This window comes from Eublepharis macularius, chromosome 12 (genome assembly GCF_028583425.1).
Source record: "Eublepharis macularius isolate TG4126 chromosome 12, MPM_Emac_v1.0, whole genome shotgun sequence".
Taxonomy (NCBI): domain Eukaryota; kingdom Metazoa; phylum Chordata; class Lepidosauria; order Squamata; family Eublepharidae; genus Eublepharis; species Eublepharis macularius.
Window position 1 is genome coordinate 47,227,414 of NC_072801.1, and position 269,079 is coordinate 47,496,492.

The 269,079-nt window shown below is 45.6% G+C and overlaps 11 protein-coding genes and 1 non-coding gene across 24 annotated transcripts; 5 read left to right on the forward strand and 7 right to left on the reverse strand.

Annotated features, from left to right (window-relative positions):
- Window positions 1-2,221: 2,221 nt before the first annotated feature.
- On the forward strand, window positions 2,222-15,808 carry LOC129340077 (paired box protein Pax-6-like). Its single transcript, XM_054994643.1, has 7 exons — window positions 2,222-2,336; window positions 9,403-9,561; window positions 13,106-13,188; window positions 13,298-13,448; window positions 13,937-14,061; window positions 14,184-14,322; window positions 15,723-15,808. The coding sequence occupies exons 1-7, from the start codon at window positions 2,222-2,224 to the stop codon at window positions 15,806-15,808; spliced, it is 858 nt and encodes a 285-aa protein (XP_054850618.1).
- A 38,028-nt stretch (window positions 15,809-53,836) lies between these two features.
- Window positions 53,837-57,773, forward strand: LOC129340329 (pro-adrenomedullin-like). The gene is made up of 4 exons (XM_054995053.1): window positions 53,837-53,906; window positions 54,642-54,731; window positions 54,916-55,074; window positions 56,878-57,773. The coding sequence occupies exons 2-4, from the start codon at window positions 54,646-54,648 to the stop codon at window positions 57,092-57,094; spliced, it is 462 nt and encodes a 153-aa protein (XP_054851028.1). The 5' UTR covers window positions 53,837-53,906; window positions 54,642-54,645; the 3' UTR covers window positions 57,095-57,773.
- An 8,640-nt stretch (window positions 57,774-66,413) lies between these two features.
- Window positions 66,414-104,757, forward strand: CPT1C (carnitine palmitoyltransferase 1C). 8 transcript variants are annotated; one of them, XM_054994965.1, is made up of 19 exons: window positions 66,414-66,490; window positions 80,957-81,121; window positions 82,998-83,137; window positions 83,999-84,170; window positions 86,536-86,637; window positions 89,044-89,181; window positions 89,285-89,362; window positions 89,457-89,564; window positions 90,149-90,236; window positions 92,771-92,966; window positions 94,786-94,974; window positions 95,731-95,836; window positions 96,412-96,528; window positions 96,687-96,851; window positions 97,475-97,609; window positions 98,286-98,438; window positions 102,231-102,344; window positions 102,867-102,959; window positions 103,859-104,757. In XM_054994965.1, exons 2-19 carry the CDS (start codon window positions 80,981-80,983, stop codon window positions 103,955-103,957), a joined length of 2,334 nt encoding a protein of 777 aa, XP_054850940.1. In that variant the 5' UTR covers window positions 66,414-66,490; window positions 80,957-80,980; the 3' UTR covers window positions 103,958-104,757. The 8 variants fall into 8 exon arrangements, with proteins under 8 accessions (XP_054850940.1, XP_054850939.1, XP_054850938.1 ...); XM_054994964.1 differs by having other exon boundaries at window positions 66,466-66,534; XM_054994963.1 differs by having other exon boundaries at window positions 66,486-66,594.
- A 1,058-nt stretch (window positions 104,758-105,815) lies between these two features.
- Window positions 105,816-135,517, reverse strand: TSKS (testis specific serine kinase substrate). Its single transcript, XM_054993711.1, is given in 13 exon segments — window positions 105,816-105,929; window positions 105,932-106,020; window positions 109,571-109,695; window positions 111,687-111,822; window positions 113,447-113,598; window positions 116,213-116,296; window positions 119,339-119,422; window positions 124,281-124,364; window positions 126,765-126,863; window positions 128,858-129,092; window positions 134,320-134,345; window positions 134,800-134,914; window positions 135,420-135,517. Coding segments are annotated over 13 exon segments (1,404 nt in total). The 3' UTR covers window positions 105,816-105,852.
- TRNAT-GGU (transfer RNA threonine (anticodon GGU)) lies at window positions 122,467-122,538 on the reverse strand. Its single transcript has one exon. It is a non-coding gene; the product is annotated as a tRNA-Thr (tRNA).
- On the forward strand, window positions 135,428-165,467 carry AP2A1 (adaptor related protein complex 2 subunit alpha 1). 2 transcript variants are annotated; one of them, XM_054992619.1, is made up of 23 exons: window positions 135,428-135,582; window positions 142,032-142,100; window positions 144,162-144,304; window positions 144,601-144,794; window positions 144,906-145,035; window positions 145,766-145,867; window positions 146,850-146,958; window positions 148,127-148,277; window positions 148,545-148,713; window positions 149,602-149,739; window positions 150,896-151,078; window positions 151,514-151,611; window positions 152,517-152,748; window positions 154,045-154,209; window positions 155,685-155,845; window positions 157,476-157,547; window positions 157,933-158,015; window positions 159,349-159,437; window positions 159,544-159,668; window positions 159,853-159,969; window positions 160,786-160,855; window positions 163,644-163,778; window positions 164,235-165,467. In XM_054992619.1, exons 1-23 carry the CDS (start codon window positions 135,516-135,518, stop codon window positions 164,310-164,312), a joined length of 2,880 nt encoding a protein of 959 aa, XP_054848594.1. In that variant the 5' UTR covers window positions 135,428-135,515; the 3' UTR covers window positions 164,313-165,467. The 2 variants fall into 2 exon arrangements, with proteins under 2 accessions (XP_054848594.1, XP_054848595.1); XM_054992620.1 differs by lacking the exon at window positions 157,476-157,547.
- A 1,997-nt stretch (window positions 165,468-167,464) lies between these two features.
- FUZ (fuzzy planar cell polarity protein) lies at window positions 167,465-175,015 on the reverse strand. Its single transcript, XM_054992621.1, has 11 exons — window positions 174,810-175,015; window positions 173,985-174,106; window positions 173,107-173,191; window positions 172,189-172,257; window positions 171,464-171,568; window positions 170,386-170,583; window positions 170,000-170,095; window positions 169,146-169,252; window positions 168,939-169,009; window positions 168,637-168,738; window positions 167,465-168,277 (listed from the first exon to the last, which is right to left on the reverse strand). Exons 1-11 carry the CDS (start codon window positions 174,909-174,911, stop codon window positions 168,072-168,074), a joined length of 1,263 nt encoding a protein of 420 aa, XP_054848596.1. The 5' UTR covers window positions 174,912-175,015; the 3' UTR covers window positions 167,465-168,071.
- A 159-nt stretch (window positions 175,016-175,174) lies between these two features.
- Window positions 175,175-194,765, forward strand: MED25 (mediator complex subunit 25). Of its 5 annotated transcripts, none has more exons than XM_054994821.1 (20): window positions 175,175-175,253; window positions 176,283-176,448; window positions 178,405-178,450; window positions 180,619-180,743; window positions 182,152-182,250; window positions 184,316-184,436; window positions 184,561-184,714; window positions 186,158-186,288; window positions 186,378-186,471; window positions 186,665-186,861; window positions 186,987-187,109; window positions 187,205-187,290; window positions 188,275-188,332; window positions 189,162-189,269; window positions 189,653-189,823; window positions 191,037-191,138; window positions 191,300-191,374; window positions 192,184-192,357; window positions 194,125-194,332; window positions 194,511-194,765. In XM_054994821.1, the coding sequence occupies exons 2-20, from the start codon at window positions 176,312-176,314 to the stop codon at window positions 194,618-194,620; spliced, it is 2,319 nt and encodes a 772-aa protein (XP_054850796.1). In that variant the 5' UTR covers window positions 175,175-175,253; window positions 176,283-176,311; the 3' UTR covers window positions 194,621-194,765. The 5 variants fall into 5 exon arrangements, with proteins under 5 accessions (XP_054850796.1, XP_054850795.1, XP_054850794.1 ...); XM_054994820.1 differs by having other exon boundaries at window positions 175,193-175,253; window positions 175,803-176,448; XM_054994819.1 differs by having other exon boundaries at window positions 175,195-175,905.
- A 1,574-nt stretch (window positions 194,766-196,339) lies between these two features.
- On the reverse strand, window positions 196,340-200,064 carry LOC129338245 (lutropin subunit beta-like). The gene is made up of 3 exons (XM_054992312.1): window positions 199,841-200,064; window positions 197,188-197,370; window positions 196,340-196,580 (listed from the first exon to the last, which is right to left on the reverse strand). The coding sequence occupies exons 1-3, from the start codon at window positions 199,853-199,855 to the stop codon at window positions 196,350-196,352; spliced, it is 429 nt and encodes a 142-aa protein (XP_054848287.1). The 5' UTR covers window positions 199,856-200,064; the 3' UTR covers window positions 196,340-196,349.
- A 67-nt stretch (window positions 200,065-200,131) lies between these two features.
- Window positions 200,132-207,111, reverse strand: LOC129339109 (uncharacterized). Its single transcript, XM_054993712.1, has 5 exons — window positions 206,962-207,111; window positions 206,512-206,700; window positions 205,050-205,211; window positions 203,422-203,549; window positions 200,132-202,838 (listed from the first exon to the last, which is right to left on the reverse strand). The coding sequence occupies exons 1-5, from the start codon at window positions 207,109-207,111 to the stop codon at window positions 202,478-202,480; spliced, it is 990 nt and encodes a 329-aa protein (XP_054849687.1). The 3' UTR covers window positions 200,132-202,477.
- Window positions 207,112-211,941: 4,830 nt separating this feature from the next.
- LOC129339110 (brain-derived neurotrophic factor-like) lies at window positions 211,942-215,164 on the reverse strand. Its single transcript, XM_054993713.1, has 2 exons — window positions 215,156-215,164; window positions 211,942-212,484 (listed from the first exon to the last, which is right to left on the reverse strand). The coding sequence occupies exons 1-2, from the start codon at window positions 215,162-215,164 to the stop codon at window positions 211,942-211,944; spliced, it is 552 nt and encodes a 183-aa protein (XP_054849688.1).
- Window positions 215,165-219,917: 4,753 nt separating this feature from the next.
- On the reverse strand, window positions 219,918-220,532 carry LOC129340309 (brain-derived neurotrophic factor-like). Its single transcript, XM_054995028.1, has one exon. It carries the CDS (start codon window positions 220,530-220,532, stop codon window positions 219,918-219,920), a length of 615 nt encoding a protein of 204 aa, XP_054851003.1.
- Window positions 220,533-269,079: the final 48,547 nt, after the last annotated feature.

The window sequence follows — 269,079 nt, forward strand, 5'->3', positions numbered from 1 at the left end:
ACTTACATTTTCACATACAAAGCCCTTCATGGCTTTGGTCCCTCATATCTATGGGGCCACCTCTGTCCCTATGCTCCACCATGGCAGCTTTGGCCATCTGAACCTTCTGCAGGTATCACCCTGCAAATGGGCAAAATCAACAGCTACCCACACATGGGCATTCTCTGTAGTGGCCCCCACCTTGTGGAATGGCTTGCCTGAAGAGGCCAGGAAAGCTCTCACTCTCCTTGCTTTCTGCAAACTGCAAAACCAAATCATTCGGGAGGGCTTTCTTAAATAGGTAACAGGGCGCTATGCTGTAAGGAAATGGTTAAAAAATGTGTTGGTATAGGAATAGGGTCTGTAGAATATACTACTGTGTACCGTCTGTTGCTGAAAGTATACTCCTACTTGATAGTTCCCATTTGACAGCCAGTTTGGTGTAGTGGTTAAGAGCGCAGGACTGTAATCCGGAGAACTGGTTTTGATTCCTCACTCCTCCACTTGGAGCCAGCTGGGTGACCTTGGGTCAGTCACAGCTTCTAGCTCTCTCAGCCCCACCCACCTCACAGGGTGTTTTGTTGTGGGGATAATAATGACATACTTTGTAAACCGCCCTGAGTGGGTGTTAAGTCATCCTGAAGGTCGGTATATAAATTGAATGTTATTATTATTATTATGTTATTATTGTTTAATATGTCATATCAGTCTGTTTGTGTGACAGCATTGTTTTTTTTTAAGTACCGAACTGGATTTCTGCTTGCTTTGTATTGTTTTCAGCTCAGTATCAGATTTCTGCTTGTTCTGAAATTCCTGCTATCCTTACCTTATGGTATTTTTATTGATTTATTCTTTGAAATCTTCCTTGATTCTCATTGAGAAAAGCAGACTATAAATAATGCAAATTAGAAAAATAAAATAAATTGTCCTCCACAGAGGAAAGACGTGGGCCCAACGTGATTTGCTAACTGTTCAGTAAGGAAAGGATAAAAACTAAGGAACGTGGTGTACCATTTGTCATGTTAAATTTAGAATTTTGGAGAACAAAACCAAAGTCCAATGGCACCTTAAAGACTCACAACATTTATTCCAACATGAGCTTTTGTGAGATGTGAAAGAAGAAAATAGTTTTGTAGATTTTAATACGAAAAAGCACAGAATAAGGGGAGAGAAAGAGAAGACTCCGTAACAGAGGAAGGATTGGTGTGAATCCTGTCGTAAATCTTTCAGGTGTGATTCCCTGAATAAGGCGACTGGAAAGGATTTGGTTGTTACTTATTACGGATGGTGAGAAAGAGGTCCGAAGTTCCAGCCTCTCATGGGGTGCAAATAAACAAGATTTGGGTTCAAATTCTCATTCCACTTTAAGCTCACAGGGTGACCATGGGCTAGTCTTTCTCTCAGCTTCATCTACCTCACAGGGCAAATACTGTATGCTGCCCTTAGTTGCTCAGAGGAAGGGTGGGATAAAATTCACCAGACAGATAGATAAAGGAGGCACTTTTTCTTTATAGTGAGCTCAGCTGGATTTGAATCTGGTACTGTTCTGTTTAAGTCTCCCTTCATGGGTGAAGTGTTCTTTTCCAGCTCTGGTTCCTTGTCTGTAAAAGAGGCACAATGGAGACTATGGCTGCAATCCTAATGCAATGAAACTATGTGGGATTTACTTCCAAGTAAACCTGTGCAGGAATGGGCTCTATGAGTCACAAGACTAATGCAAACATTGAGGGAAACTTCTAAAAAGAGTTCTAAAACTCTTTTATCTGTTAATCAATTAACTAATTGTATTTTGGTCATTGTAACCTGCTTTCCTCGCCAATAGGGACCCAAAGCATCTTGCAGCATGATTGTCCCCACTTCCTTTTTATTCTCACAACAACCTTGTGAGGTAGGTTAGGCTGAGAGACACCTAGTCACCTAGAGAGCTTCCATGGCAGACTGGAGATTTGAACCTGGGTCTCCCAGATCCTAGTCAGACATTCTAACCGCTATACCCCATTGATAATATACGCAGCTGATCACAGGGGTGGGGGCTGTGCTTTTAACATTCTACTTCAGAGCTGTACACACCCTTTAGCTATATCCAGCTTCTCTTGATTGATCATTTCTCTCTTTGCCATGTTTTTCAGGTTCATCTGGGGCAGAGCTTGTGCCCTGCAGCTCATTGTCCTTTGGGTAGGAATCATCCACCCATCAGCCCCTCTTCCCTTCTCCTTACCCCTCTGGTCTTCAGCTCCATTCCATGGGGGTGAATGGCATGTATGAGAAGAGCAGAATGCTGAACATCCAGAATAGCGCATGGGGCAGTCGCCAGGAGTGGTACCAAGACAGCTTGGTGACAGGGCCACCCAACCCAGGTATGAAATGTAGACACAAACACACTGTCTCCCACAGACACGTACAGTCGTACAAATCTTCATGGAACTCAGAATGTGAGGCAGGCCTTCTTAGGGTCTAGCTACATGTTGTGTGAAAAATAAACATAAAAGAGCTCTGAGAATAAAAGTGGGCTTGGGAGGGGGGAATCTAAGGCACAAAAGCCACAGTATGTGCATGTGCATTTAACCCTTTCCCTGATTGCTGTTCTTCTAATTATTCACATTGCCTCTTCCCCCACTGGCTTTCCCCCTTATTGGGCTGCAAACACTCTGATTAGGGTTCTGTTATCCCTTTTAATGTGTCGCTAGCCCTTTACAGAGATCCAAAAAGTAGTCAAATGATGTGTGGGTTCCTTCATGCTGCTCTCCATTGCATGCCTCGACTGGGCTGAGGTGGTCCATCCACTCTGTCATAGCCTCCTATTTGGGGTTGCCTCCCCCAGGTTTTGACTCCCCCCACACTCCGAAACTCTGGATTTCCCAAAGGTTCCAGCTTATAGGAAGGCCCATTTTAACTTACAGAAACTGGTCAATTTTGCTGGTTCAGTTCCCATACTGCAGCGTTTTTTTCATGATCAGCTGTACCCAATTTGCAGGCATGAGCAGTCACTTTGGCTACTATGCAGTTTTTCCACAGCTTTCCTGGAAGCACTTATACCCTGACTTTTATTTAAAATCCCTTTTCCAATCTACTGTTTCCCCGTGCACACTCTTTATCCTGTCTTTTAGCGTTCCATGCTCTTCTGCCCCCCTCCCTCCTTCTGCCAGCCCACTTTATTACGATTGGCCACTGTTGTCTATCCAGCCACTCCTTCCCTCTCCTTTCCATTCCTCCCTGCTCCCCTCTTTCCTCTCTATTTTCCTTTCCACTTGTTTAAAAAAAAATAAGCCAGCAGGGAATTGATGCACTGATGGGTTGAGAAGGAGAAAACCAGGAAACAGATTGATCCAGGATTCCAGAGCTGCATCATTCATTGCATGTGCAAAAAAAAGGGGAAGGGAAGGGCTGGCACTGTGACGTTAATGATGATGGCATCGGTAACGAAAGTGCCAGCACTCATCAGTCCCAACACTTTTTGTCACGGTGCAGACTAAAAGAATAGCATAACACTGACGAAACATGAGAGGGGCAAAAGGTCCCAGACAAGCCAATTCCATGCCTTTCGGCTTGACTTCTGGGATAGTGAGGAGTTATGTCCCTGGTGCAGAAGGGGCTATAATATCTTTATTCATAAGCTTTGGCTTTCCCTAAGTGCCTAGAGGAGAATCACTTTTACCTAACTTCCTTGGAGTCTGAAGATGAGGGGTCAGCTTTCTTCTTCAGGAGGCCACACTTGCTGCTTGTGGAGTTCAGGGAGCTCCACAAAATCCTTGTTTATAAGACAAACTTATGTGTGGGATGAGGCAGTAAAATGGGATATTCCTATGTTCCTAGGCCCAACCCATAATGTGGCACATTCACACACAGGAGCTATTACATGTATGCCCAATAATCTACCCTCCTTCCATTTGTGTTTTGTTTTCACAGGGATAGTAAGTTAATTGATCATGCAGCATTTGGAGCAGCACTTACACATAACATCTAATGTGTAGAGGAGAGCCTGGATCATGTGCCCCACTTCACACAGGCTTGGATCCACCAGATCTTTTCTACAGACTCTTTCCACAAACTGTTCACCTCCCACTGCCATTGCAGCTCCAAATTCTCCCCAGAATGCAAGGTGGCATTTGGGGCTGCAGCAGGATGTAGGTTTGCCAACTCTGGGAAATTCCTGGAGATTTGGGGGATGGAGCTTGAGGATGGCAGGGTTTGAGAAGGGGAGGTTCCTCAGCTGGTAGGGTTGGCAGCCTCCAGGTGGGGGCTGGAGCTCTCCCAGAATCACAACTTTATTTATTTATTTAACTCCATTTTATACTGCTTCTTTTCAGTTAAGATCTTGAAGCAGTTCACAACAATTACAATGGTTAAAAAATACAAAAATATATTCAATAAGATCAAAATATAGCAGTCTAATACAATAATTAAAAACCACTATAGTCCCAACCCCGCCAGAGATCAGTTCCCCTGGAAACAATGGCTGCTTTATGGCATTATATCCTACTGAGGTCCCTCCCCTCTGCAAACCCCACCCTCTCCAGGCTCCACTCCCAAATCTTCAGGTATTTCCCAAGCATGAGTTGGTAACTCTATCAGTGGGGTATAATGTGATACAGTCCAGCCCCCAAAGCAGTAATTTCCCCCAAGGGAAGTGATCTCTGTAGTTGAAAGATCAGTTTTATCCAGGGTTTTTTTTCTGGGAAAAGAGGTGGCGGAACTCTCAAGAGGGAAATGAGGAAGAAACACATGGGATTCTTTGAAATAATATTGTTTTCAAGCACTATTGTCGAGTATTTTCAAGAGGTGCTGGAACTCCTTTCCACCACATTCCCCCTGAAAAAAAGCCCTGGTTTTATCTCTGGGAGATCTCCAGGCCCCACTTGGAGGTTGGCAAGCCTAGGGAAGGTGTGAAAGTCATGCTCCATGGATGAATACCCTTCCATTTGCAGAAATGCTCCGGCAGATCAAAGCCACTTCCCCCCATGGCACGTTTGACATGTGAACAAATGCATTTTTCAGATGGGAGCAGAACTAGACACAACCTCTATACATCGGTTTGGGGAGCCCCATGGCATACAAGAGACAGGAGGATCCAGCTTCGGAGTGCTACCACCTAGAGATCTTCCACCATCGCCCCAGCATTCAATTTTACACCATGAACAATGGAAGGAAATTTCTTTTAGCAAGCCAGAAAAAAATAGCCCCCTAATTTACAACGTGATCTTTATATGACCTTAGCTCAGTTGTAGAGCAATGCATTTGACTGTGTGCAGAACGTCCAACATTCATGCCCTTGCATCTCCGTTGGGGGGCTGGGTTAGGAAGGACCTCCTACTTAGACCCAACAGAACTATAGCCAGTCACAGCAGGGGTTAAATGGCTCAAAAGGTTTGACTCAGCATAAGGCGGCTTCGTATATTCATATGATTATTGCCTATGTACAGTCTCTCAGTTAATATTAAAAAGCAAACAAGACTATTGAGCTTGTATATATGTGTGGCTACAACATCACAGATGCTTCCTCCTCTATGGGGTGGGGGGGTGGGGGGAGGCAGCTATGATGTGTAGCCCTAGGGTTGCCAACCTCTAGGTGGAGGCTGAAGATCTTCCAGAATTACAACTGATCTCCAGGCCACAGCGATCAGTTCCCCTGGAGAAAATGGCAACTTTGGAGGGTACAGCCTATGGCATGATACCCTGGTGAGGCCCTTCCACTCCCCAAACCCCCACCTTCTGCAGGCTCCACCCCCCCAATCTCCAGAAATTTCCCAACTTGGAGTTGGTGACCCTACATGGCCCTTTGGTGTCCTTCTAGGACTGAATCTGTTTTTTAAAAAATGCTTTCAGCTAACTAATACTTTTAAAAGGATGATAATAGGATTTAATATATTTTAAGCACATTTAATGGCAGCCTTCAAATTATTACTCGATAAATGGTAGTTCATTGAATTCAATAAGGAAAAAAAGTGGGGTAGTTATCCCGTAGGTAGATCTTATTTTTTCATGGGATAGACAAATATTCCCATCCTGCGACTGTATGGGAACGAGGATAGGTAGATGTCATTATTCCTACCCACTCACATGCTGTTTGCTGCTGTTGCTATGGCAAGGTCACGTTTTCATGCTAGTCAGTGGAATATATTTCGCTGTGTTAAGCTGCAAATGATAAATAAATAAACTGTAATAGTGCTGGTGCCATAACATCTAGCCTGTTGCCCTTACTAAGCCTCCCAGAAAAGAGGCCACTTTCTGGCTTTTTGTCTGTTATTTTGAAAACATGTCCAATTATTTCAAACAGCTGAATAATTTAAAAACTATAATATTATTTTAACAGTAAAAATGCATAACATTTGAGAATCCATTTTGTGTTCCCACCCAAATAGGTTTGTGTCCTTGTTGACTGATCTGGTTCTGCTACAGACCAGACCTCCATTCCTCTGCTGGGATTCTGGGTTCTGATGTTGGGCATTCATCCAGGAAGCTGGGCCTGGCTGGTGCGGCAACCCAGGAATCATGCTTGCTGTTTCTCTATTTCTCTCTCTATCTGCGCTGTTTTTAGATACTGTGCAGGGCCTCCCCTCCCCACACTTCCCTTCTCTTTTCTCATCAACTTCTTCCCCACCCCATTTCCCCTCTGGGCTTATGCAAGTGTGTTTCCTCCCTCTGCATTCTGCAAAGATCTCTCAGCAAAACAGAGCTGATGGGGATGTGGGGAGAGAGAGAGCAGGGCTGGGGGTTGGGCAAGCAAGCTGGCTTTTGTAGGGGGGAACGTGACAACACTACTGTCTGGGCTGAGGCCAAGCAGAGACACTCTTCACCAAGGGGGCCTTTTGGATCTCATTGCTTCAGGGGCTGCAAAGGATTTGGGGAGGTGGGGGGAGGGAGCTGGCAGTGTCGCCTCGCATTAGGGCACTGCAGCTGACGCCGTGGCTTTGCGTCGCCTGCGGAGAGATCCGAGTGCCTGGCTTTGTAGAAGCAAAGAAAGGTCACTGTTCAGACCACAGCTCCCCTGGGATAAAAGGTTAAACCCTCTTGGGCTCCCCAAATCCCCTGTTATCACCCACTTCGTTGCTCTCCTACAAAATCCTAGTCCCTAGTCCTAAGGTAGCCAGCATTCCTCCTTCAGTTTTGTGCCAACCACTCGGATTCCCTCCCATCTCAGAAAACCTCTACTAACACTTGAAGAACTCCCAGAGATTTCAGATGTCTTTTCGGACTCTTAAGACTAATCAGCTCAACATCACCCTCATTCAGAGAACCCAGGTGTCCTGGCTCCCAGTTTGTGTTCTGTCCCTGTTTCTTGACCCGCATAGGCCTCAGTATCATGGCAGGCCCTCCTGTGCCCCACCAACTGCGTCAGGCAGCAAGAGTCTAAACATTGGGTGTGCAGTGATGGATTAACAATTTTTTAACACTTTCTAATTAATCATTCATTAACTCTTTATATAAACTATTAATAAATGGCTGTCACTGTGAACAAACTCCATACAATCAGCCAGGAGGAAGAGAAGGCCTGAGAGAATTGGAGGGGGTGGTGTGGAAAAGGAGTATCTGTGGTCTGTGAGGAATGGGCTGAGGGCAGAACTACACATGATGCTGGAGCTCCGTTACTGGGATGCCAGATGTGTAATTTGATCCTAGAATGCAGTTGGGGAGCCCTTCCTCTGAATCTTATTGGGGGAGAGGGGGGGGGGACAGGTCCCAGACAGCAGGTCTAGGGTCAGTAGTATAAATTTGGGGTCAGCAGCGTAAGCAGAGCTTTAAGGATTTGCCACCAGCTCATACTTCCATACCCACCAAAAGTTTCCCTTTACTGCTTTTGTAATTTTGCATTAAATTCTGTGTTTGGAATGAGAGATGCAGATTGGATTTGTGACTGAAGTTTCGAGTCCAGTAGCAGACATCTGACAAAGGGAGTTTTTACTTTTGAAAGCTTAGACCCTGGAAATCTTGTAGGTTGTTAAGGTGCTGTTGGACTCAAATCTTGCTTTTCTGCTGCAGACCAACTTGGCCACTCACCTGAAACTTTTTGAAGTTTAATTTCTGTCTCTTTATTTTCAACCTACTGTTGCTAGCCATTTATTTATTTACTTACTTCATTTATACCCTACCTTTCTCCCCAAAGTGGACCTAAGGTCGCTTACATTGTTATTTTTTCCTCCATTTTATCCTCACAACTTGTGAGATAGGTTAAGCTGAGTGTGTGTGACTGGCCCAAGGTCACCCAGTGAGCTTTCGTGGCAGAGTAGGGATTAGAACCTGGTTCTCCCAGCTACTAGTCCAACCCTCTGACCGCTAAGCTACACATCCAGAGGATGTGATGCATCTGACAAAGAGAACTGTGGTTCCCGAAAGCTTCTGCTACAGTTAAGTTGGTTATTTATTTATTTCAAATTTCTATTCCACCCTCCCCACGAGCGGGCTCAGGGCAGATAACATATTAAAATACAATAAAAAATTCATCTACATTAAAACAGCAGTGTATTAATACACATTTAAAACAGGATGGTGGACAGCCTTAAAGGGTTAGTCTTAAAGATGCTACTGGACTCTTTACTATTAAGCTACACAGGCTCTCTTTTAGGTGAAGAGGAACAAACATGTGGGTATTCCATGTTGCTCCTCCCACCAATGCCCTGTCGGGCAGGCTTGCAGTCACCTGTCCCTCCCCTGGGGGCAAGGCAAGCAGCCTTCTCCTGGCTAATGAGCAGAGAGGGCAGTTGTTTGAGTTTCAAAATCACTGGCTTTCTACTTTTAGGAATAGGAGGAGCCACCACCTAATGGTTAACGAAATCCATATATTAATGAAATTTAGGTGAGGTAGACATGGAGAAATGTGTGGGATAGACAGGACAAAGCAAGGGGAGACGGATGGAAGGGAATCTGGAAAAGGCTGAGAATGAGGTATTCAGCAGGGAAGGATTCAGTGGCCATTGACTGGAGAGTTCCTGTGGTCCAAGCACTGGAACATTGCCTGTGGTCTCGGGGAGCTGGATTCATGTCTGTATTCACTGTTGCTTAATCTCAGTTTCCACATTTCTAAAATGGACACAGTGGCCAGTGTCTGAGGAGTGTTATGGGGAGAGTAAGGTAGTCACTGCAAATATCTGGCACACTGAAAATCATGCAGAATGTATAAACATAATTGTATCTTTGTCCCACCTAGCTCAGTATTGTTTACTGGGGCTGGCAGCAGTCAGAGAAAGGTCAGATGTTTCTTGACAGCCCGGGAATTGAATCTAGGATTTCCATCTATGTTTTGCTGCTGAGCTACAACCATGCCCCTGAGGCCTGATATGCCCAGTGAGGGAATCAAACCTGTAACCTTGGAATTATTAGCTCTGATTAATGGAACTAGCAGGTCAAACAGGATGGAAAATAGATGATGACAAAGGTTGCAGAGGGTTCTTCTTTGTATCACATCCTTGTTTCCCATCCCAACCCCAGACAGCTGCCAGCAACTGGACAGTGGGCTGGACCCTGAGCACCCGCAAGGTGCAAGCAGCCAAGACCTAGATGAGTCCCAAATCCGGTTGCAACTGAAGCGCAAATTGCAAAGGAACCGGACATCTTTTACCCAGGAGCAGATAGAAGCACTGGAGAAAGGTGAGAAAAGGATGAAGGCATCAATGGTGACATGGTGGGATGCTGGGATGGGGTTGTCAGCAGGGTTGATTTTCCTCTGTCAAGTATGGAAGGAAACTAGGAAGACTCAGTATAAAAAATGAGTGTCAGTGTTCTCATAGTTATGCACAGTATGTTAGTTTGTGCGCGTGCATTAATATGCTGTTGGGATGAGTTGAAGCATGTGGTGCATTAACACAGATACATGCTACACCAACGAAAAAGGAGAGCCGAGGTGGCTAGTGCCCCTTTCTGTTGTACCATCTCAGCATGCCGGCATGTGCTGCTTGCTTTGTGGTTACACAGCTAATCCAGCACTTCCGCAGCCTTGGAGCTCAAGCCTGCTTGCCTTCATCCTGAGTGGCTTTCCCATGAGACACTGCAAAGCTTCTGAGGCTGGCTGGCAGACAATTATGTTCCATTCCCCTGGACACTCAGTCATGCATGTGTGCAAATGTGAATTAGAGAGGAGGCCAAGAAAGGGGTTGGATTTGTTGGTATGTTTGTATGCTGCTGATATAAAACTTCATGACTGGTTCCAAGCCCTCTCAGAGGTCTAGAGAGGCCCCCAAAATCTGAGCCCCCTTTTGAGCTTGTGGCCCTCCTGCCCGGCCTAAGATCCACTTTCTGTGTATGGTCTCACAGACTTGGTTTACATAAGCAACAGAAAGTAGGGTTGCCAGCCATAGATAGCAACCCACCATGAGAATTCAGGGGGTGGGGACAGGTGTGCCGACATCACAATGTCACTTTGGGCAAAAAAGGAAGTGATGGCATGACATTAGGGGGAGAGGTGATACAATAGTATTCGCCCCCAACTCTATTCTTAAATTACAGCGTTTGGGGTGAGTTCTAGAGAGTCATCTCAACATCATGACATTGCTTCCGTTTTTTTTTTGCAGGAAGTGACATAATGTGCGAGTACAACTTTACTGTGACTCCCATTTGTCCCTACCACCAGCCTTTGGAAACACTGGTGGAAAATGGGGACCTGGCCCCTGTAGCAGAAAGAGATGTTGTAATCCTGAGATGGTAGAGTGGACTGTACCTCGTGAGGCTGCAGGGATGCCACTTTTGAATTTTTCCTCATATGCTAAAAAAATCTTACCCACAATTTAAAAATTAGCACATCAGATCAACAAGTTGTAGTCCAGCCACCTTTCTTGAGTGAGAATTTAAGTCTGAAGTGGTACAGTCCCTTCTGCCTTCTTGGAACATTACTGCCTATCTCCCCTCACTCTATAAAATGCAGCTATCTCCAAATGTGATTCCCCCTACCCCCTTGTAGAATTCATACATTGACTCCTGTGGTCTGTTCTCCTCCTGTTACACACACTGCCTTGTTATCTCGTACCATCTATAGAAGCAGATGAAACTTCAACCTGTTTTTTAAAAAAGGTGGGGCAAAGATTTCCACTCTTTGATGCAATCTTAAGGATGCAGATTTCCTGTCCAACAGAAATTGCATCTAAGAGCAAATGTCCCCAGGTGCCCCCTTTGGAAAGATGGCAAGTGGATGGTGGGAGAAGCGACATTTGCAGGAATTCTCCTTTTGATGTAGCTTTTCTGGGACAGTCATTATATTCAGTAGGAGGAACAGAGATATTCTGAGTAATAAAAGACATGGGCCATTTCCAGATGGCTTACCTGAAGCCGCTCCATGTCGCAATGTTGTGGATCGTGTCGGGAAAAATGCGAAATATCGCGTTTTCTCACGTGAGTTTTGCATGACGTCGCGCAAAACTCGCGCAAGAAAACGCGGTATTTCGCATTTTCCCCAGCACGATCCACAACATTGCGGCATGGAGCGGCTTCAGGTAAGCCATCTAGAAACAGCCATGGTGATGGATCCAGCAGCAGCTTTTTCACTCAGTTTTGCCCGATTCCCTTCGATACTGAAGCTCCCATCCCACATGGATTTTGCCCTAGCAAATCCCTAGCATAGCTTTTTGGGGTGTGTATGTGATCAAAGGGGACCGCCCCATTCTCCCTTTTCACCAGAAGAAAAGCTGGTTGGATTCAACCCATCTTTGCATTACACCTTCCTTTCCCTCTGTTGGACATTAATGCAGCACGGGCAGTGCGTCCTCTGGATTCTTCACTGTCTTTCACTGGACTTGGAGAGCCAGTAAGATGGATTTCCTTACTCTGAGAGCCAAGCTACAAGTGACAAATTACACTTGCCTGGCAAGTGAACAGACTCACGTGTATTCCTCCCTGTTCACTTGCCATTCACTTGCGCTCCACTTGATCAAGTGGAGAGCAAGTGAATGGCAAGTGAACAGGAAGGAATACACGTGAGTCTGTTCACTTGCCAGGGAAGTGTAATTCGTCACTTGTAGCTTGGCTCTGAGTATCTTCTTTTATTAGGATGGTACTGAGAGAGTTTAGCTAATGCTTAGGTCTAATTTCTTTTTAAAAGAAACAGAAATTGGTTCCTTTTACAAAGGAAAATCTCTTCGTACATATTTGGAGGCACTCTATGGACAATGCTTGATCATCCTACGCCAGCACGACCTACAGAAAAGAGTGACTTCCATCATTCCCTGATAATTCCAACGGGGTAACCAGGGCCGATTCCAGACGGCCCTCCCCATCGCGAAACGTTGCGTGTCGTCGCGCAGAAAACGCGAGTTTCGCGTGTTTTCTGCGCGACGACGCGCGGCGTTTCGCGATGGGGAGGGCCGTCTGGAATCTGCCCAGTTTAGCCTGTTAGCTGGCAAAAGGTGTGTATGGCCATCTAGTGGATTTTAACAGCATTGCAGCTTTGACGCATTCCCCCCCCCCCTATAACTATGCTTTTTGCACAAGCACAACTCTGCCAAATTTCAGCCCCATTTTCTGTCAGAGGCATGGCACCTATAGTGTTCAGTAAAGAGTTGTATTGTTTCCATATGACATGTATCCTGCAAGCCAGGTGGAAAAAGTTAGAGTATCTGAACAAATTTGTTAGATACACCTAGGGGAGAGGGTAAAATCAGTGATAAAGAACACAAGGCCTGCAAGTTCTGTAGAATCCCAAACATCAGCATAAGGTTTACTTTATTTATTTAGTTTACTTCATGTATATCCTGCATTTCTCCCCAATGGGGACCCAAAGCAGATTGTATTGTTCTCCTCTCCTCCACTTAACCTCAAAACAACCCTGTGAGGTAGGTTAGGCTGAATGAGTATGACTGGCCACAGATCATCCAACGAGCTTCCATGGCTGAGCGGGGGTTTAAACCTGGGTCGCTCTGTTCCTAGTCCGATATTCTAACCACTACACCATACTGGCTCTCCAAGTCCAGTGAAAGGCAGTGAAGAATCCAGGGGACGCACATTTTGTTATATTCTTGTTGGCGTTATATGGAACATGAGGATTAATAAAAGCGATACAGGAAATACAGCACCCCAAAGATAGCTGCTGGGTTGTCTCCAGGTATTTGTCAGGTTGTGGGAGACTGAAATGGATGCCTTTCAGGCAAAGGATATGAACAGGGGGGGATTTGTTTCCTGATCTTCTCCCACCTCAAATGTTTTACAGAGTTTGAACGCACTCATTACCCCGATGTCTTTGCCCGTGAACGTCTGGCAGCAAAAATCGATCTCCCTGAGGCCCGAATCCAGGTAATGGAAGGAGGACTGCATGATTGGGGTAGGGGCAGAGGGAATTTGTAAAACTTCTCTTTCCTCCTTCTCTCCCTCGGCAATTGGTTTCTTTCCATTTTTCCTCCAGGTCTGGTTCTCCAACCGCCGTGCCAAGTGGCGTCGGGAGGAGAAACTGCGGAACCAGAGGCGCCAAGCAGGGGGCAGTGGGGGGCACCTGACCATAAACAGCAGTTTTGGCACTGGGGGCAGCAATGTCTACCAGTCCCTCCCTCAGCCTACTGGATCAGGTAGGGCCCATGGACGTAGCTCAGTCAGTTCCCATCGACCACCCCATATCTATTTCAAAGGTTATATTCAGCAGGGCATTGTATCCAGTGCTGGAATAAGACATTCTGGGACCCTAAACTATGTTAAGTTCAAGAAGTCGCATAGCACTATACAAAAAATGGTAATGTAGTCACTTTTCTGTATTTAGAGACCCCTCATGATTTGAGACCATGGCCGTTTCCACACTACTCACTTTCATCCGGAACGCTGCGGAACGTCGCAAAAAACCCACGGAAGATAGCGTTTTCTCGCGCAAGTTTTGCGCGGTCGCAATGTTCCACAGCGTTCTGGATGAAGGTGAGCAGTGTGGAAAGGGCCCCTGTGTTGTAGCTTACTTAGCTTGTTCTGACTGTATTCCCCAGAAGGGTCCTCGCCTGTTGGGAGATCAGCAGCTTTTCTCCCTCTCCCTGGGACCTCAGCAGGTTTCTACCCTATGCCCCATGTCCCTTCTCTTCATTCTTTCCAGGCACTATGTTGAGCCGTACAGAAAGTGCTCTCACCAACAACTATGGTGCACTTCCTCCCTTACCTACCTTCTCCATGGCCAACAGCCTCCCTATTCAGGTGAGTTCTAAAAGGATGAGCAAAGGTTAAAACAGGCTTGGGGGGGGGGGAGGACTGCTGTTCTGCTTTTGTTAACCTCCCTGTCCTTTCTGTGTCACATTTCATTCTGCCCTCAACAGCAGGCAGTGCCCCCTGTGGCTAGCCAGACCTCGTCTTATTCCTGCATGCTGCCTGGAAGTTCGTCGGTGCGAAGCTATGATTCTTACACGCCTTCCCAGATCCCCTCTCATAACCTGGGATCCAACAACGGGGCCTCGACCGGTAATGAAAGAGTGGAGGCTACTATAAAATGGGAAGTGGCTCGAATGGGGGTGAGGGGGTGAGCTGTGAGCACCAACTGGGATGGGCAGCTTGGGACGGGAAGAATCCTACTCCTGTGAAGTGGAGAAAAGCTAGAATAGGCTCTTTGCTTTGGGAAAGAGGTATTTTGGGGGGAAAGGAAGTGGGCACCAGGAAAAACAGCACGGGCACCATGGCTCCCATGGATACCACGCTGAGGAGCTCTGCCATAGAATCCGTCCTCTAAAGCAGCCGTATCTCCAGGGAAATTGATCTCTGTAGTCTGGAAATCAGTTTTAATTCTGGGAGAACTCCAAGCCACATCTTGAGACTGGTAACTAGTATCTCTACTGTGGAAGTCTAGGAACACAGAGGGAGCCCAAAGTCTAGGAACACAGAGGGTGTGTGTGCGTGTGTGTGTGTGAGTGAGTGAGTGAGAAAAAGAACGTTCTCTTCAGCAATAAATTGCCCAGACTAAGAACATTCAGTGAGTCAGTAAGTCTTTATGTCCTTCATTGGCACTTGACTGGCCCTCCACCAAGCCAAAAGGATTATGGGTTCTAATAGAACGGCTTGTAATTCCTTCCTCCAGCCTGTAGGCTTGGCAGTGCAGGAGCCAGTGCTAGATTCGAAGCACCTGGAACCCCTCCAATGCTTGACAGGGCTTTTAGGAATAATGGTATAATTCACAATATTTTCAAGGTCTTGAGAACCGCCATGGGGCCTTGCACCCACCACAGCCTCTGCTCTGCTACCAGTTCCATTGTTGGTTCGCCTTGACAGCATTCAGGATATTTTTGTTGGGGCGAACTTAGAGCAGCGCTGACGTGCAAAGAACCTTGAAATTTATTGGTAACACCCTCCTCTCTTGACACAAACACCACTTCTGGAACTGGCTTAAATTATTTAAACTATATTGAACAGATTTTACTGCTCTTGTCTTGCTTTTTTATAATATAGATTTGCTACCTTTAGAAGCCTGTGTTCTGTTTTTTGTTATTTTTATGGGCCCAGAGTCTGATTTGAAGGCTTATGGTCTAGCATCTTTACCTAAGCTAAGTAGGTCTAGATCTAGGGTTGCCAACTCCAGGCTGGGAAATTCCTGGAGATTTGGGGGAGGGCTGAAGAGGGCAGAGGGAACTAAGGCAGGATATAGGGTTGGATCCAACCAGCTTTTCCACTCAATCTCACCCAGTTTGTCTCAATATGCCAGCCCTGTGCCCCTGTCCCACATGGTTTTTGTCCATGCAGGCTTCATGACCACCCAGTGGTTTTGGATGGTCAAAGAGGACCCCTCTCTCAATTTTTCACCAACAAAAAACCATAATGCACAATAACATATCACTTTGGGATTCCTGACATCTCCGTTTCTCTCTTTCTAGGGTTAATCTCTCCAGGGGTGTCAGTTCCTGTACAAGTCCCAGGTGGGGACCCCGATCTTTCCCAGTATTGGCCAAGGCTGCAGTGAAGGACAACATGAAGGCAGAAAGCGGAAGGCAGAAGGAAAGCAGGAAAGGGAGTGAAGAAGGAGCTTTTTCTCCACAGGGGAAAAATTACAATGGTCATAATATCTGGGGATAGGGTACAGTAGAGGGAATAGCCTTCCTCAGCTTCATGTAACTATGTTAAAGCAGCCACATCATTGTGGGGGCCGAGCCTCCCTCTTCCTTCAATGTGCGTGCTCAAGCGCCATGGGGGGATGGGGGAAAGTTCCTCGCTTGTTTATCCCTTTCCCATTTCCCATCCTGTCCTATGACTTTCTTCTTCCCTTCCTTGCCAACCTTTCCTTTCCTATCCTTTAAAGAAGGCGGCAAGGACTGGAAAAAGCTGCCACATATGATGGGAAGAGAAAGAAAGCCAACTTCTTTAGGGAGCTAGCACAAAGGAATTGTGGGAGGACAAAAAAAAAGAAGAACATCTCCCCTCCCTTGGGGAACTAAATACAAATGACAATGGGAGCTTAAAACAACAACAAAAATGGAAAGCTGAAAGCTAGCCTAAAGCACATATTGGGAAGGAAAAAACCCAGCAAATACATTAGAATTCTTTGGAAAGGTTGTCAGAAAGAGGGGGGAGGGGAATATCAGCAAAAGATTCTGTGAACGAACCTGACGCACTAGTCCCCTTTCATGCAGTAGGAAAGGTGTAAGAAAAAAGATATCACCATGGCCCCTGGTGCAAAGGATTGTGGGAAGAAAGCACTAACCTTTCCCATCTTTCACCCTTCTAGAGCATCATGGGATAGATAGTGTTTGAACATGGCTTCTTGTGCCCACCTGCAGTTTGGGGAGGGTGCTAGTGTCACTTCCTGGGTATGTGATGTTTGGTGGGAGTTCTCCCTGCAAGTTTGCCCTTTAACCAATCCACCTTGGCCACTCTCACTCACTTTAACCCACCTCTTTACTTCCCTGCATGAAATTCACTTAGCTGGGCTTCACTTGGATCCCAGAGGGCTAGTGACCTCTGATCTACACAATGGCCCCTCAGCACACGCACACATGCGTGTGTACACACACACACACCACTTGTTGTTTCAAACTGTGTTTTCATGTGTGTTAATAAAGGACCTGTGTAAATAATAAGAGTACCTCTTCATCTTGAGTGTGTTATGCAAGTAGAACATAAAAAGAGCCCTGCTGAATTAGACCAGTCATCCATCTAGTCCAACATCCTGCTTGTCACAGTAGTCAACTGGCTGTCCTGAGGGCTAAGAAACAGGGCATAAAGGTTAAGGTCTACCCCTGAAATTGCCTCCTAGCACTGGTATTCAGAGGTTTACTGCCTGACTATGGTGATTTTCTTTAGTTACCATGGCTAGATGCCATTTATAAGCCTGATCTCTATGAATCTGTCTAACCTCCTTTGAAAACTATCTATGCTTATGGCCATCACTACATCCACTAGTATTGATTTCTACAATTTAATTGTTAAGTAAAGAATCATTCCTTCAGTCCCTCCTGAATCTACTGACCATCAACCAATTAAGCACTCTCAGGGCCAGTTCATACATGACACAGTCCATGTGGTGGACAACAGATATTGGCCATTTCCACACACGTTGAATAATGCACTTTCAATGCACTTTTGCAATCCTTTTGAAGTGGATTTTTTGTTCCACACATGGAAAATCAGTTTCAAATGTTCACTAAAGAGTATTGAAAGTGGATTATCCAATGTGTGTGGAAGCAGCCATTGTCTAGGAGTTCCATGCTGAGAACTAAATTCCCAGGCATTCATGGGCCCAAACCAGATTGGGAACATGGCACATAAGAAGAGGGGCTTAAGCTATGCCATTTTCCCTATCTGAAATTGCCCTGTGGAACCACTATTTGCTTTGCTGTGGAGCCTTTAGTACATGTGGCCAACAATGAGAGCCCAGGAGGAAAGGGACAGCAAGCAGTTTCAAAGTACAGGTTGAAGGAAGTAGTAGAAATGGTGGTTGTTGGGTGGGGTGGAGAAAGAGAAGACTGTTGAGGAGGGGAAAACCCCACAGAAGAAAAGCACTTAAGATACAAGGATCTTCCCCAAAGTATGGGTATGGGGACTGATCCCGCCCCAAATGTAACCTACATCTTAGGAACAGCACATCACCTTTATGTACATCATAAAACACACAAAAGAGAAATCTGGATTAGCAGCCTTTAGATGTCCTGGAAAACCTTTACAAAACGAAGGACGTATCCAAGCTTCTGAAATGGCGTACAGTGCGAGTATACCTAAAGAGTATTGGTCTATCAAGGTCAGTATCATCTACAGTGGCTCTTCAGAGTCTTATATGGATGTCTTCCCCATCACCTACTTCCTGAACCTTTTAACTGGAGATGCTGATGACTGAACCTGGGACCTTCTGCATGCAAAGGAAATACTCTACCCCTTGACTGTGGCTGGTAAAGGTTACACCTTTGTGTTGAACGAACTTTACTGCTCTGTTAGTTGTTTGTCATTTTACAGATCTTTCGGTCCCCCCCACCCATGCCTTGTTGTACGTCAACACATTTATATATGTTATACTTTGCTTAGTGAGTCCCCAACCCCCATTTTGTGGGTTTTTTCCTTATGCGCATGAGAAGGAAAAACAGCAGAGCCTGTGGTTTAGGGTGTTGAGCGGCAAAGAGGGCTGTGTGGTTCTTGGCTATGTATGTCCTGTGCTGTGCTGCTGGTAGAATCTACCCTAAATAAATTAGATTAAAAAAGAGGGAGTGGGGACTGAAATTAGGAAAATAGTCTTTGTTTAGATCCTGGATTCAGAATCTGGACATTCTTGGGGACATGCATCATAAAATACCCCAAATCTTTGTATCTGAATTTCTGCTTGTTTTCAAATTTCCGCAACCCATACTTTATTGTACTGTTTATTGAACGTCCCCGCTGTTTTACTGCATTGACTTGCACTGGGTAATCTGTCTTGAGTCTCAGTGAGAAAAGCGGATTATAAATAACTTAAATAATAAATAATAAATAATTGGCCCCTTAAAGACTAACAAAATTTATTCCAGTATACTTTTTAGATGAAACTGAACTTCTGTTTTATTCTGCAGCTATGGGTTAAACTGGCTACCCATTTTATAAATAAAGCAGGAGCTACTGCAGTGTCTTTCTTAGGTTTAAGAGCTGGATCAGAGTTCCTTCTTTCCCTCATTCCCCCTTGACAATTTTCCCTATTAAAATGTGCAATATGATTTCCATAGCATCTGAAGAAGTGTGCTCTGACTCATGAAAGTTCATGCTGGAATAAATGTTATTTTTTAAGGGGTCACTGGACTTCTGTTTTACTGAAAGCGGCATCCATCTCAATTTTCCTGCATGAAGTGCAAAATGATTGGATGAGAAATCCATGCCTTCCACAAGCAGCAGGTTAAAAGTAGGCAAAAGGAAGTACTTCACACTCTGTATAATGACTGTATATAGAAGCTGCTAGCTTAAACAGGTTTAAAAGTGGATTAGTGAGATTTATGGAGGTTTGGCCCATCAACGGCTGTCAGCTGAGATGGTGAAATGTAACATCCATCTTGAAGGCAGTGTGCCTTTACTATTGCCGGGGCGGGGGGGGGGTGGACCACAGGGGGCAGCTCCGGCCTCTGTGCCTTGTATCATCGTCTTCTGGAGGCACCTTGTTGGCCACTGTAGGAAACTGGTTGGTGGATATGATGAAACATTGATCTTATCCATTACTGACGCAGGGCTGGGCTGGGCTTTTAATTCCATAGCTATCAAGTCTTCAGAGCTTCCCTTCCGGCTAACAGGATGGCAAGATGGCGTGTGGGTCAGGTCACATACCTCCCCTCCCCCCAATTTAAAATATCCCACAGAGAGGGCAGAAACTGCTTATTTGTATGCACCTCACACATCACAGGGGAAAGAATTTTTATCATGATGAAAGAAGGAAATCCGGATAAGATGGCGGGGGTGGGGAGGATACAATAAGATGATGAAGTGTTGATCTCCCCCTTTAATCCTTCATTGGTTTGGTTTGGAAGGTTATCATTTGCTACGTCCTTAACAGTCCCACAGCAGGCAGAAATCCAACAAGCAAAGCTGTTGCACCTACTGCACCTCCATTTTGAAGGAAAAGCTGCAGCGGTTAAATTTCTATCTGACTCAAGCTTGTTCAAGGCACATGAGCTGTGCTAAAAAAAAGGTACTATTCTAAAATTAATAGGAACTAGAATTGCCAGGGAGAGGGAGAGTATTCTTCCAAAATTTTAAGCCTTTAATCCAAGTGCAAAGTCCTTTCCCGTCCCCCTCGGTAACAAAACTGTTGAACAATTTTCTGCCAAAGGTAATTTGTATATGTTTTCTAAAGCTTTCTTCTCTTGGTTGGATCTATTCTTGGTTCCTGTTTATTCACAACCCCCACTCCCAATAACAAGTTGTGAGAACCACAAAACACCACACCCTCCTGAGATTGGAGCACCTGCATGAAGGAAGCGGTTGGAGGCAGTTGGCCAAGGGTGTGGGACCACTTTTTAATGTGTGTTTTGAGTGCCAAGATTGGCAGCGGGGGGAATAAATTAATATCAACTCTCAAAGAGTATCAACTTCATTCAGAGCAAAGAATTGTAGGAGAAAGCTGCCATCTCTTGTAGGAACTGATTTTAAGGAATAAAAATTTTCATTACCTGAGAGCTGGTGCAGTGATTGTGGGGGGAAACCTGCCATCCTTTTAAGGAACTGATTTCAAAGAATACAAACCTGAGAGCTGGTATGGTGACTTCTGCAGAAAATGTTCTTTAAGAGCTGATAATTGTTTTAAAGGATTATAGGAAGAATGTATGCCAGCCTCCCTGGGAATGGAAGCAAAGGACTGTGGGAGAATGTGTGCCAACCCTCTGGGGACCTACTGCAAAGCATCATTTTTAGAGGACACCTGATCTGCTCTCCCACAATCTGCAGCCAGGAATGTTTCCCATGTCATAATTATCCATCCCGTCTGTGCCCACATGCCATGTCTCTGACAGAAATGACGGGAAAGGAGCCCTGTAACTCAGCTTGCACAATCCCATTACTCATTCTCAGGGGCCTTCATAGAAAAAGAGCTGGAGGAACTCATTAGCATAACTCATTAGCATAACTCATTAGCATATGCCACGCCTCTTGCCATCATTGTAAGTGTGTCATTGGTATAACTGATTTGCATATGCCACACACCCTGACATAACCTATTCTGGCTGTTTTGGACCCAATCCTGGCCATTCAGGGCTGAAATTGGGCCCAAAATGGCAAAAAGGGGCTGAAAATGGCTGAAAAGGGGCACAAAATGGTCAGGATTGGCCCGCTGCTGAGTGGGAGAGTGATCCACCACCTGTCAGAGGCCTGATCCAGGCCGTTTTGGCCCCAATCCAGGTCAAAATGGGCCCCAAATGGCCAAGAGTCAAATGGGCGGGGCCACCTGACATGTGACCTCTTTGGGGAACTGCCGGAACTACGTTCCTGTGCATTCCCCCTCGAAATGAGCCCTGTTCATTCTCATTCCATGAAGGAATTGAATATAGGCCCTCTATATGCAACTAGTTACACCTCCTTCTTGCCCAGGTGTGTGCCACATACATGGATGTGTAGCTTTCTTGGTCACCATTTAACAAGAGTATAACATTGTGAAGACTTGCATTTGGAAACTGGCCATTGCAAGCACTTAGATTGGGAGGGAGTTCTATGAATGTTCCTTCTCATGGCACCCTGTGACAATGCCATTTTTAATTTTGGCAGGGAGATGTGAACAAAGCTTTTCACAAAATCATCTTAACATCCAAATTTAATGTCTGTTAAGACTTTTAAGCCTTAAAAAATTGAAAGGAAAAAAATACCTTAGGTACACTTGCAAAATGCAGCACTCCAGCACATGAAATTCTGTCATCTGCAGTGGGATTTGGACCTGAAATGAGTGGAATTCTGAAAAGAAAAAGATGACAATACTGCCTATTAGGAACTTGAGCAGAGCCAATAAATATTCCTTTCTGCTATTGGTTGGGCTCTACATTATAGCTAAACTATTGTACAGTCAGTAGTATTGGACAGCCTGAGGGTGTAAAAACAAGGCCAAGAGAAGGAGTTATTGGGTTATATCAAGCTAGGCATATGTGCTGAACAGCTGCACAACAAACCACTTTGTTCAACACCTGCAGGACAGGTTCTGTCTCCTAAAACTATTGGCAGGTGGGGCCACTGGTGTGGGAGAAGTTAATAGTTATGGCTTATGCCCATAATCACTTCCCAAACCTGCATAGCCACCATTAGCCGCAAGGACAGCCCAACACATTTTCTCTTACTGCGTGTGGTCAAGTACCACTTCATTTTCAATCCCTACCCCCCGAGCTGGCTAGCACACCAACATCTTCAAGCTTGGATGTTGTGTTTGACACTCAAGCCAGAAAAGTTGTCTATCCCCAGGGTCAAATGTTCATTAAACCTGCAGGCTCCCAGTTAAAGTCAATAGCCCAGTACTTTTAATTTTGGGATTACATTTTGACTGTCCAAATTTACAATCTTGGGAGAAAAAGGATCTGAAGCAGATCATTTCAAAACACTGACTGTTTGAAAATGTTTTGCCGATCCTGAGGAAATGGCTCCCACCCTCCTTTTAAAAGGGCATTGGCAGACATACCAGTTAGAACATTCACCTCCTTGCCTAAAACTCAGCGGTTTCCAACAGAATTGCTTCACACATTCAGCCACCACGTGTCAAGCATACAGCAACCAAGTGAGGCACATAGATGTGTGAATTGTGCCATACCAAGATATAGTCATAATCACTCTATTAATGTTTTCTAGGAATTACATGGTCACAGCTGCTGTAAAGCATGTTACCATGCTGTATCTATCTACAACCCAGTTCACAGTCACATTTCCACGACATGACTGAGAAGGGGCTGGAGCTGTTTGTGGGTGATGGAAAAATATATTTGCTTTATTTTTTACATGTATCCCCCTTATCTCCCTGTGGGGGCTCAAAGTGGCTTATCACACTGTTTTCTCTTCCTCCTCTCTATTCTCCCAATAGCAACCCTGTGAGGTAGTTTAGGCTGAGAGAATATGATGCACCCAAGGTCACCTGACAGGCTTCCAAAGCAAAGTGGGGATCTGAAACTGGTTGGCCTTGGTCCTGTTTTGATGCCGTAACTATGTCACGCTGGCTCTCTGACTGACTGTGTAAGCCCTAAACCCTTTTGGGTCAGAAGCAAAGAGGTTAAAGTGCCTCCCCCCCCCAATATTGTCCCTTGGAAGAAAAATGGGAACATAATAGCATTGTTAATTCTGGATTGGAAAATTCCTGGAGATTTGGGGATGGAGTCTGAGGAGAAGAGGGGAGGGAGCTCAGCAGGGTATAAAGCCATAGGATGTAACCTCTAAAACAGCCATTTTCTTCAGAGAATTGACCTCTGTAGTTTGGAGATCAGTTGTAATTACAGGACATCTCCAGGCCACATCTGGAGGTTGGAAACCTTAGTACATAATAACCAGATGTGCACAGACATAGGCCCCTAAAGGCACATTTATAGCTGAAACCAACCAGGGCTCTTTTAAAATGTATGCTGGCATTAAAAAAATCAATAAATACAACTTTCTTTTTGCTTGTGACTTGCACTATATGTGCATCCCCATTAGCACACTCAAATTCCAATTTGCAATGTGTATTTATTTACACGTGCACAAATTTAATTTATTATTATTATTATATTTATATTCCGCCCTCCCCGCTTTCGCAGGCTCAGGGCAGATAACAAAATACAAATATCACATAACATTAAAAGCACTATGTCCTATCATATATGATGTCATCTATTTACATATAAATATAAACTAACAGTTTAGAAATTAAATTAGCTTGTACAACAGCTGCAATATTAAAAACACTTTACTAAGAAGAGCACTGCCAAATAAAATGGTGTTTACTTCTGAGTAGACCCACATTGGGCAGATCCCACAATCTGACTGAATTAAGCACCATTTATTGGTTTCTTTTTTCTGGGAGGAAGGCATAGGTGGCCATCCAGAGTTTGGAGGAGCAGGCTCACTCCCATTAGAAATCTCTAGCGGTTTTGAAAGCTAGGACTCCTGGGTTCTCTATACCTCTGTTCCTCCAGCAATGTGCACTGTTGTCCAGGACTCCTGGGTTCCCTGTACCTCTATTCCCCCAGCAATGAACACTGTTGTCCATTGCTTGCCCTGCCCTGCCCTGCCCTTGACTTGCCTCCCAGGACCCCCCCAACCTCCCCCCAGCTGCTGTTTCCTGTTTACAAGCCGGAGCGGGAGCTTTCATCAGTGGGTTCTGAGCTCACTTCCCCCCCAACAGGAAGCCTTGCAGAACTCGAAGCTTCCCGCCACACCCCATCGGCTGGGGTGGGGTAGAGGGCAGAGAAGCCCGGGCGGACTTTAAAGGGCTGAGCGTGGGGACGCTCGGTGTTACGCGGGGTGAAGTGCTGCAAAAGGCAGGAGCCAGCAAGGGTAAGATTAGGGGCGGGAGGGATGGAGAATGAGGGGAAAGGAATCTTGCAGCGTCCTCCTACTTGCAGGGGGCGTCCTTGGTGTTGGGGATCTCTGCTGGAATCTACTGGATCCCGGTGCTTGGTCGCGGAATCTGCGATCATTCGGTAGCTTTGCACTAAGAGCCTGCTTCTTTTCTTCAGTAACCCCTGAAAAGCCCCAAGATCTTGCTTCTCCCAAGTTTGCTGGAATCCGCCCCATTCTATAAATCCTGTTTCTCTTCCTATAAAACCTGCTCCTATGCTAGAGAATGCAGGAGTCTCCCCTTTTCAGGCTGGGCCCAGCTCCCAGTTTCCCACCAGAGCAGTAAATTTATTTATTTATTCACATTTCTATTCCGCCCTCCCCGCAAGTAGGGCGATCCCTTAGAGGCAAGCACCCAGGTGCCCAGAGAATGGACGTTCCTGCTTTTGCTTTTTGTTCAAGGATAGGTGTTAGACTCCCAGGGGTTTATCTCTCCTGCAGAGTTACTGCGACGAACTGCAGGCAAGGTTGCCACCCCTTTTTCTAGCTTTGCTCTTTTGCTTTTGAACAGAAGCCTGCGGCCCCAATTTTTAGTACAGTAGCTAATGTCTCTTTCATTGCTTCTGTCCAGAATTTAGTAGCTTCTGTCTGTTAAGAACAGTGGAGCAGGGTCTCCCTGCCCACCCCACCCCACCCCACAGTTGTCCATTTCTGCACCCGCCCCTGTTGCTTTCACAGAGACAGCACTGATCACCTGTTAATATTCAATGCCATGCCAGACAATGCTTCATCTGCTGGCTTCTGCTTATTGAACTTTGGTTGAACAGGGAGTGTTTCTATTATTATTATTATTATTATTATTATTATTATTATTATTATTATTATTATTATTATTATTATTATTATTTCTTCCCTTGGCCAGTTGGTAGCCCAAGAGTTGATCCTAGTTACAGGTTCCCAAGCTTCCATTTATGTGAAGATGTTTCTGTCATTCATTGAAATGTGGAAAGGGTTTCAAGATGTAACCCTTTAGAGCCATGGTCCCTATTTCTACTAGCCAACTGTATATTATTTCCCTGGTAGAACTCTGTTCCCCTTCTTGTATCCCATATACTTTAGCATAATGCATTTTCCTGCTACATTAAAAAAAGGATTGCACGAAGCAAAGAGATCGTTTAACACCCAACTCCCCTGATATAGAAATTCCAAGATCAGTTTCTCTGTAAGGAGACAGTGTTGAAAGTTTGTAGTGTTTTTGCAGTATAATGGTAGAGAAGGTGGGAAGCAAGCAGGAGGTCCTGCAGCAGTGGCGGCAGCGGCGGCAGTGGCAACACCCCTGCAGGAATCCACTAAAGATGTCTTTTGACATATAACAGCAGCATCTTCAACTTTTTCTGCTGTGATGTAACTAAGTAAAATATAAAGCTTGTAAATGAGACTCTCTCAAAGCATAGTATAAGTACAATTTACAGTTAAAGTCAATATGTATACACTGCATCCTTCTTTATTGTAGGAAGAAAAGCTAATCAAATAACAGATAAAGAGAAATGAGAATACGATAAGCAGGAGTATAATGGGTGGATGGACCATTAATAGCAGTCAACTATAAACTTCCTTTTCCAGAAATCTGTAGGGAGTTTTTAGTTCTTTGTGAACTCTATCAGTGGTACTATCTCTTTATTTGGCAATTTTGTGACCTGAAATACTTGATCCAATCTTTAATAGTTTCTGGCCTGCTCCAGTTGTTTGCAATAGAATGAAGAAGACTTAATACACAATCATAAAAACCCTGAAACATTTTAAGTATAATACGTCATTTGTTATTCTTGTATGATCCCGCTCTCCAAAATTATTCTTTGGAAATTCCCACCATATGTGTAAAACATTGTTTTTCCAGATGGCTGATCTCCTGCTTTTGTGATGGATGGTGTTGCAAATCCTATACAACTTATTTAGAATCTAATACACGTCGCACTGGATCTTGTTGTCATTTTGATTCCTGTTAATTTGATTTGTTTTTACGGCTGTTAAAATTTAGTTCAATCTGAATTTTTAACTGATAAACCAACCATTATCTCTTGACCTCTTCTATAGCTGCTTCCCACATCAGTTACAATGGCAAAGTATCATTAGTTTCCAGTAATCATTTTGAGCTTAAAGTGATCTTGTTCACCTCCTAAAATACTTCTTTCAGTCCCTGCCACATAGGTAGGTATGTTGTAAAGCTCATTCCAGTCTTTATACTGTGCTTTTCTCTCCACTGGGGATTGAATATATCTTACAGCATCTTTCTCCCTCCATTTTATCCCTTGCAACAACTCTGTGAGGTAGGTTAGGCTGAGAGACAGCAAGTGCTGCAAGATCACCCAGTGAGCTTCCATGGCAGAGTGGGGATTTGATCCTAGATCTCCCAGATCTTTGTCTTGTACAGGAGAATTTGGGTCCATTGGAATCTTAGAGACCCACAAGATTTTCAGAGAATAAGCTTTGGAGAGTCAAAGTTCCCTTTTTCAGATTTTCACTCCTGAAGAAGTATTTGAAGAAGGAAACTTTGACTCTTGAAAGCGAATACGCTGAAAACCATGTTGGTCTCTAAGGTGCCCCTGGACTGACATCCTGCTATTCTGCTGTAGACTAACACGGCTTCCTGCTTGAAACAGATCCTTGACTGAGACTTTAACCACTATACCATACTGGCTTCTGTAATGAGTTTTTAAATAAAAGGTTAATATGATGGACTAGAACTGATCATTTGTAAAAAAAAAAACCTTCTTCCTCACCTTCAAATAACAGGGTATGCAGGATAAGTTATCTCTTTGCTTGGCACGGTAGAATGACATGATCAGTCTATTATTGGAACATTGCTTTGTGTGCTGTGGATAATCTCTGACATGTCCCACCTCATCCTTTCTTTTCCTTCTTTTTAAATTTTGGCCTTTCAGTGCTGTGTGCTCTCCCATGTCAATGCATTTGCACATTTACCCCCCCCCCCCCCATTTTCTTTTTTTCTTTTTTACAAGCAGGAACAGTCATTCCCGGCAACTAACCACACCCATCCACCCATTACACTGAGATGGGAATCTTTCTGGAGGTACTGTAATGGGGCTGTAATGGCAAGAACAAAATGTGGGTTGTGTTCTCCTTACCCTCTCTAACCAGCGCAGAAGTAACTGCTCTTGAGTGGGTGGAGACTGGGAAACCAAAATAGCCAAGGTGCCAGCCAAGCTGAATGGTCCCTGCAGCGTTAGAAGCCAGCTGTGCAGAAGCCACTCAGCTTAGGACTGATCAGTGATGCTAGCAGTGAGTATTGGCTCGCCCAGTGCCTCCTCCCGCGAACTGGCACCAGTCTTGCAGGAGACAGTTGGTCAGCTGGCACCAACTTATCGTTGCCACGGAGGCATCTGAATCAAGTGGTCTGGCAAGTGCGGGCAGACTTTCCAAGCCTTGGCTCTGCTTGCTCTTGGCTACCAGTGGTCCTTTGGCACAATGGCCTACTAGGACATTTCCCTGATGGTTAAATGGTCAATCCGCCCCTGCTGTCAAGTGGGTTGCAAAATAGACTAAGTATTCTCTTGGTGGAGGATTATATCTAAGCAAGCCATTCATGATACGGCAACACCATTTTCATCTCTAGTGTCCAGAGTGGTCCAGTAAAGACTACTTTTGCCTTTACTTTGCCATGCTCTTGTATATAAGTTATCTTGGTCTATCCACCTATTTACCACTTTTGTATCCTGCCTGTCTACTCTGAAGGGGAGCTGGTGGCTTGCAACCAAAGGATAATTGCAATAACATCTTAACTGCAACAAATAATATATTAAAACACAAATGCAAATAAATCTGTTAAGAGAATTTATTTATCCATCATAAGCAGGAAGAAAACAAGAGGGTGGCATTAATCACAGAAGAATGAAAATAGCCGAATGCCAGTGGTGCAAATGAAGAAGTGTATTTATTATCCAAATAAAAATTTCCTACACATTTTGTTACAAAGCTTCGTCAGAGGAATCTGTAAGTCTTTCTTTTTTCTTGCAGCAAAAATGCCCTAGGGAATTTTTACTTGAATAATAAATACTCTTCTTCATTTGCACCGTTGACTTTTGCCTATTTTCATTCTTCTGTATCCTTCATGGGAAGAGGGAAGGCGGCACGGCATAGCTTGATCTCATCAGATCTTGGAAGCTAAGTAGGGTCAGTACTTGGATGGTTAACCACCAAAGAAGACTCTGCAGAGGAGGGCAATGGCAAACCACCTCTGCTTCTCACTTGCCTTGAAAGCCCCTTGCTGGGGTTGCGATAAGTCAGTTGTGGCTCAACAGCACATATGCACGCATGGATCCATCCTGCTATGTCCCTTCATTCCATCCTTTCTAGTCCTTCCCTGCCCTCCTCTCTCCCCCCGCCCCTGCCCCATGTCACACATGCATTGCATCTCTTAATATAAGTTGTAGTACCTTGCCATCTGGTAATCTGTTGGTTTCTCTGGGACTACCTGTGAACCAGAGACCACTTCATGTGTTAATGATTTTTGTGCTTTGTTACAAGCCCAAATTTTGGGCCTTTTTGTATCCATATGATACCAGGGCAAAGTAGATTCCTGACACAGGATAAATGAGTGGTTAAGGAACTGGTTCCTTGTGACAGGGAGCATGTAATAGTTCTGAGGGGGTAGGGGTGGGTAGGATGTCATTTGTTTATATAAATACCCCTCTTTTATTACGCTATGAATCTTAAAGAGGCTTACATAAAGTTCCTGTGAGTCTTCCCTTCCAAGTACTGACCAGACCCAGAGCTGCTTGCCTTCAGCTAAGAGGCTGGATCTTATGAACCTTCTAGTCAAACCCTGGGACCCATCTTGCCTCCTGTTGTGCAATCTGTATTTGAAGAACACATACATCTTGTTTCTCTCTTGTGTGCGTCTAAAAATAAGCTGTGGGGAGCCGCAAAACATTGAAGAAGAGCAGCACTGTGCATTCTGTCTTCCCTATCAGAAGGCTGTATGATACCAGCTGCCTCGAGAGAGAGAGAGAAGGGCTAGAGTGGGTGGCAGGTGAAGTTTCCAACCCCTCCCCGCCTTGACTAGGACTGACCTTGACCACACACACGAAGCTGCCTTCATAAGCTATTGGTATTTCAAGGTCAGTGTTGTCTACTCAGACTGGCAAGAGCTCTCCAGGGTCTCAGGTAGAGATCTTTGCATCAATTACTACATTTAGGGCCGTCTTCAGCAGAGTTGCACCCTTCCAAGCCTATGGACTTGGAAGAGTGTAACTCTGCTTAGGATGGCGATGTTAATCCTTTAAACTGGAGGTGGCAGGGATTGAACTTAGGTTCTTTTGCATGATCAGCAGATGCTTTACCATTGAGATATGACCCTACCTTCTTCTCCCTTCTCCTTCTTCCTACATCTAAAAAAAATACCTGACCTGCATCTATGCATTTTTTAAAGATCAGCCTAAGCCTGACACCTGAGGCAGAAAATCCAGAGAGTGCTGCCCTCTCCCACTACAGTAAAGTCTCAACATTTGCCACTTGAGCCTTCTTAAATCTGCCTTATAGCAGCTCCAGTCATGGTTAGGCTTGCTCTTGAAAGTTTCGGTCTTTCCTTGTTTTCACACTTGCTTTCTCATTTCTAGAATCTGTTTGTACTTCTTTTATTGCGAGTCCTTTTTGTGTCTAAAAACCTGTCTCTGTCCATCCCGAGTTCTCAGAATAAAAATCTTTCCCGTCAGCAATGATCCAGTGCAGAGAATCACAACCCGACAAATGGCTGCCTTTAGCCTGCATCCAGTTCTTAACGTTGTTCTCCTAAGTACAGTTACATCTGTCAAAATCAGTGGGCTTAGAAAGGTATAACTCCTCTGAGGATGACACAGTTGGTCAACCTGGACTATGCTGCTGAATTCACAGGTTTAGCGGAAAACTCTTGCCATTAATACTTGACATTAATATTTGCGCACACAAAGCGTTTTCACCCTCAAAGCTGGCGTAGCAAAAAAGCTGAGCTGAGAAGTCCCCATTACAAACCTCACCTTAGCCACAAGCAAACTAGAGGGCCTTAAGTAAGCCTTTGCATCTCTCTCAGATGTTATTTGTGAATATGTGTTGATGTGAGCTAGAAAGCAGAGCGATTTAAAAAAAAAGCATCCTGAGTATAGATTCTAGCCAATGTAGGTTTTACATTTGCAAGACAAATGTGGTAGATGGCAAGAATTGATTTAAATGTGAAACTGCCGGCAGGCAGAACATTCTGAAATGATTTCTTGACCCTGAGAGGTGTTGCCTCCTTGATACGGCTGACTTGCTGGGCATGATTTAATTAAAGTCTGTCCTGCGTCAGGGCAGGATGGTAGATTAAAAGGTAACCTGTGTGGAAATAATAATCAATGTTCTAATCTTATGAGGTAAGTGTAATGACTGTGCTATATTTCTTGTACAAATGTGAATGTTTGGTAAAAATACATGGTAGAACGGTAGGGTATTATCCTCTGCTGTTGTGTTCAGAGTTGAATTTCTTGGACCTTAGCATGATTGTTACAGGAAATTCTGCTGGTTTCAGGAAGAGGCCTTTGTAGGATCCTGAATTTCCTGAGTTGGATTGAAAGATGGCATAGAAATGTTTTAAATAGTTTTTTCCCCAAAAGGATGTTTGAGTTTTAGTGTCCTGATCCTAATAGAACTTGGCACACTCTGGTACTGGTGGAATCCATTTTCTCAGTCAGAAGAGACCAATGTTTTTCTCGGTATGGCTGAGTCCTATACCCCTGAACCATCCCTGTGACTTAGGGCCATTCCTCTCTCAATCTAACCTATCTCATAGGGTTGTTGTGAGGACCACACGAAGGGTGGGTGGAGAACTATGTATGCTGCCCTGAATTTCTTGGAAGAAGGGTGGATTAAAAAGTACAGACAGAAACGAAAAGGAAGGTTTTAATTCTAAAGTGGATTCTGTACCATCCCCTTACAGTATCACAAGCTATCTAAAAATAATGGCTGGGACAGGGAAAGATGATTTCAAGATAGGAGGCTGCAGACAGACCTACTCTGAGAGTGCCTGAGGAGATTAATGGGAGAAGCTGCCAAATTATGGGGAGAAACAATATCTCCTTGGGAGCTCATAAAAAGAACTATGGGAGAAAAAGTTCCATTCTGTTTGTCAGATGCTGGAGCAAAGCTTGATGAAAAAAGAATTATTAGTTAATGGGGAGCAGCAATTTCCCTCAGTTTATGATTTCATGTTGACCTGAGAGGCTGGAAGATTTTAGAAGGGATCTGTAGATTGTTTCCTTTGAGAGAGAGTACTGGAGACTTAAAAGGGTGCCTTTGTAATATTTATTGATGTACACACATAAAGGCTGAACAGGTAATAAGCAAGTTAGCAGTGTTTACACTACAGGAATACCTAGGGTGCCTCAAGATAAAAGAGTTGCCTTCTTCTGTGTCAAATTCAAATCATGCAACCTGTCCTTATCTTGTAACAAAGTGAGGCTTTAGGTATCTTCCACAGTGGGTATAAATTAAAATATTAGCACAATGGATCACTGGTGACTCTCTTATAGGTGTTATTCATAAGGTTTCTGGTGGCTTTTTAAACTATTGGTTTGATGTTTCAAAGTTTCTGTGATTGATTTGGTGTTTAACTTGCCATCACCTTGGTCCCAAGCACCTGGTAGAAAAGTGGGCTGATAAATGTGTTAAATAAAATCCCGGAAGCACCTGGTGCTTAATCAAGTGTCAGTTTATACAAAAATCTCAGAGAGAGAGAGGTGCCCATTTTGCATAACGGAAGAGTAGGTCTATAGCCATATCACTGCAGACTCAAGGTTTCCCTGCTACATAGGCACATACAACTTTGATATACTTATGAGGCTTGAAGTTGTGTGAGTTGTTTTGTGGATCTCACAGCAAAAACAATTTCTTAACTGAAGACTTCCCAAATAATTCTCCCTCTTGATACTTGGCTCACTAACCCTGAAAATACATGAAATAACAAACCATGGCCCTTGAGAGAAAACACAACAAATTCAAAAGCAGTAGCCATGTGATACTTTCTGTTAGGACCAACTAAAATTTCATGAAGTAATTAGCAGGTTTTCAGTTTCCTCAGAATTGTTTAAGGCAGGGTGTTAAAATACACACACGAACATACATTGGGCAGAGGAGCGATGTTATTGGAATATTTTAGTATCTACCTGAAGAAGAATTTAGAGGAATTAAAAGCTTGATGATGTTTTATTTGATCCCATACAAGGTCTGTATTGTATAGTGGTTAGAGTCACTGACTAGGATCTGGAAAACTTGGATTCGGATCTTCACATGGCCACAAATTTTGCTGGGTGACCCTGGGCCAGTCACTCCCTCTCAGGTCAACCTACCTACTTCACAGAGTGGTTATGAGGCTAAAAAGCGATAACCACATGTGCTGTCCTGAGCTATCTGAAGGAAGATTGGGATAAAAATTTACTAGATAGATGGATTATGCTACAGTTCCTTTTGGATCCTCATTTTCTGTAATGGACCAGTATATTTTTTCTCCCAGTTATCCTATTTACTCTGCTTTATATGTTGCTTTACGCCAAAGTAATCAGCATGTTCAATCTCAAAATAATAGGAATGCTAACATCCGTAAAATCATATTTGAAGAAGCAATTATATTCATAGGAAAGAACAATCCACCATCAAAGCTGCAGGACCCTGGGCATTGTAAGCAAGAAGAGCACATCAAACACTCAAAAAAACCAAAGTGTTTAAATGTTGTCTCTTAAAACAAAGCAAGCCAAGTAGAAATTGTAAATGGAATTTCAGTTTCTATTCATTGCAAGAGCTCTATTGTTAGTGAAGCCCTGAGGTTCCTTTGTGGTATGACCACACTAGATCTGCAGCCAAGTTCACAGTTCTTTAAACTTCCTTAGACTTCGCTGTTTCTGTTTAGAACTGTGCCGTGGAGAGCACTTGCGCTCATTTTTTGAATGTGCAAACATTGTGGCTGTGAGATTTGGTACCACTCACAGGTGTATCAGGTGTGGCATCTAACCACTAACTGAGATGAAGTCCAGGTTCCTGAAACACAAGTTTGGTTGTGCAGTTGTTCTACTGAATTGGTTAAATGGCAAATCTGTCTTGCTGTTAAAAAACATTGTCAAGCCTAGATCTTCTGTCTACTCCTAATTTTCTGTTTTCATGTGACTTCTACAGGCACAAGGAAGGACATCTCTTCCCACCTACTGAGTCAGATTTGAGCATACACTCCTCTCCTGCTGTCTCCCAACTCACTCCTCCTCTCCTGCTCTCTCTCCCAACCCTTGTACCAGTGCTAATTGGACCTCACTGGTACAGAGGATGGAGGGTAGAGTGGTGCAGAGACAAGACTGCCTCCTTCCCCTCATCTCAGATGACATCTAAACTAGGAAGCAAATCCATCTGCAGCTACCTTCTTCCTTCAACCAGTATTGAAAACCAACTACATGTTTCTGCTTGGTGGTGACTGGTAGACTGGGCTGCTTCCCCAAGCTTGGTTCTTCCTCATTCACTTGAGGAATACCCTCTGTTCCTGCCTTCATACTCCTTTCAGAAGTACCCCTTCATACTCCTTTCAGATTGTATCTGTGAGCAGAACGGAATGTCTAAGGCTGAATCCACACACTCGCAGAGCGTCCCGGCGTTGCGCTAAACGTTCGCTAAACACCCAAAAGGGTAGCGTCTTTCTAGCGCGATTCCGAAATCGCACTAGAAAGATGCCAAACTTCCGGGTGTTTATCGAACATTTAGCGCAACGCCGGGATGCTCTGCAGGCGTGTGGATTCAGCCCAGGTTTGACCCAATGAAATTAGTAGAATTCTACTTGTTGGAAGTACAGAGAAATGCCTAGTTTGGGGTGCAGAGATGTGGGTCGTGCTTAGGAGGACCAGCGTGGCTAGAACAGACTGACCCTCTCATTTAGTGAGAAAGTTCCTGTTGGGCCCTTGACCTGGAAGGCCTCTGGCAGCCAGGAACAAGGAACATTGGGCCATATTTCCTTCTCAGGCCGCTGTCTTGCCCTGGGACTATTGTGTACAACAGATACCTGAAGTGACAGCATAGGAAAATGAATTTGGAAGTGCTTCTAATGTTCTAGCTCTGCACAGGTGAGAAGAGTTCCCTCTCTTATTTAGGTGTTAGAAGATATAGAGAATCTGCATTTTATTGTACCTGGTCACTCTAGATCTAGTACATTTGCCCTGAATGTATGTGGGTGTGCAGACTCTGAATAATTCACATTGCAATTATAGGCTGATATAAACAGATCTTAGGGCAGAGTGCCACATATTCCATGGCTAAGCCTTGATGAATCTTGGCTAAATTAAGCTCTGTTTTCATCTGAAAAACGGAGCTTGCTTTTTCATGGCTTGGCTATTTCAGTCCATTGTTATCTACTGCCACCCAGGGGCCTCTTCTGTGAACTGTATCAGAATAATTTCAGAATTGGAAATTCCAGATGGGTAGCTGTGTTAGTCTGTAGCAGCAGAACCAAATGAGTCTGGTAGCACCAGAAAAATTACATAGTTTTTTCTAGCATAAGCTACAATGGATGGGGGGATGCTATAAAAAGCCCAGTCCGAAGAGTTTGCTGATAGTGGGTGCAAGGCCTTCTAACTGTTGTTTGATTGTCAGGTATTTAAAGGATGAAATGAGGTAAGTGGATACAACAAGAAGTTACAGAGGTATAGCTGAAGTGTTTCACATCTGTTGGAGGTAGGATATGCAAGATATTAGCACTTGTACTGAGGCCTTTTTTGCACAGTCAGTTTTTGCCACTTTTTGTCCCCACACATCTTTGGGTTTTCTTCCAGATTCCTGACACTTAACTCCCCCTTCAAATTTCAATGTGGCATTTCAAGGGTTCTCTTCTGATTTTTCTTTTTTTATATATAATAAATGTATTTAATAAATGTATTAGTTATTAAATAATAAATTTATTTAATACATTTATTTCTGTTTCTTCTGAATTTTCTGCCTGCACAGGAAAAGCATAAGCAGAAAATTCGGAAGAGAACCCTTGAAACACCACATTGAAATCTGAAGGGGCAGTTAAGCATCCAGAATTCACAAAAGAAACTCCGAAGAGGTTTGAGGCCAAAAGCAGCAAAAATCACCCTTGCAAAAAAGGCCCGAATTAGGAATCCCAGGCCCTTATTCCCTGGGGGTAACAATGTCTTTTTAATTTGGCAATTTCCCATTGGATTTTCCCTTTGAAGTTTATCAGTTTGTGGACAGTAACTGCCCAGGTTTCTGTTCTTGTAGTAATTGTTTGGGCTGTGTTTCATCTCTGTGTTGTAGTTTTTCTTTGTTCACACAATTTTCTTCTTTCCATAGCAGGGAATTTTTTAATTTATTTACATTGTTTATCATCTCATTGAGACTTGTTGGACATCGATGTTATCGTTGTACATCAATATTATCAATGGCTGGGATATCAATAAACTTGACATTAAATACACTGGGCATAGAATGTATACATGGGAATGGCTTAAACATATTCATGGACGATTACATTTTATGTACTAGCTAATACTTTCTTTCTAAGAGAACCGTGCTGGCTGATACCCCAGTTCCAGTTAGCTCTGCTGTTCCTGCTCCCTCTCTTCCCTTAAGCTCTTGGAATGACAGACAAGGACCTGGAAGATCCAGGTTCAAATTCTCACTTTGCTATAGAAGCTTGCAGGGTGGCGTTGGGCTGGTCACACTCAGCCTCACAGACCTGTGATGATAAAACAGTAGAGGAGAATGATGTGAACTGCTTTGGAGAGAAAAATGGTGTACAAATAAACAAATAAATGAATTCATCCACACATGAACCTCAAAAGTGCCTTCCTTATGTCAAGAGCTACAGAAAGAGAACCTGTGCTAAATATAGTTGGGCACCTCCCTCCCCAAACTTTGTAACAGAAAACATAGCATTATTATGCACATAGAGTATCAGAATAATAAATTTATTACATTGTATTTATGATAAATGTATCAATAATTCTTAATGCTGATACACTAGATAGGAAATAGGTTTTTAACACTGTAAAGCACTGCCCTGAAGGCTGGGGAGGGGCTGTGACTTGGCAGCAGATCGGCTGCTTGGCATGCAGCAGGTCCTGGGTTCAATCCGTGGCATCTCCTATTAAAAGGACCAGGCAGCAGCTGGTGTGAAAGACTGAGACGCTGAAGAACTGCTGCCCGTCTGAGTACAGCACAGGCCTTTATAAAGCAACTTCATGTATTCATGTCAAAGGTCAAGACCAGCCTTCTTCATCCAATAACCTTGTGGGCTTATTAAGAGTTGCCAGCTCCAGCATAGGGAATTCTTGGAGATTTGGGGGTGGAATCTGAGGTGGGCAGAGTTTAGGGAAGGGAGAGGCTTCAGCGGGGTATAATACTCTAGACTACACCCTCCAAATTCACTGTTTTCTCCAGGGGGGACTGACCTTTGTGGCCCAGAGGTTTCAGAGAACTTCAGTTACCACCTGGAGGTTGGCAACCATAAGGCAAATATGTTGGCCTGAGTCTTGTGAGGCACCAGGACAGTTTGTTTCCTTTGGCCTCCCTCTCTGTACTTTCTTTGTCTTTGAAGGCACAAAAGAATCCCCCAGCTCCCCAACTGGACTGGCTCCCCAACTACCCAACTGGACTGGCTTACTACTGTTCCTATCTGTTGAAACCACAATATCCAATTATAGTAAACCAAAGAGTAAATTAGGAATCTTGAAGGTACTGGTTATTTACACCCACTCTTCTAAATAATTGTGCATGTTCAGTCTCTGAGACCTTCAGTTTGTAAGGTCTAAGGTAGGGCATATGTTTTATTTTCATCTACGTACACAGTCTGTTACCAGTGTTATTTGTTGCATCCTAATGGCCATCCGTTGCTTTCAGAGTCTGCTTTAGTCTGGAAAGCAGCATAAAAATGATGAAAGGGTATCACACTCTGGCTCTCCTGAGACACACTAAATCAGGCTTAACAGTGCTGGAAAAGGATGAGATCATTCATCAGAGAACTACGTCCAGAAGTGAAATAGCAACGAACAGTGCTAAAAGACTCGAATCTGAGAGGGGCTCTCTAGTCTCCACTTACTGCACAAACTAATAAAAATCTTCAGAATGGCCACTGGAGGGCAGCAGTTTCTACAAAAAGTAATCGCTTTCAATGATCCTGTTTTTCCCTGTAACCCACTTCATTCTCTTTAGCATCTGATTCCCTGTCTAGCTCTTGCCTATGAAGGTTCATACCACAGTTTGGTTTGGTTCACACATGCAAGCAAATTAGCGTCAAAATAGGCTGTACCACTTGGCGGGGTGTGTGTGTCCTAGTTTTGAATTAATAAAGCAAGTAGAAGAATATTGAGCAGGGAGAAAGTTTGTTGCTGCTCTTTTTGCTTGCTGTGCTGGTTTTCTCCTTGCAAGAAATTTTTTATCAGAGGTGCATCCCAAAATGTGACCCTCCTCCTCCTTGCAGTCTGAAGTGATGCACTCCATTCAGCTGCCTTCAGAAGCCCAACCTTAACGACTGATAAAATTTACTCTGCTGTAAGCTTCTGTGAGTCAGTGATCCCTTCCTCAGGTGCCCTGAGGCATTCATCTGTTCAGCACGAATATTTATACTCCAAACTGCTGGCAAGGTGGGAACTATGAAGAAAAGGGTTTAAAACAATAGCCATTCAAAGAGTAATCGCTACACTCAAGAGTGGGTTAGGAAGGATGATCCTCTACTACTGATTATAGATAGTCTGTAGCAGCAAAATAAGCATTTTGCCTAACATGGCTGCTCATCTGAAATTATAATTCTCTGCATGCGTGAAAGCGGGCCTTAGTCTTTAAAAATGTTGTTCAGATTAGTGTGAAGGTCAGATTTATGTGCCATTTGAAATGAGGTAGCATGATGTGTAGTTTGACAAGTGTGATTTTTTTGCCCCAACTAGAGTTGCTAGCCTCCAGGTGGGTCCAGTTCTAGAATTATGACTGACTACAGACTACAGAGATTAGTTCCCCTGAAGGAAATGGGAGCTTCAGAAGGCATGCTCTGTGGCATCACATCCTTGCTGAACTCCCTCCTCTTCCCAAATTCTGCCCTCCCCAGGTTCCAGAAATCTCCCAACTCAGGTTGGCAGCCCTAACCCCAACCACCTGACTGACAGGCCAATTACTGTGAAAGCAGTAACTCTGGGCGAGGTTTGCGGTAATCAGGGGTGTTGGGTGTGTGAGGACACTAATCTTTCTTAACTATTTTGGATAGAATGAATTTGTTCAATAAAGAGGCTTGAAACTATATAGAAGTAAACCATATAGCATTTGCTAAATTAATACAGTTGTAATGTTTCAGTAACAAGGTAGATGTTATCAACCAACCTTTTGATTCCTGAGGTGAATATTTGGTCTTTCCTCAGCGCTAGGAATCTCACATACACACTTTTAATGTTGTCCTAATATAGGGGTGACTATAGAATAATTAATTTTGAGGGCATAGTGGAATGACAAAAGTTATTAATTGGGGGGGGTGTTCTTTTGCACTGGTGGGAGGTAGTGTTGTCAACTCCGCTTTGGGAAATTCCTGCAGATTTGAAAGTGGTGCCTGAGGAAGTTGGAGTTTGGGAAGGGGAGGGAGCTCTGTGGGGATGGGATGCCACAGTCTACCCTCCAAAGCGGCCATTTCCAGATGAACTGATGTTTATAGGTGTGGAAGTCAGTCACAATTCTAGGGAAACTCCAGGCCACATCCTGAGGTTGGTAACCCTCATGGTAGGGGGGCAATATGGCCTCAGCCCTTCTGTCTGGAAAATCATGAATAGTGACCCTCCTAGCTAGCTTCACTGGCTTCTAGAACAGCATTTGAGGGAGGGTGGGTTTTAAACATTTAAAACTATCTGCAGTCTTTAAAAATGTTTTATTCAAACCTGGACATTAATCCATCAAGATTGTTTGAAAATTTCATGAAGCAATTATACTTTTCTGTAGAAGAGATGATGGCGAATATTTAGGGAGGGGAACCCCTATATCCCTCACCACTGTCTCAATTTATCCCTGTCCTAATATCTAGTTGTACATTGTGGCCACTTTCTACCTAGCAGGCCAATTCATACATTACAAAATGTATGTGTCCCTTATTGTGGATTTTCAAAAGCAGAATTCTGGGAATTACTTGATAGGAACTTAATTCCCAGGCAGGTGATGTGGGCCCAATTCAAATGAGGGCTGCAGTGCATGGGAGTCTGGGGAAGGACCTGACACCCCTCCCCTGTGCACCATTTTTCTGACTGGAAACAGCCCTAAGGAGCCACATTTTTCCTTACTGGGAAAACCTGCATGTATTGTGCCTGTGTGTTTTTTTCTTATGGGGCAAACAGTGGCTCTTCAAGGCCATTTCAGATTGGGAAAATAATGCAGGGGAAGGCTTATGCCTTTTCTCCCTGCATGCTGCACTCCTGATTTGAACCTGGGAATTAAGTTCTAAGTGAAGAACTTAGACTGGCCATATGGCAGTCATGACATGAGGACTTTGTAACAGGTGAATTGGCCCTACATTGGCAATATGTGTATAGGATATATATGGTTCTGTTCAGAATCTGAGTTAAAGAGTTGAGCTGGGAGCTCGGGATGGAGCCTGGCAGGGTAGGAGGTGGGGCCAAGTAAGACAGTTTGCTATCTAGTAGTGCCCTGCAGAGCCAGAAGGTTGCACCTAGTGAGTCAGGGCGCACAGCTGGACATGGCACAGCAAGTCAGGGTGGATGAGGAAGTGGAGTTGCATTCTGAGAGAGAGGTGATTTGTTTGCATTAACATAAGGGGAAATAGCATGCTGCACACAATGAGATTTTACTTTCTTTTGCTTGGAGACTTTTGAGAAGTTAAGCCTCTGAGAAGTGCAATCCTTAGCAAATTTCCATCTTTGTAAATCCACTGATATCAGTGAACTTAAAAGGGTGTAACTTCTGCTTAGCATTGCACTGTTAGATCTTTACATTTCAGGTGAAAACCTGAGAAGAGGCATCTCTAAATTGGGGCAGGTTAAGACATGCAGAGGTTTTAAACTATGTCAAATTTACGAGTTGCATAAAATGGTAATTTGATAATTTTAGTTTTTATAAATTGTATTTAGAGGAACCTCATAATTGGAGGCTTCAAACAATAGTTTATTTAGCTTGTGCATAAACCCAACTGTGTACCTAAGTATCTTGTTTGGGCTTCAACTACAGCAGAAGTTTCTGAGTTTATTTATTATCTTGTTAAAATGAGAAGCTTGGCTTCCACAGGAACTAATAATATCCTGTCCCTCTCCCTCTAAAAGGAAGGAACAACCTGGACATTTCTGAGGAAGTCTGGATAGTGCTACTGAAGTATTTTATGGATTAATGCTATCTACAGTTTTAGCCTACCTTCTCTGGCACCCTTTGTCTTTCCCCTCATTATATCTCCCTTCCCTGTCCTTTATTTTTTTTCTATTTCCCCCTCTTTGTTTCTTTGGTTTTATATCCATTTGATAGCTACTTGAGCACTCATCAGATGATTAAATCTATTGCAAAAAGATCAAATATCCCTTGAGGAAATTTATGTTGTATTTCAATTGGTTTTGCATGTATGCCAAAGGCACAAATCCTTTCATTAGGGAAAAAGAGGGACATGGGGACCCAAACATATGATAACATTGCTTTAATTAGAATTTATTATAAATTAATCATAATAAATTCTGTTATTTTTTTAAAAAAACCAGTGCATTTTTAATGTATCCAAAGACAGGACTTTGGTCCCTGACCAATCTCTTTCATCCCTACCTGAAATGATCAGAACACAAACAGTGTAGGGATCAGTGGAGGTGCTTTGAGAAAATGGTGAATTGGGGATGAATTTGTTCAGGAAACACTTCAATATTTTAGCAAGGTTGAAATTGCCGGTGAGATGAGGGGAAGGTGTGTTTGAAGATATTTTCTAATGCCATGAGGAATGAGGATTTAGTAGTGGGAGGAGACACAAGGCATTTATTTAAAGATCACTTCCTTACCACCTTTCTGGGAATCGAGAACATTTGCTTCTGAGTTCATTTCTGTTCTGAAGGGGCTTTCCAAGTCAAGCAAACATGAGGACAGCGATTGGTGAGGAAGGATATGGGATGTCCTTCCTTTCCCATCAAAAATAGTCAAGTAGCAATAAAGTTCTGCTTATTTCCCAGTATGACAGTATTATGCCACCATTAAGGCTAGACTTTCCCTTGGTTCCAAGGACTTTAACCATGGAAGCTACATTCCTAAATGCACATACTATAATCAAGCACAGCCCATAGAAATCACTAGGAGAGTGGGATAAAGATATTTCAGACTGGAAGTTGCTACATCACAAGTCTCCCTCATATAGCCTCTGTATTTCAGATATTACTGGAGGAGCATCAGATGCAACAACACCATTTAAGTAATCTAACAACCAGCCCAAAGCAAGGTGGTTGGGGTAGGATTTTTCTCTGGAAACTCACAAAGTATATTTTTCTCCAGAACTCCGTAATTCCTGATTCAAGTGCCTTTAACCTCAACAACTGCTCCACCTGTTTTACCACACAGGAATCTTGCACGCTCACACAACACAGACATACACAGCAGCTTACAACATCTTCCCTCTTCTGTTTTATCCTCATAACAACGGTACATTGGTAAGGCAGTGAGAGAGTGTGACTGGCTGAAATTCAACCTTCCATGGCACAGCAGGGATTCAAACTAGTGTCTCTGCTAATTCGACGCTCTAACCGCCATACCACACTCGATCTCTGTGGTCTCTAAACAAAGAGATTCCATTTTAGCTAACTATAACAAATAGATCATATAACAAAGTGCAAAGCAGTTTTTGGCACTCAATCTAACAAAATCAGCTTCTTAAATCACCCCCTCCCACACACACAATTATGGCTATTAAATGCAATCGGTGTAATCTCTGGACGCATTTTAACCAACCACTTCGGCCTTTATGGTAAACATTCAAAATACCAAAAGTTCAACTCTTCACAGTACTCAGAGTGTCTTGACATTGTTTTTATATTAAGACTTCCTTCAGAAGGAAAATACTTCCTCATCTCAGAGTGACCAGAATGGAGTGTTTTTGCCATACATACATGTCTGTGAGCATCCTGTGACTCAAAAGATTTTGGGTTTTACACCAAGAATAAATATTTATCCACTGATGTCTGATGTTGTGCTTTGTTTCCTCATTGTTCTGGGAAGTGCCACGGGAACGTGCAGTCATACAGAATACGAAAAGGATGCAGGAAGCATGCCTGGGAGCAAAGCACTAAGGGCTGATGTTGTGCTTAAAGTGAGCAGGAATTCCTTGGTTTGAATATCACTTCTGCCATGAATTCACCAGGGGGCCTTAGGCAACCCCCTCCCCTCCTCACTTACACACATAGAGCTTCAGCATCTTACATGCAATATGAGGTTATAATAGGAATGCCAACTCTCGCTTGGTAAATTCCTGGATATTTGGGGTGGTGTCTAGGGAGGTGAAATTTGGGGAGGGGAGGAAGCTCAGCTGTAATGCCATAGAGGCCACCCTCCTGACCTGCTATTTTCTCCAGGAGAACTGACCTCTGGAGATCAGTTGTGATTCCAGGAGAACTCTAGGCTCCACCTGTAGGCTGGCAATCCTATAATAATAATGACCTATCTTACAGGATTACTGTAAGGTTGACAAGTATGTGTGTGAAGCACTCAAAACTACTATAGAACTCTTAAGTATTGTTAAAGATAGTACTCTGATAGAGACCAGTGGTGAGCACGAAGAAGAGTCCATCTGGATCAGACACCTGTTTCACCAAGTATCTAGTCCAACATTCTGCTTCACATGGTGACCAGCCAGTTGTCCTAGAGGGCCAACAAACAAGGCATAGATACAGTTTTCTCCTGTTGTTGTTTCCTAGCACTAGACCTGTCCTGTCTCTCAATATAGAAGTTCAACATGGCTAGTAGCCATTGATGGACTATTCTTCTATGACGCACCCCAACCTCTTTCCCTTCTTTTCTCCCCACAATGGAGATGCACTGCCTTTTCTTCTTCTTTGAACTCACACTATCATCTAAATTAAACAGCAGCGAACCCTTAAAGACTTGATTTAATGTTTTCCAGCATAAGCTTTTGTGACTCAGAGTTCACGTCACCAGATGTATCAGCCTTGAAAATCCTTTTCTGAGAAAGTGGCACAGGATTACAGGGAGGTAACAGAGAGTCTGGGGCAAAACACAGTCTTGAGTTCCTTTTTCTGCACTTCTTCAAGTGCTGTCAATAGATAATATTTAAGCACATGGAATGGTGAAATAACAGTATGGTTTGGTATATAGTATTAAATTATGATTAATTCATTAATAATCATGGGATTATGATTATTATAGGAAAATTTTATTTTTATTCATTTATTTTAAAATTTTATTTACATTATTTTAGTGAGGCCAGTGTAAAACAAGAAATGCAGCTTTGATGATAAAACTATTGATTGTATGCAAAAATGTGTAAAAAAATTTTATACTTTCCCAGCAAAATATCAAAATTATTCCTCTAACAATCCGGTATAGTTCTACCTCAAGCCAAATTCTGGTTGATCTTGGGGTAAAAAAATCTCCAACAAAGACAGATTTTTTATGGTGACAGGTATCATTGTATTCCACAATACTAAAACATACAGAACTTGAAAGTGCACTTTGACACGAGGCAGACTGTTTCTTTTATGTAGATTCACCCCTCCCCCTTTGTATATTGAATAAATCACTCCAATAGTGTTCCTTTACAAAGCTATAATTTTTTTTAAGTTAGATGAGCAAAAACTATAGTTGAGAACTAAAGCATTATACACCTAACATAAATTTTCATGAATTTTAAAGGGAAACGTTTAAAAACATCTAAATTTAATAATTTGTAATATTTTTAATCTTTTAATATTTTAAATTTAATATTTTAAATTTCTCTCTCTGTAGTGAAGTAAACATTCTCCAGGTTCAGGAAGAGTCTTCCAATTGTCATGAAGGGCTATATCTCCAGAGCACTTAAAATGGCTCCCTTGATCTGAGTTTTTTAAATGAAATTGTGAGGTTATTTTTTTACTACAATACATTAAATGGCTTTGGGGTAGAAAAACTACTTCACATGGCAATGCAGAGTAGCTGCCAGGGCCTGTAGCTTCTGGTGGGGCTCACTGCTGACTGTCTGCTCATGCTTCTCTGATACCTGCACACACACCCTTCCACTGCTTGCTTGTGAGTGCTTTGTTACCTCGGCTGCTGGCTTCATATACTGCCTAGCACTGCTGGAGAGCAGTACGTGGGTGGTGCACAAAGCATCGGCATTCCTGGTGGCAGTGGCACTCCTGGCTGCATTTGTCACACAGCACCAGCAGGGAAAGGGTGTGCCGACAGTGTGGGCAGCTGTGACTACAAGTGGTGAGAGGGCAAAGGAAGGATGCACAGGCAGGTGGGGGCATGTGGGTAAATGGGCAAGAGGGGGAGCCTAGTAGTGGGCAGTCTCTGTCCAAGGCCCCCCAACACCTGAAACCCGCTCTGAGTGGAGGTTTGGACACTGATGCACACCGGTCACCCAGCAAAATATTCCCCAAGGCTGGTCCTACTAGAGTCTCCCACTCCTGGTTTCTCACATGCACTTTTTCTCCAGTGTACCCTCTTTCTGACCTGTTGAAGTTATTTTCCTTTCTTCACATTTGTAGTTTGTTTTAGATGGTTTTTACTTTTGTTCTATATTTTCTGGAGCAATTTCTCTCTTTGGAGACCTGACATGGAATAGAAAGATTCACTGCTGTAGGAGTACCTCTTATGCACCACTGATACTATCCTTGTACATTTGCTAAAGGTTAATGTAAAGGTAGTCCCCTGTGCAAGCACGGAGTTATTACTGACCCATGGGGGGGATGTTACATCATGACATGTTCTTGGCAGACTTTTTGTTACAGGGTGATTTGCCATTGCCTTCCCCAGTCATCTTCTACACTTTACCCCAGGGAAACTGCGTACTCATTTTACTGACCTCAGAAGGATGGAAGGTTGAGTCAACCTTGAGCCAGCTACCTGAACCTGGCTTCTGCCGGGATCATACTCAGGTCATGAGCAGAGCTTGGGCTGCAGTACTGCAGCTTACCACTCTGCACCATGACAAAGGAAATATTACAATGACCCCATACATCTCTAGAACTTTCTAATATCAAAGGAAACTGAACATGGGTACTACTGCCCCTGAATCTTTGCATAGCTTGGGGAAGAGAGAAGCATGCAATAGTTTCCTCCTTCATCTTGGACAATATGGTCAGAGAGAGATGTGAAATGATGTTGCTACTGGAGAAGGTAGCGGATGCTAGCTTTTAGGGCCAATTCACACATTACAATATCTTCATGTTTCATATGTGTCATGTCTCTTTGATTAGATGGGAGTTGGGTGTTCAAGAATTCCCAGGTACTTGGGAGCCTATTTGGACTGAGACAGTGAGGAATGGGGACAGGGAGCTTAAGCCTCCCGCCCCACCAATTTCTTGATTTGCAATGGTCCCTGGAAACAGCTCTTTGCCCAGCTGGGGGGAAATGTACATGTTCTGGTGGACTACATGTAAGGCAAATAATGGCTCCAGGTCAGTGTGTTCCAGGTCTGGAAAATGGCACTGGGAGGAGCGGTGTTAAACCCGCTGTCCCCACCTACCATAGTCCTGATGTGAATCTGGTTCATGTATGCCAAGTTGTAAGTGCAAAATTCCCAGAACTTAACTGTCAATAGGACACATGGGAGACATAAGGAGTTTGTAATATGTGAGTCGGCCTTTTACAGTGACAAAACTGGTGTCCCATCTGTCTGGTGTTCCATCTGCATGGTGTGTGCAACTGCATGATGGCTAGGATTGCCCTTCAGTTTATCTACCACTTCCATACTTTTGACATTTATCTACTATTCTGCCGAAACTCTAGGATTGCTGACTCTCCCCGATAAAAAGGCAAAACTAGCACATTTGTTTTGGGTTAAGAACACACACTTTGAAGGGGCCAATGTCTAGTTCTGAGACTGATGCCATTGGGTTTTTTAAAAAATCATGAAGTCAGGGAAGACTGATTTTTGTGTTTTTAAATTATTGTCCATTCTAAAAGCTGAGAACTGAAACAAACTGAACTAAACTGAAAACAGGTAACAAATTTATCAAACCCCCACGACGTCTCTTTTCCCCAACCCCACAAATCCACACATTCATGGCTGGAATACCATAGGAGAAATCCCCCTCCCCAGTTACGAGAATCTGCCCTGAATACAATTGGCCCTCCCTTGACGTGTTCTTTTAGCTTCCTCATCCGTTTCCGCTCCTTTGTCCATCCAAACATGCATTTTTAAAGTTCAAGGAACACTCAGAATCAACACAAATATAGACAAGGTCCCGAGCTCTGGAAATAGCCACCACAATGCTATTGCTGGCAAAATACGCAGGTGGTTTCTAAATGGAGGATGCAGAGAGGGAACCGCAGCTTCCTTTCTGGAGGCTGTAGTGCAACGTGTCACTGTAGCACGTGAGCAGGGCCTGGAATGATAGTGTACATGGAAATAGATGCAGAGGAGTTAGCCATGTTAGTCTGTAGTAGCAAAATCAAAAAGAGTCCAGTAGCACCTTTAAGACTAACCAACTTTATTGTAGCATAAGCTTTCGAGAACCACAGTTCTCTTCGTCAGATGCATGGAGGGCAAGAAGAAACTGGTCAGATATATAGGTGGAGAGGGGAGGGAGGAGTAGATGCAAACAGTGGCTTCTGATCAGAAGCCACTGTTTGCATCTACTCCTCCCTCCCCTCTCCACCTATATATCTGACCAGTTTCTTCTTGCCCTCCATGCATCTGTACATGGAAAGGCAGCCTCTGAAGTAAAAGCTATAGCCAGGTGTGTGCCTCTGAACCCATGTTGCACCCCCTAGTCCTCCCAGCCCTGACCAGCCTCCGCCAGTACACTGCCCCTTTCATTTCGGACCAAATATTTACTTTTTCTCTAGTTTACTTTTCTGTGATTCTGAATTTTGAGGGGTGCCATCTAGGTAATGCTAAGGCTGCCCTTTTGCAGTTTCACAAATCCAGACAACTAAATTGGCAAACAGTTGGTCAGTTACACAAATCAAGTATAGGAATTGGTATAACAACAACATTCGATTTATATACCGCCCTTCAGGACAACTTAATGTGCACTCAAAGCGGTTAACAAAGTATGCCATTATTATCCCCACAACAAACACCCTGTGAGGTGGGTGGGGCTGAGAGAGCTCCAGAGAGCTGTGACTAGCCCAAGGTCACCCAGCTGGCTTTAAGTGGAGGAGTGGGGAATCAAACCCAGCTCTCCAAATTAGAGTCCCGCACTCTTAACCGCTACACCAAACTGGCTCTGTAGAAGTTTGTTTTATGTCTGCTCTTGGCAAGAATGACCAAATGCTGGGAAGGAATGACAGAAAAGTTTTCTTATAGCCAGAAACGTGGTCTCTCTCATCTATTTTGCTTGCTTTTCTTCTCAGAGGATCAAAGTAGATGTTACCCAGGAGATTGATGATTTATAGGATCTTCTACCATTTTTTAAAAGGCAAAAAGCAGTAGTGTTGCATGGAGGGGGAGATTTCAATCAGAATGGCAGTTCTAGAGCACAGGATTTAATCATCCCTCCCCATTTAATTTTCTCAGTCTTCCTCTACCATGAAGCTCTTATTTTCCCGATGGAGGGAAAAAATACTGATACTGTTACGTAGTCTGGTATAAAGCAAATACCAGTTTCAAGCTCAGATTTGCACTGGCACAAGGGGAAGGGTTAAATGCCCCCTCTACCAGTATCACAGGCCGAATCATACTGAGAACCCAATTTCTGCTTTTAGCTTTGTAAAACAAAAATAATGGCAAATCCTAATTGTGGATTTCTCCTAGGTCACATCTAGTTTGGCCTGAGTACAACTGGTTCATGTGCTTTACCTTTACTGCTTCTATCATTCCAGAAAGGCATGCTTCTGTAGCTGTTCTTCAATTCATGCGAAAGCAGAATGTTCCAAATAAGACAGGGAGCTCCTAGTTTGTCTTCCAAGTCTTGAACCCCATTGCATTCTACTAGGGCAAGGTGGCCTCTTCCCCACAATGTGTTTCCTGTGGGTTTACTGTCTTATTCATGATGAATTTTGAAGTTTCGTTTTCATTCTTGACCCTATTGCCAATTTAGGGTTTCCTGGTCAGGGAAGATTCAGCCAAACATGACTAAACTGAATATATGTATGAGGCATGAGGGTTGTCATGACTTCTGGTAATGGCACTATTTGTAAACACTCAGGACTATTGGTCCTACTCCAGCTGTTCAGAAATTATCGCTTCCCAATAATCCATCTCCCTCTAGCCATTTAGCCTTCATTTCCGGTATTTCTACCCCTTGACTTTTCTTGCTTGAAATGAAGAAATACTCCACTGGCCCTATCTGAAGGCCCTTCTTAAGCCTTTCCCATTACCGACCTCCCCCTGTTTGGTCTTTCACCCCCACCAATGCCGAAGACCAGCTGTTTCCTTCTCAACACCCTCTTTAAGCCCCACATTGTCACTGCTGCATAAACGTCATATTTTTTCCGGCTCCTTCCAGCTGCTGAAGAGAATCATAAACAGCCAAGGACAGGACAAAAAACAAGCTCCCCTAGTCTCCCCTTCCCTTCCATGGAGAAGAAATTAATGGGTCATTTCATCCCATGAAAGGAGCCTAGAGAGATCTAATTCTTCACCTCTGAAACTACCAGGGTTCTTTCAGGGCCATTCCACACATTACATGACATCAAGCCCAAGTTTGCCACAAACAGTTCGCATGACAGGAAACTGCAGTCATTCTTGCCTCATTGATGACAGTAATTGTAGGTCTTTCATCTCCAGATCTCCAGTCTCATTCACCTGTTATATTGTGCAGTAAAGGAAAACTTAGATGTATGCCTAAAAAATGCCCTGACATGGATAGCCCAGGTGATCCTGATCTTATCAAATCTCAGAAGCTAAGCAGGGTTGGCCCTGGATAGTAATTGGATGGGAAACCTCCAATGAAGACCCAGGTTGCAGAAGCAGGCAATGGCAAACCACGTCAGTTAGTCTCTTGCCTTGAAAACTCCACCAAGGGTTGCCATAAGTCAGCTATGACTTGAGGGCACTCTCCACCATCACCACACCTAAAAAATAGTAATGTGTGAAGGAGAGTTTGGGCAGAAGACAAGTGGAGCTGCCCAAGCTTCTGACTGTGCAATCCTATGCAGAGTTACTCCAGTGAAATGGGTACTCTAGTGGATTTCCCCAGGGATTACAATGGGTTTAAACTGAAGTAACTCTGATAAGATTGCACTGTGATTCACTGCAGGAGACCCATTTATTCCAAGGGCAGGGCTGTTGCTCTGCTTTGCATACAGAAGGTTCCAAGTTCACACCTTGGCACTACCAGTTAAAAGGGCCCACCCTTTTAACTGGTAGTGCCTGGGTTTGAACTTGGATGTGAAATACCCCTACCTGAGATCCTGGGGAGCATCTGCCAGTCTGAGTAGACACTACTGACCTTAATAGGCCAATGGTCTGATTCGGCATCAGACAGTTTCATGCATTCAGTACTCTGGCTAAGCTTTCTGTGGTCTTTTCTTGGAAAAGGATCTAATGCACAAGAGAGTAGGGAGGTCACATTTAATAGTCAGCTTGGCTGTCGAGTGGGGTTTCTGTGAATTAATCTACCTAACGTCGTCCCGTAATCATGATCAGTCCTCACCAAAGCTCAGGACCTATTCTCGATGCTGGAGAAAGGGCCTAGAATGGTCCCAAAGGATGGTTAGGAACTGGATGATTAGCAACCTGGCCGAAGCCAGTGGGAAACCTCAAGGGAACCCTATAAATGCTGCCTTAATTTCCACGATGGAAGAAAGGTGGGATATAAATGTCATAAATAAATCTATGTAGTAATTAGAGTTTTGTTTTTTGTTTTTAAAAAGAGATGTCTGGGTGTGTGCAGAGTGCATTTCCCTTCCCTATTGAGTAACCCATCCCTAAATACCTGAGGTTAGTACACATCCAAGTGTAGCTTCCAGATATTCTTGCAGTCTTCCCACTCCGCTTTTTAAAAAATGGTAACTGAAATTGAAGGTGGCTGTAAATGAACTTTTGAAGAGCTTTTAGTAATAGACTGAGACCTGTGATCGTCATCTTGTCCAGTTTGACCCTTAGTGTCTCCTTACATGCTTCCCACATCCTGATTAACTTTATCCCATTTCCCTGATTCTCACTCTTCCCACCCCCACCCCATTACTATAGCCCTGCTCCCTCCTGTTACTCCCAGCTGTGAGTCTTGTGTTTTCAGGCACATCCCTTGCCAAATCTCCCACCAACTAAAGAAGTGAGTCAGCCCTTGAAACGTGAGCAGCTGGCCAACAAGGCCGCATCTTTAGCACGTCCCCACAACTAAGAATAAGCCAGACTGGAAGGGGGGAGGGGAGGGTGTACCTACATATCCTGGCTTTCAAATTATATTTGGTTTCTTCCAGAAGAACCTCAGCAGTCTGATCTAAAAAGGCTTCATCCTGGCTACGCTTTAAAAACGTTGGTGGGGGTAGCGGGTATGCCTGGGGCCACTGCTGTGTGAGGTGAGAAGTTGCAGAGGAATCTGGCGACTGTGTTCTATACACTGTCTGAAGGGATACAATCCATTCTAGCTACTCAAGAGTTACCATCTACACATTATAGAGTACTTGTGTATATGAGGACTTTATATTACATATGCGATGGGCATTTTGTACCTCCAGACAGAAACACAATGGCTCTTCTTTGTTTGTGACCACTGCACACAAGGACAGTAGCCTCCTCCCTTGCTGTTTTCAAGTCACCACACTGTCCCACGGAACCACTATTTGTCCCATTGTGAAACTTACCTATAGTAAGTAACATGACTTTTACAATGGAGCCAATAGTGGCTCCATGGGGTGGTTTGAGAATGTGAAAACAATGGGGAGGGGCCCCGTACAACCTCAATAACCTGCCATCTTATTCCTACCTCATTCTGCTGCATGTGTGAACTAGGCCTGAGAAGGCCCGAAGCCCATCCCCCACTGTCCGTTGCTGTAAGTGCAGTGGCTGAAGGTAGAAGTAACACATTCTCTTTTCCTTGTCAAAGAACCCTTAATTGGCACAATAGCATTAGATCCAAGAAAGACGCATGTATGTGCACATGCACACACATTCATTCAGTGTTCTGTCTCACTCAACTATTGCATGGTGCTTGTTGAGAGACCATGGCTCAATAGCAGAGCAGAAGGTCCCAAGTTCCTTCCCCGGCATCTCCAATTAAAAGGATCGAGTAATAGGTGACATGGAAGAACTCTTCCCAAGACCCCAGAGAACTGCTGTCAGTCTGAGTGAACCATACTCACCATTATAGATAAACTGTCTCATAAGGTAGCTCTGTAGATTGAAATGCTACCACATGTGTACATTACTGTGCATACCTCACATGGATAACCTTAATTCTCATAAATACATATACCACAATTCTCATATGTCTAGAAACTGCATTGGAGAAAGGGCTGATGAGAAGTAATGCCACCTGTTTTACCAAACAGCCCTCATGTTCTGGTTTCATTTCTTCTTGGCCTCAGCGCCAATCAAAGGGGCATCGGTTTACAAAAATAAATATTGGAGCAAGAAGCTACACGCATGAATCCAGAAGTGTGTGCAAGGGTCTGCATATGCTCAAAGAGCTGTAGACCCACTGTCCTTTGCGACATTATAAGGGGTTCTGGGTAGGTTCCACATGGGGATTTTACTCAGTGTAGGCAGCAAGATGGCCCTCTTGTTTACAGTTTCTTTGACAAACCTACCCTGACTAACCATAAACAAATATGCAGTGCAGGTTGGGGTCATAGCTAGGAATACCCACTTTTGCAGTAGATTCTGCCAATGTGATGCATAGAGCATTTGATCATGGATTGTTCGAATAAAGTTCTTGCTCAGCCATGATGTTCTCAAGGCAATCTGAGGCCTGTGAGTATTGTTCAGTCTACCCTACCTCTTAAGGTTATTGTGAAGTTCAAATGGATTACTGTCTCACATACCTTCCTTCCCCCTATGGAAGACTATGGAGTGCCAGTCTATTTTTAAAAACAAGATGAGGGCCTGTGAGGAATTACTGAAGGAGGGAGCAGTTTGGAAGTCCCCACAAATTCCCACCTCAAGGATTCTCTGAACTCCCCACTCCTTTCCTTTAACTGCCTCAACTTTCTGGAACATTTTCAGCCTGCATCAGGCTGAGTTTTTTTTAAAAAAAGAGGTGTTTATTTTTCTTTTGGTTTATTTACAACCCGCCCCCCCCCACTATCTCCAGACTGATTTTGCTGTTTTCATTATCATGTAACTGGGGCCAGCCAGTGTTAGATTTAGCAGAAGGCTTGGGGCTTACAAAGAATTGCAGGAAGGGAGAACAATTTGGAAATCCCATCCATCAAAATCCCCGCACATCTTATGGGCTGATTTCTCCTTCCTGCTTTTTCCCCTTTCACTGTCACTCAAAATTTCAACTTGTATTTATGTCAGTTTCTATTGAAAGCAATGGGTGAGAGTCTACTAAGGGGAGCCAATCTCTGCTCTGTCCTCCCATCTTACTAGCTGTGTTTAAGGCTCTGCCCTCTCCAGTCCAGTTCCAATACCAGTAGCAAACTGAGCTGAAAGAAAAACTTTAAAGCAGTGGGGTGGAGTTGCCAGTAAAGATAGGATGTAGCTTCTCTTGTGTTTTGTTTTTTTTGCACAGAGGGGATTCCCTGCACCCACTTTATATTAGAATAAATAGACATAAATCACACACCTGCATCTAGTTTGGCCCTCAGACACCACAGCAAGTAGAACTATGTGGATCTGGGTGGATTTGGGGGTGGAATTCATCACTTTTTGCCTGATCAGCAGCAGAGCCCAGAGTAAAAGCTGTCTATCCACCTACAATTTTCCAGAAAACACTACAAACATCCCAGCCTCATCTTTGTTTTTCTTGCAATGTGCATGTAAACAAATAGATTTAAAAAAATAAAGAAAAAGTGACCATTTCCACTTCTGAATAACTCATAATTCTAGCTGCATTTTGGGAAATCTTTGGAACAGGATTTTTGTGCATCTGTGGAGAAGGAGAGATTGGAGAGAATAAGCTTGTATGTCAAAGTGGGCGAGAAGTCAGAATTAAGGACGGCCGGGTTTTGTGTTTGTGTGCACGTGTGTATTGGAGTTCCATGAGAGGCAGGTGCACATAACAGAGATGGGGGGCGGGGGTGGGGGAGACCCAAGTGGTGTCAGACCGGATGCCTGGGATCATTATGAGTCAGCATGATCTCGAGTGCATGGCAGAAAACATGCAAGGCAGCTGGGGGTGGGGTGGGGAAAAGACACAGGCATTGCTTATTCTACTGAACAAGGAGGAAAGACCCCCCCCCATCCTGTCTGGTTGTGAAGGCTTCCTTCTATAGCTCCGCCTCCAGATTAGAGAGATATAAACCACACTTCAGAGCCTGGCTTGACACAGAGACTCGGCTACTGCTGGACAGAGACATTTACTGAAGAGAACTGAATTTGAACTGAACCTCTGGGGGAATATCAGGTGGGTCCATCTCTCCAGGATTCCTGGGTTTTCTGGGAAATACAGAAGGTGATATTGACTTCTTGGTGGGCTGATGGGCTTTCTCTCAAAGGCTTTTGAGTATCACTCAGGTTTTCTAGGCTAAAAACCGCGATTACCTGACTTAAGTCCTTGGATGAAGTAATTATAAATATATATCAATAACTATGGCAAGAGAGAAGGGATAAACACATACACATGAAACTGGCTTATAGTAATTTAGATTTTTGATCCATTAAGGCCAGTCTTGTCCACTCTGACTGGAAGCAGGTTGCTGGGCTCTCCCACAAAACTCTTTCTCATCACCTACTACACAATTGTTTTTTTTTTAAGGAGAGTGGTCAAGGATTGAACTCAGGGCTTTTTGCATGTAAAGCAGACACTCTACCAATGAGCCATGAAATACAATAAGCACATAGTCTAGATTTGGTCATCAAATGCCCACTACTGAATGAGAGGCAAAGGTTCAAGCTTCCTAAATGCTATGTGGCACAGAGGCTGCTAGGCTTTTATTAATCTATTAGAGATACCACCACACCAACTCTTTCAAAGCCTTCTTATGCCCTGAAGTGTTGTGTTTATTAAGCAATGAGAAGGAAAGGCAATCTGCCCATGTTCAGAGACAGTCTTTATCATTCAGATGCTCTGTGAGCCTTGATATCGAAAGCTGTAATGCAATCAATCTCAGATTAATCTGTACCTCTTCTTCTCCCTCAGGATCATGGATTCCAGAAGTGTCCTTATGTTGCTCTGTTTGCTGACAACATCCTCATGTCAGCCTTGGAGGGCATGGTGGATGCCAGACAGGTAAGAGTAGTGGGCAGAAGGAGATTCGGGAGGAGATATGATAAAGGAGGAGGAGGAGGAGGAGGAGGAGAGAAAGGGATCAAAAGGAAAAAGGAAAGTGAGAGATTCTTCCCCAATTCCCTAATTATATGGCTTTCTCACAGTTCTAACTGAGGCTCCCCCTTCCCTGCTTCCTCTTTTCCAGGAGGCAGCCTCCTCCTGTTGTCTCCTTGGAACACCTCCAAAAGATCCATGGAGGAGAAGATGTCAGAGCGCCTCAGAAGCCTGGATTGGAGGCAGGGGAAAGACCCCCTTGGTGGGCATCATCAGAGGGAGCAAGGAACCAGCTCAGCCTGTTTAGGAGGTAAGTGGCATTGTGAGGTGGTACGTGCGAGAGAGTGGGTATGTGATAAATGGGTGTCTTTCTCTCAGAGAAGTCCAACAGTGCTAAAGACCAAACAAGACAAGATCCATAATCAGACTAAGCTGGGAGACAAACAGCTGTGGGAAGGAGAGGATGTAGTTTAGAGCTGGAGTGGGGTGATTTGCTCCTGCATGGTTTTCCAGGCTGGAAATCTGTATCTCCCTGCTGTTTTAAGCTGGGGTGGCAGAGGGGACAGGCACAATATGTATCTGTCTTTTCCACCTGCCACTGCTTAAAGCAGCTAGGGGACCTTTACGTTTGGGTTAGTGGCAAGGGGTGGTAAAAATAACCTCTGCTTCCTCAGCATTGTGGCACTGATCCATATTCACTATGAGTTAAGTTACTTGTCTGGGGATCTGCTTAGCTATACCCAGCATCACTGTGTAGTCTGGCCCTTTCAATCATTAGACCTCACTCCTCTTCCAGAGAACATTTCCTACCTTTTCTTTAATCTGCTAGATTCTCTACAGCTCTAGAAACATTCTAGTTTGGGAGAACTTCTCAGGGAATCCAGGAGTGCAGACTAATTCCTAATTTCGTGGCTTTATGCCCATAAGATTTCTGTGGCACAGATCTAGGATATAAAATGGATTGAAGTCAAGATTTTGCTTGATTGATACTTCTTAAAACCATTTTTGGAATGTAAATCTCCCTTTACTTTAGAGCAAAATGGTGAGAAATACCGGACTAGCCAGTTGGATATTAAAGTCACACAACACTTACTTATGCCCCCCCCAATTATAAATACTTCCAGATCCTAAGACTCAGTATGACTTTAGGCAGATGGTGAGAGGGAGGGCAGAAAGAGATGAGTCAGTGCATGGCTTTTGTGACCTTTTTTATGTGCCCAGGGTAATGCCAATCACCACTTTGGGGACAGGAAGGAATTTTCCTCCAGGTCCGATTCCCTGGAGGCTTTTTGCCTTCTTCTGGGCATTGAGCAGGGGTCACTGGGGGAGATGGGGAGACTAGATGACCCTTGGTGTCTGTTCCAGCTCTATGATTCCTGCCATTCTTACCCACAGGCTGTTGTGCTTTTAATCACTCCCTGACAGGGAGAAAGTTTGCTGGCAAAAGTTTTTCTGGGATGAAGTGATTTGTTAGGAGTCTTCCTAACAAAATTGTTAGTGAACTCTTCTTAAGTTATCTACCCTCTGCCTTTGGCCTTTGGCCGGACTTAAATGGTAAATGAAACAATCTTTGGGTTAGATCCTACCAGCTTTTCCACGGGTGCAGGAGGGAGAAGGGGCCCCTTTTGACCCAACCAAAAAAGGTAATGCTGGAGTTTCTGAGACCCGTGTGGACAACGAGGCTTCAATGAGCAGTGGAAATGGATGAGCTCATTCTTTCTCCCTTCTGTGTCAGCCGAAAAGCTGGTCGGATCCAAGCCTATTATTTGTTTATGGCTGATGTCCTTGTTTAAACTGTAGTCCTATGAGCAAGTGCAATTGAATGCATCTTGGTAATAGTAGTTACTATCTATTCCACCTCCCTGGATTTGAATAATGGCAGCAGCCCTAAGTTTAGGGGATGATCAAAAAATCAGTTAGGTTCCCGATGTTCTTGTTTATTTAAAGTCACCCCAGAACTAAACCTGTTGAGTCATGCAGACTCACCTGTTATCTAAACATTAAGACTGTTACTCCATTTTCTCTCAAATTCATCTCTGAGAATATTTCTCAGACAACCCCCCCCCCCCCCGCAAGACTCCAGAGTTTCTCAAAGTCTGTTTCCCCCCCACAGCTCTGTACCTGGACACCGTTTTCCCCGTCATCTACTGGCTTCACCTCCTGTGCGTGGATGCCACCTTGGTACTTGCCAGATCCAGAACCTTGCCAATCTGCTCTATCGTTACGGGGGCAACAACCAGAAAGATGAATCCAGCAAGAACAACAAGGGCGCTACTGGTCCCATGGGCTACGGCCGCAGGAAACGTCGGGCAGTCAGCGTGCCCACTTAAGAGCCCCTGTGCAGATGAAGGAAATACTGGCATTAACAAAACTGGGTCCCCAGCATCCGCAAGGGCCTGCAGAACTGGTTGGATGGCCAACAGCATTTGGCGGTTCTGCTCCAAATAGCAATGGGCATCTACAGAAGCTTTCTTGGCAAAGTGGGAAGCTGGGAGCTTGACCTGAGAGTGGGGGTGGCTCCAATTTGGGCCACTGATGTTCACCCCAAACTCCAAAAGCAAGCAGACTCCAGAGTGCATGCCTGGTAGGAATCATCCTTGGCTCTGCACTGCTCCTGTGCACCTTCCCATCTGTTCCTGTGCAATGGAGTTGTGTTTGTTGTGGTCAAGCCTGTCCTCCACTGGGGCAGTGGTCAAGACATAACAATCGAGAAAGAGAGGAAGAGAGAAGGTGGCAGAATTCCTGGAAAAGACAGTGGAACATCTCAGCATTGTGGACAACTCCTCTACAAAATGGAAGTTGATATTACCCACTAAAGACATTGTAGGCAGAGTGGATGAGTGGAGGGGCAGAAACAAGAGAGCCTAAAGCCATTCTCTGACTGTGGGGCTGTTTACTTCATTTGTGCACATGGATTTGTTTGAGAGATAATTGTTAGTAAAGAGATCTGCAATCTTTAATGGTGTATGTGTGTTGCTCTCTCATGAGTGTGTCTGTTCTTTGTGCAAGAGAAGGGAACGGATTGTTTCTCTTCCCTGCTCCTACCCATTTTATTTCAAAACAACACCTTCCCCAGGCAATCTAGATTTCTTGATGCCAGCCCTGCCTCGTGTCTAAACAGGCGCCAGTGTGGCATAGTTGCTCTCATGGTGAATGTGGAGCTAAAGGGTATGTGTAAATAGTAGGCTTTTAGGTAAAATTGTGCCACTTTTTTGATTGAGCATGTTGCTGCAACTGGAAGAGATTCTTTCTCAAGTCTTGGGTGTTTCAAACAAACTCAGAATGGAAATCTAGAACAGGAGCCATATAGTCTACTTCAGCCAAACAACGAAGAGTCTTGTGACATCTGAAAGACTAACACCTTTATTGTGGTATCAGAATTCACAAGTCTACTTTGTCAGAAACATGAGGGTTATATGCAGTTGGCAGAGATATGTATACACAAAACGACAAACATCAGAAGAGCAGGGAGAGGATAGGAAGTTATTATGAACAGAGAGGCCCAAAGTTTGTTACATTGCAGAGAGTTGATGAAGAAAATATGATCCGGTAAAAAATATAAATGATACAGAGTAGGTGTGGACCATTTCTACCTGTTGATGAAATAGCAAAGTGGGATGAATCTGAATAGTGTACCTAAACCTGCCCTGCATTGTTTGTTTCCAGCAACATATGTTAATAAAGCTTGCCTTTAGAAACTGGGCCTTGTGGCCTTCCATCATAATAGTTTCCCCCTCCCATCTTCTGTTTTTTGTAGCTCTGCTTATCAATCTGTCTGCTAATATACATCTGATGAAGTGGGCTCTGGCTCATGAAAACACCACAATAAATTTGCTAGCCAGGAGACTGTATTATTTTGACAAAATGGAATGAAATCTTGCACATCTGAGCTTAGCTGTTTGATACTTTAATTGTCTAAATGATATTTATACAGAATACACAGATAAGGCTCAACAAACATAACTTACCTAGATTGGTCTAATAACCAGGAGCACATGATTACAGTTGCCAACTGGCCTGGAGAAAAAGGTCCTGTCTCTTTAATAGAGACTTTGCGGGATGTTCCTTATTAGGTGATGTTATTTACCTGCATGCCATTAAAAGCTTCAACTGCCCATTTGTACACATTAAGAACATCGTGACGACTGTTTAGTAGAGATTAAAGGGACAGAATATTTTTCTCCAGGCAACCGTATGCATCATGTGTGTGTCACTTTGTTGATCAGCACAGTTCCCTCCAAGCAGCCTGAGCTTCTGTATTTTCACACTCATCACAATAACACCAGTCCCCCACCACCAGCAAGCACCACTAGGAGTGGGCAGTGGGAGGAGACGGGTCATTGCAAAGCTTGGCAGGAACTCCAGATGTTATCAGCTTTCACCTACTACTTTTTAAACATTTCATTACTGTAAACAGGACACTGGGCAGTGTGTGGGCAGAAAATGCAAGCCTTACACTGACTCCCATGTTGTAAGTATTAGACTGGGAAAAGGAATGAAAAAGGAAAGGAAATCGGTTGAATGGACACTTTCAATGCTAAAATCCCAAATATGGGAAAAGGGGAGAAAGAGGATAATGGAATTCTTCATGGCTTATCGTTAGTATTAGAGAGCTGTGGGAGGCTGCAAACCATCCAGGGCAGTCTCCTGCCTCGTGGCAGGGTATTATATTCCCAAATCAGCCACCCTCTTAAGGAATTTTGCAAAAACAGAAAGAGGTTGAAGGAAGTTCAAGCAAATCCAGAAACAAAAGCCACTTAATACCTTTTATTAGGACCAATCAAAAAGTCACAAAACAGTGTGTGAAGTTTCAGCTTCTCCAAAGCTCTTCATCCGACTGGATGATAAAAGCAAAATAAAAAAGTGAGGGGGGGGGGAAACATTTGTCAGTCCATGGTCCTTGCCTTCATCTCACAGGATGGCTGTAGGATGCTTAGCTGACTTCAATGGGCACAGGTTGTGGCTAGCTGGTATTGTGTCCCTGGAATGTTGTAGCTAGCTGGCTTTAGACTGCGCCCCTGGAATGCTGGCAAGAAGAAACAAGGATAGAATCTGCAACTTCTCTGGCCATTTCCCCCACTGCTTTCCCTCCTGTAATATTCAGCTAATTAATCTATGCATGAAATAAGTCATTGATGTCAGACATACTGCAGGTAGCAGTGTTGTTCCAAAGCAACTCCCCCCCCCCCGCCTGCCCCAAATGTAATGCCTTTAATTGGGATCTGCTACAATAACACAATACGTTCTTTACCTACTCCACCATCTATTGTATATCAACTGCAATGGAATTTATTTCTCAGTAAGCCTGCAAAGTGCTGCCACATGGACACCAACCTTCCTGTCATTTAAGCCCATTGCTCCATGTCCTGTCCTCGGCAGAGACAGTGAACCATTGCTCCTTCTTTGCTTTCCAACCCAGTAAACCGATGGGTGAGATCCAACCAACTTTTCTGCTAGTAAAAGAGGAGGGGGTCCCCTGAGACCACCCAGAAAGACTCTACTGAGGATCATGGGACCTGCATGGATGGAAGCCATGTGGCAGCACGAGGAATTCTGGGCAAGGCTGAGCAAAACAGCGGGCTGGATCCCACCCATTGCCCCCTTTTCTTTCCAATACACTTTGAAATTATTGGAAATAATCAACATACCCCAAAACGTGTAGTCCAAGCAGCCATTGCCTTCAACTTCCATAGTCTACTCTCCAAGTGTGATAGGGAGAAGCAATCTACAATTTGGGGAGGGGAAGCATGACTGTAGGGAAACCTGAGGACTGTATCCCTTGTGAAATCTAGTGGTCATCTCACAAGGGAAGGCACAAGGATTTTAACCAGCTGGGGTCATCTGCCCACGCCCTGGTCAGTGCATTTCCTGGCATAGCCTTTCTCCAATCTCACTCCTACCTAGGCAAGCCAATACATTATTTGACTAAAATTCAGGGATTAGAATGAGTCAGAGAAGACTAGGATGTCACATCCTAGTAAAATGATGCAACAAGTTAGAGCACTACACCTGTAAACCTGGATTCCTGGGAGGATGAATGTGGTCTAATAAACCAGGAGGTTGAAGAATTATGGCTAGTAGGGACAGCTTCTTAGGGTAATGACTAAAGATAAGTGTAATGCGGAGCCTCATGCCAGAACTCCTGGATTCGTAGTTTAGGTGGCTAGCTGTGTTGATTTGAGCCCAGTGGGACCAAGAAAATTGTTCAGGGTATAAGCTTTTGATACACAGCCCTCCCTGATATCTGAAGACGGGAGCTCTGACTACTGAAGGCTCATACTATGAACATCTGGTTAGTCTCTAAGGTACCATTGGACTCAAATCCTGGATTCTTAGGGAGTGAAATCCAGAGCACCAGAATACACCCCAAATTTATGCAGGTTACTCATATATGTATATAATCCCATTAAATGGATTATGTCTCTCTGGGAACCAAGATCAAGATAATCCAAACTATGGTATTCCCCATTACTATTTATGGATGTGAAAGTTGGACAGTGAAGAAAGATGACAGGAAGAACATTGATTAATTTGAAATGTGATGCTGGAGGAGAGTTTTGTAGATACCATGGATGGCCAAAAAAACAAATAAGTGAGGACTAGATCAAATCAAGCCTGAATTCTCTCTAGAAGCTAAACTGAAAAAACTAAGGCTATTGAATTTTGGTCACATCATGGGAAGAGAAGATTATCAGGAAAAGTCAATAATGCTAGGAAAAGTGGAAGGCAGTAGAAAAAGAGGAAGACCTGATGGCTTGACTCAATAAAAGAAGCCATGTCCTCCAGTTTGCAGGATCTGAGCAAGATTGTTAATGATAGGATGTTTTGGAGGTCTTTCATTCAGAGGCAATTTGACAATATATAACAGATACAAATGCATTATATTCACAATGTATAGGACTTCCAGAGGGAAAGAGGCATAGTATAGCCTGATCTTGTGAGATCAGGGTCAGAATGTGGATGGGTGACCACTAAGGAAGACTATAGAGGAAGGCACTGGCAAGCCGCCTCTGCTTCTTACTTGACTTGAAAGCTCCTTGCTGGGGTCACCGTAAGTTGATTGCACCTTGACACATAGGATTTCCAGAGACATAGATGTATGATTCTATTGCTGAACAAACGCAACCTGGGCTTTTAAAAATATTGAACTAGGTAGTGGTGTGTGATTGTAAATCATACACATTGCTCCTGCAGCTCTTACACACTTGCGCATTTTCCTTGTGCGCGTGTGTGCATATTTGTGTATATCTGCTTTGTTGCTTACAGGTACATTCTTTGATGTTTAAAGTGCCATTCTAAGTAGAGTCCATTGATGTAGATGAATTAAAAGGGCCTGGCTGTTTAGGTGGCACTGTGAATTTTTGAACTGCACAAATGTTCTTTTGGATCTGTAGAGTTTCCCCCAAACATTTTGTGTCTAATTGAACACATGGATGGATGGACTGATAGACAGACAGATAATCTGCCATAATAAATGTGTTAGACCTTTAAAGGTGCTACATGCATTTTAAAAAATATATAATGTTGCCTTCAAAATTCAGCAGTGAAACTTTGGACTGCCAATCAGCACTTTGCAGGTTTAAATCCCACTACTGCCCTGAGATCAGTAGGTGGCTTTGGGTAAGCCACTCCTCTCAGCCCCAGCTCCCCTGCTGTATTGTGGGGATGATAATAATACTGTTCTCTGCTCTTAGTGGAGCACTAATTTGTCTAGAAAAGTGGTATATAAGCACAGTTGTACTATTACTATCTATTGCCCAGTTTTTTGGGGGGGGGGGCGCAAATAGTTTTTGACTTGCTTTTCCTTTAATCCCAACAAACTCTTGATCTAAGTCAACGGGGCTGTGTGTGTCTTCCAGATCAGAAAGTGGGACTTTCTCATAGCCTTGATGTCCCCTTGCGCACCTGTTTTTGGAAATCTGCCACTAATTGCACCTCGGCCTGGAGAAGGGAGGGAGGGAGTCCGGCACGGTGGGGGGTGTCTCTGGCTTCCTAGGCGATGGCGCCTACCGAACTAGATGAAAGGGAGCTGGAAGTTTGAGCGCCTAGCCGGTGGGGAGGCCGGGCCAGGGTTCGGGGGCGCATTTCCAGGCGCTCCGGAAGCTGCGACCATCAGCAGCGGTAAGGAAGCATAAAGCGGCGCGGGGGCTTTTGGGAAAATCATTGTAGGATCTGAGCCGGCATGGCCGTCTGGAGGATGCGAGATGCTCGAGGCCAGCGAGCCGGAGGGAAGGAGAGGAAAGAAAGAGAGCCTGATCACTAGGGGGTAGAGGAGCAGCTGGTCCAGCACAGCGAGCCAGGCAAGGGCGAGGGGAACCAGGAGGAAAGAAAACCGAGGGAAGGAAGATGGAGAAGAGGAGGAGGAGGACCAAAAGGGAGGAAGGGTGCTACTGACTCCCCCCCCCCCAACCTCAAAAGGCGGGCTGGCAGTGAGGGAGGGGTTGGGGAGATTGGGGGGAGCGCTCAGCCCGAGCAAGGGGTCAGGATGCTCTTGACTGGGGGATGCCCCTAAAGCAGCTACAAGGTGAGTACTTCTTTGCATGAAGAAGGGAGCCAGGGCGTCTGGCTATCTGGGTGGGCCTAGAACAGATTGGTACCACTTGGAACCCGGGGCTGGTGTGGGCCCTAGTGGGTTAGAATGAGCTGGAGGGTACCACAGAAAAAGGGAGGTGGCTGAAATCAGGGCTGGCGGGGTGGGGGGCTGTAGGGGAAGTGAATTACTGGTTGGGGGAATACATGTCCAGCTGAGGCAGGAAAGGATTTCCTCTGCCCAAGACCCTGGAGAGCTCCTTCCTGTTGGAAAAGATGTCTCTCACTTTTCTATTCCTTCCTTCCTCAAAGTACCTCAGGGCATACACGGTTCTCCCTTCCCCCATTTTCTCCTCACAACAACCCTGTGAGATAGGTTAGACTGAGAATGGACTGTACAAATCTTGCACTGTGTAATCCACCTTGAGTCTCAGTGAGAAAGGCAGACTATAAATGACATCAATAAAAATAATCATAATAAAATAAAATTATCCAGTGAGCTTCCATAACAGTGTGAAGTTTTGAACCCAGTTTCTGTTCTATTTACACTAACCACATGAGTGAAAAATGTTTGGAGTCCATGGATTAGTAGCGATGGGTGCCAGGAATTTTGGGTCTTAAGGAGGGAAACGCCCTGTCCTGGATGGCCCGGGCTTGCTTGTTCTTGTCACAACTCAGAAACTAAGTAGGATAGCCCTGGTTAGTACTTGGATAGGAAACCACCAAGGAAGTCCAAGGTTGTTACACAGAGACAGGCAATGGCGAGCCACTGAATGACTTGAAAAACTCTTGCTGTGGTTGCCATAAGCTGGCTACAACTTGACAGCACCTTCCACCAAAGAGGGGAACAGCATTTAGAAGGAGCAGAAGGGTCCTGGTGTGACTAGGATGGGTATGACTCTATCTATCTGACTTTTTTTTTTTGAGGGAGAGTATATATTTTATTTTCCCAGAGCTGACTGCCTGACACCCCTCAAGAGCATTCCCAATGAACCTCATCCTTGCTTTGCTTGTGGAACAGGTAAGGCAGGGCTGGAGAATCCTGTTTGGGTGGGTGGGGGCAGCTGTTTGGGAGGGGGAAGAGGAATTGATTTCTGTACAGCTTGCTTACCACTGGTCCTTAAGGGCACCACTGCACTAGATACTATTTATAAACTGATCTCTAGTGCTTCTGCTGAGGCAGGAGTGATCAATGCTTCACAGACATGAGGGAGATTTATTTAGGGATGGAATTGGGAGACTGGGTGGACAAGTGGCTTTGTTCAGCAGACATTGGTTTTCTGAGGTATTCCTTTTTTGTTTGTCTTAACACTATAATGATTACAATGTGGTAGGTGAATCTGTGCTATGGCTTGGATATCTTTCTCTTTTGGCTCTTAACTTTGGAAAACCACACCTCTTTACTGTACTATATGTTTGAGTTACAGGAATACATCCCATTGGAGACTGTGTGGTATAGTTACAGTGTTGGACTAGGATCTGGGAGACCCAAGTTCAAATCCCCAATCTGCCATGGAAGCTTGCTTGGCCAGTCACACACTCTCAGCCTGACATACCTCACAGGGTTGTTATGAGGATACAATGAAGGAATGATATAAGCTGCTTTGGGTCTCCTTTGAGGGAGAAAATCGGCATATAAATGAAGTAAAAAAACATTTCTGCATTTAAAAAAATCAGGCTTGAAGAAGTCCAAAAAAATTGCAAGTCCATTCGTCCATACATCCATAGGGTACAATGCAATCTTAAGAATTATTGTATAGACTTGAATAGGATTCTGAATAGCCCTATTTAAATTGCTCTGTTTGTCATTTTTGTCATAATGATAGCCTTAAAGGACAGGGCTCTGTTCTAATGTACACATGTTTCCTTGTGTGGTTGTTTAGAGGCAATTTAACAATCACATATGGCAACTCTCTTAACCTTTAAAAATAAGAAGTACCAAGTGGAGGGAAAGCTCATTTAATCCTTTCACAGAGAACTATTTTTTTAAAAAATTAAGCTATTTTTTTAAAATCTCCTTCCTTAGACTGCTAGGGACAACAAAGGGAGAACTATTTGATTTATTTACTTGCATTTATACTCCATCTTTACTCCTCCAACAGGGACTTAAAGCAGCTTACATCTGTCTCCTCTCTTCCCTTTTATCCTCACAACAACTCTGTGAGGTAGGTTAGGTTGAATGTACATAAGACTGGCTAAAGGTCACCCAGCAAACTTCCATGGTAGAGTGGGGATTCAAACTTGGGTCTCCCAGATCCTAGTCTGACACTATAACCATTATACCACACTGGTTCATTAAAAAAAAATCTCAAAACTATTACAGACATCTGCCATGCAGCATCAGCTTTAGTCTTTACTTGTTTCAGACAAGTGGATATATATAAGTCTGTATCAAACAAGAAAGTTATCCACAACTCGGTAGTGTGAGAGCTTAACCGAATGTGACATTTCTTTATTGCTGCAACAAAGAACTTTTGAAATATCAATTTCAAAATGTTCATTTCCTGATATCTCAGGGCCTTTTCACATCTGGCTGACATACATGTGTACATTTTTGTTGCTTCCCATCTTCTTCCTAGAATCAGCATTTCAAAGTCTAAGTGGTAAATATTTGCTCACAGAGTCTTAGGTAAGACAGATGAACTTGTACCTTGCAAACAGGTACTGCTGGCACTTTTGCAAGTTCAGAACAGGCCAGCAATGTACAGCAGGCAGTGTTTTTAACAGGCTAAGCAGTGGTGTTGGGTGTTATAATGAATAGGTGTAGAATGTGTGGTGGTTAATTCTGAGCATGGATCTGGAGGCAGTGAGTATTCCAGACTGGTTATTCAGCATTAAAAACAAACAAACAATTAAAAGCAAACAAACAAAGGGTTGTAGCTGGATGATCTCAGTTCTAGGATAAAGCAGGCATGACTTTAAGATGGTGGGGAGGATGCTGGACTCCTTTCTGTCACTGTATACTAAACTGGGCAAAGCTCCTGCCTGCTGCACATCTGTCCTACCCGCTCTGGAGTTTCCTCCCACCCTCTTCCTTATCCTCCTTTCATGGGCAGGGTGTGTGTTGAGTGGGTATTTTACCAGCCACAGCCTCAGCCCTACAAGTAGAAACAAGTTCAACTTGTTTTGAGATGAGAAGGTATTTGAGGAAGAGGAGTTCTGAGAAGACAGTCCCTAGTGGAGGCTGCAGGGAGCAGGTGAGGCTTCCCTTGATGTAGAGGAAATCCAAACCCTTGCCCAGGTGGGTACAGGAGTGGAGCTGAAGGAGATCCTGAGGGGTGCCCAGGAGCTGATGATTGTGGTGAGGGTTGTATTCAGTGGGATCTTAGGGGTATCCTGACAATTTTTGCCAGAAGGAATTAAGAAGGATGTAAGGACCAGATAGAGTAAGGCTGCAATTCAAGATTTTGGGATCTGTAGAAGAGGTGTGAGTGGGAGTCTGTTCAGTAGCTTGGATGGGGAAGTGACTATGAGCCAAGATTTTGGAGTAATTTCTACAAAAAAGCAGTCTGTGGGTGGGATTAAGGACTCCTGTGTTTTGGGTTTAGCTGAGAGGGTGGGTTAGAGGAGATTTAACTTTCTGCCTAGACTTTTGGATTCTCTTGCAGGGGAACAGACAATCACAAGGGGCTGGTTTCCAGGATTTCTGGGTCCCACAGTTCAGAACCTTTGGGCACAGCCCATCTCTTCCCTTGTTTCCTCCTCTGATTTTGTAATTTTTTTCTTGGAAAATGCTTGTGTCTCTTCATTAGTTTGCTTCATGTTCCTGACTAAGAAAATGGGATTCATGAGTGAGAGGTGGACAGGAAGGTATCTCAAGGGAAGAAATCTCCATGATTTCAAAATTTAATTAATGGGGAGGTTTTTCAGTCTGTTGACTTTGGAGCTTTCTCCACATAGATGCTTTCTCAGTGACAATCTTAAAATGCTTTAGATACCAAGTACAAACATCCTCCCTCCCCTCAAGCTTTTGGTTAATTCCCCTTCTAGGATCTATTATGTTAAGGTTTTTTTTCTTGCTGTCATTTTCATTGTTATTTCTCTGCTTTTACTGCTTTTGGCTTTTGTGAAGTAACTGCTTTTTTTTGTTAAGTTATTTAAAATTGGAAACCTGGAGACTAACTGAAGAAAATACATTTTATAAGCATTTAAAATAAGTAAGTGAGGGTGGGCTGGCCTACTAGGGGAGGGAGAGAGCATCAACATGGGAGTCTTTTGCTCACATCTCAGTGACTTGTTAATATTAAGCATCACTCCTTTTCAAGAGAATTCGGTTTCTAGTCCTTTTCTTCATCCATGGCTGACCCCCTCCCTCTCTATAGACAGAGGAGAGACAGAAAGGACATAGCATGTTGACGGTCTAGGGATCTTGGTGCTGGTGAGAGGATCACTCCTCCTGGAACCAAAATAAAATCTTGTTCCTTTTCCTGATCACCAAGCACTCTTGAAAGACGCTGGCTTCCTCATTCTCAAGTGAGCAAGTGAGAGAATTACACCTGGGCTTTTTCTTTCCTTGAATGAAATGCTGAACATAAGTTACTGAGAAAGTTTCTGGCTGTTGTGGCTACACAAAAAATGTGAGGAAAAATGTTAACTCAAGTTGGACTGAAAGCAAAGACAGAGTTTCTGGTGACCGAGGAGCTGTAGCTTAGTTACCCCACTGCTGTCTGTAGCCCTTTTCTTCCTTTAGTGATCCTGTCCAGGCACAAAATATTCTTCAATTTTTCAGGGATTGGGCATAGGACAGGCCAATTTCATTGAAACAAACAAAGGAGAGCAGTATTTGGGGGACTGCAGATTTGCAGACTTTATTCTGAGCATTGAATCTGGGCTGTTTGGTGCCGGATGCAATATTTAAACTGATAGTTGTTCCCTGCTTGCATCACTCTTTTTAGGACTGCAATTGTGCAGCAAGTTACAGGTTTTGCAGGCTTTGTGGCAAGAATCGTAAGATTCAGTGGACTAGAAGATGAGATTGGGGGGAATCTGGTGCTCCAGGGTTCTTGGGGTTCTTGGAAAGGAAAGTGGAAGTCTGGTTGGTTAAAGAGATCAGGAACTAGAAGATTGGAACCCAATGAGTTTGGGTTCATTTGGTAGGGGAAATGCCACTTTTGTGACTTGAGGTGCTGTAAGCCAGTCTTTTCTGAGCTCTCTGTGTACTGAGCTTTCCAAACCTTCTGTCTGGGTTACTCCTCGGCTTGCAAGCTTTCTCTCTTCTACCAGTGGAAGGTCTGGAGGCGGGAGAACAAGAGCTTGTGAAATCTAGCTACAGTAGCTTGACATTTCACCTATATACCTATGTTCCTCCCTTCCCTAATGATTATGGAAGGCCTGGGGGTGTCAGCAAAGACAGGATGTGTTATTCTCCTCAGTGCTTCTGGGATATGACAGCTTCCTATTATGTTTCATGTCACACGAGACTTTTGTAGAGTCTTCACCAGAGAAAGGCCATCAGTGGAGGGCTACTAGATATTCTCCAGAGCATGGTCCTGGGACCAGAATATTCTGATACCTTCATAAACTGGGCTGTGTGATAAACTTGATGTGCTTCTAACAAGTTCCCCTCAGGGGCTGTGTTCTAATAAGCTAACCACTACACCCTGGCAAATTCTACCCTCCTGGCACAACCCAGATCTAACCCAAACATCATTTGAAAGCAAATCACATGACTTTCCTAACTGCATTGGCCCAAGGTGATCTGGGTACCTAAGGTTCTCTCTGCATGACTCTGAGCTCCCTTCCCTGAAGTGGGCCCATATCTTTCTCCTTTGGGCAAGCAGCAAAATGTATTTGTTTGGCATTACATGATGGTATGGGGCTATTATGATTTTCCCAGGTTGGGTCCCATACCAAACCTGGTGGTCTGGGCTCTTTATCTGCCATTAGGAATGAGATTGACACCGGCACCTTCTGAGATTCCCCTCCTGGGGCATCTCTGTTCTAGTTCTGCCTTCTTCTATGGCATCTTGAACTCAGAGGAAAATTCTGCAACTCAAGGAAAAATTGTGCAATGAAAACATAAAATCTATATGAAGGGAGTAGCTCAGGTGAAGCCCTACCTGTCAGCCCCTGCCCCGGTCACTTAGGAAATCAGCCCCTGGTGTCTGGGTGGATCAGCACTAGCTGTCTATGGACAGCATTCCTTGTAAAAGATTCAGTTGTCTGCTGAAAGGCCAAACTCCAATGTCGCCAGCAGCTCTGTGGACAGATCACACACTTTTTAAAGCAGGTGTCTTATGGAATGGGTATTTTAAAATTTTTTCCCTCTTCTGCCAGTCTCAGTCAGTTCCCTGGAACTATCTGCCCATCAGGGGTAGGGGACAGCTCTAATACTATCCCATTTAGATAGTCCAAAGGGCCTAGAAAATTAAGGGGGTAAGGAAGGATGTATTTGGTTTAGAGGGATTTTGCTTGAAATCATAACAATGTGCCTTACATAGTTTTATGTCATTATTTATTTGTATAAGTAAACACCATAGTTCAGCCTATCTGTTAACAAGCAATTATCCCTGCTTCTAATGCCTTTCAAAAAATCCTGGTATCTGGTCTCTTTAAAGTATATGGGAATTAATTACCTGAATAACCTGCCATATGCCTTTGACTATTGTTGCCTTAAGGAATAACCTACTGGAAGCTTTTAGAACAGATCCAACTTCTATATCTCATGGAGGAGAGGTCCATCAAGGGCTACTAGCCATGGTGACTAAAGGGAACATTAATATCCAGAGACAGTAAATCTATGAAGGCCACTGCTGGGAGGCAACATGGGGGAAGGGCCGTGGCCTCTGTGCCCCATTTGTTGCCCTCCAGAGCAATTGGTTAGTCACTGCATGAAATAGGATGCAGGGGTAGATGTTATGTTCTGTTGCTTTGTTATGTTCTGTTGCTTCGTTATGTTCTGTTGCTTCGTTATGTTCTGTTGCTTTGTTATTATCTGAGTGCACATTCTCCATTCTTCTAAGGTAGCAGCAGCTCTACTATGGAATTTGAATTAGAACAACAGGGGATCATATGGAGTGAAATAAAGACTAGAGAAGTGGTCTGGAGAAGAAAAGAACTGGGCTGTCCCTTTCAGGGTTAGAGAAGGAAGAACTTGCACCAGAGACTTTAAGAAACCTTGCTCAATTTCCTTTGGCTTTTGATCGTTTTATAATTATTTTAAGTGAGGAATAGACATGTGCCATTAAAAAATCATCACTGCTGTAGAATTTAGGACATCAAACTCCCGCCTTGATTTCAGATTCAGTGGGCTACTGCCCACATAAAGATCTCCTTGCAGGATGAAACATGTATGCCATGTGCTAAACTGGCACATGACTTAATATTGTGTGCCTTGGCTTACGTACTATCCTATATATTAATATCAGAGGGAAAAAATGGATTTTTGCACATAAAAGTATATTTGATTTCCTTCAATGAAACAAACCCTTTATAGGAAAACACCATGTGTGAAAGGGCCTACAGTTTCATCCGTACAGACAGCATGCTAACAGACCTGATTTCATAAATGCAAGAGTTTACTGAATGTTCAGAATTTTTGCAGACTTTTTAAGGATTTTGTGGACATGCATTGGATTTGTGGACATGCTAAGGATTACATGACATGCATTGGTCTTGAGAAGTTCTTACATAAATAGCTTACCTGAATCAGAGTTTTGGTTACTCATAATCTGCAAGGAGGGAAATCCCAGTTGGAGTAGCAAGATTGATATTGGAAGGAATCCTGTCTCTGAGCCAATATGGTGATTTGTGTCTCTAAACCCTGCAGCGATAACTCCCATCCCTCCCCCATTTAAGGTGGGTTGCTATGTTGGTCTGCAGTAGAAGAGCAAGATTTGAGTCCAGTAGCACCTTAAAGATCAACAAGATTTTTAGGATATAAGCTTTTGATAGTCAAGCTCCCTTCATCAGATACAAGTTCACAAGAGAGCTTGACTCTTGAAAGTCTGTAAATCTTGTTGGTCTTTAAGGAGCTACTGGACTTGAGTCTTCCCCCCCCCCCCTACATTATGCTTCCTGGCCAGCTAGCTGATCATAATGCTTTCCAAAAGAACTCTCAGAGTGTTGGAGAGGTGACTTGTTTATTTAGGTATTTATACTTTGTTTTTCTCCCCAACAGGATCCCAAAGTGACTTACGACATTGTTTTTCCCTCCCCTATTTTATCCTCACAATCCTACAAGGTAGGTTAGGATGAGAGAGCATGACTGGTCCAAGGTCATCCAGCGAGCTTCCATGGCATAGCGGGGATTTGAACCTGTCAAAAATCTAAAACAGAATCTCCTTCTGCCCTTGTCAGTGGATAAGAGTTAATCCAGGTCATAAGAAGGTCTTGCCAAAGTTATGAACAATATAAATCCTGAAGGCATTTTCTGTGGAGGGGACCAAGTGAGCAGCCATCCCAAGCAACAGGTATGCGGATCTCTCTCGTACCCTTATGCTTCATTCCCCTCCCAGAAAGCCCAGGAGTTCTGGCTTACAGTTTTCATTCACCTTAACCCCATAGTCATGCAGCTAATCTTAACTATTTTTAAATCTTCCGGTGGTGCAGTCTGAGCCCAAGGCAACAATATTTGCTTATGTCAGAGGAAAAAAACCATGAGTTTCTTCCTTTATATTCAAGCCCAGCTGCATCCGGTCCTTGGCAGGCAGAGCACGGCAGATGTTAACCAATTACCATCCCTCTTTTACGCTCTTGTAGTTTTTACAGCCCATGTTGAGATGCATCTGCTTCTGAGGTGGAGAGCATCAAAGCATACAAGAATGAGGACTAAGAAAGGATTGTGGTTAATTCTTTGCATAGCACTCGCTGCTCCTTACAATAACCCTATAAAGCAGATTCTTATTTATTTCTGCTTTTTACATTGATCTGCTTTTCTCCTTCACGGCAACCCAATGCAGTTTATTACATCGTTCTCCCTTCATTCACCCTATCCTCACAATAACAAACCTGTGGAGTAGGTTGGACTGAGAGTGTGGGACTGACCCTAGGTTACCCGATGAACTTTGTGGTAGTGCAAGGATTTGAACCCGGTTGTGCCAGGTCCTCGTTTACAATTATGATCACTGAAGATAGTTACGTGGGTAGCCATGTTGGTTTGCAGTAGAACAGCAAGATTTGAGTCCAGTGGCACCTTAGAAACCAATGAGCTTTTCAGAGTGTAAGCTTTTGAGAGTCAGAGCTTTCTTCTTCAGACCGATGTTTTCTTCTTCAGGTATCTAAAGAAGCTCTGGCTCTCGAAAGTTTACCCTCTGAAAATCTTGTTGGTCTCTAGGGTGCCACTGGACTCAGTCCTACTATAACCACTGTGACACACCGGCTCTCTTACTGTTCTTACTATTTCCATTTACAGATAGGGGCGGGGAGAGGCTGAAAGACAACAAACTTCCCTGGAAGTGAACAGAGATTTGAGGTCAAGTTTTCTAAAACTGGTGTCTGGTAAGCTATCTGCTCTACCAGGACAGACCCCCACCCCCAGGGCTTGCTTCTCTAGGGCTGTGGTTTTCAATTCATGTATCAAGACATTCAAGTGGATGGTGAGTGCAGCTACTGTAGCTGTTCAGAGAGAGCTGCAACCGAGATGCGGGGGGTGGGGGGGGGAGAAGACCTGATCCTGACTGTAGTTCGTATTTTATAAGATCTACCAATCTAATAGCATATTAGAAAGTTTAACTTTAAATAATTGTAGTATGAAGGGAATGCAATGCTTGTAGATGTAGTGTGTGTTTTTATATGTTGTTTCTTCCCTTTCCCCCGGTTCCCCTTTTCCCTTTTTTGTAGTGTTAGTAATTAAAAATAAAAAAATATAAAAAAAAGACATTCAAGTGGATTGCAGAGTATCATTTGCTGGGTCATGATCCCCTACGGAGTCACCATTTTTTTTGCTGTTTTTTTAGAAGGATCTGCTGCTAGTGTGCATACATAGAGCTAAAGTGCCCTACAGGAGGAGCAGTCAAACAGCAAGAAGTGATGCAGCCATGAAAAGGATTTTTCCATATTACTGCCCTTGTTCCTCTTTAGAGTACACCTCTGTTGCTTGGCTTGTGTTTTGTCCTTGACTCTTTTGATTTGCTGCCCATGGTCCTAGCCTTGACCCCACTGAGGTCATAGTTCTGGCGCCTCCTTTTCCTGTCACATGACTCTCACAACAATGATGCTGTGTGACATGTCATATGCTCCAATGGGTCCGATGCAGGACCCCAGGTCTGGAAAGGTAACTGTTCTAAGGGGGTATAGACATGTACCTGGAAGATACCCCATCCATTCCTCTCCCTTCACCAATTCCAAAAGGAAGGGGAAAGAGACCATAGTTCTTGCTTGCTACAATGTCTTCTTGGGCTTCATTCTACAGGCAGGAAATCCTGTTTGTCTTTGGGGGTCGGTGTCAGGATTTTCACACCCAAAACCAGATCCTGGCTGAGGAACAGTGGCTTTACAAGCCCTGCCTTTGTTAGAACATGAAACTCTAATTACTGAGGCAAGCATCTGTGAACTTGTTGATTAGGCACCTGGATGTGTGAGAATAACAACAAGGTTGCGTCAGACCTGGAAGGATCCAGGTCAGAGGGCATCAACTTTTACCCAGTTGGGATCTGGCCAGGACACATTTCACACCCTGTCTTGTAGGGGAATATACATTTTATCTCATGAAAACTTGGTCATTTGGCCTACCCTCATGTCTTGCTGGATTTAGAGGTCACTTTGTGCCTTGCAGCGGCTATGTGGTAGCAAGACCCTCCTGTGACTTCTTCAGGGTCTACAGCATTCGCTACTGGGGATTTCCCTTCTAAAGGTAGCACACCACCACTCAGCTTAAGTAGACCACCAGACAGATGTAAGGTTTTTGGCACAAGCGGGGATTTCCAGGGGGAACATGCCAGAACACAGTTCCGGCAGTTCCCCCAACAGTCAGGTGGCCCCACCCACCTGACTTTTGGACATTTTGGGTTGTTTAGGCCGTGATTGGAGCCAAAACAGCCCATATTGGGGCCAAAACAACCAGGATCAGGTTGGTGTCGTGTTGGGGAACCCTCCCCTGCCTGGCACCGACACAATCCCAGCCATTTCGGCCAGGATCGGGTTGGTGCCAGGCAGGGTAGTGTTTAGGGTTGCCAGCTCCAAGTTGGGAAATTCCTGGAGATCTGGGGGGTGAAACCTGGAGAAACCTGGAGAAAGTGTGGTTTGGAGAGGGAAAGGAACTTGGCGTGGTATAATTCCATACAGCCTACCCCCAAAAGTAGCCATTTTCTCCAGGTGAACTGATCTCTGTGGCCTGGAGACCAGTTGTAATTCTGGGAGCTCTCCAGCCACTACTTGGAGGCTGACAACCCTAGTAGCATTCCCTTACCTGGCACCAACCTGATTCAGGCCGTTTCGGCCCCGATCTGGGCCCAAAAGGGCCCAAAAGGGCAGCTTTCGGCCATTTTGGGACATTTTCTGCCTGGATATGGGCTGAAACGGCCAGGATCAGGTCAGTGCCTCCCCTGCCTGGCACTGACCTGGTCTGGGCTGTTTTGGCCCTGATCCTGGCCCAAACAGGCCTCAAATGGCCATTTGGGGCCCGTTTTGGCCAGGTCAGGGCCAAATCCACCAGGATTGGGTCAATGGCTGGTAGGGAACCCCTCCCCTGCCTGGCACCAACCTGATCTGGGCCATTTGGGGCCTGATCCAGGCCAAAACATGCCCAAAATGGCTATTTTGAGCCCTTTTGGTCCTGTTTCGGCCTGTATTGGGGCCAAAACGGCTCTGATCGGGCCACTGTCAGGTGAGGGAACACTCCTGCATCTGGCAGCAGCTGAATGCTGGCTATTTCTGCCCAGTCAAGGGGCGTGGCATATGCTACTGATTTATGCTAATGAGTTCCTGCAGCACTTTTTCTATGGAATGACCCCTGGGCACAAGTATGTGCTACTGTGGGAAGAATTCCCTTGAAATGTTTTTACAAAAGCAAAGTCAAGAGGAGAACCAGACCCAGAGTCCCCCAACAGAATTTACTCCAAGCAGGGAGGTCAGGCCAACCTCTTACCCATCCCAAAGTGTTTGGCTAAAAGGAAAAAACAACCCTTTGCTTCCTGACGCAGTGGCAATTTCAGCGGGTTAAAACTGGCCCTCTTTCATGCATGGACATGCATATCATGACCATTAATGCAGACAGCAGGGAGAACAGGACATGCTTCCCTTAGGTTCCTCAAGGAGGGAGATTCTGTGGTTGCTGTGCCAAGACAATTAAAGTGGGCTTCTGAGCTGGTTGGCTACTTCATATTGCACCCAGTGGCTGCTAGGAAGATTGAGCTGGTATTGGACTCAGTGAGGCTTTTGGTCCTTGGGGTGTTCACCATCCACACCAAGGCCCATTTCTTAGGGATGGCCCAAGATTTCATGGCTGCCATGATAGCCCTGGGGCTGTCCTGCAATATCACGGTCCCTATGAAGTCAGCCTGTCATACCATCTGGCTTTGCTTGGAGTTAAATGGTTTAGTGGGGAACATTTCTGTGACCACTCTTCATTTACCATGGACTAATCATGGCTTGGTGAGGTTTAGACTGATGCTATTTTGTCATCTTGACTAGGAATGGTGAGTCTGTTAAAATGCTCTGGCCCCGTAGGCTATTGGATGCAGATGGATTCTTGATATCCTTTGGAGCAGTTTCCTACTACATGAGTTGATGCTCATGTAAAGGCCTTGGCCAATCAGAAATGAGTAGTTAACGTGGTTGCTTCTATGCATCATCTTCAGAACCATGGAGCTCATTTAGCTTCATGGAAGAAGAAGGCAAATCCAGAATGTTCACTCATGCAGAGACGCAATCTGCATCCTCCTCAGAGACTCGGCTGTCCTTCTGTGCTTCTGCATTGGAATTGGTTCCTTGATTCATTGAGCCAGTCAAACATGAGGCAGCAAAGCCAATTAGCCTGTTATTTAGATGGAAGGTTGGACTTTTTGATTTGGAACTCTGGATTTGAATCCCCCTTTCAGCCATTGGTGACTGTGAGCCAATTATACTGTTGTTCAGTTGCCCCACCTTACAAAGTTGTTATGAGTATCAGTTGAGGTGTGATTAGCCATGTACACCACCCTGAACTCCTTGAGAGAAAGGCAAGATAAATAAGATACCAGAACAGTGAATCATATGTGTGTATGCCAAACTTATGTGCTTTCAATTAATAAATTGGCTTGCTGTACACTGTCAAGACACCTGGAGTAGAGGAATAAGCCACACAAAGTACTTCTAGCACTTTAAAAAAATCCCATATATCCCAACCGATATTGTCTTTCAAAGAAGCTTATGAAATACAAAACATCTTATATAATAACAACATAAACCACCCTATCTAATAGCAAAGTGGCTGGCCTTTGTGTGGATGATGAAAGCAGCAAAACCAATCCAATCACAGAAAAGAGTTCCCAACTAATCATACAACTCCCCAAGTATGCAGAAAGGCATGACTTTGAAAATTAGCCAAAAAGTGGGTGGGGGGGGAAGAGATATGGTCCCAAACTTGTGTTGGATCAGAATGTTCTCTTATTCTTCTACTTTAAACAGAATTCCAGTGGCACTTTAAAGACTAGCACATTTATTTCAGCATAAGCTTTCATGAGTCAGAGAGCTCACTTCCTCAGATGCATTGATCTTTCGCAGAGGATTCATGAGTCTAATGAAATGAGCTCTGACATATGAAAGTTTCAGGATGGAATAAATTTGTCAGTCTTCAAGGTGCCACTGGACTCCTTTGCTGCAACAGTCTAACACAGTTACCCCTCTGGAAGTCTCTCGTTTGCATGCTTTTTGTCTAATGACCCATTTGATTGTTCAAGGCCATCCAGTCAATTTCATGGGTGAGTGGAGATTTGAACCTGGTGTCTCCTGGATCTTAACTCTTTAACCATTACATCACACTGACTGCCTTACAGATTTTTTGAGTCAATGACTAAATAGAGTTCTTTGAGAGGGTTTAAAATGGCAAGAAGAACTAGGACTGAAGGCTTCTGACTTTTCCTAATTGGTGGTTGGTCATCACAGGTAACTGACATGCTTTCTTTCCCAGCACATCAATTGCTTCAGTTGTGTGGGAGGCCTTCCAGACGTGTTCTCTTCTTTATTGGAATCTGGTGCGAAGCATTGCAATCTAGTTTGGGGGTCCCCTTAGCAACTCCATGCAAAGAACTATCAGAATCTTGGGATTCCTTGTGATAATTCTCTGCAGGTGGAGAGCCACGTAGCATAGAATGCTGGGAAGTAGTCGGGAGGAAGATCTGCGAACAGGGAGAAGACAGAAAGTAGTCGGGGAGGAAGATCTGCGAACAGGGAGAGGACTGAATCATGCCTCTTACCAGCTTTTAATTCAGTGTTCTCCAGTTGGCTTCCATATGTGGAGGAGGAAGCGGCCTGAATCACATACCCGGATGTTCCCCAGAGACAGCTTGAGCACCAGTTCCATCACCCTTTCCTATTCCATAGATATTATGACTATGGAATCTTTACTGCAACCTTTTTCAATCCTCTTCACCCACACCTAATATTGTGACCTCACACTGGCATTAGCAATGAAGTCAGCACAGTCTTAGGGGGAGGTGCAGGTTTGCTTAGAGCTGGGGAAGTGAGCCCAGGAACAGCATCTGCAAGATCTCAAGGATTTGAAGTATTCCAGAGGATGGTAAAGATAGCCCAGCAGATTTTGGGAAGCAGTATCCTTGTTTTTTTCATAAGGAATGAGAGAGTCCAGTGGGAGGAAGCTGTGGCTGGAAACAGAGATTTCTGAGTTCTTGGTAAGAGATGGAATCTGAGTTAGTACCAGGAGAGAGAATTCCTGGGACTATAGGTGTGGGGTGACTCAAAGCTGCTCAAGGTATTCATACCTTCCACTTTTTTTGTGGTGGTGGGGAGATCTTCTGCTCTCTCTTCAAATCCCCTTAATTGCATAGCAACAATCTTCTGTTACCATAGCAGCCAAACTTGCAGTTTTGCCTTGGTCGCATGCTGGAGGTGTGTGGCAAATTTTGTGCAGAAAACCAATATCTCTCATTTGTATCCTTTGCAAAAACCAAAGGGGGATACCAGATGTTTTTGAGCCCCTTGCCTGTGCTATAGTTATATCTTTCCCCGATGCTAAGATGCAGCTAACTCTGGGCTGGATTAACCATCAGTTTTTATTATTTCACACGTTTATGGCTTCGTATCAGAAATTTTGCATCTCTTGAAAGGAAGGTATGAACACTGGCCATGAGAATCCTTTTCTAAATGTGTGTCATTCATTGAGTGCCAGCCCACCTTCTGTCCAGTCTGCATGCCCCATACTTTGTATTGATTGTGGAGTCCTTTTTGCTTCTCTGGAATTCCTTTTTCAGTTTGCCATTTCAAAAAAAAAATTATTTATTTAATTATTATTATTTCATGATCCTCAGTGGACATGGTATTTTACAGAATTTCATAAGCACAAGCTTGAAAGTTCCCTGCTCCAAGACGTTTACAATCTTAAGTCTACAAGTGGGGTGGGGGAAAACAACAGTAGGAAAGTCAAGAGAGCTTTCCTCAAGTTGAAGAAGCATGTTCCACTAGGAAGGTTCTGGAAGTGGAATGGATCCGTAGGATCAAACCCTAAGGAGTTTATGCTGTAAAGAAGGGGGATGGGAAGCCAGTGAAGGGAATTGAGGAAGATGTCACATGATCTGAGGAAAGAACCCAGGGAATGCTTTTGGCAGAGGAGGGTTTGGGTTTTTCTTGGGGAAGGGGGTGTAAAGGAGTAAGAGGACTGAGGTGCCAAACTGTGAATTCACCCACTTAAGCCAGCTCCATCATGATTGGTCTGAATTACCTTATTGTGGCTTCATTGGCAATAACAAACAGCCATTGCAGTTCAGTGGACATCTATTGAATGGTTTAAGGTGTTTCTTTCCCCAAAATCTTAGAATTTCTTAGCTTAAGTGCAGGAATGAATCTGATACACTGTGGTTGACATCTGGGACAAGGAACATATAAGAGAATTGTAAAAGTATTATCTATAAATGATTTCCTGCTTTCTTTTCCTCTTGGCCAGAGTTATCTGCAGCAGCAAAGCTTTGGCTTATGTAGAATGTCTCAGTAGATTTTAGGGACAGCCACAATGCCAGTCTCTATACTATTTACCTTCTCCTTGTTGCTGCCTTACATGGTTATTTTTTTCTCTCTCTTCACCAAATGCCCAGTGCTAGTTTATATAGCTAGTTAATGTAATGCTTGCCCATATTGTGTATATGGTTTTCTCACTATTGTCCTGTTGAGCATCTGGTGCTATGAGGAAACTCTTGTGTGAGGGAACAATTCTGTGGTATCCAATGCTAGGCATCTGGTGTAATTTTGTGAACACATGAAGCTGTTTTATACTGAGTCAAAAGTCTATCAAGGTCAGTATTGTCTACTCAGCCTGGCAATGGTTCTCCACAGTCTCAGGTGGAGGTGTGAACAGAAATTTACCCCACCCCCCATTATTTGGAGATCGTATACTTGGTGACAGCCTTAGTGCCCTTGGAGATGGCGTGTTTGGCCAGCTCCCTGGGGAGCTGTGTAATCCGTTTTGGGTCTCACTGAGAAAGGTGGACTATAAATAAATGACAATAATCAATAAAATAATAACAATCCTCTACTACTAGAACTTTTCAACTGGAGATGCCAGGGATTGAACCTGACACCTTTTGCATGCAAAGCCAATGATTTGCCACTGAGCTACAGCCTCCCCATCTTTGAGCTTCTAAAGCTGTGACTGTTTTTAGTGATAAAAACAATAATGTGTTTGGGGGCACCTTGAAGACCTTCAGATGTAGTGGTTAACTCAGTATTAACTTGGTGCTGACCTATTATAACATCATGCATAAGCTACTGTTTAGTCCTGGTTCTCTCTCTGTGTCAGAGCAACAGCACTCAGATCAGACTTAACTTCTGTTTTTACAGTCGATGCTGGGTCCCACAGAAGTTGGTAGTTAAGGCTATTTTTTTGTTATGTTGTTTTCATTGCCCTTTATTCTGTTTCTAGTAGATCATCTGCTTCAATGTTTAATAAAATTAGGTGAGAGAGATAATAGCCTTGGAAATGAAATGTTAGCACACCCTGTTCTCTTTACAGTAGCTTATATGTACATAATTGGGGAACATATTACAGGTCTGTCCAGTGTACTTCTTTGCCCAGAAAAAGCAGGTTGCAAGGTGTCTGTCTCATCATTATTGGGAAAATCAACTGAAAATAGCTTATTTGAAGATTCCCACCCTAAGCTAGCTTTGTACAGCAAAAGACATGTGGAGAAGTGTTCACATACAGCTGGGGAATTTCATGCCCCTAGAACCTTGCCAGAGCTCAAAACTGAATATTCTTTGGACCCATTGTAAGCCAAAAATTGGAGGATTACAAAAACAGCTGCTATAATTGTTTAATTAAGAACACGTATATCTTGCAGTTGAGAGTGTAAATTAATGAGAGATTCTTTAGCAGGTGAGAAGAGGGTGTTGTATATTTAGAGTTTTGGTCCATGAATTAAGGACTGAAGCACAAGGGCTAGCTTTTTCAATCTTTCAAATGCCCCTGATGCCCCCCACACCTTTGCTAGCTCATTAGCTCCTATTCTACTCCCACAGAGTTTTTGTAGGGGCATTCAGTCTGGGCTTATGTGTCACTTCTCTGTGTCTTCCCTTAGCCAACAAGCTAGAACACTCCCAAGATGGCAGAGGCTCACCAGGCTGTGGCATTCCAGTTCACTGTCTCTCCAGAGGGCATTGACCTTCAACTGAGCCATGAAGCCCTCAAGCAGGTCTACCTGTCAGGCCTGCGGTCATGGAAGAAGAAACTCAACAAATTACGGGTAAGACAGGGGTAGTTGGGGGATCTCAGTTTAACCTTAAGACTCCAAGTTTGTTTTCACGCAGAAGTATTCCTCTGTGTTCCCCACCACAAACTGCAGGGGTTCTTTTGGGGGCTTCCACATGAAATTGTTCTCTGGTTGTTCCCCTTCTGGTTTTTACCCTAGTTACCTAAACCTGTTTTGATACAATCTTTCCTAAGGAGGTTTAGGGAGCATGTTTGCAGGAAAGTGTGATATCCAAAATCCAATTTTAAAAATTGGTAGAAATGGGGAAAATGGTGAGCCTGGGTGGGAAAGAACCAGGAATCGCCCTGTGCAGAATCTATATTGTCTCTATAAACACCTTTATGTTTGCAAACAGGGAATCGCCCCCCCCCCCCACCATGTAAAAATAACCCAAGTCTACCATTTTGGACCTGTATGAAGAAATAACTTGTAATCTTGGGGAACCTTATAGGCTGAAGAAGAGTTAGTCTGGAGTCTTGAGAATAAGGAATGCTGGGCTCTGAGAAGAAGTCTAGTAAAATGAGGGATTGGAAGATGGGTTGCCAAGGCTCTTGATGAGAGGAACAGTTTTGGCCAAGCCAGAGCAGGCTGTTCTGGGACCAAGACTCTGTGACATATTACTACTAGGCCTCTTGGATGTCAATCAAGGGTTAACTAGAGAATGAAGCTTGTTTACAGGCATAAAGAGGAATACATAGAGTTTTTGTTGTCATTGTTCAGCAGTAAAGTTCAATAACTGCTGGAACCTGGTTGTTTATTCAGTAACCCAAGAAATTACAAGGTAGCTCTAGGAAAGCCACTCTCTCCATACTGTCCTCTTCCCTATTTGATGAAGAGAGCTTTGACTCTCGAAAGCTTATATCCAGAAAATCTTGTTGGTCTTTAAGGTGCTATTGGATTCAAATCTTGCAATGGAGTACTGGTGGTAATAATACCGATCTAATGAACAGGGTTTCTGTGAAGATAACATGTGAGAAAATCTTTGGTAGCTTAATAGCTAGGAGCTACAAATCAGGTCCCTGGTTTCAATCTTGCTTATGCCATGAACTCATTAGCTAACCTTAGGCAACCTTCTCTGTCACAGCCCCCCCCCCCATCTGTAATGATAATGATACAGACTTGCCTCACAGGGTTCTTATATCAAGATCTGAAGTGCAATAGGCTTGCTATGTATTATTTATTATTTGGGGCATCAAAAGCTGCTATGTAAAAACAATCTTCGTCAGAACCACAGATTAAAACCCTCCTCCCATGCAACACAATGAAGGAGAAAGGGGTGAGGAACCACACTGTTTACTACCACCACCTTCCTGCAGGAGGTGGATGTGTTATGGAATTTTGTTTGTTTGTTTATATCCCACCTTTCTCCTTAACGGGGACTCAAAGTAGCGCACATAGTTGTCTTCTCCTCCATTTTATCTTCATAACAATCCTGTGAGGTAGGTTAGGCTGAGAGGGTATGATGGCCCAAAGTCACCCAGGAGGTTTTCATAGGAGAGTGGGGATTTGAACCTGGGTCATCCTCGTCCAACACTCGAATCTCTGCACCACATAAACAATTTTACATGACCCTGAATATACCTTGGCTGAGATCCAACCAATTTTTCTGCTGTGGAGAAATTAAGGAATGGTCTCCTTTTGAACACCTAAAATAGCTCTGCTGGGGATTAGGGGTGCCAGCATGGACAAAAGCCATAATTGAGTGAAAAAGCTGACAGGATCCCATACATCATTAGACATGGAGATGTAGCTGGGTGGAGGTTTGGCATGTTGCAGAAAGACCAGGGCCCAGCTATGCCATGAAATGTTGTAACCTCCTGTTAATTTCTCCACCCCTCATATCTCTCTTTTTGTGACCTTTTCCCTACAGAACAGTTTTGTGACAGGGGTATACCCTGCCAGCCCTTCTAGTTGGCTGTTTATGGTTACTGCCATCCTGGTGACACAGTACTCTCGTCTTGATCCCTCCATGGGCATGATTGGAAAAATCAAGGAACACCTGCCAGTGAGGTATGGATGCTGGGAGGGTTATGTTATGGTGACCAACCATCATAAGCAACAGAGGACTGCTAATTAACCTGTGTACTTCATAGCAAGAGGATACTATTTGTTTAATTGGCTTTAGAAAAAGATTAAGAGAAAAATCACAGAAGATGCATCTTATTGATGTCCATCAGGCTCAATAGCCATAATGGAACTTCCATTTTCAGGGATAGTTCATCTGATTCCCAAACAGGGGTCATTTCGAGGGGGAACGCACAGGAATGCAGTTCTGGCAGTTCTCGAAAAGAGGTCACATGTCAGGTGGCCCCGCCCACCTGACTCTCGGCCATTTTGGGCCCATTTCAGCCTGGATTGGGGCTGAAACGGCCCAGATCGTGCCTCTGATGGGTGGTGGATCACTCTCCCACTCAGCAGCGGCCCGATCCTGACCATTTTGGGCCCAATTTCAGCCCTGAATGGCCAGGATTGGGTCCAAAACAGCCAGGATAGGTGACGTCAGGGGGTGTGGCATATGCAAATCAGTTACGCTAATGACATACTTCCGACGATCGCAAGGGGCATGGCATATGCTAATGAGTTATGCTAATGAGTTCCTCCAGCTCTTTTTCTATGAAATTATCCCTGTTCTCAAATACTAATCTTTATCCACATTACTCTCCTTCTGAGTTTCCCAGGGTAAGAAAGTGCTGGAGTAGATGGTTTGAAATAGCAAGACTGTAGTAGGGATGAGTGTTTTTGTGCATTCTAGAGCAGAGGGACAGAAATCCAGAACTGAGGTTTACGCTGTTGCAAGGTGTTACAAGGTGTAAAGAGGTTAAGTCTTTAAGGTCTTTTAAAAAAATCTTCCTATTTCTCCTTTCACCCCAGTGACTACCTGTCAGATCAGAGCCAGAATGTCCTCAGTGCCTTGGCCTTTTCCACGGGGCTGTGGCTGGCCCTCATCCTGACCATGCGTAGCATTCTCAAGCTGCTCCTCTGCTACCATGGCTGGATGTATGAAGAGCATGGCAAGATGTCCAACACCACTAAGATCTGGCTGGTACGTATTGCAAGACAGGCGTGGCTTCCTGTCTCTTCAGGGAGGGGATGCGGATGAGGAGCAGAGCCTCTTCCTGGCACACAGAAGGTCTCAGGTTCAGCCCCCAGCATCTCCCGTTAAAAGGCTCAGGCTGTAGGTGATGGGAAAGACCTCAGCCTGAGACCCTGGAGAACCGCTGCCAGTCTGAGTAGACAATCCTGACTTAGATGGACCAAAGGTCTGATTCATATAGGGCAGCTTCATGGGAAGAAGTGAATGAATGGAGTATGAATCAGATATCAGCAGTTGGGCTCTCTGAGTTGCTGTGGGTTAAAAACACACACACACATGGCTTGAATCATAGCTTAAGGATCTAGATGGCGCAAGAGGAACATGAAAAGTTGTAAAGCCATAGATGATGGCTATGCTCAAGTGGCTGACTGGTTATTCTGGAATAAATCAGCCTGGAATATTCTTTACAATGGAGGTTGTAACATAATGGTTAAGTGGTTGGGTTGTGAATCAGCACTCTGCTGGCTCAAATCCTACTCCTGCCATGAGCTCAGCAAGTAGCCTTGGGTAAGCCACTCCTCTTAGCCTCAGCTCCCCAGCTGTATTGTGAGGATAATAATAACACTGATTTTGTTCACTGCTCTAAGTGGGCCACTAAACACTCTAGAAGAGTGGTATATAAGGACAGTTGTTATTATTATTATATCCACATTTGGATGCAGGGTGGAGGGAATATGCTGCACTATAACTTTATGATAGTACAAAAGAGATACTAGATCTGAATAGGGATGGCAGAAGAGCCCTGTGGTGATGGACAGTGGAAAGTGTCATAGGAATGAGACTGGATGGTAATTCGTCATCTTCATGGGGCTGTGATGAAGGTATATGATAAAGAAATAGCATGGGGCTGCTTGCAGAACAAATGCATTATTTCAAGGTGTCCTTATTTGATTGAACACTCAGTCTTGAATAATAACAACAAGCAGCTGAAATCACAGTAGCCGGATGTGGGGTGAGCATCCTGAATGGTATTCAGCCTGTGTTCTCAAAAGTTGCTTGAACCAAGCCAGCAGGACTAGCTGCTGCTCTCCAAATCTCACCTTTGAGGCCACTGGATTTGGATCCACAGCACCCCCAGTGGTAGGGAAGAGTCACTGCTGGGCAGGGGATGCTAGCCATATTACCAGACTGTTCCTGTGCCTATGAAGGAATCGGGTCATACTCATAAATCTATCGACAAGCAGCAAGAGGCAGCAAAGGCCTGTGGCAGCTGCTACATTGGGAATGGACCACCAGGGTGCCAGGGTGCCAACAGGCCAGAAAGGCAAAATACTTTTTTTAAAAAATCTTATTTATTCATTATTTATTGTTTCACTAATGATTGTAATAACTCGGAACAGTTCAGTTGAGATTGGAGAGCCCCCCTTCCCAATGTTACTCAAAGTCATCCAAATTCAGTCAGGAGGACAATGAAGCGGGACTGTGGGAGACATGGTTGCCATGGAGAGGGGAATCTAGGGAGGGGTTTCACCCAGAATCTATGGTGTCACCATAGAGTTTGCCATCTGGAGCTGCCATTTTCTCCAGGGGAACTGTCCTCTGTAGTCTGGAGACCAGTTGTAATTCCAGGAGAGCTCCAGGCCCCACCTGGAGGCTGGCAACCATAGTGGGTGTTTACCAAGCCTTTGTCCCTGCCTTTGACCCTTTCCTGTTCCTTTCCCCCTACTCTGTATGGAGAAGTAAGTATTTGGTGGAATAGCCTCACCCTGAATGTGAAGGCTCTCAACCAAGTGCTGCCACAGGCTGGGCCCTGCTTCTTACTAAAGTTGTGGCTTCCAAAGTTGGCAACCCTATCAAGGGCTAACCTTGTACTGTGGATGTTATGCTATCACAATGGGGGCAAAGGTAGGGGAGGTAAGTAGAACAAATTGCACAGGGAAGAGAGATGTATGCAGAGGAACAAGGCCGGATGGGATGCTTTGAAGAAGCTCCCTGTGGATAGAGAAATACTGTGTCAGTAGAGGGTTACTTCTCACTGAAATGGCAGATTTACAGCTAAGTGGTACTGCTTTAGACACTAGGTGTGGTCTCACAGGGTGGAAACCCCCTCACAGACACACACATAAATGTTCTTGTAGTTAGAAAATGTAGCGTGTCCAGGGAAAAGACTGGACTAGAACCCTTCCCTGACTTCTGTAGGCAAGGAATTTGTGAGAGGTGGGATATGGAGGAGCATTCAGTCCAAACCCTAGATTTATCAGCTAAGAGAGAGGTGGGGGAGGGCAGAGCTAACAACAATCTAAGCAGGAGAATGGAAGGGAGAACAGAACTTTGTTCCAACTGAACATCCACATATGGTTTTCTCTCAACACAGGCTCTGGTGAAAATTTTTGCAGGTCGGAAGCCCATGCTGTATAGCTATCAAGCCTCTCTGCCTCGTTTGCCTGTCCCAGCTATCAAGGACACTATGCGACGGGTGAGTCTGCTTGTGTTCTGCACCCTGCATATATTACATATATTATATTGCATATTACATATAATATATTGCATATATTATATGTCCTGAATACATAAGGAAAGAAAAGGGAAGGTGGTTGTAACAGTTTAGAAAAAGCAAAAATGTATGTTTTATCTCTTATTTTTCCATTCCAATGTAGAACAAAAATTGTTCTACATCCTTCCCTCTTTGAAGTGGCCATCGGGGGATTAATAACATGGATTGCCCTTTTTGGATTTTAGTATTTCAGATTGAGGTGAGATTCATGTCTGAATGCTTTTCTAACCCTCCCCTGCAAGTATACCCTTCACATAGAAAACTAGCATGCCAAACTAAAACTCTGTGCCTGAGATGCTAGATTTCTATGTGTGGGAAGGCTTTCCCCCTCTTATACAAAGGTAGCATTCAGATATATGATCACTCACCTGCAGGGCCGGCGTGCCCATTGAGGCAGGTCCGGCCCCTGCCTCGAGCACTGAGGCACCGAAAGGGGCGCTGGAGGGGGTGGCAGGGGCAGGGGTGGGGGCAGTGGCGCGTGCCATGGAGCTGGTGGTGGCAGCACTGGTGGCTGAGCAGGAGGGATGGGAAGCTGCTCATGCACTGCCCCGGCCGCCTGCCTTGCCTGGCCCACAGCTGCTGCAGTCTACCAGCCCTCCCGTCCCGCGCTGCTGCTGCCGCCGCCAACACACACCCCCAGCCGGGCGCAGCAGCCGCAGGCCAGGCACGGCAGGCGTCTGCGGTGACGTGCGGAACAATGGAGCCGGAGGACTGGGAGGATGTACATGCACCTTCCTAGCCACCTGCTGCGCCTGACTGGGAGCGCAGGCAGCCTCTGCGCGCCGTCCCAGCCGCACCAATGGGGCTGGCTTGCTGCGTGATGACATCACACACAGTGATGTCATCATGCAGTCCGGGGCGCGCGTGCGCACACTCTGTGTGCACATATAGGGGCAGCAACAGACCTGGCGCTGCCCCCAGCCTTGGGCGCCAGAAACCCTGGCGCTGCCCCTGCTCATCTGCAGACTCAAGTTTTATAGTCCAGGAGGGAATGTGCCACAAGCTATTTTATTATATTTGAATTGGCTTTTGGCTTATCTCAGCAACCACAGCTTGTGAGACTCTTTGGTTCCAAAACAGAGACATTCATCCAGGTCAAGTTTACTATTCCCCAAAACTGCCACCTGAGATTTAAAACTCCAACCATAACAAATTTCTAGGGACCCATAGCAGCACCTGCTCTCAACCCAGAACTTGAGTTAGAATTCCACTCCTGTTTAGATGTGATAATGCACAACAGTTCCTCCGTTTTTTTTCAAACATCTGTTCCTTAAGAGGAACCAAGGCTTTCCTTACCTGGCTTCTTGTTGCCTTGAGAGCTACTATAGCGTCCTTCGATGCATCTGACGAAGAGAACTGTGATTCTCGAAAGCTTATGCTACAGTAAAGTTGGTTAGTCTTAAAGGTGCTACTGGACTCTTTTCGATTATAGCGTCCTGGTCTCTGCCACAAACTGCTCAGGACTGGCTTTGGGCCAGTCACATATTCTCATTCTAATCTACCTCACAGGGTTCTGAGGAAAAAAGAGGAGGGGGGAAATGGTGTAGGATAAAAGAAGGGTAGGATAAAAATGTGATCATCCTAAATGATATGATTTCTACCTCTCTGGGTCAAGGTTGGTACATTCTGAGTATCAAATACCCTATTGTAATTTCTATTTCCTTCCTCCAAACTTTTGCATACCCACAATGCCCCTCTCCTCCCCTTAAAGTTGAGCTGAGACGCTGAAAAGTTCCAGGAACAAGCCAGGCCAAGTGGCCCCATATTGGTCTGGCAGCCTTTGCTTCACTAGAAGCCAGTCCATGGTGACAATGATAGACACTGGTTCCCACATTGTCTCCTCTGGTTGGGTCTAAAGGTGACCACTAGGGCTTGTCTAGACTTGCTATTCACAGCCTTTCAGGGCAGGTTCTAAGGTTGCCAAGCTCCAAGTGGGGCCTAGAGATCTCCCAGAATCATAACCAATATCCAGATGCCATACATCAGTTTCCCTGAAGAAAATGGCTGTTTAGGATAGTGAACTCTATGGCATGATATGTTACTGAGGTTCCTCCACTCCCTAACCCTCTAAATCCTCAAGCTCTAACTCCAAAATCTCCAGGAATATCCCAGCCTGGAGCTGGCAACCCTAAGGGAACCCAAAGGGAACTTTCATGTAGGATAAAAAGTCAGTCTGTTCTGCCTCCTCTTCTATAGGACCTCCTTGACCAAACTAGTTTTTACAGAGGAAATGTGCAAGAAAAGAGTTGTTGGTGGACAATGATTTGAAGCAAAGTAATGGTTCTTTGCTGCCAGGTTTTTTGATCTTATATCTCTATTCACCTCCAGTACCTTGAGTCCATACGACCTCTTATGACAGATGTTGAATTCCAGCGTATGACCCAACTTGCCCGCGACTTTGAACGGACCCTGGGACCTCGCTTGCAGTGGTACCTCAAGCTTAAGTCTTGGTGGGCATCCAACTATGTGAGTGGTCCCCAAAAGGGAAGAGGGTGCTCCTTTGACTATGGAAGGCTACATACATCATGTGACTGTGTGTGCATATTTTAATTCTTTTTGATCTCCCCAGGTGAGTGATTGGTGGGAAGAGTATGTGTATCTCCGTTCACGGGGCCCCCTAATGGTAAATAGCAACTATTATGCAATGGTGAGTTTCAGATTTTGTGTGTGTGTCGGGTGCGGGGGGGGGGGATACTTCTCTTCAGGCTTCTTTGACCCCTTTCTGTGCACCCATTTTATAGGATTTCCTATATGTAACCCCAACCCCTGTCCAGGCTGCTCGTGCTGGAAACCTTGTCCATGCTATGTTGTTGTACCGGCGGAAGCTCACCAGAGAAGAGATCAAGCCTGTAAGTGAACAAAATCCTGGGTACTGTGGTGAGATGGAGGGTGGAGCAGCTGGGAGATGAAACCTTCTCCCTGAATGGCAAGGTGGGGATCAGGCAGGGATGGAATTCAGGAAAGGCTCGACTTACCTATTATCATCTTGGGTCGCAACTCCCAGAGGGCTCCTTACTAAAGTTCTGGGTACAGCCACATTCATGCATGAACCTAAACTGCCATCACAATATTTTACTAAGCTTTTACAAAGGGAGTGCAGTAAACAACTTTGCCCTGCTTGCTTTGTTCAGGAACTGAACCGCAAGTCATTGTCTGTGCTCTCAAAGAGGCACACATCAAGGATGCCATGGTAGTTGTTTTCAGAAGTTCCTTTTCTAGAAAGTATGCCTTGTTTCAAATGGGGGTGGGGGAGGTGGATGGGCTTAAAGTTTTCAGAATTTTCTTTCTCTTGTTCCTTACTTATGAAACAAACACCTCTCTCTGTGGACTGAAAATGTTCCTTAACTGTGCCAGGTTTTTATAGATTTTTAAATTTTCCCTGTTTTTGATATTTTTTTCTCCCAATCGGGGTTCCCCTCCCCTCCCAAACCAGAACATGATCCCTTCTTCCTGCATCCCACTATGTGCAGCTCAGTGGGAACGTCTCTTCAACACCACCCGGTTACCTGGAGTGGGGCTGGGTAAGTGACTCAGGGGGCACTGTAAAACAAAGCCCCACCTGACCCCTGGCCAGGGGCTTTTTGCAGGGTGACTCTGCTTTACGGTATCGCTTGATGGGCTTTCTGATCTCATTCCAAATCCTGAGATCTCAGGATTTTACTCTTCGGACCCCACTGTTCTAGTGAAGGGTTGATTTTTCTACAAATCTTTCACTGCCTGTGGCCTCTCTGGATTTCTTGCGCTCCCTGCTGTCTGTTACGGGGACACACATGTGCAGACTTCAGACTGTAGTCTTGGATTTTGCACTTTTCAGTTTTGCCCTGCACACTTTAGGTTGACCTTGCCATCTTTCTGGGAGAAGGGATCTGGCTGCTTGTATTCAAGGTTCTTGATGTTGTTGGGACCTGAGAGTATTTTTTTTCCGGAATGCATAACATCTTGACTGCTTCTTCTCTCTCCATTTCTCTTTCCCCTCCTCTGCCTCTGCTTCTCCCAGATGATGATCCAGGGCACCGTGCCCATGTGCTCAGCTCAATATGAACGCATGTTTAATACAACCCGTATCGTGGGCATGGAGGGAGGTATGATGCTCCAGCTCCCCTTGCTCCCCTCTCCCTGATATCAACATCCTTAAAGTACTTACTGGGGAGGGCTTAAAACACACTCCCTTCTCTGTTATATCCTTCCCTTTGTTGTTTTGGGGAGACAGAGGCAGAATGTGTGGCCATTGAGGGAGGAGGGGGTTAGGGTTGCTTTATAAGTAAGGATCCCCCACTCCCACCCCCCACCCCCACCCCCACCTCCGCTTACCTGGCTGGCGGTGTGGGTGGGTGGGGGAGAATGCACTTCACAGGATAAGCTCCTGGGTGGCGCAGTGAGCTCCCACACTCCGTAGTGACCTGATTCGGCTCCCACACTCTGCAGTGGCCCGATTCGGCCCCCTTGCGAGAGGAACACCGAACGAAGGTGCCAGGCTTCCAACCTCCCTCCCCCCCCCCCGGGGGGTTTGAGGGACCTGGCAACCCTATTTATAAGTGAGGCTTGGCAGAGAGTGGGGGCTCCTGAAAGTATGCAGAATGAGTTTCCAGCAAGGGCATCAGTGCAAGAATGACAATGCTTTAAATCTATTCACTGTATGAGGCTCAAGTTGGTTCAAGAAGGTCCCTGCCAAAGAAGATGTTCTTGTGAGTGAGCTAGGCCAAAGCCTGATGCCCCAGTCCTCAAAATGACCAGTCCCAATCCTCTTTAGGGACAAGCAGGCACCAGAGGAAACATCATGGCTCCATAATTGCAATTCTGACTTGAGAGATGCAAATGATCTGCCTCGGAGTTTTTTATACCCAAGCTCAAATTTGGACCCGGCAGTACTTTTGTGGGGGAATGTCTCAAGGTGATGCAGAGACATGTTTTTGGGTAGTCCAAAGGTTCTTTCAGAATGCTCCCATGTCCTCACTGAGTTTTTCTGTACCTTTAACACACAAAACACATGGGGCTGCCTTATACTGAGTCAGACCGTTGATCCATCAAAGTCAGTATTGTCTACTGTGCAAGGGAACAGTTCTCCAGGGTCTCAGATGGGTATCTTTCACATCACCTGCTACTTGATCACTTCAACTGGATATGCAAGGGATTGAACCTGGCTGGGACCTTCTGCATCTAAAGCTCATGCTCTACCACTGGGCCACAGCCTCTCCCTTAAACCGCAGAGGCAACTAGAATAGGCAAATAGGAACCATAACACCTACTTCAGCCTTCTCTTTGTTCTGTGGGACATCCCCATTATTAGAGCTCTGCTTGTTGGCTTAGAAAAGCCCCACTTGGATCCCCGATGAAACAGGATAGCAATAGCTAGACCCTTAATATCAGGAAGTGCTATTTCTGCTAATATAAAGCCAACAATGGCTTGAATGTTAGGTTTGGGTACAAAGATACAGGAGAATGAGCTGATACAATGGACTGCACCACTTCAGACTGCAGGTGGAGGATCATGAGTTGAAATGCTCCTCCATGTTAAAGAATTCCCAGCACGGCAAGGACAGGGAATAAAACCATCCTCCCTGCTGTGCTATTAGGGTTGCAAACTTCTAGGTGGTATCTGGAGTTCTAGAATTACAACTTAGCTCCAGACTACAGAGATAATTCCCCTGGAGAAAAGGGCTGCTTTGGAGGGTGGGCTCTATGACATCACATCCCTCCTGAGCTCCCTCTCTTTTCAAACTCTGCACTCCCTAGGCTCCAGCCCCAAATCTCCAGGAATTTCTCAACCTGGAGTTGGCAACTCTGTGTGTTGTTGTTGTTTTAATGCAAAGGAACATCCAAAGCTGGAATCCACCTCCTGCAATCTGAAGTGGGTGCCATTCATTTTGCCTTCTTAGCATTCTGTTATCCAGTTTCCTCCTCATTCTCCTGCACATTTAAAACCGGCCTTGGATGCAGGCATTTTGCATTCTGCTACCCAGGATCCTTTTTAACCACAGATGCTGGGGGAATTGAACTTGAAATCTCCTGCAAAACCACTGGCCTCCAGATCTACCCTCTTACCTCCTCCCCCCAGACCGAATACAGCATTTGCGGGACAGCAAGCACATCGCAGTGTACCATGCTGGGCGCTTCTTTCGGGTCTGGCTGTACCACAATGGGCGGTTACTGCAGCCTCGTGAGCTTCAGGCCCAGTTTCAGGCAATTCTCGATGACTTGACGCCACCAGTGCCCGGTGAGGAGAAACTGCCAGCCCTGACTGCTGCAGAGAGGTGAGTCTATCAGTCCAGTGCTCTGGGCAACAATAACCTGCTATGCGCCCTTCAGATATGGTTTCCACATCCTCACCCAACCCTTTTATATCCCCTCTTTCATATCAGCTCTTCAAGGAGGGAGAAATGCACTTGATTTTCTCACGGTGAACTTGGGGGATAGCTCAGGGCCAAAGCACAAGTGACGAATAACACAGGTTGGATACTTGTCAGCTTTCCTCAAGTTTTGATGGGAAATGTAGGCAGCTTGGTGGAATGTTGGACAAGTGACAGTTGAAAAGACCACTGGACAGCAGTCGGAGAGCCAAGCTGCAAGACCAGGATGCCTACATTTCCCATCAAAACTTGAGGGAAGCTGACATGTGTCCGACCTGTGTCATTCGTCACTTGTAGCTTGGCCCTCAGACTCTGCAGCTCAAAGCCAAGACATAAACTTCGAGATAATTAGCTAAAATACAGCTGATCCCCCTTTTCCCTCTCCAGAGGCATGTGTGTTTTTAACATTAAGTTACAGATGAATGATAATGTGTAAATAACATCGATTTTTCTTTTTTATAATTGCCATGTTAAAAAAAATGTTGAGACAGAATCAGAAAGAACCAAAACTTCCTTTTTCTATAATCTTAAGAATTTATATTCCCGTATCTTCATCCTGGGGCCAATCAGAACACGTCCCCCTAATGGAGAGGCATAAATATTCACAAAACACTTCCTGTTCTGGCATCCTAAAGAAGAGCCTTTGCTCATGTTATGTGACAAAGAGAATCTTGCAGGACTGTCTTGTATGGTTGCCACCTGGGCAGGAAAAAGTGTCCTGAAGAGAGGCTTAATGAGTGGAAGTGAGTGGATGAAGCTTTTCATGGCATAACATCACTTGATAACGGCTTTCAGATGAAACTGGTATTAAAGGGACAGTTGGAGGGACCAGAGTAAAAGTTGACAACCCTACTCTCTTACTCTTTCTCTCACGCCTTTCTCCTGAGGAGGAGCAGGACCTAATGTTTACACTTTTCTTAGCACTGCTTCAAGTCTTTGAAATCCAAAATGTGGGGGTTGGAAGCACAGGTGGTATTGTCATGAAGTTCTTAGAAAGGCTGTTAAACAACAATAAAATAGGTTTTGTGGAGTGAACCAGGCCTTGGGCCTGTTATGGAGGTTTTGTGGGATAATGCCATCCCCATAGCTCCATACAGCATGTCGCGCCAGGCTCATTTTGCAGCTCAAACTGGCCCTGGGTGCTTTCCCCCCCTGCTTTACTCCTACTTGACTACAGCCACCTTAGAAGAGGGGTAGGCTGCACCCTAGCAGAGGCTGGCTGCTTTCATAATCAGAGGAAGAAAGACCCTAATTTTCAAACCCAAACAGGCATCTCTGTAAAAACTAGGCCTACTCACAGACGGCCAGCAAATTTAGAAGATGCTACAAAGGTCAAGCTATATCAAATAAAATAGAATCAAAATAATTATTTATGCAGTGTACACAATAATAAAATTAAAAACAAGAGGCCTGAATGTCAGGCTGTATTAAGAGTGAGAACAGGCTTTGCGTAAGCTGGAATATGTTGGACACTGTGCAGGATGTGTTTGTGCAGTAACTAGGTGGTGTACTCCCACAGTTGTTGTCCTTCACCTCTGGAAGCTTGCTTCTCACTAATAAGCCTCAGAGGTACCATGAAATACATTCTGTGTATTCAATTCTGTCAGATATGTAAATGACACCTGACATGGCTGAGCACAGATCTGGTCGCCCAGCTCTCCCCAGACCATCCAACCTTCTAACTATACCCCACTGACTCTCTTAATGACCTTTCTCTTTGTAGAGACCCCTGGGCCCGGGCCCGCCAAGCATACTTCCAATCAGGGAAGAACCAGCAGTCTTTGAGTGTGGTGGAGAAAGCGGCCTTCTTTGTCACCCTGGACACCAGTGAACAAGGGCTACAGGGGACCAATCCAAGTCAGGCGCTGGACGCCTATGCCAAGTCCCTGCTGCATGGGCGCTGCTGTGACAGGTGAGTGCTGCTGGGGAGAGGGAATGCTTAACACTTTCCTTTATGCTGTCTTTACTTAATCCATCTCCCAGAAGCCGTTATTGATGGGGCTGGGGGGTGGGGAGTACATGCATCTGTTCCTGTTATGCTGTGTCCACTTGAAGCTTCTCTGAGGGGTGTGGGTACTTTGGTGATTTGAGTGAGCAAATCTCCCCCAGTACAGCTGTTGCGCCACATGTTGAGAGCTCTTCAGTGTTTCAATCCCCCCACCCCCCACAAGCTGGAACGACTATGGACCTTTCATGTCATGCGGGAGATGGCTGGAACCTGCCTCCTTCCACCCACTTGCCATCATCCTTTTTGGGCAGCATGTTATGGGAGAGGGGAGCTGCTTCCTTCCAATTCAGTCCCACTTTGCAAAGAAGCCTTTTCAGTTGTTCCTCCCCATTCCATTAACCGCCCCACCCCCCCACCCACTATCTTGCTATCTCCTCTGCCTTTAGCTCCTTTCCCCACTCCAAATCACATGCTCCACTGGGAGTTCTGTGACTTAGTTCCCAAGATTTTTTCCCCTTTTAAATAGCAGGTGAGTAGCATCCCAATTTGGGTTGGGATCCCAGAGAGAGGGGAGGATTTTTAAAAGCTCTCTTCCCCATGCACTACTGTTTTTCCCAGTCTGGTTCCCCTGGTTTCTCTCTCACAAGCCCCAATGGTGTTTGGGGATTTCATTAGGAATGTCATTTCTACAGGGAGGATCACTGGATTCTTTTCCAACAGGTGGTTTGACAAATCTTTCACACTGATAGTTTACCGCAATGGAAAGGCTGGCATGAACGCTGAACACTCCTGGGCCGATGCACCTGTCATTGGACACCTCTGGGAGGTATGATCTTTCTGAAATCAAGCGGGTCTGGATCCGATCTGGTACCCAGATGGGAAGCCACCTGAGTTTCCTTCTGATGCCACCTTAAACTTTGTGAAGGCAGCATATTAATGTAATAAATACAATGTTCCATTTGGGGTAGGGTTGTGGTGGGGTCCAGGAAAAAGGACTCTGAGTTCCCAACGTGGTGGGGGCTGAGGGGTGTCTTCTAGGGTTGCTTTATCAAGGAGGAGAAGAGAGGAAAAACTGTAGCTCTTTTCTGCTGTTTTCTTGCTGGAAAAAGCCACTTCTGAGCTGCTTCTGCCCCCTGCTGGGGGAACAGGACCAAGTTTTCCTCAATGAGATAAAAGCAACTCACGGTGGCTTTTTTCCAGTGAGAAAACAGCAAGGATGAGAAGGGCTTAAACGTCCCTCTTTCTCGGCACACTGACACTGTTCACCTTTTTGATAAAGCAATCCTGGCAAAAGTTTTTAAAGATTAAAAAAATCTAAGAAATAGTCATAATGTGTAGCTGAGGGCAAGAGGTCGCAAAAGCTCAGCTATATTCTTTCATCTGAAATGGCTTCATTTACAGTACACCCTTGCCACAGATTCATTCCAACTGGGGTATGATGCTGATGGGAACTGCAAAGGTGACATCGAACCTGGCATTCCTCAGCCTCAAAGACTGCAATGGGAGATCCCGTCAGAGGTGAGTTTGGGCAGTACTGGGACAAAGTGGGTCAGGGTGTGAGCCAGCTTAGGGATGTGTGGCTCCTGACTAGCCAAGGAGAGTGGTGGCAGAGTTGGAGTTTATATGGAGGTTGTGTGTTCTGTGCCGTCATTTCCTTCTGCTGCTCTTTGCCTCAGTGCCAGCAGGTGATCCTGAAGTCCTTCTCTGTAGCCCAGGCTCTGGCCAATGATATCGATTTCCACACCTTCCCCTTCAAAGAGTTTGGCAAAGGCTTGATCAAGAAATGCCGCTGCAGTCCAGACAGCTTCATCCAACTAGCCCTGCAACTGGCTCATTTTCGGGTATGATGCTTGGTGTGAGTGGGGGAATTGGTGATAGGAAGATGAGGGAGCACAATTTTGTGATGGGTTGGTTGGAGCCCCAGGCCATCAAGGACATAGGTGGTCCTGAAAACGTGATGACCAATGGCCACAAGTGGAATTTGGAAAGGATCTTTATCTGGATTAGACTGGCTAGTAATTCCGGGAGGGGTTTTTGCAGTAGGAGTCAACTGGAACTATTTGCTTTTTGAAAACTTTTATTAGAAGGGCACCTGTTCTATTCTTGTGGTCTGAATTGTATACAAGTTCACAATTCTATGAATGGATGGGTTTAGTCCCACCATTTTATGAATGGGTGGGTTTGGTTCCATAATTCTTAAGAACAAGTTTGTGAATGGGGGGATTCTGTGAATCGGTGGATTTGGTCTATTGTAACATCAACTGGATGCCAACCAGGGGAATCCAGTTATTCCCAAGGTGGGAGAATTATTATGTTTGCTCCTGCCTTACATGCCTTAGTTCAGATAGGGATGGAATCACAGTGTAAAAACCTGCCCCATCCCTGCTCAGGAGGCAACCTTGATTCAGTTCACAGCAGTGATTCCTCTCTCTCTAACCGGCATTTCTCCTTCTTGTTCTTCCAGGACAAGAAAAAGTTCTGCCTCACTTACGAAGCATCCATGACACGTCTCTTTCGGGAGGGCCGCACAGAAACAGTCCGCTCCTGCACCATCGAGTCCTGCAACTTTGTAAGGGCCATGGTGGATCTCAGCCAGAATGTGAGTCCTGGAATGTGAGTGAGGATGCCAAAGAAAGCCCTGGAATCAGGACTAAAGTTTGATTTATAACAGTCCTAAATTCTTGATTTATCACATGTTATTGAGGCCTAGACACTTGGCTATCTAGAGAAAAATGGCAATTGAAATTCCAATGGAATTGGGGGGAAATGCATGGTACATGTACAGAGAACTGATTATTAGACTAATCATGGAAAAGCAAATCATAGATTTGTTTTCCTGTGATGTATAGAATCAGAGATTCCAGAAGGAATCTTTGTCTGGGATCCTGGGCTAGCTCTTGCTCTGTCTTACCATTGAAATGTATGCGTTGAGATTGATAAGGGTGGAGGAAGAGGTTCATTACAATTTGCTAAATAGATAAAGAGAGTGATGTGTAGTGGTTAGAGTGTTGGACTAGGGTCTGGGAGACCCAGGTTTGATTCCCCACTCTGCCACGGAAGCTTATTGGGTGACCTTGGGCCAGTTGCGCTCTTTCAACCTAACTTACTTCACAGGGTTGTTGTCGTGAAGATTAAATGAAGGGGGAGAATGATATTGTAAGCCACTTTGGGTCCCCATTGGGGGGAAAAGCGGAGTATAAATATCTAAATAAAATTGAGGATGCCTGAGTCATTAGCAGAATCTTTTCTATTCATCCCTACTCCTTTCATCCCAGATTGGCACGAGGCTCCACCTGTTTCGCGTGGCAGCTGAAAAACACCAGAACCTTTACAAGCAGGCCATGACAGGCGAGGGCATCGATCGCCATCTCTTCTGCCTGTATGTCGTCTCCAGATATCTTTGCCTGGACTCCCCGTTCCTGCGTGAGGTATGTCCTGTTAGGTAGGAGATTGGGGGGGGGGCGCATTAGGGTGTGGGTATTCATATGCAATAACAAGGCTGCTGAAAGGGAAGCAAATCTCCTAGTGCAGAGAGAAAGCACTGACTCCTTTGTTCCCAGGAACAGGGCCAGCCAGGAAAGACAGAGTGCCAGTCTCTCCAGCCACCTGCCATCTCCTATAGGTTGTGCTCACCAAGCTGTTGGCTAGAATCTCCTCTATCTCTGTTTTTCTCTCTCTCATTAAAGTATCTCTTAGTGGGTTTTTTGCTTGCATAGGCTCCATCTCCTAGGAATATATATCAAAGTATTCCTATGTCTTACAGTAAAATTGTAGGCCCCTTTGCTCATCGTGGAAGAAGCAAATCCAGGCCATCCACAGAGAAGGCTGGGGTCTCTACACTCTCAGGGGTCTCCTCAGGACCGGCCAGTTGAGAACTGGGTGTGCTCCAGGAGACAGAATGTTTGGAGCAGTTGGAAGAAGGGAAACCTGCTTGAGAATCCTGGAGGGGAGGTTCTGGGAGTTGGAGGATTTCCAGATAGTCCTCCTTTCCACAACTCCTGATAGGAGCAGCTGTAGCACAGCGGTTAAGTGGCTGAGCTGTGAATCAGCACTTGGCTGGTTAGAATCCCACTATTGCCATGAGCTCAGTATCCACTCCTCTCAGCCCTACCTCCCCAGCTGGGGATAATAATAACACTGACTTTGTTCACTGCTGCAAGGGGGGCACTGTTCTGTCTAGAAGAGCAGTATATAAGTGCTGCTGCTGCTACTGTTGTTGTTATTGTTATTATTAGTCCCCTACTTGTGCCTCCAGGCAGTGTACATGGTTTCCCCCTTCATTTTATCCTTGCTACAATCCTCTGAGGTCCGTTAGGCTAATAGTGAAAAAGTAATTAGTCCAAGGTTGCCCAGTGAATTTCTCAGTTAAGGGCCAACTCATACATTACAAAATCCACATGGTGGCAATGTGGATTGTTGACAGGCGTGGTCGGGGAGTTCTCAGCTAGCACCTTAATTTCCAGGAATGCGAAGACCCAGTTTGCATTGGGTCTTAGGTCTTAAGCTTCCCCATGTGAAATGGCCCCTGGAAGCTGCTCTTTGTCCCATTGGGGAAACGAATGTTTAGTCCTCAGTAAAGTAAGTTTCCCCAATGGGGCAAATAGCAGTTCCCCGGGACCATTTTAGGTCAAGACAATGGCATGGAAGGAAGCTTAAACACCCACTCCTTGACCCCTGTGGTCCCAATCAAAATCAGACCTGCGTGTGCTAGGGAATTTCTAGTACAACACTCCAAGTGCATGTCTAGTTAACAGTCCATGTGTCCATGTAACAGTCCATATACTTTGGGCTGTGCAAATCAGCCCAGAGTGGGGATACGAACCCAGGTCTAGTCCACCACAGAGATCTGGCATGGTGTAGTGGTTAAATTGTTGGATTAAGATCTGGGAGACCCTATTTTAAATTCCCACTCCACCATAAAGCTTACTAGGTGACCTTGGGCCAGTTAATTCTCTCTCAAATTAACCTACCTCACAGGGTTGTTCTGAGGGTAACTTGGAGGAGCAGAGACAGACTGAGCTCCCCTCAGCTCTTAGAAAGAAGGGTAGGATAAAAATGTACTAATGTATTATTATTATTATTTATTATAACATACTGACTACTACACTGCACTGTCTTCCTTGAAAAATGCTGTGTTTAAAGTTCTTTCAACTTACCTACCTTATTCTATGTGCCCAGACCTTACTAAGGTCAGATCTTACTTACTATGTGGCCTGCCTTTCTCTCCTTTTTATATGATTGCTGGTCATCCAGATGTTGAATTGAGCAGAAGTTTTCAATTTCCCTTCAGCTGGGACAACCAGTAATTCATTCCCATGCTGACCCCCTTGGCTGACTGGTTCAAATTACACAATCTTGTTTACAATTCCTTAACTGTAAATCCTGTGCTAATGTACAGAAAGGCCAGTTCCACAGAACTTGTATGCTGCTCATCATACTGGCGCATCTTTTGGCCAGATCCACAGTTGACCTAAAGTCCTCCACATGCCCCCATTAACAGTGACTGGGGATGTAGTCTTTCAGTTACAAAACTGGAGTCACTCATAACCGTGCCATTCGGCTTGTTCTGTATGAGGAGAAAAGACATGCACAGAACATGCGTTCACTTAGAATGTCCCCTGAAGAGCCTGCGGGGAGGAACCAGGATGGATAGAAGGTGGGACATTTTGGCTGAAGAGCTTCTACAGAGCCCAGTGAGTCTGTTCCCCACCTAAAGATTTGGCAATATAAATATTCATCAAACACAGAAAGCCCAAGTTCAAGGAAGTACAACAAGGGTGTTTGTATGAAATTCAAGTTTTTTCTTCTGTATACATGGGGGACTCATGTATATAAGTATTTGATATATTGAATTACTCCTATATAGGATTTGTATATAAAAGAAAAAACTTGAATTTGATACAAACGTAAAGTGTATATATTTTTGCACCCTTGTTGTACTTCCTTGAGCTTGGGCTCTCTGTGTTTGACGTTTACTCAAACAGTATTTGAGCAGATGTGTGTTTCCAGCTCCACATTTGCTGAGATAACAGGGAACATTAGCTAATCAGATAAGTTTATTTCGCTTACTACTTTTCTACTAGGATACTCAAGGTGGCACAGAGTGTTGGACTGGATGGGCTCTTGGCCGGATCCAACACGGCTTCACTTATGTTCTTATGTGGCTCATAAGAGGAAAAAAAGTAAAATCACATAAAAATAGTAACAATATGAAATATGCTTTAAATGCTTGAGATCTAAGCCAGAATGAGTTTGGGATGAGATCTTGAGACACATGAGGCCTTGGGGGCTGGGGGAGAATCACTAGCAGGGGAGAATCAGTGGCTAGTAGAGCAGAGTGCTTGGACTCCCATGTTGATCTTCCCCTCTCGTTCCACCTCCTGAAGGCTGTGTATTCAACTGTATCTTAATCCTTTCACATATGAAGAGCAAAGTTTGAGTCCAGTAGCACCTTAAAGACCAGTGAGATTTTCCAGGGTATAAGCTTTCAAGAATCAAGCTCCCTTAATCAGGTACAAGAAAGGAGATCCCCGAGTCTTTACATCCCAATCAGAAGATGGGCGGGGTGTTGCATAGAAGGAGGTCAGGAGGTAAAGGCACAATGTAAAATGTAATCTGCTTGTTTGGAGCAGGGGATGAAAGGCAGAACATCAGCATCTGTAGTAAGAAAAGAATCTTATGTCCCGAATTAGCCTTGGGAGAGTCCATGGTTCTAAATTTGTGAATGAACTCAGTTTCAGCAATCTCACGTTGTAATCTCCCCTTGAAGTTTCTCTGTTTGAGGACGGCCACTCTTATGTCACCATTGGAATGTCCTGGAAGATTAAAATGTTCACCCACTGGTTTTTGAGTGTTACGATTTTTATTGCCGCATATGCATACACTGCCTATATAGTGGTGACTTCTTGCAATATTACTTTACCCACCAACCCACCCCCATCCATCATGACATGTCACCTCCGCTCAGGCTCCTATACGCTTGGATTCTGCACTGATGTTATATACATTACTTAAGTAAAATAAATTACCTACTTGTTTTGTACCACAATCCTTAATATGGATTAGAATCATGATTGATGTGCCCTGAGGAGTACTTGGCTGATTTTACATGATCCTGAAAACATTACAATAGGACAAACATTTCTGTAGACGGTAGCACATGTGAAGGGAGTGGGGGAGGAGGTTTCTCTCATTTCTGATGCCTTTCTCCTCTCGAGCAGGTGTTGTTTGAGCCCTGGCGCCTCTCCACAAGCCAGACTCCCATCCAGCAATTGGAGTTGTTTGATCTCAAGAACCATCCAGATTATGTTTCATGTGGCGGTGGATTTGGGCCGGTGAGCGGAGCTAGGTCCCCTGGGATCTCTGGGGGATGGAGACTGGAGGCCTAGTTACTGAGTGGTCTGAAAACCAGGATTCTTTTGGGTTCTCTTGGAGTGCTTATCTATGATAGAGGGTGGAGCCTCGAATTTTTTAATTTATATATTTTTTTAATCTCGCCTTTCTGCCCAAGTAGGTCCACCAGGGCAGCTAACAGATAAAAGCAAAACATTATAAAACATATCATAAAACCAGTTAAAACCCAACACAAAATGCCCATTTGAAAAAAAAACAGTAATCAAAACACAGGGCAGGAAGGAGAACGCCAAAAAACCCATAAAAGTCTTCAACCTCCAGCAGAAGATAATGACGGAACGGGACAGATGAATATCCTGGAGGAGAGTGTGAATTTATAGTTTGCCTTTCTCCCTGAGACTCAAGGCAGATAACACAGTATAAATCAATATGAACATTGGCTGGGATATTCAGTAAAGAATACTGGGGTTCTGTCTCAGGTTGTTCTTTCCGCCCCCGGATAGGTGGATGATAATGGATATGGAGTATCATACATTATCGTTGGTGAAGATCTTATTAACTTCCACGTGTCCTGCAAATTCTCCAGCCCAGAGACGGTGAGTGAAGGTTCCTAATCCTGGATTCTGTGGTATGGGGAAAGAGTGTAGGTAGGGACTTTCTGGGGACTCTGCGGGAAATAGGGTCCACTCTTCGCAAATTATTATTTCAGACTGCAGCAAGTGTTGGGGGCCAGGAAAGGTTTCTCCTGCATGCCACATTGGCTAGTGACTGGAGAGTTGTCTTTTGCTATTCCACTATAACATATGGCTTGGCTTACTTAAGTCATCTGAAGGGATTTTAGTTTTTTATTTGTTGCTTGTGAGGAGTTTTGCCCTGACCTGGATAGCCCAGGCAAGCCTGATCTGGTCAGATTTCAGAAGCTAATTAGGGCTGGCCCAGGTTAGTACTTGGATGGGAGACCTTCAAAAAAGACCAGGTTTGCTGAGTAGAGGCAAGCAATAGCAAACTACCGCGGTTAGGCCCCTGCCGTGAAAACCCCAACAGGGGTCACCATAAGTCAGCTGCAACTTGACAGCAGTCTCCACCTCCAAAGAGTTTTATGCCACCCATCAACCATCAGATTCCTGAGGTCAGATCAACCATCAGATCATGAGTTGGATCCTACCAGTTTTTCTACAGGTGCAAGAGGGGAGAAGGAGAGCTGTGGCTTATGGAAGCCATCACCTCCTGGCCCTTTCCCTGTTGCTGTCTCTGCTTAGATTGGCACAATAGCTCGAAACAGCCCAGTAAAAAGATGCCTACAAACTGACTTCTGGAAGAGGCCTCATCTCCTCTTTCCTTGCATAGAAGCAAATTCAGCCAGATGTTTCAGGATTATCAATTGATCTCCAGAGCAAGATTCTGTTATATTTCTTAATTTTAAAGAAAATGACTGAAACAGTACAGTACAAGTTTCTAATCTAGACCTCTTTGTTTCCCCTCCTTTTTTCTACAGGATGCACACCGGTTTGGATCCAACATTCGGCATGCTATGCTTGATGTCTTGGCCTTGTTTCAACTGGACAAGAACTCCCCTGGTAGCAGCAGCAAGTGACTGAATAAATGCTGGCAGGATGTTCAGCGGGCCACCCAGGCACACCTTGAGTGTGTTCGTCTATTCTCTGATCTGCAGGGACATCTGGAGGGGAGGGGAGGAATCCACAAGGGACAGGCCTGAGGTTTCCTACAAGCACACGAGCAGGGCGAGATATTCTCCTACTCTTACATTTGGGGGGGAGTGGTAGTTGGACCCTATCTGGATACCCCGGACCCTTGGGCAAATTACCGAGATGCGTCTCTACATTTCTAGTGTACTCAAGGTTTGATAGGTGGAACCAACAGCCAGATCTCCTCCATTCCTTTTGGGGCTCATGTAGATGGGGTCAGATTATAATAGAAGAGAGACTGGAATTTGGAAACCTGATTGGTGCGAGATTTCCAGCTTGGTGTTTTGATGAAGTGTCCTCGGCACCTAAGAAATTCTTTTTTTCACACTCAGCCACCACAAGTCCCCAGCAGCTGGGCTGCATCTCCTTTTGCACTCTTCACCTTTGAAGGATTCTGTCCAGGTGGGCTCCTGTTGTCTCACTGATGCCTTACAGATGGGATGATGTTTGGGGTGAGGGTGGGAAGCATTATTCCTTATTGCTTGTCCCTCTTCATTTCTGGAGTAACAGGACCCTGCCCCCCCATACTGCAGTGAAAAGCCATCTTAACTTACTGAAGGGTTTTGTAGAACATGGAATGCCTTGGAGGGGGGAGAGAATTGGTACACTGCAAGGTTGTTTTTCTCTGTTTTTGTTTGCTACTGTTACTGATGTGAATAAAACCACAGGGTGAGAGATCTTATAAAAAGCAAGCATGTGCGGCTTTTGTTAACTAGATGGGAAGGGCTCAGGGTGGAGAAAAAATAAAAGCATGTTCATGGGCCAGGAGAGGGCAGAGTTGCCCTGCTTAAATTCTTGGCTTCTAGAAAAGATGTACAGAACAAAGTATGCTGGCTTCCTCTCACTTGTATGTAGCAGGGCAAATCCAATTAGAATGAGAACTTAAGTGAAGCCAAAATCTCATTTTTGATGCAAGGACTCTGTCCAAACTATTGAACTGGGAAATGGAAAATTAGTGTCTTGTGTACAAATTAATGGGGGGAAAGCCCTCAGTGAAAGATGGAAAGTATGAGCTTTCCCCCTTCATTATGACTGACTTGGTCTTTGGTGGCAAGGGCCAGGTTCATTCGCCGGTGTCCTCCAGTTAAATGATCAGGTAGAACGTCATGTGAAAGACCTTTGCCCGAAGACCTTGGAGAACCACATTTAAAAGTAGGTAACATTGACTTGGACAGACCAGTGGCTCAGTGGTACAACACCTGCTTTGCATGCAGGAAGTCCAGTGTTCAATCCCCAGCAGGCAGTAGGAGATGGGGAAGGCCTCTGAGACCCTGGAGATCTGCTGCCCATCAGAGAAGACAATACTGATTGATCTGATTTAGTAGGAGGTGGGTTCATGTGGAGGGTGGGCATTCAAGGATTTCAAGTGTCTGGGATTGGGACCAACTCCAACTATGTGCCCAAAGTCCCATATTTAGTTTCCTGTATGTGCCAAGATTTCTTTGCCACCCCCACCCCCAACGCCTAATGGGAGTGGAAACTCAGAGCTAGGCTTAGTTGCATCCTGTGCTTCTCTAACGTTCATTGAAAAATTGCGCTGGACAGGACTGGGGAGTGGCTCTCAAACAAAAGGCCCACATGAAGTTCTTAACACATGAGCTCAAACTGGTTTGGGAAGGATGAGGTGCTGCCAGGGCAGGATGAGGAAGCTCGAATGGCTCAGGAGCAAGCAGAGCCAAGCCTCTGGAAGGTCTCCTTCTCCTGGAGCCACATTCTGCATGTCAAAGGACTGGGATAAACAGCAGGTCACGTTCATCTCTTTTATTATTATTACTCATATTCATTATTGGGGGTCACAATTTAACTCGGCAGGGCAGGAATTCTTCATGAGGACCCCAGCAGCGGGCATGGAGATTCTAGTTGGGATGCTCCCTCCTGGGAGGACAGGGACAGTTGCGAAGGGAGGGAGCTCAGCTGTTTGTGAAGATAATCCAGGCCAAAGGCCTTGTCCCTGCCAGAGTGGGGAGAGGGAAAAATAAAAAAAGAAACATGAGGCAACTCCTTCATCTAGGCCCACAGCCTGCCACCCTGAATCCTAAATGACAGAAAGCCTTAACCAGTCAATATCCCAGCTTCAGTAGCTCTCCCATAGTCCCTTCCTATCCCACCTCTTCTAGCCCATCTGCCAAGATACTCAGCCTCCTCCATTTTGTCCACACAACACCCCTATTAGGTAGGATACGCTGTGAGGATTGGCTCAGTGAATTTCATGACAGAGCAGGGATTTGAACTCAGGACTCTGCAGCCCTAGCCTGACATTCATAATACAACCCAACACTAGCTCTTCTGTCTGCTCTGCTTCCTGACACCACCTCAGCCATCGGCTGTACCAAGCTTTGTTTCCTTTCAGGTGTTCTCTAAAAGAACACTACAAGCTTGAGGTTCTTTCCCCTTCCCCACCTTAGCAGTCTGCCGAGTACAGGACTTCCGTTAGATGGCATGCCAGGATTTGGGGCCAATTCCTGTGCTACAAAGTCTCCATGTCCCTCATATGGCCCTCTGGGTTCCACCACAGTGATACAGTCTGGGAGTTCTGTGTTCAGAACTTAATTCCCAGGAGCATGGGGCCTGATTCAGATCAGGAGGAGATGGTGCAGTGTTATCTCAACCTGAAATGGCAGCCAGGGAGCCACTACTTGCCCCATTGGGGAAACGTAGGAGTATAGCCCATCGGTACACATTTAACCCCATCAAGGCAGATAGTGGCTCCCTGGGGCCATTTCGGGACAGGTAAATAGTGTGGGGTGAGGAGAAATAAGCCCCTTCTCTTTACATCCTGTGATCCTGATCCAAATCAGGTCTGCATGAGAGAAATCCTAGAGCGTGACGGAGCCCTGGGTGGCCATGGTGGGGGGATGAGGACTTTGCAGTGTTGTGAACTGGCCCTTAATGGTGTCTGCTCCACAGCTCAAGTGTGGAATGCGGGAAGTCCAGGCTGAGAGCTCTGTGCTTGTCTCTATGCCTTCTCCCCCCATCAAGGACCTCATTGAATGTTATATATCCACGTGTATAATTACAGCATGATGTGCTGCAAAGGTATGGAGGGAGGATTGTAACCTTTTCACTGCCCCCTACTTGCCACCTCTTAATTGCCCCTATGCTCCATTGCAGTGAAGAATCAGGCTCCCAGGCTTTTATTGCAAGCACGTCTATGGATTAGTTCCCCACCACCAAGCCCCAGCTTGTGATCTTGGGCTAGAAGCACGGCTTACATATCGGGAAATGCAATACCCAGGTCCCCCACATTTTTTGGGGTGTGTGTAAATGCTTCTGCTGCTCTGGTAATAGGAAGCGAGCTGTAGGGTTGCCAACTCCAGGTTGGAATTTTTTTTTGAGATTTGGGAATTAATCCTGGGAACAGCAGGGTTTGAGGAGGGACCTCTATTAATGCCATAGAGTCCAGGCTCTAACACAGCCATTTTATTTTGTCTGGAGATCAGTTGTAATTCAAAGAGCTCTCCAGGCCCCTTTTGGAGTTTGGCAACGCCAGGCCTGTTACTGCAAAGCTGGGTAAGGGACCACAGCTCTGGGAAGAGTGGTACCCAAGAGTGTTTGGGGCTAGAAAAAAGGAAGGATTGCTCTTTTGAGAGGTATAGTTTCTTGAAGAGTATCAAGGCAATGGCCGGAGAGAAAGAATGGAATACCAGAGTGGAGGGCTAATTAAATGAATCTTAGTTGATGATCTATGCTTTGGTTGATTAAATTTGCATGCAAGGAACAGGCATACTTTTTCAAGTGATGGGCACATGTGTCACAAGTAGGCCTTGTTTGAGAAAAGGCCTTTCCTCTTTTATACAGAATGCCTCTTCTATGGTGATGCTTGCCATCTGCAGTTTTTAGAAGTATTAAAAATAATAGTTTAAAAAAATTAAAAAATCTGCTGCCTGTTTCATCGGGGGCATCTTTCTAGTCCATCAAAATGGTTTTTTTTAAACAAATCAGATCAAGCAATAAAGTAATGGGGTTGGAGTGTGAGCCCTATGAATCGAAGCTGGAATATCAGAGGCTTTTTTAAGTTCAGAAAACCAGTCACTGAGGGGTGACGTGGCTTAGATGGATTTGAAGTGGGTGGGGGTGGGCAGATTTACAGAGAACAAGTCGATCAACAGCTTTTCGCCATGATAGCCAAATGAGACCTCTGGGTTCAGCAGCAGAGTGCCTCCAATTGTCAGACTCGGGGGGGGGGGCAGTCAGCAGGTAAAAAGCTTTCGCCAGCAGGCCTTGCTTGTGAGTTTTCTTGTGGCAGAGGGGTGACCACTGTCGGAAACAGGATGCTGGACTAGATGAACCCATTGTTCTAATCCTGCATGGCTGCTCTTGAATCCTGAAGTCCTGCAAAGGAACTCATATGAACACACATTTGGTTTTCTGAGGACCAGTCTTCCATGTTTACTTAAGAACTTGCAGCCCCAGGAACCTGTGATGATGATGGAGAAGCTACTCTGGGAAAAGACAGGTTCTAGCTTGAATTCTAGCACATTCAGTGCTTGAATGTGACTTGTTTCATTCACGGAGTTCACTGCCACTTGGAAGGTGCTTTTTAAATTACAAGGAAAGGATTAAGTACCTTAAATTAAATTTAAATTACAAGGAAAGGATTAAGTACCTTATTCCCTAAGGACCCTTCCCGAAACCCCAAAGCAGCTTCCTGGGGTTGGTAAGTAGCTTAATAATAATAATAATAATAATAATAATAATAATAATAATAATAATAATAATAATCCAGATCTCTATATTTAATCATTTTTTCTTGAAAAAGAACAAGAAAAAATGATTAAATATAGAGATCTAGCAATAGAAACCATCCGATTATGGAAGAAGAATGCAACAGTAGTCCCCATGGTCACTGGGGCACTTGAAACCATCTTGAAAAACTTTGCCATTCATATGGAAAAACTGCAGCTTTCTGACATAACACCTAGAGAACTGCAAAAGACAGCGCTACTTGGAACAGTGTCCATATTACGCCGATAACTGGTTGATACCTAGGTCTCCGGTGGAAACTTGTATAGGCTTAGCAAGGCCAGTCAATAATAACGTGACCTCTGCTTATTGTTGATTGTGTTTTGGATAACAACAACAACAACAACAACAACAACAACAACAACTGCCCTTATATACCGCTCTTCTAGACAGATTAGTGTCCCACCCAGAGCAGTCAACAAGTTAGTGTTGTTATTATCTCCACAATACAGCTGGGGAGCTGGGCTGAGAGGCTTACTCAAGGCCACCTACTGAGCTCATGGCACTAGTGGGATTCGAACCAGTTGAGTGCTGATTTGCAGCCAATCCTCTTAACCACTGTGCTACAGCAGCTTCAGAAAACCAAGGGAAATCCTAAACCAGGGATTTTAAAACATCTCATCTGATTGGGTCCTAAGCTACATTACAGTGCAAGCAGAATTTTAAAAGATCCAAATCCAATGGCAGGGAGTAACAGCTGCATAACTAATGGGGCCCTGGGGAATGTTGTGTCAGTGGATATGTTCCAGTTTACTCACTCTGGATTGATCCTTGCCCGCTCCAGATGGTTCTTGGCACTCCAAGCTTCATCCTGAGCCAGATGAATGTTCGAACTCAGAACCTCTGCCCGAGTATGTGTATCCAAGGCAGACTGTTTCAGATCCTGCCTCCCAGTGATTGGAGCAATCCGTAAAGAAAGAGAAAAGAAACTACAGAGTCCATCATCTAAATGGGGTATGTGGGAGAGCCAATTTAAGCTGTTCAGGAAATGTGCAGGGACCAGCCGGCACAAGAGCTGCTCAATGTTTGGCCACTAGAGGGCACTCTTGACACTGGCAGTATTGACATTGACATATGCATCCTCCCACTTCATCAGTGTCCCTGCATATCTCCCTATTTCTGGCTAGTAGCCACAAAAATGCAGTCTCATAAGGAAACTGGGCTGCCAGGCATGGGTGCCCCCAGAAGCAAGTATGCAGGAAGTCAAAATCGGGCCCTGGGTAGCGGGTCAAATGTAGAAAGCAGTAGAACAATGCAACTGAGCACTGTTCGTGGCAACTGCCTCACTGTTCCTACCATATCCACAGAGTGGCCACTACAAGCAGTGGGTCTGGCAAATGTTCTGTAGTTCTCACAAGGGGCTGCTAGTGCAGAGCACAAGTTATATACATGCCTACGTGATGAGTGGGCTAGAGATGGGCAGAAATAACAGACCTCCTCAACTTTTCAATTTGGTAGGCCCCAGCTCATGTATGGTCCCGAGAGCAGCCCAGAACTTGTGCCTCCAAACTTTAATAGATTCCAGATGGCAGCTGTTCTGCCACAATCAAGGACAAAGCAGGCCTTAGTCTCTGGCTCAGCACAGGAATATATGAATGCCTAAAAGGAGTCCTGTGAAGCTGTGAAACAGCTTGGCTGGTGAGGCAGAGGGAACAGCATACTAGATTAAAAACCTTTGGGGTATGCAGCGGAGGCTCAGTCTTCACATGTAGTAGAGTGAGATGACTGAATGGACTGTGCCAATTTAGGAAGCTAGTAGGAACAGGGTAGCCAGTACTGGACTGGGAAATTCCTGGAAATTTGGGAGTGGAATCTGGGGCGTGTGGAGCTTGGGGAGGGGAGGGACCTTAGCTCGGTATAATACCAGATAGTTCACCTCAGAAGCAGCCATTTTCTCCAGGGGAACTCCTCTCTGTAGTGTGTGTAATTCCAGGAGATCTCCAGGCACTACCTGGAGGTTGGCAACCCTAAGTAGGAACCTGTGTTTCGAATGGTCTGGCCAAAGTGTACTTGCAACTGAAAACCTAGCATGGCAGGGAGAATGCAGGGCTACAGCCTTCTGCCCTGAAGTGCTGGTTTTCTACTTGCAATGACTTGTCTTTTTATTTTAAATATCCGAAGAGCCATTCCAAAGGCATAGATCCAGAGGAGTTAGCCATGTTAGTCTGTAGTAGCAAAATAGAAAAGAGTCCAGTAGCACCTTTAAGACTAACCAACTTTACTGTAGCATAAGCTTTCGAGAATCACAGTTCTCTTCATCAGATGTATCTGATGAGGAGAACTGTGATTCTCGAAAGCTTATGCTATAGTAAAGTTGGTTAGTCTTAAAGGTACTACTGGACTCTTTTCTATTCCAAAGAATAATTTCCCACCTGCAACTTAAAGTCACTTTGCCTTGTCAGGATTCTGCCTTCTCGTTCTGCTGCATGCAAAGACTAGGCCTGAGGCTGTTCTTTAAATCCCAGTGCTGGCTAACAAATTAGGCTTAACTCTTTTATGATAGGATACAGGAGAAGCCATTAGCTGGACCCTTTAGCAGTTATCCAAGACACAAAACAGATGGTGCTGTTGCACTCCACTTCAAAAGGGGAATATTGAGGATTTATTGGCTTGGATCTCATGAGCGCGTTCATGAGCTTGCCTCTTAGCTGCTAGTACTTCCATTTGCCCAGGATCAAGGGTTTATGGCAGCTTGGCATGAGTATACTTGCAGCTGAGGTCGAATCTGAGCTCAGATCTCCAAGGGACAGGGCCAACTAGCTGGCCTATGATGGCTCTGGGGCTAGAAGGATGCTCTAGTGAGGCTGCACCCTTTTTATTGGAACCAGGGGAAGGGGGGAGTCTGGGGCTGGCGTACTCTACGCATCACGGTACCATTATCTTCTTCTGCAAACGCTGGCAGCTGGGGCATGTACCCAAGGGTGGGCTCCTCTGCTTTAACTCCTCCAAGATGGGGGCCACTGCATTCTCGACCATCTGCCGCAGCATTTCAGTGTTCACAAAGCTATAGCTGTGGCCAGTGATGCAAAAGAGGGCGGGAGAAAGAAGGGACACTGTTTTGATAGGTATAGACACTCCACTCATTCACCTGTCATCCTTCCCCTCCAGTTTATGCCTATGGAGAATTAGCCTGTGCTGGAAAAAAATGTTTTTTGTTAGGCCATCAAGGAAACTCCAAATCCAGCCACAAAAATGTGGACTAGTTGATAGTCTGTGTGCAATGTGTTTATGGAAGTGGGGTTATTTTGCATTATAAGGGAGTCGTGCATTGTTTTAGTATTAACGTGGGTTGTGAACTTTCGAAAGGCCACACATGTGCTGGTGGAAAGGAACACTTGGAGGGAAAAGTTCAAGGTAGAACAGTCGAGATGAGGAGAGGAGCAGAACTGAAGGGGGCATGGAGGAGGAACCAGGAGACAGAGAGGTTTTTTTAAAAAAGATACACAATGAGGACTGCATACGATTTTTTAAAGAAACGAAAGCAGAGATTTTCAGGAATGCAAATCTTGTACTAGTTTTTGTGCAAACCTGGTAGTCTATTTTGATGATGCAGCCACCTTGCAGGGAGAGAGGGGCTCATGGGAGCAATAACTCTTGGGAGCACTGCATCATCAGAGTGACTCACAGAGTTACTCCATTGATTTCTGTGTGTAGACTGCCGTAAATCTGCATAGGATTGCACTATCTGGGTGGAAGTATAGGTTGCATTAAGTTGCATGATCTCTTAAGAGTCTTCTCCCCATTTTCCTAATTGAGCTGCTGTTTTGGAGGGGGGAAAGATGGCTTTTTTGACCCTTTTCTCCCCTGCATTTCTCCTGCTGAAAAACACCACTCCTCATCCACGTTTAACTCCTCTGCAGAAAACTTACTGATACCCATGTATTTGTCCCTAGCAGGATTTTTGTGGCTTGTGGATTTCCCCCCCTCAGAAAATTGACAGATGTGGAAAGGGTTAAAGAACCCCCCTCCCCTTCTCTCTCCCCAAAGCAGCTCTGGAAGCTGCACTTAGAACAGTCTTTTGCACTGTTCTTTGATAGACGTTTTCCAGTCAAGACAACACACAAAAACTGATTTTCTCACAAAAACTTATACATATAAACCAATAAACAAGAATGCTAATTAAACTAAGTCATACAAAATACTACAGTAAGCATTTAGCCATTGTCTGATTTTTTTAAAATGAAATTATCATTTAAAGTACTTGACAATTCCAATTGCATAGTGACAGTTATCTTCCCCAAAAGAATCCACCCTTGAAGAAGACAAACAGTATCAGGACTTCCATCAATGTCTTTTGCAATTATTTCAGGACTTAACCTAATATGTAGTTCTGTTTTTGCTCGGGTAAGATCACCCAAAAATAGAAATTAACAGGTGAATCACAGCAGTTTGCAGGTTCACAGAAGAGGAGCTGTGATCTTGCATCATTTTGCAATTCTAACATGACAACGCTTACTCACACGAGTAACTGTTTGCATCCACTTTGTGGGGTGCCATCCTTAGAAGTATATCAACAGTATCCGCTTGGAGTTGTGCATAGAATCAGAGAAACCAAACCATTCCACCAGTGCCCTACAAGCCCAGCCTAGCTTGCTTCCATACCATCTACACCCCTGTACCCCTGAAGTGAATACCTGGCACATCTGGCACAGCTGGCAGAGTATTTTTCAAGTGTGTCCAAACTCTTGAACGTGGAGAAGTGCTGAGATGCATCTTCCAGGAGTGGCTTCACTTGCTGGCTAAGGTCCTCTGACTGTACTTGCCGCTGTAAGAAACACAGCTTCTCCTAAAGGGGTGGAGGAAAGAATGATGTTGTGAACTTCATCCAAACAAGAAGAGGAAACCACGATAGGCAAGATCATAGCTCTGTACATACTTTGCGTGACAGAGGTCCCAGGTTCAACATAATTTGCTCTGTACTGTCGAGGAAGATTTGAGCGTGCGCAAAGAGAAGGTGCATCATGGGATATCATCTCTCATCTCCCCCCGCCCCAATGCCAACCAAAATCAGTGCTCTGCACTGGCGACTCACTGGTTATGACCATGGACACTCGCAAATGCAGCAACATGAAGTTACAGGACACGTGCTCACCTCGGGGGAAAGTGAACATGGGGATGTGGGAGCACATATACTTCAAAACACACAAGCTTGCGTAAGTCATCTCGTATGGTTTGGCCCTTATGCAAATGCTTTGCGAGCAGAAGTTCAATCCCAGGTGGTACCCTCTGTTAAAGGATCAGGTGCCAGGAAATAATTCCAGAGGAGGTAGCCGTATTAAATACTAAGAGTAGCTGTTTTGGGAGGAGTTGGTCTGAATTGGGGCTGTGGTGAAAGAAGAGGGGGGTTAACTATGTGCCCCTGTGCTGTTTTCCTGATCCAAACACACGTACATACACACGACTCATACAGCTACCATATTCTGGCAGCCACTTTAAGCCTTTTTTGAAAATCCTGGGAGCTTCTAACCCTGAGAGAGTCAGTATGACGGAGTTGTTAGTGATGGACACTATCCTGTAGGGTTGCCCGCTCCATCTTGGCAATCCTAATAACCTCAAAATTCTTTTATTAAACGTCAGGAGACGGCAGATGTAACCTGCACAGAGCAGTGAGGTAGGGATGAGGGAAGTGGCCTCACTATATGACTGGTCCTCTCCAGGGTCCAAGTTTGAACAAAATGATGCTGTAAGATTGCAATAGAAGCTGGCTGTGCACTGACTGGGCAGTGGGTCTGTGATGTCGCTAAGAAAATAATAACATTTGATTTATATACCACCCTTCAGGACAACGAACATCCACTCAGAGTGGTTTACAAAGTATGTTATTATTAGCCCCACTACAATCACCCTGTGAGGTGGGTGGGGCTGAGAGAGCTCCTAGAAGCAGTGACTGACCCAAAGTCACCCAGCTGGCTTCAAACGGAGGAGTGGGGAATCAAACCAAGTTCTCCAGATTAGAGTCCCGCAGCTCTTAACCATTACACCAAACTCACTCTCTCCCCCTGCCCCCCCACTATACCAAAATGCTCAGCCCCCAATCCCAGGAGCAATAACAACAACAACATTCGATTTATATACCGCCCTTCAGGACAACTTAATGCCCACTCAGAGCGGTTTACAAAGTATGTCATTATCCCCACAATAATAATCACCCTGTGAGGTGGGGGGGGGGGTGAGAGAGCTCCTAGAAGCTGTGATTGACCCAAGGTCACCCAAGTGGAGTGGCTTCAAGTGGAGGAGTGGGGAATCAAACCGGGTTTTCCAGATTAGAGTCCCACGCCCTTAACCACTACACCAAACTGGCTAAGTGATGAATGGAGGGATGGAGTGACATTTTAAAACTTTTTGTTTTAAAGGCCATCAGTCTGCCTGAAACAGGGACTGAGGGCTAAGCTACAAGTGACGAACGACAGTTGAACGGAAAGTGAACAAACTCACATGTATTCCTCCCTGTTCACTTGCACTCCACTTGTTCACGTAGTCTGTGAGTCTGTTCACTTGCTGTTCAAGTGTCATTTGTCACTTGCAGCTTGGCTCCGAGGAACAAGATTAACCGCCGAGCATATGCACATCTGTCATTTTTAGTTGCAAAGCCTAGAGGAATGTGGGGTTCTCTCTGTAACTAAGGAACATACTGTGAGCTCTCTTTCTAGATTATGTCTGCGTCCCTCCTTAAGTGCCTGGAATAAACTGTTTGGGCCAAACTGCATAAAATTGGCATAATTTGGTTTCAGAATGGCAGAACTGGGACTGCGTGAGAAAGGCTTTTGTCAAAAACTAAAGCTCGTGGCAAATTAAGAAAGTAGGCAAGAGCAGAGAGCTAGGGATTGGAGCCATAGAGGCTGGTCAAAAAGACCTTTCCTTCCCAGCTATAGGGATCCCAATTGACATCTCGTTTTTCAGTAGAAAACATCAAAAACATTTTCTGTTTTTATTTTGCATTGGAACTTCATTCAAAATATTCTCAGGCTTGTGTTCAAACTAGAGAAGTCTGCAACACAAGTCCTGTTGTGAAACTCTGATTATACATATGTGTTGATGATTATACATATTTGATTACATTGCCAATTTCTGAAGCTGTTGGGCATTCAAATGACTCATGAAATATTGTGTGTTTCAGGAAGCATGGGGGTTACATGGTTAGGGGTGTCGGACTAGGATCTGTAGATCAAGGTCCAAATCTCCACTCCGCCATGGAAGCTTGTTGGATGACCGTGGGCCAATCATTCTCTCACAGCCTAAGCTACCTCATAGGGTTGTTGTAAGTAGAGAGAACAACTGAGAAGTAACAATTGAACTCATTGAAGGAAGATGGAATAAAAATATACTAAATAAATAATGGCACGTAAGAAAGCATCCCCACACTCGCGTCATATCCAGTCTCAAATGCTCTCCTCTTTCACCTCCAGCAGTGCTGAGTTTTTCTTGAGCACATTGGTCTTAACTTCAGCATCCTCAACAGATTTTGTGACCTTTCGGCACCTCTCCTGTGGGGACAAAAATTGGGGAGGGGGGCAGTTAGTGGCTTGCTGGTGAAATGAAATGGAACTGAACAACGTTATTAGTTTTCATTGAACCACCTAGACCCCACCTCCACAAAAAGTCACTTGAAGACTCTTTTGTTTTTCACTTCTGATTTTTTTTTAATGGCATGTTAGTTTTCGCCTGTCAAGGGATTCAATTCAAGGAGGAAGTGGGCGTGTTCTATTTGCACTGAGCCTCTGGTGGCTCTCCCATGTCCATGGAAACCGGTACAAACGACCTTGCCAATCTCAGCCCACTCCTTGCTACAGGGATGTGGCTCTAACATCTAGCGAGGACAGGATGGGTGTTTTCCTTCTGAAGTCTGTAGATCAAAAAGATCTGGCCCTGCCGCCAACCCTCCAGCCCACCCACTGCACTGTACTGCAATAAAAACAGGATAGATATTTTAACACATAATTCATATTGCTAAATGTGCAGTAATAGCAAGCTCATTACTTAATTATGCCCCAGAAGTGGAACCAATAGTTGTGAGGCAGCTTACAAATCTCAACTGAGAACCGATAACAATGAGCCTGTCAGTGTGGCGTAGCAATCAGAGGGTCAGACCAGGCCTAGGGAGAGACAGATTCAAGCTCCCTTGTAACCTTGGCCCAGTCACAGCCTCTGAGCCTTGCAGGGTTGTTGTGAGCGAAGAACAAAGTCTCTCACCTCAAACTCCTTACGAGAGGTGCAAGATAAAAATGAGACTGTTAAAAGGTCATTAAAACAATGATAAGCTTCAGACAATAAATAGTCAAACAGAGCAACAAGCATCAGGAGCATAAATCATCAGACAGTAAAATATCCACAATAGAATTTACCCCCCAAAAGCTGCATAAAAATCAATAAAAGCTGGCAAAATTGTTATATTCAAAATGTTAAGGAAGTAAAAGTTGGGTAAAAATGTTACAGTGGGCCAAGTGAAACACTTATTATGGTTTTTACCTGGGGCCAAAATTCAAACAACAGCACCAGGCACACAGACATGGGGAGGGAGTTCAAGCACCTGGGGAGCCATGGCAGAGAAGGCCCTGGTTCTCAGGTTCAAATCCCCACCCTGCCATGAGGTTCACTGGATGACCTTGGGCCAGTTACTCTCCTTCATGCTACTGGCATTCACCCTGTGGGTGGAGGCACAGAACAAAGGGCCTCCAAGAAAGACTGTAGCTGATGGGCAGGTTCCCCTGGTATTAATATGCCAGAAATGTAATTTGAAGACAAGTGAGATGGACTCATGATTAAATCAAGTATTACAAGCAAGGGAAATTTGCATGATGAGCCCATTATTTATAAGCTTCATGGCATCGTGCCATGAAATTCAAACATTAGGTTCTTCATGCTAATTTCCCCAGCTTGTAATACTCGATTTTATGACAAGTCCATCCCCCTTGACTTCAAATTATTACTGAATTTGGAATTCAAAATGAGATGCATTTTGAGCTTACGTGCTACTTTTGTAGTCAGCAGTCATCAGAGCGGGCAGCCTGCAACTGCAGTTGCCACATGCTCAGTGGATAGTTATGATCTCCACTTGGTTTCAGTGACTTTGGGCCAGCCATTCCCTCTCAGACGAACCTGCCTTACTATGGGGGCAAAATGGAAGAGGACAGAACAGTGTTGTAAGCCTAGCAGGGAATGAATGTCTAAATAAATAAATATATTTGTGTGAGATTTTTATAAGTGTATTGTAAATGTTTCTGGAGCTGCCACAGTCACTGCTTCCTCTTGTATAAGGGGATCTATGATGAAGCACGAGACAAGAGGTTGTGATGAAGCATGAAGTACACAAAGGGGAAGAGGAGGCTGCACTCACTGTCCTCTAGGCAACGCACTCCTTCCCTTCCAGCTTAATTCATTCTTGCTCTCTCAGCAACAACTGTGGCATTCCTGAACCAGCCATTATTTATTTATTTTTGTGTGTTAAGTATATGTACTTAAGTACTGCTTTTCTCTTTGCGGTCAAATTCATTACTCACTACTTTTAATTTTATTCTTTTATTATGATTTCATAATTGCAATATTACTATCATTAAAAATACAATAACAATGAGCAAGTGCTTTGACTACAAAGAGAAAATCGGTACTCAGCCTGCCGCAACTCCACACAATATCCCAGAAGAACTGATGATTCATGACTGATTCTTGATTGCTGTGGTAACTAATCGCTTGAAAAAGGAACAAGACATAGGCCGTTTCCACACGTCTTACCTGCCTGCGTAACATTGCACAAAAGACCTGGAAGACAGTGTCTTCCTGATGCAATTTCGCACAAGAAGACGCTGTCTTCCAGGTCTTTCACACGATGTTCCGCAGGCAGGTAAGACGTGTGGAAACAGCCATATTGTAGGGAAAAGTGAAACCTTTCCTAGGACACATATCATAGCATCTTGCCTCTAGGGACAGACATTCTTGAATTTTTATTTGAAATATCATGCTATATAAAATGCTGTGTGAAACTCTAGTTTCATTTCTGCTTGCCCTTGATTCCAGGAAAGCAATGACTGAGGAGGATAAAAGTGTACTAATAGAGACGCCCTTTTTAGGAAATGGGACGATAACGGTGAAACTGGTCTAAGCAAAAAACAAAGTTGGAAGTGATTATGGTTCAAGCCAGAAAAGGGGGTGATTGACCTCTCCTGCCGTGAACAGATCTCATGTCTAAATGCTGTGAAACTGAGAGCCAAGCTACAAGTGACGCCTGACACAGGTTGGACGCTTGTCAGCTTCCCTCAAGTTTTGATGGGAAATGTAGGCAACCTGGTCTTGCAGCTGTAATGGAGAGCCAAGCTGTAAAACCAGGACGCCTACATTTCCCATCAAAACTTGAGGTAAGCTGACAAGCGTCCAACCTGTGTAAGGCATCACTTGTAGCTTGGCTCTCAATTGGCTTGGACCAGATACATGCCTGGATGGAAACTCCATGGAAGCTGACTTTATGTGACAGACTGCAGGCAGCTTGCCCCTTGAACTTGTCTCAGATAAGTTAGTACACCCTTGACGCTCACCTTGAGCTGAGTGCAGTACTCCTCCAGATCTTTGGCCTCCTGCCTGCGCCGCTCCAGGTTTTCGCACAGCACCGAGCACTCACTCTGCACACAGAGAGAGCAGAGGGGGAGTGGCTGAGAAGGAAGCCAGTTTCAAAGGTACACTAATGAAGAGGCAGCCATCCCTCCCTGGTCAAGCATCCTTCTCAGTCAGGGGCCCTTCCATGCAGAATCTGATCCTCCTTTTCTACCAGCTGCATTTCCGGCCTCCTGTTGCAAATCTAGGGTTGCCAACCTCAGGGTGTGTGTGGAGATCTCCTGGAATTACAACTGATTTCCAGACTACAGAGATCAGTTCTTTGCCTTTGTCTTCACTGTGGAAGATAAGAAGTGCATGCCCACTCCAGAAGCACTGACTTTGGGAGGGGTTTTGAAAGACCTGAGTCACATTGAGGTGACGAGAGAGGAGGTTATGCGACTGCTAGATAATTTAAAAACTGATAAATCACCGGGCCCAGATGGCATACATCCAAGAGTTCTGAAAGAACTCAAGTGTGAACTTGTAGATCTCCTCACAAAAATACGTAATCTGTCATTAAACTCTGCATCTGTTCCTGAGGACTGGAAGGTAGCTAATGTTGTCCCCATCTTTAAAAAAGGTTCCAGGGGAGATCCGGGAAATTACAGGCCAGTCAGCCTGACGTCAATACCGGGTAAGTTGGTGGAAACTATTATCAAAAATAAAATTAGTGGGCACATTGATGACCAAAAGCTGATGAGGAAAACTCAGCATGGGTTCTGTAAGGGAAGATCTTGTCTCACCAATCTGTTAGAGTTCTTTGAGGGAGTGAACAAACAAGTGGACAAGGGAGACCCGATAGATATTGTTTATCTTGACTTCCAGAAAGCTTTTGACAAAGTTCCTCATCAAAGGCTCCTAAGTAAGCTCAGTAGCTATGGGATAAAGGGCCAAGTCCTCTTGTGGATCGAAAACTGGCTAATTAATAGGAAACAGAGAGTGAGTATAAACGGGCACTTCTCACAGTGGAGGGTGGTGAGCAGTGGGGTGCCACAGGGGTCGGTATTGGGTCCAATGCTTTTTAACTTGTTTATTAATGATTTGGAATTGGGATTAAGCAGTGAAGTGGCTAAATTTGCAGATGACACGAAATTGTTCAGGGTGGTGAAAGCCAGAGAGGATTGTGAGGCACTCCAAAGGGATCTGTCGAGGCTAGAAGAGTGGGCATCCATGTGGCAAATGAGGTTCAATGTAGCCAAGTGCAAAGTAATGCACATTGGAACCAAAAATCCAAAATATAAATACAAGTTGATGGGGTCTGAACTGGCGGAGACTGACCAAGAGAGAGATCTTGGAGTCATGATAGATAACTCACTAAAAACGTCAGCACAGTGTGCGACTGCCATAAAAAAAGCTAATGCTATGCTAGGGGTTATTAGGAAAGGGATTGAAAACAAATCAGCCGGTATCATAATGCCTCTGTATAAATCGATGGTGAGGCCTCATTTGGAGTACTGTGTACAGTTCTGGTCGCCACACCTTAAAAAAGATATCATAGCACTGGAAAAAGTACAGAGAAGGGCAACTAAAATGATTAAAGGGTTGGAACACTTTCCCTATGAGGAAAGATTGAGGCGCTTGGGGCTCTTTAGCCTGGAGAAAAGACGACTGAGGGGAGACATGATAGAGGTTTACAAGATAATGCACGGGTTAGAGAAGGTAGAGAAAGATGTGTTTTTCTCCCTTTCTCACAATACAAGAACTCGTGGGCACTCTATGAAATTATTGAGCAGTCGGGTTAGAACAGATAGAAGAAAATACTACTTTACACAAAGGGTGATAAACACATGGAATTCGTTGCCACAGGAGGTGGTGGCAGCTACAAGCATTGCCAGCTTCAAGAGGGGACTGGACAAATATATGGAGCAGAGGTCCATCAGTGGCTATTAGCCACAGGAGATAGATGGTATTCTCTTTGTGGGGAGGTGGTGCTCTGTTGTCTTGGTGCTGGAAGGAAGGCAGTGGGAGGGCTTCTGGTGTCCTGGCCTCACTGACAGTCCTTTAGATGGCACTGGATTTCTAGCCACTGTGTGTGACAGAATGTTGGACTGGATGGGCCACTGGCCTGATCCAACATGGCTTTGCTTATGTTCTTATGTTCTTATGTTCCCCTGGAGAAAATGGCAACTTCAGATGGCATTTTCTACTGTATACACTCTGTATACACTCTTCCCCGTGGTGCAGAGTGGTAAGCGGCAGTACTGCAGCCCAAGCTCTGCTCACAACCTGAGTCCGATCCTGGCAGAAGCCAGGTTCAGGTAGCTGGCTCAAGATTGACTCAGCCTTCCATCCTTCCAAGGTTGGTAAAATGAGTACCCAGTTTCCTGGGGGTAAAGTGTAGATGACTGGGGAAGGCAATGGCAAACCATCTCATAACAAAAGTCTGCCAAGAAAACGCAGTGATGCGACATCCCCCCATGGGTCAGTAATGACTCAGTACTTGCACAGGGGACTACCTTTACCTTTTTACAATAGATTCTAGGTGAAATCCCTCTGTAAATTCCCCCTTCCATGAGCACCATCCCCAAAAGCTGGAATTGGCAACGCTATGCAAATCACAGGCAGGGCTAAGACTTAAATGGGGAAAATGGCATTGGAGAAGAGTTAACCGCCCTTCCTGTGTATAACAGTTCCCAACTGAATTAGTCCCTGTCCCTGGCAATCCATTTTGGTGGTGATAGAGAGTGTCGTCAAGTCATATCTGAGTTAGGTTAACCCCTGCTGAGGTTTTCAAGGCAAGAGAAGCTAGACACGCAGAGGTAGTTTGTCACTGCCTGGCTCTGCATAGCAATCCTACTCTTCTTTGGAGGTCTCCCATCCAACTACTAACCAAGCCCAAGCCTGCTTAGCTTCCAAGATCTGGTTTGTCCGGACTATTCATGACAGGGCAACTGATTTTACCCTTTTTAAAATAAAAAAAAGCAGAGGATGCTCCTGACAATGGATTCATGAACTTGTGGGTGCACGTGTGTCTTATACTGAATCAGACCATTGGTCCATCTGGGTCAATACTGTCTACTCAGGCTGGCAGTGGGTCTCCAATGGCTCAGGTCACTACATGCTTTTGAACTGACGATGCCAGGGATTGAACTTGGGACCTTCCGCATACCAAGCAGATGCTCTACCACTGAGCCACATTCCCTTCCTCATCTCTTGTGTCACATGTCGGTGAACCATTGAAACTTTACTAATGCCTCTTTTAGTCCGTTAATTAATTTTTAGTTGATTTTAAAGCAAGATTAACATCATCTGTGGAAAAACAAGCAAATCTAATTACAGTCAACACATTCAAAAATTCCTGAAAATGTGCAATTCTTCCTCATACGCTTATGTGAAATCACAGTTAATCAAAATTATCAAATTATATCCTATGTAAGTGCCTTTGGGTTCTAGCACAGATCCTTCTTGTGGTGGGAATTCTTAGACGTGTAAGAGACCCAGCTGGGAGTGTCAGGAAAGAGGGTTTCTGTGTGTTTCAAATTGCTCAGCATATGTCGGGACAGTATGCTCCGTTGAGAGGTGATGTATGAAAGGCACCCACTCACCTCCAATATAAACTAGTATATAAGGGGCAGATACCAAGTGGAGGGCCTAAATGGGTCAGTAGGAGAAAAGAAGAGATGGAGGTGCTAAGGTGGAATGTGTGTCTAGAAAAAAAGGAGGTACTGAATACCAGAGGTCTAAGAATGATATTTAAAATGTATGAAGAGAATTATTAAAGGTACATATAATACAAAAATGCCAAAATGTGAAAAAATTATTATAATTACAAGATTACAAAAAAACCTTATTACAAAAGGCATATGTTATAAGGAATGGACAAGCTGCAAACAACATACACACAACAAAGACAAGATGCCAGCTACTCATCAGTTGTGAGCGACCTCGTGCAAGTAATTTTGAAGGTAAAAATCCAGAAGCTGATGGGTAGTATGCATTTACAATGCAACTTCAAAGAATGAATATCATGGCCTCCATCTTCATCAGTCATGAACAAACTTGCACTTGTAAATTTGGAAGCCAGAAACTCAAAAAACAATCTGTAATGTGTAGTTAGGTGTAGTTTCAAAGACCAACAACGTAGCTCATATCCAAAGGGCAACTTTTAAAAGTATTGTATGCACATATGTGTATCTAGGTCAGTAATTAAACTGTGGTCTTGGGTGCAAGTTCCTGTAGCCCCTGAGTCCTCTGAAAATAACAGAGGAAAATGCTGGAGAATCGAAAGATGCTATGGTGATTTGAAGTTTTCATCACAGGCTGAAGAGGCAATCCATTTCTCAGCTGAGAATGAAAGATGGCTTGCCTCTTCTGCAGTACAAGCAGCTGCAGCTCAAAATTTGAAGAAAATTCTGGATGTCTGCATACTTTTCTACTGGGACATAATATCTTCGAGGAGGACAAAGTGTCAGAGCAGGGAAGCACCTGTTTGGGAAGTAGGAAAGTGAAGGTGACGTTGGGAAAGGTTAGGGTTCATGGTGGAAAAGAGGGTGATTGAACTCCCTTTCTCTGAATGGGCCTTGTGTTTGAACTGGCAGCAGCACTGGGGTTTGTGATGGTAAGCAGGCATGGGCAAGATGGGTGGGAGCTCCAAGGAACGGATGAGAATGCTATGGGAGCTATTCTGAGCTTTCTATAAGAAAAGGTAATCAATTAAAATGGGAGAGCTGGCAGATCTGCCATCATGGTAACAGTGTCCTGTTGATCCTATGAAAGTAATCTTCATTTAAAAAAAAAGACTTTTCTCCTTCCAAGAATGATGTCCCCACAAAAGGACAAGAAAATGAAAAACAAAATCATATTGCAAGTGGCTTTAGGTGACAGACTGTGGATGGCTTGTCCCTGAACTTTACTTGCTGGGGACAGCACACCCTTCTCGCTCACCTTAAGCTGAGTACAGTACTCCTCCAGGTCTTCAGCCTCCTGCCTGCGCCGCTCCAGGTTTTCACACAGGGTTGTGTACTCACTCTGCGCACAGGGAGAGCAGAAGGAGAATGGCTGAGAGGGCAACCTTTCTCCAATGCAACCTAACATGAAGAGGCAGCCGTAGCTCCCTGATCAAACATCCATCCTAACTACATGATATATGTATCCTCATGTCTTTGATGGGAACTGTAGACTGAACAAGCACTGGAGGTTTCCTGCTTGGAACTGAATTCCCAGGTATGAGGGAGCCCAATTCAGGTTGGGATGCAGTGCCAGGGCATACTTCGAAGTGGGAAAGCTGCCAGGGCCCAGCGCTTCCAGCCGGACCCACTGTTGCTGGACCTCCCCCCCCCCCCCCCGCAACCTGTGTACCTCTCTTACCACCTTTCCGTGTGCCCTTCCCTGCCCGCTCTCTTACAAGTGCCCCACCACCCATGCTTTCAGCTTTCCAGCACTGATGGGCAAGTTCTTGAGGGTGGTAGAGAAAGGCAGCATTCCTGACAGTCACAGCAGCAGCACTCCCAGCTGCACACGCCAGCGTGGGGAAAGGGCATGAATGTGGTGCAGATGGCTGTGAGTACAGAAAGTAGGAAGGCTTGTGAGTGGGGGAGTCAGGTGGGGACACAGACAGGTGTGTGGGTACAAAGGGAAGTGTGACGGGTCTGGGCAAAACCTGGAACCAGCACTGTGCAGTGCTTACATAGGGTTACGAACTTCAAGGTGAGGCCTGGAGTTCTCCCAGGATTATAGCTGCTCTCCAGACTACAGAGATCAGTTCCCCTGAAGAAAATGGCATAGTTGAATGGCAGACTCTATGACATACCACAGTCGAGAAGAAACAGAAGTCCTAGAATGACATCACCTCCCCACTGAGTTCTGACCCCTCCCAAACTCTGCCCTCCCCAGGCACTACCCCCAAATCTCCAGGAATTTCCCAAGCTGAATTGACAACCCTAGGCTTACTGTGCCACTTTCCTGATCCAAAATGGCCTCAGGGGCTATTGTTTGCCCTGGTGAGGATACTTATATGTACTGATGGGTTACATGTGTTCTCATGGGCTATGCACAAGTTTCCCCAATAGGACAAACTATGGCTCCCTTGTGCTGTTTCAGGTCAGGATAATGGTATTGGTGGGAGGCTGAAGTCCATTCTCCCCATGGGCCCAATACAAAAGAGGCCTCTGTGTGTCTGGGAATTCAGTTCTGAGCACAGAATTCCCACAGAACAACTCATTGACAGAATCCATGCAGGCAGCAGGGAAGACAATGTATTGTGTGGTTACGCCTCACGAACCTTTTCAAATAAATGGCCTGTCCCCCCCCCCCCTTTCTAGAATCTATGTTTGCTTCAAATCACAGCTTTGAGGAGGAGGTATAAATCAGAAATATAGTACTAAGAAAAGGCTAACCACTATTCTCATGTACTACAAGCTCAATCTGTCCTTGCCAGCTGCTTTTATTATTATTTTTTAAAAAGCAGGAGATCTTGACCGTGAATCTCCTGTTTCAAGAACAGCTAAAACAATGAATCTCTACTCGTGAGTCTTTAGACCAACGAAGCTTGTTGATTTTCTACTCCATTCATCAAAAGACGATTAATATCATCTATGGAAAACCAAGTCACTAACTGACTAATAGTCAACACACACAAAAAGTCCGAAATACATGAAATTCAACCACATGCTGCTATTCAAAATGATCAAATTAGACCCCACGCAAGCTCCTTCAGGTTTTTACACATTCTCTCCTCGTAGCAGTAACTCTTACATTTACATACTGCTAATCAAAATGATCAAACTAGACTCCACACAAGCACCTTCAGGTTCTCTCCTTGTGGGAGTAACTCTGACATTTACAACATACCCAGCTGGGGACGTCAGGCAAAGGGGGCTGTGAATTGTTCAGGAAATCTTGTATGGGCAGAGCAGTGCTGATGTCAGCGGAAGATCAATGGACGGCCACCCACCTCACTAGGATATAGGGTTGACACTGAAAGGACCTATGTGAGCATATGACAAAGACCAGAAACTGAAGAAACCCTAAATGCCTGCTTGGTATTCTGGACAGGATGCTGCTTTGTTGGACTGCAGCCCCAAATGGCAAATGCATCCACTGAATTCGAAGTTTTTCAAATCGGGTCAGGGGAGTAAAAATTATGGAGCAAAAACGCCTCCATACAGTCCCCCCCCCCATTTTTAAGAAGCAGCCATCTAGCTCATGAGTGACCACAAGAGCTAAGATGGAGTCTAGACCAGGGTTCTTCTACATGGCTCCCACGGGTGCCATGGAACCTGTCAGTACTCTTCCTGGCACCTGCCGAGCTTTTCAGAAAGCAGGCAGGGCTGTTGTAAGGCGGGGTTTGTTACTGGCTGCCCCTGTTCTAGACCCTTGGTTGTGTGTTGAATGTTGGAACTGGTGGTAGTATGGTGAGAGTCTCCAGACCTGCAGGTTCTGAACATGGCGGTTGACCTTGGACGTCCTCTCCTTGAGGCTGGTGATAGAGTCCTTGGCTCGCAAGAGGCCGCTATTGCTCACTTCCTGCTGGAGGAGAGGGCAAGAGGGGGGTGGGTCAGGTGAGTAGTCCAATTGCTCCTGCCTTCTCCACATGTCGTGGGCACACATCTCAACCCATAAACTTTAAAATGTGGGAGGATGGGGATCGCTCTTTCTAAATAAAGTTGCCAGACTGTGCCTGGCAACTGGTGAGAGGTTCGGGGGTAAGGACATGGCGGGGGGGAGGCTGCAATTGTGCACCGTCATGTCACTTCTGGAAAAAACCCGGAAGAGTCTTAGGGTAGGTCTAGGAATCATCAGAACCTAGAGCTATCCTACATCACTTCTTCTTTTTCCTCAAAAGTAACAGAGTGGCGTAGACGCTGCTACCTTAAAAAAATATCTCCTGTCATGGAGGCAGGCAAAGAGGGCTACCAGCAAAATGTTTCCCACTAGGGTTGCCAGGTCCCCCCTTACCCACAATAACTCACAGCCTCGGTTCATGGTGGCACTTCTGGCACAACCCAGAAACAACAGTTTGTACCACAGTGATTCTGTAACACTTGGCTCAAAATGTGGCCTAGTGTTAAAGAATTTGTCAGTGCTATCACTTCTGGGTTGCACTGGAAATGAAGTCATTGACCAGGGCGAGGGCAAACACGCATCCATTTCCCTTGGCCTGACTCCTCCCAGCAATCAGCTGGCAATCAGCAGGCAGAGACATAAATTGCTGGGAGATTGCCCGCCATCGGTGGGCACCTGGAAGGGAGGGCCATATATTTAGGAGATGTGTCAGTCCATTATTTTATTAGCTCCACGGAAATAGAAGCGGCTCAGTGTGTTTTTAAATGGGCATGAATTTGAATAAATTCAAGGCATACAACAACAATGCAAATTAGGAGTGTTTTGCTTTGCTGCTTTCCCAAAGTGGCCAATCTAATGGAGTCCCTGATAGCCATTAATCCTGCCTTCTGGAAGTTTAGGATTAGAAACAAATTCATAATTAATAGAAATGAAACCTTGGGATACATGTCATGGCTGTTCAAGCTCACGGTGTGAAGGGATGAGCCCGTGCTAGGCTCTTGTGGTCTCTTCTTATATGCCCAGGGCAATGCCAATCACCACTTTGGAGTCACGAAGGAATTTTCCTCCAGGCTAGATTGGCCAGGGATCCTGCAGGTTGCTTCCCTTCCTCTGGGCATAGAGCAGCGGTCACTGGGGGTGAGGGGGTGTGGTGAGGGAATGGAGGTAGCTGTGAATTTCTTGCCTTGTTCAGGGGGTTGGACTAGATGACCCTTGAGATCCCTTCCAGCTCTATGTTTCTAAACTGTCAGCTCTACAGAATACCATTAGAATGTTTCCTAAAAGGCCACAGGAAGCCAGTGTTGATTTTGGAGCTGAAACTGTACAGCTTCTGTAATCTGATGCCACAGCTGCCATCCCCACCCACATGAGGCCAACCTTCCAAGTTCTGCACCAATTTTAGCCTCAGAACAGACATTCCAGATGCATGGCAGAAGTAGAAACTCGAGGTATCAGCAATATCATTCTAGTTTCTGACTGTTTAACCCCAACCCAGTTTGCTTGCTGCAACACTATAGTGGCCCAACTATTTAGAAGGGGCCAGCTCAGTCATGTCACAAGGCTCTGAAGTGTGTCAGCTGCGAGGAACGTCAGGAAACTAGTGATATGGATTTAAAATATATGACCAGGCCAGGCTCTGCTGGTCGTTGCCTGAGGATAATTCCAAGAGGGTATCCAAGTTATTATTTTTCAGCAATAATATTCAGAGGTGCCTTGAAGACTAACCGGATGTATTCCAGTGTAAGATTTCATTAAGTCAGAGCTTACTTCAAACGTTCAAGTGAGCTCTGACTCATGAAAATTGAAGACGGAATAAATTTTGTTAGTTGTTAAGGTGCCTCCAGACACCTCTTTACTGTTCCTGCTTGAGAAGGGAGAGTTTTTGGTGGTTCTAACAATGCCATTTTAGGGTAAAACAAGAATGTCAGCACATATGCGTGTTTGCAGTTTTCACTCACCTGTTGGATGGGAGTGTCATAGTCATCCTCAGACCATCCTGCCTTGACAGGGAGTGAGGGATCCTTTCTTTCCCCAGCTGCTCCCTCTGGCGGATCCCCATCATCTGGGGGCTTATTCTCAGTGGTAGAGTCATCATGCTCCCCATCAGTCAGGTTGAGGAGTGAAACATTGGTACAGGCAGAAGATCGCTTCAAGTTGAGGTTGGGGCTTTCGCTGGTCAAGTGAGGCTCAACCCTGAGGAGAGAATGGTTCATTAGCCAGGAGAATAGGATGACATCCCTTATCTATCTGCCTATTACATTTTTATCCTATCCAGGGCTTTTTTTCTGGGAAAAGAGGTGGTGGAACTCAGTGGTGGAACTTAAGACCTCACAATGACGTCACTTTGGGTCAGCTGGAACAAGGGGGGAGTTTTAAAAAGTTTAAATCGCCCTCGGCGAAATGGTCACATGGTCGGAGGCCCCGCCCCCTGATCTCCAGACAGGGGGGAGTTTAGATTGCCCTATGCACCACCGGCACGGAGGGCAATCTAAACTCCCCTCTGTCTGGTGATCAGGGGGCGGGACCACTGGCCATGTGACCATTTTTAAGAGGTTCCAGAACTCCGTTCCACCACGTTCCCACTGAAAAAAAGCCCTGATCTCATCCATTCTCTTTTTTTATCCTCATGACAAAGTATGTGAGGTAGATTAGGCCCAGCAACGATGTCTGGTCCAAGATCCCATTGGGAGCATATGACTGAGGTGATTAGAGATTGGTTCTCTCCCTCCTAGTCTGTCACGTTACCCACTAGATCTTCTAACAAATTCCAGAGGGATAGCTGTATTAGTTTGATGTAACAAAATAAACAAAGATTATTGTGGTATCCTAAAAATCTCTTAAGGCATTTAGAGCCCTTTCCTCTTGGCAATCAGGGCTCAAGTGCAATTTTTCTGGGTCTCTACAACCTTGTAATATGTAGGTCCACACAATCCTCTTCTATGCATTCAACCTCACAATTTACAAAACCCATTTTAAAAATATTTATACCTGAAATTAAATAAGGAACAGTATCATGGATACAGGTTTGCAAATTGGACTGGGCCTCCCTGGATCCCCAGAAATGTCTCCCAGTTTTCCATCCCCAATGCTTGGGCCCTAGTCTCTATTTTCCCTTCCTGGACTAGAACCCTCAATTAATTATCCCGTTTTCAGTTATATAGTTATCATTTTTCCTAAGTCCAAAAATATGTCAATATCCCAGTGCAGAGAACAGACGAGAACAAGGATCTCTGGGTTTTAAGAGGGAGCACTGGTTTGATGAGTTAAAACAGGCCTCTCAGACTAGTTAAGCCTGTGAAATTTTGAAGACAGCGGCTTTCATATTAGTTGGATAATAGCAATAGGTTGCAACTGGGATGTCATGGCTTGGTCGGGGCTCAGTGAGAGCGAGAACTCCTTGGGAGAAGAGGAGCTTCGTGTAGCCAGCCAGGACTCCTCAGGAGGAGCTCTGTGTAGCCAGCCCTCACTCAGCAGAAGCCGGTGATCAGAAGCTGCAGCTGCTGGTTAATAAAGAGTTCACAACCAGCAGCTGAGACAGCCACGGTACTCTCCAGCTCCAACACCACAGGGGAAGCTCAGCCAGGGACTTCCAATACTACAGGGAAAGCCCAGCCAGGGGCTTCCACTTTCCCAGGTTCATCCACACCTAAAGAGCACCGCAGACAAAGGCAGAGGCTGGAGCTACAGGAAAGACAGCACAATGCTCGCCTTCTGAGCCGCTACCAGCTGTTGGAGAGTGATGATGAGTAGCATCAGAATGGAGCCCCACCAGCTGGCTGCAAACCACACCTGGCTATAAAAGCTATCCTGGAGGAATTGCCAGGTGTGGAAGCAAAGTGTTACACTACCTGCAACTGCTCTGTGTACTGTGGATCGTGTGTCTGCTTCTAGACCCGATGCTATCAGTAACTGACCTTGGACTGGACTAGACCTGGCTTTTGGATTCTGGACTCACTCCTGGTGTTTACCTCGTGTTATGACTATGGACTGGACTTGGCTTTTGTGTGAGTGCTCAAACTGTGGACTACCAGCTTGGGTGAGCCGAGCTCATGACATGGGTATTCCAGGAAAATCCACTCGCAAATGATTGCTAATGTGCATTGAAAGTGCATTATCCAATGTGTATGAAAGCTGTACCACCACAAAATGGCTACCTTGGGTAAGGATTCAGGAAGCACAATCATTGTAGCTAAACGCAAATGGTGCTGGGACCAATTACAAAATATTGGGAAGTTCCAATCCATGTATACTTCTATGATGGAGGTAGCTGAAAGAGGTGCTTTCAGGACTGTTTTGAAGTACCTTCTGTGCCAATATAGTGAGGGAAAGCCAGGACTGACTCTTTGCTTTGGAATGGGAAAGTGGGCACCAGGAAGCATATGGGTGGATTAGATGGCCTGTTGGGATCAGTAGGTTAAAGTGACAGAAGACACCAGATAGATTTCTGGACTCTCAACTTGGTCAGTGAGCTGAAGGCTGCAATCCTATGCACAATTATATGGAAGCAAACTCCCCCTGATCATTGTAAGACTTGCTTCATCAAGCATGCATAAGGATTGGAATACACTTTTTTGTGCCATCATTTTCTGTACCCTTTTCCAAGAACATGGCTCTTCTAATAAATTGCATTAGGGGTAGGGGGAGGAGAAGGATGGAGCGGTGTGGTGGACGAAGTGCTTGCAGGCCTTGCTTGAAGGGAATGAAGTAGCTATAAGGGCTACAGTTACGGCTAAGGGCACATGATCCAGTAACCTTGCTGAAGTTAAATAGTCTGGGTATGGTCAGTGGCTGGGTGACAGAAGACCTTCTGGGCACAAACTTTTGTTCCGTAATGGAAGAAAGAGTGGGTGGGTTTCCAATGCATCTCTCCATCAGGGGAATTACTAAGCTTTGATCAAGCTCTCTTTGGTGTGTCATGCCCACCCGAGCCAAGATTCTTTCTACCACGCCCTTCTAAGACAATAACCCCTTCTCAATATGTCCCAAGCAGTGTGTTGAACTCCACCTCCACCCCTCGCCTTCCCAGGGTTCCCACCCATGGAAAGAGACGGCTTTCTTCTTTTTAGTGAAGGCCTTGACGCTGCTAGACTTCCCCAGCTTCTCCTTGCTGCCCTGAGCCCGACTCTCCGCTCCTGTTGGGGTGTCTCCAGCTTCATTTATCTCCTTGGACTGCCAGATGGTCTTCACCACAATATTGGCCATTGTGGGTTGGGTATCAATTTCTGGCTCGAGTGTGGATTTTCTTCTCCTGCACCACAGGGAATATCTACCACCTCCAAGCCAACTGACACTCCAAGACCGGCTAGGGTCTCCCATCTGTTTCCCATGACCACACAACAGTTGCCATGGTGCCTTTGATCACATGAGCCTTCTCTTCCACCTTTGCCTTCTACTGCCAACATTCTATGATGTCAGTACAGTCTTCCTGAGAAGGAGCTACAGACCAAGACCATAGTGCTGAAAGGGAGAGGAAGATCTATCAACTGGGTTTGATGAACTATGGGTGCAATCCTGAAGACACTTTCCTGGAAGTAAGTCCCACTGGATAGCATGGGATTTCCTTCTGAGCAGACCTGATTACGATTGCTTCCTTAGTTCTGCCTCTGTTAATTCCAACCTTCCTTTCCTTCTTTCTTCTTCTAAGTTCTCAGCATTTTCTCCTTGTTTATTGGGTGAGTAGCATTGAATTTGGATGGAATTAATTATAGCTCTCTTTCACTCTGTCCGAATAAACCACTGGCTGGGTTTTTTTTTGCGGAGGAGGTCATTGTCTTTCTTTGCCTTTCAAGGTTGTGACATTCTAGATGGAGACATACCTTTCCCTGGCTGCTGCTGATTTTGCATTTTATCCCCTGGCCATGAACTCCCTCCAAATCTCAAGGAGAGCTTGGGAAGAAATGAAATGTAATGCCATCCTGTGTATTGCAGCCACGGTAGAAGTTGGCAGAATGATGGACTGTCAGGGTTATGTTATAGTGAACTGCTGTCAGGACTCTGCAGCAGAAAGGCCCACAGTGAAACCCAAACCTGCTATTGCTAGAAACATGATGACTGTATTCATCAAGCTTCAGCATCCTCTATGACAGCCTAGTCATTTCTGAGGCAAGGAATTTAAATTTTCAGTCTCTTTACACATTACAAAATACACAGATTAGTGATGGGGACCCACTGTATGAGATGTCACACAATCACATAGGAGTTGTGGGTTTTCCTCAGATCCTCTAGGAGCAGTGTTCAGTGAGGATCAAGTCCACAATGCATATTGAGAAGGGCTTTGGCCTTCCTCCTTGTGCTGTTTTCCCAACCTGAAACAGTCCGGGGGGTGCTATTGGGCCTCTGTGTGAAAACTCACATATAGTTCAGAGAACAAATGGGTTTCCCCAAATAGCACACACCCAAGAGGTATTTCAGGTAAAAGATTTAGCCAGATAAACATGCCTCTCATACCTTGGTGGGTAAGAATACATTTTCGACACCATTTTACTCTGTGCTTGATGAAGGCAACACATGAAGTTTAAAGCTTCTAAGAGCTTTCCTGGACAAACTGTGTACATGCATAAGCATTCCACACACATCAATCATACTGTGAGAACTGACCTAATTCAACATATGGACTTAACCATTAGCAATCAGTGGCCTAGACTGGTGCACCTCTGGGATGTTAACTCTGCATCTGAATAGGCTGACTTACTCAACAAGGGCATTTATTAATATTATATTAATGATGTAAATAATCTATTTTAGATAATTTTTAAAAAGATTCAAAGAATGTGTGCTTACATGTCAAGGAGCACATATGAAAGACTTACACAAAAAGAACTTTCCCTATAGCTGGTGCCACTTTGTTTAGACTGAAAAGGTTTGTTTCATTTGTCCTGCCTGTATAATTATAGAATCACCTCCATTTGTGTAATTTATTGTTATTATTACTTATAGCCTGTCTTTTCTCCTGAGACTCAAGACAGATTACAAAACATGAAAAGCAACTTAATCATATAGCAACATTTCTTCAGTATAGGTACAGGTCAGTCAAATGTAGCAAGAATTGACTATGTATACTATGCAATATTATGTAAATGATGTATTGTTTGTATCATAAAGTTACAATATTTTTCATAATGTTATGAAGATTAAAAAACCACTTATAATATATACATACTCTTTTAATCTTCTTGGAGGTTATGTAAAATACTATAACTATATAATAGAGTTGCAGTATATGTGGGTGTGTGTACATTTGCATGTGTTTGTATTTATAGACTATTCATAACATAATCATATTTTGGGGAGTGTGCCAAATTCTTATTTGACTGAACAAATGACAAGGGGATCAATTTTTCTCAATAGGTGCTTTTCTAAGAGGAATTTGTGTGGCTTTAATTTGTGCAATTATTTTTTCAGCTATTAAAATTTCCCATACCATTCCAAGTAGCCATCTTGGTGGCCCTGAGGGAAGAAAAAGGATAAAAATCTTGTTAATAAATAATTATAAATAAATATTTATAGTAGCTGTAAACTTGCTTAACAGCCTGCACTTTTGCATCTAAACGCAGGAATGTTAATCCCTTACAAATCTTTCTTTTCTCATTTTGTGAGACTGATTCTCACATGCCCAGAGGGTCCCGACCTCCTTCTCTCTTCACCTATCCCTGCAAACCCAGTATGCATGGTACAGTGGTTGGGGTGAGAGAATAGGATCTGGAAAACTGTTCCCAAGAGCTGCAGTTCTCGAAAACATATGCTACAACAAAGTTGGTTAGTCTTAAAGGTGCTACTGGACTAGTCTTTATTATATAGCAGAGCAGGTATTCGAACCTGGGTCCCTGAGAGTCGTCTGAGACTCTAACCACTATACTTACTGGTTCTATCTTAAAGAGAATCGGTTCGAGAAAAAACTCACTTCTGGCAATAGAAGCAGAACGACGATCGACTCCCCGCTTCCACCCCAGCGTTGATTGGTCCAAACTTGATGACGACACTCGCTCCTCCTTCCCGATCTTCTCCCTCTTGCGTTGCTTTAGCCACTAGTCCAGTGATTCGTTAATTAAACCAATAGGAGAAGCAGTTTGGTTTGACGGACAGGGGCTATTTTGTCCAATGAGAGACTAGAAGATTATTGACTGGCAGTCAACGGGACGGAGTTTTTTTTTAAAAACCCTATCTTGGTGATTTCACAAGAAGAGCCACGAAAGGCGGGGGAAAGGGCGAGGTGGAGCTTGAACGACATTTCCTAGTGGCCAATGAGAAAGAGAGACTATCTCCGGGGCGGGAGGGATGGTGGCCTAGGCGGGGTTTTGTCGTGCCCTTCGCCCAATGGCAAATGCAGAGCGGCCGGGGACTTATTTGACATACGGGCCCACCGGATCTTACGGGGCGGGACTCAGGCGGGATTCATGCCTAGCACCCAATTTTATAGGAAGCTGGTTTGACTTTCGCCAATAGGAATCTGGCTAGTGTAGAGAGGCGGCATAGTGACCCAATAGGACGTGATAGGGACAGGTGACGGACGGAGCAACCGGCCAATCGAGTCCCCCCGGGTCGGTTCGGTGCTGCTGGGCCAGGTTCGGGCGCGGAGCGGAACGGAGCATCGCCGGGTCCCGATCCGCTACCGCCACCATGCCGGCCGTTTCCAAGGGAGACGGGATGCGGGGCCTGGCAGTCTTCATCTCCGACATCCGAAACTGTGAGCGGACCGGAGCGGCGAGTGGGAGGGGAGGGGCTGCGGACCGTGGGGCGAACCGGGCGGCTGTGCGCTGGGCAGGGGCCTGGCAGGGGAAGGGGGGCTGGAGTGGGGGCGAGGCCTGCGACCCTGGCGGGCTGCTGAGAGCAACGAGCTTGAGCTGTGGGGAGGGGCTCTTCCGGCGCGCCAGGGGTCAGCCGGGCTTGGTTTGAGGCGGCGGCAGCAGCGAAGGCTCGGGCGGGAACGAGGGGGAGGCAAGCGAGCTGCAAGGAGGCGGCCTGATAGCGGGCTGTTAGCTGAGTGGACTCCCGCCAGCTTCTCTGTCTTCCTGGGAATCTTGGCACGCCTGGCGGGGAGAGCGGGCCTCGTGTGTGTGGGTGCCTTACAGGAGATAGGCATCCTCTTTGGTAGGATTGCCAACCTCCAGGTGAGGCCTGGAAATCTCCCGGAATTATACAACTGGTCCCCAGGCTACAGGGATCAGGTCTGGAGGAAATGGCTGCTTTAGAGGATGGCCTGTGGCGTTATACCCTGCTGAGGTTCCCCTCAAACTCTTCCCTCCCCAGACTCCACCCCCAAAATCTACAGGAATTTCCAACCCAGAGTTGGCAACCCTATTTGGGGGTCTGCAGGAAAACTGGGAGACCTGCCAGTGGCAGGGCGAGAGAAGACTGTGTTGGTTGGAGATGCTTCTGGAAGGGATGTGAGGATTGAAGGTCCAGCTTTGGTTCAGTCTCCAGGGCTTTTGAGTTGGTGGAAGTGATAGAAGGGGCGAGAGTCAGAAAGCTGTGAAAAGGGACTGAGAGAAGAGGCATAAGGAGGCATAGGAGGAACAAACGGAGGGGCATATGTTTGATTTATTTTCATATTTATGCACCCTACTTTTCTCTATAAAGGGAGCCCAAAGCCGCTTACAACGGTGTCCTCCTCTTTTTCATTTTATGCTCACAACAACAGCCCTGTGGGGTAGGTTATGCTGAAAGAGTCCGTGGCCCAAGATCGTCCATTGAGCATATATACTGGAGTGCAGATTCGAACCACTGTTTCTTAGATCTTGTTCTCTCACCCCAACCACTGTACGATGCATACTGGGTTTGCAGGGTAGGTTAAGGGAGAAGGAGGTTGGAGGGACAGCAAAAGGGGTCCAGGTTTGGCTCAGATGCAGGTGAACTAGGTTCAGAGTTCAGGGCTGGACATGGCAGATGGGTAATGCGCTCATGGACACTTCGGTAGAACTGATGGGCTGTGTGTGAATTGCCCTTTTCTTTTCTGGGGAACCTTTGTAGAGCCATGGCACTGTTTGATTGGCTTTGTATTGTGGAGGGTTTAGATGGATGTGTAGAAGCTGGCACATTGGCCAGCCAAAGATGCTGCCTGTAACAGAGAGGAGAACAGCAATGCAAAGAACAAAAAGGGTGGGGGGCCAGATCCTTTATTGCAAAGACACATTCTGTGCCTAAATAAATTATGGAAGTATTTCTGTTTGCTGTGAGAGAGCTTCATTTTTCCATGAGATTTGTGACCCATGGATGTGGAGAGAGGAGCAGTTCACACTGAGATCCAAAGGGGTGGTCCTTATTCTTCAGGAATGGAGAGTATATATTTGAAGCTCCCAGCATGGTGTCGTGCTCCAAAAGGATTTATAAAAGAATACCAGGAACGAAGGTCTTGACAGTCTCCAGACAATCAGTGTGGCACAAAAAGGTGTTTTATGCATTTACAGAAGCAGTCCAGATTTAGTTGAAGTCTAGTAGAAAACAATTTTTAAAGTACCATCTTGGAACAAGTTCTAGGAAACGAGAGTTATATATGAAGCCTGGGAAATCTGAGTTCCCCTTCTCTCTGGGTGGGGTCTGTGTTGAGTAGTTGCTTTATGCTTGGAGGTTGCAACTGACTGATCCAAGCACTCTTGATTCAGTGCTGTCTTAATAATCCTACAAGGCAATCCTTGGCAGACTTACACACTTCTGAGTCCATTGGTGTCAGTGGCTTTAGAAGGGTGTAACTGCGTTTAGGGTTGTGCTGCTAGCCCCCCCCCCCCTTGGCAGAAAAAAAACCACATTGCGCAACATGTCAGTTTTGCAAGAAGTAGTACATTTTAGGTGAAAGTAGATAGGCTTTATTTTGCATCACCATTTTTATACTGTGAATTTGCCTGAGGTTCCCCCTCCCCCGCTAACTGATTTTATAGAAACGTCAGGAACTACAATGCCAAGACCACGGCAATACAGCCCGGAAAACCCACAACAGCCATCGATTTTATAGAACCTTGCTGATCCATAGAAATATCTGACTACAAAAATGACTGCCCACCATCATCCTGGAGACTGATTTAAAACAAGAATTTGGCAGGGCTGTAGTGATCTGTGACCATGTTACATGCTCCAGCATTCCTTAAGACATCTTCATTGCATTGGAATTTCCGAGGAGAGTCCTCTGAGGCAGGGAGTTCAATGTGGCTCAACCATGTGAAGCAGAACCAGATTGGCAAAGAACGTGTTGGATCTCACTCTTTGCTTGCAAGATCAGGATTCGAATGCAGCTCTGCTTTGCTCTTGGGTCTGCTTCTGACCTTGCTGTGTATGGAGGTGTAAGCTCCATGAGTCACTCTCAATGTCTTTGAGGCACCAGTGCCTAGACTGTTTTGCTTTGAAGAAACCACAGTGACAAAAAGTAAATTTCTGACTGAAATTAATGCAGCACAGCTGTTCTGTATAGGATGACCAGATGTAGAGAAGAACAGGGCTCCTTAAATGACTGCATTTAAGAGAATTTTGCCTGGGGTCATAAAATGGAAAGGGGTGAGAAAAGATGCACCTCTCCTAATTTCTTCTTGAGCACGGCTGGCAAACATACAAAGACTTTGCAATGAACTGTTTTAGTGCCAGTTGATCCCAGATCCCTCTTTGTTAAAAGTGGCCTCTCAGTCTCTAATCCCAGCTGCAAAATGCATATGAAATGAGGGTGGGGACAGAAGTTCAGAAATGAGCAAGTGGAACCAAATACTTTGCCCTCTAAAAGTGCAGCTAGCTCAGAGTGGTGGGTGCATTGGGAAAGAGTGCTGTGTTTCCCAAGGCCCCAGGCTTCATAATTTGGGATGGGGTATGCATACAAAGTATTTGAATCACAGGTGTTGGGTCTGCTGGAAAGAGAAGTGTGTATTGGCAGTTGTGAGGGTGGGGAGGGTTGCACAGGATCTGCCTAATCCGGCAGCCATCGGCTCTTTTTGGCATCAAGTAACTAACAGGCAGTCCAGGAAGCACTGGGGAATGCGTGGGAAGTGCTGCCTCTGAGCCGGAAAAGCCAGAGAAGAGGCTGTCTCTCAGTGCTGGCAGGCATGTGCTGTTTTGCAGAGGCAGGCATAGCTACTTCTATGGTCAGTGCCATGGCTGCAGTGAAATGAGAACAGAAGAGATGCCCTGCTGAAGCAAACCAATAGTCTGTGCATCACACAATGGCCACCTAATTGCCCTGGAGGACCAACAAATAGGACATAGAAGCCAGGGCCAGCTACTCCAGTGTTGCCTCTCATATTCAGAAGGGCATTGCCTTGGGATGTGGAGGAAATCTGATATTCCTAAGTGGGCTTGGAATCTCGGCAGGGAATAATGGCCTGGGAGCATAGAGTCCCATAGCAGTGGCATCCTCTTGAAGCCCCATAGAAATTACTCAGAGTCTTACGCTCAGGATATAATGAATACATGATTTTACAGGCCTCTCACCCTGCCATCTTGATGTTTTTCCAGTGTTCTTGGCCATAGCAGTGGGCAGATGTAACGTGTAAACTGGCTGCTCATTTTCGATGATGTACCATCTTGTAAAATATCTCTTTTCCCTGAGGTGGCTGAATCTCAAGGCTGTGTGTTTTGGGTTCCCAAAGATTTGTTTGCATTTTCCTCAGCACAGTGAAGTCCAGCCATTCATTTCTCAGTGCTCAGTGACAGGGTACTGGCAGGGTAAAAGTGAAGAGCAGTTCAGGCTGTATAATTCTACAACTAAGTTTTTTTTTTTTTAGATTCCTAGCAGTGAGCCTTGAGGAAGCAATCCCCCCCCCTATGAAGCAGGTTTCCCTGCTTTAGTCACAATGAATACAAGGAGTGCTGTGTGTGTGTGGCCTTTTCCTCTTTTATACCAGGAAGTACCTCTTCACTCAGTGAGTGATTAAATTGTGGAATTTACTGCCAGAAGACACAGTGATGGCCACAAGCATAGATGGTTTTAAAAGAGGGTTAGACTAATTAAGGATGAGTCTATCAATAGCTACTAGCCATGATGACTATAGAGAACCTCCACATTGAGAAGCTGTGAACCTTTGAATACCAGACTTAGTAGGCAACTTTAGGGGAAGGTCTAGATCTGTGTGTCCTCTTGTTTGGTCTTCCAGGGCAACTGGTTGGCCACAGTGTGGAGCAGGATGCTGGACAAGATAGACCACTGGTCTGATCCAACAAGGCTCTTCTTACATCAAAAGTGGGCAAGGGGAAATGGTGAATACCATATTTTTACAATGTACAAGTGTGTAGGGGATGTCAGGGATTAGTGCATCCTTCTTTTAGAAGGAACATCTTCCACTGTGTACTAACCCCTGACATGTAAATAGTTGTCCCTTCTCCACAGGTCTAGCTGTTGCATTTGGTCAGGGATCTATGAATAAAAAGCTGTTTGACAATCTCTCTCTCTCCCCCGCCCCCATATAAGCAACTACTCTGATCCTTGAGTTACTTGCAATTTCAGCCCTGAGCAAGCTTTCACTATATAAATGGTTATTCCCCATTGCGCATTACGCCTCAATAGCATCAATAGCAGCCACGTACCACGGGATCCATTTGGGTTTGGTGTATGCAGAGTACAGCTTTTCCTCTAGGGTTATGTGAACCTTTGCAAAGTCTTTCCCGCTGGGCTTTTTCTTCTCCCATCATGAAAGCTGATGGATGGCTGCCATTTTGGCTGTTATCTATCATTTATTTATTTCATTTATACACTACTTTTCTTCTCCATGGTAACCCAGCATGGTTTACATTGTTCTCTCGTTCATTTTATCCTCACAATGACCCTGTGTGGTAGGTTAGGCTGAGACTGTATGACAAGTGCAAAGTCACCCAGCAACCTTCCATGGGGATTCAAACCTGGGTCTCCCAGATTCTAGTCCAATGGGATATGTAGTATATGTTTATCTCACTGTTCCCCCGCCCAGGAGCTGGTATAGCAGTTTACACTATTAGGCTGAGGAAGAGAATGACTGTCCCAAGGTCACTTGGTGAACAGAATGGAGATTTGAGCCCAGATTTCCTGGCTTCTAGTGCAGCACTCTGACCATGACACCAGACCAGATCTCCCTGTAATTGTTGTGAAGTTTTCCATCTGTTGTTGCTGTGCCACAGCATGACTTGGGAGAAAGAGAGGGGAACTAGAGCACTGGTTCTCTGAGAACTTCTTTATACCTGCTGAGCAAGCCTAGCATTGGTGATGCTTGAGGAACGCATTCCGCAGCCCCCAAATCTGGTTGCTTAACAAGCATGTAGTGGAAATAAGAATGGGGAGGGGGTTCCCTGTCCTGTGGGAGATACCATCTTTAGAAACTTGCTCAGGGGTAGGGTTGTAGTTCAGTGGCAGAGCATCTGCTTCGCATGCAGAAGGACCAGGTGCAACACCTGGGTATCTCCAGTTAAAAGCACCAGGTAGGGGATATAAAAGACCTCTCTGCCTGAGACCCTGGAGAGCTCCTTGCCAGCCTGAGTAGACAGTGCTGACCTCTATTGATGATTGGTTCAGTGTAAGGCAGCTTCCTGTATTCATTTGATCTGCACTTCAGATCTGAGACCTTTGCTTTGGCGTGGTAGTTCATTTTTGTGGTCATTATGTGTGTGACAGGGACACTTCTGTTTCAGCTTTGCATTTCAGGGCCTTTTAACCCCCTGTTTATAATTCCCCACCAGTTAGAGTGTTAGTAGTTAGAGTGTCAGACAACGATCTAGGAGATCCAGGTTCAGATCCCCACTCTTCTTTGGAAGCTCTCTGGGTGACTTTCGGCCAGTCACATGCTCTCAACCTAACCTACTTTAGAGGGTTGTTGTGAGGATAATATGGAGGAGAGGAGACTGATGTAAGCAGCTTTGGGTCTCCACTTGGGAGAAAGGAAGGGTATAAATGAAGTAAGTAAATGCATGCCTGTCTGTCTACATCTGCTGAGTAAGAATTTGCTTTATGCCTCTGAGGAAGTGGGCTGTCACCCGCTAAAGCTTATGCTGCAACCAACCGTTTGTTAAGGTGACACAAGACTCCTTTTATGTTTCCTGTTTTATGTTTATCCTGGCTCCACTTGCCCTATTTCTCCTCGCCTGATTTTGTTCGTAATAAGTAGGCATTCATTAACAAGCCAGGTGGGTTGCGGGGGCAGCCTCTAGAAAGGACTGGCATTTCCATTGTTTGAATTCCTTTGTCTCCGATTACAGGTAAGAGCAAAGAGGCCGAAATCAAACGCATCAACAAGGAGCTGGCCAACATCCGTTCCAAATTCAAGGGTGAGTTTTTGTAGTCTTGGAAGGTACGGTGTGTTCTGTACCTAACCTTGTGTTTTCAGGATTTGATTTATGCCTTTTGCTTGCCCACAACAAACATCAACACCCTCTCCCTGTTCTCCTCACCTGCACAATATGTTGGCTGCTTTGCTCCAGACAGCTCTTCAACAGCTTCCTTAGTCATCCTGTCTTACTCATGCCTGTTTCTCCTCTTCCCTCCGCCCATGCTTATCAACAGTCACCACCTAACCTGATTCAGCTCTTCTCATCTTTTCTGCTTTCCTGTTAGCGATCCTCTACCACAAGGTGGTGTTTGCTGCGCGTCCGCAGGCGGCAGATGAGGGATGACCCGCACTGAGGGTTAAAATGGTGACAGCTGGAGTATGTTTGTGGCTCCCTAGGCAGGACGCTGACAAGTCCAGTTCCCAGGCCCTCTGATCTAAGTAATGGTCTCCTTTTTCCTCCCAGCTAATCCTGCCATTCCTGGTGCTGGCACCATTCATGGTACCGTGAAAGCCAGGAATTGTTTATCCCAGTCCCTTTAACCCACAGAACTCCCTTTCCTCCTTCCTGAACTTAATTGCCAACAGAGGAATTGTGCTGTCGTAATATGCAAAAAGCTTGAAGCCCTCTTACACAGGCAACAGACATAAAACAAGAAAACTTTGCTACATAAAATCTGCCTATCTAATAATTTAAGAGCTTGCTACCTAAGCATCTCTGCTTGACATCCATTCGTCGCTTATCTCACCCTTCCATTAGAATGCAAGCCCTCTCCCGTGCCTGACCAGCCAGCAAGGAGACACGCCGAGGTTCAGCTTCTCTTTGCCATACTGCATAATGAAACAGCATGGAGTAGAATGAAAAAGAACGTGTGTTGCGTGAGCTGAGAAGCCATCCTTTTTAGGACTCAGTGCATCACTCGGCAACTCAAGAGCCAATCAGGGCCAAGCTATTAATTAGCATTTCAACTGTATGAAAATTTAGGGAGTAAATATGGAGCCTCTCTGAGGACTGTCTCCCAAGGCTGAATCTCTGGGGAACTCAGAGACTGCTCTGCCGGTATTATTAATCATCCGAGCCAGCACATATCTGAACTGAAAGAGCCTGAAAACACTTACAATTCTGAACATGAGTTCAGCCATTTTTACTAAAACCTGGGTTTGGGCTGACAGCTTACTTTCATCTCTCCCAGAAAGACCTGGCAATTTGGGTTCCTCTTCATGGCAATCCTTTCCAGCATTTCTTTCTCTTTCAATCCATCATATAGTCTGGATGACTGTGGCAGACTTCAGGAATTGCCAAACTGAACCACTAGCAAGGTTCTTCCTGGACTTTGAAAACCTTACCTTTGAGCAGTGATCTTCATCCTTTCCAGAGCCAGGACCCACAGGAAGTAACATGGCATCAGAGTCATGCGTTATGAAGCATGGGGAGCAGAGTTGTGACCTCACATTGTCAAGGCCTGGGTTGGGGGCTGCAGACCAAAAGACAACGTATGCATGCGCAGTACATGTGTGCATGCGCTTGTGCGCACGCCTCACAGTAGGAACAAGCCAAGGGTCAGAATCATGGAGGGATCCTCTTGCTCTCTGACCTCATCTTGCCAGCCTGCCGCTCTCTCAGCACACATGCAAAGAGAAACAAGATGCCTTCCTCTCTGCACGGCTTGTCCCTCCGAAAGACAGCTGAAACAAAAATCCCTGCTGTATAGGGGCTTGTGATGCAGCTGTGGGGTGGGAGCTCTGCGACCCTCATGTGGGCCCCAGCCTGTGGGTTGAAGGCTGGTGCTGTATGAACAAAAATCTTCAAAACTAACCTAGAAAGCAGGGAATATCACTAGGACCTGTAGGGGAGTTGTAGAGATCTGGAAGATAAACTGGAAGATAAATCTAAGTGTGCCTTTCCCCCCTTCCTCAACCCCCGCACCAGATTTCAAATATGGATGCATCCTTAAAGGACTTGGATGTTCTCACAACTGACTTTTCTCTTTGTGCCCATCCTATTGTCATCTTTCTCCTTTGAACGGAGCCACTGACATTCCTTTGTTTTCTCCCCTGTCAGGAGATAAAGCCTTGGACGGTTACAGCAAGAAAAAATATGTCTGCAAGCTGCTCTTCATCTTCCTACTGGGCCATGACATCGATTTTGGGCACATGGAGGCCGTCAACCTGCTCAGCTCCAACAAGTACACAGAGAAGCAAATTGTACGTTGGGGTCCAGATTCTTTTAAGAACCTCAGGCCAGTCGCTTCCTTATCAGCTAACTTACCTCACAGGGTTGCTGTGAGGATAAAATGGAAAAAGGGAGAGCTCCCATCAGCTCTGTGGAGGAAGTTTAAGATAAAACTGTACTACTAGATAGACTGATAAATAAATACCGTAAGGCTCTGTTAAACTTACCTGATTTGAAAAACACCCTTACCTGAAAGGTGGTGGTATCCATGCTTCTTCCCAAGTCCCAGCTCACCCCTGCCTGCGTGTCTCTTTATCTACCTGCCCAGGGTTACCTGTTCATTTCAGTGTTGGTGAACTCCAACAGTGAGCTGATCCGCCTCATCAACAACGCCATCAAGAATGACTTGGCAAGCCGCAACCCCACCTTCATGTGCCTGGCCCTGCACTGTATTGCAAACGTGGGCAGCCGCGAGATGGCTGAGGCCTTTGCCTCTGAGATCCCCCGCATCCTGGTGGCCGGGTGAGCCTATGCCTTCAGAGAAAAGACCCCCTTGTGTGTAGTGAGGGGAGAGGGGGATGTTTGTGGACCTCGGGTAACTTGACCCCCCCTGCCTTTCTAATTGCACCTCAGTGACACCATGGACAGTGTAAAACAGAGTGCCGCCCTTTGCCTCCTGCGCCTCTACAAGACTTCCCCCGACTTGGTACCCATGGGCGAGTGGACGTCGCGGGTGGTGCATCTCTTGAACGATCAGCACATGGTACGTTCCCCTGATGCGCACACAGGCTATCTTCAAATAGCCAACCACTGTCATCCCCCACGATAACTGCGTTTCACCCACCCTTCCAGAGTGCTTGGCAGGGAAGCTAAAGCAGCCCTGGTGAAAAGGAAACCTAGTGGCTCCTGGGCCTGATGGAGTAAAGGCAGGCAGAGCACCTGACTGACCAGAGGAGGGTTGCTGCCCCCTTCCAACACAGCTGAAGAGCTTGCTTGAAGGGGAGGAGGTCTGCTTCCCAACCATTGTCCTTGTAGTCACCCAGGGCAGGCAGGGACAAAGAAGACACAGGCGTGCCTGTCTGTTTGCCAAGGTTCTGGCTTCCCGTCTTCTTCCAGAAGTGCTTCTGCTTCCCGAAGTGTCTCCTTTGGCCTTGCTGAAGCGAGAGGTGGCCCACTGGGAATTTTCCCAGTGACTTTACTGGCCAATCCATCCCTGCTGCCTGGAGGATGAGTTCCCTTATACTCAAAATGATTTATCTCACACCATTTTCTAAGTGCATGGATGATGCCATTTATGGGTCTCTAGCTGCCAGCAAGCAACCCAAATGCTCCTCCATAACAGCACTGTATATGCCGCAATCCCTACCTTCTTGCTCTCAAAGTGGCTTAAGCTGCCACCGCACCACAGGAAGCAAGAAAGTGGTACGTCTTGCACTTCTGGCAGCATTTCCTCCCCTTTCAGAGGCCCTCACCTCTCTTTCCTTGCAAAACAGGGGGTGGTGACAGCTGCTGTGAGCCTAATCGCCTGCCTCTGCAAGAAGAATCCTGATGACTTCAAGACGTGTGTCTCTCTGGCTGTGTCCCGGCTCAGCAGGGTGAGTTCTGTGTTGCCCTTCAGCTGAGATAATGGCTTGCCAAGAGTAGTTGTGGCCAGTGTGAAATTTCTTGTTGCTCCTCACAAGTGAATTTTGTCAGTAAAAAAGGCGTACTTTACATGCAACGAATGGCTTTGGGTGTTTGTCAAGGGTGTCATGATAGATGTGAGCACTTCTAAAGAGGCATTGACTGCATTGTAACGGGGAGAGGGCACATGTTTAAAAAGTGTGATATACCTTTTGAAATAAAAAGTATGACGGCCCTTTTAATACTTCACTGTGGGCTATCCAAAAGGCTGCAGGACTTTCTAGATACGAGTTTGGTGCTGAATGGGTGCTGAAGGCAGAATACATACTCCTTTGCCTTTGAAATAAGATCTGGCCTCCTGTAACATGCCAGGAAGGAATAGGATTGTTGTCCAGACCCTCTAGTTCTCTGAACTGCTGAGGAGCTGCTGCGGGTTAGAACTGAGAGCAGAGTCCTCTTAGTTTTTGTGGTAAATGAGCACACGCTCTGGGCAAAAGAGTGGCCTCCTGTTCACAGAGGTGAGGCAAATGGCCGCCAGAGGGTGAGGTCTTCTCTTTGGTGGCACCAAGGTTCTGGAAAGCTGTCTCTGCTGCCATACGCCTTTGTTGACATTTTGGTGCCAGGTAAAACATTTTTCTTCTCTTGGGCTTTGAGTTCTAACTTTTATTTGTGGCTGGTCCTCTTTTCTCATCTAAATGGCTTTTACTAGTTTTTGAAACTGCTTGGTAATTTTCTACCTGCCACTAAAATGTGTTGTTCTGTATTTTGGAACCCCCACTTTGTATTCTTTGTATGTTGGCTACTGCTGGCTCTGCTGTTCTTATGGCTGTTTGTGATTCAATTATATTGATTTTACGTTCACTGCTTAGGGATTCTGGAGCAGCACCCAAATGAGAAAAGTCTCACAGTTGTGCTGCAATACAGTTACCATTTTTTTGCACTTCCTCCACGCAGATTGTGTCTTCGGCCTCCACAGACCTCCAAGACTATACCTATTACTTCGTGCCAGCACCCTGGCTCTCTGTCAAGCTCTTGAGGCTTCTGCAGTGCTATCCTCCCCCAGGTAAGAAGCACCCCAGAATTGTATTGAATTTATGCCCAGCAGATGCTCTGACACCAGCCCTCCCATATGACTGCTTCCTCTTGAAGAGCTGAGTGGGGCTTAGGGCAGAAGTTCTTAAACTCTTGCATGGGGTTCAGATTTCTAGAAATGTAAGCATTCTCTGATCTTCCCTCCTGCCCCTTTCTGATTTATTTCAGTAGAGAGTGATCTCATTGTTGGTCCTAAAGGGACAAGACAGATGCACAGCAGCTCACTGCACCATGAAAGGGATCATTTTTGAACATACGTGTGACTGTAGTGCATCAGCAAATCAAGGGTTAATATGCCATAGCTACTGGCTGGCAGTTCCATCACTGCTGCAGCTGTCTCTTGGTTGGGGCCTGCAATTCTGTAACTAACATCGCCTGTTTAGGTGCAGCCAAACGAAGAAGGTGACTTCTCTCTTGAAGGGCATTCCTACAAACGTAGGATTAGCCACAATGAGAAGTGATCAAGACTGTTGGGACGGTTTGAAAATCATTCGCGTTGTTTTATTATTATAGTATCACACGCCAGAATAACTCCTTTCTGATGGCCTTGGAGAGTGGTTGGTGGAGTGGTGGGGAAACGGGGGCTGAACCAGGAGGGAGGTCTAAGGGGTCATCTTGGGGAATACTCCAAATTGGTTCTGGTGGGAGGATTCTGCGAGCTACAGCTGCAGGTCTTTGTTGCTGTCACATACTTGAAGGACATTCAGTCCTGCTATGAGCCTGTGCACCATTTTTGATGCTTCCAGGATTTTAGAGCCCTTCCAAAACAATTCAGTTGGCCAGTGGTCATTCTGATTCTTTTTTGGTAGTGGCTGCAGCCCTCTGGAATATCCTCCATGGGGAAATGAGGAGGCCTTTTTCACACACAGCATAAAGCTCTACTATTAGACAGGCTGCTGGCAGCGACCAAGGACCCTGGGGGTTGTACACTATAGACAACGTTAGAGTGGTACATTGATGAATGTTGTTCTTTGCAGAATTGGATTGCATCAAGTGTCTTGTTTACCAGCCCAACTGGCTCACATAAAACTGACCAGAGCCATAGTGGACAGAGCGGAAGACGGGATATGACTGTTTTAATAAATGAATAACACACCTTTGCCCTTATTCACTGCCCCCTCCTGCTACTTTTCCCATAGAAGATGCAGCTGTGAAAGGCCGTCTGGTTGAGTGCTTGGAGACTATCCTCAATAAGGCCCAGGAGCCACCCAAGTCCAAGAAGGTCCAGCATTCCAATGCCAAGAACGCCATCCTTTTTGAAGCCATCAGCCTCATCATCCACTATGACAGGTGAGACACCTAGCCTTATCACTGGAACCCCTTTATGTGAGTCGAAAAGACAGCTTGGAGGTTGTAAAGGCCCTGCTGGCTGTTCAGGAGAGCAAAGCTGGGAGGAGAGGAATACTGACCATGAAAATTGGAGACAGTGAAACAAGAGATGGCTTTAAAAAGGGTTCTAGAAAGGAGGACCTCGCAGTCAGTCTTGACTCCTAGTGATGTGACCCTTTCTTCCATGTCTACTCTGGAGTTACCCCTGTGGGGTTTTTTGGCTTGCAGTGAACCCAACCTGTTGGTACGGGCATGTAACCAGCTAGGACAGTTTCTACAGCATCGTGAGACCAACCTGCGGTATCTGGCGCTGGAGAGCATGTGCACGTTGGCCAGCTCCGAATTCTCCCATGAAGCTGTCAAGACGCACATTGAGACAGTCATCAATGCCCTCAAGGTCAGAGCCTGCATGGGCGAGTACAGGGCAAATGGGCAAGTGGAGCCGTGGGATGGGGGAAAGTGTTCCTGGTATGAAGCTCTAGGAATATGTCTTGAAGATTAGTGATTTATTTTTTTACTTTGAGGTGAGAGGGAACCAAGGTTTGGGTGATTCCATCCACCAGTGGAGACAGAACTTGGAGGGCAAGAAATGTATTTCAGACAATTGTATTGTACTTTTCTGGTGCTCATGATCCCATAAAACAAACTAAAAAAACAGTGCAATTGCTAATGAATGCAGTGTGTATCAAAAAGAAATCAGAAAGAACAGCAGCATCTCCAGCAAGATTTAAGTCCAGCGGCACCTTGAAGTCCAACAAGATGTTCAGTTTTCACGTTCAAAATGTTTTTGGTCTTTAAGGTTCTACTGGACTCAAATCCTACTGTTCAACTGCAGACCAACACAGTTACCCATCTGAAACTAGTAGCACCTCTAGTTACTACCATTAACAAGGTCAAACAAGCACTACTAGTAGCACCTCTAGTTACTATCATTAAAAAGGTCAAGCAAGCACTAAATTTGTAGTTTTTGCAGACAGACTTTACAGCAGCAGTTAGAAGCTACATTCTGCTCATAGCTGTAGAGGCACATCTGCTGAGATTTTTAGACCTCCCATACAGTTCAGTGAGGAGACAGGGGAATTCCAGCTTGAAAGTAATGACTGGGGAACAATGGGTCAGAATGTGGGGCCAAGAGCTTTAGTCATTTTTACCTCTTCACTGTTGATCAGAGTGGCGAATTGTTGTAGGTCTGCTGAAGATGGCCTCGTCACTGCAGTGGACTATGTTGGGACTGGGTATAAGGGAGTAGCTCAGTTCTCATTATCTGCCCCTTCATTTTTCCTAGACTGAGCGAGATGTGAGTGTACGCCAGCGGGCTGCCGACCTCCTCTACGCCATGTGTGACCGCACGAATGCCAAGCAGATAGTCTCGGAGATGCTTAGCTACCTGGAGACAGCTGATTACTCCATCCGTGAGGAGATTGTAAGTGGGGGCACCCACTGCTAGAAGAGGAAGGAAGGGTGCTGTGTTTCTTTTTTATAGTGGTTATGGTGATTGGAACTAGAGATGAAAAATTTCAAGAAATGCTGAAGGCAAGAGAAAAAAAATAGCATCCCCAGAAAAGTCTGAACATTTTGGAAAAATCAAAATAGATGCAATACTTATTTTCCCATCAAAGCTAAAAATCTTTACTGATCGAACAACATACAATGGATCATTTATAGCTTACTTGGCATATTTATAGAATTCATTAATGTTAATATCTTCATTTTCGATAAGAAAAACTGCAAGTATACATACTACATCAGAAAGAGTTGCAAACTACTGCACTTTATGCCACCAAAGCGCATGTATGTTTAATTTTTGTTGCCTGAAAGTTAGGAAAAATTAAATGTTTAAAGTAGAAAACAAATTCTGTAGTAAACAATACCATATTTGACAGAAACCCTCCTATAAGGTCACAATAGGTAGGACTATCAGCATATTTAGATGATCATTAAACACTTTGTAGCATATTAATTGTTGCCAAAATTGTTGACATTTAAACCAAAAAAATCTTGAAAGTGTTATGTCTATATTGTAAAAGTTTTTTTAAAGTGCCCCCCTATTTTTTCTCACTGGAACAAATGAGGCAGCCTTTGGGCTTTTTCAGGGTACACATTTGGAATGAGTAAAATACTTATTGAGAGAAGGGTTTTCTCACTCAGAAAATGAAAATATTTCTTAGGAGCCCCCCCCCCCCCCCGCCCCAGGCCTTCTCCAAATTTCCCAATTTTTCTGTTAGAAAAAGAAAATTAAAGTTCGACCAGAGAGATGTAGGTTGTAATCTCCACATTGGGCCAGTAGCCTTCCCAGCCTAAGCTACCTTGCAGGGTTGTTGTGAGGGGAAAATTGAGAGAGCATCATCTATGTACTGAACTCCTTGCAGGAATGGTGGGACATAAATAAGAGGAATGAAATGGGCACCGTTGTTTTTTTTTAAATGCGGAACCAGAGGGATTTAGTGACTGAGTAGAGGGTAACATGTACCAGGAATTTCAGCTTTTCTGAGATAGATCCAGTGTGTATAGTGAGTACTGGAGCCATGGAGCCAGTGTGGAGGGAGCTGGCAGAGAGTTCTTCATTCTTTTTCTTTCAGGTGCTGAAGGTGGCCATCCTGGCAGAGAAGTATGCCGTGGACTACAGCTGGTATGTGGATACCATCCTCAACCTGATCCGTATTGCTGGGGACTATGTAAGCGAGGAGGTGTGGTACCGCGTCATCCAGATAGTCATCAACCGGGATGATGTGCAAGGCTACGCTGCCAAGACGGTCTTTGAGGTAGGTGGAATGGATTGAGGACATCTTTTTCTTACCTTCCTGTATCAGTGGGGAGAATCCTTTCCTTTCCCTTATGGGTGCATGGAATGTGTGTCTGCCTGCTTGTCTAAAGGGCTACCAATTGACTCAAAGTAGCTTGAGAGGAAAGAGCTGTGAGAAATGGGGATTAACTGATTTCACAATAAATGAAAATGTAAGCTAGTCCCCCAAGGCAGTTTGGGCATCTTGAAGGAGGACTCAGATTTACTGAGCACTTCTCTGTGCTTGAGATCCCGGAAGAAATTAAAAGATACCAATTCAACTGGGCCATTATCAGGCCAATAATTCTAACAATCCCCTTCTGGAAACCATGTCCAAATTCTTGTGTGGTACACGAATATAGGAGATAGTTCCTTGCCTACCCGTAATGCATTGCACACTCTTTTTTTTTCTTAGGCCCTGCAGGCTCCTGCTTGTCATGAGAACATGGTGAAGGTTGGAGGTTACATCCTAGGGGAGTTTGGGAACCTCATTGCAGGAGATCCTCGCTCCAGGTAGGAGATTGCAGGAAGAAGCAAAGGGGCGAAGGGCATGAGAGGAATCCGCTGTTCTTTCCTACCTTAGGAACTTGGTTCCATTACAATACCCTTTCTCTCCTTTTTGTTTTCAAAACTTCCCTCTGAGGTATGGTAGTTGGGGGGCAGGTCTTGCTCAAGGCCACTTGTTGACTGTTATAGCTGAAGAGGGGGGTTATCCAAATTTTTGGAACAATAGCACAGACTATAAATAACATAGTCACAAATGAAGTAACTGTAAACTGGATAGCCAAGGCACACTTCCTGTTTACATCCAAAATCTTACTGAGTGTCAAAGGCTAAGACTGAGGAAGAACTGCCATTGAGAGTAGACTGTACTGAGCTATGTGGACCTCTGGTCTGACTTAGTATAAGACAGGATAGGGAACTTTGTCCTATCCTGCTTGTGCTGAGGACCATTGAAGCAGTTCCATATTGTTTAGGGAAGGGGAGGGAGGTGCAGCAACACTGGAGTGGCCACCCACACATGAGGCCATTCTGAATCAGGGGCCTGTAGAGCACCTATTACCCGGCTGATCCCCACGAGAAAACTTTCCTGCACATAGAAAACTAACTTGCCAGGAAAAGGTCTAGGCTAGAAGTGGACTCCTTCCAACTTTCTGCATGGAGAGAGGGAGGTTCTTTTTGTATGGATTGAATTCTTTTGGCTCCCTCCTTCATTTTGCTGTTGCTTAACCCAACTGCACACTAAAAACTAGAGTTATCCAGCCTCCTCCTTTTTTTGACTTGAGGGGCAGTACTCCATGAGGACAAGGGACATCTCATTTCAGATGCTGCTCCTGTACTTGTTGATCCCTGGGGTACTGTTTGCAAGCCCCTGCAAATCATGCTCTCTCTCACCCATGCTCCTCTTCCTCCTCCAGCCCTCTGGTGCAGTTCAACCTGTTGCACTCCAAGTTCCACCTGTGCAGTGTATCTACGCGAGCCCTGCTTCTCTCTACCTACATCAAGTTCATCAACCTCTTCCCTGAGACCAAGGGCACCATCCAGGAAGTGCTGCGCTCAGACAGCCAGATCCGCAACGCTGACGTGGAGCTGCAGCAGCGAGCCGTTGAATACCTTAAGCTCAGTTCCATCGCCAGCACTGATGTTTTGGTGAGGCGGAGGGGAGGGGATAAAGAGCGCTAATGGAAGAGGTGGAACAGTCTCAGTAGGTCTAGCGTATGGAATACTGCTGTTCCCATCTTGTGTCTTGTGCTGTTTCTGCATGACATGGCTGGAGGTGATGACCAAGGATTCGGTGTCTTTGGTATGCAGATGACCCTCAAGCCTTCCTTCCCATCAGATTCTTAGGGAGATAGTAGTGGCTCCGGATCGGTACTTGAGATCAGTGATGAACTTGATAAGGACAAACAAACCAAAGCTTAATCCAGACAGTTTAGGAATACTTTTGACCAGAAGCGTTTCTGATCCTGAGAGAGGGGTACAGCCTGCATTAGGTGGCACTCATGCTTAAGATCGGGTGTGGTCTCAAAACTGTCATCAGGATGTGGTGGCCACGAAAGCATTTTACCCACAAGCTCCCTAGTTCTTCCTATGCCTATAGAAGTATTACCTAGCAACAGGCATTCATGCCTTCATTACATCCATCCTAGACTGCTGTAACACAGTCTGTGTGACTAAGCTACAATTGATTCAGAATGCAGCAGACATGCCGTACCAATCTTACAGTGTCTGAATTGGTTTGCCTGTTAGGTTTAAACATCAAATTTGAACATGTTGATTTTTTTAACCCTTTAAAGTCTCAAAGGAACATGTGCTCAGGACATTGAAAGGACCACTTGTTCCTATAAGAACCTATCTGCACATTGACATCGCGCTTGGATACCCTTCTCCTTGTGTGTCTGCGGTGGTTGGCTAGGTGCCTAGGTGGCCTTCTCGCCAGAGGCACTGAGACTGTAGAACTGTTCTTATTTTTTGTTGTACTTCAGTTCCCATGTGTGGCTTTATTGCTCATAAGCTGTGGTGCTTTGCCTCTGTGTTTAATTTTTAACTGCTTTGATTGACTGATATTAGCCATCTTGGGTGCATTTAAAATCAAGAGGCATATCTAAATATTTAATAATATGCAATAATAATGCTTGATCAGATTTCTGTTTCTGCCCCTTCACTCTCCAAAAGCCCTGATTCAAGGTCCAGCAGCTTTGCTGGTTCTGAGAAAAACTGTAGTAGAGGTTGTTGCCTAGCAGCCCTCATAAGAGAAGTGGTTGACCATAGGGGGCCTCCTACTGGCCTGATAGTATGAAAAAAACATACCCAGTGGTTTGAGAAGACCACTGCAGTCTTTTACCTCCATTGGGGAAAGTGCTTGTGAGCTTGATATAGAGGTATAAGGATGCCTGGTGTGGTGTTCCAGGACTCTGTGCCCCATTCTTGCTTTTTCTCTTTTAGGCCACAGTTCTGGAGGAAATGCCTCCATTCCCTGAACGTGAGTCATCCATCTTGGCTAAGCTCAAGAAGAAAAAGGGCCCTGGAGCTGGGAGTGAACTGGATGATGGCAAGAAGGACCCCAACTCTGAGATCAACGGGGGCATGGAGCCTTCAGCCAGCACTGCTGTGAGTGCAGGACACCAAAGGGACGGGGATGGGAGCTGAGGCCTTGCAAAGTTGTGCTGTCCAGAAAATGAGGCTTTGTGCATAAGACCAGGATTCTGTGATTGTAGGAAAGGTGGTAGACTTGTCAGTTGAGAAGTGGGAAACTGCAAACTTACACTTGCCTAGCAAGATCATGCACTCTGTATGCTGAAAGGTTCAGATATTCCTTGGAGACCATTCCTTGTGCGAGATGTATGGTGAGTGGCTACATGGAGCAAGGGCATCTAGCAGTGGCACCAAGATACTAGAACCCCCAAAGGGAGTTTGCCAGTATGCAAGATCATAATGTGGGCGGGCTTGTGAAGTCTGTGATGGCTCCATGAGAATGTCTGCAAGCACCAAATGTGGCCGCTAGTTGCAGAATTGAAATTCTACTTGTTAGCCATCTGAAGATGTGCCCTGACCTGGATAGCCCAGGTGAGCCTGACCTTGTCAGATCTCAGAAGTAGGGTCTGCCTTGGTTAGTAATTGGATGGGAGACCTCCAACGAAGACCAGGGCTGCAGAGGCAGGCAATGGCAAACCACCTCTGTTAGTCTTTTGCCGTGAAAACCCTGCCAGAGGTCGCCATAAGTCAACTATGACTTCAGAGCACTGGATGGTATCTTTTAGAAGAGACTGCTGCATGTACTGTTACACAATATCCATCTCCTTTGTGCCCATGCCAAAAGAGAAATAGAAACCTATGAGTATAGACACTAAGTGTGGATGACTTTGGCCCCCAAGTACCTTGTTTTAGCAATTAGCGTCTTCCTCATTGTTTTCAAGGTGGACAAGTTTGGGGCTGTTAGATTTTACATAGCATCATCAGCATGTCTTTCCTTGCTCCTCCCATTCATCTAGAACTAATGAGTTATAATAGTATTTATGTAGGCAAGGTAAAGGTAGTCCCCTGTGCAAGCAACGAGTCATTACTGACCCATGGGGGGACGTCGCATCACAACGTTTTCTTGGCAGACTTTTTATGGGGTGGTTTGCCATTGCCTTCCCCAGTCATCTATACTTTACCCCCAGTAAACGGGGGTACTCATTTTACTGACCTTGGAAAGATGGAAGACTGAGTCGACCTTGAGCCGGCTACCTGAACTCAGCTTCCGTTGGGATCAGGTCATGAGCAGAGCTTGGACTGCAGTACTGCAGCTTACCACTCTGCGCCACAGGACCTTTTACATAAATACCTTTTAGTATTTATGTAAAAGTGTCCAATTTCTATAAGCATTCCAATTACAGGATTTGTTTTTTTCTGGATACATTTTCGTGCAGGACTACAGAGAAAGCATGTACCCACAGTACAGGGCCTGGTGTCAGTTCTTCTGTCCCCAAGGTAGATATCAAGGGACACAGGTTCACTGGGAACTCATGTTCAGGGTGTGTGTATGTAGAAGGGGCTTTTCCTTGGTTCCTTATTCTTTCCCCTTCTCCTCTGCTTCCTCACAGTCTACGCCGTCCCCATCTGCTGACTTGCTAGGCCTCCGGGCAGCTCCTGTTGCCACTTCCAGTGCCCCTGCTACTGCTGGCAACCTTCTGGTGGATGTTTTCTCTGACAGCCCCTCAGCCACAACTGGCCTCGTGCCCGGTGCAGAAGAGAACTTCCTTAGGTGAGGCAGAGAACTGGAGCTTGATCGTAGCTCTGTCTCTCCGTCTGCTACTTTCTGGGACCAGGATTGCAGTGGAAGTGGCAATTCATAGGGAATCCATGGGCAAGAAATGGTTTTCCCCAAGAGGCCTGTTAACCACAGTGGTTTGACTAAGGGGCTAGTTGTGCCTTCTGTATTGAGGGGCTGTGGGGTACGCCATCATACTATGAGATACAGGGCCTGTTTCCTGCAGGGGCCGTGTTAATTCTGATCTATGGCTGGATGGAGGACAATGGGGAATGGAATGACGGGTATTTCCTAGCGATACCTTTGCATCAGACAGTTCAGTTTGTTAGAAGAGTGCACATGTCCAGGAGGTTTGGGCTTTCTATCTGTCCTTTGAGCCAAGGGCGTGTGTCCGTCCTTCTGGCCTTGTCTTGCCATCTTTCTCTTTGCATGTGTATCTGTGTGTCTATCTTTCTCTCTCCCGCTCTGTGTCTGCTGCCTTTTGGGAATGGTTTTCTCTTTCTCTGTCTCTCTTTCACTCTGCCTTGGATGAAGCAGTGACTTGGAGCCACCTCCTGAGAGTCCCGCGTCCCTTTTGGTGGATGCTGGCCTGCCTGCAGAGTAAGGGGCTGAAACTCTCTCTGCTGATGCCACCCAACCCCCGCTATTACCCCCTCCCATGCCTTGAAGGTGCCCCGATGAGTCCCACCAGTTGGTGAGCACTCCTACCAGCAGGAAGGGAAGAAGGACATCTAGTGGCTTTGTGTGTGAGTTGTTTTGTGAGCCGCAATTTGACTTCAGTGCTTGGGGAAGAGATGGTAATGGCAGAGGGAGGTGCTTGAATGCAGCTTCCTGGGTACTTTTTAGGAAGGTGAGGAAGGGCCCGTGGAATGGGAGAAGGTGGCCCAAATGGAGTTCCTTTATAGGGAATGAGTGCTCCCCTCTAGAGTGCTAAGGGTCATGAGACGGACAGAGTCTTTCCTTCTGCTCAGGCATTCTCTGATATATCCCTCAACTCCGCTTCCAGAGAGTACTCTTGGAATGGCACTTGGGAGGAAAATGGTTTTGAGTAGACTTTTGTCAAAGCACTAACCTAATGTCAGCCAGACAGAGGGATGGGAGAGGTGGTGTCTGTATCTACCACCTTGCACATTCCCTGAGAATCCAGGGAGTGGAAGGTCGTGGCTCGGATTTGAGGGTACTCTGATATGGTAAGTGGGTTAAAGGTGGAGGCTGCCAGGATCTCCTAGAGAATATTCCTGGTGTTTTCTGGGCAGGGCTTTGGATCACAGGATGGAAAGCACAGTTGAGTTTCCTGGGGATTGAAGGTCAAGATTTCCAAATCACTTGCAAACAGGAGTTCTGGATCAGAGGGGACGTGTGTATGTGTGAATGTTCTTGGACTAAAGCCAGAAACCCGGTTTTGCTCTAAACCCTTCAGAAGCTCCATAGGAACAATGCTCGGCCGTCTTTCCCTCCTGCTCCTCCCTGGCTATTTTGCATGCTCTTCTGTGTGTTTTTTTCTACCTTTTTCTGTTACTAACATGGTGCTGTGTCCTGGTGACTCACCTTTTCTGCTCTTTCTCTCCCCCTACCCCTGCCCAACTACTGCTTATTCCCCTTCGCCCTCCCACCCCACCTTCAGCTCAGGGGCTGCCGCTTCTGTCTCTGAGGACCCCGCTTTGCCTATTGCTGAGGCTGATGAACTGCTTAACAAGTAAGATCCTGGGATGGGCCTGGGGCTCCTAGGTGTGGGGCAGGGGGAGGTGGGTTGAGAGCTGCTCCCCCTCGAGCGGGGAAGCTTCCTCGACCATTTGGCTGATCTCATTTGTCAAACTCTCTTCACCCAGCACCATTCTGTTGCATCTTACAATTCACCTGTGAGAGAGTAGCACTTGGGAAGAGTTTTAAATGGGTTTTTGTCGGTGCACTAACCGACATCTAAAGCTGGGCTTTAGATGACCGTGTGTGTAAAGAGATGAGTTCTTTGTAGAAATGGTACTAGAGGGCAGGGGAGGATGTAGATGTAACCACCCAAAGTGGGGGGAGTGTACAACATCAGCTTTCCCTTGCTTCTGACCAACCTTTGTTGGCCATTGCAGGTTTGTGTGTAAGAATAACGGAGTGCTCTTTGAGAACCAGCTTCTGCAAATTGGGGTGAAATCTGAGTTCCGACAGAACTTAGGTGAGTCTTTCTGGGCAGTTTCTGGGTGAGTTTGGTTACCATGGCAGTTTGAGGGCTGTGAAGAACATTAGCAAGAGAAATCTGTTGAGTGGTAAGTGTAAGGTGAAGGAAGATACCAGAAGCTCATCGCCAAGGAATCTGGTCTTGACATCTCCAAGTTTTTTACCTCTGGAGGCACTCCTTAGTTGCTGGAAGGAAGGGTTAAATGTTGTAGGTCATCATGGAGCCTAAGGCTGGAAGAGATACTTGATGGGACTACTGTTACTTATAGTTAATATTGATGCCGCAGGAGTGAGTGGTTCGGTTCAGATGTCACTGGAAAACCATGGTTATATTATAACTATGATTACAGTGAGCAGCCAAATGTGTTCCACTCCACTAACTGGGGTCAGAGTCCATCAAACCAGGATCTGAAATCATGGTTTAAAGTTGCTGTGTCTTCTTTTTTAAAACCAAAGCTAGCCTTAACTCTGATTTTGCGTGACCTATGAACATGGACATCCTGGCTTGTTCTCTGGCCACCACCTTCACATACTCCTCCAGCTACATAAACACTTAACCAGAACAAAGGCAGTGAAAATTGCCCTTGAGGCAAATTTGGAACTTGAGTAAACTAATAGTTAAAACAAATCCCTGGTTTTATGTAAGGTCTAAACTGAGCTAGGGTATACAAGAGTCACTACACAGACGCCATGTTTCCTGATCTCACATGGAGCTACTTTTTTAAGTTTGTGCTGTCAAAAGATCCTCTTGAGGGGTTCATCTTTCCCCCCCCCCTTGCAAAGTACTCAGGAAGCTGTTTGGACTATCCAGATGATGAGACTGACCTCCTTGCTGTGATTTGCCAAAAAAAAGTGCTAAAATATTATTGGGTTTCTAAGACAGGGTAATGGCCAGAGGGCGTGTGATACAGTATAGTAACTTTGCTGAAGCAGACTGGAACTGTGGTCTGATCAGTGCCTGGATGGGAGATCAGGGAATCTTACATAGGTCACCTTGTGCTTGCTGATGAAAGAGAGGCGGGATTTCAGCGCAATGAAGAAAGAAACAGGGTTCCATCCCTCACTGGTTTTAGAGTTGAGTAAACTTATCAAAGCTTGTTCTGAGGCTCTTTTCTGAAACCTCAGTTGTGGACCATTCAGTTCAGGAAAGCATTTTTCTTCTGTATGTACTTTTGGTTATAAAGTATCCAAGCTGTAAAAAGTTACTAGCAGTTATGTTTTTAGGTGACACACTTTCCCTTTCAGTTGTACGTTGAGATGTTAGAAGGGCTGGTGGCAAGAGAGCATGGTGTGCTGTACATGTTAACCGTGTCTCCTTTCAACTCTACCAGGCCGAATGTATCTCTTCTATGGAAACAAAACATCTGTTCAGTTCCAGAGCTTCACCCCTACAGTCAGCTACCCAGGAGACCTGCAAAGTCATATCCTTTTGTGAATATCCGTGGGTGCCTCAGGGTGGGTTTGAGGCATGAGGGGTTTTTGCCACGGGGCATGTATTTCTACGTGTCTTCCTTACCACTGCTTCACAGCTCAACATTCAGACGAAAACGGTGGAGCCCCTGGTGGAAGGGGGTGCTCAGGTTCAACAGGTCCTGAACATCGAGTGTCTGAGTGACTTTACGGAGGCCCCCCTCATCAACATAAAATTTCGGTACTGATCTCCAGCCCCTGGTGGAAAGAAAGAGGGTCCATGGGGTAGCTTGGTGTAACAGGACACATCTGCATGGGCCGATTACACCTCTGCATCAGAGTGAGGAATACTGACATAGAATCTAATAAAGGTTGGGAAAGCTAGATGTTAATTGCTGTCTCTTCTCCCCTCCCTCTTCCATCAGGTACGGTGGAACGCTGCAGAATCTTACACTCAAGTTGCCTATCACTGTCAACAAGTTTTTCCAGGCAACAGAGATGCAATCACAGGATTTTTTCCAGCGCTGGAAACAACTCAGCCTGTAAGTGGAGGCAGGGAGAGTTGAGTTCAGGCGATGCCATCTGTGTGTGAAATGGGTGCTTGTAAAGTGAATGGGGAATTTGAGACTTAATAACCATACAGTAGTTCACCTGCCTTTCATACTCTCTTTTTCCTCTTGGTTGACCCTCTTATAAAGTACCTAAAATGACACCTGACCTCATAAAACGTTATACTCAAAAAGTTTATTACTTTACATCAATGTAACTTGAATGTTAATATAAGACAATGGCCCCCACCTTTTTTTCTTGATGGCACAACTTGTGGGGGGAGAGTAGTTTTCCTTTTGATTAAAATACAGATTTTGGCTAGTTGTTAGAATGCTGCAATAGAAGTATTTAACAGGACTTCAATCCTTTGAAATTCAAATGGGTGACATAGGGCTGCAGTCTTAATTACATGTTCCTGGGGGTAACCCCACTGAATAACATGGTACTTTTAAGTAGTCCTGCTTAGGCTTTCTTCATCAACTTCTGGATTTTGGTGGGTGGGTTGTACAGATCACCGTCACACACATTTGGACATTTGATGGAGAGGGGCTTGCCGACCTCTTTCTACCCTGGGATGAGGGATCAGATTGATGCTGGGCTAAGGGTTCGCATGCAGGTATGTCCCAACGGAATTGGGAAGGGGGCTGTTTGCTTTGCTCAAGGTAGGTTTTAAAATTGCTGCAATCAATTCTGTCTCACTTATTGGGAGTGCTTCCTGAGGAGCAGGAAACACAGTCAGGAGTGCGCACCTGGCAAGCAGCAAAGAGAAACATGGGCACTGAATCACACGTTCCTTCTCTCTCCCATAGGCCACAGCAGGAAGCCCAGAAAATCTTCAAGGCAAACCATGCCATGGATTCAGAGGTGACCAAAGCCAAGGTGAGTGGCTTCCACCTCCTCCTTCCCATCCCCTTCCAAAACTAACATATGTGCAGAAGACCATTTCATGCTCTTATTTAAATACAGCAACAAATGAGCTACACATTTAAATGGCAGATTAACTGAGGAGCAAATTATGGGCAAAAGAGCAGATGATGAGGAAAGATTCTGAGAATTCTGGAAGCCTCCTCCAAAAGCTTTCCTTCCAGTTTATAGTCAAAATTTATAGTCAGTTAAGTGACATTCATGTCACTCTAAAAAGACTCACAAGCAACTAAAGCAAGCATTAACAAGAGTATCTTTTTAAACAAAAATTGGATCTACCACTGTACTGACAGAAGGTGGTGAGGTTGTCTCTAGCACCTTAAGAGTAATAGCAGGGCTGGCTTAAAGGGCTGGTCTGTTGAGCAGTTGCCAGCGGTGCCCTAGGCCTGCAGCCTGAGGGGGGTACCTCTACCAACCACCTCTAGACGTCTACTGCTACAGCCTGCCCCAGAGCAGCAACAAGCAGCTTAGCCCCTCTCTCCTGGATTGGACTCCATTCTCTTCTGTCATCAATAAGGTGAGGATGGGTGGCCATCAGCTTGACTACCACTAATTGCCCGTTCTGAGCAGCGGCACAGTTTGGTGTTGTGGTTAAAAGTGCAGGAGAGCTGGGTTTGATTCCCCACTGCTCCACTTGAAGCCAGCTGGGTGACCTTGGGCTAGTCACAGTTCTCTGGAGCTCTCTCAGCTCCACCCACTTCACAGGGTGTTTTGTTGTGGGGATAATAGTAGCATACTTTGTTAACCGCTCTGAGTGGGCATCAAGTTGTCTGAAGGGCGGTATATAAATCAAATATTATTATTCCTGCCAGCTGTCCGGAGCAGCAGCCAGGAGGTAATAGCAGTTGCCACCATTGCCTGTGTGAGGAATGGGGGAGACATCTTCGTTTACCCCCTTATTTGCTGCTGTTGTGATGGAGTGCATCAAGGATATGGAGGCTGACAGATAAGAGGCAGTGGATGTTATCTTGCAGATGGGGGATGTGAGGGAAGACAGTTGAGGGGGGGCAGAAGACATTTTGCTAAGTTGCTCTTTCTGTCCAACAAAACAAGGTTTTGCCAGCCACATTTCCTTTTTGCAATAGCTTCAGTCATGTCCTAGCTATCTTAATGGCCTCGTAAGCCATTTGCCTCTTAAATTGCACATTATCTCAATTGTTAAAGAAACCACCTCCTTTCGTAGTCCATCAAAAGGGCACCATCCCCTGAGGTTTTTGCAATATGTTAAATGGGTTTAATCAACATGTGAATTGATCTTCAGCTTCTTACTCTTTTGGCACTTTGATCAAATGCACTGATCCGTGATGGGGCTCCTTCACCATATTTCCCTGTGGTTGGATCCTGACAACACCATTGATGTTCATCTCCTGCCTCATTCTCTGTGCTTTGAAGGGCTATATCTGTGCAAAAGTTGGGAGGATTTGCAAGAAGAGTAATAGTGAGAGGTGAAAGAAAAGGGTATTGGTATTGGGGACTGAAGACAGGAAATCATGGGAGGAGGAAAAAGAGACTGGAAAAGGAACACAAATGACTGGAAGCCATTGCACATAGTGGTTAGAATATCAGGCTAGGACTGAAGAGGCCTGGGAGCAATGCCTGGGTTCAAATCCTGTCTTGAGAGCTTTGAAAATAATCTTCTCAGATGACTAGCGGCCCAGTTTGGATCAGGACTGAGGTGCTTAATCCCGTTCCCCTTCACCATGCCAGTTTCTTGACCTTAAATGGCTCTGGAAGCCACGATTTTCCCCGCTGAGGAAACCCATGTGTAATGATGAGCTATGCATAAGATTCCCCAGCAGGCAAATAGCAGCTCTCTGAGACCATTTCAGGTTGGGAAAACAGCACAGGGGCAGGGAGGCTCAAGCTTCCTTTCGCCACAGTCCTGATCCAAATTGGGCACATGAGAAGCTAAGCTTCAACCAGGAACTCCCAGTGCACATCTGTTTGTGCAGTTAGGCCAGCCACTGTCCTGCAGCCTGTTCTTCCTCACAGGGCAATCTGAGAATAAAATAGAGGTGGAGAGACCCATGTACCATCCCACAAGCTCCTTTGAGCAAAAAGATGGGCCAAAAATATGATTGTAACCAGGATGGCTAGCAACGTAGCATCGTTATTCTCCCTGCGGTTGAGATCATTGGACTCCTCTTTTCCTGGTTGGATCATTGTTTCTTCATTTGTGTAACCTTCAGAATAGTCACATTCCTTGGACTGCAGTCTGGTCTACACACGTAGGGGAATGAACTAGTAGATTCCCAGGGAAGTAGACTGGACATGTATTATTTCTGAGTACAGGCAACGAATCACATTTTTAAATGTAAAAACATTTCCTGCAAATGGAAAACTAGGATTAACAGGTATCAAGCTCAGCTAAAAACCTTTATCCTTGCCATGTTTGCTTTTCTTTTTAATTGGAGAGATTTTTTAAAACCCTGGGGAACATTCAAAAACAACATTCCCCCATCTATACTCTGAAGTGGTACAATTCATTCTGTTTGCTTCAGGAATTTACTACATTCTGCTGCATGTGTAGGCCTGAATCTGTGAGAAAAAATTCTCAGAGCTAGGACAACTGACTGCAATGCTGTCCTCTCTAAACGGCTTTGTCGTAATTCTGGTTCTCTTCTTGCGACTTGCTGACTGACTTCCTTAGTGTGGGGTGAGGGGGACAGTTGACAGTGGGGAGACTCTGCAGCCACTTTGGTTGCTACATAATTCAGCTTCTGTCTTTTCTTCCTTCTTGCAGCTGCTAGGTTTTGGCAGTGCCCTCTTGGAGAAGGTAGATCCAAACCCTGATAACTACGTAGGAGCTGGGATCATCCAGACAAAGGCGCTGCAGGTTGGATGTTTGCTGCGTCTGGAGCCCAATGCCCAGGCTCAGGTGAGGCTGCAAGGGTTCCCAAGGCCTGTGGGATAGGCAGGGACTGGAAGTAGAGGGAGGATATTGGTATGCTCGAGCAGGAAAGCCAGAAGTCTTACAACTGGCATGGTGTAGCAGTGGTTACTGTGTCAGACTAGGCTGGGTAACTTCATTTGGGAAGAGGCAGGGAAACAAGATGAAATTTTGGAGCAGGGGGGTTGGATGTGAAAGCTCACAGAGTACTAAAAATGCTTTTCAACAATCACTGGTGGAATGAAAACTTTAAAAAAAGATGGTTTCCATTCAGATAGATTTTGTCATTATATAGATGTAATTTTTAATAACATGTAGTATTTTATAATTTTAATGATAGCTAAATGTGTTTTAAGTTGTGTTGTGATCCGCCCTGAGCCCGCTGATGTGGGGAGGGCGGAGTATAAATCAAATAAAATTAAATTAATTTCTCGTCCCTCACAGATGTACCGGCTGACCCTCCGCACCAGCAAGGAGTCCGTTTCGAAGCACCTTTGTGAGCTGCTTTCTCAGCAGTTCTGAGGCGTTGGCAGCACCAGAGGAGGGAAGGGAGAAGGCTGTTCCTGCACACTGGCTGCCTCTGTTTGTCCCCTCTGGTTCCCCTCTGAACCAGGGGCCTCTGGAAAGACTGTATTGCTCCCCGCCTGTTGTCGTGATAACCTCTGTGTTCTCGTTGCCTAGCCCGGGCCAGCACCAAGGGGGGATAAGCAAGGAGGGAGCAAAAGAAAAGCAGTCCTCGGGATGGATGAAGTACAATTGGGGGTGGGTGGGCGGAGATGACGCATGTTGGTCATTCCTCCAGGAGTAGTCTTCCTCTTGCCTGAAGGGTGGCCCTTGGACGAAGCCAGGATCCCTCCCACCTGTAGGCCTGGTCCATTCCCTCTCAGGCTGAGGCTGCAATTTGTGGTCTTAATCCTCACACCCTCCCACACCCTCCGGTATGATTTTAGGCTGGCAGTTTTGGTTTTGTTTACAATATTAACCCCTTCTTTTCCATCCATATCCTTCCTTCAGGGAGGGGGAGGTGGTGAAAACACATCACCTATCCCGTATCCTTTTGAGCTGGCTGGAGGGAGGAACGGGAGGGGGGAAAGAATGCTTGTAAGGGTTTTTTTGTGTGTGTTTCTTTGCCTTGTGTATTTTCCTCTGTGGGGGGTGGGGTTGCATTCTCCCTTACTTTTGTCATGGACCATTCCAGTGTTACAGTGTGTGTATTTTGTGGGGAAGTAATCGGATTCTTCACACAGGCCTGCCTTCCTGTTCTCTTGCCCCCACCCCCAAAGGAAAGTAAGCTGCACAGTGGTGAAAGGTGTAGTGGGGAGGGAGGGAAGATTTGCTTCCCCAGTCCCAGCCATTTTAGTGGATCCTTAAGAAGCTGTAAAGTTGGGAAGGAAGGGAGACAGATTCTGGAGTCCTGCCCTCAGTGCATCTTGGGGAAAAGGGAATGGGGAGGGGAAGGGGTAGGGTTCAGTTCACGCTAGTTTGGGGGTGTCCCAGTTTCCCGTGCTGGCCCGGGCTCCATGTTACTCTGCTGTGTAGGTGTTATCTAGCGCATCTTAGTTTTAATCTGGGTTTTTGAATGCCTGTATCTTATCTCCATGTGACTCTAATAAAGCCGTGGGGGCGGGGGAGAGCCAGAATCAAGCCAGGCTGGGCCACCCCCACACCGCTGACTGACTTGTTGCGTGTGCTGATCTTTGTAGATGACCAAATGAGATGTGAGATGGCGGAGTCATGACCTGTCCACCTCTGGACTAGGGGCAGCGATGATTATACTAGGCCGAATCAGCTGTTCTTTACAGGGGCTTGTAGCTGTCTCCCAGCTTGACAGCTCTCTGTATAGTGGAACTAACTTCCCTCTCTCCAGCACAGTGGTTTTCCATGGCCTCTGAGAAGGGTGTTTAGAGTCAGTTATAGCTGCATGGATTTGCTGGGAGTGGGACTCAGCATACAAAATGCTGCTGCTCCTTGCAGTTATGTTGAGACCTGCTTTTGCCAAGATATAAAGGTGCCTGACTGTACCAACTTGAGGCAGCTCTTAAGAAAAGGAAGCAACGGCTGCCCAGGAAGTAGCACAGTGGCCCAGGCAGCATCCTCTGAGAGCTCCATCCTGGAGAACCAGAAAGGGAATTAGCCGTTTCTAAGATGGTAGGAGATCACGGTTGCATCCTTGGGGCACAATGCTTTTGGCCAGGGGTTAAATTGTGCAACAAGGAACGTCTCCCCCCACTTTTCATTTGTGGTGTGAATAAATTATGCAAATTATCTGTATAAATCTGTTTGATTTTCATATTACTTATTTCCATAACCACTGCTAAATAGTCTTTGAGGTAGCTAGACGAAAGGGCTATAGCTTAGAGAAAGTGTTGAATTAAAGGGGACCTAAAAAAATTTCTGTTGTTGAAATTGTCATCACTTGCTATTGCTGTTTGGATGGCCATCAACCTGCCTCTGTGCAAGGCTAGAAACCTGTACTTGTATTGATAGGATGATTGTTTGAAAAATCTGAATTTGCTGCCATTTTATTATATACTCAGTTGCAAACTGGAAATATTCTTATCACAACTGAAAACTAGGCATTTTGTCTCAGGTGGGTTCAAATCCAGAAGATTACTTATTTTTGGAATGAATTTCAGTTTATCTCCAGAACAGTTTGGCTGAAGGACAATTTGCAGATGTATTTCAGGCAAAAACAATTCTCTATCCCACTGTGTAGCTGTTAATTTTCAAGGCAGGATGAGTGCCCTCTCTGTGCTAGTTTCAGGTGGGTAGCTGTGTTAGGCTCCAGTAAAACAGCAAGATTCAAGTACTGTACCACCTTAAAGGCCAACACAATTTTCAGGGTATAAGCTTTCAAAAGTCAAAATTCCCTTTGATGATGCAAATTACTTATACCCTAGAAATCTTCTTGGTCTTTAAGGTGCTCTATGCTAGCTGTCTGCTTTGAGACATTCAGCTTGACACCAGTGGCAAAGATGCAGAAATTGATCAGACCTATCATCTCTTCCATTCAAGGCCCTCTCCCTTCTCTAGCAATCTTCCAGGCTGTGTGAAAGCAAAGAGAGAGCGAGTCTGGCTTTATTTGGAATTTCAATATGATTTAGGTTATGTTCAAAGGATTCTTTGACCTGTCTGAACTTGGAAAAACAAGGACAGCTCTTTGTTTTTCTTAATGCCACACCTTTCATTCTACAAGGTGATTCTCAGGTTTTTCTCAAATTTCTCATGTTGATTTCAATGAAACTCATTTTCACATGTGGATGTAGGATTACAGCTTGAATCTAAAATCCAGTAATTTCAGAGAATTCAGCACTAAAAGGGCAATACAAACACTTTGAGATATAACAACAGTTAACATTCGTACAGATTCTTCAAGTACTTTATATAAAGTGGCTCACAAACATTTTAACAACTCTTACAGGAGCCTTGTTAGATAGGCTAGAATTATTAGTGGGGGGCGGTGGCAGCAGATAAGTGTTAGTGGCTTGCCAGAGGCTTTCCTGTGAACTGGCAGAGGTCAGATTTGAACAGATGACATCTCAGCTCCTCAAATTGTGCCACATCAAACTCTTGGAGCACAAATTGTTGCTTTGACAGAACACCAGTGTCAGAAACATCGGAAGAAAGGGCTCTCATCCATTGCTAGAAAAAGTCAGTAGAAACACAGAACATGTACCCAGTGTGTGAAGTTGAGAAAAGCCGAACAGGTTACCATGGAAATTGTAAGAGGAGATAATGAGGTAGAAGTAAATGCACCCAGCTGCGGGGGAAAGATGGGCTGATGCCGATTTCAGTCGTCATCAGACTTCCCATGCCCACACAGCCACAACAGGCATCTTCCATCCCAGGTGAGCCAATTGCTGTGTTGAGCTGTTCCATGTTGTGAATCTGGATTCCTTGCCTCTGAGTCTACTATCCCTTTTGATGAATCTGTCTCAACAGTCTTCTGCGGGAGGTTTAATTGCATTCCTTGATGTATGTTTGTGTGAAACCAATGCATAAATATCTATAGACAGTACTGGGAAATGCAATTCTTGTCAACTTCTTTTAAAGATTAAGCATTCCTTGCTGTACAGGAAGTAGGAAGGGAGGCCCCAACCAGTCACCAAAGGCAAGAGTGTCTTGGTTACTTCCCATTTAACAGCCAGAGAGTCGGGAGGACTTGCTCCCATCTTCAGAAATTGTCCTGCTTTGGGAATTTCTTCTGTATCTGGGCTGCTGTGGTACATGAAATGTTTTTTGGGGGAGGCCATTCTAGAACTGAATTAGGAATTTTCCAGATCAGATGGCAGAATCCTCAGTTGTGAGGGCCTGCAGTGTGCTGGTTGCCAGGGAGCGGAGAGCAAAGGTGGGCACGTCTGGCTTCAGGAGCAAGAATAGCTGGTGCCTCCTTCCTTGGACAGCATAGGCCTTGTGTGTGGCGCTGACCACATAGCAATGCTGAGGGTGATGAGAAAAACCTGCTTGGAATTCCTCCTGTAGAGGCACTGAGGGAGACAAGAGGGTAAGGCTGAGTAGGCTTTGACAGAATAACGTTGTGCATGTGCTGCATACCTAGGAATTATTCTTTAAAAATGCAGAATGTGGCTCCAGCCAGGCCGCCCCAAGAATCTCAGCTTTTATTTCAGTTTCAGTCCATTAGGATTGCATTTTTAAGGGAGAAACAAGATCATGCTTGCCCCTTCTTTCCACTAACAAGTTCCAAAATGCGTGAAAGCCTGAAAACTCAGTCTGCAAATGCTTATCGTCATTTATGCTTATCATCCCAGACAGACCTTTTTGCATACATTACAAAGTGTGATGGGTGAAGCAGATGGTATTGGGAGTCACTCCTGCTGTTACTCACCTGTGGTCCCTTCTGACTTCTCGGAGGGAAAGTACAAAGAGATAACTAAGGCATAAAAGGAGCGGAGGGCACACAGACGATTCTTCAGGGGCATCTCAGATCCTGCAAGAGGGAGGGAGGGAGGCTGAGGGCCGGGGGCTTCTGAGTAATAGCCAGTCCACCCTCACACAGATAGGTAAATCATAAACATCTAATTCATAGAATGGACAGGGTGGGGGTGGGGAATTCTGCTACAAAGTTCTTGATGCCCCTCATGAGAAAATAGAAGGGCTGTTATCCTTTGCAGAGATCATGAGCCATACCTTCTGCCCAGGTGCCATGAGGTTGTACCGTGAAGAGACTTTTCCTCTGGTCTTGGTTGATCAACAACACCCTGTTGGTGATAAGAGAAAAGACAGTACAGCTTTGGGGTGGAGAGGTAGGAGTGTTTGGATGGAGCCCTTTATAAGAGTTTGGATGCACAACAGTTCTTCGGAGTGCAGCCCATCGCATCACCATGCAAGACTCACCCAAGGATGCCAGGGGCAAGAGATGTGCTTGGAAGGAGGCAGCGAGGAGAGGCTCTGGCGCTTGCCTTCAGAAGATCCAGCAGTGGTTGCCAAAACTGCTTCACTAGCTATGGATGGAAAGAGATTGCTAGCAATGGCTGCTCCCTGTAGGGACCAGCTCTAGCCTGCTGTTGCTATTTATCTGTTGTAACCCAGGAAGGACCTTATACTTGCCTCCCCCTTTGATTTCCTCATGCAGCCAGATAAGTGGAATAATATACATTATCCTATCAAGTACATTTTTACCTTGCCTGTCCTCCAATGAGCTCAGGGTGGCATATGCGGTTCTCTCCCATTTTATCCTCCCAACAACCCTCTGAGGTAGGATAAGTAGGGAGACAGAGGCTGGCCCATGATCACCTAGAAAGCATTGTGGCAGAAGAGTGGAATCTGAACCCAGGTCTCCCAGCTCATTTGGCACACTGACCCTACACCACAATGGCTTGCCTATTAAATTAATGGAGGGGTCATCCCTAGATGTGGACTGGAGAGGTCAACTAATACACTGAATGGCTCTTTCCTACACACATACACATGAAGAGTCATCCTGAATCAGACTATTGGTCCATCACAGTCAATATTGTCTCATCAGAGTGACAATGGCTCACCAGGGTCTCTGGCAGAGGTGATACACATCATCAACTGCCTGGTCCTTTTAACTGGAGATGCTAGGGATTGAACCCAGGGCCTTCTGCACATAAACCAGAGGCTCTTCCACTGGGACACAGCCCTGCCCCTCCTGTGCAGTACGACTGCAAGGAAACCAAGGCAAGCAGTTTGAGTTGCAAGGTTTTGAGGCTGATATTCACCCTCACCTCATCAGCCAGGAACTGCAACGAGGGACTCGGCCCGCACAACAGCACCACTTCCAAACCAGGAACAAGCTGGAAGGTCAGAAAGCGGTGGGGGACCTGTTGGGAGAGAAAGTATCAAAAATAATAACAACAACTTGTTGGATTTATATACTGCCCTTCAGGTCAACTTAACGCCCACTCAGAGTGGTTTACAAAATGTGTTGTTAATATCTTGACAATCACCCTGTGAGGTGGGTGGGGCTGAGAGAGCTGTGACTGACCCAAGGTCACCCAGCTGGCTTCAAGTGGGGAATCAAACTCGGTTCTCCAGATTAGAGTCCTGCCACTCTTAACCACTACACCAAACCCCTCCCACTCCCTCCCCTCCAATCTACCTGCCTGCTCACCGTGGGACTGCCGTGAGGAAGGTAAACAGGTAGATCGCGAGAGGTGTGAGGGGGCAGTGTGCGCACTAGCCACATCAGCAGCATGGCCTCCTGGGCTGCAAGCTGCCACCACTGCTCTGTGGCACACAGCACATGACCCCCTGTGAGCAAACTGCCAAACCGAGACTCAGCAGCGCTGGCAAAGGCTTCCAGGCATTCCTGAAAGGGGAGGGAGGGAGAAAGAAAGCAACATAGAAGTTGGCACGCACATAAGAATATGACTTAAAGATGTTCCAAGATTCCCTAGTGAGACAAAAGTACACATCAAGCCATGTTTTCACAAATCAATATTTTGTATTAGCAAGTCCTTACCATGCTTTCGTTCCCTTAACTCCTCTGACAGTGCAAGCAATAAGGTAAGCTGAAGTATACATGATACACAAAAAGCTTCTTATAGTGAGTCAGGCCACTGATCTATCCTAGGCCAGTGTCTTCTCTGACTGGCAGTGGCTTTCTAGCATCTCAGGCAGAGGTCTTTAACATCACTTACTGCCTGGTCCTTTCAGCTGGAGGTATTGGGGATTGAACCTGGAACCTTCTGCATGCAGCACAGATGCTCTACCACTGAGCCAACTTCCAGGAAAGCATGGAAGTTGTCAGGGGTATTGCACACGGTTCTCCCATTCTGTTTTGTCCTCGTAACAAGCTTGAGAAGAAAGTTAAGCTGAGAGAGAACATGACCGAGTCGCCCAATGTCACCTAGTGAGATTAGTGGCATGACATTTATTTTACCAGAACCAGCCCAGCACCCCAACCACAACACCATAGTAGCAGTTAAACTTCTGTTTGACACTGAGAGATCCCTGTCTTTCGGTGCTTCACCTCTGATGCCAGGCACAGCTGCTGGCGAAACGTCAGGAACTACAATGCCAAGACCACGGCAATACAGCCCGGAAAATCCACAACAACCATCAAACTTCTGTTGCTTTTAAGCACCACTGTGATCCCTGACCTTTAAACCACCCCCCAGCTTTGCTTTTTCTGGTGTGTGTGTAATGCTGGTGGAAGGTCGAGACCTGTTGTGAAAAATTAGCCTCACCTGCAGGATGGCCCTGGAGGGCATCACAGCACACTCCACACACTGGGTCAGGTCAGCGCTGCATTTGCTGGGCTCTAGGAAGCTATCAATTAATTTGTAACATGCCTAGAAATGGGGGAGCAGGGTATACATTTAATATTTAAACAAGTATTGGAAAATATCTCCAAACACTTTGGAATAGATGACAAAAACAATTTAGGAAATTATTGTTAGAAAACATTGCAGAGGGAAGTAACAAAAAAAGGACTGCTAAGAACTCTCTGCTCTTCGATGTATTGTCGAAGGCCCACAACAACCACCAACAACCGGAAAACCCACAACAACCATCTCTGCTCATCCCTTGCTTCTAACTGTTGGTCTAAATAATATCATCTTGCACACTGCAAAGGGCACTCTTGCTCAGTCTTTGGGCCCATGGGTGCCTTCAGTAGGGGGGCAACGGGGGTACTGGCAGAATCCTAAATTTTTAAATTCTTTTTTTTTAACAGACCCGAACGCATACTTCTAACTAGTCAGCAAGAGTTCTCTGAGCGACCTGCACAGTGCCCCCATGGATATTCTGAAGGAAGGAGGTGCTAAAGCAGGTATCAACAAAGCTACTCTGCCATTCAGACAATACAGAAGCCTGCAGCAAAATACCCCTTCAACAGATCCAAAGGAGCATGACAGACTGCAGCAAGCAGTCTCTCAAATTGCAGCTTTGCAAGTTACAAATTGCAAGTTACCTTCAGGTCCTTTTTGAGGCGTTCGACGTTACGTGTGTTAACCAGTTCCTCCAGACCCAACACCAGAACCTGTAGTGAAACATACGGCCATCTTATAAGGGGGAAATCTCTCTGGTGATTATCTCTAGGAATGAGGACTGCTGCACTTTGAGCAAAGATGCTCAACAGCCAACTCCCTCAAAAGCTAAGCAAGGCTCTAGCACCACTTTTCTTGGTGCGTGCATGTGCTATAGCTGAGACACAATCTCTGTATTTTTTAGGAACCAGAACTCTTGGATACTCTGACACCCCCGACACAAAGATTGCACACCTCTTTTGCAGAGTAATACAACAATCCTAGCTCCAGGATCACAATCACTAACACAGACTTCAATCCCTGCTCCAGCTACAGAATGTGAACTGAAAAACATCTACCCTTTCACCCCCTCAACTGTAAATCCAAAAGGATGACTAAGGAGCGCTATGGAGAACTGGAAGAACACAGACTTTAAAAATGCAATGGAGCTACAGAGTAATGAATACCTTGGGGGCTAGCAAGTGGGGAAGGGGCCGGAAATGGAGAGTTGGGCCCCTGGAAAAGTAGCTGGTTTTTAGCAAAGCTCTGAGAAGAAAAGATTTTCTCTTCCTCATCCTAGTTCAACTAACAACCTACTGCAAAGGCAGAAGTCTGGAGATTTGGGGGGGGGGGTGGAGGAGGATCACTTTAAATTACCCGAAGCAACTCCAGGCCCAGTGTGATTTAACACTGAAAAGGATCTTCAGCTTTTTAATATGCAATGTTTAAAATATATAAAGGCCAAGCTCATCATATAACTGACTTAGATGCTCCTCTTAGACTGTGTCTCCCACCCACCAATGGACTGGTCTTGTATTGCAAACTGCAGTTGGAGCAGCATTCCAACACCCTTGATTGCTCACCATGGCACTGAAAACATTCTCCAGGAGCTTCCCAAGGCTGAAGTCACTGGTACCTTCATCAGAAGACAGGACAATGAGGGTGATGCTAGGAATATTAAACATAAAATGAAGAGAGGGTGGGGGGTGGGAGCATAGATGCCAGAAAGCCATAGACGTTTTGCATACTGAAAGCTACTGCTTTCATCAGACACCTGTGTGTTTTCAAAGACCTGTCTCCCACTATAATGGCTAACTACTTATTTTAAATGTTATTCTTATCCTAAACAAGATATAAAAAAACCTGAATAAGTTCAAGGGGAGGGTATTAGGAAGCAATGAAAGCTGAAACGCCCAATGAAAACAAGTCCTCCATTTAATTATTTTCTTGTTTTCAGTCCTTTGTGCTGCATTAGCGTGGTCACTGCACAGTAGTACAGATGTCTGCAACAAGAAAATGGGACAAGAAAAAAAACCCAAGTTCTAACATGGAATGAGAGGTTAGATAAGATGTCATCTCCAAAGTATGTGTCTTAACAGACTTGCAACATACTGTTGCAATGTGGGGTGCTAATGGAAAGGATAAGAGAGTGGGGGCCAAGAAGAGGGCGTCAAATCATTCTGCCTAATAACCCTCAACATTCTTAAAACGGCTGTACTAAATACAGACATCCTAGATCCTGAGTATTAGCCAGGGACCTGATTAGCCTAGATTTTTATATGTAAGCACAAAAACTAGAAATCTACATTTTTAAAAAAGGATAGAAACTGATATTTTCTGTATTTCCTGTACTTGATGGCAATTACAAAAAATAAGTTCGTTTATTATAATTTGTATGCTAATATGTATGCCCTAATCACTTGATAGCAACACAGCAGTTCTTGGGGTACAAATTCCTTACCTGTTGTGGAACACTTTCCACACCACACGAGTGTTCTCTGTACAGGCAGCTGTCAGCATGACATCCAGGTTGGAACCAAACATGTGAACCCCATTCAGGGAGCCAATCACAGAGAAGGGCAGCTAGGAGAGTAGCAGGTGAGCATTAATATCATTTTTCTATCATTTATAACAGTGCTTGTTTACAAAGTGCTTCACAATTCTCATCTGTTTCACCCTAATAACAACTCTGAATTTCCATAATGCCTGCTACAATTGAAAAGGACTATTTATGCTAGAAGCTTTCTTAAGATGCAATCTAATACACACTTTGCTTACTAGCAAATATATAAAGTTGTCTTACAACAAGTCAGATCACTGGCCTCTCTCACCAAGTATTGTCTACTTTAACGTATTCCTGTATGAAGTTTCCTGGAATCACTTCATTGCATGCAGCAATGAACTCTGATTCATGAAAGCTTACACTAATATTGTTAGATCTGAATCCATTAGTATCGTAAAAAACAACCAGATTTCTAAGGTGTGGGCTTTTGAAAGTCAAAGCTCTCAAAAGAATCTGATAAAGGGAGATTGAAAATCTAGTTGGTCTTTAATGTGCTACTGGACCGGAATCTTGCTCTTCTACGCAGACCAGCACGGCTACCCTAATCCACCTGAATTAGAATGGAGCTACTGGATACTTGTTTCATAAACATCTTCATTGTTTTCGGCCACAACACAAATCTACATCTCTTAGAAACCTGTATCCTTGTATTGTTGGGCAAACGGGAAGCCATGAGACTCCTTTGAGAGAGGAGAAGGAAACAGCACCCGCGACAACCCTCACCTGCTGCTTCACGGAGCCGCCCCGGCTCCTACAATACAAGGGCACCCCGCTGCTGGCTGTGAGGCACAGCAAGATCACGGAGTCTTCCCCTTCCTCCCACATCTTCGGACTGGGGAGCACCTCCGCCGGATCCCTACCCCGCTCTTTTCATTCATCTCACCAAATACCGACCACCCTTCCCAGATCTTTCTCCCAACTCAACACTGCCATCTTGACAACCCGCTGAATGCCGGGATAGACAAGCGGGCGCTATTGTCATGGTAACAGGCGCTCTGTAGTGATTGGTTAGTTGCATGTGCTGCTTCCCCCGCCTCCAGAAAGGAAGAAAATAAAGAGGGCAAAAATGTTTGGGTGTTGTGCGCATGCGCTTCTAAGGGCGGACAGGAAGGAGAGCGCTTCCGGTCGACTGGAAGCGAGGGGGAACTAGCCGGATGTTAGCACTGGGTAAGAAATGGGGAGGGGGAAGTGGAAGCCTTCGAGGGCGATATTGTCTTAGGGGATGCTGAGGCAGAAATCCCTCCTCCGTCGTCTCGCTCCTCCCTTTGTTTGGCACCTGCTTTTCTCTCTAGTGCGGAGAAAGCAGAGGCAGGGAATTTGAGGCTTCTTTTTCTGTAATACCAGGATGGGGACAAACAGTGTTAATTAATGTAGTCAGTGGACAGGTGGTTCAGGCTCAAACCAGAGGAAGTCTTCGCCCTTTTCCTTTTCCTTAGAACGTATAATTAATCTATGGAAGTTGCTCACGCAGTATGTGGACTTATAGCATCGATGACTTTGGTAAAAAGGGTAAGGTAAATTCATCGAGGATGGACTTCAGTGGCTGTTAAAATAGCAGTCATAAAAGGAAACCTGTGTGTATCGATCTGAGGACAAGGTGGTGTATTGGTTATAGTGTTGGACTGGAATCTGTGAGGCGTGGGTTCTGATCCACCTTGAAGCTTGCTCGGTGGCCTGGAGCCGTTTTGCCATCTCTCAGTCTTACTTTTGTCTCAGGAATGTTGTCACTCTGAGCTGCTTGGAGAAACAGTGAGATAAAAATGTACTACATGGATACATTTGGTTAATACACAGACATCCCAGCAGGCTACTTCGGAATGTAAGTTGGTGGAGTGGAGGTGAAAGCAATAGCAAAGGGCCTTACTTGGAGACTTCCTGGAAGCATTTGGTTGGCTACTGCTGGGGGAAAGTATGCATGCCTAGATGGATCTTAAGTCTAATCCCAGAGGCCTCGTATGGCCTGTGTATACTACCCAGGATCTGACTTACTTGTAGCTCCATTTCTGTTTAATTTTCCCTTGCCATCACCTTAACATCACTACTAAATTCTCAATCTCTATTCCTCTCTCTTTTCCATTGTTCTGCTCCCCCTCCAACCAGGAACTGCATGAATGTTGTTACTTTGAATAAATATTAATGAGCCACTGGTTTCAGTCTTGTCTGTCACTAACTTGTTGATATATTGTGGGTGTATAGCCCCTCCCTATCTTAGGTAGTTGGAGGAGATGGTGGTGCCAACACTGGACATGCCTGCTCAGCCCATGGGGATGGTAGCTGACGTGGTCTTCGTCATTGAGGGCACTGCCAATCTTGGACCTTACTTTGAGTCCTTGCGCAAGCATTATCTTCTACCTGCCATTGAGTGAGTATTGAGTGGGTTTCAGGATATAAGAACATCTCTATTGCAAGGAAAAAGAGATTCATGGGCGGTATAGGCACTGCTGGAGAAGGGAATGCTGTTAAGTGCTTCGGGCTTGGAAAGGCCTATGCAATTATTAACTTTACCTACTGCTAGGTTCTGGCCATTTGACTATACTATTATTTAAATGCCTAATAACATAAAATACATTTTTGGGCTTCTAATAAGTGTAAACTACAGATTATGGTATTAAATGCAACTTTGCTCTGGAAAATTGGAGATTCATGGAATCAGCAAATTCATTGCTGCTTTTCATATTTGTGCATGGCTGACTTAGCATGTTTGTGTGTTTAAAGAGCCTTTACAATTTTTTTTAAAAAAATCAGACTTTTAATCTTATACTTCTAATGGTGTTTAAAATAGCTGTTGTGCATCTAAAGGATAAAGAAAGGGAAAAACCTGATAGGGAGAAACAAATCTTTAGCTTTCTGTCTTTGCAGCTTCAAAGAAGCAATTGTCATGCTCAAGGACTAGGCACCTGTTCAGGCTGGGGTTGGGGAGCCTGTCAGGCAAAGTAGCTTACAAGTAGGTCAGGCAGTCCAGCAGTCTGAGTCAATACATAGGCAGGACAGTCCAATAACAAGGCAGGCAGCTGTAAGTCCGGGGGCCAAGCGCTTCCAGGCACAGGGTCTCAGGAAGTGGAGAGCTGGGTTGCTTCCATGCTGAGCCCTGCTTGGCGTTCTCCTTTTATCCTGGGCCTTAGGTCATAGACTCCGGTGCAGATATTCCCTCTTCGCCTGATTGCAGCCCCTTGCTCTCGGAGATCAGCTCCATCTGGTGCTGAGCTTGCAAATGTGCTCTTCTGCATCTTTCCCAAACAGCCACCCTTGTCCAGTTCCTCAGTCTTGAAGCTGTCTTGGGAGGCTCAGGCCTCTTGGGTGCTGGTTTCTCTTTTGCTCTGCACAAGCCCTCACCCGTGCCTGGCTGCGTTACTTGCCACTCTGTTGACAGCTCTCCTGGCACAGAAGCTGACTCCAGTGTCAGCTTCTCTGGCACAGAGGCTGGCTCTGCCGGCTCCTCTAGCTCCTTGTCCTCTGAAGAGGACTCGAGTGCAGGTGATAAGGTGACGGGTCAAGGCTGGTCCACAGCAGCAATTCTGCTTTTCTTCTCCCAAAACACCAACATATTTTGTACAAATTTATGTGTGAAGTCAGACACTATACAGCTCTACTCAGAAGTAATGTCTGTTGTTTTCAGTAGAGCTTGTCCCCATGTGAGTGTATATACAATACAATGTAATTTTTCATCCATAGTTTTCATCATTTCATTACATAGGATCATGATGTTAGACTACACATTTATTTGGAAATTCATCTTACCGACTTCAGTGAAATATATGTGTTAATGGGAAGCTTGGGAATTAAGTGCATCCAAATGGCATTTTATTAATAAATGGACTTTATATCCTGCCTTTTTGCCCATGTATTCAAGGCAGTTTAAAGTAATGGTTTATAGTCTGAAAGAGATGATAAAAAGGGGGACAGAGAAAGATGGAACAGGAAGAAGAACATTCAAATTCTCACCATTCTTCTTTCAAGTCAAAGATAACTGCTTCAAAAAGAGGAAATGCAGTTTCCAAATTCTGTAGGAAGATCAAGCATTAAAATGCAGTCTTAAGCTAGTACATATAATGAAGATGATTTAAACAATTAGAGGTTTCACTAAGATACAGTACAAAGGTATCCATGTTGTTTGTAATTTATGTTTTCCCCTGGCATTCAGCTGGGGCAATAAATATGGGGAATAAGTTAATTGGAATAACTATCATGAAAACGAGTCTCACAGTACTCTACTACTTTCTCAAATAGCACATGAATCTTCCATAAATTCTGTGTGTCACAGTCTGAGACAACCTTCAGCCTAGCCTTGTGTGTAGACTTTATTTTCTTTTGTTTCTAGGTACTTTAACGGTGGTCCTCCAGCAGAAACAGACTTTGGAGGAGATGTAAGTGCGCAGATGTGCCTTTTTTGCCAGAACTTGGGAAATGCCATCTTGAGGCCCACCATTCCACCGGCAGCTGTCCCCATTACAGGCACATGATTTGCAAGCAAAGGTGCAGCGAATGCATGGGCTGCGATCTCCGCTGCCCATTGACACCTCCTTCCCCCCTGCCAGAGAGCAAGCAGCTTGGACCATATGCCCCCGTGGTCATGGCACCCACATAGAGGTGTGGGCAGGGGGAGCTGCCCATCCAAGCATCAGGTGGGGCATGTGCCCCCCCAGAGGTGCAGCCTGCAGTGAGGGGGGCATGTGGCAACTGCTCTGCTGCAGGAGAGGGACCCACTGGTGGGGGTCGGGTTGCTGTCCCCCCCCCCCCGGCATGGTTGGAGGTAATCTCCCAGGCCACGTCTCCGGATAGGGCTGGCCTCCCCCTTCCGGCGTTGCACACGTGGGTGCAAGGGGAGTGTCCAGCTCCCCGCCCCTCCTACTGCCACAAAAGATCTCTCTGTGCTGATGAGGGGGGCCTCCTGGCGAGATCTGCTCTTAGCCGTGCCCTGCTGGGCAGGTGCTCACAGGAACCTTGCTTCAGTGGCTGCCACAGCCACCCCAGGACCTCCCGCAGCTGCTGACCAGCATCCTTGTGTTGGGGCAGAAGGGCTGTTTGCCGCAACCCAAAAGACCCCCTGGAGATGGTGGGTGAGGAGGTTGCAAGTGGGTGGCTCATCCAGCTTGAGTGACCTTCAGGTTACCTGGGCTGGTCCAATTGAAACTGTTAACCCTGCTGTAATGCAAGAGAGCTGGTGCATGCTTGCACAACCACACACATGCTTTGACTTCTCTGAACTAGTATTCCACATGGAATCACTGATCTAGGAGGGGCTATGGTCCTCCCATCACCTTTTTATTTTCTGCAGTACTCCCTGGGTTAACAGTCCCAGTTGGAACAGGGGAATGATAGGCAGCTAGCTGTCCAGACCCCCACTTTCACTAGTGAAGAGAAGAACCCCCTGGGGGCAAGGAACTCCTTTAAGTGGGTGTGTGCGCACGGCACATGGACTGGTTTGTATCCCCTCCTAGGAATCTTCCTCAGCCCTCTGGCCTCCACTGCCATCTACCTAGCACCTCAGACCCCCGTGGTGCTGGGGGGGGGGCTGATGGCCCTCCCCCCCACACACAGGTGAGACTCCATGTCCCACCCCATTTGCCTTGCTGCTATGTGGGGAGGGGCTGGACAGGATGGGGGTAGCATGCGGCGGCATCCCCCATGGGATCAATGAACTCCTACTCTGGGGGCCGAGCCACCCAACTGGTCAGAGGCCCCTGGTGGATCCTCAAGGCTGCCACTTCCTTGGCAGTCAAGGGTTGGGGACTGTCCCTGGGAATGTGCTGTGGGTCTGCCTCAGGAGGGAGTGGGGGGTGAGGGAGAGCTACTGTTAGCCACCGGCGAGCAAAGAAGCAGGAGGGAATAGTTGTTCGACACAGACTTCATTGAACCGCCAACAGTGAAGAGGATGTCTAGCCGCATGTAGCCAACTTCTCTCGGCTGGGACAGGAGCCATGCCTGTTTACCCCTCCTGGATCTGTGATTCCATGTTTATACAGAGTCTCAAACAACATGTCCAGCAATTTAAAGCAGATATTCCTGAACATATAATAACTTAAGCAGTCAGAAAATACCTGTAAAAATGTATACTGCGTTGCTGTATGTTTAGATGAAGACATTTCATTTCTCAAATTAAGTCTGGATACTTCAGCAATTTCTAAGAATATTCCAGTCATTCAGCAGTCAAGAATAAAAAGTATCAGTACCACTATTTAGCAACCAAGGTTTTTGCAACAGTAATAAAACTCCAAATTGTGTTGTGGCATCCCAAATGAGTAAAGATCCAATAAAGATCCAAAAATAATGTTTACGAGATCCATTTGCTGTTCACAATCCAAAATTAATATTTTCTAATAAGAGAGAATGGCTAGGCAATCCAGTCACATTGTTAAAAGTCTGCATTAGGCTGGGCGTGTTGCTAGATATACTACTTTGGTGCAAGTCACAGTCCCAGAACACAAGTTGCAGCCAAGCAGAAAATCACTCTCCCAGCTCACAAGAAGCGCAGTGCTGAAAATATTTCTGCCCAGAACCGTCCTTTCTAAATCAGCTTCTCACTCTTCTGCAGTATGGAGGTACCCAGTACAGCTTGGTGGTGTTCAATACGGTCGACTGCGCCCCCGAGTCATACGTGCAGTGCCACGCACCAACTAGCAGTGCTTATGAGTTCGTCACATGGCTTGACAGCATTCAGTGAGTTCGAGCAAAGATAATATTGGGAGATTGCAGTATATTCTTACAACTTAATTCTTTGCTAGAGGCTATTTGGATCAAGAAAGATGTTTCAGCAGACTAGTATGCCACCTGCAGAGGGAAGACCTGATGGAGGAATAGTAGTGGTGGTAGTAGTAGTAGTAGTAATAGTAGTAGTAGTAACAATAACCACCTGACTATGGAAGAAGAATGCAACAGTAGTCCCCATTGTCATCAGGGCACTGGGAACTGTTTAAACATTTTTTGCAACTTATATGGAAAAACTGCAGCTTTCTGGCATAACACCTACAGAATTGCAAAAGATGGCATTACTTGGAACCGCATACATATTGCACCGATACCTCTGGTGGAAACTTGTATCAGCTCAGGAAGGCCGATCAGTGATAACATGTGATCTTTATTTATTATTGATTGTGTTGCGTGTAATTTGAAGAATAATTCAATTTATATATCACTTTTCAGATCAACTTAACATCCACTCAGAGCGGTTTACAAAGTATATCATTATTATCCCCATAGCAACAATCACGCTGTGAGGTGGGTGGGGCTGAGAGAGCTCCTAGAAGCTGTGACTGACCCAAGGTCACCTAGCTGGCTTCAAGCGGAGGAGTGGGGAATCAAACCTGATTCTGCTGCTCTTAACTGCTACACCAAACTGGCTCTCCAATTGCTTCCAAATCTCATTCCTGAAAAGCTTTAAAATAGGAAGCAGTTCAAGCCCTGCTGCTTCACTTGTACAGCAAGAGTTCGTTGACTTACAGTTATGGCAGTATTAATTTTTTCAGTAATCAAACTGTTGAATCTTGTAAAAGAGGTACTGTTCTTTTAGATTAGCTTGTGGGTAGGAAAGAAGTAGATGTAGACTACTAAGTGTTGAGCCATTTGGGCTTTAGAACACCATGAGAGGGGTTGAAGCCCCTCCTCCTGCAGCACCACAATCCCAATCTAAATTGGGCTGTGGAGGGAACCCATACATGACTCACTAAAAACCATCACATCTAATTTGAGTCTAGGCAGGGTCAAAAGAGACAATGTCTGTGATTTCCAAGGGTAAGGTATGGTGTGTGTGGTTTCCAAAATGCCGGCTACAAAATCTAGAGGCTTGCATAGTTCGGTGCCAGATATGCACATCGCATGTATTGTTCAAGACCTTGTGTACTACCCATAGCGTCTTCGGTTAAAGGGACTCTGGTAGTGGGGCTGGGCCCTTTACCAGAGGTGTTGAAGCACTGCTGCCAGTTGGAGTAGATACTACTAGCCTAGTTGGGCCAAGTGTCCGGTTTGGTATACAGTGGTTTTACGTACACTTGGCTTCTGTCCAGGGTTTCAGAATGAGGCCTTTAGGTCCCATTGCTGGTTCAGTACCATTTTGTCTCCTTCATCTCAGGTTTGTGGGTGGCGGTGGAGAGAGTTGCAGTCTCATCTCAGAAGGGCTCAGCACGGCTCTGCAACTCTTCGATGACTTCAAAAAGATGAGAGAGCAAATGTAAGTTTTATATTTGGGGCATGGGTAAGGGAGAATGGGAAGCCAGGATGCGGTGTGTAGATGTACATGAGGGGTACCCATCTGTTTTTAGGACTTGCAAATGATCACTAGAGTTAGAAGTATGAAGCATTGCATTTATTTTGTGATTCTCTGTGGCTTTGAGAGTTTGGAGGTCTTCTCTAGAAGAAGACTCAGTGATGTGGAGTGGAATTTTTTTCCTGGAAATTTTTTTGCCCCACATATGTACATTTAATCTGTCTGTAGTTGTCTGGGCTGCTATGCTGCAGATCAATGATGTTAGATGGGCTAAATGCAGGATATGAAGTATGAACAAAAGATACTGCCTGTACCTTCTTTTGCTAATTTTATTTAAATTATGTATTTACATTTGAATTGTTACTCTGGTTAGGAAACATGGTTTGTGACCATTCTATTTTCAAAGTTAGTGAAGTGGCCAGCATCCAGATGCCATGCTTTAGCTGAATGTTAAACTCCCTGCCTTTGCCCTTTCCTTCTTGCATCTGTCCATTACAGTTGACTTGGATCTGAGACCCCACTCATACAAGCACATTCCCAATTTGTGAAATATCTGTAGGTGTTAAAACCATGGTTTAAATCCATAGTAATGGACCAATTGCTATAGTCAAGGCAGGACAAAGTCATCCTACCATATAAAAGGCAAGCCATATTGACAACGACTCACTTTTATCCCCGCGCAGGCGCACTCGCACGCCCCTCCACAGGGATAAAAGATGAGTCGTCACGGCTTGCCAAGGAAGCCCCAAGAAGGATCCCCCACTCCCACCCCCTGCCCCTGCTTACCTGGCTGGCGGGGGGAAAGGCTGGGGAATGTGTGTCTTAGGGCACTCTCCCTGGTGGCACAGTGTGGTCCTGCACGCTGCAGTAGGCCAATTTCAACCCGAAATTGGCTCGATTCAGCCTTCTGCAGAGCACAGGAGTACTCCAGGGCCTGTCGCACCCCCTGGCAGCGCTCCTGTACTCTGTGGTGGCCAGATTTGGCTTGAATTGGGGAGTAGCAGGGCGCAGGAGTGCGCCAGGGCCCTCTCCGACCCCTCTGCAGCGCTCCCGGGCTCTGCAGTGGCCCAGCTGAATTTGGCCCATTTTGGGATGATTTGGCTCACTGGAGCACTGGAGTGCTCCGGGGCCTGCTGCGCCCCCCTGGTAGTGCTCCCAGGTTCTGCAGTGGCTTGATTTGGCCTGAATTGGGTCTGTTTGGGGTCAGTTCGGCCCGCTGCAGAGTGCTGGAGCACCCTTTCCACCCTCCCAACAGTGCTTCCTGGCTCTGACGCCCAAATTGGGCCCATTTTGGTCCAATTCGACCCGCTGTGAAGTCCAGGAGAGCTCCAGGGCTCATCGCCCCCCACCCCCCAGCAGCGCTCCTGGGCTCCGCAGTGGCCTGATTCTGCCCAAATTGAGGCTAAATTGGGCAGCTGAGGAGCCCAGGAGCGCTTCAGGGCCCTTTCCACCCCTCCGACCCCAGCAGTGCTCCCAGGCCTATTTCAGGCCGATTGGGCCTGCTGCAGAGCGCAGGAGTACTCCAGGGCCCGTCGCGCCATCCCAGCAGCATTCCTACTCTCTGCAGCTGCCCGATTCAGCCTGCTGTTGAGTGCAGGAGCATTTCACAGGGCATCATGTGGCCTGCACAATGACATCACGTCCCAGAAGTGATGTCATCATATAGCCTAGGAGCACATGCACTTTGTGTGCGTGTGTGAGGACGACCCAAAGGTGAGTGCCAGGTCTTCCGCCTGGAGGGTAAGGGGACCTGGCAGCCTGGCCTGCGCCAGGCTCTGATGGACCGCAGAGGTGGTAGGGAGGCCTGACATGGCAGCACAGCCCTGCAGTATCCATGAAGGAGGTGGAGAGGCCTGGCACGGTGGCGCAGCCCTCTCAAGGTACTGCGGCGAGGGCCTGCCGAATCAGTTTTCTGGAGCCCGTTGTATTTTTTCCCACAACGGGCCCTGTTGCTAGTAAAAATAACAAAATCATAATATTCTTCTGACCTCTGCTTCACTTACAATCTTTTATATTCTCCCCAAATCAGAGGACCTACGCACAAAGTCTGCATCCTTATTTGCAACTCACCACCCTATTTGCTTCCAGCAGTGGAAAGTACCACATATTCTGGCTATACAACAGAGAACTTGGTTCAGAAGATTGGCGAGGTGAGTGAAAAGTTCTTCCTGGATTCCTCTGTTCTCCCAGAATTAGGGTTGCTGGCCCTAAACCCCAACCATAATTTGGGAGAGGTACCCCTGTTCAATCATCCATGTTTTTTTTTCCCTCTAGCGTGGCATCCACTTTTCCATTATCTCCCCACGTAAGCTGCCTGCGCTGCGTATTCTCTTTGAGAAGGCTGTAATGGGGGGCATGGATGCCCAGCTGAAGGACTACAACCAGGACCCTCGGCATATGATCCTCATCCGTGGCATGGTCCTGCCAGGTAAGAACTGGCCCAGGAGCAAATGGTTGGCTGTGACCAAGAAGCAGAGTGCAGAGTAGCTGTAGGCTGACAGATCTGTCTTGGAAGGTGGGAGAAAAAAGAATGCAGGAGAATGACGCTCCACAAAGGAGGATAGTTTCCACAGCAGACCCACCTAACCAAGGATGACTAGGCATCTTTGGAAGGCAGCTAACAGCATAGTAGTACTCCTTGGCCTGGCTCCATCGCTTCATATTGCAGGCGCAGGATGGTTGTTTTTACCATTGGATCTTGTATTCAGGTTGCTAATGTGTATTCTGCAGTTAGGCACCCGCACAACAAAGGCACCAAATATGGTGTGAAGGTTCAGAATTCACCTTTCTGACATAACCTCAACTTTCATTTAAATAATAAAGTGCAAATTGCTAGCCCTTACTGGCTACAAAGGTGAGCTTCAAAAACTCATGGCACATGCCAAGTGAAATCCTAGAAACCAGTGGAATGACTGGGTAAGACTTCTAAGCATTTGGACTTCCATTTCTGGTCTTGCTCTTTGTTCTTTTGAACAGCTGTCATTATAAAGCTGCCTCACCCTAATTGGTACATGTAGTTCAGTTTTGTCTGCTCCGACTAGCTGTGGCTCTCAGACAGAGAGGTTTTCTCCAACACCTGCTACCAGAGATCCTTTAACTGGAGATCTCACCATCATGTTTTAATCTTGCCTTTCCTCTGGGAAGCTCAAGTTGCCTTACGCAGTTCTGCGCCTCCTACCCCCATATGATCTTTGCACCACTCCTATGAAGTATTATTTATTTGTTTTTCTCCCCATTTTCCTCTCCTCCATTTTATGCTCATGACAAGCCTGCGAGGTAGGTTAGGCTGTGTGTGTGTGACTGGCCCAGGGTGACCCAGTGAGCTCCCATGGCGGAGTGGGGACTCATACCTGGGTCTCCCTGATCCTAGTCCACACTTCCCAATATCATGAAAGGTTTGAAACCCTTCTCTCCTTGAGAAGTCACGTAAGAGGTTGAGCCCATCTGTAGCAATGGGGCTACGGTCTTTTAAGAGACTAAATGTGAAAGGAACTTGGGGGGGGGGGTCATCAGGTGGACAAAATCTCTGGGAATTGATCTACTCAGAGATGTGGGCAGTGGAGGAAGAGGATCCCAGTTGGGGTCTAGCAGCTGGAGACCCAGGTTGGCGGGATAACTTCCTCAGTCCCCTACAGTACTGAAAGGGGTGCTGGCAAGGCTCCTCCCTCCACACTAGGGCCTTCTATTTGCCCTTCTAATTGCAACATTTTTTGAAGTAAGCAGAGAACTGCTTCTGCAGTGCCTGAAAAGTGCACCAAGCCAAGGTATCAGATCCAGGCCTTATTACTGGAGCCGGGACTGTGAGCGAAGGGTGGTGTCTTCACGTCAACCCTCTCTTGCCAGCTAACGCTGCCTCTTTCTTTGTCTTCAGTCGGAGGAGGAACTGCCTCCAATGCCCTGCAGCCCAAACAGGCCGTACCTCAGCCGCAGCTCCCCACAGTGCCGCCACAGCTTCCTGCCACCCCTCCACAAGCCCTGCCGCCAGTTTCCCAGCCATACCAGGTCCGTCCTGTAACCTGGGAGGTGAGGGTGGGTGGGCTGTTGCCTCCCAAAGTATGTGCACCAGCTCTGACTTCTGATTCCTTCTTCAGGTCACGCCACCCTCCACCCTCACTGCTGCTCAGGCAGCTGCTCAGTCTGCTGTGGAGGCTGCCAAGAACCAGAAAGCAGGCCTGGGCACTCGCTGTGAGTCTTTGCCTGTCTCCTAAGCCCAGGGTGGGAAGAATGGGGGGAGGGGGTAGACTTGAGGAGGTGAAGGGGTTATTGGTGTGTTTGCGTCAGCCCTCTCTCGCCAACCAATATCCCCTAAGGTGGCAGGATGAAGACGGCAGGTCCTGTTAGCGTGTTGCCTTCTTGCTCTGTCTCCCCTTCTCTGTAGTCTCCCCCTTGAACCCCATGCAACCTACCTTCAGTCCTGCTCCTGCACAGACTCACCCAGGCAGCTCAGTCCCAGCCCTGCCTCCAAAGCTTCCTGCCTCTTCCCAGTCCAGTCTGGTCTCCACCGTAACCACAGGCTCTGGAATGTTAGTCCAGCCGACTGTGCAGACTCCTCCACAGCCTGGTGCCTCCGCCATGGTAAGTATAGTCCCCAACAATTTGGCCATGTGCGCACACCGGATCTTTCTGCTCTGAGGCGACCACGCTTCCATCTTGACAACAGCAGACCTGCTCATGACTGTTCCCCAACTTTACCCTTCCAGCCTAGTGGCATAGCTCCCAACAACATGAACGTTAATCAGCCGGCCACGGCACAAATCGGTGCGACTCAGCAGTCAGTCACCAACAAGGTGATGGCGTGGAGCGGAGTGCTGGAGTGGCAGGAGGTGAGGTCTGAATTGCAGGGGGTGGGGATGAGCTGAGAACCAGGACCCCCCTTGCCCTGGCATGTTTTGACTTTCTTCCTGTCCCTTTTCTTCAGAAGCCCAAGCCAACTTCTGTGGATTCCAATACCAAGCTTACTCGTTCCCTTCCTTGTCAAGTCTATGTCAATCAAGGGGAGAACTTGTAAGTTTCTGGGGTTCCCTTTTTCCTGTCAGTCTGCAGCTCAGAGGATAGGGGAGGGTGGCTGTTTGGGGGTGGCCAGGGAGGTGTGACACCAAACTAGAACTATTATGGACGTACTGTAAATAGACCGCGAGCATGGAGGGTTTGGAAGGGATGGGGAAAATTGAGCAAATGATGGAGATCACTTCTCTGACTTAACAACGCGATGCTCAGGGAGCCAGAACGGACCCTCATCCCAGCTCAGAAAGGTCTTGCTTGTAAATGTGGGGTGGTTGGATGGGGAAACGTGGAAAGGACCTAAGGCTTAGGAGCCCTTTTGCGTCATCTTCCTTATAGAATAAAGCCTTTGGCTGAGGGCCAGCTGGTGTCCCCCTTCTTCCACCTAAGACCACCACTTTTTCTGGGACTGCCCTCGGCCATGTGCTACACCAATGCATGTGCCCATATACAGACTCCCAACTGTTTAAGTAGCCGTGTCTGGACTATTTTAATGATTGTTTTAAGATTATTATTGATTTTATAGTTTTATGATCAACTTACTATATTTTATGAATGTTTTGAGCCACCTTGAGCCCATTTGTGGGGAGGGAGGGGGTATAAATCAAATCAAATAAATAATAAATAAATGGGATGCAAATAAGTTGTTCTGGCTCAAGGTAGATGGGAGTGTAGAGTCTCTCAGCTTGGAGATCTGTAGCTGTCAAGTCTCTTCTTTTTGAGGTTAGATCCTCTTGTGCTGAGAGCATGGCCTTCCCTGTGGTTGCATCTTATTGGGGAGACTCAAGTAGAACATCACGGTGCTTTCTTGTCTCCTTAAAAAAAGCTCTTTTCTTTATCGTAAATCTCTTGGTTGGCTATAGGTGGCCTTGAGAATTTTTTTGTAGCAGACTGTTAACTATTTTAATAATGTCTAGGTTGAATAGAATCATGACCTCCTGGGTACAGAGCGAGCCGCTGACTCTCCTGTCCTTGCCCCCCTTCTAGGAAGGCCGAGCAGTGGCCACAGAAGCTCATCATGCAGCTAATCCCCCAGCAGCTCCTGGTAAGAAGAAGAGCTTGTGGTCTCCGTGGCCTGACTCAAGAGCCAGAGCAGTACAGTATCTTCTAGCTCATTGGGTCTGAACCATGGGAAACCTGGCTTCATTTCCCTGCTTGGACAACCTTTGTGGGTGTCACTGTTACCTTTGTTACAGTTACTTCCACTATAAAATGGGGGGGGGGGTTGTAATAAACCCTCCCATTCAAAGTGGTTCTTAAAAGAGGGTACTTGGTGTGGGGGCAGCTTCGTCAGTACTGAAATGGGTTGCGAGTTGTTGGCCTACCAGCGATCTTCATAATTTGCATGCATTTTCTGTGCAGCGCTGTTAGCAAGCAGGTTGCCCCATGGCTGTCTTTAGCCATTAGAGGCTGGAACTTTATTGACTTCTTACTCCTCCGTGATTTTGCCTGTTGGAAATCATTGAGAGCCACAATGGTGTGGTGTTTGGAGTGTAGGACTAGGATCTGGGAGACCCAAGTTTGAATCCCCTCTCTGCCATGGAAGCTCACTGGGGACCGTGGGCCAGTTACACACCGTCAGCCTAACCTACCTCCCAGGGTTGTTGTGAGGATGAAACAGAGGAGAATGATGTAAGCCGCTTTGGGTCCCCCATTGGGGAGAAAGACAGGGTATAAATAAATAAAATGTGATACTAATACTTCTGTACATGCAATGTATGATGTTCTCATGTATTTCGTGATTTCTGTACTATAGGACAACTCACGTTGTTCAGGATTTGCGTTTACTCATGCCATGTCCCAGTTACTGCTGTCGGTATACGAAGCTCAGGTTTCCTTGGGCTTAAACATTGGCTTCCTTTGTTTCCCTGCAGACCACCCTGGGGCACTTGTTCCGCAATTCACGCATGGTGCAGTTCCATTTTACGAACAAGGACCTGGAGTCGCTGAAGGGACTCTACCGCATCATGGGCAATGGATTTGTAAGAGGAGAGCAGGAGGGTGGGGTGTGTGTGGGGATGGGTGGGTGGGGGTGGGGTGGTGATTTTGAAAATGCAGAATCGTCCTGGTATGCCTCGTGTACCAGGGCTGAATGTTGCTGTTGGCAGGAGGCTGAACCATGAGCTCTGGAGGCGGGGTTTCTTGCCCATTGGGTAGAGCCTGGCAGTCATGGCTGGCAAATCCTAGCCGTGGGAACAGAACCTCCCCCTTTTATAGGTGGGGTTTCTTAATCATGTGGGCAGAGTCTTAATCCTGCATTAGGCTTCTTAGTGCTCTCGGGGAGGAAAAAACACTTCTTAGCCGTCATAGATAGAAATTCTGTAGCAGATGCATGTTGGCCTAATTTTTCCCCCCTCTGAGCCAGGCAGGCTGTGTGCATTTCCCTCACACGACTCCTTGTGAAGTGCGAGTGCTGATGTTGCTGTATTCTTCTAAGAAGAAAATCTTCATGGGGCTCATTCCCTATGACCAGAGTGGCTTTGTCAACGGCATTCGACAGGTCATCACCAACCACAAACAAGTTCAGCAACAAAAGGTCGGTGGCTGCTCCCTCCACGCGGGATTCTTTCTCATTCTCTCTTCCCCACACAGAGAAAATACATTGGGGCCCGGTTCACTGAGGTCTTGGCTTCTGCACTCCTGGGGGTCCCTAACTCTCTCTTAACCTCATAAAACCAATAACTTCTTTTCCCCAGCAGTGTGGGATAAGAGAACAATCTGTGGTTTGAATCCTTGGTAAAATCTCACCTCTGCCACAAACTTACTGAGTGGCCTTAGCTACTTTTTCTCAATGCTGGTCCCTTATCTGCAGTATGAGGACAATAATATTGCTCTTGTGATGATGAACTGGTATATGAAGTGCTTTAAATATTGAAAGTGGTAGACAGATGCTATGTCACTGATTTTGGGGCCAAACGCCCTGCCCCCAGGGGGTAATCTACAAATCTTGGGGACAGTCTCTGGGGACAATGGTGGAGGGGGCATTTGGGATTTTAGGCAGCTCTTTATCCCTTCTTATAGTGTAAAACAGCTTCTGCCAGTGGGGGAAGGCTGTTTTACACTGCACACTGACAGTAAAATCCCAGCTCTCTCCCCCAGGCCCTTTAAAAAAAAAAAGTGGCACACCAAAATAAAATCGAATGTTTAAAGAGTTGGCTGAGGGCTACCAGGCACAAGAGTCTCTGACAGTATAGCTGAGATCCATATACCATATAACTATAAACCAAGTTGCTTTGTCAGGAGTGCCATCAATGCTGCAAGCTTGGTGGACAGTAGTGGATTAGAGGTTAAGAACCACAGTGCTAAATAGGATGGTAACACCCCACTTCCCAATGTATGGCCTTTATGGCACAGTGGCAAAATGTGCTGTACTGTTCCTTGACAGCTACAAGTCTCCTGTGCTTCTAGAAGCAGTTTGTAGTCTCTGAACATTTTCATCGTTTTTCAGATCAGCTGGTAAATGGGGAGAGATACATTTTTAGCTTGGATCTGTTGTGAGTGAACTGAACCTTCCTTTCAGCTTTTGGTCCAGCTTTTTGAGCGTTTGTTGTCATTTAACTGCATCTTTTGTTTGCAAGTTTGCTTTTTGGTTAACTTTCCAGTCTCCATAGGCATTTAGTGAAGGGCATATGTAGGCTTTTTAAAAAATCTAAGTGGTGCCAGCGAGTCCACAAGTGGTCACTTCTGGCCTGGCACATTCCCCCTTAGTTCCCATTGTTTTTCTTCTCCCTCTTTCTTTCTCTTCACAGCAAATGGGAGGGTCTCAGCCCATGGGATCCGCACCTGGCACACAGAACTTCCTGCCAAAGCAACCTGGGGCTTTGCCTGTGGCACAGGGAGTCCAGCAACAGGTAAGAAGGTGTTGTCAGATGAAGTTGTCCTTAACTATTTTAGTGACTGCAGCCAAATGAGGAAGGATGTTCAATCTGAGTGATGAATCTTACTGCCTCTTTGCCTGTCTCAGTGGTTTCCCACTCTCTGTCTTTCTCTCTCACTCTTCCTTCTCCTGCAGATGGGTGGCCAGCAAGTGAGCCCCGGTATGCCTCAGGTGGGAATCATGGAAGAACAGCAACGGCAACAGGGCATGGTGAGTCATAGGGAAGTTTGCTTAATCAATTTGGGGTGGAATCCCTGGAAATCCTTTGTTTCATGCAGTTCAACCAGATCATATGAAGCTGCCTTTTATCAAGTCAGAGTAGATATTGCTGACCTTGATAGACAAGTGATCTGACTTGCAGTGGTGCTCTCCAGGTTCCCTGGCAGAGGTCTTTCTCATCACTGATCATTTTGTCTGGGGATGCAAGGAATTGAACCTGGGACCTTCTGCATGCAAAGTAGAGGCTCTCCCACTGAGCCGCAGCCCCTCCCCATATCAGCCCCATGGGGTTGAGTCCCAGAACTCAAAAGGAAGAATCAGGTTATGGGATGTATCCAAGCATTAAGTCAGCAATTCAGTGTTGCCACCAGTGTAATACTTGCTCTGGAACCTGCGTGACTCAAGCATTATCACAGGGTCTCCCCTCATCTATGCTCACCTTCATTGCAGCACAAGAAAGTGCAGCAACAGGCTGTCTAGTTGTTCATGGTTTTTTTAAATCTACACATTCCTTTTTTCTTAAAATCTTTCATTCCCCCACCCACCCCCAGCCGTGCTGTGATGAACCCTCTATTACAAGCCACCTTGCCCCTCACACTATGCCTCATAAAACTGACCTGGTTCAAAAGCTGCTGTGTGAGTAATGCATACCTGCCTGGCTGTACCGGATCACTAATGCATAGCAGACTCTGCAGCGGCTCTTCTGCCTTCAGGGGATTAATCTCTGCATGTGACTTGGTTGCCTTTGAACTCTGGAAACATCCATCTCTGTGTCTTGTTTTCTTTCTTCTTTGACCCAGATGCCAATTAGAATGCAGCAACCCCAGCCAGCTGCTCCACCCACCAGTCAACCCCCCCAGGCACCAGGTCCCCCACAGCCTGGACCACAGGCCAACCAAGGAGGTGCGATGCTTCGGCCCCAGAACCCTGGTGCCAACCCTCAGCTTCGCAGCCTCCTCCTGAGCCAACAGCCAGTAAGCATCAGGATTCCTCTTTCCAGCAAGGCCTTGGCTTGCTTAGGGGGTTCCATTATTTTTGTACAGAGTCTGTTGTGATCAATCTTTGCATTTACAACAAAGAGGTGGGCCCTTCGCCTGGAGGGGTGGTTGTCCCATAATCCTTTCCTCTCTGTGAAGCAGGTGGTGCTTGACAGAAAGTATCTTTTCTTTCTCCTTTGGAGGAAGGCTTTGTGGACTGATAAACTGATGTGGCAAATCGTTGCCGCCTTTCTGGTGGTCGAGTAGATCCATCATCTACTTTCATCATTTTATCATTGTCTGGTATACTTTTAATTAAAATACATATTAATTTTAGTAGCCTATGCCTTAATGCAGATGTGACAAATAAATATTCCAAAGTCCTTGGCTTTAGCATTTAACATCAGTAGTTTGACCATGACCCTACGCTCACTCAGAAATCAGTTGCTGACATTTAATGCAGAGTTTCATGTTTCTGGTGTTGGTGGGGAGGGGAGAGGAACTTTTTTTAATCCTTCCATTCTATTTTTACAGTCTTGATATCCTCTTATAAAACATTCTGATTTCATGAAGTATATTCTGTAAATAGTTGAATTGCAGTGATCCAAGCAAATAGCTGCAGTGATCCAAGCAACGGTTACCTTGGCCCAAGGGAGGCCTGCCTGGCCTTGACCAGAGCCAGGGCCTTTTTGGTCCTGGCACCGAACTGGTGGAAATCTCTGTCTGAGGAAACCAGGGCCTGGCAGGATTTATTATCTTTCCGCTGGGCCTGTAAGACAGAAATGTGCTGCCAGGTATATGGTGGAGGCTAGGTTGGGCCCTCATCAGCCACACTAAAGATCTGTCCACCACCCTATATATGAGCCTATATATGAGCTAGACCCTGAAATGTAGTATTTTATTGTCACCATCTGAAGAGAAGCTGTATTGTATTTAGTGTATAAAGTTTTAATGCTATTTGGATAATGTTTTATCTGTTTTTAACTGTTATTCATGTAAATTGAAATATTATACTCCGCCCTGAGCCCGCCTGGTGGGGAGGGCGGACTAAAAATCTAATATAACGAATAACGAACCTCCCCCCCAGCCCAAGTTTCTAGCCCTTCCTCTCTTCATTAGGAGAACAAGGCAAAAGGAGATCTCCCATGGAATCACCAGGGTCATTGTGCACTGAGCCTTTACATTTTGTTCATTCATTTATAAGTCTGTCTCCACAATGGGCTAAGACAGATGTGTTTCTCAGTGAAAACAGAATGTCCTCAGGGGAAGTCAGAGATGCAGTGCAAGTGGTTTGAACACAGTTTCTGCTCAGAAACTAAATGCCTTGAAACTTGGCAAGTATGTATTAAAACCATTCCCACCACATTTTAGAAGACATTGTTTTGCCACCCTCAGCTGGCTAGAAAGGGAAGGAACCAGGGTCCAAAGCTTCAAGAAGGTCATGTGGGAAGAGGGATGGGGATCCTCCCATCTGATAGAAGATGAAAAAGCCTTTTATAAGAGGGCCACCAGATGTATGTAAGCTGCCTTGGAAGAGGGCAAAGCATTTGACAGAGGAACAGCAGCAGTGCTGAGAGTCCCTTTCATTTAAACCTTGCCCTGCAACTGGGCAGGGAGGACTCCTTTCCTGGAAAGGCCCTGCCTCTAGAACCACTGAAAAGACTCACCTGCTCAAGCCTGCGTCTCTCCCTCCACTGAGAATAAATTTACATGGTGAGACGCAACTGCCTAATCTTTCCGTCCTGTCCTTTCATCTGTACGTAGCCCCAAGCCGGAGTCCCTCAGTCCCAGCCACCCCTCCACCACCTCCAGCAGGGTTCTCCAGGCATGTTGCCGCACCAGCCCATGGGACAGGCTTTGGGGCATCAGCCTCCTGGACAGCAGCAGCTCCAACTCCCGGGACAGCCCCTCATGCACCAAGCCCCTGGACAGCAGTGGCCTGCGCAGATGGCACCCCGGGCACCATTGCAAGGTACCATGGAGGCTTTACATATCCATGCAAAAACAGCCCTTCCCCACACCAGAGGCAGTTGGGAGTGAGACCTGGGGAAGGGATCTTTGCTTGGGAAGTTTTCCTGTCCCAGAGATGTCCCCACATGTGCCCTTTCAACCAGTGATGTTCCCTCCCTCCTTTTCTGCCCTCTCCCCAGGTCAAATGCTGATGAACGCCGGTCCCCGGGGACCTGTATCCCAGCAAGGTTTGCAGCAGGTTCCAGCCCCGAGCGTCATGGAGGATGATATCCTCATGGACCTCATCTGATGGTTGAGGATCTTGCTCCAGCATCACCTGGAACTGAAACGGTTTCTGGTCTCGAGGGAATACTTCCCTGCTTGGAGACCATCACACCTTTTTCTTACGTGTAATATTTCCCTGTTTGTTTGCAAATATTAATCTCTTTCCCTTCTGTGTCTTGATCTTTCTTGAGAAAGGTTCCTATCTGCAGTAACCAAGCCAGCGGCTCTGCTTTCCTTTTCCCATGTTCGGTACTCCTTGTGAAACACTGGGCTATGTAGCACTTGTCAGAGATGGGGAAGGGAAACCAGAGTCTTCACTCAGCCCAACCCAAGTTTTCAAGCCCCCTTAATACCCCTCCACCCAGAGTTCTTGGTTCCATTATCCCCGTTCGAGTCCTACTTTATTTGTAATTTTTTGTCTGCCTGAGGTTCAGGGCAGATTATACAGTGCATTGATACGTCCAATAAGGTGGTGCATCCAGTAAACAGTGTAATAGGATTCAGATTGCAGAAGATCTTTTATTTCTCCCAGCGTCTTCATGATCACATGCATGTTGTGCATTTCATGCTGGGAATTTTAATTCTCAGGTACCTGCAGGCCTGATCTGGATTGGGACTGTAGCGTGCAGGGGGAGAGGAGGCTTTATGCCTTGCCCCCTCACCATGTTCCTGACCTGAAACGGTCCCAAGGGGCAGTTATTTGCTACATTAGTGACACCTAGGAGTACCCTATTAGTACGCATGGAGGCCCCTAGTAGGGCGAGTGGTCCCTCCCCCTGTGGCCATTTCAGGAAAATGACATTTGGGGGCAGGTATAAGCACCCTTTCTACCTGTGGTCCTCATCCAACTTGGGCCCTGCACACCTGGGAAATGAGCATCCGGCAGAGAACTTGCAACACGTTTGATCTTGGGGACTGAGTAGAAGACGTAATGCGTTTGTTTTGCCCTCATCATTTCTAAGGATAGGGGTGGAGCTGTGAGAACTTGAGGGTGTCAAGTAAGGAAAGAGACTCTGGGCATTCTCCTAGGAGAGCACTGGAGAGGGATTGTGACCCAGGACTTAGGGGACTGAAGCTGTTTGGAGCTTTCAGAGGGGAGCCACAGGGTTGGAGGGAGGGGCTGTCCCCTGGAGAGGTACGAAAGAAGATCTGGGCTTAATCCCTTGATCCCTTAAGGCTCAAAAACTGACACCCTGAATGAAAGCCTCTTAGGAGCTCACCTGCCCCTCTGCCTCTGGTTTTCATGGCCTTTGATTCCTATACTCTTTGCTGCCTGGTACAATCCCGTGTCCCTACATTTGTTCCTTTTTTAACTACACACACACATACCCGCACCACCACATTGTAGCACATATGCAGAAAATCCAAGTTGATCTTCAGTTAATAGGTTGATGTAACTGAATTAAGTCATACATTTTCTTGTTTCAATATAGGAATTCCCTTACAACTGAAATCAGGATCCATGGATAGTAGTGAGTTGGGGGGGGGGACTTAAAAACTAAGCATCTTTAGGTGCTGCATTAGTTTTAGTGTCCTAAAGAGGATGGAATGATTGGGAAATGATGTGAAAGGCAGAAGGGGCTGTTAAGAAAGCAAGCAGGGGAGGAATAGCCCTAGTGCATCAGAACAATCTGAAGGGATGCCAGAAACCAGGATTTCTGTTTTGCATTTGTCAACGGAACCACTCCCAGAGAGGCACACCACCTTCTTGGTCTTGAATGGCATTTATTGGTCACTTCCTCCCTGCGCCCCTTTCACTGGGAAAAGGCACGTTGGTTGATGCAGAAATCGGGCCCAATGCTCCGAACGGTGCAGTCGCTGGAGTCCACCTTGCAGAGGTCACAATGGCAACTAAGGGCCACAGGGTAGGTAAAGGATGGGTCGACTCTCGTTGAGCATCCTCGCAGGCGCACGGTCTCATAGCGCACATCCTTGTAGGTGCAGACTCTTTGGACAAAGGGTGAGACCACATCGAACAATATCTCCTGTAAAGGGCAAGAGTTTAGAAGTGAGACCTCTGCGGGACCAGCCTCCCTCCCGTTTATGTCTGAGAAAGAGGTTTAAACAGAGTCCTCCATCACCTTTCTGTTAGTGCCCGCCTCCCATTTACTCAAGCCACTTCCCCATTCTGGTATTTATATTTGAATTCCAAAGTGCCCTGCATTTTTCCCCTTTCAGCTCTACACAGGCTGGCACCACAAGGACAAAAAGTCTGCCGTTCTGCAATAACATCAGCACATGTGGGTTTCCCCCCACCCTACGGAGTGGGGATTTGTTTTTCCCCATAAGAAGCAGAATGCTAGTAGGTGGTGAAATGCACATGGCTACTGGCACCACCCAAGACCCAGGGACCTATGAGTAATGGGTGCTCCTGTATTTGTACATCTTTTATTTTCCTCTCCAAAATGGCTCTAAATGGGACGCTCTGGAAATAAGCGGATAGCTGCCTATAAAACTCTTTTCTGGTCCATTCCTGGTGAGTCTCATGCTAAGATGGGATTCGATGACTGCTTCAGTCAGGTCCACGCACCACCATAAGGATATTTTCTAGATCTTTTCCCCACCCCTGCCATTTCACATGCCTACACGCACCCTCGTCTCGCAGTAGCCGCCGCAGATAGTGGTGGGGATACTCATGCAGACAGGGCAGTCGTCCTTCTCAGCAGCAATGGTAGCATTGATAGGGCGGCAGGATGGGCTTCTAACAGGATTGTTCCTCTGGCCAATGCAGTGGGTGGCCATCACAAGTAAGAACGCCACCAGCAAGGGCTTTTCCTGGAGAGAAACGGGGGAAGAGCTGAGAAGCCAAAAGCTAGCAAGAAGACGAAATGCAAGTGAGAAGGGGTATACACAATGTTTTGAGTAGGCCTGGCATTTCATCTGTGTATTTGTACGTGACATCCGTTTGAGATGAGCAGCCAGCCTCGTATGATAACACCTGCAGTTGTGCCTTTGGTGTGTGGGGGTGTAGTGACTGAATGTTCTGATATGTTGGAGCTGAGTGATCAGATGGCAAGACGCACACCCAAGCCTACACAGTGCTTTAAAGAGGATAAGCCTATCAGGACATTTACCAGGGTGCTCCCAGCTTCTGGCATTCATCCACTGTAACTGTTCTTAGTGAGTTACGGGTCTGTCAAATTCTGGCTGCTTGTGCTGCTTCCATACAGCGTAGATTCTTCTGCTTTGCATTCATCACTGCTGCAACTGCAGCCTGCACCTTATCAACAGAGCTTCCACACAGGAGTTTTCTGCACACTCTCCTCCCATCAGCCACCATTTTCCTGTTGTGCCACCAGAGGATTTTTTTTCAGGACTTCTTAAAAAAGCAGTCATTGTTGCAGCGCTATAGTAATCGACATTTTTTTTAAAAAAGCCTTCAGTGGCACAGTGAGGGAAATGGTGCCAACGCGGGTAGGGCATTTGCAGGGCAAGGAAACACACCTTTCTTTCCTGATGTTGTGATAACATGCTTGGACAGATTTTCCCAAAAAGATCAGGGCTGGAGAGCGTGTTCTGAGGACAGAATAATGATTAGAGCAGTGTGCATCGAAGCTGCTGAAAAGGGGCTGCTGTTGGGAAACAAAAACAAAGAAAAGCCTCTGTGTAAACAGCTTCAGATTTTCTGTTTTTTGGGGGGTAGGCTGAGCAGCAACTATAGTATTGATCTGCTACAAGATTGGAGCTATAAAGAGGATACGGAAAGAGACTCTCTCATGCTCATTTTTAAAAAGTCTCGCCCTTTAATTTATGGAGATGTAAAACTCTACAAGGTATATTCTATCCAGGTGCTCTGTGAAAAATAAGCCAGCTTCCAGGGTTCTGGCCAGTGCATGCAGGAACATGAGGATGATGATCAAGCATGGGGCAGATCAGCCTAGTCTTTTATTTAGCAAGCGTCCCATAAATGTACCTTTAGGCTATACAGTTAGAGAAACTGCAGCTTCTTCGGAACGAATTGAGGCACGGGACTCCTTTTCAGCTGGGATTCTTTTGCCTCCCATCTCATTTTGGATGGCGGGCCTGCTCCACTCTTACAGTGCGCAGGATGAGAAAAGGTACAAGCTCACTCTCTAATATGTGCTAAATTGATGAGGCCGAGATCCTGCTCCCCCACCACCGCCCCAATTGTTATATGACAAGTTGTTCAGTTGCAGCTATTCATGTGTTTGGAAAGTGGTTCTTCACATGTTACATCTCAACCCATAGACATGCTTACTCAGTAGACGACCATTGGGGATATGTGATCACGCCCTTAATGTAATGTAACCTCAAAACAGCAGTGTGTGTGCACAATAGAGGTCATGATGCTTTTAGCCCTATGGGGCAGGAAAGTCACAATATCGGCACCTTTCTCCTTTTTCCCTATCAGCACTAAAAGCCCCCATATGGGTCGTTTTGATGAGGGAAACGGGGGATAGAGATTTTTTAAAGATCCTTTTTTGGCACTGGGGCCTTGATATGTATCTCCCCCCCCCCCCGCCGCCCACACCCCACACATCTTTTTGTAATTAAGTTCTTTTTCACCGGGAGTGTAGATCTCTGATTCTTGTAAGTAGTTTGGGCCTGAGTTACACCAAGTTCATTCCAGAGGGGCTAGCTGTATGAGCAAAATGAAGACAAGTCTTGTGGCACGTTTTTGAAGACAGAGTTTTATCCTAGCTTAAATGCTTCTTCAAAGGCACTGCACAAATCCTCAAGCAGTCAATGTATGTACAAGGTTTGAAATAAAACAACAGGGCTGCAGGACACAAAAGCACAGAGTGAAATGTAATATCAGTTCAGTTATAATGAGGAAAAATAGACTATTCATTACCTATGCTATTGTAGCATAAGCTTTCGAGAGCCACAGCTCTTTGTCAGATGCATCTGACGAAGAGAGCTGTGGCTCTCGAAAGCTTATGCTACAATAAAATTGATTAGTCTTAAAAATTCTATTGGATTCTTTGCTATTTTCTACTGCAGACTAACACGGCTAACTCATCTGGATCTCTGCCAAGTTAAATTAGTTGTGGGCAGGAAGGTGCCGATTTTGTTAAGAGAGTCACATTGATGGATGAGGATAGCTCCCTAGTAGGGTAGAGTGTTGCAGGCTCAGTAGCAACTTTTCTATTTCAAACGCTTAAAAATTGTCTTGCATTAACAAGAAAAATCAGCACCTCTCAGGCCTTCCTGTTGGCTAGCCCCCAAGACCTACCCATCCATCCCATTCCTGGTTGCACAATTTCCCCTTCGTTGCACATACCTGTATTAACTTCATAGTGGTGTCTGGGCTGGACTGCTTCAGAGCATCTCTGCCTTTGTCATCTTTTTATAGTGTGAAGTCCTAACTCCCCCCTCCCAGCATGAAATGAAGGTCAAGCATATCTGGTTGCCATCCGGGCTGTTTCCTCTAAGGCCAGCTTCCAGCATTCTCTTCCAGCAAGGCTGTGCTCCCCCCACCGCCAGTCCTTGCAACCAAATTCACCCGGAATCCTATTTATGAGCACCCAAATCAGAATCTCTTTCACTGCAATAACCATTAGAGAGGCATGGATTTAATAATGGAATCTTTTATTTTTTTCTCAATGCAGCTGCATTCCCTCTTTTCTACAAGGAATTCAGGGTGGTGTGTGTTTTTCCTGATTCTTCTCAGCTACTCTACAACATAGGTTAGACGTGACAGGAGCACCTGCCCCAGAGTCAACCTGAGAGTTTTATGGCTGAAGGAAGAATTGAACTTAGTTCTCTGCTAGCCATGTACAGCATTTAACTGCACACTTTTATATATATTTTGCCACCCCTCCCAGATAAGGGTAGCATACATGGCTTTCCTCTCTGCCCCCACTCCCAGGAGATGAGACAAACAGATTTTCCTGCAGGCTGTAGGTGGCTTCCATCTCTTATCCAAGGCCGTGGCTCTTGGCTGTGCCTAGCAGGATGCTGTAAAGGCAGGGAAGGATTTTTCACCTAGGTGAGAAATCTCTCCCTGCCCTTGTGCCTTCCCTCCCACCCTAGCTGCTGAGCCTGCTGTTCCTGGAACAGTCCTGGGCCTGTAGCAAAAGGGCATGGCTGCTGCTTGCTGTAAAGAGCTGGGGCCAGTCGGAGTAATGGCTAAAATGCTGACCAAGAAGGTTTGAGTTCAAATGTATACTCAGCCAGGAAATCACAGGCCTTCAGCCTTACTTACATCCAGGGTTTTTTAGTGTGGGTAAAATGGGGAAACAGCCTGTTAAGCTATCTTTAGTGACTTCAGGAAGGGGCTGGGTTCAGAATATGGTTAAATAATACATACTAGAGGGTTTCTCTGTTTATATCTGGCAAGCGGTAGTATAGGCTCTGCTATTCATTTTTAAAGGGTATATCTCTTCTTTCAGTGGTACTCTCTGGGAAGCTATCAACAAAAAATTTAAAACAATAGTAGAATTGTTTTAAAAACACAAGAGTATAAAAGCCAAATGGAACAGGAAATAGCACAGAAAATAAAAAACAGATGCTCCCCTATAAAAAGCAGAACGCTTTAAAACTATTTTATGTACCCTCTGATATATAAAATTTAAAATAAAAAGTTAAAAACTAATGAACTCTTTGAAGCACTAAAAATATCTTTCCCTCCAGCTCAAATGTTTTCCCAATAAAAGGATGGTATTTATAACGTTTGAAAAGCTAACCGGGAGGGGATCAGATGTATCCTAGGCTGCGAGTTCAAGTCTTGATTACACCACTGAGAAGGCCCCTTCTCACAAAGGGCTTCTGGCAGTGGCAGAATACAAGCCGTAGCCTCTCCAGGCAACCAGAGTGCCGATAATTTAATGTTGGAGATTCACCCCCCTCAAGCCTTTCATGGATTTAAAGATCAAACTTGCATGTCAAATTGGGCTCAGGAATGAACTGGAAGCCATGGAAATTGGACTGACACTGTAATAATTCCCAGGGTGACAGAATTGTTCAAATTGCCTGGTCAACACGACCCGCCTTTTGGCAGGATGAAGCTTTCGTTTGCTTGCCCTTATCCATCCCAATATGGATTCCAGGCGCGTTAAGCGGATCCTCTGTAGGATTCCATCAGGAAGAGCTGGTTGGCATCTCCATAAACTTGATACCTATATACAGTTTCACACGGATGTTAGGAGACAGAATGAAACTTTGCAGGATCCCCCAGTCTCCAGACAAGACCAGTCATTTTCTAGCACCACCTGCTGGCCTCTACCCTTCAGAAAAGATCAGAACCACGGCCTGGTGCTTTCCAATCCAATCCCAGCTAGGCATCCTTAAAAAAAAACATAACTGATGGTATCAAAAGCCTCGGTGTGGCACAGCAGTTGTGTTGGGAAGGTCTATAAGAACAGGGTTCTACCAGCACAGATAGTCAGCTGTTGCTTTTTCTGTACCAAAGCTGAAGCCCAATGGAAAGGATTCGGATCATCAATTTCATCCAATAAGATGCCCTAGGTTGTGGTCAGACCGGCTGCTTCCAAGGAGCTTCCAGACATGGAGGCTAATTAAAAGCCCCAAATGACAGCTCGTCAAAATTGAGGGCCAGTTCATTTCTTGCACTGCTCCTGTGGAAAGCTGGTTCAAATCACTGGAATGCTGGTGTTCATGTATTTCATTTCCCCCATATAAGTTCACTTCAGTTTGCTCATACCATTCTTTTGTGTTTTCTCAGGTCGCCTCTTCCAGAAGCCAAAAGCGCAAATTAACCCCCCTCCACACACACAGCCCAGCTTGTTTGTAAGTTGAAATAGTCCAAAATGTGCTCTCCCCTCCCCCAATGACACTAAATACCATGTACACACAGGGAATAATTTCATTAAAATGAACACTACAAGGAGTGTGTGTGTCTGTCTGTATGGAAGAAGAGAGGGGGCTGAAACTCTTGTGTGATTTCTGTGCCTGGCTCTCACACTGGCATGGGTTTGCCACTTCCATAACACTTATACTCAGTCTCATACATGCCTGGTAGACACATGACCTCTACCCCAGGCGCCTTGTAGGAGATGATGGGTGGCTGCTCCACTGGGCAGAAGCGGTCCCAGGTGCGCTGGGGGTCATTGGGAAGTTGGTAAGACTCCTGTGTCAGGCTGTATAAGCCTCGGTGTGGCACAGCAGTTGTGTTGGGGGCCAGGCGGGGTACCCTTGTGTGAAGGTGGAACTGGCTGACATCCCGCATAGGCCCAGGCACCCGGATTAGGGGATGAGTATCTTGGCCCTGGCCGTTCTGTTTTAAATCATCCTTTTGGGAATAACGTTGTAGTTGCTTCCTGTGGAGAAATGGAGAAAGAGAACAGTGGTAAAATCAGAACTCCTGGTTTCTGTGGAAGGGGAACAGCGCTTATCCCGCTAGGCAGCAGAAAGAATGCAGAGTGTGATTCTAGTAGCAGAGCTCAATGTCCTAAGAATTTCACCTTTAAAAAAGATCAAGTGTCTAGTCCTTAGGAGGACAAAGGCAAGCTGCAAACAATTTAGGCAATGACTAGTAAAATCTCAGGTGAGCAAAAACTTTTGGTATGAATTAGGCTTCCACCGGTCAAAGGGTAAGGGATTTGTGCGCTGGATTGTGCTGTGACCCCTACCAGGGATAATGGAAACCAGGACAACAAAGCAAAATATTAAAGAATTGCATAATAAATGGTTTAAAATAAAATAATAAAAGTCTAAATGGTCTGGCACCATGACAAACAGATGCCTACAGACCCAGTACGGAATAAAGAAGGCAATGTCAATGATGGAGCTCCAGAGGTAGCAGCAGGTCAGCTAAAGGGGCAAGACACTAGAAATGTTTGGGAAGGAAGTGGTAAGTAGCAAGGGCTATAGGCAGAGGAAAGTAACCGCATTGCGACCTACTGTGTGAAGGGTCGGAAATCTTGGGTGGTGATGGACATATAGGGGTCATTGAGACGCAGAACAGCTTTGTCACGGACGTAGAAGGGTCTTCCTGCCAGCTCTTCATTCCTGGTGCTGGGAACGATAGACTGTAAGAAGTCAAGGCCACTGTTAGAGGAGGAAGCTTCAAACCCACCACTCCCTTCACTGCACAAGAATCAGCTGAGCTGGCCCACCCCAGCCTGGCTCTCGGACTTCAAGTGCACAAAGGTTACCTCCTGATGTACTGGGCCAGTTTAAAAAAAAAAGGAATGCTAACAAAAGGAAAGTACAGCGTGGAATGGACTACGTAAATCCCAGTGCTAAGAGCAGGACTCCATTTTGTACCATGGCAAGGCTGTGCTTTAAAGACCCGAGGTCATTCCAAGCACCATGCTAAATAGCATCACAGAAGGAAAACATCACACACGAGTGCACAACCACATCCCAGGAATCAGGGCCAGATCTAGGGTTGCCGGCACCCGGGGCAACCCTAGTCTGACCTCACGCGCGTACATGCTCCCGGTGCGGCGTGATGACGTCATTTTGATGATGTCATCACGCAGGGCGGCGGAGGCAGTGTGTGGGGCTGGGAAGCCGCCTGCGCCATTCGCCTCCCTGCAGGCGAATGGCGCGGGTGGCCTCGCAGCCCCCCGCACTGCCTTTCGCCTGCCCCGCGGGACAGGGGGTGGCCAGCTTACCACGCGCCCCCTGTCCTGCAGGGCAGGCAAAAGGCAGCACGGGGGCTGCGAGGCCGCCTGCGCCATGTGCCTGCCCCGTAGGACAGGGGGCGGCCGGTTGCCCCCTCTCCTGCGGGGCAGGCGAATGGCGTGGACGGCCGCACTGCCCTTTGCCTGCCCTGCAGGACAGGGGGGTGCGCGGCAACCCGGCCGCCCCCTGTCCTGCGGGGCAGGCGATAGGCAGGCGGGGGGCTGCGAGGCTGCCCCTGCTGCTGCCTGTGCGCTCCAGCAGCTGGAAGCTGCTCCCGGTGCCCCCTCCCTGGCGGTGCTGGGGGCAGACTACCCCCTGCCCCCCCTCGATCCAGCCCTGCCAGGAATACAACAAGTACTGAAAAGTTATTTGTCCCATTCTTACATGAACCTGTATCTGTTTCATTTTTACCCCATCCTTCCTCCAAGGTATTCAAAGGGGCTCCTCTTCCTTCAATCCTCACAAAAGCCCTGTGAGGTGGCCTAGCTGTTCCGTACAGCTGAATGGCGCTTGCAGAAGTGAACTTTTTGACCATCCCTTTCCTACTGCAGCGCCCCCCAATCATGCCCCACGAGGGGTCAGTGCCCCCCCAGAAATGGCATGGTGGACAAAATGGGGATCTGCAATGGAAGGGGACAAATAGTAAATATTGCCCCCTAATACAGAATCTCAGCCACTGGCAGGCTTAATGTCAACCAGTAACGTTTATGGCTTTGTGGGGATTTGAACCCAGGTCTCTTCTGTACAGTACACAGCCTCAAAAAACCCACCCAGGCTGATTCTATCCTTGGTGAGCCTAAAATGGAACAGAGCTCCATGTTAATGTACAGGAGGGGGCTGACTTGACCAAAGAAAGGGCGGGATGGCTTCTCCCTGCCCTTTAGATACGAGCCTCTCACCTTGGATGCCCCCTCAGCGTGATGAGCTGCCAATCCAAACGGTTGCGGTCCAGTGTGAAAGGTGGGATAATGTGGCAGATTGGGCCAGCCAGGGTACTGATCCCTCATCTCGCTCTTCTGGTTCGCCATGGTCAGTGGGAACCTCCAGGGCCTCTGCTTCAGCTGTGAGGGAGAAGAACGTCTTGGAGAAGCAGGGATACAATGGGAGGGGTCACAGCACGTTTCAACAGCAGTTCAGTCCCCAGCATTGCCAGTTAGAGTCTCAGGAAGTGGGTGTTGAGGAAGACTGCAAAGTTCTGGAGAACTCAAGCCTACATAAAGTTGTGTATTAATAAAAGGTATTATGTGGATTGGGTTCCGGGTTTTTGGATGTTTCTTTTGGACCAGCACAACTGACAACTTCTTATCAGAGTAGACCATAGTGAGAGAGATGATTTGGCCTAAAATCCCTGGGAAGAAACTGTTACCTGTTGCTCCCAGAAAGCCAGCAGCAGCACCCAACACCAGCACCATTTTTCTTCCATGCCTGCTCTGCATTTTTCATGGGATCCTGAGAGAACCAGATCATGACCTGAGACATCCCACCCCTCCCCTTTATTTAGTTCTGTAACATGCAACCTGATGAAGAATGGCCGGGAGCTCAAAAACCTGCACGCTGATTAGTGTGGTGGCTTTCTTATTTTTTATTGGCCTAGGGCACTTTCATTTGCTCACAAGGGGGCCCTCTAGTGCAAAATATAGGAACTGTCATTTCTAATTCCTAGGTAATTGATTCCCCCCCTACCTTTCTTCCATTATGTGACACACGCTGTTGTCCTACGGGGGTTCCAGAGTTCTCCCATCCATGTATTTCCCCAAACCAAAATCTGCTTACCTTCAGCGTGGTTGCTGGATCGTTAAATCTTTAGACCCCTAACCCTGATTCCAGCTTTGCTCTCTCTGCCTGATGGAGCAATTCACCTTCAAACTCCCCATGTATTTCAACTCCCTTCCTTTCTTTTTGTACTAGTTAAGAAGCCCTGAGCTCTCTCCGGAAATCCAAGAGCTCTAGTCCCTATCACCCTTTCTCTCGCGTTAAACAGCTCTGTTCTTTTGCAAATCCCTGGTACCAGCATCTCCCTAAGCGTCTTCTGGTCTCCGGAAAGCATATGCAAGAATAAAAACACTGTAGTCTCGCTGTCCATCTAACTTTAGACTTCACTCTTTTGCAGCCGTCCCTGCTCCCAGTTTCTACACTTACCTGGAAAGGTGTCCTACTGAAATCAGCTGGACTTACTCCTGCGTAAACACGCAGAAGCGTGACCTAGATGTTGCCCACTAGCTCCCACCCATTCTCCCCTTAGCAACGCTGCCGTCCTCTTCGCCCTTGCGAGGACCCAGGCGTCCGGGTTCCAGAGAGCTGTCGAGCCTCCATGACTAGCGCTCCCTGGGCCAAGGGACACCCACCCGCACCCACCCTTACCTTATCTCTCAAATCTTTATTGTAGAGAACAGTCCAGTGCTTGGCTGCGACAGGGTGGCGGAGCTGCGCCAAAGGTCCCCCGTGGGTCTTCGGGCCGTGGGCGAGTTGCGTCGTGGTCGCCAGCCGTGGAAGGACCTCATCTCGCCAAACTTTCTCTGAGGCTGGCGGCAGCGGCTCGTGGATCGTAGACTGGTGACGAACAAGGGCGGTAGGCAATGAGAAGAACCATCAGCGGGGAAACGGTGGACGGCTCCAACCCGGACCCAGGCGTCCCGGCGCCCATTCCCCTTGCCGGGACCCCGGCGTCCGGTCCTAGGCTGTTATCACCCTCTGCTATCTGTCTTGCGGGGAACCCAAAGTCCCACCCAACCAACTCGGTCCCGCTGCTCCCAACCGAATCATCCAAACTCAGCCCAGCACTGTGGGTGCCCCGGACGTGAGTTTGCTCACTCGCGCAAAGGGGGGCGGGAAGGGTAACGGGGAGGCGTAATCCAGCCCCACGCCGCTGCTGGTCAGCCTCCAGTCCTGCCTGCGTCCCCGGCTGGGCACCAGCAGCCCGGAGTTCGCCTCCCAGCCGAAGGCGGGGAACCCGCCCGCCATGCCTCGCTCTGTATTTGGGGCATGGCGTGCGGGGCTGCGGCTGCTGGAGGTTGTCGCCGCGGGCACTGGGCAAGGGGCGGGGCGTGAAGAACGTTTGTGACAACCGTTTCTATGGAGACGGAACGCTGGGAAGCCGGGCGTTCTACATGTCCATTGTGAGGCAGGCCTTCCGGATTCCCTGGCACAATTGTGGCGGTGTCCAGTGGTTAGAGTCAGGGAGAGGCCTGGCTGAGTGCTCCAGCAGGCTTAAGGACTGTGGCTGCTGAGATACCTGTTGTCATTATACAACAGCCCTGTAAGGCAGGCCAGTATGATTCTCCCCGCCTTGGACAGGAAACTAGGGTTGCCAGGCCAGGTGGGGCCTGTAGATCTTCCGGAATTATAACTGCATCGGGGTCACCTTTGGAATGGCATTATAGCTGGCTCTATGGCATTATAACTGGCTGAGGTCCCTCTCCTCCTCAAACCCTGGCCTCCCCAGGTTCTGCCCTCAAATTCCCAGGATATTCCCAACCCACAGTTGGTTTGCTTGAGTCTTCCAGGTTCACAGCTTGCAGGTCTACTCAGAAGTAAGTCCTGTTTTCTTGGGGCTTATTCCCAGGAAAGGGTTCTTAAGATTGCAGCCTTAGTACAACAGTATTCTAGTGTTCTCAAGTGGTATCATGGACAGGGCGTTGGTCTGGGATACCTGAGTTGTCTGTGCTGCCATGGAAGCTTGCTACGTTTACCTGGGGCCTGTTACTGTTTCTCAACCTATTCTACTTCACAAGGTCGTTGTTGTGAGAATAAAATAGAGCAGATAATGCATGGTGCCCAGACCTTCTTGCAGGAAGTGGTTGGATAAAAATGTAGTAAAGAAATAAACAGTAAAGTCATAAAGAAAGACGTCCCTCTATCCATTTAAGAGGCGAATGCCTTCTTTTTGTACATTCAGTTTTTTAAACATGGCTTTCTCTTCTGGTTTGTGGCTCACATGTACAGATTAGCTTCTCTTGCACATTTACACAACTGTGGTTTTTCCTTAAGCCATTGAAGATAGCAACAGATCTTTCACAATTGAATCTTCCACAATAATGGTGGGTCTTGGTTTTTTAAAAAAAAGCAATTTATCTTCTTATCCTAATAAGAAATACTCCATATCCCCCTCGCAGTTCAATGACAAAAGAAATACTGAAAAAGGACTTTTTCATACAGTGCATGATAATGTCTGTGGAACTCATTGCCGCATGATGTAGTGAGGGCCTCTAACTTAGAAGGGGATTAAATAATTGCCGTCAATAAAAGTCAGTCACTGTAGCTAAATGGGACCTCCCATGTTTGGATGCAGTATACTTCAGAATGCCAGTTTCTTCAGGGGGAGGCTAGCAGCCCGTGAAAGCTTTGGCCTTGCAGTACAATCTTAAACAGAAGACTTTTGCAATCTTAAACAGAAGACTTACCCCTTTCTGAGCGTATAGCCTTCAGTAGGCTTTTCTTAGGAATGCACAATAAACCTGGCTATGTGCCTTCTGAGCCATCTGGTAATTGTGGGAAATGGGATGTCGTATGAAATGGACCATTGGTCCGACCCAGCATTTCACTTTGCACTTGTTTTATTTATTTATTTATTTTATTTGACTTATATCCCGCCCTCCTCATGAATGGGCTCAGGGCAGCTCACATCATCATTAAAACACAATAAATTAATAGTCAACTTTAAAAACATTTTATAACTTATATTAAAATTCTCTGGCGCCATTATACATAGGCTACTTTGGATACTAATAAAAGTCCTGCATAGGTCATAGCTGTGGGTAAAACGCATAGCCGAGGGCAGTCATAGAAGAGGTAGTGATCTTAGATAGGATAAGGGTGGACACCCGCTGGTCCTCAACTAAAGGCCTGGCAGAACATCTCCATTTTACAGGCCTTGTGGAACTGTAATAGGTCCCACAGGGCCCGGATCTCCAGTGGGAGAGTGTTCCACCAGGCTGGGGCCAGGGCAGAAAAAGTCCTGGCTCTGGTGGAGGTCAGCTGGATGTCCTTATTCTTCTTTGGCCAGTATGCTAAAGCAATCATTGCCTATCATACTCACATTCATTTTTCCCTGTTTTGGTCCAAGTGGTTTGTAAGGTTCTGTAGTATTTCAAGCAGTACTTGAGAAAAGCTGGAACTTGCTCACAATACAATGGCAATACATGTGTGCGCACCTATTAGATGACATCTGTGAGATTACTACAGCCCCCACCAACTCTAATGAAGCCTTTGACAATACAACTCTAATGAAGTTTTATTTTTTTGCTATGATGAATAATGTGTGCATTAAATAATGTGCACTGTAAAAAAAAAAGAACAACAGTGTTCTTAGGTCCCCTACAGATAAACAATACTCCTCTCTGCCCGTGTATGGATCTGATTTTAATAATGTTTCCTTTAAAGTGTTCAGTAATAGAGGGGAGTTTTTCCATTTATGCAGGGAAGTCCATATTTACTATTGTAGCCCTTTAAAAATCAAAAAAGCAAGGCCACCATCTCCAAGCCAGTAGTGCCTCATTATTTCAATAACTTTTATCTGGTTGGTTTAGTCTAAACCGCAACTCATTTTGAAGAATAAAAACTTGCAATTTTACTTTTAGCCATTAGATGGCAAACAAGGACAGAGAACACTTTCTAGCGTTCCAGGTAAATTTATTTGTGTATTTATTAGATTTTTAGACCACCTCTTCCTCAAAACAAGGAAGGCCCGAAGCGGTTCACAATATCTAAAACACAATAAATATTATATATTAAAATGCAACCAATAGTAAAATAACCAGAAAGTAATAATTCCATGATACATCATGGCTGGTTAAAGGCCTGCTGAAACAGGTCTGCCTTGAATGCTCTGCAGAACCTATAAAGGTCCTGCAGGTCATGTGTATTTTTGCATTCCGCCACAGAGAAAGTCCTCAGTCTGGTGGAAGAGAGACAAGCCTTTTGTGGGGGGGGCATGCATTGCACTGTAAGCCAAGAGATGAAGAATGTAGATGTCGTAGGAGATCATATCAGTCTCGAGAGGGGGTCCTTCAGGTATGATGATCTCAGACCATGTAGGACTTTAAAGGTTAAAACCAACAACTTGGAATTTGATCCGGAAACCAACTGGGAGCCAGTGCAGCTGCCGTAAAATAAGCTGCATGTGAGCAGACGATCATGAACAGGTCAGGAGCCTAGCAGCTGCATTCTGGATGACCTGCAGTTTTCTAAGCATCTTCAAAGGCAGCCCTGCATAGAGTGAATTGCAGTAGCCTAACATAGAGTTGACAGTGGCATGAATCACTGTATCCAGATCTGACCAGGACAGGTAGAGGACGGTGAGCCTGGCAAAGATGGAAGAATGCCAACCTTGCTACTGTGCACACCTGCTTGTCCAAGGAAACCAAGGGATCCAGCCAAACCCCCAGCTTTGTTGGATTTAAGAACATGACAAGAGTGACTGCTTGCAATTCCATTTTAATTTCCGAACCTTTTGCATTCCATAGTCACCAAGGCATGGAAAACATTCAGGACACTGGAAATCAAATTGCATGTCTATGGATTTTTAATGTACCTTTCATACAGGCATGTGTGCACATACACACATTTTTCCAGGGCTTTTTTTCTATGAAAAGAGGTGGTGGAACTCAGGGTGTTGCCAACTCCTGGCAGGAGGTGGTGCCCCTGGCACCACATGCACACGCGCAAAGTGCACGCACACTTCCAGGACCGCGCAATGATGTCACTTTGGGTCAGCTGGAACAAGGGGAGGAGTTTTTAAAAATTTAAATCGCCCTCAGCGAAAATCGCCCCAGGGCGATCTAAACTCTCCTCTGTCTGGAGATCAGGGGGCGGGGCCACCAGCCATGTGACCATTTTCAAGAGGTGTTGGAACTCCATTCTACCACGTTCCGGCTGAAAAAAAGCCCTGCATTTTTCTATAGAAGAGGAAAACCTCCCACCCCACCTTACCCCTTCCAAACCCTGCATTCACTCACCATTAGCCCTTTCTGGGAATAAAATTTTATTTTCCTATTTACTCATTTATTTACTCACTTCATTTATACCCTGCTTTTCTCCCCAACAGGGACCCCAAGCAAACTCACATTGTTCTCCTTGCCTCTATTTTATCTTCACAACAGCTCTGTGAGGAAGGTTAGGTTGAGAGTGCGTGACTGGCCCAAAGTCACCCAGTGACCTTCCATGACAAAGTGAGGATTCAAACCTGGATCTCCCAAATCCTGGTCCGACACTAATTTCTACACCATGCTGGCTCACCCCTAAGAATATTGATGCAGGAGTCTTTACTGCTGCTTTGGCAAACTGTCCTGCTGGCTAATCTCCGATCAGCAGTAGGACGACAGGTAATATCATCCGTTGTCCCACTCCCCTCCAGATTCACATTAAGCAAAGTGTTGCACCACTGCCTACCATCGACAACTCAGGGCAGAGGATGCAATGTCCTTCTATAGGACTAAAACCGGATGAAAGGTTTGCCAGGAGCATTAGAGAATGCCTGCAGGGAACTATCATTCCATCATTCTTAGAGCTGACTGTACACCTTATTCTCCCTGAGCACATGCAAGTTTCCATACAATACAGAACTTCCCTTCCAAGAAGCCAGCCTTGGATGGTTTACATCCAGAATTTTTAATTGTGCAATATGAGTCATGCTTTTTGCAGAAAGAGAAATGAAAGGAGAGAGGTGGCATTTATAAGCTTTATTTCTTGATTATTTATCAGTCAAAGCAGCAGGAAATGAGACAGGAGCATCCACTGGTACAAGAGGTGGGAGGGCATGTCTTGATCAGCTGAGAAGACCCTATCTCTTCCTTTCTATGTCTGGCCTGTGTGGACGGACAGGAAGCAGACACAAGAGGTGTCGATCTGGATCCAGCGCCAGCCCACACGCTCATCAGAATCCTGAGTGAAGGCCTTCACGTATGATTGTTTAGTCTTGCACTCAGAGGTCCAGTGACGCCTGTCCACGCCCCGGCAACCTCCTGCCATGTTGCCAGCAGGACTACACTTGGTCTCATAGAAATATTGCTTGAGCATGCCTCTAGGAGTTTGGACTGTAGAAAGCACTGTCACATTTCTGCCAGTAATGTCCACCGCTGTTCGTCTGTCCGTCACCCATGTACTGATGCTGTCACACACTAACTGCTCTGGATGGGCTTTGGAGTCTTTGACCAAGGGGGAGGCCCTGGGCTCCTGGGTGGAAAGGGTGACCCGTGGGGAGAAGAGGACCCTGCCACTGACTGTAGTATCATTGATGAGGGCACTCTCATTGCCAAAGGGGATGGCATGAATAACACAGAGTAATGGGGTGATCACAGCATGGAATAGAATCAGCATCCCTCCCTGTGTGGCAGGATCCTGTGTGGGAAGAAAAGGAAATGAGTTTGGGAAAGTGTAATGCATCAGACCAAAATCATCTATGCATTGTAAAGCACAGAAAGGTTGAAATGAGATTGTAAATCAACCTTCCTTGAAGACTCAGTCGATCCAGAAATGCAAACAAATGCATTTAAAATAGTTTTCGGTTATTCACAGCAGGAAAGGGTCTGAGGAGTGCTTTATGGGGCACGTGCTGTTTGGTGGGCTAGTTTTTGAGACAGATACTCTGGACTACCCCATTCCCATCTTTGCTTCCATGATCCCCTGTCCACGGGCTGGCTGGATCTAATTAGCTTTTCTGCTGGGGGGGAAAAGGAGGAGGGGTTCCCTTTAACTACCCAAAACATTTGTGGTGGGGACCTGCATGGACAAAAGATATATGTAACTGGGGCTATAGTGAGGGCTAGAATTGGACAAGATTAGTGAAAAAAACTGTGGCTAAATTTCTCATCCTAGTGTCAAGAGAAATCAAGCCCAGTGTTCTACTCCAAACAGATAACGCAAATCTATTTTAATAGTTCTTGTAACGGTTAGTATGTGCATGTGTAAGAGCTACATAGATGGACAGGCATGTCCGAGGGTCACAACAGGGAAAGGAAAATCCACACTAGGTAGAGGCTGTTCTTCCAGAAACACTTAGCAGATTCTGCCTGCAAAGTTTTGATTCACCCTCTCTTGTAAGAGATAGAAATTCTAACAAGCTTGAAAGCTAGAATTCTCAAGGGTCCAGATGGTGTGGCAGATACTAGACAGCTTGACCCAAACACGAAAGTGTTGATCAAGCTTTAAAGTTCTCCAGACCTCTTCATCAGGCTGGAAGTTTAAAAATAAAAACTGTGTGTGTCAGGGCAGATGTTCCAGGCCCTGACTTTAATCCCTCTTGTCTGCATTGAGTGTAAAATGCCTGGCAGATTTGTATAGCTAGAGGGGTGCTGGGAGGAGCTGGTGTCAGGTCTTCAAGACAAGTGGAGCCCCCCAGTTGAAAACACAAAAACCAGTAGCTGATCATGTGTCTCCTCGACACCAGACACTACACACACATCCCTTAAAAGGCCAAGAGCAGAAGACAAACAAGGAAAGTTCTTATCTGAGGAGGAAATTCCAGATGGGTAGCCAGCTTGGTCTATAGTGACGAAGTAAAAACGGGAGTCCAGTAGCACCTTAAAGACAAACACAATTTATTTACAGAAGCATGTGTTGGAGTAAAGTCTGCTAGTCTTTAATGTGCCACTGTACTCCTGCTTTATTTACCTGGGAAGAGAGCATGAATATAAGTAGAAGCGAGTCAGAGCTGATACTACTGTCTCCACCTCTATAAACTTATAACTTATGAACAAGAGCCTTCATGTGCACAAGTTTACATGCATAGGTTCTGTGCACAAAATCAGGGCTGCATTTACCAAGGTGTCTAATCACCCAGAAAAAGCTTACACATGTGCCCCGTCATAGAGAATGCACATGGGTGGGGGCAGGGGATCAGGAAGTCCATTCCGCCATGAACATTCATGCTTCCTGGATAGGAGCTTGGGAAGAGTCCTCTTGCATTTGAGAAGTCATAGAAAACAACCCAGACAGTGCCATTTCCCCATGGAAACTGTGGAAGATCGTGGTGGATCTTCAACCACCAGACTAAGCCACCTTCATCCCCAGTCTGCAACATGGGACCTGGTTTTCCTTGTTTTAAAACACATCTATTTTTACCTTTGTCTATCTGGATCAGTCGTTCTTTGTCTCTCGCTCTTCTCTCCCTTTGTCTCCTCCCTTTTTCTCTCCAGGAGATATTCACTGTGCTCTTGGTGCGATCTACCTTTGGTCAGGAAAACTGGTCAGCAAGACAGCAACCCAGAGGTCAATGTTCTACACATCAAAGTCTCGAGCCACTACAACACTTTGGGCTTTGGCCTTTGGTTTGTGGTAATCACTCGTCATTGCTGAATGTATCTGGAGCTGTTAGCGTACCTCAAAGCAGTGGCCTGGATTCCTTTGGCAGGATTCTAGAGGAATCTGATGGGGCTGGTAGACAGGTTAGGGGGTTTATCGCACTGTAGCAGCTTGGCCCAATTGCACCAAACCTGGGGCCACTGGAGCAGTTTGTTTGAAGTATGACCATACGGTTCCACTCTACAGATTTCATAGCAGATAAAAAGATGCATTTATCACTCAGCACTGTGTGCAGCCAGCAACCTCATAACCACCTGGTTTCAATCTGTCTGGAGTAACTGAAGACTACCTTTGTGGCAACTTCAGGCTGAACACCCTCGGGCTATGACTATGGTTACCAAACTCCAGGTGGGGCCTGGAGATCTTCCAGAATTACAACTGATTTTCAGGCAACACAGATAAGTTCCCCTAGAGAAAGTGGCTGCTTTGGAGGGTGGACTCTATGGCATTAGAACCTGCTGAGCTCCAGACACTCCCCAATCCCTGCCCTCCCCAGGCTCCACCCTCCAAATCTCCAGGTATTTCCCATCCCGGAGCTGGCAGCCCTAGCTGTAACCAGCTGGTTACAAGGGCACCAAGGGCACCACACAGCTTGCATGTCGTGTGGCGGAGACTACCTTCAAGTCATAGCTGACTTATGATGACCCCTGGTGGGGTTTTCACGGCACGAGACTCCCGTATCCTTCCCCCCCTTGTGCATGCTTCCTACCCGCGTCATCCTGACTCCTTCAGTGTCCCAATGATCATCCACAGTAGTGGAAGCCTTTGTGTTTAAGGGGTGACACGTTTTTTAGGCGCCTGCTTGGACTTGGGACATTTGCCTCTAGCTTGCAGATGGGAGTGATTACTGTGCCCCAATTTTTGGAGCAGGGCTAGGGTGGTTGGTAAGTAGCAGTGAGTGCGGTAAGGGGTTCTGCTAGCAAGAGGCTGACGTGGCTGTGGATGCTGGCTGCCTGCTTGAGAACCGGGAAGCAGGGGAGTAGATTCACTACTGTTCAGATTAACAGGTATCCTGTGTGTGTGCACACACTTGAGAGGGACAAATGGTGTGTGTGCTGCATATACAGTATGATTTGTATGTACCCAGTATGTGAAAGGGCTGTTTTGTATTCGTCCTGGGTGTTGTCATATGTGTATTTGGGAGAGGGGATAGTTTTGTGTGACTCTTAGGTTTATGAGAATGACCATTTTTCTCACATTTCTGTATAACAGATGTGTGCTTCGTATAATTTGCAGCTTAGCTCATCTTTTAAAGTGACCAGCTCCATCTCAGATTCTCTGTCTTAGAAACATTAATAGTCCTTGGGACTAGCCTCAGTGTCAGTGTGACCCATCTGTAAAATGGGTAGATCTTCTCTACAATGTTTTCAGTGCCTAATGATAGGCTGCATACATATGTTTGTGATTTCTTGTCTGTCACTAGACTCGCTTGCTGGAGTTATCTGCTGTGCAAGTACTTTTAGTTTTTGAGCCATTGTTGTAGCCTGGTTTGTGATCTGTGGAGGGCCCGGTATAATGTATAGTTTGTAATCCATGGTGGCAGAGGCCTTGAATGTACCATGCAATTGCTCTGCACATAGATGAATAGATTGCATCTGTTCATCCATGTGATGAGAGACCTTTTTGGAGGCTTTGAGTTCATTTAGAACATGTTAGGTAATTCGGTACATTTCTCCATGTGCTTATTCTTTTGTTGCCAGTGTAGCAGAGGTATCGTACACAAATTCATTTGATTCCATTTTGCTATAATCTTCCAGTCCAAATGGATTAAAAATTCTGCAGCGTTTCAAGCAGTACCTGGGAAAAGCTGAAAATTGCAACACATGTGTACTAATTTATTTCCAACCAATTTGTCTACTGGTGAAAAAGAGAGGAGGTCTCCCTTGATCATCCCAAAAGGTGATGATAAGGGATCATAGGATTAGCATGAGGGGCGGGGCGGGGGTGGGGGATACATGTAGGACAGGAGTTATAGTAAGGAAGGGAATTGGGAGAAATTGAGTGAAAAATCTGGCTGGATCCAAGCCACTGTTCATAGTATTGGTTCTGAATAACACACCACAACTCTCCTTCAGCCACGGTCAGTCCCAGAGACATTTTTAATTAGTTGTGGGTTTTTCTTTGGTATGGTAATGAACATGTGCATAACTTGTATAATGGTGTTGCCCTTTAAAAACAAGAGTGTTCTTAATTACCCTCATGATAAATGCTGTGCTCCAGCCTATGCATGGGTCCAATTTTAATTTTTTCCCCTTTGTTTAAACACTGTTTAGCTTACCACTCTGCTTAGCAAATTTTGAAGCATTCCTCACACAAACACATGAAATTGCCTTTGAATCAGAGAGGTCTCTCCAGGTCACTATTTTCTACTCCAGTGGTACTCACTCTATGGCTTACAGAGAGCCACAGTGGCAATTACCATCAACCTGAACAGCCATATTACTACTCTATGCCCTTTGCGCATATACACACATATACAAAAAGATATAACTATTCACATTAAATATATAACTATAACCTTTTTTTACTGACCAGAGTACCTTTGAACATGCAGCGTGGCCTCTCCCTACCCCTGTTGAACTACCCCTTGTGTCTCTGAAGTGAGAGGAAGAGCTTGCAGCACAAGAATTATGACACAAACAGTGCCCAAGCTTTCAAGTTCTACAGAACTCTTTATTAGACTGGATATTAAAAGATAACTGCTTTCCTATGTTAAAGCACCCTTCAAATTGAACTCTAGTGTTGCAAGAAACAGGGTGGTTAGAACCTCTCTTCGATAAACGGGAACCACCAGCTAACCACAATCCAGACCAGGCAATAGCTTTCCCCACTTTCCTGAAGCATGGATAAGATGTCTTGTTGGGGAATGGCTCCCAAACCACTAAATGAGTATCACTGATTTACTCTGAGTGGCAGCAGCTCTGAGGTCTTTTACCTCACCCACTACCTGATCCATTTAATGGGAGGTGTTGGGGATTGAACCTGGTACCTTCTGCGAGCACAGCAGATGCTCTACCGCTCAGCTACAATATCTCCCCTAAGAAGATTCCTCCAGTGGAAGGGCCACTTAAGTTCGAGGAAGGAGTCAAACTTTGCTGAGCAGAGTGGCAGGATGTAGGCCTAGGGTTGCCAATCTCCAGGCGGTGGCTGGAGATCCCTCAGAATTACAACTGATCTTCAGGTCACAGGGTTTAGATCCCCTGAAGAAAACAGCTGTTGGAGGGTGAATTGTATTACATTGTACCCAGCTGAGCTCCCTCTCCTCCCCAAACCCCACCATCTCCAGGCTAAATCTCCAGGAATTTCCCAACCTGGAACTGGCAACCCTTGGCCAGAACTTGTCTATATCCATTTAAAGGGAAATGATTTTGTGTGTGTGTGTGTGTGTGTAAAGTGCCATCAAGTCACAGCCAACTTATGGTGATCCCCTAGGATTTTCAAGGCAAGAGACAAACAAAAGTGATTAGTCATTGCATGCCTCTGCATAGGGCCCCTGGACTTCTTTGGTGGTCTTTCAGCCAAGTATTAACCAGAGCTGACCGTGCTTAGCTTCTGAGAGCTGATGGGATCTGGCTCGCATGGACCTGATTGTAGCCCTTTAAAAATAAATAAGGTTACCAGTTCCCACACAGAAAGAAGTCTTGCATTGTATCAGTAACTTTCTCTTGCTGCTTTACAGAACCAATTGTCTAGTCTTACAGCCAAACTACAAAATGCATTTTGAAAGGGTTGGGTCTGAGTTCTCCCAAGAGAACTGGCTTGCATCTCAGTCTCACTGCCTTTTCCCTAAGCCAAAAATGACCCCAATGTTTGCATGATTTTGGAGCAGCCATCTGCTTGGAATACTCTACTTGCAGCTCCAAAGTTATGCAAATAACTACCCACTGAGAGGCTCTGCAGACAAGGGATACTCCTCCCTCCCCATGTACAGGCTTTGAGAGGATAAACAGTGTGTCATCTAGTTTGGCCTGTTGCAGCACCCCAAAAAGGCAACTCCCTTCAAGAAATGGCATTACAATTCCACTTCTCCCCACTGGATGGCAGTCATGGACATTTCTGCTTTTTTGAATTCTAGGCAAGGAAGGAATGTTGAAGAATTCTCTCTCTTTCTCTCTGGTGAGTTTACTACAAAAAGTGTGACATTTCCCTCTCTTTCTTTGGTGAGTTTACCACAGAGCCATCGGATGGTGGTGATATTCCGCCCCCCCCCACCCCAGGGGTTGGGAATGCAGCTTGTTGGGACAGAGAAATGTTAACGAGCTTGTGGCAGCATGATTTTTGTTCCCAAGGCACTCGTCTTCCACACTCACCAAAGCATGTACATCATTCAAGACACTGCGTGTGAAGTCGCAGGCGTGCTTCTCATTCTTTTAATCCACGCCCACCTTTCCCCTCATGTTTTTCCGAGAAATTATTTCTTGCAAAGAGTGAGGTACACAAATAAGTTAACAATTAAAATGGCAGTGCGGAGTCAGACACAGCTGGAGGGAGGGGAGGTAATAAATATGAAGAGAGGGGAAGAAAGCACGGGGGGGGGGGATTCCAGAAGTAACTCTGGCTGAGCAGTGGTTTTCAAAACAGGGTTCCTAGAACACTGGGATTCCTTTGGAAGTCATCAGGAGTTCCATAGTTCCAATACTGGACATCTGGACTTCCCCAGCCAACCACAGCCAAAAGAAAACAGTAACTGTGCTGTAGGGGCACGCTCTGTTGCAGTGGTGCATGTGACAACTGTGAAGCTTAGCACGCATGGCCACATCCACTCAAAATAGGCCCAAGAACTTTCGATCTCACGCAGGGGTACCTTGGTAGATACGTAGCAATGGAAAACATTACCAAGAGGCACAAAGTTTGGGAAATCATAGATGGAACAGGCTGTACCCACAGAGAGATGCACTGTGCAGCCCAAGGCTGAAAAGGAACTGTTTACAGGAAAAGGTGGTCTAAACCAAGAGCCCTAAGCCAGCAATGAGTTGGCCTCATGTGGTAACCACATGCGCCCCTTTGATCATTAGTCACCCATTAAGAACTCTGTTTATCTTGGTGGCCATCTCCCAAATGGAGTGGAGATTTCTTCCTCCACCATCCAGTCCACCAAATCTGCCAGGCCACCTCCCACCAAAGTGGAGCATTCCCTTCCCCAACATCGTCATCTCTCCCAGTCAGCCATTGGGTCATACACTACAGGCATGGCTACACTATGGAATCCAGCCATGGTTGTAAGACCTACAAGGAAAGGCAGGAGATCAATGTGCCTGTCAATCAGCAGGGACCATACCCCCCCCCTTCTTCATGGGCAGTGAGAACTCTGTGCATGTCCCCTTGGCCAGTGAGAGGGAGTGTTGGGCTTTGGGATCACACAAATCCATATTGGAACATTGTCCTCTGCTGTGGTGCAAGGGAAGATGCCAATGTTTGGATCAACTGATAGAAAACATGGATGACACCCCTTTTTTCCCCTCTGTACTTCCCTACGTCCGGCCAGTGCGGGTGAGCAGGGTGCAGACACATGATGTGTCAATCCGGATCCAGCGCCAGGCCACAATCTTGTCAGAATCCATAGTGAGTGCCCTCACATATGATTGTTTAGCCTTGCACTCTGAGATCCAGTGGCGCCGGTCCACACCACGACAGCCATTCACTGTGCCCCCTGCAGGATTACACTTGGTCTCGAAGAAATACTGCTTCAGGGGTCCTGTCAGTGTTTGGACCTCCGAAAGCACAGTCACGGTTTTGCCACGAATGTCCACAGCTGTACGCTTGTCTGTTACCCAGACATTGACACTGTCACACACCGACATCTCCCCCCGCCGTATGGCCCCCTCCAGCGACCGTTTCAACTTCAGCGTCCTGTTAGCAGCCTGCCCTGGATGGGTGCTAGAGTCCTCCATGAGAAACAGCAAAGGGGGGCCAGCAGGCTCCTGGCTTGAAAGGGTAACACGTGGAGAGATCAGGTCCCAGTCCTTGAGAGGAGTCTCAGCCCAGGGGATCTCAGTTGTGTTGGGGAGGGTTCCGTTGCTGGGAAGGGGCATGGCATGGGAGACACAGAGCAATGGGGTGATCATGACATGAAGCAGAATAAGCATCACTCCCTGTGCGGCGGAGACCTATGTGGGAAGAAAAAGAATTGAGTCTGGGGAAGCGCGATCCATCAGGCCCAAATCATCCATGCACTGTAGAGCATAGGAAGGTTGAAATGAGGTTGTAATCAACCTTCCTGTAAGGCCCACAATCGATGGCAGACAATACAAACAAGCATGTTTGAAACCGCCTTTCAGTTTTTCACATGTGCATACCAGAGGCTGAAGCAGAACTGAAAAGCACTTTATGGAGCACATGCGATCTGGTGGGCTAGTTTTTGAGACACATTAACTCCCATCCCCCATCATCTCCTTTCTCTGTGGTTCCATCCAAGAGAACAGTCGTGGTTGTCAGTTCATGGTCAACCTTCACAGTGTGGAGAATTATGGAAGTGCTCCTGTGATAGACTAGAATACTAATAACCTCTGTCAGCAGCAATCTTATTTCTAGCTATGCAGCAGCCAACTAGGGCAGACCCAGAATGTGCAGAAGTAGAGCACATCCATCTTCAGTTGCTGCTCTCAGTAAACGGTGCTAAGCGAGACAGCATTCATCTAACTCCAATACGATGATAAGCAGGCAGCGACCTCGCAGCATCCTGGTTTCAATCTTAACTGGCATAACTGAAACCTACCTCTAACACAGCGATCCTCAACTCACTAGTGGGTTTCCTGGCACCCGCTTCCTTAAAATATCTGTTCCTCAAATCAAAGTGCCAGTTCTGGCTTTCCTCTCCCTCTCTGAAACAAGAAGTGGCTCAGAAGAGCCCTGGAGGCATCATCTCTGTGTCTGTACCTTTCAGAAGCAGGTCCCTCTGCCACAGGAAGTTGCTTAGCTTGCAACCACCCAACATTTTGTGACAGGTCCTATGGCAGCCATTTTGCAGTTGGGCCCACTTTTCAAAAATCCAAAAGAACATATAGGCTCAACAGGGCAGGGGGACCTCATTTCTAATGTAATGGTGGAAACTATATCCATTGACCGTCAACTGGGTTATGAGGGACTGGAGAACATCTCTGCCTAATTACTGCAGCATCTTTTTTCCCCTTTCACATTGGAAAAAAAAAAACGGTTTCCTTTGGAGATGATACCTCTTTCTTCCTCAGGGCTCAAGTTCCCATCTACATTATAGACGGCACCGGTGGTGACACAGTTTTTGAGATCTCAAGAGCAGCTGTAACTTTCTTAAGGGTGAGACTTGGTTCAGTTAAGAGAGTTAAATCCTGTTGATTGCTAACCACGGGAGACAATTTCCTCACTCCGAAGTTGGGTCTTGGTTTGCCACCTCATGTCCTTTGTAACAGTCACACGTGAGTTTCAAAATTCCTCTGTGTGTAGAGCCCGATTAGGATCATGACTGTAGCATGCATGGAGATGGGAGTCAGGAGGATTCCCCCACCCCTCCCTGCAACATTTTACAGTCCTTAAATGATTTGGGGGGAGCACTATTTGGCTCATTAGGGAAACTCATATGAAAACCTGTGTGATTCCCCAACAGACCAATTAGCCCCCCCCCCCCATCATTTCAGGTCAGGGAAATGGTGCAGAGAGGGAAGGCTGAAGCCCATTCTCCATGCACGCTGAAGCCATGATCTGAATAAGGCACCATGCCCAGAAGAACTGAGGGCCTCACACATGACTGTGACACTCAAGGACATAAGGTGGGGACCCCAGACCCCACTTGTATACTTTGTAGCGTTGAAATCGGCCCTCATGTCAATCTCTTTTAGACAACAATTGCCCTTTCCTTGACAAAGTGAGTTCAAAGCTTGGAGGAGCAATTCACCCTTTGTTTCTAGATGAAATCTCAGCTCTCATTTGTGACGTGCCGCACCTTTAACCAACTTTGCCAGCTGGGCCTTTTCCAGGAAAAGCAGTATCTGGCTATGGTTATCCATTCTCCAATCACACCCAGATTAGATTACTGCAACACACTGTGTTAGGGGCTCCTTTGAACATTGTTCAGAAGCTTCTGTTGACCCCAAGTGCAGCAGTGAGGCTGCTGACTGGAACACATTATTGGGCATGTACCTTGCCTGCATGTCGGGGGAAGAACTCTGTGGCTTTCAGTTTATTTCCGGAGGAGTCAACTAGACAGTACCTGTGAGACTGCAAGTGCTGTCACACGTAAGATCAGTGAAGTAACGTTCCCAAGGCATAAATGCAGCTTGTGAGTGCAGAGATGGGGGAGGGGATTCACCATTTTTCTAAGCCAAAACAGCCACAGAGGGGCAAGTATGCTCTGCTGTGGGACTTCACATGTACTTCTTGCAGCACATGGAGCCCCAAAGGATGCCAAACAGCCCCCCTGTGGCTCTTTCCACTTCGGAAAAATAGCATGGGAGGGGAGGCTGAAGCCCCTCCTCTCTTTCCACCACGCTCATGAGCTGAGTCTGGCCCCATAGCCTTTGGGAATGTTAATTCCAGGGCTTTTTTTCAGAGGTACAAGCTGGTATGGAGTACCGGCACCTCTTTACAGAGTACTGGCGTCTCTTTACGGAGTATTGGCACCTCTTGGGCATTTAGGACTTGGGCTGAGAGGAGAGCATCATGAGTACTGGCACCTCTTTTTTTTTTTTAAGCACCAGTTAATTCTCTGATCTTACATTTGACAAAAGCCGAGTTGCTGGACATCTGACAAATCCAGATGTGTGGCAAATCCAGACCCAACCTGTGTACTCTGTAATGTGTGTAACTGAGCTGCTGAATCCAGGCAAGATGGAGGACTGCCTGCTTGTTTCCTGCCCTCCCTCTGACAACCTCATCAATGGAAGGAAGAAGAGACTGATGCTTTTTAACTGAATCTGGATTCAGGCATAACGTAATGGTTCTTTTGTCTGACTGATGGCAGTTGATGGGGCAGAGAAGACACTTCTTAACTTGAACTGGATCCAGGTACAATCGAGAAGCATCTGATACTGCCCTTCAGGACAAATTAATGCCCACTAAGAGTGGTTTACAAAGTGTGCTATTATTATCCCCACAACAACAAATGCCCTGTGAGGTGGGTGGGGCTGAGAGAGCTCTGAGAGAGCTGTGACTGACCCAAGTTTACCCAGCTGGCTTCAAGTAGATGAGTGGGGAATCAAACCTGGTTCTCCAGATTACAGTCCTGCCACCCTTAACCACTAGAAAGTCCACAGAAATATTCCCTGCATCTAGCCTTGATTTTATTGGGGGTTTTTTCCAGATTTTTTTGTGTGTGTTTGTATTGCATGCAGCTTTAGGAATTTTTTGCTGAGAGGTGGCATAGAGACATCATAATCAATCAATTATATCAGGGGCTACATGCAAATAAGGGACATCAGGTGCTGGCCGGTGACACAACTATTTGTTTAAATATTTATACTCTGCTTTTCTGACTGAATGGTGACTGAAATCATGCTACTACTTTGTTCTCCTCTCCTCCATTTTATCCTCTCATCAACAGCCCTGAGATAAGTTAGAAATGACTGACCCAAGGTCATCCAGCAAGTTTCCATGGCAGAGAGAGGGATTCGAACCCAGGTCTCCCAGATCTTAGTTTGACACTGTAACTACTATACTACACCGGGAGAGAGGGGCTTGGAGCAGGGTCATCACTGCTCAGATTGTTTTGTGTGTGTAGGTATGCGTCTCTTTGGCTGTATGTGTCTTCTGAGTAAGAGATGTTGTATACTATGTTTTGCACTTCTAACCAAGAGGAAGAAAGAGGACTATGTGTTTGTGAGTAGGTTTGCTGCGTGTGATGTGCTCTCCCTCTCTGTGTCATGCATGACTGTCTGTGTGCTTGGGGGGAGAGGTGGTAGTTTTGAGAGATGCCTTATGTGGGTTGTTATATATGCATATGAAAGACAACGTTTCTACATGGCTGCATATGCGTGACTTGATCTGTAGTTTGTGGCTTGGCTCACTTTCATAAGTTATCTGCTCTGCACATGTTCTGCATTTTCCCCACATGGAACACTGATTGTCCTTGAGATTAGCCAAAGGTTAACCCAGACAGGATGCAAAGGAAGCATGAGTAGAAACTCATTATTTTAAATGCTAATTAGTAGCCCATGCAACTGCTTTGAAGCTAGGAGTAGGGTTGTGCCTTGCACGTTTAGCATTTGCTTCTTATGTTTCATTAACAATTTACTTGGCCCCTTTGAAGCTGAAATTATCTTTGTAAGAAAAATGTAAAGGTACAGGCAATAGAAGCTGGTTCATTAAGGCAAATAGTGCAAAGCCCCACTAACTCAGGTTGACCTAGTGTTGCTAGTTTCAGGTTGGAAAATTCCTGGAGATTTGGGGGGTGGAGTCTGGAGAAAGCAGGGTTTGGGGGTGGAGTCTGGAGATTTGTGGGGTGGAGTCTGCAGAGTAAAATGCCTTAGATTCCACCCTCCAAAGCAGCCATTTTCTCCAGGTGAACTGATCTCTTTGCCCTGGGGATCAGTTGGAATTCTTGGAGTTGTCCAGCCACCACCTGTTGGTTGGCAACCTTGAGATACCTGCTCCCTCCTACCTGCCTGCCTCATTAATGTTCTCACCAAGGGTTGCCAGGTCCAGCTTGGGAAATTCCTGGAGATTTGGGGGGTGGGGCCTGAAGAGGGTGGGGTTTGGGGAGGGGCCTCAGTGGGGTGTAATTCCATAGAGTTCACCCTTCAAAACAGCCATTTTCTCCAGGGGAACTGATCTCTGTTGCCTGGAGATCAGTTGTAATTCCAGATCTCCAGCTATCACCTGGAGGCTGGCAAGCCTAGTCCGGAGGAGGGGGTGGCAGCCTGCCAGCTGCTTTGCAAGTAGGGTTGCCAGCTCTGGGTTGGGAAATTCCTGGAGATTTGGGAAGTAGAGCCTGAGAAGCCATCCTTATGGCTTCCTCTGAGTTTCTGACTGGTCAATAGACACATACAACTCCACTGATGAGGACTTTCAGTCTTTTTTCTATCCCAGAGAAGAGTGAGGAGCAGGAAAAAACTGTCCAGTCAGGGACTCTTTAAAATGGAGAACAGTTATGGCTACCAAAGTTCCAACGAGCAAGTGTCGCTTCAGGGCTTCCACCCATACCCATTCCAATCCTTCAGAATAAGGCCTACACAATAGAACGTAACCAGGGTGCCCATTTCCCTCAGGGCATTAAGCCCTCCTCCTTTAGGTGCAGGTATCAGCCATTCTCTGCTAGCAAGAGGAAAAATCCTACAAAAGAGGATTCACACATTTATGTGCCTCATAATGAAATTTTGTTGCAATAGGAATTTGTGTCTTGGAGAGCCGGGGCAATATTGCCTTTTCAGCTTTTTTTCTGGCTCTGGAAAAGTGAAGGGGAAGGGTTTGGGGAGGGAGCTCAACATAGTACAATGCCAGAGATTCCACACACCCCTCCCCAAGGCAGTCATTTTCTCCAGGGGAACAGACCTCTGTAGTCTTGAGATCAGGGTCGAATCCACATTTACCCATTACCCGCATGTTTATCGGATATCTTCTGTTTGCCTCCAATCCGCGATTTTTTCCTCTTCGTTCACATTCCTGCTTCCAATCCGTCTTTCTCGCGCGTCCCTCCGGTCACACGGCCGCTCGAAAACAGCTTTTTTGGGCGGGACCTTTTTTCCCCGCCCATTTTTTAAAAAAATTTTGAGCGCACTTTTCCGTTATTTCGATCTTGCCTTATAAAGAAACATCATTGAAGATAATGATGCCTCTCTTTCTCCCACTGACAGCACTGATGGCTCTCTCCTGTTTCTTTTTTGGAAATTTGGAAGCATGTGGGAAGCTTTCGTGGGCATTTCCTACGCAGGACAGTTCAGTGCCTGAATTTTACTGAAGTTTCACTTCCTTGGAGTGTCATTATTTCGATATTTCGTAATTTCGATATTACAGTAATATAAAATAAAAAAAATAAAAAACAGTTAAAAAGGAAGTTTCGCGAGTCCGTTCTGAGGATGGATTCACCCCAAAATGATTTTTCAAACTACCAGATTTGATTCAGAAACAGCATAATCAATAAATCCAATGCTATGAAGTCAAAAACAGTCTTTTGCAGACTACGGAGCGCTTGCAAGTTGAATCAGCCAATAGGAACTCTCGGAACGGCCGGAGAGACAGGAAGGGGGGTGGTTTTTAAAAAAACCGCGTAAATTGTGCATTGGCCTGTTCATGGCCACCGTGAAACTCCCGTTGAAAACCTGTGACCACATATTCGGGAGAAATGCGAATGAAATGCGTCTGTTTAATGAGGTAATGTGACCGGCACTCGAGAATGCATGGGGAATGCGGGGAACATGCGACTTAGAATGAGTAATGTGGATTCGACCCAGTTGTAATTCCATGAGATCATCCAGCCCCACTGGGAGATTGGCAACCCTTAAGTTGCAGGACCTTCTCCTTCCCCAGCCAGTAAACTTCTTTGCCCAAAGAAAACAAAACCTTTAGGTAGCAATCTTATACACACTTGCTTGAGAGTGACTCCTACTGAACACTGCAGGCCTGACATCTGACTAAAGAAGCATGAGATTGCACCAGTTTGATAGTGGAACTTCTGAAAAACTTTTGAAGGCTAAGGTGCTGCGACTCCCGAAAATCATTTTTCTGGTAACATTAAACTTTTGTCTAGCAGTAGCTGTGGCTGTTTGTATGTAGTTCATTATGCAGTGGTGGCATTTGATTTCTACCTGTGGCCAAAGGCCTCCTCACTTTATGTAACTTGACAATGTGGAAAATGAGTTCTTGAAAACCAGGTTTTGTGTTCTGGATCATACAGAGAAAAAACCTCCCCATGAAACTCTCCGATCTTCAAAGCAATTACTAATTAGCGTTTTGTTTTTTAAAAAAGAGATCTTAATTGCAAATCTCTCACATAATAATCGTAACAACAATAATATTTGATTTATATACCGCCCTTCAGGACAACTTAATGCCCACTCAGAGAGGTTTACAAAGTATGTTATAATTGCAAAGTATGTTATAATTATCCTCATGACAATCACCCTGTGAGGTGGGTGGGGCTGAGAGAGCTCCAAAAAGCTGTGACTGACCCAAGGTCACCCAGCTGGCTTCAAGTGGAGAATCAAACTCGGTTCTCCAGATGAGAGTCCTGCTGCTCTTAACCACTACGCCAACCTGTACATCACAACTAGCTAACTTGCCCTGTTATCCATTTGAAAAATGGGCAATATCTAGCATGTTTTCTACAAGCTTAATTCTTTGGCTAGATAATGCTGTATGCATAGCTTATCTGTGGCTCAGCTCAATTAATTGTCCTTAAGATTAGCCTCAAGGTTTCCCCTCTATAAAATGGGTTTACTTCATCTCGACTGTCTTTATTGCTTATGCTTCTAACAAACTGCTACATGTATATGCATGTTTATAAACAAAGTCTGCAGCTGGGCTCACCTGCTCGAGTTAATCTGTTCTGCATGAACTTTTAGTTCTCACTTTGTGCTTGTGATACTGTTGTAAGCCTGGATTGTGTTAGGATGATCTACGATGACCAGGTATCATGTGCTGATGAGATGGTTTGGTGGTAGGGAACTTGTACACACATGCAGTAGTTCTACACCTAGAGGAAAAGAGTGTTTTCTGTGCGCTCCACCCCCTGACTCACCAGTTTCTGCCTGTGAGCAGCTATTTTATGAGCAGCTGTGATTAGTGGACCCTGGAGACCTTTTTTAAAAAAAAGTTGATCATGCAAGCCTTAAATCTGCTCACCCCTGCAAAGCATAAGAACATGAATCAGACCACCTAGCCCAGCATCTTGTTTCTCACAGTGGCCCACCAGTTGCCTTAGAGGGCCGGCAAACAGAGCAGAGAGGTCAAGGTCCTCCCCTTGTCCTTGGCCCCTTCCGAATACAGAGGGTGAATTTAGTCACCATGGCTAACATTGATATACCTCTTTCCCCATGAACTTGTCTAATCCCCTTCTAAAGCATCCGTGCAAGTGAATTCCACAAGTTCATTATTTATGTTGCTGACCTGAAAGTCACCAATCTTCTTGCAAGGGAGACTTCCAACAAGAGACTGCTGAATGAAAATTTATCAGTAGTTTTAATGGTACTGATCTTGGATTAAACAGGCCAGATGCCTTTCTCGGCCTCTACAGTGTTAAATGGCTCAGTGTAACTAAGTATTTTACGTTATCACTAATTACAGCAGTTGTGAATGGTAACTGTTTCTATTTGATATACTTTTGAATTTTGCAGAGGAATGCTACCATAAACAAATGTCCCTTGTGTTTCACTGTTTGTTACCCAAAATTTGAGGGGCTGCAGCTCAGTGGCATGAGCAACATCTCAAGTTCAACCCCTGGTGTCTCCAATTAAAGCAGCAAAGTTCTAAGTGACATATTTAGTTTTTCACATCAGTTTTAGATGTATTTCTGCTATGTGAGGTTTTCATTTCATGCACCAAAGTGGACACAAGACCACAATAAATCTGTCAGTCCTTAAGGTGCCACAAGACTCCTTTCTGATTTTTGCTGCAATAGACATAGCCCTGAAGTCTTTAGATATGGAAAGTGGGAGATTACCTGTGGTGTCAGTTTTTCCTTCAGCCACAGCCAAGCAGAGCCTGGGCTTTATTCATGACCCTCCAGGCTGGAGTCTTGTTTGGATACTTCCTGATGCAAGCCAGCCTGGGAAGAGCAGGGTCTTCTTGGTGCCTTCTCTGTGCTGCCCAGTTCCTGCCAGGCACCGGTACCTGCTTGCAGTTCATGTGCCTGAATGGCCAGACTCCTCAGAGTTTCTGCAAACTTCAAGCTGCATCCTCGTTCCTCCCTGGGATGAATGAGGAGAACAGATCCTTTCCCAGTTGCCTCTGTTTCCCACTGTTGACCAAGGACCGGAGTGCAGGAGATGGAATGTAGAATGGGCGCAGGGCTCAGCGTCGCTCTTGGGATCTGCAGAAGGAAAGCGAAATTAAAACTCTCGGTGGACTGAACCCAGGAGCCCTAGATTTCAATTCCCCCTGTTGCACAAAATTCTGTACCTTATCTTGTTTTGGCTCAATTAGTAAAGGAGAATATGCTGGAGTCCCATGAGAGAGAGAAGCATAGACCTTTTTATTCATTGCTTATAAGCAAGGAAGAACAATACAGTTACCAGGTAAGGAAAAGCTCCTTGGGCTGATTAGTTCTTCGGAGCTCTGATGCTACAGCATAAGAATTTATACCTTTTGGTCCAGTGGCATAAGTTACGTAGGTTGCAGCCTTGAAACTACATCAGTCAAGCAAATGACCATGCCAACGGTCTGACCATCTCACATTGGCAGAACAATTCTAAACCTTATCACAATATGCATCCTTTCTTAATTAACATTGCTCAACACTTCAAGGATGCTCAGAGAACATTTTCTGTCTTTCTCACACTTTCCCTTTCATAAAGGTCATATTATTTCCTGTCCTTTTGGCATCTAAATGTCGCTTCAGCAAACCTTGTACACCCCTGTTCTGATTCTTCGAAGCAGTGATTTTCAACCTGTAAGTTGGGACCCCTCAGGTGGCTCACAGAGCCTCCATATTTTTCCTTTGCCTGTTTTGTGGAAGGATCTGCTGCTTATTGGCACATGTAGAGAATAAGGGTGCCACACCACCAGCCTCTGTTTGCAAGCATGCGGAGTGGGACCCTCAGCAGCAGTGAAGATTCCTCCATTGGCTTGTTCCTTTTTTAGTGCCCAGCTTCTATTTCCTGTCTCTTGCTCTCCTGGTCTGTTGCCCATGTTGCTGGCCTTCTAGTGAGTCCTCTGAGAGACTTGGTCAATGGCCACCACTGAATTTCATCATGCAAGCAGGGACTTGACTGCTGGTCCCTGCTTCCACTCCAAAGTCTAACCCAATATCAGCAACGGAACATCCCTCTCTAGAATACCCCAAGTCACAATTACACCTACAGTGATTTAATGCAGAACAGCATGAACCATGGATGCACACACACAATTATCCTGCATCCTAGAACTTACTCAAAAGCCTAATATATTTTCTTTGAAATGTGTAAACAGTAGAAAGCAGGTCCCCTGTGTTTCTGTCTGGACACCCATCACTCAACAGCCACTGGATTCCAGACCCCACTCCATGGAACTATTCCAAAACTTTGCTGATGTGAATACCAGTGCAAATCACAACTAAAATCCCACCATATCTAGAAGAGAGAGCCAACGTCCCGTGGTGGTTAGAGTGTTGGAATCTGGGAGACCCAGGTTTGAAGCCCCACTCCGCTTTGGAAGCTTGTGGGGGTGATCTTGGGCCAGGTATTATCTACCTCACAGGGTGGCTGTTAAGATAAACGAGGAGGGAAGAAATGTAAGCCACTTTAGATCTCTGTTGGGGAGAAAACGAGGCCATAAATAAATCAAGTGAACTAGAACAAAGTCAATAGCCCCGTCATAGAGCAGAACCACAAGTGACAAAAGGCACAGATTGGACACTTGTCTGCTTCCCTCAAGTTTTGATGGGAAATGTAGGCGTCCTGGTCTCGCAGCTTCGCTCTCTGACTGCTGTCCAATGGACTTTTCAACTGTCACTTGTCCAACATTCTGCCAAGCTGCCTACATTTCCCATCAAAACTTGAGGGAAGCTGACAAGTGTCCCATCTGTGCCTTTTGTCACTGGTGGTTCTGCTCATAGATCATGAAACCAGCTATTGGTGAGTCTGAAAAAATTGTGGAGGCCCAAGAACCTGGGTTGTTTAGAACCACCCTACCAGGAAGAATGTTCTAGAACCCAATCCTTAAAAAAACAAAAAAACCTTGAGCATGTCAGCATACCCAGACTACACGGGAATACCATAAAAGAAGGGAGAAGGGAGTTTTGTGAATATCTAAAGATGAAGATTCCTCGAATCAGACAAGTGGTACATTTGGCATTTGAAACTTTCAAGTAAGAAATTCACGAGAACTCTAGTATCTCATGGGCCACAAACCTGTCTATTTAGTACATTTTTTGTCCAACCCTTCCTTCAAGAAGCTCAGGGCAGCGTACTTTATTCTCCCCTCCTCCATTTTATCCTCACAACAACAACCCTGTGAAGTAGATTAGCCCAAGAGAGTGAGTAGCCCAACATCACCCAGTGTGCTTCCATGGCAGAGTGGGATTTGAAGCTGGGTCTCTCTGATCCTATTCTGACATCCTAAGCACTACACTAGATCTCTATTGGCTTCAGGTTATCTCTTTCTTAAAGCCTAACTTTTAATCTTCCAGAGAGGGTGGAAGAAGGCTACCTAAGAAGTGACTTGAGCTTCTGTATCTCCTTCAGAATCTTTCTCATGTGGCAGGTATCCGGAAAGAGATCTAAAACTTCCTCCTCCTCTGGAAATCATAACCCAGCAAGACTGAAAATGCTTGAGTAGTTGCTACTGTTATCCCAATGAACTCCCCATACCTGCAGGCAATACCTGCCATTATATATGTATATGCATGCATATGTATACACACACTTTTGTAAAGAGGTCTAGGGAACACCTCTTTGCCCAATAACTCCCCATCCTATCCCAAGGGCAGCTGGGAAACATCAGGTGACGCCTGCGGATTCTGCAGCTGCTGACGGGAGCCAAGGGAATGGGATCCAGATGTAGCAACATCTGGGGAGGACTGCCATATGGGGGATGGGGTTGGAAGGGTGGCTAATCCCTCTCGCCTTTGAAACTGACACTGATGTCGCTGCTCCAACCCTCCCTTCTCTTTCCTTCATCCTCCACCCAGCCAATCTAGGCGGGAACTAAATCCATCATCTACCTATTTCACCTCACATTTCACTCATTTTCTATAGAGAAATAGGGAATAAGATGAGGTAAGACAGGGAAAATAAATTTTTCCCTCCACCTGAAGGGCTGGGCAAGATTGTAAAGAAAGCGGGCATACAATAAGACTGGGAGGGTGTCTTTATGCACTGAGATCTCCTCTCCAGATTTTGGTCCTCCAAGAGATCAACGTTTCCTAGTGGGCAGAGTAAGAGAGAACAAGAAAACCCTGGGGTGTAATGGAGAGGGCCAAGTATCAGCCATCCTAGCTTCCTCAAGAAGGCCAGGTAGCTTGATGGAAAGAAGGAAGGGGCTGAGTCCATAGGTCTTCCAGAGCAAAGTCAAAGCCGCTGGAGCTGAAAAAACAGGAGCTAGGTCTTCTGGGTTCTTTGTGGGAAGAGGAGATAGTGGTAGTGTGTGTGTTCTCCACTCCTCATGGCTCAGCAAGGGCAGGGGTAGGACCCTAGGATCTTGTGTTCTGTGGCTTGGAACAGGGCGAGGCAGGGACGCCTGGGTTCTCTGGAAGGGGAGTGGTGCCTAGTGGCTAAGCAAACAATTCTCAGAGAGAGTTAAGCCTGACCCTTAGGCTATTTGCATAAGCCATCTTTTTTCCCACAATGCCCAGCGCCCATGACCTCGCTCCCCTCCCAGGTGAGAGGGTGGGGGTTGCGGGTGCTGTTGTGTGAAGCTGCAGGCATTCAAAATGTGCAAGGGAACCAGCCCCTGCTCCAAGGAGGTATGCGTAGCTTAGCACCAGGCAGGCTCTGACCTGCCACCTCCCAGCCGTGACGCTGATCGAGGAGGCAGGAAACGGCAGCAGCGTTTGTGGAAGATGCCCACAAGTCTGGCCTGCCATTCATAACCCTTTCTTTCTCTCCTCTGATGGGTCCTGTTCAGGACAGATCTGATTCCCCCCTCCCCAGCTGGTTGAGCAACACCTTGACTGTGCAAACTCCATACCCAATGTTGACAAAACAAACACAAGCCCTCCCACTGCATGAAAAGAACCCCACACTACACAATCAGCTCTGGCTTCTTTTTTTACAAAGGCTAATGTTGCCTAGAGGTCAGGTTAGACTAGCACTGGTAGAACACAGGCCCAAAGCCTATGCAATCATGAATCTTGCTTGGAAAGTTTGGCCTCTTTGTCTGACATACCTCATAGGGTTGCTGTAAGGCTAAAATGGGGATTTAAAAAAACCACATCATGCTATCCTGTGGTCCTTGGAGGCACCATTAACATGTAATAATAGAGTAGTTATGCCTGCTTCCAAGGGTCAATAATAGTTGCATCTATTTCTTAAGACCAACAGCTTCCAAGCCCATTGATTGGAGAAGAGAAAAGGAGATGGGACCAAGGTAAACTGGATTTGTGGAATCTGTAAATAGTATTCCACAAGAAGAGAGCAAGATGTGGGGTCCAAGAGCCCCTTAAAGACCAACTAGATTTCCAAGGTATGAGCTTTCAAAAGTCAAAGCTCATACCTTGGAAATCTACTTGGTACATAAGATGCTATTGGACCTGGATCTTGCTCTTTGACTGCAGCCCAACACGACTACTCACTTGAAACTATCCACAAGAGGGGAGGAAGAGGGATTCAAAGCACCAGTGCCTCATCCTCCTTTCTGAGACTTCCCTTCTGCAGAACGCTTCCCACATAATCCAGAAATCATGGCCACATGGCAGTCCTTTCTGTGGCCATCAGAACCCACCCACCAGAGAATCCTTTCGCCTAACTGTGATCCGTAGGATCAGGGATCTCTAAATTGCGGTAACACCTGCCCCCATTCCTTGCGCGTACTGTAAGGGAGGGATCTGCCTTCTCCATCTGCTTTAGCAACACTTGAATGCTTTGTCACGTCAGTCAAGTCACTTTGAATTTACCCTGAAGTCAAAGCAGATGCCTCAGTGTTATTGCTGCCCCAGGAAACCGAGAGGGGAGGCTGAAGGGGGAGGGGGCTGAGTAATTTGGAAACTGAAGACTACCTTGGGACAAAAGACTCAACATTGGGATCCCAGAACTAAAGAATCTCTGGCAAAGATTGGAGCTGACCTTTTCAGGGAACCTAGGAGCCCAGGCATGTATAAGAGAGAATCTAGGTATTCTCCTCCATTCTTCTAATCTAAACAAATGCTGCAATCCTAAACCCATTTACTAGGGAGCAAGTCCCACTGAACACACAGGGATTTATTTCTGAGTATATATGATTAGGATTGCACTGTTGGCCTGGAATAGTCTTCCCCTCACACTCTTTAGAGTAACAGTGAAATCCTAGGTATGTATACTCAAAAGTAAATCCCACCGAATTAATGATGGGACTTAATCCCTAGTAAGTGTGTTTAGGTTTGCAGTCTAAGCCACTAGATACAAGAATCTTTCCACATCAGTTCCTAACCTGGTCTGACCAATTCTCAGGGGTACCATTTGTGGGGCATGGAGGGCATAATCCTTTCCCATGTTCATTGCAGATCATGCAAGCACTCTCCAAAAGAATCCACATTTTTTTACCAGCAATACACAGTAACCTTTATTTTGGCTATGAAATGAGGCAATATATTTTGTTTGCATGCCACAGGTACAAATCCCTTCGCTTAAAAAAAGTGGGGAAATGAGACCAACTGACTTACATTGAGATGAGACCAAATTCAGTTTTGCATCTTCTGTAACTACATTCAGCTCCTAAAAATTTAGCTGAGTTAACGTCACCAATTTTATGAAGCATCAAAAATAACCACAATTTAACACCATTAAAAATACTAGATTGGTTTTGTGTGTGTGTTGTTTTGTGATTTGCAGTTGATTCTTGAATATCAAGATTCTTTACAACTTGCTATGCCCGCCCCCAATTTGGTGATGGAGGAGAATGCCCTCAAGTCATAGTCAAGTCATAGTTGACTTATGGCACCCCTGGTGGGGTTTTCATGGCAAGAGATTAACAGAGGTGGTTTGCCATTGCTTGCCTTTGCAACCCATCCAATGACTAACCAAGGAAAACCCTGCTTAGCTTCTAAGATCTGATCAGATCAGGTTCATCTGGGCTATCCAGATCAGGACACCATGCCCTCCCCCCATTTACTACTCCTGAATCCTACCCATCCTGGCTTCTAGTAGTTCCTATGAACAATCCTGCTGTTTTCTGTGGTGTAGTGGCTGGTGTGTTGGACTAGGATCTGGGAGACCCAAGTTCAAACCCTCATCACTGCCAGGAAGCTCACTGGGTGGATTTTGGACCAGTTCCTGTCAGTCAACCAAGCCTACTTCACAGGGTTGTCATGCGGATAAAATGGGAATGGAAGAATTGTGTGGAATTGTGTAGTTTCCCCAGAAAACTAAAGACTGGTTATTGAAAAGAGATTGCTTGGATCTATTTTAACCACTCTACAGCCCTAGCAATCTGGACGGTTCCTGATTTGTCGAGAGTGGGCATTTGTTTTCTATGCTTAATCTTAATCAGCCATTGTTGATTATCACAGCTAACGCATGATGGGATTAAATGAAAATGGATGAGGTCTACCAGTGTTTTGAGGGGGTGCTCCAATTTTTCTGCCATTGGTATGCTGCCCGTCCAAAGAACCCAGGCATCCTGCTTTCCATCACCAGCAGGTAATCCAAACCAGGCGGGATGAAGGAGTGAACAAGCCAGGGATATTTCCGCCTTTCCGTTCATCTCTCACCAGCTGGTTTCCATCTAGCCCTTCTTGTAGGCAAATATCTGTGTGTGTGCATGGAAGGTGGTATTTCCCTTGACTATGGCTGTGTCCCAATGCCCCCTATCCTTGCCTTTACCTTGCTGGAATAGATCTCAAAAGGGGTGCTGAAATGTTTGAGAAGCAGAGGCTTTGTAGCCAGGACGCCGAGGTTCTAGGGCTGGAAGGGGCATCAAGGGTGTGGCGGATGCGTTAATCCTGGATTCTCTAAGAGGGGCATAATGACTAAAGCACTGGAAGTGGGGGGAGGGCGTTGCAGTCTGGTTCAATAGGGTGGGGTGGGAAAGTGCTTCAAGAAATGGGGGATGCTTTGATCCTGGGAGTTTAAAAGGGAAGTAGGACTGATGCAATGGAATGGGGCAGGGGAGGGGGGGGTTATTGACGCCGGGACGCCTGGGTTCTCTGGACAGGGAGTGGGGTTCCGACCAGCCAAGAGGGTAGCCTCTTCCAGCCCGAGGTTTCCTACCTTAAGAGTGCCCGCGCAGTGCTCCGGGAGTTCGCTGTCCTGCCCCTTGGCATGGGGAGGGGGGCTCCTTTTTCCTCCAGGCAGACGGGCGCTCGTTCAGGTTTGCACACGCCGAAGGGGACCCGCTCTCGGTCGCGATCCCATTCCCCGCTTTGCTGTTCAAGCGAGCGCAAAGGCTGCTGGAGTGGAGGGGGGCGTCTCTGGAGGCTCCGCTCCCAAACCTGGAGGCGGGGGGGGGGGGGAGGATCGGAGAAGGGAAGAATGGGACGGGACGGCTGAAGACAGAAGGGGAAGACCCAGGTGGAGAAGGACCGGAGGAACTGGTTTGGAGGTGCCGGAACAGGAGCGGAAGGGAAGGCGAGAGGGGCGCGCGGCTCCGTCGGAGGGGCGCTGCGCGGGAGACCGTCGAGGTGGCGGGGCTGGCCGGCCTCTCTCGCCCGATCGCGCCCTACCTGCGCCTCACCAGGCGCCTGCCCAGCGCGCACGCCTGGCCGCTGTCACTCTCCAAAGGTCGCTGCCCAGGCCGGTCCCCGGCCCCCGCCGCCGCCTTCACGGAAAGGGCGCGACTCCAAACCCACCTCTGCCGCCGCTGCTGCTCGGAGGGCGGGAGTGGAAAGCAGGAAGGCGCGGTGGCGGGGGGAGGCTCGCTGCGGACTAGTCGCCTGCCACGTGCAACAGAAGGCGGCACAGCGCGGGGAAAGGTCCTGGGCTGGCTGGCTGAGAAGAGCTCTCCTCGAGGGACCTCCTTCATGTCTCGACGGAGCGCCTCGGCTCGGCTTTCCAGGGTGAAGCAGGAAAAAGGAGCTACTGAGGACAGTGGGCAGGAATGGGAGGGGGCGAGGACGACGACAAAAGAGTGTTTGCCACGCTGATGCCGCCGGCGTCACTTGTGAATGGTATTAACACGGGACAGAACGCGCAGGCGAGTCGGATTTTTTTTTCTTTTTTAATTGCAATCCAGGCAGGAGCTGCTTTCCCAAGCGATGCCCCGGGATCTCGGTTCTCTTCTGCCCACAATGTGAGTTTTGATTTGAAAGTGGCCCTCTTCAAACCATTCACAGCGGCAAGGGAACAGAGAGAGGCTCGAAGGTGCGTTTGGGGTCATGCCTGGGAAACAGTCCTGCTCTAAGAAAATAGAAATCGTCAAGCGGAGCTGGCTCATCTCAAATCTGGTGCCAAAGTAATTTCTCGTCACAGGTGGACTAACCATTAAATATGTCACATAACGACATAAAAACAAACAAGAAACACCTCCTGCCTTTTCTCACAGACTGCCCCCATTTCACCAATATGTCATCCTGGCTTTGTCAGACAGTTTATGGAAGGATCTCCATTGTGAAACCGCAGGCAGCCACCCATTTTTCATGCTGAAAGGACATTCGAGCCCAACGTAAGAAATGTAAACACTGGCTTATGATTATATCATAATCACTGTATCATTTAGCAATTATATACAGCATTTCCCCAAACTACTAAAGGATGACAAACAGCATTTATTTTACCCAGTGTGTGTGACTGGTCCAAGGTCACCCATGAGCTTCCACAGCAATGGATCTGAACCTGCATCTCTCAAATCCTAGTCCACAACGCTAAATACTGGCTTTTGTGTGGTGGCTGCTGCTGAAGAATAGCGAGCAGCCTGGCCCAGATAAGTCATGGAAGGTGTGTGGTAGCAAGTCATACAGTTGCTGCTGGCCCTGGCCCTAAGGAGTCCTCTCTCAAAGGCCAAAACCTCCCTGGAAAGTGCTTTGCCCTCTCCCCTTGCCTTTTACTAACAGATGCCAAGACTTGAATTCTGGCAATATTGTTGTAATTGCCTACCAGTGGAGACGGAGGACATTTGTTTCTTATTTATTTATTTATTTATTTATTTATTTATTTATTTATTTATTTATTTATTTATTTATTTATTTATTTATTTTATTCAACTGATACCCCACCCTTCCCGCAAGGAGGCTCAGGGTGGCTTCCAACAAATATACTGTTAAAATACAATAAAAACCTTATTAATGCACTAACGCATTAAAATTCAGGCGCCATCAGACAGATTGGCTACTGCAAAATCATCATAAGCCCCGGCACCAAGGGCGGCTGCAAAAGGAGGGTGTGGCGGTCAGAAGGGGGACAAAAAAGCTGGCTCCTGGTCAAAGGCCCAGTGGAACATCTCTGTCTTGCAGGCCCTGAGGAACTGTAAAAGGGCCCGCAGGGCCCGCATCTCCATTGGGAGAGTGTTCCACCAGGCCGGGGCCAGGGCAGAAAAAGCTCTGGCCCTCATTGAAGCCAGCCAAATGTCCCTTGGGCTGGGGACCACCAGAAGTTGCTTATCCACAGAGCGCAAGGCCCTGTGGGAGACATAATGGAAGAGGTGGTCCTGTAGGTATGCAGGTATTCTTAAAGCTACAGGCAGTGCTTCTATTATCTTGCAGAGGGTTTAACCCACCCCGTGTAATCTTTTTTAAAAGATTTCATATTTTTCTACAGATCTGTGGCTTTTCTAAGTTTTATAGAAAGATCTGTCTGGTCTATCCATGCCCCCAGTCTCTGGATTTAAGCATCCACAGATGGGATCATGTTAATTAGATATTTTCATAATATTGTAAATATGCATATCAAGTTTCAGTATGTGATCTCAGTACTCATGGGAGAGATCACATTACAGTGAAAGGCAGCGTTATGTAGTAGTCAGAATGTTAGGACTAGGGAGACCCAGGGTTAAATCCCTGCTGAAATATGACTTTGGGCTAGTCGGTCACTTTCTGTTGTTCATGTTGACCTACTTCACAGGGTTGTTGTAAAGATGAAACAAGGGAGTGGCTTTCCTGAACTCCTTGGAGGGAAAGTTCAATAAAAATCTTCCATTGGCTTCCCTGAAAACTGGTTCAGTGATCAAGTTTGGGTTGAACATGAAACATAAAAATGAGGTCTCAAATCTGCATACCATCTGTTAATCTGATATCTTCCTCATCTAGGCCATACAACCCACATAAAACATTTGTATCCTACCTTTCCTCTAAAGATCCCAAGGCAGCTAACAATAGATCATAAAATACAGCCATAACCTCAAACTCACCAATCCAAACTCTCAGCAGCTCACGTATATCCATACAACCCACATCTGTCCATAAAAATTGGTACAGCCCCCCACTTTGCCACTGTGGTTTAGTGGTTACAGTGTCAGACTAGGATCTTAGAGGCCCAGGTTTGCATTCCCACTCTGCCAAGGAGGATTGCTGTATTACACACTCTAGAGTTAAGCTACCTCACAAGGGTGATGTGAGGATAAAATGGAGGAGAGAATCCTGTTAACTCTGTTGGTTTCCCACTAGGAGAAAGGTGGGGTAGTATAAACAAAGCAAATGAATGAATGAATGAATGAATGAATGAATAAGAAAATACTAATTTAAACAAAGTTTTATCTACCTGTCTAGAAGCAGCAGTCTCTGCAGGAAGCTCCTTCTAAAGGTTCATGATTGAAAGGCTCATGAGCAGGTATTGACAGAAAGTGCTGCTTTCATAAAAGGTATACTCAACAAATTCTAATGCCAATTTTGGCCTAAGGGTATATAAAGACCAAAAATTGGTCCTTCAGGAATGTAGGCTCTAGGCTGCAATGTGGAATCAGAGGCTTTGTGATTCAGAAGAAGTGTAGCAGGCAGGGCTTTTTTTCAGCAGGAACACGGTGGAACGGAGTTCCAGCACCTCTTGAAAATGGTCACATGGCTGGTGGCCCCGCCCCCTGATCTCCAGACAGAGGGGAGTTTAGATTGCCTTCCGTGCAGCGGCGCAGAGGGCAATTTAAACTCCCCTCTGTCCGGAGATCAGGGGGCGGGGCCACCAGCCATGTGACCATTTTCACCAAGGGCGATTTAAAGTTTTAAAAACTCCCCCCTTGTTCCAGCTGACCCAAAGTGACATCATTGTGTGGTCCTGAGTTCTATCACTGAGTTCCACCACCTCTTTTCTCACAAAAAAAGCCCTGGTCGCAGGGGAAAAAGAGTTATCCTTTCTCCGAAAAGCTCTGGACAATCTACGTGGTTCTCCTTTCCTGTATTTAATGTCACAGCAACCCTGTCAGGTAGGTTAGGCAGAAAGAGAGGGAGAGAGAGAGAGGTTTGCCCACGCTTATCCAATGACCTTGATAGGTGATTTCAAGTCAGCTCTTACCAGCTTTAATCCAACCACTGTACAACATTGCCTCTTGTAACATTTCCCCTATGCTTCTTCACTAACATGAAAAATTGAAAGGCAAGGAGAGGACTGTGAAGGAAGCATTGTCAGGAAATATCTTGGATAATATTGTTACTCTGCTCTTCAGAATATAGAATCTAAAGATGTGCATCTTCAAAATGCTAAAGTATGTTCCCACTTCTGCTGGCATTTCCAAGAATTCACTTCAAATGACCAGGAAAATTACCTTTCACGGATTCCCTTTGATCACTAATTTGGATGCAGCTGTGAAATATTTCTCTGGATCTGGTCTTTTTTCTTGGATGGAAGATTTGTACAAACTGCTATTGGCCTACCAGAAAAAGAGGCTCATATTTATTAGCAAATGTATTCTTCACTGAATTGGCTTGGATGAGAAAATCACAGAATATCCAGTTTGATATAGTGGTTAGAGTGTCTGACTAGGATCTTGGAGACTTAGGTTTGAATCCCTACTCTTGCTGAGTAACCTTGGGCCAGTCACATAACCTACCTCAACGGGTTATTGTGAGGATAAATGGAGGAAAGGAGAATGATGTAAGCCACTGTGGATCCCCACTGGAGAGAAGGGCAGAGTATAAATGAAGTAGAATAAAATAGTGTATAAGTCACCACCATTCCACTGGCTTCCCTTTCCATCCCAACATATATGAATTTGCCTTATCAGACCTTTGATCTGTCAAAGTCAGTGTTGCCTACTCTGACTGGCGGCAGCTGTCCAGGGTCTCAGGCAGAGGTCTTTCCCATCACCTGCTACCTAACACTTTTAACTGGAAATGCTGGGGATTGAACTAGGGAACTGCCAAGGACAAGTTCCTCAGGGATATTCCAAGTCCCTTGCCTGAATTTTCAGCTTCCTTTTTAAAATATGTATATAAAATATATCCATCTTTAAAAGATGGAGTAACAGTGGAAAACTGCAGGCAGTATCTTTCCTGTTTCCTATCTGCTTCCAGTCTTCCTGCCCATGAGTGCAGGAAGGATAATTTGAAAACACTTGATCTCTGTGGCTATGATCTTGAAAGTCCCAAACCATTTGTTGTGTGATGACCTGTGGTTTTTAAAACACACAAAAGTCATAATCTAAAATCACTTGTCCATTCTTTCTCCTTTGCATTTTGTTAATGTTGGGTTGGATCCAGCTAGCTTTTCTACTGGTAAAAAAGGGAGCAGAGAGTCCCCTTTGACCACCTAAAGAACTTTGCTGGAGATCGGGGACCTAACATGGGAGCTGTAATAAGGAAGGACATTGGGTGTGCTTGATCAAAAAAATCTAGCTGGATCCAACTCAGTATTTAAACTAACTTTTACACCAACTATTCTTGCTGAGTTTAGGGGGTTTTTTTGTTTTTATTTCACATTCACCAGTATATCTTTTTGACCTCGCCATCATTACCAAATATGTGTGGCTTCACATCCCAAAGAACCCAGTTCAGGAGTGCTAGCTCCCATTCTTAAACTTTCAAACCTTATTCCTTTTCACGTTCATGCTAAAACAATCTCCTCCCCTCAGCCAACACATGTTTGGTACACTTTCGATTCATGGTGAAGAGCAGTGTCCTGCACTGCATCCTATCTAGGCCTCCCAGAGGGCTGCTCTGAGGTCTTCATAGAACATATAATTTGCTTACAGAATTTACCACCCTTAGACTTGCTTAGAAGGATTTTAAACAGGACTACAGAAATTTATGAAGCGTTGAACTATGACTGTCTGTTAGCAATGATACCTAAACAGTACTTCCATGTAGAGTGATCGCAATCCCATTTTTCCCCAGAGGACAATCCTCTTTATTGAAGCCTGTCTTCCGAACTATCTGAGTTTCCCTTCTGTCCAGTAAAATCAGCAGAACTGGTTGTGCAGGCTCACAGCTTGCAAGGTACCCACTGCCACCTGCAAGTGGACCGATCAAGGTAATCAGGCTGTTTGGGTTGAATTAAAGACGCTGAAGTATAAGAAAGGAGAGTGAGAGAGCCTTGAAAGGTTCCCCATCAACAGTTAGCACCTTGATAGCAAACAGAGCTGGCATTGTGGGGAGCAGTATTTCTATTTAAATTATAGTAATGTAGATTTACATATATAAATGTATATTAACATATGCAGGTTTTGTGCTAATGTTACTCTCTTTTGTCCTTTTTTGAGGGCTCTATATTGGTCACACACACACACCCACGGTTACTCTAGACCAGAGACTTGATGCCTCAGAATACCATATGCTTCTGGGGACGGCAATCACTTTCCTTATGAGTTTCCAAGCTGTACAGGACTCTATTATTGTGAATGGAGTAGTGGATTAGATGGACCTGGATCTGATCTAGAAAGGCAGCACATATGTTCTTATGAAATGATTGATGTCACAGAGAGTCTCAGAACACTGTTGCTTTGGGTCTGAGATTGCCTTTACCTGGCGTTAAGGTCTAATCTTTTCCTCACTTTTTCTGAAACCAGAATTTTGCTAGCATCCTTCATCTGGGTTGGGTCCTGGAACGGTGGCCTGGCTTTTTCATCACAACAAAGCCAGCTGCTTCTTTTCAGCACCTCACATCAAACGGTGGGCCGGCACAGCACAAATCCCAGACCTGTCTCTCTCCTGGCTTTTGTTGCCATGAATAGGCGGCCTTGTCTGTCTCAAAGAGGGACAGAGACATCAGTAATTAACAAAGATAGCCTTCTCCAATTACCCACGAAAATATCGAAGAGAGAAAGATATATTCCTTGTCCCCCTTCATTTCCCTAAAAATCGTTTCTTTCTGAGGGAAAGAAAGTCTTTCTGAGGGAGAAAGAATACCAATTGGACACAGGGCTAAAAAGCCTTTATAGGGGGGCATACCTTATCTTTTCTTTTGAAGCAGCTACATATACACAAAAACTTGGATGTTCTATGCAAAGAGGTTCATGCAAAGAACTTTCTAGAAGACACAGTTGGGCTGTACTTCTGTAAACTGACTCTTGATTCAGATTCATAGAGATAGAAGGAATTAGGGTTGCTAGCTCCAGACTGGGAAATTCCTGGAGATTTTGGGGGTGGAGCCTGGTGAGAGCAGTAGTTGGCAGGAGGGACCTCAGCCGGGATGATGCCATAGAGTCCACGCTCCAAAGTAGCCATTTTCTTCAGGTGAACGGAACTCTGTGGCCTGGAGATCATTTGTAATTCCAGGAGCTCTGCAGCCACCCCTGGAGGTTGGCAACCCTAGAAGAAGTCCAAAGGCCATCTAATCCACCAAGGCCCTTCACCCTCCACTTCCAGCCCCCAGTATCCCCCAAGCTAGGTTCACCTACTTGATCCAGACCAGTTTCCCACAAGCACTTCAAAATGTCCCATTGAGCCATGCAAAATAGGTGAGAATCCTTGGGGTCACTGGCAGCAAAGAAAAAGTTTCTTCCTAATCTTGAATCAGTCCGACCACATGTTTGCCACAGGCTTCAAATGGTTATAGGAGACGCGCGTTGGAGATCTAAGGCTTCTCATCAACCTTCTTAAAGAACAGCTCCAAAGTTTGTTATAGTGTAGACATCCTTCCGACATCCTTCAGGTTGCCAAGCTCCTATGCAACCTCTTGGGGTACCACAGGGAAGAGTGTGACAGTGCATTTGGCTCACTCCCAAGGGCAGGAAGTGATGATCTAGTTGGTAGTGATGCTGGCTTGGATCCTGCCTCTGATCTCTACTGACAGAAGGACTTGTCTGCGGCATGTTTTTTCTCCCACTGTTGTCCCCCCAAAAACTGCATGCTGGAGGAACAGCAGAACAGCACGAGGGGGGAATTCAGAGCTCTGCCAAGGCAGGGACAAAATTGGTGAGAATAGTCCTCTCTTCCTCCTACAGAAAAAGTCAGCGGGATCCAATCCAGTGGGTTCACCTTACCTGCAATGAGAAAAATACTTGAATCAACTCTGGTTCACTTCTTGAACTGGAGCAGAAGTTACCCCAAGTTACCCAAATGTTTTGGGTTTTTTTTGGAGGGGGTACAATTTGGAGTGGGCTAGCAATCTAGGTTAAACACCTCCTGGGATCCAGTAAATTGTACCTGTTCACCTTATCCTTGTGCTTGGGCCTTAGTCAGAGGGAAAATGTCAGATAATAAAGCAAAGATTGGCAAAGCACTTTCAGGAAATGCGCTGGTTGCCAGAGCCTATTTAAAAAAGGAACATACAGCCCTGGCACTTAGAAAATGCAGGTTTTTGCATTTAGATACCACATGCTTGAATATTTTTCTTAGCATGTCATCTTCATCTAAATCCCAACTGTAATGATATTCAGAGTTTAAAAGTTCCCTAAGTACTAGCAAATTTGTTAGATGCCCATTTTAGAGTAAGAAAACTGGTATTCTGCCAACCATATGGGAATACTGTCAAATGGCACATGCAAGCGTTAGGTGCTGATTGGGTAAATGGGCTGGCTGACGTCCAACACAGAATTAGGCATGCTTAAAATCAGCGAGCATAAACACAGCTTAGCCTTATTGGATGGTGGCCATTGGAAGAAAATGAGTATCATTTGTAGGAAGTAGTAAACGTACCTCTTGCACTTAAAAGATGTGGAAACGCCTCATGGTGCCTTCTTGTGGCCCAAAGCTTGATGTGGGCTAGAGCTCCTTGGCTTGGATGCATGATGTGAAGCATGTTTCACATCATGCATCTGAAAATGTGGGGATTAGTTCACAGACACTAGCAGTACAATATATCTCTTCATTTTTAATGTGCCACATGAGGACTCCTTTTAGGTTTCACTGCAACGGCTACACCCACTGAAATTGAAAAAGATGTGTAAACAATAAGCATTTGATTCTGAATAATCCCCAGAGCCACATTTAAGGCTGTTCTCTTTTGATCGTAGAAACTATGGACCAGCTACTGTGATACCTTGGAACAAAACTCAATCCCTGCCTTGGGGCGCGGTGTTGGTGCCTGATCTTACCCACTCACAGGGTAAATGAGTTGCTGGCTTGGCATCTCATGAGATTCATGGCTAAGCAAAAATTGGAACTCGGGTCTCCCCGTTTCCCAAAACTGCATCATCAAGCTCTTGGAATAGAATATAAGAAAAGCCTTTCTGGATCAGACAGAAGATGTTAGAATTCTTCTGGAGGGCTGAGATGGCCTCAAGGAAGGAGCGCAACGAGATGGCAGAGAGAGATGGAGATATGAACACAGCTTGAACAAGAAATCTGGAAACTTTTAAAGACTATTCTGTCTGCCTCTTCATTCACCATCATTTAATTGTTCATTTTATTTTTCTTTGCTTGGATGCTGGTAGTCAATTTTTGCTCAACTGTATGTTTTTCCTTTTTGTAACCAGTGACTGTTTATACAAGTAAAGTAAATTTTTCCCCCCTCTTGTTCTAAAACTACATTATGTAATCAGTCTCTACACCCACACAAAAGCTACCTTTGTGCATGCTTTGGAAGTTACAGGGGCATGTGGGTGTTATGTGCCCTCCAGTCTCTTCTGATTTATGGTGACCTATGAATTAATGACCTCCAAAATGTCCTATTATCCACATGGCAGCCTTTCTCAGGTCTTGCAGTTGGAGGCTGTAGCTTCCTTTATTGACTCAATTCTTCTCAGGTTGTGTCTTCCTCATTTTCTACTGCCTTCAACTTTTCCTAGTATTATTGTCTTTTCCAGTGAGTCTTGTCTTCTTATGATATGATCAAAGGACAATAGTTTAGTCATTTTAGCTTCTAGGGAGACTCAGGCTTGATTTGATCTGAACCCACTGGTATACCTGAAGTGATTGACATCTGTAAGGAGCGGTCATATGAGATATTTGCACCTGTGGAGACTTAGGAATCCCAGGTCCTGTTAAACTTGGGTGGGGCATGCTTTGTCCTGAACTTGATAATGAATTCTAATTCATCAATTTCATATGGAATCCTTCCTTTGAAGTTCCTTTATAAGAAAACTAACCTTTGGATCAGTATGGCTGTAATATTTAAATGTTCCATGACTGGTTTCTGAATGTCACTGTTTTTAATATCAGACTTATGTCTATTTATTCTAAACCCACAAAGCCCCCCCCCCCCCGCAAAAAAAACCCAGGAGTCTGCTCCTGCTCATCATGTGCTGTGTATTTGCTCTAACCACTGGACACCATTCCCTTGTCAAAGAACTCCAGTGTGCTGGTTTACGATCCACCCTGCCCTATTCCAGTTAGAGTTCCCCTCTCCATCCTAAGAACAAACTGAAACCAATCCTTTGGACAAAGAATGTGAAATAATAGGTCAAATCATATGTTTTTAAAGGGATTGAGGGGGGAGGGGATGGTGAGTGAATGAACCAATCCGGAGCATTGCTGAAGGGGGAGGGATAGGAAATTGCAGGGGGTGGAGGGGGGGGGGGTTGTCCCACATTTGGTAAATATTAGTGCCCTAATCCGGCAGTGCCTAGCTATTTCTTTTATAGTTCATTTTGCCCTTTTTTAAAAAAAAAAGCATTTTCCAAATTAATAAAAGGGATGTAGTGAACGAATATGCTTCAAGGGACATGTTTGCAAGTTCTTTGAAGTCTTCCTTCTGCCCTCATAGCTGGATGGATGGATGAAGGGAAGGGGAGGTATGGAAGGAGGGAGTAAATTAAAAATAATTCCTGTGTTGATGGCCTGGTTGTAACATCTGCTGAACAAGAGAAAGAAACCTGATCATTGTCAAGTCCCCTTTCAATTAATGCTCCCTGGAAAAAAAGGGAAACGAAAAACAAGATCACTCCTCGAGAAACGGCAGGAAAATGTAACAAAGTATATGGGAAGAGAGGAAGAGGCAATGTACTTAATGTCCCCCACAATAATAAAATTGTGGGGCTATTATTTATTTAGTTTTTTTACAAAATGATATTGGACCATGCGTGAAGTTCAAAGTAGTTTAAAATCAGAAATTAAAAACCTAGAAGTACAATTACTTAACAACAGGCTAGAAAATCTATTTGCACAGTGTGGTGCAGTGGATACAGACTAGGATCAGAAAGACCTAGGTTCAAATCCTCACTTATCCCCACTTGTCATGGAAGTTCTTCGGTGACCTCTCTCTCAGCCTAACCTCAGCCTAACCTACCTCACAGAGTTAGTGTTGCAAGGATAAAATGGGCTGGGAGAATGATGTAAGCCTCCTTGGGTCCTGATAGGGAGAAAAGCAGGACATAAATATCTAAATAAATAAGTGTCCATGCAGGGGAGAGAGAGGTCTTTGGATATGTGCATTTGTGAAGGGCTTTATAGTTAACAGCCGGCACCTTGACTGGTACCCAGAGGCAAGCTGGAAGCCAGTTTTTTTTAAAAACAATACAATGGTATGGGTGGAGGATCTTGGATTCTGGAGGGAGTAATAGAGTGGTGTGGAAGAATAAGTGGGACGGATGCACATTTTAAGTGAAAGGAATGGATGTGAAGAGGGATAGGTAATTCTACAGAGGCAAAGAGCCTTGGGTGGGTTGTAGAGAGTGGAGGCATAGGCAGACATTGATGGATCTGTGTGTGGGGGTATCTTACGGTGGCTTGATCAAAATGACAAATAGCAGTAGCCCTATCCAGGATATTGGAGGATAAAAGACATCTGTTACATTCTGCAGGGAAAGGGCCATTTCCCAGAAATCGGGGAAGCCTGTTAAAGCCATTTCAATCTCCAGCTGCCTTAAGAGCAAGGGACCAGATGCTCATGAAAGGAAAAATGGATGAACTTCTTGAACGGGGCGCTCTGGGCTCTCTGCATCTGGAGGAGACCTGCAGAGCCGGGCAGGTGGATGTGTAACCAGAAGCTGCTCCATTTTGTTACTGCTAAAACCATTCCATACTACTATTCCCCATCACCCTCATGTCTGCTTAGAGCGAAACACCAACCTGGGCAATTGCTATTGTTGGAAAGCCAGCTGCAGTACCATGGCTTGCTATATCAGGACATCTGGACAGAAAGAAATGCAAAATATAAACAGCAATTTAGCAGTGAAATGGTGAACTACTGAGAGATGTTAAAACACATTTTATATAGTTATGTTGTTAGTGCCATAAAAATATCTGGTGTCTTGCAGAGTTAATTTGAACAAGAAGGTGAGTCCGCAGTCTAATTAATATAAATCCCATTAGACACAGCATCCTATTCTGGGTGTCTTATTCCCACCACAGGCTAGTCTCATAAGGAAAGCACCTGATAGTACATCTATTGGTCTGCATCAGCTCCCAGTTTTGCACCAACTGTTCCTCTAGTGTAATAAATCCTTCAGACTATTAAACTCCGGCACTGTTCTCATTGAAAGAGGGGAAAGGGAGAAACAGGAGTACAATTGCTTTGTTCTTTTGATCATCTCCATAGCAGCAGGTCTGCCCGAGACCCATCACAGGCAAAGATTCCCTCTGGGCCTCTCTCACACCATCCAGCCCCAACATGAATAACAATATGAAAGTTGGGGCTCAAACAAACAAGGCTTACATGCCTTGCTCAGTCCATAAAATGCACATTGCAGACTTGTGCAGCCCCACTTTTCCTTGGGACTGTGCTGGGAAGAGAAAGAGAGGCTTTAATCCTTCAACCTCCTCTCATTTTCACTATTACAAACTGCCCCCACAACTCTTTTATTAGCATTTTATGGGATAAATGATATATCATTTAAAAACCAGGACATGTGATCTTCATCCCTCATCACATGACTTATCCAGCTCTGTGTGCCACAGGAGTTATGGGCCCTGGGATTTTTGTCCTAGTCTCTCCCATCGGTAGTACTGCAGGGCGGGCCATAGCCAACCCTTCCTTGTCCTCCATAGAGAGACATACCACTTTCTGCCTAGGAAAAAGGGCACAGGAGAGTTGCAACTTGGATGACACCACACTTACTTTGCTACTTCCTCGTCAAACTCTCTGATTTGAAAACAGAGGAATATGATCCTATGTGTAAAACATGTATAGAAATAAGGGTCAAACGGTTGGAGTTTAGCAATGTCTTGGGTACAAAGAAGAAGAGATGATCCTGCAAGGAGCAGCAAGCTCTAGCTAGACAGAATTGTAGGGGGAGACCCTTTGGGGGAGTCCCTTCTTTCTAAAGAGGTTTTTATTTGTCTGTCTGCAGGATGCTATTCTTTCTTCTAGAACTTTCAAACACTCTCTTAGCTAGCATTAGTCTCTTCTTTCCTATCCTGTTTGTTAGTTCCATAAATAAAGCTTTTGTTACTGTTAACCAGTTCAGCATCTTACTACTTAGGCACTCTGCCAACACAAACAACCCGTAGCTCAGAAGTTTCATGACTGGAACTCCCAATGTGAAATTTGGCCCTTAAATGAATCTAGGAGGCAGCTCAGCGTGGGGATGCTGACTGAGGATATGGCTCAGTAGCAGAGCATCTGCTTTGCATGCAAAAAATCCCAGTTTCAATCCCCAGCATCTCCAGTTAGTTAGCAGGCCCGTGCAATAGGTGATGTGAAAGACCTCCAGATACTGGAGAACAGCTGCCAGTCAGAGTAGACAGTTCTGACCTTGATAGACCAATGATCCAATTAGGGTTGTTAACTGTGGCTTGGGAAATTCCTGAAGATTTGGGAGGAGGTGCCAGTGGAGGGAAAGGAAGCTTAGCATAGACATGATGCCATAGAGTCTCTTCTCCAAAGCTGCCATTTCCTCATGGGCAACTGATCTCTGTAGTCTGAAGATCAATTGTAATTCCAGGAGAACTCCAGGCCCCACCTGGAGATTGGTAAGCCTAGATCCAACTCAGTTGAAGGCAGTTTCATGTGATATTTAAGGGGCCATCGCTGCCCGGTTGAGCATCTGTTTTGCATGCAGAAGGTCCCAGATTCAGTCACTGGCACCTCCAGTTAAAAGAATCAGGCGGCAGGAAATGTGAAAGACCTCCACCTGAGACTCTGGAAAACCATTGTCAGTCACAGTAGACCTGACTGATCTGGATAGACCAAGGCTCTGACCTAGTATACAGCAGCTTCCTATGTATTTGCTCTATGGAAAGGGGGTTAATTTTTGCCCTGTGCTATTTCCCTGAGCAGAAATGCCCTGCCCACTCTACAACTTTAAGCCTCAATAGGGAAAAGACAGGCACAGTATGGGTGTTAAGGTGCTAAATTGTGCCTTTTACAGAGGAACTTTGACGAAAACGTCTAGGACTGTGCATGGGAGCCTAGCCAAGCTGTTGCCTCATTCACACACACCCTTTCCTTATCCTTTGTACCTCTGCCTTCTATAAGGTTGCTGATACTCCCACAATTCCTGGTAATCTGTTTCCACAGAGGTACCAGTGAAGGAAAGGTGAAAGGTCAGAAGTCAAAACCTGAACAAAATGAACCTCATGTCTTGCGTGTGCTTGTATCCTCCACAGCAAGAAAGGGGGGTAATAGTAGCTTGCTCAGGGTAATGCAAACCATCTTCTCTCAACTCCCCTCCCTACATGGTTGGCTTGGTAAAGGGTGTAGGAAGTGTGGGGGGCGGGGGGAGAGGACAGGAAAGCAAGCTGGTGTTCCTCCATTCTGACTCCAGGCTACAGCCACCCACTCCTCAGTTGCCCAGTCTTAGATTTATTTCATTTCCATAACCCTGGAGGAAGAAAGAGGGGGGAGACAACATTTCCTTTATTATGCCATAAACAAACCACTGTCCTGTTCTCCTGTTGCTCTGCATAGAGAGTGTAACCTCTGTGACTGAGGCTGCTTCCACACAGATGTTTTCCTTCATCTCTGTTTCCCCACTGAAGCACTTTTGGGGGGACCATCCACATGTCCACTTTCCATGTTTTCCCCGTCCTCAGTACACTGCTTCTTAAACCTGATTTACTATGATATTTTCTGAAGGACACAGTCCACGATTAGCAAGCCGTCTGGACGGGAAGGTGCATATTTTCAAAGGCCCCACCCACATCAGCGTCATTTTCTTTCTGTCAGCCCCTTACAATGACCATTTTTCCTGTCATGTCTCCAGAAGGCTTTTTTTTTTAAAATGGTAGCACTATAGCAATTGCCTGATTTTTTTTAAGTCCTCAAAAAAGCCTTCCGTGGTACAGCAGGGAAAATACTATAGCAGCTGACAGAGGAAAGAGCACAGAAAACTCCCTGCCGATGCTTCATTGCCAGAACAAATGCCCCTGCATTCTCAGAGGCCATGAATGCAAAACCAAGAATACTCATTGATTGGCTGCAGCCCTAGATGCCCTGCAGCAGAATGATGCAGTATGTTGTCAGTACAATGAACTACGCAATAGCACAAACTATTTGATGTAATTACTCTCATGCGGTCGCATGGAATTAATCCAAGATGGACAGGGGGAAACATATGATGAGGATGCATTGTGGACTGACATCACCTTTCAGAATTTTACTCCAGGATCGGCACCAAGAACTGCACCGATTCAACTAATGACATGAGCATGAACTTGTAACACAATCTCAGCTTCAGTGTTGGAACCAGACTAACAGTGCAATCCTAAACAGAGTTACTCCAGTCTGATCCCATTGATTTCAATGGGATTAGACTGGAGCAGCTCTTCTTAGGATAGCACTGTAAATTTTCCACTAATAGAAGGGAAGGTATAATTTCTACCAGTTTCCTCTTCCTGTAACAGACCTCTGATTTCCCCATCATGCCATTCATGAGGCCCCTCCTGTCCCTCAGGAGAAGCATTTCAGGGAAATCAGCGGACAATAGAGATAAGTGAAGAGGCAAGAAAGTTCTGTTCCAATGATAGAAGTACACTCTGCTAGCGGAAAACTTAGGTTGGATCCAGCCCATAATTCCTCCCCCTGGATCCACACATGGTTGTATATTGTGCTGTGATAGTGCCACCATAATCATTCACCTCCTGGACTGCCAAGGAAACCAAAAGGTGAATTATTATGATAGTACAATAGACACAGGAAACTGCCTTCTACTGAGGCAGAACATTGGTCTATCAAAGGCAACACAGCCTGCTCTGATTGGCAAGGTCTCTCCAGGGTCTCAGGCAGAGGTCTTTCACATCACCTACTGCCTGATGCTTTTAACTGGAGATGCTTGTATTGAATTTGGGACCTTCTACAGGGGATACTGTACGGCTGAGCCACAGCCTCTGCCTGCTATCCATCAGTGTGTGGTTCTGGTCTTGCTTACTTCCTACTTGGGCCGAATCCACACTTCCTTTTTTTGCGCATCTTTTTCACAACTGTGGCGCTAAACAAGCAGATACTCACACGCTTTCCCATTCCGTGTATTCCACGCCATTACTGCGCCACAATTGCGCCTCCTTCCTGTCCCACGTGAGAATGGCAGAAATCTCTTTTTGCCCATGCTTTTTTTTTTTTAAAGGGCTTTAATAGCGCAATTGCGCAATGAAGAATTGTCGATATAACACAAAACCGCCTATTGTGAGCAGCGGTTTGCACGGGAAAAGAAACGGTCCCCGGAGCAAGTGCACTAGAAGCAGATAACCTCTGTGAGCAACAGGGTTTCCGGAGAATGTTTAAATGTGACCAATTTTGTTCAAATTTGCCAGCCATAACAACCAGCCAATTGTTACAAAGTGGGCTGTGATGAGCAAGAAATGCACCAATCTCAATTGAGGGGGAGGGGACCTTACCATTTCATAAACGGCGGAACATTGGTATAGCGCAAAATAAACCTTTTTGTTTTAAAGTGACATGCGCCATCAACACTGACCACACAGGAAGAAACCGCCTACTATAACGCTTTCCTCGGTGGCGTGTGAAGAACTGATTGCGCCACGAAGACGCACTGGGAGAGTGAATGTGATAATGCACAACATAATAGTGGAATGAACCCGACTGCCATGACTGCGTGAGAAAAGCGGAAGGTGAGTGCGTGTGAATTCAGCCCTGGTCTTCCGGTATATTTGTGAATGAATCAGTGTTACAAAAATTCCTTTGTCTTCTTCAAAGGAACCTGAACTCTCTACCATTTGAGGAAGTAGAATTATAGTAATCTGTAAAGTGGCTAGAGTGCTTGGACTGGGATCTGGGAGACCTGGGTTTATTTCCCCCTTTCAGACATGAAACTCCTCAGATGGCCTTGGGCCAGTCTAGGATTGCCAGCTCTGGAGAAATTCCTGGAGATTTGCGGGGTGGAGCCTGGGGAGGGTAGGATTTGGGGAGGGGAGAGACCTCAACTAGATATAATGCCATAGAGTCCACCTTCCAAGGCAGCCATTTTCTCCAGAACTGATCCCTATCACCAGGAGATTACTTGTAATCCTGGGAGATCTCCAGCTACCACCTGGAGGTTGGGAATCATAAGCCACATACTCTCTCAGCTTAACCTGAGGATTGTTGTGAGCATAACTTGGAGAAGGGGAGAAGCACACACACCTCTTTAAGATCTTTGGGAGGAGGAAGGGATCAAACACAAGTGGGGGTGGAAATGACAAGGTTCACCCAATGAAATTGGAGAACCTGTTTAATCAAGAAAGGGAGGCATGTATGAGGTAGTTTTGCCTTGAAAAGTGAAAGATAGGTGGGATCTAGCCGGTTACCTCAAGCCAAGGCCTCAATCCCTGTTGCCGCCTGGACTTTGCCAGCTATTACCGGTTGATGCTTCAATCCAGCCTGCTTGTCATCTCAGAGGTGGGGGTGTGTGGAGGAGCCTGCTCCCATTTCAAGCTCTCTGCCCTGAAGCAGGTGTGGATTTCGGATTGACCTGGCTTCCTTTACCTGCCACTGCCAAATTATTTAATACCTGACATCTGATAGGAGCAAAAGGGAGAGTGGGAGAACGAAGAGGCACAGAATCCAGATGGTGTTGGAGTGAGTAGGGGAGGGAGAGGCAGGAGGATTCTTGAAGGGGGGGGGGACTGACAATGTGGGTTTAGGCCAAACAGGCCCAGATGCCTAGACACAATCCCCGCATCCTAAAAAATGGAAGAAAGCTCACAGGGTATATTTTTTTAATCAGTTCAGTGTGCTGCAACAGTGCTGCAACAGTGGAAAAGGCCAGCTCAATTGCAGAAGAAGTCCACCTTACAGGGTTGTGGTAATGATTACAGAGATGATGTAAGTGAAGTAATTTGAACTCATGTTATGCACTAGATAAATGCTGAGTCAGGGGTCCCCAACCCTGTTGAAATTGTACCTGGAAACAGGTACTGGCCTGCCTTGGGGCCTGGAGGCAGTCACAAAATGCTGGGAGGTTCCAACCCAAATATCTTATGCAGGTGTCATCTGTTTCCAAACGGGTACTCCAAATGGGTACTCCCTGCAACCACACAGGTGATGCCTTCTGGTCTATTCTGAAACATCTCCTTCATTGAGAAAGCTGAAGAAAGCCAGGGCTGGCCCTTTGCGATGCGAAAGACATGTTTTGAGGAAAAAGGAAGTGGGGGCCAGGAAATACAGTGGCTCCCATGGACCTCGCTGGGGATCACTGTGTTATTATTTTAAGAGAGGGATGCCACTATAAGCATCATTCCATCTATGCTGTCCAATTTTAAATAGTTTGTCTAAGATACCATCAAGCAATGTGAAGCGAGTATTTGAGGACCATACTCCAGTGGACACTGTTTTCCTGTCTCCCTCCCCATCTCTGCAAAATGTGCAGGAAAGAGCACCCAAAATGATAAAGGGCACTAGGCTGTTTCCATGCTAGCTATTTATGTGAATCTGAATGGTGCCGTATGATAGAGTTTTCTGTGTTGTCCTCCCATTATTTTTTTCAGCTGTGGTTTATGGTGGTATTTTTGACTTTGAATAGAATTACAGAATTAACCTGTCCAGTGTAGACTAATAAAGTGCTATCGTTGCACCTGGGAGGAAGAGTGACTGGAGTGGTAATATGGCTGGTAAAATCTTGCCGTACCGTTATTTTAAAAGATCCTACAATGTAGTTCCACAGTTAAGTTTAAATGCCTTGGGATTCAAAAGAGGAAACAAGATTGGGAAATGTTTAATTAAAAGGCTCACAGCACCTATGGAGAGGAGGGAGAGCCCTGTCTCCTTTGTTTAGGGCTGAGTACTGCAATTGTGGATTTTTAAAAAAAAAATCCAGTTCCATCAGTGTGCAACAGTGAAATACTGTGACTGCTAGATCAGATTTTTTTAAAAAAGAGCAAATGGTGAGATACTAAAGAGGAAACAAGTTTAGGAGAAGAGGAACTAAAAAGCTCATTATAGTGTATGGGGTGATAGAGGTGAGCTCTAAACTTTTTTGGGTTTTCTTTTTTTTGTGTAAATATGATTTTAAAGTATGTCTTTTGTTCTATGAAGCATAACTGTGCAGTTCTGGTGACTGCCCTTTTAAAGAGCTCTTTAAAGCTAACTTGAAATTGACCAGAATATTTAGAAAAATAAAAAATCATTGTATGAAGCTGTCTGAACTTGCTGTTGCTGTTTTTACATATGAAGAAGGAGAAATAAAGGGATTTGGGCTTTTCCTATTTGCCAAATCCATGGGGAAGGTTCTCCAGTACCAAATTGCCACTGAAAGCAGGAAGTATGATATGTGAGGGAGGGAGGCTGCTGTGGCTGGTTTTTCAATTACAAACCATCAAAGCCAAAAACCCAATCTACGTTTATTAGGACTATCCCAATGATGCATAACGATGTGCAAATTATTGAGTTCCAGAGAACTCTTCATCAGTTCTGAAACCTGAAATGAGTTCTGAAATCTTCTTTGCCTATCAGGAAAACTGCCATATACTACCATGGGTCTTAACAGTATGGTTTGAAAAAATCTGTTTAAAATCCCCCACACACACACACACACTTTATTTTGTAACATTTAGCCGGAGAGAGAGAGAGAGAGAGAGAGAGAGAGAGAGAGAGAGAGAGACTTTTATTTTTTTGCACTGAGGACTTTTTCAGGATTGCAATAGATTGTTATAAGGACACATTAGGTGCTGCAGGAATCTAATAATTATGTTCCCATCTGATAGCAGAAGAATAATTCAAAAGCAGTACTAAAAGATCCTAGTGTGGAAAGGACTCAAAAGACAGAGGGTTCAATGTATTCGGAAATTATACTGTGAAATGAACATGAAATGTGTAACATGCTTTAATGGGTCTAGGTGTGTCATTGACTCGTTCTGCTACTGATCTCATTGTCTGCATACAATCCATCACCAGGACAGTGGGTGACATAAATCATGTAGGGCTGTCACGTATGATGAAATTTCTTCAGTGTATATTTCTTTTTGTCTAATGTACTGTGGAAAGGCAGCTTCCCCGAGGTTGGTTTGTAACAGATAGAATTGTTGTCTGAGAAACAATCCTTTCCAGAGGGGCAGCTGTGTTCCTTGCAGAAAAAAAAAATTCATCTTGTGGCATCTGATGAGACTAACAAATTAATTGTGGCATTTGCTCCTGTGAGTCTGACCAAATGGGTATGGACTCACTAAAGTTTATGCCATAATACATTTACAATGCAAACCTAAGGAGAGTTGCACCCTTTTCTTGGACTTGGAAGGGTTAACTCTACTTAAGACTGTACTGTAATTTGCCTGTAAGGTGTCTTGACAGTCTTCGCAAGTCTTGCAAAGCTGAACTTGGTGATCAAAGAAGCTGAACTAGGTGAAGTTATTTGCTCTTTGTCTTTTTTAAATTTACCGTCACTGATCATAAATCATGCATATAATACATCCAGATGATGACAGGCAATCCTCTGCAAAAGATGATAATGGATATGAAAAAGTTCTGTTTACTGGAGGAATTCTGTTTTTAATGTATGCTCAGGCACATGCCGAAATTTTACAGTCAACCCAGAGAAGGAATCACCGGTTACCTCAAAACACATTGCACATTTAAGGGTTTCAAGAACAAGTCTTTTTTTAATTGCCTTGATATTTCCCCTCTGGTTTTGACCTTGCACACAGAATGAGATCATTCTGACAGACAGTCAACTATTTTGAACACACGAAGTCCAGCCAGGAGACGTCTGATGTCTGTTTGTGCCAAGGCTGCAATCCAGGGGTCCTCGATAGATGCTGGGGAGGATCCTTCCCCTATCCTACCCCAACACTGAGCAAAGTCTATTTATTTATTAATGTATGTTAATATTTATATCCACCTTTCCTTTTGGCTCAAGTTTGAAGCCTTCCTTCAATCTTAGGTAGGCTTTGTTCAACTTAAGTGGCTATTCCATTGGAGGAAGGGCTAGTTAAGTTCAAGGGAGGCTTCTTAGGATAGAGGATGGTTGGATCAGCCCCAATGTAATGGGAGGGGCAAATCCTCTATAGACTCCTCTCTCCTGTGCAGGGAAGGTTTCTGACTGGCAAACATCTGCATCATAAAATAGGCATCGGGCCAGGGGAGGCTGGCCTTTAGTCATCCAATTAGAGGGGACAATCTCCTGTTTGTTTGCACCTATGAATTATTTTAGTACATTTTTGTCCCTGCCAAACGCCAAAGATCTCTGGGCAGCATACATCACCTTCCCCTCCTCCTTTTTATCCTCACAACAACAACAGCCCTATGAAGTAGGTTAGGCTAAGAGAGAGTGGCTGGTCAACAGTCACCAAGTGAGCTTCATGGCCCACTTTGTAGAGTTACCAATTTCTAGGTAGAAACAGGAGTTCTCCTAGAATTACTGCTGATCTCCAGACTACAGAGATTAGTTTCCCTGGTGGAGGTGACAGTTTCAGAGGGTGGATTCTGTGGTACATCACAAATCCCACGTGAGCTCCCTTCCCTCCCCAAACTCCATCTTCCCCAGGCACTGCCTTTACATCTCTAGCAATTTCCCAAACAGAGTTGGCAGCCCTATGGCAAAATCATTAGAATAAGAACATTTTATAAATAGAAACAGTTTTATTGTAACAAATCCCCCCCCTTGTGTCTTCTCATTTTAAGAGCCATTTTGGGACATAGGGTAATATAGGCCCTAAGGTCTTCCTTGTTTAGATCTAGATCATAAGAAAGTCAAATATACTAAAGGTTTACAGATTATTTTGAGGAAACTTTTCATGTTATTCCGAGGCTGCAACTGTACTGGCCAAGACCCATGGCCATTTAATAACACTAGTTGTAGCACTGCTATAGAGAGATTTACATCTGCTGTTCTCAACCTTTTAAAAAAATTGTTTTTGTAAATGGAGCTTAGTGAGAACTCTAAGGCTGGCTTAAACACAGTGAGGAAATGCACAGCAGGAAGGGATTTTTTGTTTAAAAATCAGTAAAGGTTCATGGAATGGCAGGACAATAAGGGGTGGAGGAATGAGAAGAAACCTTGCTGACTTTCAAACTTAGAAAATAAGCTAGTATCAGCATGTTGTAACAGTGCACCAGGGAAACCAAAGCCAGGAAGAAAGGAAGGAAAAAATTGTGTGGTTGTTAAATAGGTAAAGAGTGTAGGACTTCCGGGCAAAAAAAATGCCCTGTCCCTTTAATACAGGCTTAATAGGATGTTATTTACCAGGTTATGGGTTGGATCCCACCTAGGTTTCCATGGGCACAAGGGAAGGTAATTTTTGTTGATTTCCCTCCTTCCACACCAGCCCAGAACACTACTTGAAATGCTGTTCCTGAGGGATGGAAAACCTCCAGGCATAGTTTAGGGGGAGAATCTGAGGTTTCTTGAGGGAGGGGAGATCAGCAAAAATCACCCCCTCTTATGCCTGTGGAAATCTAGATGGGAATGGCATCCAAGCTGATGTTATCTACCTCTATGCCATTATAAGCTTCAACTGCCCATTTCCGCATTATTAAGTCAACATTTACCATTTCAGGCACCTTATTCCCATATCTTGGCATGTGTTTTTCTATACTGTACTATTATTTATATATTAATTTTTATTTAGAACTTTTCTATGCCTGCCACCTCTTCAGAGTCCTGTTTGAGATGGCTCAGAATTACTGTTTTCTGTCCTGAGTCCTGACATGGTGTAGGATTAAAATGTTGCACTAGGATTTGAGTCCCTCTTCTACCATGGAAGCTCTTGGTGGGTGGCTTTGGGCAAATCACTCTCTCAGCCTCACTTACCTCACAGGGTTGTTGTGAAGATAAAAACTGGAGGAGCGGTGAGTGGTGTTATTAGCTGCTTTGGGTCCCCATTGGACAGAAAGGTGGGGTATAAATAAGTAAATAAATAAATATAAATAAAAAAGAGACACAGACTTGGATCAGTTCCCAGGCAGCGTCTGAAAGTGGACTATAGTGTATACCAATGAAGTGTAATGGTTAGAACATTGCACTAAGATCTGGAAAACCCAGGTTCGAATCTCAGTTCTGCCATGGAAGCTTGCTGGGTGACCTTGGGCCTGTTGGCCTAACCTAACTCACAGGGTTGTTGTGGAAATAAAATGGAGGAGAGGAGAATAATGTGAACCATTTTGCATCCCCACTGGAGAGGAAGGCAGGTATAAATGAAGTAAATACGTATAAAGAAATGAAAAGAGACATACACGTGAATCAATCGCAAGGCGTGGTCTGAAAGCACATAATACTGCAACCATGCTAGAGCTAAGGGATCCACAACTTTTTTGAGCCTGTGGGCACCTTTGGGATTTTGACACAGGGTGGTGGCAGGTGCAACCGCAAAATGACCACAGGGGAAACTGGGCCAACCACAAATGGCCTCTATAGAGCTGCATGCATAAACACAGAGGAAGTCCAAGTGCAGGACACAAAAGAAATAATTTTTAAAAAATACACTGGAAAGAGGAGTAAAGCCATTACTGTGGTGGCAGAAGCTGTTGAAACTATATTGTTTTAATCTGCACTACCAATTAGATATCCAGTGATCAATCAGATGCCCAGCTGAGTAGGTGCCCCAACTGGTCTCTTCCACTTTCTAAAAATACTGGGTGGGCACTAGAAAAAGTGTTCATGGACACCATGGGCAGCATGTTGGGGACCCTTAGTTTTGGATCGGAGAACCTCCGATATATGTATAATAACAACAACAACAACAACAACATTTGATTTATATACCGCCCTTCAGGACAACTTAATGCCCACTCTTAGCGGTTTACAAAGTATGCCATTATTATCCCCACAACAAAACACCCTGTGAGGTGGGTGGGGCTGAGAGAGCTCCAGAGAGCTGTGACTAGCCAAAGGTCACCCAGCTGACTTCAAGTGGAGGAGTGGGGAATCAAACCCAGCTCCCCAGATTAGAGTCCCGCACTCTTAACCACTACACCAACCTGGCTCTCACTTTGGTGTAGTGGTATCTAAGGTAGAAAGGAGAGATGTATGCATAATCAACAGAGCAGTGTGTGGCTATGCCCTGCAGAGGGCAGCAGAGGAAGAGAGAGAATACAGGAAGGCTGACTACCAATGATGCTGGGGCAGGTATGTTTTAACTTGGAGCCAGTTTTCCCCAGCTTGTTACAGAGAAAGCGGTCACTCGCTCCCTTTCTTCATGAGCTGGTACAAGGAGTGAACAATTGTTTAGCTGCTTGAGGGAGGGAATCTCTCCTGCCTGCCCCCTTCCCCAGCCAGATGCATCCCTCACACAGCTGCTGTCCCTTCCAGCTTTACCCAGATGTTAGGCAGATGCGAATCTTGCTTTGACTCCCAGACTCACACCTACATTCCAAATAATGGGATCAAAAATAGATCAGAGAGTTATAGATGGGGGAATCCTTGGTTTGTCTCGAAGGGAAGATTTATTTAGGTTGGCTAGCCTGCTAGTGGGAGGGAAGGAGGCATGGTATAGCCCAATCTCATCAGATCTTGGAAGCTAAACAGGGTCAGTACTTGGATGGGCAACCACCAAGGAAGACTCTGCAAAGAAAGGCACTGCTAAACAACCTTGGCTTCTCACTTGCATTGAAAGGCCCTTACTGGAGTCACCATAAGTTGATTGTGACTTGACACACATAGACGGTCTGCTAGTGTTGTTGGCCCAAGATCACGTAGGGAATTTGAACCCAAGTCAACCTGGTCTGATAGCATACAACTTTTTGTTATACTACATCCCAAATGTTATTTTATTGACATGGAGGACAGATCATCCAGGGGTGAGGGCAATTGCTTTCTGTTTGGACTGCCTGTCTCATGCCTGTTGTGGTGTACTAGAGTACAGGTGTCTTGTAAAGTCCAGCAGGTGTGGGGAGTTGCTGGACCAAGATGGGCATGGACAGGGTGAAGTCAAGGCTGCTGAGGCTGCCATTGCATCAAGAGATCGAATGAAATCTCATTCTCCTTCTAGCCCCCCACCCCCTAGTTTTGCCCACACACACAGGCAAGAGAACCAGTAGCAGAGTGAGACCAAGGGGCTGCATCCTGTCTTAATGCTTCTGCTTCACTGGAAAATATAGGTGCCATCTCCAGGCAGGGACCAAGTAACTTTGTTAAACAAGAGAAGTTGTGCCTTATACCAAGCTAACTGGTTCTTCTAGCTCAATACTGTCCCTCGCTGCCAGCTAGGGTTACCAACAGGCCTGGAGGAAAAATAGCCCGTCTCTTTAACAGAGGCTTAGAGGGACATTGATGTTATTTATCTCCATGCTATGAAACACTTCAAGGGCCCAGTTCCAAACACTAAGCCTCTATTAAAGGGACAAGGGATTTTCCTCCAGGCTTGCAGGCAATCCTACTCCCAACAGTATCTTGGCAATGAAAGATCTTTACTACACCTGCTCCCTTAAGATCTGTGGACTGGAGATACCTGGGTCTGAACCAGGGACTTCTGCAAATAAAGCCTCTACTTTGTCACTGAGCCACAGCCCAGGTACTGCCTCTTATGGGGATGATAACTAATGTTGTTGCTCACGCCTGTCTGCAGCAGACCACCACACACCTCTGCCCTGGCGCCTCCACGTTTTCCTGCTGCTTGCAGTAGGAATTTCACATCATGAGGAAGTCCATTACTGCCTTCATTTCCTCCCACTGCTGCTGCAGACACTTGGAGATCTTCCATCCCCCTCCCCTTCTGTACTCTGAACTTTAGAAAGATCTCCCTCAAAATGAAGCCCTCCTGTGGGCCCCTCTTTTCTGCACAGAGGTGTCAATCGCCTGCCCAAATAGAAGAGTTTGAAGCAGCTGTTGAACTGGTAGGGGTTTTTTTTAATAGGCGGAAATTGCATTCTGGCCAGTAAAAGCCAGATGCAACAGATGTGGAGAAATGAAGCACATATTGCTTGGGACAGGAGGGCTAGGAAGAACAATTTTTTTTAAAAAAAATGGGGTTTGTTGGTTGCTGCTTAAGCTCTCTGCCCCTGCCAAAAAAAACCTGGGCTAGTTGATCTCTCCACAATGAGATGTGTAAAACTCAGGCAGGCTCTCACCAAACACAGAATGTAAGGCCAGCGGAAGGAAAATGAGACCAAATAGACTTTTCTGTAAACCAGACGGTGGAGTTAGGGAAATCAGATCTTTTATGTAACATTGCTAGGCCTCAGAGTCTATTTCATGAGCTTATTGGACTCTAGAATATGATTTTTATCATTTGTTAACCAACATTCTTCACACCTCCTTGAAAAGTAGATAATTAGAAGATGGCCTCCAAGGATATGGAGAATATCTTTCATTCCCTATAATGCAGGCAGTGTTAGGAGACAAAGCTTCTAATCTGAGGCTAGTGGGAAAACAGAGGCTGTGTCAGCATTTCTATATTTATTATCACCTGGATATTTCATTATTAATTATTATTTCTATCCCACTAAGGATCTCAGGATGGTGTAAGTGGGGTGGTGATGGTCAGGCAGGTGGTGTCCCATCTCCACAACAAGGTATATTAGGCTGAGATGAATTAGCCCAAATACACACAGTAAGATTCAGTAAGATATGAACCCAGAACTCCCCAGTGTAAGTCCACTACTCTATCTGCTGCAGCTCTTAACACCAGACTATTTACTTATCTAAATGTGCCAGATAGTTTCACGTGGGTTGCCCTGTAGATCTGTACTAGAAGAGCAAGATTTGTATCTGAGATGTGCTAGATGTATGCATTGCAAATGTAAATTCAATAAAGACTTGTTTAATTGACATATGTTCCAAGGAATTCTGGAAATTAAAGTTTTTGAAAGGTGGCATTCTAAAGTTCAAACTAGACAAGATGATTTTTTGAGAGTTGGGGACCAGCTTTCCCCGACCCAACTTCCCATTAATTACACATTGTGCAGCTGTTGGGAACTAATTTCCAAGCATGCAGGCCCCCAATTCAGACTGGAACCACGGCAGGGGGAAGAGGGCTTCAGCCATTCTCCCATGCCTGTTCCCCTACCAGGGTGGTGGTGGTAGTATTTGCCCCTTACCCCTCGCCATGTATCTGTATTGAAAAGTTTGGCCTTAAGAACCCTCTGAACTACAGTTCGCAGGAAATCTTGTGGCAGGATCCATGCCAGTTGAATCAGTTCAAGAAAAGTCAGCAAAGAGTCCTGGCAATCCCTTAAAAGCTTCCTGATTTATTTAGGCAAGAGCCTGCTTCATCAGTCACATGAAACGGATGGCCAAAATCTAGTCATAATGAACGTGTTATCTGTTTTTATGTTGCCAAGATTCTTTGTGGTTTGTATTACAACCCCAGTTAACGTGGCTGCTCTCCCAAAATTGGTTGAGACTTGTAGCGCAGATATGAGGATGACGGATCCAGCCAGGTTTTTTATTCATTGTCAATGTCATCTAGTGTTGCCAACTTTTAAACTGGTTCCTCAAGCTGTCCCTTTAGTATCAACTTGAACTGAAGGTTGGGGTGCTGACTTCAGTGCAGCAAATTCCTGGAGATTTGGGTATGCACCTAGGGAGGTTACTCGGCAGGGATGGGATGCCGTACGGTCCAGCTGCCGTTTCCTCTGGGGGAACTGATCTGGAAGTTGGAGAACTTGAGGCCCTACTTGAAGGCTGGCAACCCTAACTGCAAGCAATTATCAAGTGATGTTATTTGCCTCCATTTCAGGAAAGGCTTCCACCACCCATTTCCACTCTATGAAAGGGAGAGGACGTTTCCATTTGGAAATCTTTAGTCTCTTCCAATTCCCTTCCTTTCTACAGCCCTCAGAACATGTGGCTTTTGTCCATGCTGATCCCATGATCTCCAGCATGGCCTTTTTAGTGGCCAAAGGGGACCTCCTCCTCTTTTCCCCTGCAGAAAAGCTGGTTGGATCCAACCCATGATCTTTCCATCTAAAACAATGCTTAGTAGGTTTGCCAACTCTGGGTTGGGAAATTTCTAGAGGTTTGGGGGCAGAGGGTGGAATGTGGGGAGAACAGGGAACTGAGCATGGATGTGATGTCATAGGGTCTGCCCTCTGAACCTGCCATTTTCTCCAGGGGAATTGATCTCGGGAGATCACTTGTAATTTCTGGAAAACTCCAGGCCTCACCTGGAGGGTGTTACAAGCAATGACAAACGGTGGAAACAATCAAGTATTTAAAGTGCACCGTGCAATAATACCCAATTATATCTTTCCTTAATTAAAGAGCCATAGGCTCACCATCAATACCTTCTAAAGTACACAGTGCAACTCACGTAACAATTTACAATTCCAAAAATTCATATGCAATCACAATGGCCCTTTTCACACTGCTTACCTGCTGCCGGAACGTCGTGAAAGATCATGCAAAAAACGCGGAAGATAGTGTCTTCTCGCGAGAGTGAAAGATCGTGCAAAACTCTCACGAGAAGACACTATCTTCCACGTTTTTTGCGCGATATTTCATGACGTTCCAGCAGCAGGTAAGCAGTGTGAAAAGGGCCAATGTCAATTTCATATACAATCTTGCTTTGAAAGTCCGATGTTAGTAAAGTCCCAATGAAGATGCTTATCACACCACTTCCTCTTCTTTTATATTTCATGTCAGAGACTGGGAATACTCAATCTTTATGCAATAGTCTTTTAAATCCTTTCCCAGGCGAATTCCCACAAACAGAAGTGGCTCACGTGGATGCTGTCTCCTGGGCAGGGGAGCCACCGGGACTCCCAGTCTCAAAGAAGAAGGAGAATTAACAGCCATCCAGGAATCCTCAACAGGACGCCAGCACCTCTCCTGTTTCGTGCTTCCTTTGTCAAGAGGGTTCTCTTAGCAGTTATCTCCGGCTCCAAGTACTCCGTATATCTTATAACTAGTCACTTCTCTTAATCCATCTGGAAGACGGCATCCACGTGAGCCACTTCCGTTTGTGGGAATTCACCTGGGAAAGGATTTAAAAGAGTATTGCATAAAGATTGAGTATTCCCAGCCTCTGACACGAAGAGGAAGTGGTGTGATAAGCATCTTTGTTGGGACTTTACTAACATCAGACTTTCAAAGCAAGATTGTATATGAAATTGACATTGTGATTGCATATGAATTTTTGGAATTGTAAATTGTTATGTGAGTTGCACTGTGCACTTTAGAAGGTATTGATGGTGAGCCTATGGCTTTTTAATTAAAGAAAGATATAATCGGATATTATTGCATGGTGCACTTTAAATACTTGTTTCCGTGGTTTGTCATTGCTTGTAACGCATCTCTGTAGCCATGGCACCCTTATTGTGTAATTAGTGTCTCACCTGGAGGGTGGCAACCTTACATTCTAAGGTGGTAAAATGCATATTCTGAAAGTGCTCTTAACTGCTACAGATTAACTCCCCGTTTGCCTTCTCCCATCATAATATTGCCATGATGATAATTATTAAAGCACCATTGAAGTATGTGGCATTTGACAGTAACAACAAAATGCAGGTGATAATTGAAGAAACTGCAGCTGGCAGAAAGTTCTCTTTTCTGCAGCTTGTAAAGGAAAAGACACCTTTGAAAGAGACTGGAAATAGCAACCCTATTCAGATTTCGGCCCTACTGGCGGAATCCTTGTATCAACACCCTTCCAAAGCAGGGATGCATCTGCAGCTGACTGTCAATGCCAGGATTAAGCCGTACAATAGCACTGGCAATAAGATCCTGCAGTTGGCTCATCCTCCTCTCCCTTCTTTGGGCCCCAAATGGATTTGGCAGTATCTTGGCTAAGACATGAATACATCCAGGAGAAAAGCATTAGCAGGACCAGGTATAAAATGGGCATAAATTCAGGAAGGGGAAGGGCAGGGATGAACAGAATTTGTGGTCCTGAAGCCAGAGGTCCTAGATAAGATCAAAGTGAGTGTTTGAACTTCTGGAACAGAAATGTGTTCTTGATAAAAGATGGAGTGAACGAAGGGCATAATGTTGCTTCCCCCTCCCACTTCTGTGCATTCACTAGCTGTGTGGCAATCAAATTCAGCATGGTGTAGTAGTGGGTAGCATGCCAGATCGGGACCCAGGAGACCCCTGTTTGAATCCTCATTCTGTCATGGTGAACTTGGGCTATTTACTCTCTCTCAGCCTAACCTACCTCACAGGATTGTTGTTGTTGTTGTTGTGAGGATGAAAGGTGGGAGAGGAGAGTGATACTGTAAGACACTTAGGGTCCCCATTAAGTTAAAAAGAAGTAAATCCCAAAGATGCCCCTTTCCAAGAATGGAAGTGGTGAGAGGGAAAGCTCTAATTTCTGCCATTTTAAGAGGCACAGAAATTCTGCCAGGAAAAATAATTCCACAGTGGTAGACATTTTAGTCCATTGCAACAAAAATTAGCAAGAGCCTTGTGGCACTAACAACAATTTGTCCCCACCCCCACCCCCAAAAGTGTTAGTCTTTAAAGGCCCCAAGACTCCTGTTTGTTCCTGGCTAGAAAGCAGGGGAAAGGGGGGGAACCACATGATCTGTAAAAAGTGGATAGAAGTGATTGGATTATCAGATTCTAAATAAGGAGTGGATTTTATCAGGATAGGAGGAAGAAATAGAGGAGAATTATAGGGAATTGTGGCCTGCTTCTCACTTCTTCTGGAGGATGTCCTGTGAGCTAACATGAATATTGATTCTCTTCAGCGTGCCCAAGATTAAATCTACCTGTTTGGCTTTGCTAGTATTTGTTCCCTTTGCAAACACTGACCCCTGGTGTATGAAAAAAGAACCCCAAGATTTCTTGCTACTTCGCCCCCCTCCTTCCATTTCCCCTCTTACCAGAACTCCCTTGAGCTAAAGGAGACCTTTGAAAGATGAGGGACAGGAAAACATATTTGGTGAGCTGTCCTGAACCAGCCAAAAGCCTTCCTGCTCAAACACAGAGACATGAGTCGAGTCCCTTCCTGCTGAGGTGGCTAAGTTCCTTAGGTTGTCCGGAATAACCCCCTCCCGGCTAAGTGATATTCATTTCCACTCTGGGCTTTTCCCACTTCAAGGCCAAAACAGCCAGTAATAGGTAAACCCTGTCCCCACCCCCCCTCACCTCATCTCTCGTGTTCCAGGACACACTATTTTTAGGTACCTAGAGACGCAGCCTGTTTACGCAGGAGGCACAAGTTTGGCCTCAGCTGACAGGGAACCACATGTGATTCCCCAAACTCAAGTTAGCACAAGACATGGGGGGTGTAAGGTGGGCTGGGGTGACATCTCTGAATGGCTACCAGTGCTCACAGTGACATGGACCTCAGGGTCCTACCCAATGCCTGGCTGTCTTTCCCTTCCTTTGAGGAGGGTGGAATCAGCTTTACCTCAAATACCATCCACAGCAGTGGTCACGTCTTGACCCCTTCTATACCCAGGAGGAGGCACCTTTAACCCCAGATTTCAACTAGAATTGCCTGTGAGGGGGAAAAAACAGCCTGGCCACCTCGTATCTGTTTTTTTTTCCTATACATTCTCTAAAGTGCTCAAGGTGGCATACCTGGTTCTCTCTTCCTCTGTTTTATTCTCCAAGCAGCTCTGTGAGGTGAAGTAGGTTGAAAGAGGGAGAGACTGAGCAGCTTGTGCAGGGTTACCAGTACAGTTCCCAAGTCTTGGAAAGCACACATTTGGCAAGGGGTAGGAGTTTACCAGGAACAGGATCCACCTGCCAAAAATCAAGGCAAGGGAGGAGGAAAGTCCAAAGGCGTTTCAAAGCCCACTCACCATGTCCTCTCAGTTCAATTTCCTCCAGATCAGAATGACTCAGATTACTTCAGGTGAAATCCAGGGGGATTCTTACTCACAGTCAACCGGGGACATTTGGATTATGCCGGATCAGTCAATAAAAACCAGCTTTTCTCCTATTTCCTCCATTTTAAGGGGGGGATCCTAGAAAAGGGAAGATCTGATCATGCCAGTAAAACACTGGCCAGTTAGCAACCCTGTCGCCTAGTGAGTATCATCGCTAAGTGAGGTCTCCTTTGTCCAAGACATTAGCCCAGTGATTTCCTGCATGGTATCTGTGGGTTCTGTGGTGCCAGCCAATGTGCTTCCTGGTGCCCCAATGATCTGTTTGTCAAATGAAAGAGCTAATCCTAGCTTTTGTCTACCTCATTGAAGTAGAAAGTGGTTCAAAAGAGCCCAGGGGGCATCATCTTTGTATCTGCAGGAAGTACCCCTTCAGAAGCAAGTAACCCCCTTCATAGGAGGAGTCTTGGCTTGCAACCTCCCAATATGTTGTGATTAGCCCCCAGGCCTGTGGCAGCCATTTTGTGCTGGTGGTGCCCCTTCCTTGTTTTCAGAACAGGTGTCCAGAGGTGCAACAAAGTAGGGGGCCCTGGCTTGACTGGGGCCCGATACAGTCCAATGAATCTGACAAAGTGAGTTCTGAGTCTCACAAAAGCTTATACTAGAATAAATTTTGTTAGTCTTTAAGGTCCACTAGATTCCTGTTTTA

Bases quoted from the DNA above. Each gene is read 5' to 3' on its own strand.
- LOC129340077 (XM_054994643.1), top strand. From the start codon at position 2,222: ATGGGGGTGAATGGCATGTATGAGAAGAGCAGAATGCTGAACATCCAG. The intron at 9,562-13,105 runs GTGAGAAAAGGA...AATGTTTTACAG, and splicing joins GATAGAAGCACTGGAGAAAG to AGTTTGAACGCACTCATTAC. The intron at 13,449-13,936 runs CTGGATCAGGTA...TACCCTATGCCC, and splicing joins CCAGTCCCTCCCTCAGCCTA to CATGTCCCTTCTCTTCATTC.
- LOC129340329 (XM_054995053.1), top strand. From the start codon at position 54,646: ATGGATTCCAGAAGTGTCCTTATGTTGCTCTGTTTGCTGACAACATCC. The intron at 54,732-54,915 runs GTAAGAGTAGTG...CCTCTTTTCCAG, and splicing joins GCATGGTGGATGCCAGACAG to GAGGCAGCCTCCTCCTGTTG. The intron at 55,075-56,877 runs GTAAGTGGCATT...TCCCCCCCACAG, and splicing joins CAGCTCAGCCTGTTTAGGAG to CTCTGTACCTGGACACCGTT.
- CPT1C (XM_054994965.1), top strand. From the start codon at position 80,981: ATGGCAGAGGCTCACCAGGCTGTGGCATTCCAGTTCACTGTCTCTCCA. The intron at 84,171-86,535 runs GTACGTATTGCA...CTCTCAACACAG, and splicing joins ACACCACTAAGATCTGGCTG to GCTCTGGTGAAAATTTTTGC. The intron at 90,237-92,770 runs GTAAGTGACTCA...TCCTCCCCCCAG, and splicing joins GTTACCTGGAGTGGGGCTGG to ACCGAATACAGCATTTGCGG.
- AP2A1 (XM_054992619.1), top strand. From the start codon at position 135,516: ATGCCGGCCGTTTCCAAGGGAGACGGGATGCGGGGCCTGGCAGTCTTC. The intron at 142,101-144,161 runs GTGAGTTTTTGT...CTCCCCTGTCAG, and splicing joins CATCCGTTCCAAATTCAAGG to GAGATAAAGCCTTGGACGGT. The intron at 159,438-159,543 runs CATATCCTTTTG...ACCACTGCTTCA, and splicing joins ACCCAGGAGACCTGCAAAGT to CAGCTCAACATTCAGACGAA.
- FUZ (XM_054992621.1), bottom strand. From the start codon at position 174,911: ATGTGGGAGGAAGGGGAAGACTCCGTGATCTTGCTGTGCCTCACAGCC. The intron at 171,569-172,188 runs GTAACTTGCAAT...CCCCATTTCTAG, and splicing joins GCCTCAAAAAGGACCTGAAG to GCATGTTACAAATTAATTGA. The intron at 168,739-168,938 runs GTATGGCTCATG...TCCCTCTTGCAG, and splicing joins TCATGGCACCTGGGCAGAAG to GATCTGAGATGCCCCTGAAG.
- MED25 (XM_054994821.1), top strand. From the start codon at position 176,312: ATGGTGGTGCCAACACTGGACATGCCTGCTCAGCCCATGGGGATGGTA. The intron at 187,110-187,204 runs GTGAGGTCTGAA...CCTTTTCTTCAG, and splicing joins GAGTGCTGGAGTGGCAGGAG to AAGCCCAAGCCAACTTCTGT. The intron at 191,375-192,183 runs GTGAGTCATAGG...TCTTTGACCCAG, and splicing joins AGCAACGGCAACAGGGCATG to ATGCCAATTAGAATGCAGCA.
- LOC129338245 (XM_054992312.1), bottom strand. The intron at 196,581-197,187 runs GTGCGTGTAGGC...TGCCCTTTACAG, and splicing joins GCGGCTACTGCGAGACGAGG to GAGATATTGTTCGATGTGGT.
- LOC129339109 (XM_054993712.1), bottom strand. From the start codon at position 207,111: ATGGCGGGCGGGTTCCCCGCCTTCGGCTGGGAGGCGAACTCCGGGCTG. The intron at 206,701-206,961 runs GTGAGCAAACTC...GTTCGTCACCAG, and splicing joins TCCCGCCCCCCTTTGCGCGA to TCTACGATCCACGAGCCGCT. The intron at 203,550-205,049 runs GTGAGAGGCTCG...GACTTCTTACAG, and splicing joins ACGCTGAGGGGGCATCCAAG to TCTATCGTTCCCAGCACCAG.
- LOC129340309 (XM_054995028.1), bottom strand. From the start codon at position 220,532: ATGCTTATTCTGCTTCATGTCATGATCACCCCATTGCTCTGTGTCTCC.